This window comes from Miniopterus schreibersii (assembly GCF_964146895.1).
Source record: "Miniopterus schreibersii genome assembly, chromosome: 12".
NCBI classification, from domain to species: Eukaryota; Metazoa; Chordata; class Mammalia; order Chiroptera; family Miniopteridae; genus Miniopterus; species Miniopterus schreibersii.
In genome coordinates, this window is record NC_138112.1 from 40,762,508 (window position 1) to 41,018,005 (window position 255,498).

Consider the following 255,498-nt stretch of genomic DNA (forward strand, 5'->3'; position numbering starts at 1 on the left):
TCAGGGCACATGCCCAGGTTGCGGGCTCGATTCCCAGTCGGGGACGTGCGGGAGACAGCATGATCAATGAATGACTCTCATCATTGATGTTTCTCTCTCTCCTCTCCCTCTCCCTCTCTTCCCCTCTCCCTTCCTCTCTCTGAAATCAATAAAGATATATTAAGAAAAGAAAATGACCCATCCTGTCTAAGTGACAATCTTTGCAACCTTCGCCAGGTCTTTTCCCGTGTGTCTCAGCCTCCTCCTCTGTAGATTAGGAAAATAACCCTTGTCTGCATCCCTCTCAAATAACCACTTGAGTTAACAGCTATGAAAGCTCCTGGTGCAGCAGCGGGAAGGACCCAGGCGACACCCGCCCCTTGGGGGAATCCTGGGCAGTCAGAAGCAATGCTGCAGCCCCCTCCTCTCAGATAGACCACACTGCACCCTCCAAGCCCACTGCTCATAAACCCCCATAAAAATCAGGGAACCGTTCAGTTTTGTTTCAGGTGTTTTATTAAGTGGGCCATACTGTAGCTGGTTTCTAAGTTGCAAAACAACGTAAATTTAACAATAACATAGCCAGTTAGACTGTGACAAGCTTTTCCTTTCCTTAAAAAAAGAAAAAAAGACTTAAAACACACAATGGAGGGTTAAATAAATACGGGAAAAAAGGAAAATCTGTTAAAACATGCTTATGTTTACTTCTGCGCAACTGCGTGCCAAGAGGAAACGTGATTTTTCTGCACAATGATGCATCTCAGCATGTCTTCTTCCCAAATAATACTGACAAAAAAAAGAAAAGATGTGGGACTGACCTGTCAGTGCTTGAAGAGGCACTACTAAAAATCCCTTTGTTTGGAGCTTGGGGCTTCCACTCAGCACACCTGTGTGTGGCCCAGGAAAGCCAAATATCCATAATAATGTTAATATAGAAAACATTAGTTTAAAAACGATGTGGAATGGCCTCATTAACGCAGCAGGGCAAGGAAGCAGAAGTGCCCTGCACACGGTGCCAGCCTCAGTCCAGGGAGGCCACAGGCTCCCAGCATGCAGCCACAGCGAGGGAGGGCACCAGCTTCAAAATAAGCGGCACCAACCTCGTCTCCCTCTCCCTATCACTCTTTCACATGAAAGTGTGTAAAAAGCAAATCAGCAAATAAACTCTAAAATAGATTATTTATTCCAAAAATCCTCTAGTTTTCTTTTTACAGTGAGTGTACATCTCATCTCCGTCTCCTGCACAACGCACTTAAGTCCCTTGGGGAAGACGGGTCAGAGCTGCAGGGTGAGTATTTCTCAGTCCTATTGCTAGCTGGTGCTGAGAGGTCAAATGTCGATGCCCTTGACAAGGGACGTCTCCAGCGTGATATTGAACTCCTGCAATGTCTGTAGCACGCGGATCAAGGAATTGACAAGTGTGTGGTCTTTGATCAGCGCCACATCCTCATACATGTGTGCGGTGATGGGGCAGTCCGCCAGCAGAGCGATCCAGTGGTGTAGGAGGTGATCTCTGGCAGGGCAGGGTCAGTCCAGGTGGATGGGAAGGGAAAGGAAGGGAGACCGTTAGTGCAAGATCATCACTCCTTGAACAAAGTGAAGCTGGAGAAGTGGACAGCTCCCCACAGCCCCCTTTGCCTCCTCTCACATGGCTTGGCAAAGGCTTTACACAGCTTCAAAAGGCTCCTACTGGGGTCTGCCCAGCGCCAGGACACCAACCCAATCTGACACAAATCAGTCCTGTCATCAGCCTCTTCCTCCTTCCCTGCCACTCCTCCCTCACACCATGTCCAGTCAGCACTTTATCCATCTCAACAGCCAATCTCTAACCAATAGCCAGCCAGTCCTTCCTCCCCACAACTACTACCACCAGGAATAATACTGAGAGTTAACATCCACATAGCATGTACCAGGCACTGTTATAAGAGATTTAATCGTCATAGCAACCCTATGATATGAGGTAGGTGCTATTAGTGCTATTATAATGCCCACTTCATAGAAGAAGAAATTGAGGTACATAGAGGTTAAGTAGCTTGTCCAAGATCACACAGCTATTAAGTGGCTGATGTGAGATGTGAACCTAATGAATCTGGTTCCAGAGTCTTTTTTACTACCACACCAACTCCCTCCCTTTCGTGGCCTGAACAAACTACTGCCTTAAGTTTATTACGGCTTCATGCTCTCATCTGACCTACTGGACTAGCCCCTAACAATCTTGCCCACTCTTACGCATACTATCCAATATATCAAATTAATATCATTTCAGTCCCCTGGTTAAACAACTCTGTCCTAATAGGGAAGGATTCTCTGTCCCAGCTCCTCAAGGCCCCTACTGTTATAGCTTCCTCCTTGAAGCCTTCTCTGATCTTTCACCTCTACATTTCCAGCATACCCAATAATATAAACTTGTACTCCTTTTTTGGACTCTCAAAACCTTCTGCCTTGTACTGTATTTAATTGGGACAAGTGAACTTCTACAGGGTAGCGGCTATGTTTTACTCAGCTCTATTCCCATCATCTCCATTCCTACCATCACAAGTCCCGGCACATTCAAATGTTTGTTGAAGGAATGACCAGATATACTCTTTCAAATTTCTCCAGTGAGGTAGTTTTATTCCTTCCCATCAAAATGTGGCTCTTCCTCCTAGTTACACACTCTCTCTCACCCCCATCCCCATATATCCCCACATACGCATGGTACATAAAGGAAACTAAGGGACTTTAGGAAGCCCTCTAGGGCCTTATCGGCCCAAGAGTATCTTGTCGTTAGCCACTCCCTACCCCCTGCACCACACTAAGACTCTACACCACCTCCAGGGCTGGCTGCTATGTACTCTGGGCCATGAGGCTGCAGTACCTGGCTCCCAAGCACACCAGCATCTGAAACTTGCCGTCCTTGCCAATGTTTCGGGGAGTATTGTTGATTGCAGTGACAAATCGGCAGAAATTCCGGGCCCTTGTATGCCAGTTTTCCTCAGGAACAACTTCATTCTGCTCCAAAGTCTCATAATAGGTTTGTGCTTTTTCTGTGAAGCGGAGAAAAGCTTGCTGATGACAAAGCCTCTTAAAACCAACCTATCTCTGACTATCCTGCAGGCCACTTGCCATGGGCCCCTCAATGTTGGTGTAACTGCCACTTAATGAGAATAACATGAGTGTTCTGACATCACTGATCACCTTTCAAAATGATTCTTATATTCCTTATCCTTATTTTTTAAATTTACGTGGCCCTGCATATAAAGACAGTACCTTCCCTAATCTGAAGATTTCAAAAAACTCCTGAGAGAGAAGCTCCTTGCATAAAAATTCTCTAAGTGGCCGCAACACAGGGCCTGGGCTCCAATGCTATCAACTGGCCTTCTAGATCTGCAAGGAGAAAGGGTGCGAAGTCGTGACTAAGCCTGTACTATACAACAGATGCCCAGGAAAAATCTTTCCAACCCAATTCTCAGGAGGTGAGGGGTGAAAGTGGGGAGGGCTTCTATCATTACCTCTGGGAAAAGGCAGGGCAAACAACAGATTTGAGAGGCCCCAGATTTGGCTTCAGACCCCAGTGATTAGCACCCCTGTTATATTTGTGAGTTCCCATGTCTCTGCCTGCTTTCCCACCCTCACATCCTAGTCCAACTCACCCAGGAAATCCCAAATGAAGACATTTTTGAAGAGACGGGGCGATTTAAATCCATGCTGGAAAGCCTGTTCCAGGGCTGAGACAAGGCCGCACTCTCCACAAAGCAACAGCGTCAGACTGCCTCGCTAATAAGGAAACAAGGGAGAGTAACAGGCTTGCCTCAAGCTGCCCTACCACCACTGCATCCCCAAATCCACAACCCACAGCTGGGAGGGCAGCAAAAGACAGGCAGGGACCTTGTCTATTCCCCCAGCACCTGGCACGGTGCCTGGCTCAGAACAGCTCTCAGTGAATAGCTGTTGAATGAATGGATAAATGATTGATGATGAATGTGGGTTCCCACAAGGGAGACAAAGCCAGTGTAGTGTGGCCATTATTCAGGGAGACCCGGGCAAATCCTGAAGAAAGCAGGAATACACACTGTTCACTTAGTGGCCCAGGGACTCTGTTGGTCATTAATGTGTAAGGAAAACAGGGTAATCCAAGGCAGAGGCGCCCCAAGGAAGAAATCTGCTTGAACTAAATGAGGCACACACTCTACACACTGGGCTGTCCAAGAACATAAGCCTGGAACAATATCATTCTCTCTCAATCATATAAGGCCCTGGACTGGAGGACAGGAAGGCTCACCTCTTTCTCAGGCTTATGGAAGTGCTTCACGATGCCATTGACTGCCTCCCCAATGGACTCCTGGATCTGCCCAGTGTTCAGCTCTGATAAAATCAAGCAGACATCCCTCACCAATCTCAGAGGCTAACAGTGCTTAGCCGACTGAGCAGGAGACTGAGGACACTGGGAGGGCCTATGGAAGAGGCAGGGCAGCCTGGACCTTGGGAAGAGTGTCTCTCACCTACTGAACTTGGCTGAGCTAGCTCTTCCTAAAATCTTGGGGGGGAAGCAAAGCCAGTACCTTAGAGTTATGTCTCTAAGAGATGCTGGTAACGTTTATTTTCCATTTTACCCTGCAACATTTGGCAACCAAAGGAGGGCCAAGACTAGGCTGTGAAGCCCAGGAACCAGGAAAGAGAAGGCCAGAACGTAGATCCCTCACCTCTCTAGGATCACATACAAATAGTACAGAGGACCCAGGATGGCGTCCATTAGCTCTCCCCTCTCCTTCCAGGCCTCCAGGGACAGTGTCAAATCTGGAGGCTGCTTTGTCAGCAGAGGTGGTTCCTGAGGCAACTGCACAGGCTGGGATTTGCACTAACATATGAGGGCTCCCAGAGATCTGCCCACATTTCCCAGGCCAAGTAGCATGAGGGCCCAGCCTCTCTTCCCACTTACTGGGCTTGTTGTTGGGTGAGATGGTAACAAGCCTGCGGATGACGCTGGGGGACTGCTGCAGGGGTGGGGTCCGACATGGCCTCTCGTCCACCTCGGGCTGGGATGTGAGCAGCTCTCCAACTAGGACACGCTCCAGGCTTCCGTCGTCCATGCCCTTCCCCAACCACCGGCCACATGGGAACCTATAGGTCAGGCAATGGCTTGTCAGAGCTGCCAGTTCCTCCACTGTCCTTCCCCTTACTGCTCAGCATGAGCCATCAACAAAGCCAATCCCTGGGGATCCCTCAAGGGCCTGCTCATCCATCCCATGTGTATCATCAGGGATGCCACCTGAGTGGTGGGCGGCCTGGAACCTGTGTACAGCAATGTCACACATCTTCACTTGGTAAACCCTCCTTCTATTTTTTTCAGGAGCATGAGGCAGGGCCAAACAGGAAGTTGCCTTAGCCTCTCACAGCCTAAACAGTCTCCTTGAGAACTCCACATACCCAAGCATCGAACACAGCCCCTGGTGGTACACCTTGCCCCAGTATCTTAGAGCATAGCTGAGGGAATACTTACTTGTAGGTATGTCCTGTGATCTCATTCCTGACCATCACAAACTCCACCAGCCATTTGGCATACAGCCCAGAGTTATCATGGCCTATCTGCACAGTAGTGAGCTTTCCCAGGTTCTGGCACTACGAGAGATCAGCCAAATAGAGAAGATGGGGCAGGAAAAGAAAACAGGAGAAAACAGTGGCACTCTTAGAGGCAGAGATCTGACTGGCTGCTTGCAAGCTGGCAGGGACAGAGCTCATGGCTCCATCTGCCACCAAAGCTGGCAGCACAGCACTATCTCATGAGGAGCTGATGGCTGAGAAAGAAGATGCTGCTACCTAGAGGGAGAACAGGGCTTGAGAGCAGGCAGCTCTGGAAGTGGGACAGCAGTCTGAGGTCCGGAGGTCTCTGTGAACACTTGGGCCCAGCAGCTGAAAGAACTCTTGGGGATTTCTCAACACACCATGGACAGGAAGGGATGAAAGTTCAGATGGGTAAGTGCCTTCCAGTCAGAGACTGTTTAGACACAGCAGGCCTCCCCCTTGGCTCTGGGCTCCAATCATCTCAAGACAGGTCAGCTGTGCTGATACATAACACTGTACACAGCAAGGCCTCCCAACACCCTGCAGAAAGCTCCAGAAAAGCAGCTGTTGCAAACTCAGATTCCCACAGAGCCTGGGTTGTGGTTCCCAGATAACACGTACCTCGAAGGTCATCTCTAACACATTCCTGGGAATCTGCAGGATCTGTGTCTCACCCAGTTCTCCTGAGATGCAGATCCATGGGTTGGCAGTGAACATGGAGCCCCCCAGCTTCTTGCTTGGTACAATCAGGATGTGGTACGGGATCACTGTTTAGGGGAAGCCACAAAGGCATAGAGGGGGATCAGGAATTCCTCTCATACCCAAAAGGGCCCTGACCTGTTCCAGGCATGCTCATATGATTGTGGCCCCTATTGTACGGACCCTGGCAGAGCCCAGAGCAGCAAGGCCCCAGGACCTAGGCTCTGGCTGGCTCAGAACATTAGCCAATCCTCCCCTCAATCTCACTCTCCCTATGGTCACCACCCAAACATCAAAGATCCAAGCCCATCTGCAGGCTCAGAGCTAAGTCAACCTGTTACTTAAATAATATCACCAACTCAACACTGTACTGAATTGCTTCTCAGAGCACTTTTCAATCTGTCATCTCATGATCTCTAACCACATCTCAGGAGAGGCTGTGCAAGTATTACAATGCTGATTCTGAGGCACTGAGAGGGAATTAGTTTCCCTATGGTCTCCTAAATTCTAGTTCAGTGCTGCTTCTACTGCAGCTTACAGCTTTCGTCTCTGAGAGGAAAATGGATGTCATGTAGGAACAAAAGTTCATGCCGCAACATTCAGCTGGCATTCAGGGTTGCAGAATTTCCATCCTAGAACCATGGCCCAATTTGTCCATAGCATCGCGGAGAAGACCCCAGTGCTAGTAAACGCTGCTGTGACTTAAAGCCTTAATTGGCCACATTTTGGCACTATGCCAAGGTTGAACTGATTCCTCCAACCCCTGCTGAGATCCCTATAGCTATTAAGAGCTTGGGGAAAAATACTCACTAGCATTCAAAATGGTAACTTCAAACAGTTCACAATTAAGGAAGCTCCGCTGAATGGTTTGGTGGCCACTGAGGTATGGATGTGGTTTTATGATGGCAATATCACAGACAAGCGTGGCATCATTGACTCTAATGTTTGAAGACCAATCTTTAACATCTGTTTCTTTTTGGTTTATTATTTGAATGCTCTTAGACCATGAGTGATCAGAATGGTATTTGAATAAAAAAAGATACGTAAAAAAAAAAGAGTCCACACCATAGAGGCTGCTGAGTCATTACCCAAACAACAAGTCATGGGGCAAATTCGGAGACTACCCCCACTCAACATCCTGGCACCAAAGATGAGGCTCCGAGGGCCTTCCTTAGACCATACTGAACCCTCTTCCTCACTCTGCTGATAGGGAGACTGAGCACCACAGCAGAGGTAGACTCTGCTCAGAGAAACACAATGAGTCAGGGCCTGGACCAAAACCTCCCAAAGCTATCTGGAAGAGTTGTTTTTCCCTGTGGGCAGTTCTGAAACCTTCCATGATGCTGAATAACTCTCTCAGTCCAAAACAAAAGGGAAATTTCTTCACAACAATGCAGAGAAAGCAGTGAACCTCACCACCCCACCCAGTCCACTCCACCTTCATCACCTGAGGCTCCCTCCCAGAGCAGGGCCTAGGACAACAGTGACAACACGAAGGCAAAAAGGACTGAGCTCCCCAGGTCAGAACAAGAATAAGCAGCCTCGGAGAAAAAACCACCTCCAAGGAAGGCAAATGCACCTCTCTCCCACAGAAGCAAAAGGCAAATAAAAAGTGCACATGATAATCTTTTTCTTAAAAAGGAGACACTGAGTGCTATAGCCTCAGGCAGGCTCATGAAGAATGGAAGTGAGAAGGCTAGTGGGGAGCACAGGGCTACTCACGGATAGTTGTGAAGACATTGGTGAAGCAAAAGTAATCGACGGCATTGAAAGAGAGGAGGTGATAGAGGAACTGCTCCTTCTCGTCGTCACAGCGCAGGAAGGCATAGCGCTTGTACAACTTTCTGTCGAAGAGGAGGCAATACATCAGTCTCCCAGCCAAAGGAGAGAAAAGAGGCTAGAATTATTCAGTTCTGGAAGGGACAGCTAGGGGACGAATGAGATGTCAAGCCTGAAGCTCTTTAGAGCTATCTGAAGGAGGAACAAAGCCAGTTACTCTAACTGAGGCCTAGAGGGAAAGTAGCTTAAGCTACAGCAGGAACAACAAAAACCAAACTCGACCTGTGTCCAAGGGTTGATGTTACTATGATGTAAAGTGTCAGAGGTCATGGATCTCCTTCCTCACAATGAGGGCTGAAATGAAATTCCCTCAGGGAAGACATAGGCCCTCTCAGGCTTCTAGCTAGGGCATCACCCCAATGTGTGATGTTGGAGGAGCAATGTCAGATATGTGATCACCACTCATTTCCAGGCCAAGTGTCAGACCCCAGCAGACTGAAGACCCATGAGTAAAAACACTGCTCTGAATGTGAATGTAAGCCCAGGGATGCTTCAGAGACAATAAAGGGCACTCAAGGGAATGATCCAAGTAACGGGCAGGGAGAGCTACGCAGATCATGTCCTTTACCTTTTCAAACTTCCTCCCATCTCCCCCCCTCATCCCCACTGCTTACTCATCAAAGACCAACTACTTTGCCTGATGTTGAAGGTCTTCTGAAATTGCTCAGCAATGATACCTTCTCCAAGTAGCAGGGATACAGAGAGCCAAATGCACAGGCCCTCAGCACAGAGGAATACACACAAACACACAGTAACTATCCTGGTTGTCAAGACTGTAATTGCCATGGCCAAAGAGGTATGAGATTCAGTACACCTGTCAGGTTCATAAGGTACTTTCAACAGCTAATTCACCAACCAAGGCCTACTATGTGCAGGTGCTGGAGAGGAATGCACCTAGCCTCAAATACAGTCTAGGTGAGTTAATCAGCTAAAGGCCACAGTATAAGACTGCCCATAATGAGCTGCCAAATGAAAGGCTCTCTGGAAATTTAAAGGAGCAGGAGCTTCAATGGTCCTAGAACAAGAGGGACCTGAAAGACGGCACAGATTTAGACAGGTGTGTAAGAGGAGGACAGGGTATGAAAACCAGTTTGACTAGAGTTGAGGGCTCAGGGAAGTGACCAGTTAGCAATAAGGCTGAAAAGTTAGGCTAGAGTCAAATGAAGTAAGGCCCTAAATATTCAAGCTGAAGAGTTTGCAATGTGCCCTACAAGTATAGGTTTCTGCAATTTGACCCAAAAAGTAAAGGAAAAGTGACAACTTCAAAAAATTTAAATTTAGTGTAGCTGATGGGTGAAAAGGGGATGAGGGGGAAACTAAGGGAGAGGCTGTAGGTAAGGAGACAAGTTGGGGCAGAGGCTGAGGTCCTGAAATATGTCCTTGAGAGGTAAAGCAAAGCAAGGAGTCAAAAAGACTCCAAATCTTGAACCTAGGCAGGAGTGGGGATGTTCAGAGAGAATACTAGTGACATTAACAGAAAATCTGAAAGAAAGGTTATGCTAAAGATTCTGTGAAGTTTGCTTGTGTTCTTTCTCAGTTAAAGGTAAGATACCTGAATGGAAATAAATGTAGAACTGGAGCTCAAAAGAAATGTCAGAGCTAGAGCTTCAGAGGTGGGAGTCAGCTGTCTAGAGGTGACAGAAGTCATGACAATGGGTGAGGTGAGATCAAAGTGAGAGAGCGCGTGAGCAAGTGAGAGAAAAGAACGTGTGTGCATGCAGAGAACGGAGGACAGTGGAAGCCAATATCCTGGAAATAGAAGGAAAAAGAGAACAGGATGGTATAGGGTCATGGCAGCCATGCAAAGGAGTTTCAAAGTAGAAGGGTAGAGGGGACACTTCACAGTATTAGTCACTGCAGAGAGGTTAAGGAAAAAGAGTTTGAGTTCACTATATAGGAGCTAGCTAAGTTCTTTCCTTAGACTACATAGCCACCTTACCCTATGTCCACCTTACCCCATCTTGAAGCTGCAGTCTTAGAGGCTAGCTGGAAATCCCAGACTCAGAAGCATTCTACCAAGATATACTCTCCAAGGCTGTCTACCTCCTCCTGTCTGTGCAGCTACGAACACATTTTATGTGCACAATTAAATACCTACTAGGTGCTAGACAACATGCTCAATATTGGGAAAGGTACATAGTTCATGCCATCAATGAAAGCAAATGTTAATAAGCATTAAGCAACTAGATAACGGTAATACAGCCCTTAGTGGTAAAACAGAGATGAACAAATACTGTAACAAATGCTATGGGTGCCTAGAAGAGAAATGGACCAAGCCTCTGGAGAGTCTAGGCAAAGTTTAGTAAAGAAAACTTCTGACTAGGCCCTGAGAGGGCTGAAGACATCCTGAGAAAGGTGAGGGTATGATGTGACTGGAGCTTTAAACAAACTGAAGGGAGAGATGAGAGGACAGGATGGAGTAGGCAGGTTTGATGAAGGGCCCCTTTCTCTCCCCCCTATGCCCCCCATCCACATGCAATCTGTGGCAGCAAAAGTCTTCTAGCTGTCTGTTCACTTAAGAGTAGTACAGAGGTAAGCATCAGGTGAAAAGCTGCTATATATACTAAACAAATTCTGATCTTATCTCCTCTATTCAAGAAACCAAGATAAGCCTCCTCACTAAGGCCTGTGCCCGTTCACTGCTGCCCAGGCCTTTAAGCTCATATACCCTAGACCTACCCACTGTCCTGGACTTTGGAAGTCCTTGTGCTCGACCCCTCTCAGATGCCCCTCTGTCCTCCTGCTGGCGTGCAGCCTCTTTTCACAGATAACATCCACACTGGCCAGCAGGAAACATCCCTGCCCTCAGGTCCTGGTGCCCACACAGCTACAGTGACATTTTTTTCACCACACAATGGTCTCCTAGAATCTGGTGTGCAAACATTTCTCTTCCAAATGCCAGGATTATATGTTCATTTGTTCTCTTCTAGTTGTCCTCTCAATTTTCAAATTTTATTCCTAAACGTTTTTGTCCCGGACATTTAAGCACTTTAAGAATTGCTATTTCTGCCCGGCCAGACGTGGCTCAGCGGTTGAGCGCTGACCTAGGATCCAGGCGATCAGGGTTGGATTCCTGGTCAGGGCACATGCCTGGGTTGCGAGCTCGATCCCCAGACAGGGGCGTGCAGGAGGCAGCTGATCAATGACTCTCCCATCATTGACGTTTCTATCTCTTTCTCTCCCTCTCCTTTCCTCTCTCTGAAGTCAAAAAAGATTTTTTTTTTTTTTTTTTAAAGAATTGCTATTTCTAATCTCTCAAGGTGAGCCCTCTAACTTATCAAGTTTTTCAACCTGGTTTCTTTTTGCTGTGGTTTACACACACAATGAAGTCTAAATATTACATTTCTACTTTGAATAAAAACAGATTCTGCAGGTCTAATCAACTGGTTCACACAAACATCCCCTAGGGTCCACTCCTCTGCTTCATCATCCATAAGGAAGTTACATAATAAAGGATACCATGAAAAGATGCCTAAGGAAATGCTAAACAAAAATGCCCAATAAGCTTGCCAATGAAGAAAGAGCCAAACATACTATATTCAGGGAAAGACAGAAAGGTGGTAGTCTGAGGCAGAGGAGGGGCAGAGCCCTCTCCTCTACTAGTTTGGGTAGAAAGACTGCAAAGGCTGTAACATCAAAAGAAGGAAGCTGTAGGTTTAGTAGCTCCTGGGAGTATGAGGGCCTTAGAATATCTCCCCTCCCTTTTTCTGGTGGGAAGTATGGAGGAAGAAGGTCTAAGAGGGTCCTCTGAAAGCCCTTTTAGGCTCTAGGGAGACTCAGGCAAGGTCAAGAGAGGCAGAGGAAAGACTTGGTTACTATGGGCTTGCCCTGGGCTCCACAGAGAACACAGAGAAGGGGATATCTTAGAAGTTTCCTTGTAATTCTCCAATCCTTTCCTCCCAGGACAGGAAAGAGAATAAAAAAATGTCCACGCCCAAGAGGTATACAAGTCACTGAGTGCAGTGAGGAGAGGGGGAGCCCCCAAACTCTGTGGTAACCAATGAGGACCCCATCTTCTCATTACCACCTGTTTAAGAAAGCCATTTTTGAGCATACAGATTGAGAAGGTAGGAAGAACAAATACAGCACATTTATTCTTTTGCTGATACAGGAAGAAGTGGAAATGCTTCAAAACCTTCATATGCAATTGAGTTTAGCTGAATACAACAGTAATGACATACTGCCTATGCCCCCTTCCCACACAGAGGTTTCCAATCCTGACAGCCTGGTTCTTACTCCAGGTGGAGTGGCCTTACTTGGTGAGCTCATGGTCTGAGAGAAGCTGCTTCAGGTGTCTGGAAAGTAACTTTTTTTCCATGGATAATCGCACCCATGCTCTGGCTTTTCCCACGTCGGTCTTGATTTCCCCAATGTTCTGAATATGCCTGAAGGGAGAACGGAAAAAGGAAGTGGAGGGTGGGTGAGAGATGAACTCACTACCAATACCTCCCCTATAAAGCCAAAGGAGACCTAGTGAGGCAGCTCTATCCCACCCTGGGATAGTACATCTCTCCTGTTCTCTAAATCCTGGGCTTCCATGTAGCTTTGCCAGATAGGCTCACCTGGCAAACGACAGGGGTGGAGAAGGGGTTACAGTACAGCTCTCAAAAAAAGGCAGGTTAACCCCAGAGCCCAGGCGTTAAAATACTCTGATATAATTCTCCAAAAATGTCAGAAAACCCAGCTGCTTATATAGCTCTACAAATGCATTATGAAGCACAAGACCAATGAAAAGGGCTTCCTGGTTAACTGAGATGCTGTAGAAGCCCAGGACACTGAGACCCTGCTGTTTAAAGTGGAAACCTAAGCAGCAACTAGAAAAAGAATTTGAGTGGTTTATTATGTATGAGCCCACACTGACCTCATATCCTGAATGAGGGAGATTCTCAGGGGAGACATGACTGAGCTGGCATCAGACTTTCTCCGTTCTGAATCAACAAGTATTCCTAGGGGGGAAAAAAACTGGTCATGTCCAAAGAGATCTGACTATCCAAATAGCTGACTACCCTTCTTATCTCAAATCACAAATTTCTATAGGAAACAGTTACTTTGGTAATACTTTGATCCATCATCTCATATTTATTAAGTATCCACTAGGTTTCAGATTTAATAGTTTTATGCATATTGTCTCATTTAATTCTCTAACAACTTGTAAGACAACCAAAGAAGGTAACACAGAGGGGGGAACTGAAATTCAGAGAGGTTAGCTGCTTTGCCCCAGTCACCAAGTGGCAAAGTGAGATCCTCTGGCTTCTAATCCAGCATGTACTCATCATAGTCCACAGAAGCAGTGCTTCCACTTGGAGCGACTACTCTTGTCCTGCTCTTGCCTCAAAATGGGCTACAAAAGAGCCAACAGGATGTGTAAAGAACATGCTGCAGAAAATTGGACCTCTAGATATACCTTTATATACACATGTCTGGCCCAACGTTTAAAATTTAGTACAGTGGTACCTGAGTTTTCGAAAGTCTCCATTGACAAACATTTCTGTTTATGAACACTATAAACCCAGAAGTCAATGCTTTGGTTTCGAACACGCCTTGAAAGTCAAACATGTCACATGGCTTCCGCTGAGGTCAAGATCCTGAGGCCTAGCTGTCGGCTGTTGATCTCTCGGTTTTCAAATGTTTCAGAACTCGAACAGTCTTCCGGAATGGATTTCATTCAAAAACCGAGGTACCACTGTATCTTGATTACTTAGCTGCTGAGAATTTTTGGCTATAATTTATCCCTTAGCAATAACTTCTATAGCCTTCCTAAAAAGAATCCTTGTTCTCATATCCAGGGAGCTCTTATACCTGGTTTTCAGCCATATATTCTCCCCACTTTCAGTGCTAGTTGACATCAACTAATTCAAGAGCAAAGACAACACTCAGTTCATGCCTATCTTTTCACCCCTATTTAAACTGATCTTTACCATTAGGATAAGAACATACAAGAAAGGTGAACAAACTCCTGGGCAGAGAGAGTAGAATGATGGTGAAGGAGAGATGCTGCCAAGAAGTAGAAGAAGGAGGGGGACTGTCCTGGAAGGGACACTGTAGAATGGTATAAAGAACACCAGACCAGGAGACAAGAGGCCTGGCTCCTAATCTGGCCTCTTTCATCAATTCATTGTGTGATCTTGAGTAAGTTCAATTCATCTCTGGATCCGTTTCCTCCTCTTATAAAATAAGGGGGCTGGACTAGATGATCTCTGGGGTCCCTACCAACTCTGACATGTTCATTCAATTAGAAACAGAAAAGAAGTGTAAGAAATCATTCACACCAGGCCTTAAGGTAGGATATTGGCACAGGCTCTTTTACTGATAAGATAGATCATCTCAATGCCCATCTCAGAGAAATAAAACAAAAGACTCTGAAAACAGCTTGCTCCAAATACAAGACATTATTAGTACCACCCAAATTCATTTAAAACTTAAACTCATTCTAAGACTGGCCTCTTGTTGATACAAGTGTTCTATCTCACTGATCAAAAGGGTATACGAAAGCAAACCCCATGGCTATGGCATGCTCTGTGGTACAAAGGACCCAGTGGCTTAGTATGTAAAAAAAGCAAACATCACAGAGCAAAGGCTTCATTGATGTGAATCAGTCCCGCTGTTCACTCCAGTGGGGGACGGGAATGTGGGTGGAGGGAGTTCTCGCCAATGGTGCAGACACCATCTTACCTGAGGTACTGAGGCTTCCTGATGTGAGTTTTCTCTGCCGGTTTTCTTGATAATGTAACAGGTGGGACCACAAGGCTGATTTCCCCTGGAACCAACACAGGGGGAAAATACCTATCAGCCTAGATTAGATTTCAGAGATCAAGGCATCCAGTGAACAGAGTCAGAGATAATTTAAACATATAGATTCCAACTTTTGCTAAAAGGTATCTGTACAGCAGGTCCTCAAATAACATTTCGTTCAATTTTATTTCATTGTAACACTGATGAGATGCCATAGAAACTTAATTCTTGTTTATATCAATTGGCCTACAGTAAAACTGGTTTCGTTATCATTTTGCTTTAAGTCACAGAATCTATCAACAACGTTAAGTGAGAACTTACTGTGCTATTTCTTATCTCAGTATACACCTACATGCAATTTATATTCATATATTCCCCTACTAAAATCCTGGAGAAATATAAAGAACAGAAAAAAGAAAAGGTCCCCCCACTGGGAAGGAGGGCACGGTCAAAAGAGATGTGGCCTGGCTGGCATGGCTCAGTGTTTGAGCATCAACCTATGATCCAGGCAATAGGTTCAATTCCCAGTCAGGGCAAATGCCTGGGTTGTAGGCTTGATCCCCAGTGGGGGGCATGCAGGAGGCAGCTGATCAATAACTCTCTCATCATTGATGTTTCTCTCTCTCTCCCTTTCCCTTACTCTCTCTCAAATCAATAAAGATATTTAAAAAAAGAGAGAGATGTGAATGGACCAGTGGGTAAGAAAGAAAAAAACAAATAATATCTAAATGGTTTGCTAGTTGAAGGTCAGCTTGGGTAGAGCGTGATGACTTTTGAACAGAGAAGATGATACCCAGTCTACAAGATTCTATGAGAGCTCCTGAATTTCCTAAAATAAAGACATCCCTGCCCTTCGTGCGGGCTGGGGAGAATAAGTCATCACTATGATGAGGATTTACTACTGAAGGTACAGTTGAAGAGCCTGCAGGAAGGTAGGCTGTTACTTAACGGCAAGGCTGAGATATTATAGTCAGCATAACAGAACCCTGGCATTTGCAGTTTAAATTATAGGATGAGGCAAAAGTAGGTTTACAGGGGTGAGTACACAAAACACAGAGTTTATCCTTCTGTTATTTATTAATTATTGTATTATTTTCCATATGAACAACTATAAACTTACTTTTGTCCCGCCCTGTTTGAGTCATGTAGTAATTGGTCATTTTACCCAGGCACAAAGTTGAATAGCATTTGCAAGCCTGATATAAGGGAGCAATGTGCCTAGGTAGTGAGTGAGCCCCGCTGGCCACCCAGCAACTGCTTTGTCTCTTTCCAGTCATCCTTCAGTACATAGCAACTCTCATTATGTGATAAAAACTTTACTTCAGGTTCACGGTAAATGTTCCTATAAAACTGACATAATACATATGTAACATAGATGTATGTTTTAGTAGTAGGATTTATTAGTATAATAATTTTATAAATGACTAGTTCTGTATTTTATAAAAGTAATAATAATGATAGAAGCTACCATGTCTTGCTTGAGGTCTGCTATGAACTATGTTAAATGTTCAAAATACAGTATTTTATTTAATGCTCCCCAAAGTCCTATAAGGTAAGTAACCCTATTCTCATTTTCTTTAGAAAAGAGCAAACTGAGGATCAGAAAGATTGTAAAAGATCACACAGCTAGTAAGTACAGTGTTGGGATTCAAGCTTGAGTCTGAGTCTATCTAACCATTGCTGGTAATGATGCTATACAGACTGCTTCTGAAAGAGATCACTTAACTTTGGAAGTTATACCTTCTGAAGAAAATTTTATGCTCTGGGATGAATATGAGACTTTAATAAGGGCTCAAGATTTTTCCCTTGAGCCCAGCTGGGCATGGCTTAGAGGTTGAGCGTTGACCTGGGATCCAGGAGATCGGGTTTGATTCCCAGTCAGGGCACATGCCCGGGTTGCGGGCTCCATCCCCAGTCGGGGGCATGCAGGAGGCAGCCGATCAATGACTCTTTCATCATTGATGTTTCTATCTCTTTCTCTCCCTCTCCTTTTCTCTCTCTGAAATCAATAAAGATATATTTTAAAAAAACAAAAAATTTTTTCCTTTGAGAATATCAATAAACTATTTTGTTTCTATCCACCACCTTCATCTACCTATTTGCCCGGGGAAGGGGGGGGGGAATCAACCATCTAAATGGAAGAAAATGGATCAGCGAGCTGTTAAAGTAACACTTGCTGTATGTTTGGATTTCCTACAAGATTTAACCAGCTTAAAACAAAACCCACAATTTCAATGGCAATTTTTTAATAAACACATAAGTTAAAACTAGAGAAGACCATTTTTTATTCACTGAAATACCAAAGATTTGAAAAAACAGATGTTCAACAAAATCAATGAGACTTACGGTCCCTATACACTGTTACTATTATATTTATACAACATACGTAGAAGATAATACAAAACCTTAAAATAGTCATGCTCTTTGAGATAGTAATTCAACTTCTAGAAATCCATCCATCCATTTATCAAAACCACTAGAGGGGGCTCCTAAAAGGGCAGGGACTTTGACTTATCACTATTCCCAGCATCCAGGCAGACTCAGGAGGCAGCCTCCCTTAATAGGAATGTGTGGATGTGATACAAACTAAATATAGGTGGTCACCATAGAGCCCTCACATGCCATCACGCTGAAGAACCAAAGGCAAGACCACCACCAGGCCACTGTACCAGAAGGACACCCAGACTAACGGTGATTATACTAGTCAAGGAGGGAGGGCAGGGGTAAGAGAGAGTAGCAGCTGGGCTGAAGCTTAGTAATAGGGCACTGGGGTCTTTCTAGTGCAGGAGACAAGAATTATTCTTTTTCCTCTTTTGCAAAGGGACTGATAGAGACTGCAAGGTTCAATATAGTCTGACTACCCTTCAGTGATGTGACCACATGATAAATAGATTAGTACCAGAGTCTCCAAGAAAGTCAATGCATCAAGGGTGAGAAACAACCTCTTTTCACTTACCAGTTCCCAAATGGCGGCAACTACAAAACTATTATGAAAAAATCAAACCTCACCTCTTATTGTCAGATAAATATACTAGAGTAGGATACCCATCTCCTTGGAATATGTCATCAAAAGCAAAAGAGAGTGGTTAGAGTGTCGGCCTGAGGACTGAAGGGTCCTGGGTTTGATTCTGACCAAGGGCACGGGTACCTCAGTTGCACGCTCAATCCCCGGCCCTGTCAGGTTGCGAGCGGGAAGTAGCCAATCAATGTGTCTCTCTCACATCTATCTCCACCCCCTACTCACCCACTTCCACTCTCTAAAAAGCAATGGAAAAAATATCCTCAGGTGAGGATTAAAAAAAAGAGAGAGAGTGGTGAGGATAACAGAGCCTTATGAGGTTTTGAGGATTTGCTGCAGGCAGCCTTCCATGCAGACTGTCATGGCTAATAAAATTTAGGAAGCTAGCAGTAAGAACTGCTGCTTGGGTTCTCTCTACTTTCTAAGTAGACAGAATGGGGAGCTGATCAGTAAGGTGCCCCCACAAGAGGGAGATAAGATAGTTCTCTGAGAGTGAAGGTGGTCACAACCTGTGTGTGATCATGTAGTCTGCACAATGGAAGAGACCAGGTAACCAGATTATAACCTGTGGACAGAAACCAAACTGAAGAATGTCTCAGCAGGAGAAAAGTGCTCTACACACAGGTCAGCAAAGTGGAGGTCTAAGGAACATGCTGTAGGAACCCAACATAGAGTCAGGTCAATCCCCAGTGAACGTGTGTCCCTGGGGCATAATGCCCTGCCGACAAGTGCAGGCCCTCACTCCCTGTGGTGACTCTTCCAGTGTTCCAAAGCAGGACTCAGAAATCAAACCGCAACAGAACAGCCCCCGTTTTTTTTTTGTCCTTGTTTCTTACCAAACAAGTAGCTTCTGCCTATCCAAACTGAGAGAAGCGTGAAATGGATCCCACAGAAATTCCCCACGCTGTGGGGATTCTGACAGAATATGGGCGCCAAGCCTCAGTGCACAGGTTTAGAACACGTGATGATATGGTTATTTTTTTAAATGCCTCAAGATTTTTATGGCAAATATTAAAAAGCTTTGAGGGCATATGTTTTACCAAAAAGCTGAAAGAGCTAACTTAACCACAGTGCCAGGCTTGCTAAACTTTAAGAAAAACGATAAAACGATCATGAATGTTCTACTTGTTATAAAGAAACACAAACCTTTCGTGTAGAATCTAGCATAATAATAGCTATCATATGTAAAATACCTATCACATGGTACGTACTTATTTTTATTACATCTAATTATCATAACAACCCTGAAAGGTAGGTTTTATTAACTCTGTATTATGGATAAGGAAAACGAGAGTCAAAAATCGCAAATCACTAGAAGTCATCCAGTAGAGCTAAGCTTCAAATCCAAGTCCTTCTGACTCCAAAGCTCATAGTGTTGCTACTTACACCATAGGACTCTCAAAATTTCAGGGATGTGATACACAATCTTTAACGTTTAAAAAACTGTAATCGCAATGTTGTTTATAATACTGAAAAATCAGAAGTAATCTAAATCACCAATAATATGGGATTGAGTCAAGTATGACACATCTATACAATAATACATTAATTAAAACTGAGCTTTTAGAAGAATAACTACAAACATTTACAGAGAACCTCACCCAGATACCAGGCTCTGAGCTTAGTGCTTTACATGAATTATCTTACCAAATCCTGAGAGAACCCTATAGAGGTGGGTACTTCAAAAAATCCATCAGACATATGAGGAAACAGCAGCTTAGAAAAGCTAGTTCTCTCACTCAGTTTCATAAAATTATTAAGTAGGAATCAAACCCAGGTCTATCTGGTTTATAGTCTGAGCTCTTAAATACTGTAATATCATCCAAAAATTAGTTAAGGACATGGAAAAAATATTATGAGGTAAAAAAAAGCAAGTCACAGCCCGGGTGGCATGGCTAGGCAGTTGCACATCAAACTATGATCCAGGAGATCCAGGTTCGATTCCCAATCAGGGCACATGTCCAGGTTGCAGACTCGACCCCCCAGTAGGTAATGTGCAGGAGGCAGCCAATCTATGACTCTCTCTTATCATTGATGTTTCTATCTCTCTCCCTCCCTCTCCCTTCCTCTCTCTGAAATCAATAAAGACATATTTTTTAAAAAAAAAGCAAGTCACAGAACATTATGTACAGTATAATCCCATTGGATTTTTTTAAAAACAGCTTTTTTAAAATATAATTCACATTACCATAAAATTCACACTTATAAAGTATATAATTCCCTGTGCCAAAAATAATACCTAGTTTCTAGTATATTCACAGTTGTGCAACCATCACCACTACTTAATTTTTGAACATTTTCATCACTCCAAAAAGAAATCCCATACCCATTAGCAGTCACTCCCTAGTCCTCCCTCCTTCCCACCTCTGGCCTCTTTTAATCTACTTTCTGTCTATGGGTTTGCCTAAATGGAATTATACAATATGTGGTCTTTTGTGACTGGCTTCTTTTACTCAGCATGTTTTCAAAGTTCATCCATGTTGTACCATGTATCCATACTTTATTCCTTTTACTGAATAATATTCTATTGTATAGATATGCCACATTTAGTTTACCTATTTATCAGCTGATAGATATTTGGAATGTTCTACTTTGGGCCTATTAAGAATAATGCCTCTATGAATACTTGTGTACATGTTTTTATGTAGACACGTTTCCATTTCTCTTGAATACATAGCTAGAAGTGGACTTGCTGGGTCACTACACTATGTTTAACATTTTGAGGAACTGCCAGACTATTTTACAAAGTGGCTGTGCCATTTACATTCCCACCAGCAATGTGTGAAGGTTCTAATTTCTCCACATCCTCACTAACACCTGTCATTGTCTTTTTTTAATTTTAGCTATCCTGGTGGGTGTGAGAAGGTATCTCATTGTGGTTCTGCTGGGTTTTTAAATATACACCTGTATATGGGTATATGTGCACAGGAAAAATGCTTTGAAGGACAGGTGTGGTAGACTGTCTCTAAACCATAAGAATGGGAACTCCAGAAGGGCAGAGATCTTGGTCTATTTTGTTCAGACCGAGATCTAAGGTTATCTCAAATGCCTACAACAGTGCCTGGAACACTGTAGGCCCTCAGCAAATATTTGCAGGACACTTATATGTATTTCCTAATTTGCCCAAAATAAAACTGCTTTTGATAATGTTTCAAGTTCTTTTCAAATTGAAAAATGCATACAAGTAAAAGTTGTCCATCTTGACTTCAAAGTATTTTGAAATAAGGAAATTCTCTGGGTATTAAGCAGTAAAAATCAAACTTACTCAACTTTCTGCAGAATTCTCTCAAATCTTTAGATGGTTAAGCTACCTGCATGTAAAAGAAATGTTAATTGCAAACCTTCATCCACTGGGAATGTACAATTAGTGAAGGACTCTTAGAGTATGTTTGGTACTTCTGAGCTTCAAGTTCCCTCTATGTTTCTCTATGTTCCATCTCTAAGGCCAGCTGCCAAACAGGATCTACAGTATGGCACTCAGCTCTATTGGCAGGACAGAAGGCACCATTTCTAAAATGTCTGGCACACAGATTTATGAAGCTTATTTTTAAACAAAACAATCTGGATCCTATTTAATTGCTTGTTTAGCTATTTCTAGTCTCACTCCATGCACCCTGTGTACCATTCTTCAAAGCCAGCCAGCTGGAAGAGTAAGGGAAAGCTAGGAAGTGAAAACAGGAAGATAGCTTACACAGCAGAGAGAGGCTAGACATTCATTACCTGTTTTACTTGGAGCCCATGACTCCAGATCCTTTCCAAGAGGTCACAAAGGCTGGCGATCAAGGTGTTCTCTTCCACCCCTGTGATGTTGACCTCCCCATGCCCTAGCTCCACAGCCTCCCGGCCCATCTTCTCCACCAGCATTCTCTTGGTCTATAAGAAATCAGTCGGTAACATTAGACAACCACAGTGAACAAGATCACATGCAACTGGAAAGGGCTGCGACCACCTGCACAATACATCTGTTGGGATGGGAGGTAAAAGATTAGACCCAGATACATAGTGTGTATTTATTCTCCACTATATAGGTCAGGTTATGATGAAATGCATTCTTTAAAAGTTAAAGAGATAAGAATATAGCAATCACTGTATGACTCGAACAAGTGATTTCATCACTCTGGGTTCAGTTTTTGCATTTATGAGATAAAAAAGAGTTCTATAAAACCCTTTGGTCATGCTCACTTCTAACATTCTCTGATTCTCACTGTTTAACCTTATTTAACAAAACTTCAAGCATTTAATCCCTAGAAATAAATCTGAAGTACCTGTCAAGGGGATAAAAAATATTTGCAGGACACTTATATGTATTTCCTAATTTGTCCAAAATAAAACTGCTTTTGATAATGTTTCAAGTTCTTTTCAAATTGAAACATGCATACAAGTAAAAGTTGTCCATCTTGACTTCAAAGTATTTTGAAATAAGGGGGAATAATTTACTTTTAGGTAAAAATTTGTGTTTATTATAAACCAAAACCCAAAAAAACACATGCTATTTAATGATAATCTCAGCTTTAACTACTATTTGCCAGGTAATATGTTAAGCATTGCATTATCTCATTTAAGCCTCCAAATAACTCTCTAAGTATTATTACTGTTCTCAATTAATTGATAAGAAAATTGAGGTCCCAATTTACTGATAAGAAAATGTAACTTGCCAAAATCACACAGCCTTTGAACCTAAATCTGCCTTAATATTGAGTCCAAGTTCTTAAGTAAGATTTAACCATGTTATAATTTTGTAACATATAAAAATTTAAAGAGCAAGGGAAAATCACCACTATTATTACCTTGATTGTGGTAAGAATATCATGGTTGCATGTGTATGTCCAAACTCATCAAGATGTATACATTAAATGTGTGCAATTTTTTTATATCAATTCTCAATAAAGCTTTTTTAAAAATGACTGTCTTTGTAGAATTGATAAAAATATCCCACAACAAGATTAAACTGAATAACACACTTTGGCCTGGCACATAGTAGGCATTCATAAATTCTTATTCTAGACATATGAAATCACTGCTATCGAATTAAAATAAGGCAAAAACATTTTCATATGTGTAAGACTAATATGCTGAAGACAATTCAACTACAATGATTTCAAGTAATGTTAGATGTCTAAAGTTAAAAACTACATCTATCTCTGTTTTAAAGAATATATATTAAGTTTATATCAAGCAAACTGTGCTTGCCCTTGATTAATGTTTTATTTTATATAAAACAAATATGCCTAATTCCAAGTTAACAAGATCTTAAAGTGAGTACTATCCCACTATATTAATAATTTTAAAACCAAGAAAGAGCAGTCAGAGCCAAACCTTGGGAATAGCACACACACAGGCGTCCACAGCTCACCTTGTTGCGGCATTCTTTCAGCAGGCCCTCTACAAACTTCCAGTTGGTTTGGGCAATCACTGATGGGGAGAGGTTGGACAGTTTGGGCTGGCGGATGGTGCTGCCCATACTCCTGGCTTCCTGGATGTACTTCTACAGGCAAACGGAAGAATGAGACTGTGTGGGTGCACACAAACTACAGGTGATGAGTACTGATGGGTGCCTGAAGAGGGCACTATCACCCAGCACTTTCTTACTGCCTCTTTCCTAGGCTCAGATAAAATTGGGGCAGAAAGTTTAAAATGTAAAACTCTGTAGCCCTGGCCAGGTAGATCAGTTGGTTAGAACATTGTACACCACGGTTACAGGTTCCATCCCCAGTCAGGGAACATAAACAAGAATCAACAAATGCATAAATAAGTGGAACAACAAAGTGATGTTTCTCTCCCCCCTGCAAAATCAATAGATAAATTTTTAAAAAAATTAACTGTATACAAGAGAAAAACAGAAAATATGATGAATTGTTTTCTCTGATATAAAGCACTGCGTAAGTACTGTAATTACCTTTGCTTTAATGATACAAAGGGTAAAACAACAACAGAAAACATAGCTGCAGTATGTATACAGCTCAGTGCACAAACCCACCCAAATCTCAGAGTACTATTGAAAAAATCATTTTACCCACTAAGCTGGGAGGAATTTAACTCTTCTTCCCATATCAAAGATATCCACCTCTGTTATAAAGTATAACAACCTCGTTCAAAACAACTGTATTTTCTGCTTTTCTACACTGTACTAGTGATTTTCCACATGCTGTTTGTTTTAGCATTCTGTGTTAAATGCACTGAACTGCACACAAACATTCTCTCAGTATCCCGGGTTCACAACCAGCATTTTTACCCCATTCTTCCTTATTCCCCCATATTTATTCCAGTAGTATATTTCTGTCTGGCCCCTCAATCTGCCCCTACTACCAATCTCCAAGATTAGGCTTCAATTACTATCACCTGAACTACTGCTACTTGCCTCCTAACTTGCTACTATAGCTACTTCTAGTACCTCCTTCCACCAAACATTCTGCCCCCAGTCTCCAGCACACAACAATCACCAAGCTTTCAATTCTGCATTTCCTCTAGTTAAAATGCTCTTCTTTGTCTCTACAATCCTATCATCCTCCAAGGCTTAAAAAGATTTTTAATACACTATAAAGTCTTGTTTGATGATTACCCCAAGTAGAACTGACCTCTGCTTTCTCTAATCAGTGATTAAACACTGGCTTGCATCTGATATGGCCCTTTAACAAGACTCTTCTACTACAGTTATTTCTGTACCTGACTTTGCTCCCTTAATAAACTGGTATTCCCTGAGGACGAGGCTACCTCCTTGTCATCTTTATATTTCAAACTGCTTACTACAGTGATTTTGACCAAGAATATGTGCTCAATAAACAATGCTGAAAGAAGTAATATGGAGGTGAGGTGGAAGACCCAGGGGAAACTTTAAAAATAACACCAATACCCAACACCCCTTACAGCACCCTCACAAAAACTAGAAGTACAACTGTATCCTATAAATCAGCAGTTAAAATTTTATAACCATATCTTGCTATTTTAATTTATTCATTTAAAATATAGCAAAGACAAAATATGTTACTTTCCCATTCACTGAGGTGCCAGACACATATGAAAACAATATGCTTTACTGGGTTTTATATGTATATAATGCAATTTACAGGGTATTTTCTCAAAGAGAAGTTCCTAAAATAGGTTTCTGAAGGTTAAACTTCCATTTTCACAACTTCTCTACAACTGAGTAAGGCAGGGTCTCCCACCTGAGGTCTGTAACTAGCTTTACTAGGAACAAATTATAGTAAAGCTGAGAAACTCAGCTTACAAGCAATGAGGACTCAGAAGGTCAATTCAAGAATCCTCAATCCCCAGGCACCATAAAATAGCATTCCACTCCTTTGCTCCTCTAAGGGGGGGGGGGGGGGTGAATCAAGATTATCTTTTTTAAATTAAGCTACACAAAAGAAAAAGAGGGGAAAGTACCCTCCCCCACCCAGTTCAGATATTGACAGCACTGATCCCAGTTCAGCTTCTCTTCCAATTCTAACAGAACTACTTTACTACCATACCACACACAAAAGCCTCACAAATTTTAAAAGGATTTCTGCCAAATTTCAGACTCTTATCTCCTGAGATTCCTGTCAGACTCCCCAGGGAGTATGATGAATGAGGGAGTCCTGAAAGGACAGTGAAAGGCTCTCCTCTAAGCACTGCCATCATTGCTGAGTGGGGCTGCAAATAGGGCCTGACTCATAGAAAGAACCTACATGGTTAGTAGCTGGCTGTCATGTGCAAAATATCACACATCCTGGATTTGTCCTAACTTAGACTCAGCATCAGGTATCAGAAACTAACTCTATTATGAACCCTTCTTTATGGGGAGAGGAGTCTGAATGTGGAGTAGAGGCGACCCCAACAGTCGGCACAGACAATCTCTACTTCGATTCCACCACTGTAAGTAACTTCCCTACAATAAATCCTGTTATAATCTATGGGGTTGCCTGCTTTGTTCTTTGGCCTCAAATTACCTTCTTGGTTCGGTGGTGACTGTGCCTCTGCTCCACAGTCAGACAAGATCACTGCTAGGACACTTGAATTAGACCAGAGGCCAAGGAAATAGGAAAGAGGAGAGTGTAGCATGATAATAGGCCTATTCCCTGTCATTTTTAAGGTGGCTTACCTCTCTCTGGTCATTGTCTAAACGCAAGTGTTCTGTGTGCTGCTTCTGCCTATCTTTCCGCCTCCACTGGGCAGGGGCATTCCTTTTTGTCCACCTGAAAGAATCAAAGCAGACAATAACAGCCCATTAAGAAAGTAAGGTCAACTGATAGGAGAAAACTTGAATGTCTAAGGACCAGTGCTGGGCATGGAAAACCACCAAGGAGTCACCATAGACAGCTCAGAGGCCTTGGAGAAGAGTAGCTTAAAGATCAGTGACTGGGCAAGAAAGGTAACTCCCCAGGGGACACAGACATATTTCTCTCTCTTCAAACGTCTACAAAAAGTTTACATACAGATCCAAAATGATACTCAGCTCTGTCTGGGCTTTGTTATACTAATCTCCAAAAGCATTAAAGAATAGCAGTCCTACTAAGTTATCTACCTTCAGTTCATACTCCATTTCAACCACCACTTACTGAAGATAAAATGCTAGCAAGATGTTGTACGGGATTCAGTCAAGGGATCATTTCAGCCCATCTGCAGCCTGGCTTTTTGCAGGTCCTGGGCATGGGGAGCTATCCCAATTTGCACAGTGGAGACAGAAACTGATGACACTCTGTCATCCATTTTCTTGTTCAAAAAAGTGAAAAACATGGATAGTTTTGGTCTTCTCCATATTTGCTTTATAAAATCCAGGAGCCTTCTATCAGCTCAGGCCCCGATACTGGATGATTAGGGAACTGTGATTAGGGAGCTGCATCAGGGAATCCCTGGGGTTGACTCACTTGTTGCTGGCTGGCCCAATGGAAAGCACATCAGACTGAAGCTTTGGGAAGAAGCCTGGCTCATACTTTCCTTGCCCAATCTTCATGTCAAGTAAATGGGGGTGAACTGCAGTATGGTCTATTTTTGCCAGACGCAGCTCAATTGCTTTCTCTGGATCAGGAAAAAAAGTCAAATATTTTCTTAAATATACCATATTCTGGGCCATATAATAAGTCCCAATAAATTTAAAATAATTTGAATCACACAAAGTACATCTTCTGACCACAATAATCAATAATAACATCTTAAAACTAACACACTTCTAAATAACCCATGAATCAAAAAAGAAATCAAAAGGGAAATAAGAACTGAATAAAAATGAAAACACAAAATATAAGAATGTGTAGCCCTGGCCAGTGTGACTCAGTTGGCTGAGCATCATCCTGTGCACCAAAAAGTTCCCGATTTGATTCCCAGTCAGGGCACATGCCCAAGTTGCAGGCTCAATCCCCACTAAGGGGTGTGCAGGAGGCAGCCAACCTATGATTCTCTCTCATCAATGTTTTGTTTTGTTTTAAATATATCTTGATTGATTTCAGAGAGAGGAAGAGAGAGAGAGAGAGAGAGAGAGAGAGAGAGAGAGAGAGAGAGAAACATCAATGATGAGTCGTCATTGATTGGCTGCCTCCTGCACACCCCAACTGGGGATCGAGCCCACAACCCGATGGTCATGTGCCCTGACCAGAAATCGAACCACAATCTCCTGGATCCTAGGTCGATGCTCAACTGCTGAGCCACGCCTGGCCAGGCAATGTTTCTATCTTTCTATCCCTCTTCCTTCCTCTCTCTCTAGAAAAATCAATAAAAGCATACTTTTGAAAAAAACACACAAATCAAAACCACAGTGATATACCACTACAAACCTATTAGAATGGCTAAAATTGAAAAGACTGACCATACTAAATGTTGGCAACAGTATGGGAGAACTATAACACTCATAAACTGCTAGTGGGAATGTAAAATGTACAACCTCTTTGAAAGACAATTTGGCAGTTTCTTTAAAAAGTCAACATATAAACATCATATGATCCCATCATTCCACTCCTAGGTATTTATCTAAGGGAAAAGAAAACATATGGATACAAATGTTCAGCCCTAGCCAGTTTTGCTCAGTGGTTAGAGTGGACTGAAGGATCCCAGGTTCAATTTCCACCAAGGGCAGTACCTTGGTTGCAGGCTCCATCCCAGCCCGGTCAGGGCGTGTGCGGGAAGGCAACCAATCTGTGTCTCTCTCACACTGATGTTTCTCTCTTTCTCTCCTTCTTTCTCTCTCTCTTTCCCTTCCACTCTCTCTGGAAAGAAATGGAAAAAATATCCTTGGGTGAGAATTGAAAAACAACAACAAAAAAACAAATTTTCATAGCCCAAATATCCACCAACAGGTAAATAAACTGAGTAAAATAATTATGCTGAGTAAAAGAAGCCAAACTTCAAAAAGAGTAGTGTATGATTCCATTTATATAAAATTCTAGAATATGAAAACTCTTCAGTAACAGGAATCACAGCAGTGGCTGCCCTTGGTATTTGGAGAGAGAGTGGGGAAGCGATAGGTGAAGGTATTACAAAAGAACAAAGTTCTGAGGGTGATGGGTATATTTACTAGTTCTTAATATAAGTGAATACATATACCAAAACTTTAAATATGTGAAGTTTACTGTATGTCAATTATACAAAATTTTTTAAAAGAACAAAAAAAGCTGGTAACTCTCCTGGTATTTTTCAGTCATGTAAAAACACCTCAACCTTTGGGCCTTGCTGTATCCTAAGTCAACTTGCCTTCTCTCTTTGGAACTCCCTTACTTCCTCCCATCCTTACTCTTATTCAACAGAACTTATTGTCTAAAATGTGCCAGGTACTAAAAAGAAAATATGCCAAGCACCATTCTAGGCCCTGCAGATACGGTGAGCCAAAGAAACATCTTTATATATAAAGTGAGAATTGATTGTCACCAAGATCCCTTTCAAATGTAATACTTTAAAGGATCTCCAAAAAGAGTCCTTTAGTTATGTCTTTACCATTCTCCAATCAGGCTGGTTCAAGCAGCTGAGGTATCTATGTGAGATGGGGCGAGGTATCTGAACTACTCCTCTGGGCTACAGATGTGAGGCCAGTAGCAAAAACCTGGCTCTAGCATATTTGCAGTGCATCTCTCTGGGACACACCTACAGCATATACCAATAGCAAAGATATTCCCATTATTCCTGAGAGCAGAGCATAAGAGTTGCCTGAAGGGTCTCTGTGACACTCATTTTTTTTTTTTTTCCTGAAATAAGCCATACAAAGGAGGGTTAGTTAACCCTCCCTTCCATACCCCAAACCCCATGTTCTAACAGGCCCATGACAACACATGTCCTGGCCACAACTGAGACCAAAGTAACTGAAATCAGTATGCTGTGATGTTTGGTGTTCAACAAATGCATTACAGTGGGTTACGAATTCACTGCCTTAACCCCTTGGGCAGATGGGCAATGTCTCTAGTGACTAGTGTCTTTTGCTTTATAGCCTCTAGCTATAAACAGACTCCTCCCTTTATTCCAGTGAGCCATATATAAATACTGTTGTTTTCAAGTATATATATCACAACATAAAAGATTGGGAAGTCTTGATTTAAACTGATGGCTTGGGAGATGTTTCTCTAAACCTACAGTCTTGTAAAAATTTCCATCAAGCTTCCCAGGACCAAAGCCTTAGGCAGGGTTCAGGAATCTGAAGCCTGATGTGTTCCAGAAGGCATGGATGACAATGTCATAGTAGTCCACTTGCATGGGCAACATGTCCTCAAGCCTTACCAAGAGGACTGTCATCTTAATGGAAGACCTGGATCAAGAGCTGAAAGGTAAAGACAGAAGGCTAGAGAACATAGTCAGTGAAGGCAGGATTTTGCCCAAATTGTCACCAGTTGTATCTTCAAAACCTAGAAAAATGTGCCCTGGACTATGTGGCTCAGTTGGCTAGAGCATTGTCCCATACGCCAAAGGTCTCGGGTTCGATTCTCAGTTAGGGCACAAGCCTAGGTTGCAGATTAGATCACCCAGCAGGAGGCAACTGATCTATGTCTCTCTCACACATCAATGTTTCTCCCCTCCCTGCCCCCGCTTCCCATCTTTCTAAGAATTAGTGAACATGTTTGGATGAGGGTTATAAATTAATAAATAAATCCATTTAAAAAAAAAAACAACTAGAAAAATGCATGTCAAGTTTATTCCTTTGGTAAGTATTTTTTGAACACTTAACATATGTGAAGCATGTAGTAGGTAGTTATAATATTTGGTAAATGAATGAACAATATACACAAAACAGCTACAAGGATACGGAACATGCCACAAGGAAGTGAACATACTACTTAATCTGACGCCTCAAACTGAGACTACTCTCTAGTTATACTCATCTAGACAGGGCTTCTATGAACAAAAAGACTTTTTCAATCGTGTATGTAGCAAGCCACTTTTAACATCTATATGTGCTAAGCACAAGCCTAGAAGTTTGGGGTAAGAAAATAATTAATACAGTCTCTGTTCTTACATTGTTCCTGTTAATGACAGCTCAAAAGAACAGAGATTATAGAGGGGAGATAAGGGCAAAGCACCACAGAAGCAGAGGAGGCATCCACTAGCTAAGCCTGAGGGCATTAGAGAAGGCTTCACGGAGGAGACGTACCAGGTAAGTTTTTGTGGCAAACACTGTAGACTGCTTACTCATAACTCATTTGCTCCTTCTTTCTTGCTAACAGAACCCCCCAGTATTGTTCAGGGTAACATTACATCCAATTCACTACTCACTTTCACAGCCTCCCTTGCACTTAAGTATGGTCACCTAACGTGGTTCTGGCCTGAGACAACGGAAGCTTTGGGAATTTCTAGAAGAGCTGTTGCTTTCTGATACAAGAGGAAAAATATAGCTGGTAGCAACCTCTTCTCTTCTTACCCTGAATGTGAACATACAAAGCCTCTTGTAAACATGAGGCATGGATATAAAAGTCAATATACTAAGGATATCTGAGTAAAAAGATAGAACCTTGGTTCCCTGATTACACTATTGAGCAGCTGAGCCATCACCCAGCAACCACCAATTCTGCACTTCTTACTAATCTGAGAAAATAACCCCCACATCTGTCTAACCCACTGCCAGTTAGATTCTCTATTACCTACAGCAGGACCCATTCCTAACTGACACAGTGTTAAAGGATGAAAAGAAGTTAACCAGGCAAAAAGACAGGAAAGAGAATTTCAGGTTATAGGAACAACTTATGCAAAAGCAGGAACAGAAAGAAGCTGGCATGTTTAGGAACAGGGACACATTAGTGAAACAACCCAAGAAGCTAGACAGTACAGCAATGAGGAGGCCCTACCTGCTTCATCCACAGTGGTACACTTCTGGTACATGGATGTGCGGAGAGTAGGCGTCCGAACATTCAACAGCCTGATCTTGTCTACGCGGGAATCAAATACCCGGAGCACAGGGTCTTTATCATCATCATCATGACACATAATTTTATTGTCAATGAAAGAAGCAAACATCTGGGTCTCCAGGAATCTTGAGAGAAAGGGAAGGTAGGGCTCGGGCTGATCTGATAGAAAAGATGCCTGGTGGGACAAAGGAACAGACAGTCATCAACAGGGAAGAGGAAAAGGGAAAAGAGTATGTGAGCTTTGACCAGCAAAGGCAACACACCCAAAGGATCCTACAGGATAATTCTCTGAAGCTTCCTCGGTCTTTATAAAAAGCAAACAGAAAAATCTCTTCATCATTTTTTTTAACACTGAAGATAAATCACCTGATAGTAAGAACCAGCAATCTGTTCTAAAGCCACAAGACCTTGCATTTTATCAACTTCAGAAAGACCATGAACTTGTTTCCAGCATATAATACAACTGACCCTTGAAAAACATAGGTATGAACTGCACAGGTCCACTTATACACACATATTTTTCAATAAATATACAGCTGGCCCTCCATCCTATCCCCGGATTGCATCTGTGGATTCAACCAACCACAGACCAAAAACAGTATTTTCGATCTGTGGTTGGGAAGCCATGGGTGCGGCGGGCTGACGGTATGCATTATTCAATGCCATTTTATATATAGGACCTGAGCATCTGCAAATTTTGGTATCTACAGGGGTCCTGGAACCAAGCCCCCACAGATTCCAAGGAACAACTGAAGTTTTGGAGGAGTCAAAAGTTATACATGAATTTCTGACTGTGCAAGGAGTTGGCACCCCTAACCCCCACATTGTTTAAGGGTCATTTGTATTACGGGAAAAAAACTCCTCATCAGTTAAATCTTCATGCCTCACCCTCTCCCCAGCAGATTAAACTCACTTTATCAAAGTTCTGCATCTGCTCCCTGTTGGTAAACCAGGACTCCTTATCCTGGCTGGGCTGAATGACAAACACCTCGTAATCTGCAAACATCTGAGTGAAACGATTTGCAAAAACTTCCCGGATCTGAATGTTTAGCTGGTAAATCCTGAGTTCTTCTTCATCACATTGAACTTTCAGATCCTTATTGCTGCTGGGGTCTTCACGCACTTCCAGCTACACAAAAGAAATGACAGTTGAGAAAACACAAGTTTTTTCTTTTATCCCAAAGAAATGCAGCTCACCTGGTTTTTCCCTGGTCGTTTACTTTGCAGGAAATGGAGAAAAAAGCACAGAAGAGAAAATGGGAAGGGGGAAAAAAAGAATGGAGTTCTAACACGGAACAGAGATAAATGAGATATTCCACTTGCAGGTACCAAGTAACTCAGTGAAGTGATCACTATGGGCAGAGAGATTCAGCAACAGAGAAAAAGGTACAACTTATCTCAAGGGTTCTGGAAAGGAGGGAATCTTGAAGTCAGTAAGAAAATGACAACACAAAGCAACATGGTTGGACTCTAGCTCTACCTACATCTCTTTGATTTTCTCCCATATAACACTTTCCTCATCTTTCTCCCTAAGAATTTTTCCTTACTGTGTCTTAACCTTTTTAATATCTCGCAATACTTCTCTGCTTCTCTATAACTGCCCATGATTTTTTTTTTGCATCTTTATTTTTTAAGTGCTTTTTCAATTATAGTTTACATTGAGTATTACTTTATATTAATTTTAGGTGTATAGCATAGTGGTTAGACAATCATGTACTTTACAAAGTATTCCCCTGATATTTCCAGGATCCAACTGGCACCATACATAGTTATTACTAACTCGCCATGATTTTTTAAAAATATCTGCTCAACCAAATATATAAAGCAGGAAAATGAAATGTTTCACACTTCACTAAAAAATTGCCCAACAAGCCCTGGCTGGTGTGGTTCAGTTGATTGGAGTATCGTCCCATGGAACCAAAAGGTTGCAGGTTCCCTTCTAGGCTGTGGGTTCAATCCCCAGTCGAGGCACATAGGGGAAGTAACCAATCGATGTTATCTCTCTCACATTAATGTTTGTTTCTCTCCCTCCTCTCTCTCTTCCTCCCTCTCTTGAAAAATAATAATACATACATACACACACACATAAATATAGCCCCACAAAATGATTACATTGGCCCATTCTGCCTATATGTAATTTACAAAAATAATTTAACAGTAAGAATGAGGGAGGGTGAAGAGATGGGTAAAAAATTGCAGAAATCTGGTAGTCTCATTAAAGAAAGGAAAAGCTAAGTACATCCCTGGAAAAAGTATAGGACTAGAATTCAAGGGGACCAGGTTCTAGCCTCAGCTCAGCTACTTACTGGCCATTTAATGTTAGGCAAAGCACTCAGGCTCTCTAAGCCTTGGTTCCTTGAGCTATTAAAGAGAGTTAAAAATACCTGCTCTGAGCGCTTTAGGTTGCTGTGAAGCTCACAGGGTAATGGATCTGAAAGAGGTCTGAACACAAAGATTGCCAACATCATCCCTCTGGGTCACCCTGCTGTAGTATTCACATAGAATGTGAACTTGATGCCCAAGTGAGAAACTACCCAGATTTAATCCCAGATTTAGATTCAAGTAGCATTTACTAGGAAAATGTTGCCAGAGCTGAATCCAGTCTCCCATAAGGGAGTGTTCTTTCACTGATAACAAATATGCCTTTTCCTGAACTGAGTGCTTTCTCATCCCACAATTTGTTTCACCAGGACAGCACCCTACCACAGACCAAACCTGTCACAGATTCATACAGAGCGTCTTACCTTTTCCAGGCTCACCCCAGTCCTCTTGACCAAGGCTTGCAGCCGGGCGATAGTTTCATTCTCCTTGAGGAGCTCATAGGAATGCAAAGGGGAGCCTGCGATGTTCCCATTCCTCTTGTCGGAGACAAGCTCAGAGGCCCGGAGCCTCTTCAGCTTGGAGGCACTCTCACTGCAATGAAGGTTCCCTTCAGGGGGAATGCCAAATGCCATGAGAATTTCAGAGACTTCCTGGACAAACTCCAATTTGTTGGGAAACTGAGGCAAGTCCTCCGGCAGCTCAATGAAGTGGTTATCAATGTCCACAAAGCAGAGGTTCGCCTGGTAGTCAAAAGAGGATGAGGAGTGTAAAGGGAGCATTCAGGAGTGAGTTTTAGAAAGGGTAATGAACAAGAGACAAAAGAGCCCGGCCAGTGTGGCTCAGTGGCTGAGAATCAACCTATGATCCAGATTGAGGTTCGATTCCCAGTCAAGACACATGCCCAGGTTGCGGGCTCCATCCCCGGTCGGGGGCGTGCAGGAGGCAGCCCATCAATAATGACTCTCTCATCATTGATGTCTCTATCTCTTTCTCCCTCTCCCTTCCTCTCTCTGAAATCAATAAAGACATATTTAAAAAAAAAAAGAGAGGAAAGAGAACATCTGATATGGGCACATATGAAGTATGATATAAAGAAAATGGGGCTTGCCCTGGCTAGTATGACTCACTGGGTTGCAGTGTCATCCCATACACCAAAAGGTGGCAGATTTGATTCCGGATCAGGGCACATTACCTGGTTTCAGGTTTGATACCCGGTGGGGGAAAGTATGGGAGGCAATCAATTGATGTTCGATCGATGTTTCTCATACATCAGTGTTCCTTTCTTTCTCTCTCTCTCCCCGTCACCCCCAATTCCTCTCTATCTAAAACTCAGTAAAACATATCCTCAGGTGAGGAATTAAAAAAAAAGAAAGAAGATGAAAATAAACCTGACTTCCAATCTGTTTTCTCAGCTGTAAAACGGAAATAAAGAGAAAAAATCAGAGTGGTAAGGATTATTATGCTAGACATAGAGACAAAGGTCTCACACATAATAAATGCTCATAAAATGCTTATCGAATTCATGAATTCTTACAGTAGTAAAAAAACCACTAGAAGTCAGAAAGACTAGGTTCCAGACCTAACTCTGTCACTATCTCCCTATATGACCCCAAGCGTACCATTATCTCTTTCTGAGCCTCAGTCCTGATTTGAAAGATTTAGTGGCTGGTCAGGATGCTTTCTATGCTTCCTTCTGGCTTTAAGATTGCTTCTGGATAAAGAGACTGCACTCTGAGACACTGGTGGTGAGGTGGGTAATCTGGATTAACAAAGAACAACTTGGCAATATCTATCTATCCTTATTTTAGACAAAACTGATAAAGAGAGGTTAAGTAACTTATCCAAAGTCACACAGCTAGTAAATAGTAGAGCTAGGATTTGAACTCAGCTTATCCTCAAGCTCTTAAATATCCACTCTTCCCCTTAGTGATCTTATACATTTCTTGTTCAATTTCACTGAAACACTTTATAGTTCCTGTCCCTGTTGGAATTTTCTTACAGCCACAAATTAGAAATGCATTTTTTTAATTTATCTTACGATGACCATGACCCTACTCTAGCTAAGAAAGCTGTCATTTCCTTCATTGCACTGCATTACTACGTGCCTAAAAATGTTTGTTTCATTCATATAACAGGAATATTACCTATATCACAGGTTTGTTTTGAGGATTATAAAACAATAAGTGTCGAAGACTTAGCATAGTGCCAGGCCCATAGTACGTAACAAATGTTAATCAACATTTTAATGTGGAATATAAAACTTCAATAAATGGATGTATATATAATATTACTAGATAGGAAATTTCCATAATAAAAGATGCTAATGTTGGTTCATCAGATTACTTAATTTTGCCACAGAAATGGGTGAATTTAATTTATACCTCTAATTGCTAGTGAAATTTTAAAATGTGTATGTTTTATGCAATATCTTTCATGTTTTTAACCCATTTTTCTATTGGGTTACTTATACTCTTTCTTACTGATTTGTAGGAGTTCTTTATTATCTGCTGATGCTAACTTTTTGTAGGTTATCTGTGTTACACATATCCTCTCATAGTTTTAATATTTTCCTCCAGAAGATTTAGTTTTGCTTTTGACATTTAAACTTTTTTTTTGGTTAATCTTTACCCGAGGATATTTTGGTTAATCTTTACCCGAGGATATTTTTTCCAATGATTTTTCTTAGAGAGAGAAGAAGGGAAGGGGGGGGAGACAGACACAGAGAGAGAGACAGAGAGAGAAATGTGAGAGAGACACATTGACTGGTTGCCTCCTGCAAGCTCCGCGACCAGGGCCGGGGATCGAGCCTGCAACCGAGGTACGTGCCTTTGACTGGAAATCAAACCCATGACTCTTCAGTCCTTGGTCTGGTGCTCTAACCACTGAGCAACCCTCAGAGCGACAACTTTTTAATCCATCTCAAGTTTATTTTATGGTGTGAGGTAAGGATCCTCTTCTACTATTTTCCCCTATAGACAAGTAGTTTTTCTAGCTCCATTATTAAGTAGTCTCTCCTTTAGCATGGTGCCTCTATTGTCTAACAGTATGTTGGTCCATTGACCCTTCTGTGTATCCCAGTACCAATTAAGTCTTGCATTCTAAAAGAAAAGGCAGGAGCATAGCATAAATCCAGCTTAATATAACTATTCCATAAACTCTTAATCTATTAAAACTATATGTTTTAAACATATCCATGCATACATTCATTCAATAAGCATTTGCTCAATGCATATAAATTACTCTGCCTATCAATCTATAACTATAAAAGAGAACTTTCCCAGATCCATGATTCAAAGATTAGAAAAAGAATCACTTTAAATTTAGCTTTCTAGAGTTCTTCATAAGATAACAACTTTAAGCCCTGCCTAAGTTAAAGGGCCAATAAAAGTTTAAGACCTAAAAATAGGCTATTTTTTGTTTATTCCTTTAAGACTTTAAATTATAAATGCTTTCAGATCAAGTAATTTGAAAAGATAGCAAAGACAGAATTAAATAATCTAGTTACGAAGATCACCTGCCTGCTTCCTAAGCCCTGTCCATACAGCTAACAGAACAAAGCACTGTGACCCACTAGAGGCATACAATGCATTTACCCCATCAGTTATACTCTCTTTAAAAGAAAAAAAGCAGTTTGTGGGATAGGAAACCCAGAGGACGCTAAAAATAACCACATCCGCTCAACAATGCTTCGTTGGCTTTTCTCCCAATGCTGTGAGCCAAATATAGAACATCTAAAGAATTTTACAAACTCCAAATGCTATATCCACATATTATATACTCCTGATCAGAGGTAGCTAGAGGAGAGAAAGCAGCTCAGGCACATGTCAGAGATGGACTAGAGTAGGACAGGAGCCTCTGAGTAGATACCACTAGCCATTCTTTGCAGAGCTGGACTAAAGGAGGTAAGGATGAAAAAGCAAAGTGAAAAAGGAGGCCATGCAATCACTAGGAGCATAGAATAGCCTCACGCTGTTTCCTGCCAGCACATGGAGGGCTCTGACAAACAGAAGCCCACCTCAAACTCCTCATGCACCCCTTTCCCCATCTGAGATGAGGCCAGCTCCTGCAAAACAGCTTGGTGGGCAAGAAGTCTGGAAGAAGCACTAAATCCAAGTGATAGGCCTTCCTCAGTTAACCTCCTGTCTTATTGGGAAAAGCCAGGGGAAGACTTAGCTGCTCTGAGGTAGTGATCACATGGATCCCCCAAATCCCAAAATCTCTCCCAAATCTCTTCCTACAGGAAATCACAATACCCCTTCCCAGCCCTACGTTCCTAACACCAAATCACAGCAACCTCACCCCCCAGTCTATCTCCATGTTATTCACTGAAGGGGAGCCCAACACACAAATTACTGGGGAAAGAGACTGAAGGAGTATCCTGAGAGAGGGGGAAAGCAGGAAAGAAAGAAGGGCCCAAGACAGAAAGTAGTAACACCCCCTTCTTTACTCTTGTATCCTCTGCTTGCTTCCCCTGACATAGCTGTGGACCAACTACCTATTTCCTGAACTCAGACAATGAAACCCAAAACAAAAGCACAGGACAAAGGATGCCTCACAAAGGCAGCCCAGCACTCTCACTTGCTCAGGGCGAGCTGAGCTCATGTGTTGATGTAAAAAGAAACAAAGGGCTTTTCAGACTTCTGATGCCCAAAGATGGAGCAGCAACTGATGAATTCTGATACAGAGGAGAGTCAGGGAATATACACTCTCCGTCCCTCTAAAGTCCCTTTTTACAGATCAAGTTTGCCCTACCCCAGTACCCTGACAATGCCTTCCTGCACAGGCCCAGGTGAACTTCCCCAGTACTGCCTCAAAGCTTCCTTCTAGCAGCATAAAGATATCAAAGGATGCCCACCAAAATGCTGAAAGTAGTTCTCTCTGGGTGGTAAAATTTTTACTTTATTCTTCATGCTTTTGTGCACTGTTAGAATTTTTTACCATAAATGTATCATTTATGAGACATCCCAAAGTTGTCTTTAAGAGATATTATCACTCTCTATTCTTTATGTGTAGCCATGGGGACTACACAGACAGATATCTCAGAGGTTATCTGCTAAAAATCAATGTAGAAAATACCCAGTTATGAAACTGCCCCCTGGATGAGGTCTGATGAAGTGGGACCCTCAAACCCTGTAATTGCTTATTAAGTATAGACCGGTATTCTATAGCCCACAGTCACCACTTCTTCCCGAACAGACGACAGTGAGAGTCAGAGGAAGCAGCAATGCTGGGGAATACTGCAAAAGTGAAGGCCCCAATACCACAGAAGAGGGTGAACTTTCAGGTTTCTTAAACAATCCCACGGAGAAAACTACTGACATCCTTGCAGCCTCTTCATACAAACACATATATGAAACACACACAAAAACGATGCTGAGAGAGCCTTCAGGGAACAGAACTTGCCCCAAGTATACAGCAAGCTAATTCCAAAGATTAAAATAAAACTTACAAATCTGGCTTTTTACCTAGTGACCTGTTTATTAGATTATGCATGCAGCATGTCTTTTTGGCTTTGCATCTTCAACCATTTGTTGCTGTTACACTTATTTTGACTTTCAAAAATTATAATTAGGTTTACTGAGATGTCAATATTAAATGTGCATTTGTTTAGAACAAACAACAAAAAAAGCCCCGTTCTCTAATCTTTGGTATCTACTCTTCATGTTTGTTTATCAGTAGAGTAGATAAATACACAATAAAAACCCAATACTCCAACTCAATGGTTTTCTCCATCATTTAGAACTTTTCTGCCTTTAATTAATCTTGTCCCATCTCAAATAGTACAAAGCTCTACAGAATCAAAGGAGCAAAAGAGGTAGAAATTTAAAAAGCTACAAAAAAGACATTTTAATTCTAAAGCCAAAGTGGAGAAAAAAAGAGTAAAGAGATGCATTTTACTATAATTTAAATATTACAAACATGATCTAATTATCAGCGGTTTCATTAAGCATGCTGTCCAGACATGCCTAACAACCTGAATGCTGCTCAGATCCAATTCCATGAGAATGCTCTCTTCTTTGAGGTCCCCTTACTCATGTTCTTCAGTTACAACAAAAAAAAAAACCCTTCCCCCACAAAAAAAATTCTGAGGAAGGGAGGAAAGAGAGTCATGTTGACACCAGTGTATATATATTCCAAAATCTTCTTCCCAGGCCTTTCTAATGTCGAAGAAAGTCAGAGGAGGAAAGCCCTTTTCCCAGCTAGTTTCATACCAGTCACAAAATGACCTAATAAGGTGGACCAGTTCTATTGGTAACTCTAGGTAAATAAAAAATAAAGCAATCTTATTTCTAGTCATGCTTTAAATCTAATATTTAGAGTAAAGTAGGAAATAAACATATAAATACATATTTTTAATCAACTCTTTTGGTATTTAAAACAATAGGAAAGAAGAGCAGACCACCCTCACAGCAAGAGGAAAAAAGCATTCTCTCAAGGCCTTCCTATATTGAACAAGGAAACTTTTCAAAGCTGACTTAGACGGGGTGGAATGGGTCATTGGGGAGAAAAAGGGGCATCTGTAATATTTTAAACAAAAATAAAATTTAAAAATTAAAAAAAAAAAAAAGCTGACTCAGTACCATAAGAATCACAATGAACAAGTCAACTTTACAGATCAACTGTGGCCTGTAAAAGAAAACCACTGATTTATTAATATACATCTGAGTACTAGAGTAGTTATAAAATTATATTTTGTGGATTTCCTTAAAATAAAGGAGGCAGAAGGTATAGAAATAAAATATAATGTAAAATACAATGTACAATAACTGTTGAAGCTGGGCACTGAGAACATATGGATTCCTTATGCTACTCTTTTGTATATGTTTAACATTTTATATAATAATTTCTAATAAATATCTTTAAAAGTGTGTAAAATACTGTGTTTTAAAAACTGTATGAAAAGGCAATTCACAACTGTATAAACACAGAGATTACAATATATATGTCAAGTGATAAAGACGACCAGTGTTCATCCGGCCAGGCGTGGCTCAGCAGTTGAGCATCGACCTATGATCCAGGAGATCACGGTTCGATTCCCAGTCAGGGCACATGCCCAGGTTGCCGGCTCGATCCCCAGTCGGGGGCGCGTAAGAGGCAACCGATCAATGACAATTCTCTCATCATTGATGTTTCTCTCTCTTCCTCTCTCTTCCTCTCTCTGAAATCAATAAAGATATATATATATTTTTAAAAAGGTAAAAAGGTTACCAGTGTTTCAGGAATGATATAAACTGAGCTAAATGTTCACTGTTTTTACTTTCTTTCCTGGAAAGTTATTAATGTTCCCCCAAATAAAAGAAAATAAACTTGGTTACACCACAGTAGGCATATCCCAAAGCCCTTCTCTCCCAATCCTAGATTGGGGACAGGGGCATCAGCACTCAAGCTCCACATTTCTCTCACCTCCTGAGGCAGCTCCAGCTTTGACCGGTCATCCAAGCCATTGGAATGCAAGCCCATCAAGTATGGAACAGGAGCATCTAAGAAATGTAGGAGAGAAGCTGGGAGGATAGGGACATAGACATGCTGCCACTGGAAAGGAAACATGAGAGCTGTAATTGTCTCTGCCACAGTCATCAGTCTCTGGTAATCTAGGTCAAAACAAAAAACAAACACAAATCAGTCAAAAGAGAGGCACTTGCTTCCCAAATAGCAAGTTAAAATCACAATTTCACATTAGAAAGAATCAGAATAAACTTCTACAAGGGTATGCGCAGTGTGTGATTCCCTAGTGGGTGTCAGAGACGTCAACAAATCACAAGTTGAAATATACCCTCCCACACACAGGTCCTTGCTTCTAATAAAATTTAATATGAAAATATAATAGAAATCATAAGTAGCACCTTGCTAAACCAGAATGTTAAGTAGATTCTCTTAAGTGGAACTGAAATGAAAAGAAAAGGAATAGTACTCTGGGTCTCTAATTCAGCATGGAAGCCCAAACAGGCTCTTTTACCACTCAGATATGTCTGCATTCTATAAGGAGCTGCAACCTTTCCTGAATGAGAACAGCACAAATGGGTTATTTTAACACTTTCCTAGAACTTGAAAGACCCATACGACTGACTTTCATGATTCAAACTCTTGTTCTAGGTCAGAGGCAGTGTGGAGGGGAAGGCTTGTGCTCAGTTTAGCTCTTCTTCAGAATGCAATTTCTAGACCTGTTTTATTTTTTTAAGTGAGTAATAAATACATTGGCAAAGCCAATAAAACGGACCAGTTAAAATCGAAACTAAAAAAATTACTATTCACAAGTGGTATTTCCCTTTTTGGGCAAAAAGGGACAAAGCAGGAACATTAATTTTAAAATCATCTGAGTGCCCAGTAGCATGGCTCAGCGGTTGAACATCAATCTATGATCCATGAGATTGTGGTTCGATTCCCGGTCAGGGCACATGCCCGGGTTGCCGGCTCGATCCCCAGCAGGGGATGTGCAAGAGGTAGCCGATCAATGACTCTCATCATCCATGTTTCTATCTCTCTCCCTCTTCCTTCCTCTCTCTGAAATCAATAAAACTATATATATTCTTTAAAAATCATCTGAATAATATCCTCCTGGAATGGCTGGTTTCAAATGAGCTTTCCTAAGGGTTAAAGTGGTTCCATGTACTAAAAACCGACCACATTATTTAAACAAATCACAGCTTGGTTCATAAAAAAGTTATAAGTAACAAAAAGCTTTCCAGAAAATGAGGAAGACTGAGCAGGAAGTGAACAGAAATTGGTATATAGCAACTACATAGAAGTTTAACAAAGCATCCTACCTCTGCTGACTAATAATGCTTTGCAAGTTATCACCCTGCTCCTGGCTAAGCAAAGAACACAACCTGGAAATCGTTTTGTTATTTTTTTAACTAGTAATGCAAATAAATAGAAATTATTGACTAAAACTTCAGTCTCTAACATTTTGAGTACACTACAGAAAAATGCATCATATGCTGCTTTGGGGAAACTGAGGCACATGACAGATAGGTGATGTAAGCCATCAGTGGGTAAAACTGAGCTCAGAGACTTGATCACCAATAGTGAAAAACAAAATATAACTATAGATTCAATGACATGGAAGCATAGATGAGACTGATGAATGTCAGAGGGATGGAGGAGGGCAGGTGGGTGGAGGGGGAGAGAGTAACCAAAGAATTTATATGCATATATACACAACCCAAGGACATGGACAATGGTGGGGAGAGGGACTGGGGAGGGGGAAGGAACGGGGTGGAACGGGTCATTGGGGAGAAAAAGGGACATCTGTAATATTTTAAACAATAATAAAACTTAAAAAAAAAAATTATATATATATATATATAACTGATTTAGCAAAAGGACAAAAGAGCATGAGCTTTTCATATTCACTAATGATCAGGGGGTACAGACTGATACAAGTTTAAAAAGAAAGCATCACATTTTTCATTGTGCCCACGCAAAGCATTGTCATTCCTATATTAAAAACTATTTAGTGAGGACTTCCTTGCCATTGAAGTAACAACAAAAACAATTCCCAAATACCAAAAAAAAAAAAGCCTCTCACAAGGACTAAATTAGATAATTACATATAACATTTTAGAAAAAGTATTTAGTCCTACATGAAAGTAAGCAACAACTTAGTAAGATTTAGACCAGTGCAAGCTCTATCTTCAGCCTTTCTGTAATACCTCAATTCCATAGGGCACCAGTACAACTCTGCTTGTTTATCTGCTTTTTTCTGAAATCCGTCTGCTCTATGATTACTCTAATAATTATTATTTAGAAGAATTCTAATGATTTTCCAGATGAGATCTCAATTCTTATATTTTCCAGCTCTTTTTTATGGATATGTCTGTAAATAATCCATTCAAGAGCAATAATCTTGAGAATCTCAGACATCATAAGAATTTATTTTAAAATTCAAAATTAAGATGAACCAAAAGAATGTAAAAGCCTTGCCCGGCCAGGTGTGGCTCAGCAGTTGAGCACTGACCTAGGATCCAGGAGATCACGGTTCGATTCTCCGTCAGGGCACATGCCCAGGTTGCGGGCTCAATCCCCAGTCGGGGCCATGCAGGAGGCAGCCAATCAATGACTCTCTCATCATTGATGTTTCTATCTCTCTCTCCCCATCTCCCTTCCTCTCTCTGAAATCAATAAAGATATATTAAAAATAAATAAATAAATAAATAAATAAATAAATAAAGAAAGAAAGAAAGAAAGAAAGAAAGAAAGTAAAAGCCTAAGAAACCTTCAAGTGATATTTAAAGCTGAAGGTCTAGTCTTACTATGTTACAACACTGGCTCTTAAACACATATTTTGAATAAATATTACGCTAAATGACCCCACTCTCTTTTAAGTGCGCACACATACATATACCATTTCTGGACTTAAAAAACAAAAAGGCAGGACGTATAGAGGCCCTTCAATCATGAAAAAAATAAAAAAGCTTTCTCCTTCCAGGTGGTTTACATGGGCTGGAATTCCTGGCATAGACACTGAGCAAAGAGGCCCTGAAATGCCTTTGTCATGAGGCTTCCTGGGCACTAGCTTCAGTGTCTGTGAACATCTACTCTATAATCATAAAACAGCATGCTAGAATCTGAAGGAAGGGGCTTTCTTTGCTCCATCAAAGCAGGATTTTCAATAGCACAGAAGTCTAGTTCTGGTTTTTCCTTACTTTTCCGGATGAATATAATCTAGTATCTGAAACTCAGCCCACTTATTTCTGCTACAGTGGATAACTTTATTTGCCTCAAATTGAAATTTCTGAAGAATTCCTTGTGATGCTCTTGAAATTGTGGGATTGTTAGAAACAAAACACTTTTTCCGAGGTGAGAGGTAATCTCTTTCAAAGCTAAACAGCTTTCGATTTATGTGGTTTTGGCTTTATAGATACTAGGAATTTGCGATTTTATAGCCTTTCTGATCTGTGTGAGTTGTGGGTTTATTTTTCTCTACATTTTTATATTTTACAAAATCTACAGCCCACCTTGAAGAATGGCCTAATAAACAATGCCTCAGGGATACAGCAATCTGTGGTACTCACACTAGGATGCTGACCTCGAAGAGCAGTAAACAACTGTACAAAACCCTTTTCTATACACCAATACAAATGATAAAATCATTACTTCCTTTGACATTGCTTATGTGCTCATGGTTACAAGAAGGGGAAACCAATAAATAGGAAGCAGATGAAGGTCATCTGCATCCAGAGCATTTCAGCTAATCAAAATCAAATGGAGACACTTCAGATCCAGGCAACTGTCTGGATCCAGGTTCTCTCACAGCTCCCATAATGTTTAATGAGCAATTACTTTTAACAAAAGGAGATAATGTGAAACATTCTGGGATTACAATCACCACTAAGTGATGAGAAGGAAGGAATCAGCACATTTTATGACATTTCTCTGTGCAAAGAAAGACAGACTGAGGATCGTTCTACAGGTAAGTCCACTCCTAAACAAACTGCAGGGCAGTTCCTGCACATTAGAAACTGAATTATAAACTGTCTCTGCATACTTGCACTTCTGTGAAAACTGTATGAATAAGGATGTTTCTCATGTACTCTTTGTTCTTCGGAAATAACCTCATCTCTATGTCCTGATATCTCCAAGATGCATTATTAAATGAAACAAGGTCCAAAACAATGATGAGTATGCTCCCATCTGTATACATGTTGTATATGCATAACTGCGTCTGGAAGGAGATAGTGGTAATCTCTCTAAAGGAGAACCAGGGGCCAGAGGTGAAAGTCTTACACTTCACTATATACTCTTTTGTAATGTTTGAAATTTCTACCATGTGACTGAAATGCTTTTTTCCAAGTTTTAATATACCATATTTAAAACACTTACTTATGGGTATGGTAAAATTCTTTTTAAAATATCATAATGTAGATGTATAATTTTTAAAATATTAAAATTAATACATGTATTTGCTGGTCTGTTTAGATTTTCCATTTCTTCATAACTCAGTCTGGGAAAGTTATATATTTCTAGGAACTTACCCATTTCTTCTAGGTTACTGAATTTGATGGCATATAGTCTTTCATAGTATTCTATCTAGTACAATCCTCTGTATATCTGTGATGTCAGCTGTAACTTCTCTTTCATTTCTGATTTTGTTTATATGAGTTGTTTCTATTTCTTCCTTAGTGAGTCTAGCCAAGGGTTTGTCAAGTTTATTAATCTTTTCAAAGAGCCATTGTGTTGTATTAATTTTTTTTCTTAATCCTCGCCCAAGGATATTTTTACCATTGGTTTTTAGAGAGTGAAAGGAAGGAAGGGAGGAGTCGGGGGGCGGGGGAGACATCAACTTGAGAGAGACACATTGATTGGTTGCCTCCCAATGGTGGCTGGGGACCGAACCTTCAACCGAGGTACAAGCCCTTGACTGGGAATCAAACCCACGACCCTTCGGTCCATGGGCTGATGCTCCAACCACTGAGTCAAACTGGCTAGAGCTGTATTAATTTTTTGTATAGTCTTTTGCTCTCTATTTCATTCAATTCTGCTCTAATTTTTATTATTTCCTTTCTTCTGCTTTTGTTTTTTTCTTGTTCTTTAAGATGTAATGTTAGGTTGTTAACTTGGTATTTCTCTCGTTTCTTGAGATAGGCCTGCAATGATATAAACTTCCCTCTTATTACTGCTTTTGCTGCATCCCAGAAGGAAGATGATTTGACTATGGGTGGTGAGTACACAACGCAATATACAGATTATGTACCATAGTAATGTACACTTAAATTCTATATGACCCTATTAACCAATGTGACCCCAATAAATTTAATTAAAAATTACATTTACATAAAAAATAGTGCATTGTTTAAAAATATTTCGGAGGACATTAAAAAAATTAAGAGATCACAGGGGTAGGACTGTAGATCAAAAGAGGAAAACTTACAACTTTCTCTGCATTGTTTGTCCACATATTTGTTTTTTAAAACTATTATTTTCATTAGGGATACACAAAAAACTTGAGAGAGAGGAAGATTTCATTTTACTGCCTTTGAAACTGTTTTGATTATATGCCTTGAGTATACATTACTTTTGCAATAAAAAAACTAATGCGGCAATTTGTGCGAGTTGAACTTATAACTGTATTATATAATTTAACCAAATAGTTTGTAAATAAATGGTAAAATATGAGAGCAAAAGAAAGAGTGGTTTCTCTGAAAACAAAATTAAATGCTTTAAAAAAACTCAGTAATGCAAAGTCACTAAAAAATACTATAAGTGAATCAGAAATATCATGAGGCAATAAAGTACAAACTATGGAAAACTGCAACAATCTACAGGTAGCCTCCACTCTGGCTCTTTTATAATGTTTTTTAAGTTCTCACTCCATTTTTTAAAATAATATCTGAAAAACCTAGTGAATGAGTCATTATGGGTGCTGTTTATCCAAGAAAAACAACACAGACATCTGATTAGTGGGCCCATAATAAAAAATTTTTTTAAATGCCCAGACCCTTCATCAAAAGATTGGTGACTACACACTCATGTTTTAAGTTAAAATAAAATGTTTAATAGATGTATCATTTTTAGGATGTCCAGACTTAAATAACTTTTTCAATTATCCTATTCACTACCCTTTTTATTAAGTCACATCATAAAAAACATCTGCTCTATATATAATTTTAAAACAACCACTAAAAAATAAACTATTAAAAAATCTATCTCACCCTGGCCAGGTGGCTCAGTTAGTTGGAGTGTCATCCCATACACCAAAAGGCAGTGGGTTCAATTCCCAATCTGGGCACATACCTAGGTTGCGGGTTCAAGCCCCAGTCCGGGCGAGTGCTTGGAGGCAACCGATCAATGTTTCTTCTCTCATGTCAATGTTTCTCTCTCTCTCTCTCCCTTTCTCTCTCTCTAAAACCAATAAGCATATCCTCAGGTGAGGACAAAAAAAAAATTTTAAAGCTCTCTCTCTATGTGGACTAAAGAACAAATATCATTCCGTAGTAAAGAACTGATCTACACAAATTTAAAATAACACTCTTACAACTGCCAGTTCAGTCATCCAAAGGGATAGGCTTTGAGAGTCTTACCATTTCACCTGCATTCCTTCTCTCTAACACCTCTTTCTATTCAGAAGGCAGGAAATGCAGTGGACAACACCAACTATGAGCAGTGATGGCATTTTTTGGAGGACCAGAGAAATTTTCATCCACATAAAGCATTTGAATCACAAATAAAAATATTTCAAGAAAACCAACCTAAATTGTTTCCAATACTCTAATAGTAACAGAGAGTGTAACCTATATCCAATAAAAGGCCACTCCATTTTAGCCTCAGCCAAGCTCAACAATACCCAAGAAGTTTTTTAAAAAGCTTTTTCTTGACTGTGATAAGCATGCCTTTGCGTCCTGAGTTCAACTTGATTCTACACACAAACCTTCTCCATTGCCTTCAAACCTCTTAAAATTATGAATACGATAATGTATATTCTGGGAAATATAAGGAGCTCTGATGGAAAAAGGTTACCTGTCATTTTCCTGCTTTTAATCCTTGTTTTCCCACCTCTAAGCGTCCCCACAGCATTAGTTACCTAAATGCCACTGCTCTTTCTAACACCCTGCCTGGTTTGGTTTCCTCCTCTCTGTTCTGTTCTAAACCAGTCTTCACTATTCAACTAAGTCTCTGTTTCAAAGTATTTTTGCCAAGCTCCAGTAAAAAAACCATAACTAAGAAAGCAACATGACTTGTGCAAATCTATATTTCACCCAGAGATAGGTGTATGAAACTTCATATTTTAAACCATAAGTTGCAAGGTGATGCCTCAGGAACCACATGCAGCCAACAGATGCTTTTCATTGCCTGCAGTGTTTAACAAGAATGTTGCTGCCAATGTTTAAAAATCAGAGATTTAATGTAAAAAATCTGGGTCCTCATGAAAAATTGGAAGATCTAGCAACATTAGTCTAGCATTCCCACAAGAAATTAACTGGAGCTAATTAGTGGCTGTCCACTTAATTTTTTTAAATATGTCTTTATTGATTTCAGGGAGAGAGAAAGAAACATCAATGATGAGTCCCTGATTGGCTGCCTCCTGCAGGCCCCCTACTGGGGATCAAGCCCAAAACCCAGGCAGGTGCCCTGACCAGGAATGGAATCTCAATCTCCTGGATCATAGGTCGATGTTTAACCACTGAGCCACGCCGGCCGGGCATGGCTGACCACTTTAGATGAGGTATGTGACCTTCAATTCAATGTAGTCTCTATTACTTCACCTTCAAACTACATCCAGAATCCAACTATTTCATACTATTTCACTGCTACCTCTGCTACCTTCACTGTTGCAGCCAACATCGCCTGTTACCTGGATTATTACAATGACCTCCTAAACTGGACTCTTTGCTTTCCTCCATACCCCCTTTGGGGACAGCCTCTTAATACAGTAGTTAAGAGTTATATGTGTCTCCTCATATAATGCACAGAGAGAATCACAACATCATTTCTGTGACATTCCAACCAAAAATTTATAACTTGAATCTAAGCATGTGAAAACATCAGACAAACCCAAATTGAGGAACATTCTACAAAATATCTTGCCTATAGTCTTCAAAAACGTCAATGTCTTGGAAGACATAAAGAACTAACAATTAAAAGCAATGCACAGTATGAACTAGATTGTAGATCAGGAATAAAAAAATTATCATAACAGACATTATTGGACAATAGTGAAACTTGAATATAATAGTATTGTATCAATGTGAAATTTCCTAAATTTGGTAATAATACTATGGTTCTGTAAGGAAATGTCCTTATTCTTATGAAATAAAAACTGAAGCATTTAGGAGTCAAGGGACATGATGTCTACAATGACTCTCAATGGTTCGTTCAAGTTCACACACATACAGAGAAAGAATGATAAAACAAATGTGGCCCATGCTCACAATTGGTAAACTGTTCTTCAAAGAGCTCTTAGTGAATACTTCTTGCAACTCTTTAATAAGCTGGATATTGTTTCAAAATAAAAAGTCAAAAAACTTAAAACTTCCAATGACTATGCATCTCAGAATAACAAAGTCTTTACAATGGCCTACAAGACTTTATACAATCTGGCTTCCTGTTAAGTCTCTAACACCCCCTCTACTACTACACTCCTGCTCTCTCACTCCATTCCATCTACCGGTTTCCTTACTGTTCTTGAACAAAACAAAGACATTCTTGTCTCAGAACCGTTATACTTCCTGTGCCCTTTGCCTAAATACTTCTACAGACATTAACATGGGTCACTCAGGCCTGACTACTCTATTAAAAATTGGAACTTCCCTTCTGAGTGCCTAACAGAAGGCCATGATGATAGCCAGTAAGAAATGGTATCCCTCTCATGGTCCATTGGTTTGCCATCCACCACATACCTGCAAAAGATCTCAGTTTTGTTCAAATTGTAACAGCCCTTGATCTTTATAGTCAGGCCCACTGTATCAGATATGGAAAGGGAGGCCCTCTGCAGAAAGAGCTCTAGTAACCACTGACTTACGCTGTGAGTAGAGCAGGATCTGAAACTCCAGAAGAGCACAAGTAAAAAGTTGAAACACATTCTCCACCCCAAGCAGTTCAAAGACTTCTTTGACAGGAAAGTCAAATAGGGGAAGCTCATTGGTACTTGGTCTCTGGCAGATTATTGGCCCATAGACCCCAGAAAACTTCAAGGACCGGCCAGGAGGTGGAAGTGGTACCTCGTAGAGTACATTGTATATGTAGCTCTCAAGGGGCAGTGGAGGGGGCTGAGGTGAAGTGACTGCCTGGTGAAGTTGTTCCAGAACACTCCGACATGCTTTCATGAAGGACATGGGCGTAATGAGGCAGATGCACTTAGAGACATAGAGTGTGTCCCGGCTGATGTCGTAGGAGTTGAAGCGCTGCAGCTTGGTCCCAGGAGTGCCTTCACCATCCTCCATGTCACTGTGGTCTCGGCCATCAGCAGGGTGAGCATGTATTACATCATATTCAGCATTATGCATGTGGTAGAGAGTCTGCATTGCACTGCAGATCTGCTTGCTAGTCACCTCCTCATAAAATGTGAGGGCAAACCCAAATGTCCGAGAGCCATCCTCCCTTGTGATTATAAATGCATGGAACTGGGGCTCTCTGGGATCAGCCTGGGTCTTGAATGCCAGCCCTTTGGGCATGCACAGCTGCAAAAGACAACAAGGAAATAAGTGGTGAGAATACTCACTGCTGACTCTCTTTTCAGAACACCCACCACTATTTATTTACTTATAGAGCACCTACTGTCCTGGGTATTTGGGATATCAAGATTAACACAGCAAAATATCTGCTCTAAAGATCTGCCATTCTAAGTAAGACACAAAAGTAAATAAAATGATAATGCAGTTATAAGGGCTACTCAGAAGAACATACAAAATGCTAGGGGAACAAAGAACAGACAACTCAACCTAAGAACATCAGAAAAGGCTTCATAGACGAGGTTCTGTTAGAATTCATCGGGCAGACAAGGGAAAGAAGGGCATTACAGGTGCAGAAGAAAATGCACAAAGAAAAGGAGGTAAAAGAAAGCAGCGTAACAGCATGTATTGAGATGATGCTAGAAATATCTCTAAAAACCAGATAGGTTCAACTTTGTATCTAAAAATAAAGTTTTAGACTATCAGTTCACAGAATTTTGTCATCAATAAAACCTTCTCTGTTCATAGAAAAAAGGGTGCTCATTTCATACAAAGCAAGGAGAAGACATAATCAAGATAAAGATGTACTTTTTTCACTTTAAGTCAGATGGATTATATAAAGAAACTTGGAAAGCAAATCAAATTGACCTGAATCAATCAGTCCCCATTTTCATTTTACATAAACCTGGCTATATAAACAAACTACCTGCAGCCTGGGTTAACAAATACAGGGACCTACATTATGTTATATCCATTAGCCTTGAACATGGCTTTCCAAAGCCTAGGTATTTTTAGAATATAACGTTAAAATGAAATAAGCACTGGACTAGGCATCAAAAAACTCAAGGCTCTCTGAGACTCAGTTACCTCATTTGTGAAATAAAGGTAATATAGCATACTCTTTCTATTTCACAGAGTTATTGCATGCATCGAACAAAATTAACCTCTAGGAACTATAAAAAGCTATTAAAAATTAATAGAGGTAGTCCAAGTATGAGGTTAAGAACAGAGGTCTGGAACTGGACTATGGTGTTCAAACTCCAGGTCAACAGCTTCTAGCCATGTGACCTTGAACACATTACTTAAGCCTCTTTGGATCTTAATTCCTCATCTGTAAAAGATGATGTGTCTGTGTATTTATTTAATATTATCTACATAAGGGGTATTGCGAGGATTAAATGAGTTAATTCATGTAAAGTGCATATCACAGTGCCTAACAAAAGGTGACTCAATAAAGTTTAGCTTATTCATCGTAGTATTTTTCTACATGTCCTATCTGAAATCATGATAAAACAAAAAGTCATTTCTGTCACATCACTCAGACATATAAACAGAGATTGAGAGAAAATTGCTTTAAACCTCACTCTTCATGTAATCTCAATGCTAAGTAACCAATAGCTCATACCACAAAATACGTTCACTGACCCATTATTATGTATTTGTCTGACACGATAGAAACATACTGTGACTTTTAGTATTTTAATATACATATTCTGAATATTTTATATATTGATCAAAATGCAGAATCATAAATAATATGCATACAATCTTTTTCAAAACTTACTCTGTAAATTCTCATATTTGTAGCTAACAAATACTAACCATTCCCACTGCATCCTGGTCAAAGGGATTCCATTCTACGTTCTCAGGATATCGTGCAAGGACCTTAGACTTGAATGTTCGTCTCAATGGTGTCTGTTCAAAATTTTCTCCTAAAAGAAAAAGAAAGAAGTAAATCATCTCCACAAAGTCCCTTGAAATCACAGGGTTATGAATGTCTGAGCTTGAGAGTCCAGCAATGGACAGAAATGAAGGCAAAGCAAGGTACAGAAATGCCAACCATCTAAGAACAGGAAGGTATTCAAGTCATTAGGTAAGTAAAGAAGCTGAAAGTTTAGCATGGTTAATATTGGATACCACTAGCTATCATTTCTTTTCATTAAATTGAAAATGATTACTACAAATCCAATGGTTAATTTTCTTCGGAGAGAGGGGAGAAAGCACAAGGAATGATAAAGGATTATATCCATCTCTTTTTTTTCTGAATGCCATATTTAGTTTGCTTAAATTCAACTAATAACAGCACTGAAGCATAAATTATTTTCAATTCAGAATGAAATATGCATTTCTATAATCTCTCAAAAATTACAAAGGGACTAAAAGATTCAAGAACAGTAAGAAAGCAGATCTCAGGGTAAACCTAACAAGCTATTTTGTCAATTCAAAATCATTTGAAATTTCTGAAATTCTCCTTTGTTTCCCCCTTCCTCCTCCTAAAAACATTAGAGCATATTGAAACAAAAGCATTGCAGTGAAAAGAGGAAGAACCAAAGAACCCACCACCTAGAGGAATACAAATGTGAAACATCTACTAGTCAAAAAGGTATGAGAAAGTTAGAAGGTCAAAGGGTACAAAATGCCACCAGAGAGACATATGTAAGAGGCACCAGAAAGCTTTGGGTATTCTCAATTTTGTTTTGTTTTTACCTTCAGTTGTACTGGAAATGAAAGGTCTGGCACCGTCCCTGGCTTTAGAAGCCTGTATGTACTGGCATAATGCTATATGACAAATGAAATAACAGAGTATTACAATAAAGTAGTGTGATTCAAACTTTTTGACCATGACTCCAGAATGAATTAAATTTTTCATTATGAAGCAATACACACACATGATGTATATCTAAATTTACCTAAAACAAAAATTTCACAAAACAATACTTACCCTTACTATGTCACACCCTCTCAAAATGTCTACTCTATATCATTAAAACCAAGTACGCTAACTGCAGACCTGCTAATTGGTTACAATTCAATTTGAAAAACATTACAATATAGTATAGCGGCTGAAGAGCTCAAATCAAACTACTGTAAAGTTACCAGTGCTTTACCCAAAAGTATGCTGCCCCAACACTGCTTTTCCTAAGGGGTTACAGGGTGGGGAGCAAATTAAATGTGCCTAAATATTTCCAACAAATAAATTTAGTAGGAATCATAGAAAAATGTGTAGGAAACATGATCAAAGACAATTCAATTGAATTCTATACCTCCTTATTGAGTGATTATGCTATACAAGGGCCTGAGGTACTGTGGGGGCTAAAGATAAACCAGATGAAGCAACTATCCTCAAGGACCTTACTTTCAAATATATAGAAAAAAGAACATACACAAATAACTATTTCACAGTGAGGTTATTATCATGGAGGCTCCAGATCTTCAATCTATTTGGTCTAACCAGTCAGACAAACTTATACAGGATCCAGTTGACACGCTCTAGTTGACATAATAAATTATGTTCCAACTATAGTTTTTATAAGTTGGTTTGAAACCCAAAGGGGCTGGTAATTAGTAAGAAGGATGCATTCTTCACCAATACAAAATTGGGGTGGCCTAAAGTCTCATAGTCCTTCATTCTAAATCATCCCAGAGGCATTGAAAAAATGTCTTGAAAAGAATATTTTGGCCCTGGCCGGTGTGATTCAGTTGGCTGAGCATTATCCCCTGCACCAAAAGGTTGCTGGTTCAACTCCTAGTCAGGGCACATATCCAGGTTGTAGGTTCAATGCCCAGTCTGGGTGCCTGCAGGAGGCAACTTATCAATGTTTCTCTCTTACATCAATGTTCCTCTCTCTCCCTCTTTCTCTCTCTCCCTTCTTCTCTCTCAAATCAGTTTTTAAAAACAAAACAAAGCATTTTTTAAAGAATATTTTGTAACAATTTTAAGATACCTGTTGCAGAAACTAATAATTCCAGGCAGAAAGTTATTGCTTTTAAAACTAAAACCTTCACTTCTATTCTCTCAGGTTTCACCCATCATCATCAGAAGCCCACTTATTCATAATTTTTAACTTCTGACAACTTTTCAACTTTCTTTCTGTTGATTTTTCTGAAACTCTTTTCCAGCAAATTTCATCTTTCAAAATACATTTAGTAATCTTTACTGAAGAAGACTGGCAAAATCAGCAGGCAGCTGGTACCAGCAGTAGCAATAAAGCCCTAGAGCTATGTAGAGCTTGTCTCAGGGCTTTCAGTGACACCTGCAGAGAGCCCACCCATGGCAAGTCTGCGCTTACAGTACAAAGTAATTAAACAGCAAGCAGACGACATAATGATCCTGTCTACAGTCTGAGATTCTCAGAATGTATTTTTAAACTGTATTCAGTTCTGAGAGAAGAGAAGGATTTCTTCCTGCTGAGCTTCTTCAATTTTAATTGTCAGTTGGCTCATTTCTTCCTTACTAGACTAGAAAATCCCCAGTAAAAACCACAGAATATTTGAACACACGGTAAGTCCTCACTTAACGTCATCAATAGGTTCTTGGAAACTACAATTTTAAACAAAAAGATGTATAACAAAACCAACTTTACAATAGGATAATTGATATAAACTAGAATTAAGCTCCTATTGCTTATTTCTGGCCACAAAAATACCATCAAACTTCTAAATAAAGACCCAAAACACTTCTAGTATTAAACATTGAAATAAATGTGAGCTATATATACACATTTAAGAAAGATGAATAAAAACAAGTAAGATCATTATTTTCCAACCTGCTTATTCCAGTTCAGGGTTGCAGGTGGCCATCTGACAGCACAAGGCAAGACCCAACCCTGGACAGGATGCCATACCATCTCCAGGAGCACTCACATACCCCCACACTCACTCAGACTGAGACAATGTAGACAAGCCAATTCCACCTGATGTGAACACCTTTGAAATGTGGGAGGAAACCATAGTACCCAGAGAAAACCCATGCAGACATGGGGAGAACATGCCAACTCCACACAGACAGTAGCCCCAGCCTGAAATTAATTTTTTTCCTTATCAATGTTATAATAAAATGACATTGAATGAAATGACATTATTTGAGGGCATGCTATATATAGGAATCTGGGCAGTTACCACTGTCCCATAAGAAAGCCTTTAGAAAAAGATATTTTCCTAAGATTGCTATGAGGTAAGGTACCCACTAAGACATAACGAGCACTGAAAGGACAAATGGGATTATTTAAGGGGAGAATTTTTTAAAACCAGTGAGATGAGCCCAGAGGTGAACATAATGAGCTGATGCAGAGTATAGACAAAGAGGAAGGGAAAGCTATAAATTACAGGGAGAAGTGGCCTTTAGATCCTCTGTCCTCATCACCATCTCTCTCCACCACCTGCTCTTCTTCCAAACAAGCTGAGTAAAGAAGTCTTCTTAAAGATAAAGAGTCAAGTTCTGAGTAAAGGCACCACAGAGAGTGCCAATCTTAGACAAAAGTCCTTCTGTGTATTAGACTGGGCCAGTAGCAGGAGCACAGCATTTTCACTACGAGGGGACAGGAGGTGTACAAAGAAGAGTTATGAGGGCTCTGAGAACAAATCATGTTTATTACAGCTACCCCATAAAAAGTGTCAGAAAAGTAATAAAAGAAAGAGACTCACAAACCTAAGATCTTTCTTTATTAAAAAACAATATTTTACTGAGAGCTGAGTTTTGAGAATAAGCACTAGAGACTTAATGCTTCAGAACACCTAGATCAGCCCTACTTCCTAAAACCTGTGTGCATGTCGCAGGCTAACCCTCAATTATTTAGGCCTTTGAAAAGTTAAACAGTATTAGGAATATGACATCACAACCACAACTATCCTATTGTCTTAGAAACAACAACTAATTATTTGCCCAACACATACAGAGTATACAAATGTTGGTGGGTCTGGCAATCAGAACTAAGGCCCATTTCTAACAGCTACTTAAAAATTAGTCAACTAGTTCTCAGTCTATCTTTGTTAATCTGCCACCAGGAAAGTATAGTTCAGCTAAATCATAGCAGATTTTTTTTTTAAAGCTTGCATGTCTTACAAAGACTTGTAACAGGTTCGTTGTTTACTTGTTCTGCTTTGACAAAGCCAGAAACAAAATGACATTTGTATTGCTATTAGCCTGTTGGTACTAGTTTGATTTGAACAACCCTAAATGAGGGATGCTTATGCTGAGAAGCTTCAAAGGAATCCCTGAAGTCTCTGAAATGATTTATAAAATTATATATAGAGATATATGCATTTTTCTGGGGAAAGAACACGATTTTCATCAGAGTCTCAAAGAGTCCCATGACCCACAAAGATTAGAAACCACAGCTCCAAGTGTTTCTTCTAATTTGGGCAAGAAACATTTTGATCACTTACAGATTAACCTAAATGGGCAGGTTTTCAGAGTCTACTAAATAACCGCTTCCTAGGTTGATGCTGACCCAAATTAGGACAACATTATCTTCTCCTTTCCTATCATGAGAATCCTAGGTTGACTGGATACAAAATTCTCTCCCTTCAAACATATACACACATGAGCAAATTTTTTTAAAAAGGGGGGGCGGGGTGATCCTATCTTCAAAACTTCTGTCTGAATATAAAAGGTCATCAGAAAACATCTCAAAGTTGCACCTTTATAGTAAGTGTATTATATCTATGAGAAACAATGATAGTTTCGAAGTGGTAGAGCAGATGAAAAGGCATGTCCCAAACAGCTACCTGAGAAAGACCTGAATTGTTCAAATCTCAATCTAGTTTATGTTAAACTACACAAAGTTTTTCCAGAGCACAGTGTTATCTTAGATTCAAGCAAAATAAAAGCAACCATCATTTCCTACAAAACTGTTTATGGTTTACATCTGTTACACCTACTACATCTTGGACTAGGTATGCCAAATAAAAGGGGTATTATAAGTTCTAAACCTACCAGTAATCAGAGTTGAGATACACTTAAGGAGCTTTACATAAAATTTGAAGTTTAAAAAAAAAAACAGCCTCAGGTATTACAGTATCTGGCCCCTAGGAGGAGATGGGGAGGATAATATAAATACCTGTGAAACTACCTCTAAAAAATACCTTATCAACAGAATAATTTTTACCTAGTACGATGAAGGTTTTGCTTCCAGTTATGGCAATATAGCTCCTGAAACCAACTCTCTTGCACATAACTATGAACTCTGGACAAAATATTAAAAAAGCAACTACCTGAGCCCAGCCAGTGTAGCCACAGTTGCTTGAGTGTCATCCCATGCATCAAGAGATCACAGGTTTGACTCCTGATCAGGGCACATGTGCAGGTTGCAGGCTCAATCCCCAGTAGGGGGCGTGCAGGAGGCAGCCCATTGATGTTTCTCTCTCATCAGTGACTCTGTCTCTCCATCCCTCTTCCACTCTCTCTAAAAAAAAAATCAATAAAAACCTTTTTTTTTTTTTTTAAAAAAGCTATTTTTAAAATGCTATAAAAAAGCATGCAGACTCTGAAGTGGGAAGGAGAGTCAACACTTGTAGAAAGTAACAACACCGGTTTCCCTTTTTTATGGCTTTTGGCTAGGCAGGTCTCAGTCTATACCATGAGAAGTGGCTAAAATTTGGACAAAAGTCCACAGTCTTACTAGCTTGAAGAACTCGAGGACAGACTATAAGGCAACCACTGTAGCTAACAAGTGAGGGAGGGAAATCCCACAGAAAGCCAGAATGCAGGTGCCCCAAACCATGTATAAACTCTGTCCAAGTCTCTGGATGACCTTGGAACCATGCATGCATGGAGCAGACCCCAAACAACCAAGTTAGGGCTAAAAGAACTGAACTGAGATTTAAGCTGCTGCTTACTATAGGGGAACAGGGCTTAACAAAACAAGTAAAATTCAATGCTCTTTGTTGGAAAGTAACAGAATCTAGAGTCTCTACAACATAGCATGCTCAATATCAAGAACACAATCCAAAATTGTTCAGCATATAAAGAAACAGTAGCCCGCCGGGCGTGGCTCAGCAGTTGAGCATCAACCTAGGATCCAGGTGATCAGAGTTCGATTCCCAGTCAGGGCACATGCCCAGGTTGCGGGCTCGATCCCTAGTTGGGGGCATGCAGGAGGCAGCCAATCAATGACTCTCTCATCATTGATGTTTCTATCTGACTCTCTCCCTTTCCTTTCCTCTCTCTGAAATCAATAAAGATACATTAAAAAAAAAAAAAAAGAAAGAAACAGTAAAATAGTCAACCCTGAGTTGATCCAAATATTGGAATCAGCACACAAGGATTTCAAAACAGCTAGATCATAATAAATGAAAAAATAGATCTCAAGAAATAGACTGTAATTCAGTAGATGGGCTTAACAGCAGATTAAAGATGCAGAAGAGTTAGTGAACTTACAAATAAATCAACAAAAATCATCCAATCTGAAAGAAAAAAAGATTAGAGAAAAAAAATGGGGGGGAGAGAACCTGAAAGATCTGTCAATTAACAAGTATAACATACATATAATTGGAGCCCCAGAAGGAAAAGAGAGCAAATGAGATAGAAAACAGCATTTTCAGAAATAATGACAAAAACAAAATTTGCCCAAATTTGGTAAAAGTTACTGTAAAATAATTGAACATATATGTGTGTGTGTGTGTATAAAATCTGCCCCCAGTTCCTGGCACAGACCTCCTGAAGCCCTTGTGATATCCTAAGTGATAAAAACACTAAGAGCACCTCTTGTTCTAATATTAGTCTTTGACCTCATCCCTGACACAAGGCTTCTGAAACCCTTATAAATTCCTAAGCGATAAAAGCACTAGGAGCATCTTTTGTTCAACTGAGGTGACTCTTGAGTACACTCCTAGATGGCTCTTGGATGGGGGCTAGTCACCAGAAAGACCAATCCATGATTAGAAGCTTAGAATTTTCATCCCCAACCCTCATCCTCCAAAAAGGAAAAAGGGAATAGAAATGGAATTAATTGATCATGCCTACATGAAGCCTCCATAAAATCCCAATAGTATGAAGCTCAGAGAGCTTCCAGGCAGGCAAACACATCCACAATGAAAGGGTAACATACTCCAATTACACAACAGAAGCTCCTGTACTCGGCACCCTCCCAGACCTCGCTCTATGTATCTCTTCATTTGGCTGTTCATCTATATCCTTTATCAAATCCTTTAATAAACTGGTAAACATAAGTGTTTCCCTGAGTTATGTGAGCTACTCTAACAAATTAATCAAACCCAAGGAGGGAGTCTTCAGAAATTCAGCTGGTCAGAGCTCAGGTGATAACCTGGTGTTTGCAACTGCTATTTAAGTAAGGGGCATGAGGTAGTCTTGTGAGACTGAGTCCTTAACCTGTGGGAACTGATGCTATCTCCAAGTTGATAGTGTCAGTACTGAGTTAAACTCTTGTACACCCAGCTACTGCTCAGAGAATTGCCTGTTGGTGACCAGAAGTGTCAGAAGTATTCTTTTGTGTGTGTGTGAAGTGTTCTTTGTAAGTAGTAAAGGAGACACACAGGAGAGAAACACAATATAGAAGAACTGGGTTTTTCCCTACCTAGAAAGGAAATAGCTGTGTTTTTCCTTTTCAGATATAAATTTACAGATTTTAATATTTTTAACAATCTGTCAATGTTTTAAAGCAGAGGCTGCAGACAATACATTTCAAGCATTCAAAGCTATAATATAAACAGAACTCTTTGAAGGCAGCTGAGCTATCCCTCTCTCTAGGCCCAGGACAAAAGTGTCACATGAACTGCCTCACCTCACCACATCAACAACAATTCTATAGTCTAATTCACATTACCTACAGCAAGAGTGATGAAATTCTTTTCCTTGGGAATGGATACAGCCAGGTTATTAAACTATCCTTCGCATATTCACATTCTGGGATATCCTAGAACTGTTCCTGCTGGTGACACCAGTCACCAATTCAGTGCCATAATCAGTTTACTTTCTGCATTAAAAGATGTCATTGTATCTTTTCTGTTAACAAAAGCATTCCTGAAACAGACTGCCCATCAGAATAGCAGTACTACCAACTCACACTCTATTTCTGATGCATGTTGAAGAACCGTGTTTTGTGTTCAACTCACTTGCTGCCCCAGCATTTCAATTCTCTGTCTTCCAGGTAATTTTTTTTTAAATATATCTTTATTGATTTCAGAGAGAGGAAGGGAGAAGGAGAGAGAGAGAGGAACATCAATGATGAGAGAGTCACTGATTGGCTGCCTCCTGCATGCCCCTGACTGGGGATCGAGCCTGCAACCCAGGCATGTACCCTGACCAGGAATCGCAACCCGGGCATGTGCCCTGACGGGGAATTGAAACACGATCTCCTGGATCCTAGGTCGATGTTCAACCTCTGAGCCACACCCGGCCGGGCTCCAGATAATTTCTGAGCCCCTATACAAATCGGAGATTATCTCTTGTCATCTGACTGATGGGGCACATGTAGTAAGAGAAGGGAAGGCCAATTTCTAACTAAATGAGAATCTTGCCATTACTTTTGGGTGACTACTTCATTATTAAATAGAGACATCTTTTAAAAACATAGTAAGGCTAGCAGAGTTTTGATAGCTACAGAAAACCATCTAACACTATACACTCTACTCATGACTCTCTCTCACTTCTACATATGAAATTGAAGTAAATTTATAGCTCCTGCAGCATCAAGTGAAGAAGTTACTGCTCCTTGAAGAAACAGCCTGTACCTTGGCCCCACATCACCAGCTGACTGTGATGCTCAGGAGTGAGACATTCACAAATAGCCAGAATGCAGACAGTGAGCTGCCCCCTATCTTGGACAAGCTACAAGGCCTCTTTTAAGGCACTAACCAACCCAGGAAAGCTGCTCACCAGGCTTTTCAATGGAAGAACAACAGAAATCATTTGTTACTCCTAGTTTTCTCCTTGCAGCAGATTTGTTCACTTTCTTTCTCAACATACTTTGTGAGATAGCTTTAGATTTGTATATACAGCCATTACTTTTATTGATAATTTGCCTCCTGCTTCACATCTTTCAGGCACCAACCTAGTCAAACTCATGTACCTACTAATTCTAAAATGTACTGTTTTAACAAGAGACTGAGGTTTGAGAACCTATCCAGATAGGACTGCTCCAAACCACAGCTAGGACAGAACTTTGGTAGCAAAATATCAAGCATAGATACTGCCTCCCTTTCAGCCCATCTGAATACCCTGTAGGGCACACATCTGTCAAGCTAACATCTAAGTGCTGGCAAGGATGCAGTGAAAAGGGAATCCTAATACACTGTTGGTGGGAATGTAAATTAGTCCAACCACTACTGAAAAAATATGAAGGTTCCTCAAAAAACTAAGAATAGATCTACCATACAATCCAGCAATTCCACTTCTGGGAATATACCCAAAGGAAAGGAAAGCAGGATTCCAAGGAATATATGCATACCCATGTTTACTGCAACATTATTCACAATAGCCAAGATATGAAAATAATCCAAATAGCCATCAATAGATGAATGGATAAAAAAGACGTGGTATGAACACACAATGAAATATTATTCAGCCCTGAGAAAGGAGGATATCCTGCCATTTGCAACAACATGGATGGACCATGAGCACATTATGCTCAGCGTGGTAAGTCCAATACAGAAAGACAAATACTATAAAGCTATCACTTATATGTAGAACCTAAAAAAGTCAAACCTAAAAAAAAAATAAAATAAAATAGTTACCAGGTGGGGGCAAGGGGATAAGATTGATGGTGTTTGATGGTGTTTAAGGGTACAAACTTCTACCAAGTAGTAAATAAGTTATAGAGATCTAATGCACAGTATAATGAACATAGATAATAATAGTGTACTATAAAGATATAATGTGATAAATATTGCTTCAATAGCAATCATATTGTAATATATAAATGTATCAAAGTAACATGCTGTACACATTAAATTTACAAAATTTAACATGTCAGCCCTAGCCAGTTTGGCTCAGTGGTTAGAGTACTAGCCCATGGATTGAAGGGTCCCAGGTTTGATTTCAGCCAAGCGCATGTACCTCAGTTGCAGGCTTGATCCCTAGCCCCAGTCATGGCGCATGCAGGAGGCAACCAATTGATGTGTACATCTCACCTCAATGTTTCTCTCTCTCCCCCTTCCACTCCCTCTGAAAAGCAATGGAAAAAATATCCTCAGGTAAGGATTAAAAAAAAAAACTGGCCGGCCAGACATAGCTCAGCGGTTGAGCATCGACCTAGGATCCAGGAGATGGAGGTTCGATTCCCGGTCAGGCCACATGCCTAGGTTTCGGGCTGGATCCCCAGCAGTGGGTATTCAGGAGGTAGCTGATCAACGACTCTCTCATCATTGATGTTTCTATCTCTCTCTCCCTCTCCCTTCTTCTCTCTGGAATCAATAAAGATATACTTTTAAAAAAAATTTTTAATGTCAAATTTATCAAATAAAAATACGCAGATAAAAAAAAGCATATACCTGAAGAAAGGGAAGGAGAAAGAGCTCTTAAAAATAAGCAAGAAAGCCCAGAATTGTGGGCCTACTACAATCAAGATTTATACAAATCATTTTTATCTTCATGGGCTCCAGTTTCTCCACATTCATATAAGGCACCTGCCAACTTCCTTGGTCTCACCTCCACCACCACCCCTCTCTCCCTCTTTATACATTATCTGTGCTAACTCACTTGTATTTCCTCAAATATGGCATGCTTTTTCATGCCTTCATTCTTTTGCAGATGCTATTCCCTCCCTAGAATGAACTTCATACACTTCTGTGCCTATTGGCCAATCTACAATTATTCAAATGAGAGCTATCAAAGTCTACGGTATTCCAACAATGTTGCCATTTCTCTTCTAAGTTCTTCTGGGACTCTTCTATGGGAGCTATTGTCAGAGTGATTTACTAGTCATAAAATAAATCTGCTCCTTTGACCGAGGTTGGTATGACAGGGTTTTCAGTTTCCTCACCACCCTGTCTCGGGAACTGAAATCAGTACTCTATCTAGGTGTGGTCTAAACTAGCATCATTTAAAAAACAGGAATATCCACTCCCTTTTTTTTTTTTTTTTCCAATCCTCACCCGAGGATATTTTTTTCATTGATTTTAGAGGGTGGAAGGGAGGGGAAGAGACAGAGAGAGAAACATTGAGGTGAGAGAGAGACATCGATTGGTTGCCTTCCCCACATGCCTCAAAGGGGCTGAGGATTGAGCCTGCATCTGAGGTACGTGCCCCTGACCAGAATCGAACCCGTGACCCTTCAGTCCTCAGACAGATACTCTAACCACTGAGCCAAACCAGCTAGGGCTATCCACTCTTTTTTGACAATATCTATTAATGCAAGCTAAAATCTCAACTGTTTGCCAACTAAATCACACTTTTGCCGAAAATCAAACTTACAACCAACTATAAAAGACTTACATTTTAGTATTGCTGTTAAATCACATCTCCTTTCTATGCTTCTACTTTTGCAGCACCTGCTTCATCAAACAATTCAAATTTCTCTCTTATCCCCAAGTTTATCTTAATTATTCCCATCAAAAAATTCCTGAATCCAAAACTGGTAGCTGCCAGTATGCCCCTCTTCTACCAGTCAACTCCCTGAATAAAGAAAATGTGGTTAGTCTGACCTAACATATTTTTAGTGGGCCCATGTTGACTCTTCATAATTACAGTTTCCTGTTCTAAATCCTCATACCATATACTTAAACTATTCTAGATTTTGACTAGAAATACGTAAAGCTCTTACTTTTTCAGTTTTGAAAATAGGTCTTTTTGTGGTAATTCCATGAGTCCTTAAAGGTTATTGACAAAGAGCAAATGATCTCATCCCAAAATTCTTTCAGAACTCTGGGCTGTAATTTGTCTGGGTCAGGAGACATGAATTCATTCAGAGGAATTAAATGCTCCTGTAAATGCTTAATGATCTCATATTTGAGTCTCCTCTTAACCAATTCAGTTCTATCCTTTCCAATTTATAGACAAGTTTCATGACAATTTTGGGGGGAAAGCTTCTAGGGCCATTTCAGTCTTGGAGATAGTTGGGATTCCATATTTACAGCATCACCCAGCATAAAATACCCTTCTTGAAGAAATATTTATCAAAATGAAAGTTTCTTCTGTTTTTTCTTTTTAGGTTCTTCAAAACAAACCCATAAAACTGTTAGAGAAAGCAAAGATGTCAATTATAACAGTTCTTACCACAGCAGCAAAAACCAAATTAGACAATCTATTACAAAATGAGGCTAAAAAATTCTGAAAATGAATTCTTGCTACCATAGAGAAAGAGAAGAAAATGTGCCAAGCCAAAAATTGAAATTCTCCCTAAAGGTGAAAATATCCCCACAATTCATCACCATATCAACCTACAAATATTTATTAAATGCACAAGACACTTAAAGCAATTCACCCAAAACCTCACATCATACACCCTCTCAACAAATCCAAGCTATAAATATATGCAGTCAGAGTGATGTTTTCTCCACTCAGCCACCATGGGATTGAGACCTTGTCTACCCCACACTCAGCCATTTGCTACATTACTACATTATTCCATACTCAATTGAGTTCCTATTATGTACACAGCTCTATGCTAAGTGCTACGGAGATATAAAAATTTATCTTTTGAAACTAACCTCTCCTGGAATTCATGAACACATCTAAGTAAACTTGTATCTCTTTCAGGTGAGACAGGCCTCACTATCTGAAGGGGCCTCTCATCCAGATGAAACCAGGAAGGTATTACAGTATATCCTGTGGTATATACACAATAATGGAAGAAAGAGAACGTTAAACACAGGCAAACCTAGATTCAAATACCAGTGCCATGTCATGCTGAATTTTAAGTAACCTGCTCAAGGTCTCTCTTCTTTAAATCTCAGTTTTCTCATCTGTAACATGGGGATCATAATACCTATTTCAAAGGCCTACAGAGAGGGCTGAGCGAGTTAACAATATGTAAAGCACATGGGACATAACTGCACAAAAGGTAGTCAACAAATAGATTTTTTTCTCCCCCAAAAAACAGCAATACATGCAAGAGTCATCTCTAAATCTACAATCATGAAAACAAGACATAGAAATGCCCTGGAAATTCCCAAATGTTTCCCAAGAAGGAAGCCTCTACTGCATGGAAGTGAAAACATCTATCTGCTTCACAGAATGCATACCAAAGCAGAGCCCAGAGCAGTAAATATGGCTGTACCCAGAACACTGACATGTCCCTAAATCCAAATTTCAAACCACAGCTTATAATAGGGGACCATCTAGTAGCCTCTTCTTTCCCAGAGTACACAGGAGATTCAAGAATCGAGAGCCTCCTGTCAGGTTACCCTCAATAACAGAACAAAGTTTTCTTTAACCTTAAGACATTTTACAGTAATAATTTTTTTTTACAGTTTCCTAACCACTAAAATTTTACCAACTGATACTAAATCAAAGCACAAAGACTAGCATTTGTTTTACTAAATGTGCATTAAAAGCACTGTACTGGTCACATCAAAAGCCTTGTTGTACTTCAGGCCCAGCTGTTGAGAGCAATGGAAATGTTTCTCTTTCACTTTGTAGAATGCTGAAAATGGCTCTCACACACAAAAGAAGGTGGAAGAGCTTTTTTCAGGCAGTACAAAGTAGTGTTATAGCACAGTATTTAAGAGTTAGCTCTAGGATTGCAGATCTAAAAGTGAAAGGTGAAACAATAAAGCCTTTAGGAGGAAACACAGAACACCTCTATGACCCTGCAATAACAAAGATGTTTTAAACAGAAAACAAAATATACTAAACATAGAGAGAAAACTGAAAAATTGGAAAATATTACAGTGAAAAATTTTTGTTCCTCAAAAGTAAGTCACCATAGAAAATGAAAAGGAAACACACAACAGGTTATAAGAATATATTTTCAATACGTATAACTGACAGACACAGCTATATTACATATGAAGAATTCCATTAATCCATAAACACAAAAAAAGACCAACCAAAAGAAAAATGGCAAAAGACTTCGATACTTCTAAAAAGAGGATATGCAAATGTCTGATAAACGTTTGAGGTACTCAACTTCATTAGTCATCCAAAAATAAAAATCTAAGTAACGCAATACCACTCCACAACAACCAGAATGGTTAAAATAAAAAGGAAGGAATATCCAAGTGTTGGTGAGGAGAGGCAACAACCTACACTCTCATGCACTGCACATGAGAATGTAAATTGACACAACTACTGTGGAAGACAGTACGGCAGTACCTACTAAAGCTGAATGTATACCTATGACCCAGCAATTCCACTCCTAAATACATGCTCAGTAGACAAAAGGGCGTGTTCACACAAAAAAGGCACATACAGGAAAGTCTGTAACATGTAACAATTGTAATACTAAAAATCTAGAAACTTTCAACAGTAGAATTGAGAGGTAAATTGTGGTATGGAAAACTATACAGCAGTGAGAAGGGGCGATCTAAAACTATATATAGCAGTATGACACAGACATATGTTGTGCGAAAGAATCCAGACATAAAAGAGCACGCAATGTATGATTACATTTATATAAAGTACAAAGACAGGCAAACTGATCTATGCCATCAGAAGTCAGAACAGTGGCTACTTTTGGTGGGTGAGAGGGCAAACAGTAACTGGACGGGGTACAGGGAAGGACTCTGGGGCGCTGGCAACATGGGTGTGCTCAGTTTATGAAAATACATCACAGTGTATACTTTGATATGCATACTTTACAGTATATATATTTAGTTAATAAAATTTAATTTTTTTAAAAAAGAGTAAACTCTAGATTCTGACAGATCTGAATTTGAATCCCAATCTTTCCACATAATTGCTGTAAAATTTTAGTTAAGTTATTTAACTGTGCTGGGCCTCAGTTTCCTTATCTATAAAATGGGAATAACAGAACTTCTCTCATGTGTTGCTAACCGGAACAAACGTGATCATGTATGAAGTACTATTTCAATGTCAAAATTTATTGGAAGTTAAGTGATACAAAGAAAAAAAGAAATGTTAGAAACAGCAAACATTTAATGGACACTCACCATGTGCCAGGCACTGTTCCAAGCCATTTAATGTATTAATTTATTTAATCCTACCACAACCCTACAAGATTGGTTCTATTTCCACTTCAAAGAGGAAGAAATTAAAACACAGAAGTAAATTACCCAAGGTCACACAAATAGCAAATAGAGAGTAGGGTTTCAAATCCAGGGAATAGATATAACCTTTAGGCTAAGCCAACTGCTTTACTAATCCCAGCAGGGAATCTCAGCTTCAAGGGGAAAATAATTAATTTAAATTTATATATCTATTTCACAAATCTTTACTTCTCTAACAGTTTGCAGTTTATATACTGTATCATGGAAAAAACAATCACACAAGAGTTAAGGGACCCAAATTCAAGTGTCAGCTCTGACACTAACCAGCTATGAGAACTCAGACAAGTCACTCAGAACCCTCCCAAGCTACACTTTCTTCCTCTGTAAAGAGGTTTAGAAATTCTAACCAACTCTTGCTTCTCTTCTGAGACCTAGGTTGCATATTTTAAAAAAATACAGCGTAAACAACAAGGCCTAGAAATGACAATGATGATTACTGATAACAATGACAATGTATCTGACTGGTTCTAATATTACTACACTGCTAAAGAAATACTTTTATTATAGATAAGAATGTTCTACCATAGCAGAAGTTTGGTTTTTGTCTGAGTTACATGGCTTCTGTCAAATAAAACTAGAGCTAAGTCATTTTTATCCTAAAATCCCATGGTATCTCAATATCAACTATAGTAACAGTACAGAGCACTGGAGATAAAAGTCCCTTTTCTCCTTAACCATTCTTCCTGGGCTCTCCCTTTTTACTCCTCTCTGCTTCTTGCTCACACTTGAAGAAATCCAAGACCTATGCTTTAGACACTCTATAGTGGGTTGAATGGTGGCCCCAAAATAGGCATGTCCAATCCCCAGAACCTGTATATGTCATCTTACTTGAAAAGAATTCACAGATGTAATCAAAGATCTTGAGATAAGATCATCTTGGATTAGCTAGGGTGGGGGGCATAAATCCAATGGCAAGTATCCTTATAAGACAGACACACAGAGAAGATACACACCAAGGAGAAGGTGATGTGAGTGATAAGGCCAAAAGCCAAGAAATGCTTACAGCCACCAAAAACAGGAAAAGGCAAGGAGTTATTCTCTCCAAGAGCCTCTGAGGAGTGCAGCCTGCTGACACCTTGATTTTGGACTTCAAGCCACCAGAACAGAGAGAAAATAAATTAATATTGTTTTAAGCCACCCAGTTTGTTGTAATTTGTTGCAGCAGCCATAAAAAACTAATATACCTCAAACCACATTTCTTTTCCCACCCTACTTCTGTAGCAAACTCACCAGCTTTCCTAAGCAAAAGAGATCCACAATTGCCCTTCAAAAACACCCAACTTCAATCCTTCCTACTCCCCCTCCAAAAAAGTGAGCAAGAAGAGAAATTAAAAAGAACACACGTAGACAATTCACAATACAAATACAAGGAATTTGTAAATTGCTCTTTTTTAAAAGAAAATCCAGCTTAGTAGTCAGAGAAATACAGTTAAAACGATGACATCAAAAAATAAAAAACAAGCACTAGTGAGGGCGTGGATGAAGTGGAGCCCTCATGTGCTGGGAGTGGGAATATAAAATGGTGCACCAGTTCGGCAGTTCTTCAAAAGAGGTTCTTAAACAGTTACCATATGACAAAGCAATTCCACTCCCGGGTATATACTCAAAAAGGTATTCAAACAAAACCTTACACCTGAATGAATGTCACTATTCACAATAGCCAAAAAGTGGAAACAATCCAAATGTTCATCAACAGATGGATACATAAACAAAACGTGGTATAGCCATATAATGAAATATTCAGCTATAAAAAGGAATGAAGTATTTATGCTACAACATGGTGAACTTTGAAAACATTGTTCTAAGTGAAAGAAACCAGACACAAAAGGTCACATACTGTATGATTCCATTTATATGTAATATCCAGAATAGGTAAATCCAAATAGATAGAAAGTGTATTAGTGGTTGCCAGGAGCTTGGGGGAGGCGGAAATAAAGAGTGACTGTTTCATGGGAGCAGGGTTTTCTTTTCAGGTGATGAAAATGTTATGGAACTACATAATGGTAATGACTGCACAACACTATGAAATGTACTAACTGCCATTGACTTGTACATTTTTAAATGGTTAAAATGGCAAATTTTATGTTATGTGTAATTTACCACCACCCCCAAATACACACACACACGCACACACACACACTCACACACAAATGATTAAATGATGGCAAGGTAGGAGTGTGAACAAAAATTGGTATAGCACTTCCAAGAAGAAAATTCTCATTACATATGGAAGTGTTTAAAGGTTCATCTAATTTGACTTAATAATTATCTTATTGACATTTATACTAAAGCAACACTCAAAGATTTGTATAACACATGTACACTGCAAAATTTATAAAAATATAAACCACCCAAATGCCAAATAATCATTTAAAATTGTACAGTTCACCCATACTTTGAAATTGAATTACAATTAAAATCATGTTTATGAAGAAAATTAATGGCATGAGAAAATATTCAAGACAAATTTAATAATGAGAAAACGATCAACAAGTAATAGTAAATTTAAAAGGCAGGATAGCCCTGGTCGGTATGGGTCAGTGGTTAGAGTGTCAGCCTGTGCACCAAAGGGTCTTGGGTTTGATTCTTGGTCAAGGGCACATATTTCGGTTGCAGTTTCAATCCCCGGCCCAGTCGGGGCACGTGTGGAAGGAAACCAACCAATGTGCCTCTCTCACTTCCATATTTCTCTCTCTCTCTTTCTCCTCCCTTCCCACCCTCCCTTCCACTCTCTCTAAAAAGAAAATCAATGGAAAAAATATCCTTGGGTAAGGATTAACAACAACAAAAAAAGGTAGGATAAAGGGAGCATTAGTGATCCTGCTTCCCAACAAATGTTATCAGTTTGGCTCAAATAAAGTATATAAAAAAAATTTTAAAGGCAGGAAACAAAATTATATTTCTCTCATGATCCCAATTTTATAAAGATATATTAATATACATTTTTTCACTGCAAGTATTTTTGAAGTATTTCCTGATAATCAAAATATACCTAATAGTTTCTACAAATCAATAAGAAAAAGATCTTTAAAACCACAATACATATATGAATGAACAAAGAACCTGAACAGGTAATTCACAGGAAAAACATAAAAATGTGTAAGAAATATATGAAAAAATGCTCAGCCTCACAAATAATTAAATTCACATTAAAACAGAAATTTTCTTCCTAGCAGACTAGAAATATTTTAGAAAAGCAGTAACATTTTATTATAATGTAGAAAAAAATTGGTAGAGTCTTAAACACTGTTGGCGAGAGTCTAACCTTTTGAGGAAGGCAATTTGGCAATATCTATTAAAACTTAAAATATTCATTTTTCCTTAAACTCAACAAAGTCTAGTTTCAGCAATTAATCCTCTGAAATGACTCCTACAAGTGTAAAAATGTATGTACAAGGATATCTGAAATACCCTATATAGTCACCATAAAAATCTTTGTATTGATGTGGGATATTCTTTTAAGATGTTATTTATAAATATATACTGTTATGATTTTAAATCTTTTTGCTTCAGCTTGTGTGAGTTTCTACTCTTTGTAGTTAATTAACTCTTAACTAGGATCATTAAAATTTCAGGAGAATACTTCATGATACTGAGAAATAGTCCTGATGGAACATTAAGTGAAAAAAAGTCAAAACACAATTTTTGCATTTTACTTTATCACAATATGTAAAAGTATACATATATAAACCCACATATAGTAAAAACTGAAAAGGATTAATCTGGGTGATGGTTACATACATGTCAAGCTATATACTTAGGATTTGTGTTTAAGGTATACTACAAAAAAAATGTTTGTAAACTGGAAGGCACTTCATAAAGACATCAAATACTAATAGTTTAATTCTGGATAGAATTATGAATGACTTATTTCTGTACCTTTCTATAATGTCTGAGTTCCCTATAAGAAATATACTTTATAACTCAGTTTTATTTTTAGAGAAAAATACCATTCCTTACATGGTTGACCTTCAATCATGTTTTTTCCAACCCTCAGATTCTATAATTTATGTGTAGGCCCATAGGTATTTTTACACACATTAAATGAGCATTGAATTAATCAATAAATAATCAGAGTATTGTTTTTGTTCAGTGTCACACCCAGAGCTAAGCACTTTATAGTGAATTCTCCAAGACATAAACTACAAAGCTAGAGAAGAGAACTCTTTCCCTCTTCTGAACCATTATCTGCTCCTCTCTTAATAAACTGATCCCTTTCTGCAATTACTGGTTTATATGCCTGATTCCTCAGAAGACTATGAGCTCCTCAAGGCCATCAACTATATCTCATACATCTATGCAAACAAGTATTCCATCACTAAGCTGGTCTTTCAATAACAGAAAGCTATGTGGTAGAGGACTCTGAGACAGAGAAAACAGGATTCCAATTCTTGCTATATGACCTAGGTCATGTTATTTAAAATTGTCTGTACTTCAGTTTCCTAATCTGTAAAATGGGAATAACGCAATCTAGTACCTGGAATTAAAGTGTATTCAATAAACAATAAATGCCTATTAATTTAATTATCATCTATAAATAACAGGAATGAAGTGTTACTCTAGCCTCACTTTCTTGCCTATGTCCCCTATGCCCTACAGTGTACTTGTGAGTGGGATAGTTAGCTGAGGCTAGCACAAAAGTGGGTAGAACAAAGCTAACTGGTCCGTATGGAGATGGACTCAATGACCTTGGCCTTATTAAATGCACCACACTCATAACCAACTGAGCTAAGCAGCCAACAGAGCTGGATCAGCTGACTAAAACACTAAACATTCCTCTAGAAGATAAAACTAGCCAATGCTTAAATATCACATTCCACACAATAGAAATGCAGGGCAAATAATGTTTCATACAGATGCTGTGAGAAAATGGGGGTGGGAGAAGAATATTAAGTAATTACTTAGCAAAAAAGGGATTAAAAATTATTAGGACAGAAAGAACCTCAGAGTTCAGCAAAACTGATGAATATCAGTTTGGCAAGTAATACTTCTAAATATTTGTTTTATTGCTCTCAGTAAGAGATTATGATCCTATCTGAGCCAATAGAAATGGTTAAATAGCCCAGCCGGGCGTGGCTCAGTGGTTGAGCGTCGACCTAGGATCAGGCGATCGGGGTTCGATTCCCGGTCAGGGCACACGCCGGGGTTGCGGGCCCGATCCCCAGTTGGGGGCGTGCAGGAGTCGGCTGATCAGTGACTCTCATCATTGATGTTTCTATCTCTCTCTCCCCCTCTCCTTTCTTCTCTCTGAAATCAATAAAGATATATTTTTAAAAAAAAGAAATGGTTAAATAAACTAAAACAAGATTCATTTAAAAAAAAGTGCAGGTTCATCTGAACTATGATAAAATTTACCTTTATAAATTAAAAATTATAAAATAATCAGACTGCAATACAAAATGCCTCTCCCATTCTCCTTTCCTCTCTCTAATCAATAAAGATATATATATATTTTAAAATGCCTCTCCCATTACCATCTTACCTCTAAATCTGACTCTGGCCCTCAGCTTTGAGTATGGAAAAACAATCTTCACCACTCCTCTCTTCTACAGACCCCTACACTCTTCACTTACTCAGCACTTACAAAAGTTGTGAAAGTTTGGCTTATTTAAGTTCTAAAAAGTTAAGTATTATGCCTTATAGCCACACACACAAAAAAGTAATATACACTTCTTTGAAAATCTGAATAGGCAGCCTCTATATTTTGATAATTAATACAACAAATCTTATCAAGCAACTACTATGTCAAGCACTATCTTTAATCCCTAACTTTATAACAAGGCTAACACATTGTTAGAGGGCCACTATTCTAAAACTACAGAAAGAAAGAAAGAAAGAAAAGGTCATCAGAGATAACACAACTGAAAAAAGAACCAAGTCCTTTGACATTCCTGGAAAGGAATTCTAATGTATTATAACGGAAATGTATGTTTGTTATAAATCGGGTTTATTCATTTTTACAAGCATACCTCATTTTACTGCACTTCACTTTATTGCACTATACAGATGCTGCATTTTTTGCAAATTGAAGGCAAGACCTTCTACCAGCAAACAGCTTACTTTATTGTGGTGGTCTGGAACCGAACCCGCAGTATCTCTGAGATAGGCCTATAAATTGTGGTTTATGATTATTATTTCTAAATCATTTCCTCCTCTCTCTTCCTGCCTTTAAAAATCCTGAAAGATTCTCTGTCGCTTCCCGTATCCTTTCATTATAAAAATATGGTAAACCAGAAGTCACAGCCAGCCCCCAAACTGCAACCACAAAAGATGCAAAAATGCAAGCTACACTGAGGAATTTCTGAGGTTAGCAGATGCAAACCTTTTTTTTTTTTCCTCAAAGAAAACAGACCTCAGACAAAAAGCATAAAACAATCTGAAACAGTCACACACAAAAGGGGAGCTTCCTAGAAACAAAGCCCCAGTAATTATCTGTTCTAAGAAAAACATTTCCCGAACTGGTAAGAGTGGGGAGACAGGAAAAAATATATATAAAAAATAATAACCAGCCTTAACTACAATTCAGAAAATGAGTGACCTGACTCCTCTCCTGACAGAGCTCCTCTACTGCAATGTGGGCTGGAGACTGAATTAAAGACGCCACACCACAGCTCTGCTATTCAATGATTAAGCCATTGCTTTGGTTTTCCCAAATCTATAATTTAAAAATAATCTCATCAAAGGTGAGACAGCAGATAGAAGACCTGGATTCTAACAGTTCTTCCTAATTTTCTGGACAAAAAAATTGCATTTCATGTAGGGCTGGAAAAAAAACTAAAACTACACTTCAAAAGTACACTGCAAAACTATAAAGTCATTTATAAATATTAATCATTACCATCTGTCAAAAGTGGTGGCTGGACTCTCTCTGATTTCTAGCTCTGACATTTTTTTATTCTGTGACTAATATAAATGAATGCACACTCATATTATGTTTTGCCAACTGGAAATGGTTTAGAAATCAGGGAATCCCACACTCTCAGAGGAATGAAGCTTAATACGAGGAACCGGCACATACATTCTCCCTGCTTAGGACTCTCAGCTCTCCATGAAAACATTTTAAACTAACCCAGCTAATTCAGCCCATACAATAAACAACAGATGGTCTAGCAAAATTTTGACCTAATGAACAAAAAAATTTACTAACCTGGCTTTCTTTAATAGGACACTATGACAGATCCCCAGGATGACAATCAAGCAAATATCCTAATTATAACATTTGAGAAACTTGATGGTCTAAACCATACCTCTTCCCATCTTACTTCCTGGAGTTATACCTGATCCCTTGGAAACAGCTTGAAAGTAGGTACTTGATCTCATTTTCCACCATGACAGGACTCCACTACTCAAATCCAGTCTAGGGTCCTATATACTCCAACTAAAATCTGCCATCACAGAACATCTGGAACACAGACATTTGACCAATATCTACCTCACTTAATAACTTTTGAGAAGTAAATCTAAAAATCTGGCAATGGCCAGGCCGGCGTGGTTCAGTGGTTGAACATCGGTACCTAGGATCCAGGAGATCAAGGTTCGATTTCCTGTCAGGGCACATGCCTGGGTTTCCGGCTTGATCCCCAGTAGGGGGCGTGCAGGAGGCAGTGAATCAATGACTCTCATCATTGATGTTTCTCTCTCTCTCCCTGTTACTTTCTCTCTCTGAAATTAATAAAAGACATATTTTTTTAAAAATTAAAAATAAAATAAAAATCTGGCAATAATAGCATGTGTAATCACTGAATTCCTTAAGAACGAATCAGCTTCCAAAAGGCAAAGCTTTCTCTTTCACTAGATCTTATGATCTAACCAACAGGAACCTAAAACAGATCAAGTATAGGCACCCTCATGTGTACCTAGGTTCCTGAGAGACGTCTAAAACCGCTTGACAGTAACTCAAACCCAGGCATGGCAACAGAAACTGAGGAGCCAAGCCAAATCCAAGTACACCTTCCATCGGAGTTAGCCAAAAAACAAGCTTATAAACGGCTATAGCACTGGAAATGGGTGTTGCCAAAGGAGGCCTTAGGCAAAGAAAATTGTATTTTTAATCTAGGAAGGAAGGAAGGGCTGAACAGAGTTTAAAAGAACTTGGTTTAACCATCAAACACTGACTCAGGATTTCCTCCTAAGTAAGAAGAGAGAGGCAGGGCCTCAGTGTCATTAAAGTAAAATGTGATCCTTCAATGTGATCCTCCCTACCTGAGGGAGTGTGAAGTGGGGTTCTCCTATGTTTAAGAATATACAGTCTCTCCAACTAAATTTAGCATGTAATTTTAAACTGCCTTGGGCTCTGTAATTGTGTCTGTATGTTGGTCTCATCTCTTGACTTCTTACTTGCTCTACTTTATAAAAGGAAACAGACCACCTAACTTAGGAATTCTTCCCTGGCCCACCCTTCACCCTGCCGCCCAGAAACCTTCACTTCTGAAAGTATCACAGATGCCTGAGGTAAGCTATCAGGATTTAAGTTTTACTTCACCTAGGAAAAAGTCTGGGCATCAGAGCAGAGATGAGACCATGAGAGATTTTGCACAGAACCGACCAGATGGGCAGAGGAAAAAATGCCTTCAAGTTTAGCTCATATTGACTCCTGTTTGAATCTGGCACATCAAACTTTTTATAACCACTCATCTCTAGGAAGAAACAGCCTTTTTTTTCTTTTCTTTTAAGTAAGTTAACCTCAGCCATCAAGGTTATGCAAATCAAAACCACACTGAGATGCTCACGCCAGCTCTTTTCCCTTCCCCCTCTTCCCCCTAGGCATGTCTTTACCTTTGCCTTTCTTTCTCCTAAACTACAAGGGCCCTTCTTCCGCCTCTGTAACTTGTTTCCTGAGCCTATGCAGCCCAGCTGGCTCACTTCTACTACATCTGTAACTTTCTAAATAAACTTCCTCTTATAATTTGAAAAAACATAATGAGACATCACTTCATACCGAGATGCCTAAATTCAAAAGTGTTGGTGAGTATGTGGAGAAAGTGAAACCTTCATATGCTGCTAGTGGGAATGTAAACTGATGCAGCTGTTTTGGAAAACAGTCTGGTAACTTCTCAAAAGGTTAAGCATAGAGTTGCCATATGACATAGTAATTCCACTCCAAGAGAAATGAAAACATATGTCCACACAAATATTAACAGCATCATTATTCGTTATAATCAAAAAGTATAAACGACCCAAATGTCCACCAACTAATGGATAAATAAAATGTGGTATATTTACACAATGAAACATTATTCGGCCACAAAAAGTAACATACTGATAGATGCTACAACATGGATGAACCTTGAAAACATGCTAAATGAAAGCCAATTACAAAAGACCATATATTATATGATCCCATTTATATGAAATATCCAGAACAGGCAAATCTATAAAGATCAAAAGGAGATTAGTGGTTACCCAAGGCTGGAGTTTAAGGAATTAGAAGAAATGGGGAGTGACTGCTAATGGGTATGGGTTTTAGAGACAGAGTGATGAATATATTCTAAAATTGTAGTGATGACTGCACAACTCTGTGAATATACTAGAAATCACTGAACTATACACTATAAATATGTGAATTATATGGTATGTGAATTTTATCTCAATAAAGTTGTTTGTATATATTAGAGAGCGAGAACACACAAGTGATAAACCAAATGGAGCAAAATGTTAACAATCAGTGAATCTGGGGAAAGAATGTGCTGAAGGTCTTTGTACTATCCACACCAATGTCTGGTGTGAAATTACATTAGGAAAAACTAAAAAGAGAGAGAGAGGTACCTCATAACAATCACACATAGTATTCTTTAACATGAAACAGAAACCTGCACTAGAAGAAAAAACTGCCATAATGTCTACTCCTGTCCCTGCCAGACAAATATTTTACTTGGAGAAAAGTAAAGTGATGCTTTGTATGTTTTGCAAAGCAAGAATGGCAAGGGAGACAAATAGTCTTTAACTTTCTCAGTGCCTCCATTTCCTAAGCTGTAAAATCAGGTGGCTATATTCTAAGTGCTTAATGTTTGAAATTCCACAATTCTGACACTCTAACTTCATTGACCAATATGGTTGAGGAGGAGTATGATCTGGCTGGTCCTCTGGCTTTTCTGGACAGTGAGCATTTTTTCTCTCTTCTAAAGGTGACATTAAGAGATTATTTCATTCCTTCCCCCAAAAAAGAGATGATTTCAGTGTATTCTCAGTGTTCTAAGTAGACTCATAAAGGGCACTGACTAGTCTCCCATCTATCTCCCATCTACCTATGTTTCCAACCCCTTCTCTTCAATCCTTGGCAAGGCCCTGTACTTAAGAGTCTGGGAAAATTGGAGTAGTGGATGCATGAACCTAAGATACTTACATCTCAATGCTGGGTACAGGCCAGTTCAGAGGAAAGTAAAGATTCCAAGATAAAAACAAAATACGTCACGAGCATTCTGGAATTTTAAAGTTCAGGCAGAGATGGGGAAAGTAAACAGGAATCCCACCTCGCAGTAAGCCTTTCCTTCATCTGGTGGTGACCATAATAAGAAAAAGGGAAAATACAGATGTCCAGGAAACCCACCCATCAAAGGGGTAGAAAGAGGGACTGGACTCTACTACCATCTGCATCCCCACTTAGGATGGGCCAACAATAATGGAAAACATAAATCAAAAGCGATTCTTCCAGATTTGCTTATCTGCCTGACAAGCTCAAAAAGCTACCAAGCAAATACAATTTCCTAAAGTTGGTTAGACTTGTGCTTCATAGATTACCTTCCTATCCTTCCAAACCAAAGCACTTCTTCAACCAACCATGAAACAAAATAATTTTCACACCTTCCTCAGTTCCTTGCCCAACAAATAAATTACCCAGCTTGCCTAAATGCTTAAGTCTGCAAGAAAGGGGAAAAGATAACAGAGAGAGATTCCTATAAAAGCCAATGATATGGGTCTATAGTCAACACAGAAAACTGTATGCTTGCAACCAGAAAATGAATCTTAATCCTCCACAGAACCAAAGGAAACACTGAGCATCTTTGATTTGCTTTTTCTGGATTCACTTTTTAAGAATATAGTGGCTACCTGATACATGTAACTTGATTTGCTTGCAGAGAACATAGACTCACTCCTCAGTGTCTCCCCAGAGCACCTGGGTGCAATTCACAATTTCCTGTCATTTCAGTTACTATGACATCACCGATTTGGGAGCTATAAAGCAGGCTGAGCAGAGAAAATGCACCCTGTAGGTCTCAAGACTGACCTGCATAGAGCTATTTGTATTCTGTTTGGTTTCATTCAACGATTCCCTCTGGGTAATCCAGATTCCCCCACGGACCCACCAGATATGAAACGAAGAAAAAAAAAAAAGAAATCCTTCAATCAGTGCCTAGTCTAACAAAGGCCACCTATTGAATAAAATGGTCTTGGCATTCCACTACTGCAACCACATTTTAAAAGCCAGAAAAAATACCCTTCTGTACACATGCAGGAATATAATTTTAGCTCACTGAAAAGACAGATAATTAATAGATGTTTACTTAAAGAGAATTAACATTTTTGAGGATGTATTTGATAAGATGCTTTTTTTTTTTTTTACATTCTTTAATGAATTATCTACCTTGCCCCCAATCACAGAGATAGTTCGTAACAGAGGGGGAATGTTCAACCCCAAAAACCCATGCTCTCATTAACAAAGCACTTGCCAGCTTCATTCCCAAGCTTTACGAACTGCAACCCATTCTCTTTCATTTCTAAAATCAAATGTCTATATAATTTATTATTTTTTTCTTTTTCATATGTGTATATAATTTAATGGACACTCAAAAGCACACCATAAAAATAACACTGATTTATTCCACCACCTTAAAGTTTCTTTTACCTTGGAGAACTATGTTATTTTTAGTCTTTCTCAACATGTTAGTGTTTTCTAAAGATCCAGCCAGGCAATGAGATCCAGTTTAGTGTCACAAGAGGATCACTGGACCAAAAGTCAGGCAATTAACTAACAGGACATTGGCCCTACTGTCCTTCCTAAACTTTATTTTCCTTTGAAGTCCCCTCCAACTCCAATACCGTGAAACAAATTCCAACAACTGCATCACAAAGTCACAAATCTAATAAATATGGAACAGATGAAAAATTAACATCTGTATTATGAGTTTTGAAGACAAAAAAATAAACTTGAAATGATAAAGCTACCCCAACAAACGGCCTAGTATTAACTGTACTACGGCTTCATGATTTTTTTCTCCACTTGCTATTAATTTCAAAAAACTATATCTGTTCTGACCTTTTAAAGGTCATCAATTTATCTCATTTTTTAAAAAGTCCATTTCTGTCATTTGAAGTATGCACCTAATTTTTTTTTTTCATAACACGAATTTTTCTGGTGACAAAAACAAAGGGACCTGTGTATCTTCTCTGAAGCCAAGTAAAATTAGTCAACAAGATAATCACTTTCAGGAGAGAAACTCAACAATGAATACATCGTGACAGAAGACTAGAAAGACTATCGCTCATCAAATCAGGATAACACAACAAAATGCCATCAGCATGAAACCTGCAAACCGGACACCACACAAAAACTTTTTCAAAACTGTCGTCATTCAAAGGCTCCAATGACGGGTGCAGCGGAATTCATGGGGATTTTACAATTCTGACATCCTTCTGCAAACCTGATCCGGGCCGGTCTTCACGTCCCCACCACTTCCCCTTTGAAAGGTGATTTCAAAAGCATCACTATGCAACCCAGGTTTTCCAACTAGGTTGCCGCCCTTTTAATTCAGATGACGCTGGCCTCACAAAGGACAGAAATTACTTTTCATAAAAAATGCATGGCCCCGGGGTACGGGCCCTTTCTAGAACTAAGGGAGCTCTCACTCTTCTTGGTGTGGCCCAAGTATACTTCATTACATCCGATCAACCCAGAGGACCCGGCCCAAGGCTGGCAGGGCAGATCTGAGGAACCGATCACAGGCTTCTTGGAAAGTGGCCAGATAAACTCACCAAGTGCTTGTTTTGCTTTTTTTTAAGTCTGAGAGGAACTTTCTCACTGGGACGTGGGGTGCCTTCTTGCCTCCCTAACGGGTGTTGGGGCTTCCATTTATCTTACACGAAGTCACTCCACCTTCACCAGAGGAGCACACACACCCTGCCCCCTGCCCGGCCGGGGCGACGCGCCCGGGGCAGAGGAGCACAGAGGCCGCCGGGACCCCTCGAGGTTCCGCGCCCCTCATCCCGCTTCCCCTCCTCCAGCCGACCCTCCCCCGGCGCCCGCCCTGGGTCCTTCCGTCCGATCTTCGCTCGGCTCCTGGGACAAAGCAGGCGTGAGGGGAGGTTTCCTCGGGGGCTGGGGGAGAGGGTCCCCGGCGCGGCGGGCGCGGGGACGCGGCCCTGGGCTCCGCACTCACCCGACAGCTCGTCCGGCTCCAGCCCGGTCTCGGTGTCCAGCCCGCAGATGACAAAGTAGTCGGCGAAGCGACTGGGCGCCGAGCCCCCTCCGCCGCCGCCGCCGCCGCTCATGGCGCCGGGGCCGGGCCGGGCCGTGCGGAGCGCGGAGCCCCAGCACCCAAGCGCCCGCCCGTCCTCAGGCCGCCCCTCCCGCCGCCGCCGCCGCTACCGCGGCTCCGGCCGCCGCCCCCGGCCCTGGCCCGGTCCCCGCGGCCGCTGCGGCTGCCGTGACGGGGCAGGGGGGCACCGGGCCGCCCCGCGCCGCATCCTGAACGCCTTCCCCTCCGCGCCTCCGCCGCCGCCGCCGACCGAGAGCGCCGCGGCCCGAGCGAGCCCCGAGGCAGGCAGAGCTCGGCGGAGAGCGCCGGAGCCTCCCGGCGGACCCCTCCCGCGGCGCCTGCGCACGCGCGCTCGGGAGGGCGGGCGCCCGGCGGAGAGGATGACGTGATGCTCCGCGGACCCCGCGGGCCGCAGCGTCCCCCGCGGTCGCCGCAGCGCGGCCCGCCGCTGCCCTGCGCCCGCAGCCTCCACTCCCGCGAGGCTGTAACTCCTGAGAGGGCTGGAAGGTGCGGGCGGAGGGGGCGCAGAGCGGGGCTCCAAGCCCAGGCTCCGCCCCCGCCCCCGCCCTGACTCGGGTTGGGAGGGCTGCTGAACCCTGGCCCGGCCCCGGGACCGGGGGCCGGGCTGCGCCCCTCTAATCCCGCCCCAGGCCGGCCGCCGGCCCCGAGACCCCGGGGAGCGCCCCCCTGAGCCGGCTCCCCGCGGGCCATGCCCGGCCCCTTCCCCGGTGCAGCTGAGGGTGGCCCCTCTGCTGGCAGAGGCAGACCAGCCCGTGCTACAGATGGGGAAGCTGAGGCCCAGAAAGAAGCAAGAACTTATAGGCTGCAGAGAGTCTGAGACAAAGCCTTGACTGGAAGCCTGCGCTCGGGTCAGCTTCCCGCGCAGCCCCACCCCGGCCAGGCCTTTCCCACGCACCCCGCTGTCGCCTTTGCTCTCCCTGAGCCCCCAGAGGGCCCTGCCCCTGGGGCGCTCCCCTTCTGCTTCTGAGATTTCTCAGACCCATCACCCCTAAGCCGGCCCTCCTGAGGGAGGGGAGAGTGGGGGTGGCCCGTCCTGACTTGGTTTCCCGCAGAAGGTAGGCAGGACGGGAAACCAGAGGCCAGGAAGGTAGTATTGTACAGGGGCTGCTAGCATGGGCTCCAGAAACAGCGCTCATGTTTGAATCCTGACGTCGTCATTTACTGTTTAACCTTGAGCAGTCTCTTTAACTTTCAGCAGTCATGGTTTTTGTGAAGATTACATAAGATAAATGCGCACAAAGGTAGAGTGGTCAGAATAGTCCCTGGGACGCAAAAGACACTCCATCTGTGTTATAAATTATTATTATTCCAGCAAGAAGTATGCTCAAGACTTGCTCTGGCAGGCGGCTACTAAGGGCCCTAGAAGGCAGCTAGCTTCCCCAAGGGCTGGCCCTGGGCTCTCTCCTGGGGACTTATCTCCAGCATTCTCTCCCTTAGGGAGGATGGCCCGCAGGTCACAGCCCACGTCACTTGGAACCATAGCACCTGCCCCTCCCTGTGTGTAACCCGCCCGAACTTGCGGAAGAAAAGTGGGAAGGAGAAGGTAGCTTCACAGAGCCCACTGTCATGAGCAAGGGAGCATTCCCCCAAAGGAGTCACTCACACTCCTTTTTTTGTCTTTCCACAGTGCCAGGTTTATTAGGGGAGACCTCCCCAATAAGCCAATAGAGTCACATGCAGCTTACACACAGAGTGGGGAGCCTCTGAGATATAAGTGAGCAGAGCCGGTGTCCAACGCGAAGCCCCAGTCACTGGTGGCTTCCACAGTTGGAGAGACGACCTTTGGTCTCAAGTCAGGCAGCTACAGTAGCGGCAAGAGTCCAGTCGAGTGGAAGTCCAGCAGGGCTCGGAGCGTGACTCATGGTGCAGCCAAGTTCAAGCATTAGGTGGTCAGGCCTCTGAGTTCTTAAAGCCCACCAGAGGTGAGGGTCCCACTTATATCAGTGTTCAGGTGGAGTCCTTATCCAAGTGTCCGGACTTGTGGTTTTGGGTGTCCTGAGCCCCTCCCGTTACACCCCATTACCTCGGTCTTGACATAGCTCTTGACATAATTGTCATGCTGACAGTGACTCCATATTGGATTGTCAAAGGTGTCCAACGAAGCCTGCTCTGCTCCGGCTGTATACACTCATTTAGGATGATGTCCCACCCTATCTCGTATCCTGAGGACACTGAGACAGTAGAGGGGGCTCAGAGAGCTAAATAGTTACATAGCAGGAAAGAGGGGCATCTCTCCAGATTGGGAAGTGTTCAGGGAAGGTTTACAGAGGGAGGTATAATCTGACTTGGGTTCCAAAGGATCAAAAGGAATTTCTCAGGTGAAAGGGGGAGGAAAAGAAGATGTTTCAGTAAGCATGCACGACAACCAGGAGTCACAGATTAAAATACTACATTCAGGCAACATCAAATAATTCATTTCAGTGGGAGATGAAGAAGTAAAAGGGGATGAAAGCAGGGAAAGAGGAGAGAGAGCAGGAAAGGCTTCAAATGACAGGCTAAAGAATTTGTCCTATAAAGTGTGCAAGTCAGGGGGTGGTAAATTAAAGGAATTTAAGCTGAGGAGTGGCAAAATCTGACCCACATCTTCGAATGATCTCAGAAGAGACTTAGAAAAGGCTTAATGTCCTCAGTTTGAAAGTCCAGAGACTTTATCCAGTGTGTCTAGGGTGATCAGGTGCTGGGAGACTTCTCAACTCAACTCACAAAACACACATTAGGAACAAAAGTCTGTCTGTATTAATTTGCCCTGGAAAATGTAACTGCTCAGAGGCCCAGAATACTCAACTGTAAAGTGATCTCCTTTCCCAGTAGGAAATATGTTTGGCAGACTGATTGCTTCTTCCAGAGTGGGAGGGTAGTGAGGTGGGGAACAAAGCTGGATACTCTTAAGATTTAGTGTTTAAATCCCCGCTCCCACTCTTACTAGCTGTGTGAGCTGAGGCACATCAGTTAACCTCTCTGGAATGATAATTCCTACCCTTCCTGAGATTGCTTTGAAGATTCATAAGTTAATTTAGAATTTATTTTAAAAGAAGTTTTAAATATTTGGGACATAATGTACTCTTAATAAGTGGTACCCTGGGACACCCATTTCAGCATGAAGGACATGAGAGCAAGTGGACATCTGAAGGAAAATAATTCCAGGAGAGGGTGTGAGGAAGAAAATGTGCCTGGAGTGTTCAAGGAGCAATAAGAAAGCTACGGTGGATGTAATGTACAGCTGATTCCAAGCTAATATCAGATTAATTGTCCTCCATCTGTTGATCTCCCTGAAGGCCAAGATCATGCCCTATCTCTTCTAAGGGTCCTTCACTGGAGACTTCTAAAAGCCTTCTCCATCTCATCACTCAGGGCCTTCATACCGGTGAGTTTCCTTCCCATGGAGCAATTCATTTTAAAATGTCTTATTTATCCTTCCAGAGATAGACTATACTTATTCCAGCAGAGGCACTTCCTTGAGCCTGGGTTCAACTTGACTCCACCCAGGCAGAACCTGCCCACTCCCCAGCTCACACTACAGCATTCAAGGAAGATCGGCTCATGAACCCCACAGGTGCTCAAACCCTTCCTCTCCAGTGCTCAAGGAAGAGTTTGCCATGTGCAAACTGAAATGAATCCCACTGATCATGCAGAAAAACATAAGCTTCATAATACAGACTTTTTCTTTTTTTAAAATATGTTTTTATTGCCCTAGTAGGTTTTGCCCTCAGACTGAAGGGTTCTAGGTTCGATTCCAGCCAAGGGAACGTACCTCGGTTGCAGGCTTGATCCCCGCCCTGGTCCTGGTGTGTGCAGGAGGCAAAAAATTGATGTGTCTCTCTCACATGGATGTTTCTCTCTCTCTCTCTCTCTCTCTCTCTCTCTCTCTCTGAAAAGCAATGGAAAAAACATCCTCGGCTGAGGATTTAAAAATAATAATGATAATAATAATATGCTTTTATTGATTTCAGGGAGAGAGAGAGAGAGATAAAACATCAGTGATGAGAATCATTGATCGGCTGCCTCCTGCACACCCCCTAGTGGGGATTGAATCCCCAACCTGGGCATGTGCCCAACCGGAAATTGAACCCTCAACCACTGAGCCATGCCCGGCTAAACAGCACAGGCTTTCTTAAAACTAGGAACACAAATACAGCTAGGTATAGAGTGACACACCCGCAGCCACCTCTGGCAGCCAGCTCTCTCTGCACAGTAATCCATCTCTACAACAGGAGTCACACATGCTTTGCTTTCCCTTGTCCTACTGTCCCACTGGCCCCCAACACCTTGCTCATAAACAGCATCCAGCTCTTCTTGTCTCTTCAATGACATGAGCTCCCTAAATCAGTTAAAAACAAGACAGCACCCTTCGGCCACCATTATCCATAGCAACAAAGAAGCCCCAAGAAGAGTCAGCATTAAGCAGCATCGGAAGGCCTGTAGCATGGGGAAGTATGAAGTTGAGCAACAGGAGGAACAAATTGCAGATAATGTCCACAAGCGGTGCAACTTTCCCCAAAACAGTTCATAAGCTCATGCATGTGTATATCTGTGTGCATGTCTGTTGGAGCTTCTTTATATGTGAGTGAGCATTTGTGTATGCATGTGCTTATATATATTAGATGTATGTTTGTGTATCTGCATGTGTAATTGCATGTGTGTTGTGCGTGTGCGCGCGTGTGTGTGTGTGTGTGTGTGTGTGTGTCCGAGGAGGTTGAGAGGGGCAGGATGGCTAGACCAAATAAGCAGAGGGGTACCTCGGGCTCTTGACAAACCCAGGTGTGACTCACTGGTGGTCCCTCCCCTCTGTTCCCTCTTCCCTTCTACCCGCCTAGGTTGAAAGCCTTATGAGAGTCTGGGTGAATGGCCTTGTATATGCTGTGTCCGGCCTTCTCCCTTAGAATGTGAACACAGTGGGTTCACTATTCCCATCAACTTGAGGGCCAAGAGCTTCCTGGGAAAGGCCAGATGGTCTAGTAAGGGGGAGTCAAAGGCCTTGGACCAGATCCCAAAAGGAAGATATATTTAACTGTGGCTGAGCTCTCAAAGACTTTTGGGGGGGGGTGATGGAATTGTTATATATCTTTGTTGTGGTGATGGTTACACAATTGTTTGTTTGTCAAAATTCACAAAATCATACCTAAAAAAGAGTGAATTTTACTTTATGTAAATGGTACCTTAATTTTTTAAAATGGGGGGGAAATATATACAATGAATATTTCAGTATTTTTTCCAGCTGACTATAAACAAAAACATGCAGTTATACTACCAATATTCTAAGTTATATCAATCTGCCTTTAGTATGACAGATAGAAAAAACATACAAGAATTATTACATAGAGAAAAATTAGTATTTAATCATTGAGATGAATTTGAAAGAATTAAAGCAACACAGGACTTTTAACACATTAACAATTAACTGTAATAAAAATAAACTGAATTTCTAAAGTTGAAAGCATTATGTCCTAGATTGTATTTGGGGAACACTTTGTCTTTCATACACATGAAAATGCTCTGCTTTTAAGAGTCAAATTTAATGTACTCTGTGACAAAAAAGATGTTACTGGGTCACTAGTAAGTGTAGAGGTTACAAAATAATTATTAATAATTGTTATTAAATACAATATATTCACAATATCCAATCATCTTTTGGAAAATGTTAATGAAATGGTTTAGGTTTTTCTATGAGTCTGAATAAAGGTTCTTGACATTTCAGGTAGAAGGGGGGGGGGGAGAAATAAGTAGATGCCTACTCATGGGGATGGAGAAGGAGCCCAACTTAGGAATCAGGAAACCTGAGTTAGAATCCTAGCTCTGCAATTTGCTCAGGTGATGTGACATCAGGCACGTCCCTCACTTTCCCATCTTTGGTTTATGGTAACCACGTCTACTAAAAAGATCCTGGCCACAAGCAAGTTTCCAATAGTGACATCTTTGAGAGTTCTTTTATTGTTTTTCATCCCCAGGGACCCTATAATTAGAAAGAAACCTCTGAAACAAACTTCATTTATAGTCTGTTTTCCTACTTTATTTATTTATTTTTTTAGAGAGAAAGAGAAAGAAACATTGATTTGTTGTTCCACTTATTTATGTTCCATTTATTTATTCATTGGTTACTTCTTGTCATGTGTCCTGACTGGGGATAGAACCTGCAACCTTGGCATATATCAGGAGGGGCAACGCTCTAACCAACTGAGCTACCCAGCCGGGACCAGTTTTCCCATTTTTTAATTAATGAAAGATATATTAATCTGATGTTCAGACCTTTTAATTAGCACAAGATATGTGGACTGCAAAGAGTTAATGTAACTCCAGCCAAAGCAAAAAAAACAAAAATTTTTTTTTAGTCTGCAAAGGCTTCTCCTGGGTAAATATCAGGCCCATCCACTAGGCTTTGTCAAATGTCGGAATTGGCCATAAGCCCCCATGACAATCTTCATGGGCTGCCAGGGCCAAGACAACATAAAGCCAAGAACTACTGGTTTTGATTCTCAACTAAAAGCCTCTGAGGCTAGAATTCAGAGGTGTGGCTGGGTCACCCCTTGGCCTGCCACCTCAGCTCCTGTCTGCTACCCACTAACTTTGCTAAGCTCAGGTTGTGAGTTATCATTTGTGCCTCTGGCCCCCAGGGGACCCTGAGGGTAACAGCCAGGGCTGCCACTCACATTTACACAAATTGAGCACTGTCCAAGACACATCGTTTATTGTAGTCACTATTAATTTACATAGTTATTATGATAGTTTTCCAACAGATGGCAGTAAAGTATCTTAAGAAAGGGGCACCTTGTTCTAGTTCACCCAAAATCACAATATGAGCTAACCAATGAGCTGTGTTTTCTCTGCATTGCCCAACAGGATGCTGGTAAACACCAGGACACAGGAAGTGTAACTGGACCTCACAGAATTAGGAAGTTGACACCAGTTGTTCTCTCTCTCACGCACACGTACACGCACACAGCCTCTTCCTGCCCCTCTGCTTCCTTCCTCTCCCTCACCTTCCATCCTCACTCATCTGTATCTGATCACAAGTGTTCTATCCTGGATATAGTAGCTGACTGTCAACTCCATTTCCACCTCCTCCTATTATGCTCAGGGCCAGTTTCATGGGTGTCCTTGCTAGGCACAGGGCTCTATATTTGGAAGGGCCACACACTTGGTCTAGTGCTTTGTTGTTGCCATCTTAAAATTCTTAATAATTTTATCTTTGAACTTGTGTTTTGTAAGTGAAATCTGGTGGAGCAAAGGAGCATGCACGCAAGCAGATGCTGTATGAGCAAAAAGCACATCGGCTGTTTTTTGCAGCCTCGTTCCCACAGGGTGTTTGCAGTACTCCAGGAGCAGAGAATTCCTGTGGACCCGTGATGCCTCGGAGTCAGAACAAGGCAAAAATGTTATGTCTACAACTGCATAAGCAGGGTTGCTGACTATCTTAACAGGGTATGCTTTCCATTCACACCAGAACTTGCTTCCCACGCAGAAAGAAGGCAACGGTATTCTAAGAAATGCAGATAACCAAGGAATCCTATCTCATTCTTATTTATGTGACTTCTTTGAAGTAATTAATCACTTGCTAAAAATGATAACATAAAGGGAAAGGTAACACAGTTTCTTTTCCTTTCAGTCCTTCCTTACTCGCCTGTTAAGTCAAAGGTAGAGAATGTTGGTAGAATGTGTGCATATCAAGAAGTGAAATAAAAACAGCTGAGTTACTTTTTTGCAGTATTTCCACTCTTCGTGTAAGAATGAAGTACATACGCATGTTTGAGGTTCAAAGTAGAAATGTATAACTTCAGTGATTCTGTTATAGGCAGTTAGACAGACGTTAGCCAGAGCAAGGATGATGGGCCAGATACAAATCACCAGGGCAGAAAGCCCTGGGCGCTGAGTAAGGGGCAAAACTGGGAAAATAAGAACCTCACCCCACCTTCCCTCCCCTAGCATATCTCTGGTCATGCAGTTTAGACCCCCTGACCTTTTCTTTTCTTTTCTTTTTCAAAAATATATCTTTATTGATTTCAGAGAAAGGAAAGGAGAGGGAGAGAGAGAGACAGAAACATCAATGATGAGAGAGTCATTGATCGAGCAACCCGGGCATGTGCCCTGACTGGGAATCAAACCCCGATCGCCTGGATCCCAGGTCGACGTTCAACCGCTGAGCCGTGCCCCGTCGGGCCTGACCTTTTTTCTTTTCTTTTTTTTAATATATCTTTTATTGATTTCAGAGAGAGGAAGGGAGAGGGGGAGAGAGAGAGAGAGAAATATCAGTGATGAGAGAGTCATTGATCGGCTGCAGCCCGCAACCCGGGCATGTACCCTGACTGGGAATCGAACCCTGATCGCCTGGATCCTAGGTCGATGCTCAACCGCTGAGCCATGCCCGGCTGGGCCTGACCTTTGGTTTCTAAGGATAACATCTAGGCCTCAGTTGTATTTCAGCTCCAGGCCCAGAAAAGCAGCAAAACCAGACAAGTGACGTCATAGCTGCTTCAGGACCAGCTGCATTGACTGACCCCCTGCCCTGGTGCTGACCAATCAGTGGAGACCACGACCCTGAAAGAGGACACCTGGAAAGCTGGTAAATATTTTTTGAGACCCTCCCCTAAGCCCTCCCCTAAGATTCCCACCTGCAAGAGAGATAAATACCTTCAACACAAAGGACTCTGCCCACACTGTCCCCTAGGGGACCACACCTCACCCATTCCTTTCCCCTCTTGTTCCCTCTAAGGGGCCCCAGAAGACTTGCAACCAGGGGAACAATGGGCAGCAGCAGCTTGTCTTGGGTTAACCCCCTAAACCTGTCTCCAAGGCCCCTTTCCACTGACTTCGCAGTGAGCCAAAGCAGCCCAGCCTGGACTCTACTGTTGCTTCTTCTATGCTAAGTTCTTCGTTTCACTGTCCTGAGTGTGTTTTTGCTGCGGCTAATAAACTTGTGCTTGCTTTGCTGCATTCTTTTAAATGTTTTTCTTGATTTCAGAGAGAGGAAGGGAGAGGGAGAGAGAGAGAAACATGAATGATGAGAGTCATTGATCAGCTGCCTCCTGCACACCCCCTGCTGGGGTTTGAGCCCGAAACCCAGGCATGCGCCCTCACTGGGAATCAAACTGCAATCTCCTGGTTAATGGGTTGATGCTCAACCACTGAGCCACGCCTGCTGGGCTGCACTGTCTCTTGATTGAAATATTTCCTTCAAGAACTGAGGTCTCATCGTCTTGCTGGTAACAGTATAAATGCTCTTATAAATGCATTTAGAATAGGCACTGCACAATATAAATGTAAAATGCAAGCTAATAATTTACATTTTTAATTCTTTTATCTTAGAACAATGTTAAATAGAAAATAAAAACACCATGGCAAGTCAAGAAGACCCTGAAAGGAAAAATCTTTATATTTTCATTCCTTTAATGGCACTTTTTTTTCCTGCTTTTTGAACAAAGGGCTTGTTGTATTTTTATTTTGCAAATTATGCAACTGGCCCTGATTATTCTTTTCTTTATTGCAGAGGCTGGAAAGCTACAAACTCTAAAAACTAGAGCTCTGCATGCTAAATAGGCCCCACAAATTAGATGCACTTACAAGAAATTTGAATGGAAAGGGAGAAACAGGCCATTTTCCTGCATATTTTGTCATTGTTCCTTGGGCAGGTGGGGTTGTAGAGACCTACAGTGGTCCATCTCCAGCCTTGCGGATGATGTGACAGAGTTGCAGTGGCAAAAGCAGCAGGCTCTCTTCCAGGATCCAAGCAGCAGCAAGGGCTTCTGCAGAGGATCAGATCCTATCTTGAGCTCTGAATCACAGCTGTAGCGGTGAGTTCTTGAACACAATTACTGCAGGTTCTTAATTTTTCTAGGAGTCATTCTTGGATCTTCAGTCTAAAGCCTGCTCCTCCAAACTTTCCAGTGATTTTGTAAAATCTAAAATTCCATATGTGAAGTCCTTTTTTCTGTTTAAAATATCTAGAATACGGTTGCTTGCAATCAACTCCAAAATGTCACACATTCTAATAGAATGTACCTCTACCATAATATCCTTAATAATGATGAAACTAAGCTAAAAGATCTGGTCAATTAAAAAAACATAACACATAATTTGTAAGTATATATTCATTAACACACACACACTTTCTTTTTTTTTAATAAGAGAAAGTTTATTTAGAAAGTTAATAGGCAAAAGAAGGGCCCTTGAAGAAATGGGCGCAGGGAACAAGTTACATAGGCAAAATTAGGGTCCTTGAGGTTTAGGAGAGAGAAAGGTAAAGGTAACACACCTGGGGGGAAGAAGAGAGGGGGGAAGGGAAAGGGGGAGAGGAAAGGCCCCAGTGTGCTCCCAGGAGGGAGAGCATGTTAAACCCTTTCTTTACTTGAAACAAGCCTGGAGTAGTTTCTTTGACTACAGTGATCCATGTCATGACTGTCCAACTGATTCCAGACTTCATATTCAGAGCTTTTTCAACAGCACTTCTCTTTTTTCAAAGTAGGAAGTTGAAAACTTTGGGCTCTAATCTGCTCAGATCCACCCTTTTACCGCTAAATACAGAAGCTAGGCCCAACTTCCCCTCCCTGAAGTTTCACACCTCTGAGCACCCCTCATCCCTCTGACTGCACCATGCTCTCACTGCCTCCCACCTCCTGGGGACTTCTAGTTTCTTTACCCCTCCTTTCTTCAAACAATACCTGTTCTCAGCCTTCCCTCGCATCAGCAAAGGTCTTGTCCTCAGAGATCTAATGGTTAGGTAAGAGAGGTAGAAGAGTAAATAAATCTAACACTATCAAGAACGTTTTATTCCTTCAGCAGCTCTGCAAAAATTCCTCATGGAGGAGGCCACCTTGTGGTGTCACCTGAGATTCCAAAGGTTATCTTTTAAAGATGGTAGATCCTATTAACTGGTATCACATTTGTTGGGTCCAGCAACCCTGCTAATGTCTCATTTAAGTTCTTTAATCTTCACCCGAAGATATTTTTTCCAGGAATGGGAGGGGGAGAGTGAGGGGCAGTGTGTGTGTGTGTGGGGGGGACACACAGACGGACACGTCCATTTGAGCTGCAGCAGGTTTGCTCACTGGTTAGCGCATCAGCCCGCGGACTGAAGGGTACTGGGTTTGATTCCGGCCAAGGGCACGTACCTCAGTTGCAGGCTCTATCTCCAGTGTCCGGGAGGCAACTACTCAATGTATCTCACTTCGATGTTTCTCTCTCTCTCTCCCCCTTCCACTCTCTCTGAAAAGCAATGGAAAAAATATCCTCGGGTGAGGGTTAAAAAAAAAAGCAACATCGATGGGAAAGAGACACATTGATTGGTTGCCTCCTGAACATACCTCGGACCAGGACCCAGAATCAAGCCTACAATCAAGGTAGTGCCCTTGACCGGAATCAAACCAGAGACCCTTCAGTTTGTGGGCCGATGCTCTAACCTCTGAGCAACCCAGCTAGGGTGCCTCATTTTAGTATTGTTTATTCTGCTAGGTTTTTTAAAAAATTAAATGAAACTGATTATATCAACTCAAAGAAAAGTTTTATCTTTCCCTTCCAATCTTGACACCTAATATCTTTCTCTTCCCTTAAAGTATTTGGCCAAAGCCTTCAGGACCATGTCCAATTACAGCAATGATTGTGGGATTCTTTATTTAGTTCCCAATCTTAAAGAGAATGCATCTAAAGTTTTCCAATAAAAATAACATTTCATGTAGTGTTTTGGTAAATGTATCAAACTTAATTACTCTTATTACTGACTTGTAATTTTTTATAGGCATTGAACTTTATCAAATTTTTGTATCAATCAAGGTAATATGATGTTTTTTACTAAGTTTTGAGTTAATTTACATATAAGGTTTGAAGTTCAGGTAGAGGTTAGGTTTACCTATGAATGTCCAATTGCTCCAGCATCATTTGTTTGAAAGGTTACCTTTCTTTCATTGAATTGCTTTTACATCTGTTGAAAACCAGTTGGGTCTCTTTCTGGGTTCTTTATTCTGTTCCATTGGCCTACATATCTACCTCTCTGCCAGTACCACTGTCTTGATTACTGTAGCAATATAATAAATTTTGAAATCTGGAAGTGATTCTTCCTACTTTATTCCACCTTTCTGAGATTTTAGCTCTTCTAGGTCTTGCCTTCCCATATAAATTTTAAAATAATCTTGTCTAAATCTAACCAATATCTTGTTGGGATATTGATGGGAATTGCTTTAAATGTATAGATCATATAAGGCAGTGGTTTTCAACGTTTTTCACTGCACACGACACATAAAAACTAATTACTAAAATTCTGCAGCACACCAAAAATATATTTTTTGCTGATCCGACAAAAAAAAAACCATTCACACTGGATAGCTACTATTGTGTCGGCTGTTGTCATTTTTTTATTTGACAATCTAAGGGAAAAGAGATCAGTGCCCCAATTAAATAGGAACTGCATGTTTGAAAAGTTCTTGTGGCACATCAGTTGAAAATTGTTGATATTAAGTGTTTAGTAACGTGGGTGACTGCCAGAATTTATATGTATAGCATCTGGCTACACAAAAATAGGATGAAAAAATCATTTCTATCTATATGTAAGGCTTGGGAGATTTGGTATCCCAGGTAAGGAAGAAAATAAAAATCAGAATTGAGTCCTGAAGCTGCAGTAAAATCCACCTTCCACATATCTAACCTACAATCAGTGAATGACCATTTACACACTGGGAAAGCTTTAGACCTTTTGATTTATTCTGATCATTTCTAAAAGTCAAAGAGAACATTAAGTTGCTTTAAGGTTTTCAAAAGTCAACTATAAAAAAATTAAAGGTTTTAAAATTTTTGTTCTTGAAAATGCACATCAGAATTTCAAGAGAATGTATTTTTATTCAATGAATGATTTAATACAAAAATACTAGCATGAAATAAATCTCAAGTACTACACTGAATTTTTTCACTATAATTTATTCTTATTACATTTTAGTTTGCATTTATTAAGTGTCATAGAAATATTACACTCAAGGTAATAGAGCTCTAGAGAAGGGCTATTAACTAAGAGGAGTACAGTTTTACTTAGTCAGTGTGTCAACTTCCTAGTTAGCTTGTAGGCCTCCTCACTACACATACTTGCTCTCTGCGGTTATTATATGTAACTGTCTTCAAGATGTGGCTGAAGCTTGAATCTACATCTGGCATCAGGCCGAGTATGTGAATCTGAATATGGGTACCAACTGCATTTAGAGTATAGCTTGCTGAAGGATTCTTTCGTGGCAGTCAAGGATGATGGAACTAGAAAGACTGGCCATTTTCTTGGGAGAAGAAAACATACCCCACCTGAGTGACAGTTACAGTTTTCTAATAGAAAAAAAAAAAAATCAGCAAAAGGAAAGAATCAATGATAAGGATAGGGAAAAATACTCTGAGAATAGAGTAAGTACCATACATACACACTGGAGTGAACAGTGGGACTTCTCCTTAGTCAAAGTTCTTACTTTTAAAAGTCTGATAAAAATTTGTTCAATTATACTTTATACAGTAATATTTAATAAACTTTGTTCAAAAGGTTATGTTTTAAGTTCATATGTAAAAATAAAAGCTTATCACTCAGTCTCTGGTCAATAAGAAAGGAAGAAAACCTTGCTAGAAATAACAATAAATAATTTCACACAAAGGCCAGGTGACAAAAGAATAGTATATTAATCAATATATTTTCTTTGTATTTACAATAAATCCATTTGTTAATACTGTGATAGAAAAAATAATAAATCAGTCCACATTATGTAGTAGAAACTGGCTTTGAGGATGATCATACCTCTCACAATAAAAACATACAAGGATTTCTCCCACAGTTAAAGTACTTTCCAACATGACAATCTTGGGTGAAGGTAAAACTGAGAGAGTACTTTACTTTAGATCAGTTATGTCCTAGAATCAAGTGTATTACCATTAAGCAAGCAGCAAAAAGCTGTTTCATTTTCCAGGACTATTTAAATATAGTAGTTACCATGTGAGAAGTTAATTATACTTTGAGTTTTATAAAAAGTAAAAACATAAATTGGGAAACTGCATTAATCAAAAGTAGCCCCAAACAAAAAAGCCATAAATAGAAATGAAACAAGGCAATCTTATAAGTATATCATGCATAAAAAAGGACAATTATATAATACATACTTTCATGACCAGAATAAATAAATGAGGTAAATTTTACAGTTGTTGGAGCAAATAAACTATATTTAACCACTTAAGTGTTATGCTGTCACTGTCTGTTTCAAAATATAAAGTAATATAATTAATCAAACATCTAAAAACTGCATATGTTGAATGTTTGCTTTTTTGATCCCCTTTTGAGACAGTAAAAGGGAACTGTGTAACAAAATATTATTTGAATGTAAATTATCAACACCAATATGATACAATTATCATGTAATCACCATTTTGTAATACGCACAATGGAAATATTGTGAAAGCTAGGAAAAAAAGATGAAAATAGGCTGTTCAGAATTTTAAATTTCAAACTAATCCATGATAATCTGGAACAGAAAAAAACAAGAATAAAATTCACTAAATATATGTAACTTGATATCCTTTCCCAATTCAGTGGTACACTAAGATGCAACTTCTAAACAAATCCATTACCTCAAAGGTAAGAGGAAGATGTAAATCTCTTTTAAATACTAGTTTTAAGTTTATGCTCTCAAAGAAGGCTAACATTAGCCAGAACTGCAATACTATTTTTAAAAATCTAGAATTTTTGCTTTTGTACATCTATTTTAATTATCAATAAGGGATAAGAGATAAAAAATATTAAAATAAAAGCCAATGGTATCTATAGCCAGTTCATGAATATATTAAATTGAATGAATCAATTGGGTCAAAAATTTTCTACCAATGCTGTTACTAATTATTTATAGCTACCCTTAGAATAGTAATTTAGAAGATGGCTATCATAACTACTGACAGTACTTTTCACGGTATATCAATTTCCATTCTTTCTTTTCTCTCTTGCCACTTAAATGCATTATTTTAACTGTCTGATAGGGAATTTTATTTTACGAATTCCTTGTTTCAATTACTGAAGAGGTGATTTTAACGTATAAACCTGCCAATCCTGAGATGATGATGATGATGATGAGGAGGAGGAGAGGAAAACTAAAACCCAAATGATTTTTCACTCAAATTTCTGCTTTAGCTTTTTTTGGAAGATGGCTGGCAGTATAGAAAGAAGAGCCAAAATCATCAGAACAAATACTGAGTTCCAGGAAACAGCTTCCCCTGCTGTTGTAAGCTGGTACAGTGTAGTTCCTGCCTTAATGGCTATAAAAGAGGGAGGTGCGACACCTAAAAAAACAAACAAAACCAGTAAAAACCATCAACTGTTTGTCTTTTAAGATTAAAATTTTCCGCGCATATAGATTTTCTTTTAAGGGTATAGCAATCTCCATTTTGGAAATTCTAAATGTAAAGCCCCTCAAGTTTATTTCTATATAAGGAATTAAAATTTTCATAATCACCTTTTAAGGAAATAAATTTTAAGAATCCAAGAAAAGTTTCCAGAAAAAAATTTTACATTTATGAACAACCTTAAAAAAAGACTAGCAAATAATGTGTATGAGCAAAGCTCTAATCTCAAGGATGTTCATCAAAGCATTATAATAATAAAAATCTGGAAGTAATATAAATATTCAAAAATAAGACTGAGTAAATTGTCATTCACCCTTCATAGAATATACCCAAAATAAAAATAAAGTGGTAGGATACTCAGAAATGAAATGATACTCAAAATACAAGTAGAAAGAATTTATACAAGAGCATATGCAAAATGATCACATTTCATTAAAAACTGGAACTGACTGCGCTGGCCTGTGTGGCTCGGTTGGGTGTCGTCCTGTGCACCAAAAGGTTGCTGGTTCCATTCTTGGTCAGGGCACATGCCCGGGTTGTGGGCTCGATCCCCAGTGGGGGGCATGCAGGAGGCAGCTGATCAATGACTGTCATCATTGATGTTTCTCTCTCTCTCTCCCTCTCCCTTCCTCTCTCTGAAATCAATAAAGATATATTTTTAAAAAAATAATACTACACAACTGTGAAGAAGAAGGATCTCGCACCCTTTGGGACAGTATGGATGGACCTGGAGATTATTATGCTAAGCGAAATAAGCCAGGCAGAGAAAGACAAACATCACATGACCTCACTTATACATGGAATCTAAAGAACTTAATAAACTGATGAACAGAATAGATTCAATGACATGGAAGCATGGATCAGACTGATGAATGTCAGAGGGATGGAGGAGGGTGGTGGGGGGAGGGGGAGAGATTAACCAAAGAATTTATATGCATATATGCACAACCCAAGGACACGGACAATGGTGTGGTGAGGGACTGGGGAGGGGGATGGGACAGGGTGGAATGGGTCATTGGGGAGAAAAAGGGACATCTGTAATATTTTAAACAAAAATAAACAAAAAAAGGAAAATAAATAAATAATAATAAAAAATAAATAAAAATCAATTTAAAAAAAAGCAGAACCAAAAAAATTGCTTAGCCAAACCTGAAGTTAACTAAATCTCTAGGTATTTAATCTGTAAAATAAAAAGATATGGACAAAATTCTCTTTTGATTCCATAAACGTTAACATTAATTTACAAAATCCAAAATTACACCTGCTGAGATTTTTAAGTTTGTCAATGAATTTTTTTAAGCAGCAAGAAAAATTGATTATGATTATTCTTTTCAAAAAGATCTATTCTCACAAGTATTAAATGGATACTCAGTACATGAGGAGTCTGCTCGTTTTGTTGGTAGCAAAACAATTCAACTTAAATTGGAAAGAAAAGCAGAATATTCTTGCTAAAGAACCAACAGAATTCATCAAATATATAAATGAATCTTTATGTCCACTGATTAATTTCAAAATTAAGTGCAGCTCCTTGAAAGCAAAACGTTTGTTAATCCTTGTTGCCCCATACTTTTTGTATGCCCGTAATAAATATTGATTTCAATAAAATGAAAAATAGGATCAACTCTCTACTGAAAATTAAAGTTCAGTATTTCAGTGCTGGATTAGACAAAGGAGAAATTATTTAAAAAAGACACCTTGATTTTTTTTTTCCTCTCCACTGAAGGAAAGAATGGAGTTTAAAAATCCTGCTTAATCCTGCATGATTAAAAAAATATCAAGTAGAGAATACTCCTCTTTAAAAGAAGTAACACAAACATACTTAAACTAAGACAATCAAACATTTCTGAGCATCTATTTATATAGGCCAGGATCTGTGCCATGGTCCTGGCATATCTGCAAAAAGATGAAATCTAGCCTAGCTGGACACTGCTAGATATGTACACAATGAGTTCTAACACAGAGTGAACCAGAGACTTACCTAGAAAAGTGCCAATAAAAAAAACTTTCAATGGTACATTTATTACAGGAGATGTAATATTAATAAACCAATTAGGCAGAAATGGTGTTATTCTCAAAAATATAATGTAGTTAATAAGATGTTCTCTATGACGTTCAACCTGTCATAAGAAAGAAAAGAATTGGAATCAAGATAAAGTCAATCTTCAATACAATTTGTTTAATATAAAATACCTTATTTCAAATTCTCATACTTGATAGTTCAGTTTATTCAATAGCAATAATCAAAAAGGAGCTTGAAAATGACAATGAACTACTTATCAAATGCTCACTACCAGAGCTAAATTAATTTGGGATGAGAGTTTTTTTAAGTTGTGCTTATAGCTTAATGTTACACCACTAAAGACAGTTCTGCACCAGACTATATAATGATGGCTCAACAATGACATTTTAAACCTAAAATGGCAAAATTAAACTTATGACTAGATATAAGAAACACATCAAGTAACCGACTTTTCAATGCCTTTAATTCTCTACAATGTAAAGGGCTAGTATAGCACATCAATATATCTGGTCTCCAATTTTAAAACAATTCAGATCTTTATTTTATGTTATTACAGTATGTATCACATGAGTAAATCCATTATTGATAAATGAGATTAGAGCATATGGAAATATTTAACCAATTAAATATAAGCAATGATAACATTACAGTTAATACTTTCTTTGAGTAACAAGCTCACAGAAAATAAATAGCTATTCCAAAAAATACATGTAAAATAATTTCATTTATTCATTTTATGGATTATTAGAGAGAGACTGAGAGACATCAATTTGTTGTTCCACTTATTTATGCATTCATTGGTTGCTTGTATGTGCCCTGACCATGGATGGAACCCACAGCCTTGGCATATAGGAATGATGCTCTACCCCACTGAGCTACCCAGTCAGGGCTACGTGTAAATTAATTTTAATATTCAGTACCTATATGGTAAAGTGAGAAGAGCACTAGACTAGAAATCTAGAGATCTGAGATTCAAGACCCTTGCTTTACAAGTAAATGATTGATTCTGGGTCTAATGCTTAATTTCTGTTAATATCCTAATCAGTAAAACAAAGGGATAAGGCAAAGATAATCTCTAAAATTCCTCTGAGATTTAAGTGTTTCTTTTGATTCTTTATAAAAATAGAATTTTCTTAGCAGTACTATGTTAGACTTTTCTGTGCAGTATTGCTTATGTTACTGCTAGTCTTTGCAGAGACTCTGACTGAAGATAACAGTTGTTCCCACTGGTACAATGCATTAAAGGAGTTGGCTGATACAAATTTTTCAGTGACCCACCAACAACATAACTACATCAACACAAAACATGTGAACTGCCCTAGCCAGTTTTGCACGGTGCTTAGAGCATCAGACTGAAGGGTTCAGGGTTTGATTCCGGTCAAGGGCACTTAACCTCTGTTGCAGGCTTGATGCCCGGAGGCAACCAATCGATGTGTCTTTCTCACATCAAAGTTTCTCTCTCCCTCTCTCTCTCTTCTTTCTACTCTCTCTAAAAAGCAATGGAAAAAATATCCTCGGGTGAAGATTAAAAAAATAATAAAACAAATAAAAAAACACGTGAGGCATCTAAATATGTGGATGCCTTTACATCGACATTTTGATTTCTCTCTCTAATTGAACTTACTAGAAATGAAGAATTAACATTACTGTTACAGGTGCAAAAACTTTGTATTTGAAATTATTAACATTCATTATTTGCCTCCCACTTGATTTTATTTTGGCCAAAAGATAATTTTTATTAAAGCACTGAGTCTGAATTAATTTATGTAGGTACTATATACTGACCTCCCAATTGGCCAAATAATTACATTAAATAATTTAAAAATACATGTTTACCTGCTGTGACCATTTTACAGCTTTCTCTGTTAGATATTTGTATACAACTGGTCTCCCAACTAAATAGGAGAGCATATAGCAGAATGAAGCACCGAGTCCAGAACACTAGAAAATAACAAGAAGCCATGAGCATTTTGTAGTTATTCATACAGATATATTCACCTAAGGAAAAGCTGAACTAGTTTACTACTTTGGGGTGTGGGAAGGATACTCTGCATGACATCTCTTGTGCAGAGAGCAAGAGCCCATCTAATCTAGTCCTTTCTTAGACAAAATTGTAACGAAAAGGAGATCAGCTAAAATAAACTGGCGTTTATGACTAAATTTAGTGACTATATCCAAATACTTAATGTTAGCCTTTAGCCTAAGAATAAAACTTCAAGACTAATTTTTCTTTCAGCTCCTATGCTTGGAAACCCCACCCCCAGCTCTGGGACTAACACATTTTGCCCACCAATACTCTTGGACTATTTGAATTACAGAATACAATAGAGGAAGGAAAGGTTAAAACAGTCTATAAATGCAATTAAGTCTACGATACCTCTGTTCTAGGAAAAAACACCAAACTATATAATACCTCCTTATGGTATTATATACTTAACAGAGTAGCATTAAACACCCCTTAAAACAATGAGCTTAGGTTTACATAAATGAGTGGGACTAGTAATGCCATCCCCCTCCTCCTCATCCTATTTAAAGCTATGTGGTTTTCTAAGTCTCGCAATTTGACTTCAAGTACTTACCAAGCAAACAAGAAACAAGGCCAGTGGAAAGGGGTAAAGGAACCCTGAGAGTATGCTGAGGAATATGGAGCCTGGGATAGCAAACGTCTGCAGGCTGTTCGCTTTTAAGTTAAGGACTGAAACATAACTAAGTGGCATTTTAAAAGACATATCCAACATTTCAGGAAAAAAGTATCAATACATAAGTTATCACGTTAATAAGATTATACCCTTATTTCAGTATTAAGAATAAAGTAAAATTATATCCAAACATTTAAAAAATATACATGACTCCTCAGTTATAATGCCTTTATCTCTAGGTTGACCATTCACTAATACAAAGCCAGGAATTAGGCACTTCCGCAAAAACAACAAAAACATAAAACAAAACAAAAACAGAAAAAAAAAGAAAATAGAGAAAGAAAAAGGTCTCCAGTAATCTTTTAAATATGCTTCTCCAATGCACTGCGCTTACTCCCAAATATTTTCAGGAAATATGATTTCTGTGGAAATCTAGGTACATATAAGGTATAATAACTGCTTATTTCTAATTTAACTTAGAGACATTTGCCTAAATTCACTAATCTAGAAAAAAGATAGGGTCAGAAAATGTAGTAAAAATCACAAATCTTATTTTAAAAACGATTATGCTTTTTTCTACTTTCCTTTAGTTGCCAGTTTTGGCTTGGACCCTGTTTTCATCCCTAACCTGATTTACTTACAAGGTAAGTCAGACTGAGTGAACTCCCCCAACACCTCTCCTTCATACTTAAAACTTCTATCTTCATCCACTAATTCTCCCTCTCCTTTCTCTAGCTTCCATTACTCATGTTTTCATTCTAATCTTCTTCCTCCTTGGTTGTTTCTTAAACCTCTTGCTCTTTTCACAGGAGCTGTATTATTTAAAACCACTCAGAAACCTATAAGGGAAATCTAGGCTTTCCTTGACCAAGGTATCCTATCCAGCTACTGCCTCTCATATCTCTCTCTCTCTCTCTCTTTCCCCCTCCCTCCCTGCCTCCCTCCCTCCCTCTCTCTCTCTGAAAAGCAATGGAAAAAATATCCTTAGGTAAGGATTAAAAAAATAAAAGATCGGCGCATAATAATTATTCTCCAAATTTTCTGCAAATTTTAATTTTTCTAATAAATAGGGAAGATAATGACAAAGCACCTACACAAAGCACACTAAGTAAAAGTGTATCTTCACCAGGTGGGTAAAGGAGCAATGTTTGTATTAGCAGCAAAAAGCTTTTTGTAAATGTATTCGTTACTAAGATGTTATATATTTTATATGTACAAGTATAATATATAATTCAATATAAATCCTATTTCTAAAAGAAAATGCTAATGAATTTTATGAGAAGAGGTTTTAGTTGAAAAGTCCAACAAATCAAAAGAAATTCAGGAAAAGAGGAAGCAAGAATAAAAATAGTTCGAAAAAATTAACAAAGTAATTTGCCTTTGAAAATAAAAGCAGGTTTAAAAAGCATAATAATTACTGTCACATCAAGAGATAATGTCTTTCATTAACTGAGAATATTGGAAAAATAGAATGGATTAGAATAAAATACACAAAAATCAGAAATTAAAGTTAAAAGTCCACAAATTAGAAGATTAATCACTAATAGCATAAACAGCTTGAAAATATTTAGAAAGAATAAAGTTATTTTCCTGACTAGTTAAAAATACAACATATATTTCTACAAAACAAAGAAGTAAATATTAAGTACCATTTAAAAAACCCATATCCCTCGAATAATTATCCTCTTAGGGTTTTTTGTGTGTGTGTTTTTAACAAAGAAAACCGTTAAATGGAAGAAAAATGTCATTAAAAAAAAAATCATAACATCTAAAAAATAATTAAATAAAAATTATATCTTCAAACCTAAGGGAATGTTTTAAAATTATGGTATGTTGACTACTAATTCAAAATTATTATTGTAGGTGAATTAATGCAGTCAACAAACAATCATAGATAGAATAGCTAAATAATTATCTCAAATAATACAGAGGAAAGGAAAATGTTTATAAGTAAAAAAAGCAGAATACAATAAAACTGGCAATAAATACCCAGACATAATAATTGAGTTGAAGAGATAGGATTAAAGTGAGAATTTTTTGCATTTTAATTTTTCAATATTCTATTTAATATTGTTACACAGCATTAACAATTTTTTAAAGGAAAAATAGTTATATATAACTGAGCAGTGAATCTTTTAAAAAACTTTTTTCTTGAACAAAACTAGACAACGTTTTTCAGTTAAAAGGATACAAAATATATGTAGCAAAATATGCTACAAGTACTTGTACATAAAAGGTGTCCTTATATTTGGATAAAACTTTTCCTAGAGCCTTAGCATCATCCATATCTCTGGGAACCTTCATATTCACTCTTTCTTCTCTAAAGAAATAAAAAAATTCAAGTGAAAAATTTTAAAGCAGAAATTTGACAAGATAATTAACATTCCAGTCAACTTCAAAACACGAAGTTTTATCCAAAATGATGCCTTGATCTATAATAATATTAAGCATAAATTCATAATTTTTAACTTTAAAAGTCTCTAAGTTATTTTTTTAATGCTTTAATATAATTAATATGAGACATGCACTCTATATATGAAAGTTCTTGGTGACCCAAACTAGATGGGTAAAAGCATTTTTTCCAACATTGGTATAAATTTTGAATTAAGAAATGAACCACAGCCCTAGCCAGTATGGTTCCGTGGTTAGAGTGTCTGCCTGTGAACTGAAGGGTCTTGGGTTCAATTCCTGGTCAAGGGCACGTACCTGGGTTGCAGGTTTGATCTCTGGCCCAGTCAGGGTGCAAGCAGGAGGCAACCAGTTGACATGTCTTTCTCACACCAATGTTTCTCTCCTCTTCCTCTCTCCCTCTCCACTGCCCCCTTCCACTCTAAAAAAAAAAAAATCAATGGGGAAAAAAAAATCCTCAGGTGAGGATTAAAAAAAAGAAGTGCACCACTAATGTTAGTGATATTTAAAATATATTAAACATCATTTTGGGTAATCTTCATGATAAGCTAAAGTCAATAATCAATTATAACAGAAATTAAGTAAAAATTTTATTAAATTTACAGTTATATCTTTTCTGGAATATTCGAGCTCAGAGTTCAGAAAACTTAAACATTTTCTATGCTTTACACCTGATACTAATATAACACTGTGTACCAACTATAATTAAAAAATAAAATTTTAAAAACTTAAACATTTCCCCCCTTTCTATTAATTTTACATTATATTTGGTTTCTTGTTTGGAACTAAATATTTTTTTGCTTATAAAAGCCTCAAATAATCACCTTTGCATTTAATGTGTATTCTGTCCATTTGTTCACATGATAAAATTTAACTGACCATGCAGAATAATGATAGAATGCTGCTTAAGTCCTATAGAAACAACAGGTAAACTAAAATGGGTTTTCTCATTATAAATTTAAAAACTGAAAAACTCTTTTTTAGGCCTGTGCATGCATGCATACATATACATATCACAAACAAAGAAATAAGCAGAATTATAACAGGTTTATAATGACAGTTATATACATGTGATGTTATTCTTAAAGCAGATTGAGAACAAAGACAACCTTATCTACACTCTATATTATTTCCCTCTTTCAATCAATTCTCTATTTCCTTCCCTCTGATCAAAACCAGAAAGAATCTAAAATTCAATCATAACATTAACATACTATACAAAATGCTATCTTCCCAAAGGCATTTATTTACACTGATGCAAGAAATCAAAATATTGCCCGGCCGGGCGTGGCCCAGGGGTTGAGTGTCGACCTGGGATCTAGGCGATCGGGGTTCAATTCCCAGTCAGGGCACATGCCCGGGTTGCGGGCTCGATCAATGACTCTCTCATCATTGATGTTTCTATCTCTCTCTCTCCCTCTCCTTTCCTCTCTCTGAAATCAATAAAGATATATTTTTTTAAAAAAGAAATCAAAATATTAAACTATAAATAAGTTTAACTATACATTTTCAAGCATAAGAAATTGTTAATAAAAGGAATTTAGAGGAAACAGTAACTTCCTGATACCTTGAAATCACATTTGCTATCTAACACCACACCAGGCTGGCTCTGGCTGAAAGTCTAACTACATTTTAGTAGTCTTTTACAAGGTTCATTTCACTGTGAAAAGTATCTATTGAGACCATATTATTTCCATAAAACAGGGAAGAGAAAAAGTATGAGGACATACAGATGTAGTGGATGAGAAAATGACTGAACAGAAGCAAGACAAAAACTGGTCACAAGGAAAAGTAGGAAGGGAGAAAACAGGGATGGGAAAAAGGTGAAAGCAGAGATCATCAGTGTTTTTCAAAATGCAGGTCAATATCTATTATGGACTGTAAAATAAATTTACTTGGTCACTACTAGCATTAAAAAATAAAATGAAATAAATACAATAGTTTAGAAAATATCAGAAACCATCACTTGTTTCACAAAACTTTAACTTAGTTTTATATGCATATATGTAAGCAAGTGAAGTAGAAGAGGAGAAGGAGGGAAGCATATACATATATGCAGGATCATTAAAAAGATTAGGCCTCAATTAGAGGAGCAGTGCTAGGAAAACCTTGCAGAGAAAATCAGGAGGTGTATTTGGAAATAAGTATTTAAATAACAGTGTCAGTATCAATATGAACTTGCTACAAGCCATGAGAGCTGATATATAATCACCATGATAGTTCTGTTGCTTAAAATTAGTTTAACTTTTAATCTACTTTCATCTCTATAAATGTCTAGACATTTTCCATTTCTTTCAGTATACTTACTCACTAAGCTGAGGAAAATTTTTGTATACCAAAAACATAACAAAAGCCGCAGATAAGAAAATGGACACCAATATAAGAAGAGACATTCTTGCCGATCCAGCTTCTGCAGAGGCTTTTTCTGAAACAAACAAACAAAAAAAGGTGCTATAATTAAGACAAATATAAAGGAAGACAGTATTCCAAGCCAGCAAATAATTTCCTTAAAGGCTTTTCTCCCAAAAAGCTATTCACACTTTTGCCCAAAACACTGTAACATTAAGTTCTGTTTTAAAATCTCTTTATTTTCAGAGACAGGAAGGAAGAGGGAGAGAGGGTCACGATCGGCTGCCTCCTGCATGTCCCCTACTAGGGATCGAGCACAAAACCTGGGCATGTGCCCTGACCAGAAATCAAACAGTGATCTCCTGGATCATATAGGTTGATGCTGAACCACTGAGCCACGCCAGGCCAGCAGGCTGTAACATTAAATTTTAAGTACAATTGTATTTGACGTTTATTAACCAGGCACAGTACTTTATGGCCTATATCCATTTTATTTTATTTTTATGGATTTTTTTAAAAAATTGATTTTTAAAGAGAGGTAGGGAGAGGGAGAGAGAGAAACATCTATGAGGGCGTAACATGGATCAGCTGCCTACTGCGTGCCCCTTACTGGGGATGGAGCCCACAACCCAGGCGCATGCCCTGACAGGGAATCCAACCGGCAACCTTTTGGTGCACGGAACAACACCCATCCAACTGAACCACTACGGCCAGGGCTAGGCTATGTCCGGTTTAAAAAACATAAAAAAAACAGAACACTAGAATTTGCAACATTGGTTTGTTGATCATCCAAATGGGAAAAACAGGTTGCTCTAAGTGCTATCACTGACTTTCAACTTCATTATATATATTGGGAGGTGACAGCATAGACAAAATGGCCTCTTAGGAAAAATGAGGTAATATGGCAATTACTTCAACTGTCATAAAAACCTAGAGATTTTGCTAATGCAGTGATTTTCAACCTTTTTCATCTCATGGCACACATTAACTAATTAGTAAAATTCTGCAGCACTCACAAAAAAGTAGGTATAATTTTGATTCATTCACACCCGATGGCTACTGTTGTGCTAGCTGTTGTCATTTTTTTATTTAACAATCTAAAGGAAAAGAGGTTAGTGCCCCTTACTAAATAGTCAGGTATTACAGGCTTTAAAAATTCTTGGGGCACGCCAGTGTCCCGGCACACTAGTTGAAAAGCACTGCGATAATGCAACTGGTGAATGTTACATTTTCTCTTTACACCAAGGGCTTCAGAATAATAACTGAACCTCAAATGTCTGGGTGGCTCTGTCTGTGATTCCAAGAAGGGGAGAATTTCCTTGCATTCCCTCACAAGGTAAAATCTTAGTGTTATCTTTAAAATTTTATGCAAGATGAAAATATGAAATGAGATCCAGGAAACAACAAGCAGAAGAAGGAGCAAGCTGTTTTTCCTGGAAGCAGTCCATAGTGGAGAGCCAGGACACCTTAAACATCTTGGTGAGTGGACATTTCTGGCTAGAAGTTGCCCATGTGGCTGGCTACTTTTTCATGGCGACTGGTGAGCAAGGTGTTTAAAATTACTTAAATTAATGTAAGTGGAGACATGAGTTATCTCGTGACCTGTCAGCGACGTTCGGACACTGAAACACGTGTATAACTCGTAACCAGTCAACAAGGTGTAGTAGTCAGTGGGGAAGAGGCAGGTGTGGGCGGCACAATTTGTATTGCCTACATTTACTATTATCCCATGTATATACTGATAACATCCAGGGGATTTAAAAAATACATGTATACTATAAATAGGATTTATTATTTCAGTTCTCTGAGACTAGATCTACCACTATGCCCCACCCAACTAATGTCTATGTAACTTTTATACTTGCTTTTATGAAGTATGCTTGTACTCTACTAAATTTAGCAAATCATTCTTCCTAAACATTTATAAAGGTATATTGGACAGGTGTCATTGCCTACTCTAGTAAGGCTCTCCTCTGGAAACTAGAACCTTTCCCATACCCATCCCCCCTCCAAAGAGGCTAATCTCATTGGCCCTATTCTTACCATGTGATTCCAACACTCTACCCTCTAAAATGTAGAGGGCTAACTTGCCTAAGGTTGGACACCTGACCCAAGTAGAAACAATTCCTGAGAATTTGAACAAGGTCTTGAGGCTGAAAAGTCAAACAGTGTAAGTCACAGTCAATAACATGGCAAGCAAAAGACATGTACCAGAAAATGCAAGAGGAGAGGTTGGAACGGAAATCCGGAGAGCAGAAATGGGAGATATAGCTAACCTACTTGATTTTTAACTTTCCACTTCTCTTGAAGCCTGGTGAGATTATTTCTTGCTTATGGATACCAGTGAGATTGTCTCTAATATTCTTAGAACAACTTCCCTTTTTATTTGTGCTGGTTAAAACAGATTACTGTTCCTTTCCAACCCAAAAGCGTTAACTTGCAAGTTATCTTTTGTCTTATTATGACAGTTTTATATGATACAACTGAATTAGTAAGATTTTGCTAAATTTAATGTTAAACATAGAGCAATAGAAACCATCTAGCCCCTTTCTACTCAAAGCATGTTCTGTGAACTACAGGAACTACAGGAATTAGCATTATCAGTAAACTTATTAGTAGATTCTCAGGCCAATATCCCAGACCTACTAAATCAGAATCTGTATTTTAATAAGATAACCTAGGTGACTTGCATGCACATTAAAGCTTAAGAAGCAACAATCCGGTTCACCCTACCTATTTTAAAGGTAAGTAAATAGAGGCTCAAAAGAGGTTGCACTATCTATCAAAAAAAGAATCCTAAGCAACCAAATAGTGTTAAGTATATCTCCAAGGAATTTTACAATCCATTTACAGTCAACTCATAATTTCTGTTGAAACAACAATTGCTTAGGTATACTAAACAACAATTGCTTTAGTATACTAAATATAAATTCTTACCTGTTCATTAAAGCAGGCTTTTTTAAAGACAATACCAGGTTTATCTAATTCTAGTATGTGAACACTAAGGTTAAAAAAGGTTCTTTTCCAACTTTCGGTAATCTAAACATATCACAAATCGGCCTAACCTCTCAACTAGTCCCTATCATTTTAACTTTGTTGTTTCATCTTAATCTCAAAAAGGACTTTACTTCAAAAACTGTCACAAATATAAACGTATTTGTTCATATCACACTTCTAAAATTTACTGCAGGAAGAAATGGGAATCATAATACAAAAGACACCTTCAATGAAATAATAAACCAGGCACGCCTGTCTTTTTTTTTCCTTTAACCCTCACCTGAGGGGAGATATTGCTGAGAGCGGAAAGGAGAGGGAGAGAGGGATAGAAACATCAATGATGAGAGTCATTGATCGGCTGCAAGCCTGCAACCCGAGCATGTGCCCTGACCGGGAATCAAACGGCGATCTCCTGGATCCTAGGCCAAAGCTCAACTGCTGAGCCACGCCCGGCTAGGCGAGGATATATTTTTTAAGTTGATTGTAGAGAGAGGGAGAGAGTGAGAGAGGGAAAGGAAGAGGAAGAGAGAGAGAGAAACATCAATGTTAGAAACATGAATTGGTTGCCTCCCGCATGCATCCCCACCAGGCTGAACATGCAACCTGAATATGTGCCCTGATGGGGAATCTTGTGGTGTATAGCATGGTGCAACCTTTTGGTGGATGGTGCTACAACCAATTGAGCACCTGGCCAGTGTGGCATGCCTGCCTCTTAATATTCTAGTTCATTAATCCATTGATGTATTTGTATGCACGCTTTTTTTGCAGCACAGAGAATTAAACAGAGACTTTATTTATTTTTTAATTTTTAATTTTTTTTTTTTTTAATCCTCACCCAAGGATATTTTTTCTGTTGCTTTTCAGAGAGAGAGAGAGAGAGAGAGAGAGAAAGAGAGAAAGAGGGAGAGGGAGAGGGAGACAGGGAGAAACACGGATGTGAGAGAGGCACAACAATTGGTTGACTCCTGCACACACCCAAATCAGGGCCGGGGATAGAACCTGCAACTGAAGTATGTGCCCTTGGCCAGAACTGAACCCAGGACCCTTCAGTCTGTGGGCCGACACTCTAACCACTGAGCCAAACCAGCTGGGGCTAAACAGAGACTTTAAACATCTGAGGTAGGTCAAATATGAAAAGATCTCTGCAGAATCTATGACAACAAATGCCAAATTGCCTCTACATTTTTGCCTAATTAAGATATTTAATTCAATGCATATCTTGAGGACTCTTAATAAATCGTATCTACTCACCCTAAAAAGTAAAAGAAAGAAAAGAGTAATCAGACAAAAGTTACAGAAATATCAAGTGTGCACTAAAGCCATTTCAACCAAAAAACCCTATTTAAACACAAACTGTTCACTGGCCCAGGCGTGGCTCAGTGGTTGAGCGTCGACCTAGGATCCAGGCGATTGGGGTTCAATTCCCGGTTGGGGCACATGCCCAGGTTGTGGGCTCGATCCCCAGTCGGGAGCATGCAGGAGGCAGCCGATCAATGACCCTCTCATCATTGATGTTTCTATCTCTCCCTTCCTCTCTCTGAAATCAATAAAGATATGTAAAAAAAAAACAACCACAAACTTTTCTGACAAGGCTAAAATGATTATTTTCCTACTTTATTAAATAAAGAGGTACTCTACTAGAAAAAGAATAAGGGTAACATATAAATATTGAGCATTTTGGCATAGTTTTCTATGGGTTGACATCAAAGCAAAGACACATTGCCCTGGCCAGGTGACTCGATTGGAGCCTCATCCCTACACCAAAAATGTTGCAGGTTCAATTCCCAGTCAGGGCACATACGTAGGTTTCAGGTTTGATCCCCGGTTGGGGTGGGTAGGAGAGGAAACCGATCCATGTTTCTTTCTCTCTCTCTCTCTAAAAACAAAACAAAACAAAACAAAACAACAAAACAAAACAAAAAACAAAACAAAACAAAACAAAACATGTTAACATAGGTGTACAGTCTGTATGATTTTCCTGGAGGCCTATTACTTCTTCAAGGTATGCTAATTTTAAATCTACCTGCAATTAATGTGCCCAGCCCTCAATTTCCACTTACTTCCCTGCTAGAATCAGGTCCAGAGCACAAAAAGTACTGATACAAATTATTTAATATTACAGGTATCTTTTAAAGTCTTCAAAACCATCAATAACTTTGGTTTTTGTTTTTCATCCTGTAGATATTTGTGGACACAGAATTCTAAGAATCAATGGCTGATTTTCTCCCTTTTCTTGGAACTTCTCTTAGGGTTTCTACTATGCAAGCTGTGCACTCAAATGTACAGTTGCTTAGAACGATCTGCTGAGCATCTATTATGTACCAAATGTTTTGCTCAATCTCAGCTCTTAAGAAGCTGATGCTGCCCTTAGCTGGACTCCCAAGGAATGGTACAAAGGGACTTTGAGTTTATAGAAAGCAAGATTACTGGGCTAGAGTGATGGAAGCAAGATTCAAAGAACAGGTGGAAATTCAGTTGAAGACTAAAAGATGAGAATAGAATTTATAGCCTTCTAACCTATACTTGTACCTAAACATATTTTTATCCTCACCTGAGGATGTTTTTAATGATTTGAGAGAGAGAGAGAGAAAGAAACATTAATAGGTTGCCTCCCGTACACACCCTGCAACCTAGGTATGTACCCTGGCCAGGAACCGAACCCACAACCTTTTGGTGTATGGGACAACACTCCAAACAACTGATCCACCCGACCAGGGTTAAACATATTTTTGAAGACTTGAACAGGTAACACAGTTCTTTTAAATTAAAAATTAAATCAGACATTTAGCATGCTAGCCCTAAAATTAAACTATAATATTTTTCTTTTCATTATGAATTCACCAGTCCTAGGTGAGCGGTTAGAGGGGAGAAAGGTGTCAGACAACATTTAACTGGACTACAGAACACTAACTACTGTAAGGGTTCGAGTACACACCTCTGATTGCAACTTGTCTTACAGTTGGATAATGAAATATATAGACGTTGGGAGCTGGTGACGTGTCTGGACATGGTCCACGTCACCTGAGGGTCTGGAGTCAAGGACTCAACCCTCCCCACAAGTTCCCATGAGGAGCCAAGATAAAGAAATTACCAAGGTCTGGGCTCACTATGCAGCCTTGAAGGAACTACTTTGTATCACCCTCACCTCATTACCAATTGTTTGTTGCTTACTATATAATATAGGCATTGGAGCCATTTGGGGCTGCTCCTCATTAGAGGGCAGTCCTCCTGATCCCATAACTTTGTTTGCCTCTTTCATTCCCACTGCTTGAACTCAGATTTGTTCGTTTCTCTGTCATATAGACACTTGAACAAAATTAACATCCAAGTTCATTTTCTTCACTTTCTAAAATTAGGCAAACTTTTGCAAGCACTGTGTTCAACAGTAATACACACACAAATACCAATAAGAATGCAATAAAACTAAGTGACATTCAATTTTGAAACTCTCTTTTACACAAACTGGTAAATAGGGAGAGCTGGCTATTACGATTCAAAAATCCTTCTTGAGTATAATCCTAATAAACCCAGAGACTAGCATGTAATTCATTTAGTTCTAAACAGATAAAATGTAAAGAGCTTGTTCTAAGGATAACTCTACATCTAAATGTATAGCATATATATTTATATTGTACCTTCTTCTGGCTGCATTAGACACATGTGTTATTTAGCATTTAGAGCTACCCGCACCAGTACTTTATACATTCATTAACTTCTAAATCTTCCAACACACTAATTCCCAGTCTGAATCACCTCATTATCTGCTTTTCCAACCCGCTCCCAGGCCAAAGGTACTGTTAGAGAAAGTCAGATTGATCATTGTGCTCCCTTGGCCCAGAACAAGTTCACGTTTTTCTACCTTCAACTAAGATTATCAATGGCAAACAATAATCTTTTTACAGCATTCTCCAAAAGGGCTATTTCAAGTCTCTTCAAGCCTTTAATTCTGCCTTCCTCTACTCTCAACCAATGACACTGGTTGAGCTGCCACACTTTAGTGAGCTCCCAATCTCTAACTCAAGATCTGCTCATGAAATTATCTTTCCTTGTTCCTTTCCCCTTATCTTTGCATTAAATGCCAGCACACTTCCTTTCAGATCTTGCTCCCAGAATTATTCACCCAGTATCTTTAATTTCCTCTTATAAGCACCTTTTCTCTAACTTCTACGTATATATCCATCCTGAAAAAGCCTAACTTAACCTTAATGCCCCTGTAGTAACTATTTCTCTTATTACTTTCATGTCAAAACCTCTTGAAAGGCAAAATCTTCCTATGTCTCTAAGATCTTAGGAATGACTCTTAATGGTCATCTAGTCTACTAGTTCTCGATATTCAGTTTCCATTAGACCTACTTGATCCCATCATGAAGGAAGCAAAGACCCACCTCTCCTGAGAATGTAACTTTCCTGGGACTCTAACAAGTTTTTAAGGTCACAAGAATCTACTGTAGAATTGTTGGAAGTAAATTTTATTTCAAGGGCTTTCAAAATTTTAAATTATTAATTAAAAAGTGGTAATATCATCAAGTATAAATTTAAACAGTTAAAATAACTATAAAATACAAAAAACTAAAAAATACACACAGAAAGTATATTTGTAGGTAGCAGAAGAAACAGCACTACCTATTTTGCATAAAAGCTCTCTGCTACCATTCAAGCTCTACACCCTCACTCACTATCATCTAACCACTTTCAGGCACTTCTCCCCATTCACTGAAGACTGAGACCAAGCTTATAGGAAACTCTTCCATAATCCTAAAAGATTCATCATCCATTTGTATGATCCACTCAGCCTCAAAATTTTTAGACCTTCATTTCTACTCAACTTTAGCCAACCACTTCCAGGGGCACACTGAGTTCTTACTCATATCACCTGAGACTGCTCAACCATGGACACTTAAAATCCCAGTATGTCATTCTCTGACCACCTGCATTCTTTCATGAGCTTACTCCATTTTCTACCTTCTGTTTGACTACTCACTTCTCTTCTTTTCATGCCAACCCAGCCTGAACTCAGTGGTGTACCATCTGAAGCAGCACCTCTGGAATCCTTATCCTTTCCTTATATCTAATCTAACCCAAAATCAGTGTTACAAGTTCACTTTCTTCATTCCTACACCACGATGGTTGAACACAAATAGAGCAAAATCATGAGTTATCCATCATAGAGACCCACGTTTTTGGGAAATCTGAGTTGGCCTCATTCCTACTCCCTTTTCTAGGTGTAGGACATGAATCAGGCTGAGCCAATCAGGTTATTTTTACCTTCTGACAACAGTGATAGGTTCAGGGATAAGCATTTGATTGGCACAGTCTAATCAGAGTGAATAACTAGACTTTTATTGGTAATACTATGAAAATGATTCTCAAAATTAACAAGGAAGCATTTAGCTTGCCTGGACCTTCAAGAGGAATCAACCTTAAAGTAAAGCTGACACCACAATATGAGAGAAATCTAATCCTGATGATATCATTGAGCCACTGGTTCCAGACTGAAGCCAGTGAATCCCACTTAATCTCTCAACTTCTTAGTTCTATGAACCAATAAACTTCCTTTCAGCAAGGGTTTCAATTGTATTTTCTATTAATTATAAACAAAAGAATCCTGATACATAATATTTGGGTTGAGACTGGCATCAACCAATCAGGCTAATAATATCTTGGTTAAAGTCCAGTTGCCAGTTTGAGTCTAACTTTAGTTCCCAGTTATCAGTAATCAGACCTTTCTTCTTTCTCTTAGGCAGTACCTTGCTCATAGCAGATCCTCAAAGTATTTGTTGAAATAAATTAGCATGGCAGGATCTAGAATAGGCATTTGAGAGAGATTTATTGCCCAAGTTCTAACAACACTGTCTCCTAAAAGCAATAAAACCAACTTTGTGACAGTGTTTCTCAAACATTTTTTGCAGCATTCCATAATAAGCAATGCATTTTATTTTTATTTTTTAAAATATATTTTTATTGATTTCAGAGAGGCCAAGGGACAGGGAGAGAGAGATAGAAACATCAATGATGACAGTGTCATTAATCCGCTGCCTCCTGCACGCCCCCCACAGGAATTGAGCCTGCAACCCAGGCATGTTCCCCAACCTTCCGGAATCAAACCACAATCCCCTGGATCATAGGTGGATGCTCAACCACTGAGCCACGCTGTCCAGGCCATAAGCAATGCATTTTACATCATGATCTGGTACACACACAGTCTTTATAACTGAAAAAAAATCAAAGAAAATATCCCGTAGTACATGTAAAGTACTCTATTTTCTCTTTTTTTTAAATGGCTCATCATTACTGATCAAACTGATTTCACACTGCTCACAAGGGTAATGAGTTATGTGTTGAAAAAACAAGGTTTTAGGAGTTCTCTTAAATCAAAATGGGAAACTTCTATGACTTGTTAGTAAACAGATCATCCAGGGCAAATAACCCAAAAGAAAAGAAAATACCCTGGTTCAGGCACCTAGATTAGTCAAGAGCCTTTTAAGTGGTCCTGTCTCTCACCCTTCCTCATCATGTAAGAATTAGACTTTCAGTGTCATTGTCTTGCTCAAGTCTTCACAGTGGTCCTCAGTCTATAAGGCTCAGATGCTAGAAACCAGAGCCATAGCAAGGTACACACCAAATGTACCAGACACTGCACATACTGTGTAAAATACTTCAAACACACACAGTGACAACTATTTGTCAAAGTTATGTAGCTATGTCAATTAATAAAAATACAAATTTATTTAGTGTCATTACTATGTATTTCTCAATCAAGAGTTACTAAAAATTATTTGTCCTCTAAAATGTTTTTGATTTTGAATGTCAAGCTACTGCCTGCATTAAAGAAAAAATTATTTTTTATAACCTGTAAAATCAGTGCCTAAGTAGTTATGAATGATATCACATCACTAGCTGATTACCACCAGCATGTAAATCATACCCTCTTAATAAAAGATCCACAAAATTTCCTAACCACGAAAGGTCCAGGGAATTTCTAACACTAACTAGAGAGAGACAGGCAAAGAGAAAGGAAGACAAGAAAAAGAAGAAACTAGGAATCATTATTAAAAGGATGAATTAAAAAACTCCCTTTACCTAGCCCTTTAAAGCCCTCTATACATCACACTGTTGGGACCATGCCCATAGCCAATCTTATCTCTTACTACTTACTCAACAAAAATTCTTCACGCCTGACAAGTTACTCTCTTTACTGACACACATAAAAGGTTCACATTAACCTTCAAGCTAACTATTTCCCCTGCCTGGAATCCCATTCCCTTCTCTTACCCAAAACCTATTTATCCAAACCCTACTAGATGCTTTCATGCCTCCTCCCTCTATCTTCCTACAGATTTGTAGTCCATAGAAGTCACCTGACAGCATCATAAAAATAACTGTGTTGAATGTGTTGTTCAAAGGATAAAATAAGATAAACAATTTAAAAGTACTTTGGAGAGTTCAAGGTTTTATTTTCTGAACAGCACTAGGTTTTAAAAAAGTAATAAATCAACTGACTGCTATCACAAACCAAATGACCATCTTCAGGGATGCCTTATTTGGAAAACACTTTTTCAGGAAACTCCTGGATTTTTGTCACTCTCAGTAGCAGCATCTTCAAAACAGCATTCCTTTCATTTGAGTAGGTTTATATACATTGAGAACAATTCATTTGAGTTACTGAAGTTATTTGGCTCCAGTGTCTATAAGATGGGAAAATACCTAAATACATAAAGCTTAAAAAGCCAAAGTACACTGGAGACATTTTAAATTATTTAAAAATAAAATACCATTTTCTGCTAGATGCTCTTTTCATTTAAAACATTTTAAATTTGATTCAAAAAGTATGTCAGCTGAATGTTAAACATACTATCTTCATATTTATAAATTTTAAGTGAACAATACTTTATTGTTGACTATAGTTACAGTGTTGCTAGCTAGACACTCTTAAAAGACTCTCTTTACCCATCACTGGTGGTGGAACACAATAGTCTGAGGAAGCTGCAGACAACATAATGGCCATTTGTTGGGATCTCTTCAAGGTAATGGGCTTTAAAAGCATCCAAAGAGCTTGATCATTTCAACCACCGAAAAGCAATGGAAGACCTTATGCCACGATGGAATCAAAGTATTTAATTTCTAGGTACGCATTTTTTCTTAAAATAATATTTAAAGCCCTGAGAAATGCCAGGATGGTGTAGTGGGAAAAAAGCTTGAGAGTCAAGATCTTAGCTATAACAGGAATCGCTAACATTCAGCCCTCATTTCATACAAGCCAGGCATTACACTAAATCCTTTACATGAATTACTCCGTTTAATCCACGTACCAATCTAAGCAGGTACTATTAATTTTACCATCCCATCCCCACTGTACAGTTTAGACACTAAGCTTTGAAAGATAACAAGTCCAAAGTCATAAGTAGTAAAGCAGGGACTCAAACCCAAGTGTTCCTGCCACCTGGAAGATACACCTGGACGTAGTTAAGTCCTTGCTGTTAATTACAACATTACTAATCCGGCTTTGTCACTTTGCGCAAGTCATATAACCACTCAGGGCTTCAGTTTTCCTCATCTACAAAAACAAGGCAACGAATGCTAAAGTTCCTTACAGCTCTGTCTAGCTTCAGTATTACCAACCTTACAATCTCCCTAGCGTCAACAAGCCAGTGCCATTCCTTCTTTTAACTGAATTCCACTAGAAACCTATTTACGACTCACCTACTAGGTGTCCCGCCTTGTGGTGGGCAGCGGCCCAAGCCCAGGTCGCCCACTCTCTCTGCGGCCGCCCCTGGGTGCGAACAGGCCCCTTACCCCCAGCAAATGCCCGGAACCCAGCTGGGGTCCTTTCCGCTCCTCTCCGGAGCCCCTACCCGCACACTCCCGCCTCAGGGCCAGGCCCAGCTCCGGTCCCCGGATCCACTCACCCTTCAAGTGGTCCCTGCTGCCCGGCGCTGTGGGACCCGGCGTCCCCGCTGCCCGGTCCCCCGCCGGGGTCGTCTGGAGGGCTCCGGTCTGCGATCTTTCCGCGACTCTGGCTTTCGCCATGGCTACTGCAGGCGAGGTGGACGGAGCGGCGGGATGCCGCGCCCCCTTAACAACTCGCCGCAGGCCCCTTGTAACACCCAGGAGCTACCACCGCAGCCAGGTCCCGGGCGACCACCTAACTTCAGACGACCTCAGTCGCCCAGCACAGTGACGCTCCGCCGAGAGGAGCAGCGCCAACTCGCCTAGGCTCCGCCCCGCGCCGCCCGGCGACTCGCGCGCTCGCGCCCGCCCAGTGACCGCGAGACAAGTCAGGGTCCCGGCCCTCCCCGTTCACTGACCCGCTCCGCCTCGCGACCGCAGGGAGCATGCGCAGTCGCGGCCCTGGAGTCACCGGGTGTGACTCGCGGACCCAGGCTGCCAGTGCGCAGCCCTAGTTATCCGGAAGTGCAGTTCCAACGACTTCACGCCCTTTGTCCGAGCCGCCGGAAGTGCCCGCGAGGGACTCGTGGGGGTTTTGCAGTGAGGGCTGATTCAGCTCAGTCCCGGCTCCACCGATTGCAGAGCCGCTCCGTGATGGGAGGGGCTGGAGAGTGCTTGGTAGGAAGGTGTTGGAAACATAAAACCTGAGGCGATCTCCCGAGTTTCAGAAAACTAAGGCTGAGGGCGGAGCTATGACCTGTGAAGGTCACGGGGTGGCAGAAACGGGTTTAGAGTCCGAGTTTTCCTGCTCCCAAGCAAGCGCTATCTTTTGTCATCACCCTGCCGGCCCTCGCGAGTAAACCCAGGTCTGCTCATTACATTTAGCTTTTTCCTTCTACTAAGCGTAAACGTGCCCCCGTTTTTAGTTACTCTTTCCGCTCGTGCCTCTCCCCGCCTATCCGGTTTACTCATTGGAGAACGTATTGGAATTCCCTCTTGAAAGCAACTTGGCAGTGTGTATAAAAATACTGTTCCCATCCAGTAATGACATTTCTAGGAAACTGCTACTTGGAAATAAACATACAAAAGGAGTTGTTTCTAACAGCAGTATTTATTAATGTAATGGCAAATGTGGAAGCGACCTAAAAACCCAACGCTAAAGTGGTTAAGGCCCCGACTGGGTGTTCAGCCGGTTAGAGCATCGTCAAGATACACCAAGGCCGCGGGTTCCCTCCCTGGTCAGGGCACACACAACAGCCAGCCAGTGAGCGCATGGATGAGTAGAACAACACACTGATGTTTCAAACTCGCTTCCTCTCTCTCTAAAATCAATGATTATTTTTTTTAAAAAAAGAAAAATAAGTAAATTATGGCAGATCCATTTAATGGAACTCTTATGTGCACATCCTCTGCCTACTAATACTAAGGACTTAAGTGGCCACTCTAAGAGGTAGATACCCATTTTATTTCCTTCATAGTCGTTTTAAAAAGCAATTAATGATTTGCCTGGCCTCCGGGGCTGAGCGGTGAGCGCGGATCCATGAACCAAGAGGTCACCGGTTCGATTCCGGGTCAGGGCACGTGACCGGGTTTCCGGCTGCACCTCCAGTGGGGGGCGGGCAGGAGGCAGCCCATTGATGTCTCTCTCCCGTTGGTGTCTCTATCCCTCTCCCTTCCTCTCTCTAAAATCAATTAAAAAATATATTTTAAAAAGCAATAATTATTTGGATTATTTGTTTACTTGTTTATTGTTTGCCTCCACCTCTAGAACGTAGGCTTTGTTAAGGCAGGAGCCTTGTCTTGTTTTCGTCATTGTGGTCTCCTGAAGCTAAGTGGGCATTTGATAAATTTGTTGAATATATTTTCAACCACAGAAAATTCTTTTTATAAAGAGGTTAATAATCTGGAAAATGCTTCTTCAAAAACAATTCTAAGAGCTAATTATAAAAATCAATATGTTAGAAGAAATACATAAGCAAGTGAATTTATATCATTAGGTAGAGAAGGTCTTCTAGAGCAAGACAGAACTATTTTTAATAATTTGATATATTTTACTACACATAAAAATTAAAAAGTAAATATGACAAAACACACACACAAAACACACATAAAAACTCCAAAACTAAGACCAGATTGAGAAAAAAATATTTCTCACATAAATAAGGATTTCTAAAAATCAATTTCAAAAAGCACAACTCCACAGAAAAGCGGACAAAGAATATAAATCGTCAATTCACAGAAGAAAAAATTAAATAGTCAACACATTGATGAACATTTATACAGTGTGATAACACTGAGAGGTACGTGGGTTGAAATAGCAGCAAAAGTGATTTTTAAAAAGCAAGAATGATTTTTAAATTGACTTAAAGGATGAGTGGGAATTTTTTTTGAAGATGTTTTAAAAATTGATTTTAGAGAGAGAGGAAGAGAGAAACATTGATTTGTTGTCCCACTTATTTATGCATTCATCAGTTGATTCTTGTATGTGCCCTGACGGGGGATCCAACTCACAACCTTGGCGAGACGATGCTCTAACCAACTGAGCTACCTGGCCAGGGCAGGACTGAGTGGGAATAAACAGAAAAAGAAAAAGAAAAAAACTTTTTGCAAAGGCTAGAAGCTCCTGCTTATTTTTGAAAAAGCTACAAGCAAAGAGGAGAATAGAAAGAATGAGATGAAAGAGATGAGACAAAGCACTAGAAGTTTGAACTAAACCCTCCAATATCTGAAGCCACTGAAGAACTTTTTTTTTCTGAGGGCCTTCCTGGTGGCTTATTTATTTATTTTACTTTTCAATTGCAATTTACATTCAATATTATTTTGTATTAGTTTCAGATGTACAGATAGTGGTTAGACAATTATGTACTTTACAAAGTATTCCCCCCCAATATTTCCAGTAACCACCAGGCACTATACATAGTTATTACAATATTATCAATTATATTCCCTATGCTGTACTTTATATCCCCATGACTATTTTGTAACTAATAATTTGTACTTCTAGTTATTTATTTTTAATCCTCACCAGAGGATATTTTCTCCATTGCTTTTCAGAGAGAGTGGAAGGGAATGAGAGAGAGAGAAAAATAGCTATGTGAGAGACACATTGACTGATTGCCTCCGGCACTTGCCCCAGACTGGGATCCAGGATCAAGCCTGCAACTGAGGCACGTGACCCTGACCAGTATTGAACCAGAGACCCTTCAGTCTGTGGGCGGACACTCCAACCACTAAGCCAAACCGGCTAAGGCTGTACATCTTAATGCTTTCACCTTCATGCCCAGTCCTCCATACCCCCTCCTCTCTGGCAACCATTTGTCTGTTCTCTGTACTATGAGTCTCTTTCTGTTTTGTTTGTTCATTTATATTGTTCTTTAGATTTAACATGTAAGTGAAATCATATGGTATTTATCTTTCTCTGTCTGACTTATTTCACTTAGCATAATACCCTCTAAGTTCATCCATGCCATTGCAAATGGTAAGATTTCATTATTTTTTTTATGGTTGATTAATATTGTATTGAATATATGTACCACCACTTTTTTATCCACTTGTCTATTGTCCACTTGGTACTTAAGTTGCTTCCATATCTTGGCTTTTGTAAATAATCCTGCAATGAACATAGGGGTGCATATATTCTTTCAAATTAGTGTTTTGGGTTTCTTCAGATGTATACCCTGAAGTGGAATCACTGAGTCATGAGGCAGTTCCATTTTTTTAAAAAGATTTTTTATTAATTTTTAGAAAAAGGAAGGGAAAGAGAAAGAGACATTGGTGTGGGGCAGAACATCAAAGGGCTGCCTCCTGCACGCCTCCTGCCGGGGATCGAGCCGGAAACCTGGGCATGTGTCCTGACCTCCTGGTGCACGGAATGACTCCCAACCAACTGAGCCACACTGGCCAGGGCAAAATGTAGCATTTTAAGTCAGAAAAAAATAAAGATTATTCAACAAATGCTACAGGGAAAACTGTCTAAACAATTAAAATATATATATTTTTATTGACTTTTAGACAGAAGGGAAGGGAGAGGGAGAGAGAAACATCAATGTGCAAGTGAAACAGTGATCCGCTGCTTCCCGCAGGCCTCCCCTTGAGGATATAGCCTGTAACCCGGGCATGTGCCCTCTCAGGAATTGAACCCACAACCTTTTGGTGCATGGTACAACGCCCAACCAACTGAGCCACACCAGCCAGGGTTAAAAGTCAGATTCTTATCATATACTATATACAAAATTAATTATCAGATGACATTAAAGCTTTAAAAATTAACAAGCAAAACTATGAAAGTACTAAAAAATAAAATAGGAAAAAATGTTTTTATTATTTCGAAGTAAAAAGACCTTTCTTGGGAGAATCTATAGGGAAGCCTCTGATTTTACCTGGGGCAACCTTAAAGAGTTTAGCACTTTATTACACACTCAGAAGAAAATCCACTCCTCTAAACAGTAATAAACAATGAAAAGGTTACTGAATTGTTTGAAGAGACAGGGAGACAGTTAATAAATTCCTTTAGATATTTATGTTCTTCCTCCTTATTGTCAGCTCCTCCCTTTTTCTCCTCCACTTAATCCCTAGAGCAAACAGATTTTTTCTGCTTTTAATATTGACTCACAGGCCTTGGAGGCCTAGCCTTTGGGCATTGCAAGCAAAATATTATATATATATGTATGTATGTATTTTTACAGTGCTTTCTTGTATTCTTCCTCATTTTTCAGTGTACTGTTATTGTTGGACAGGAACTGGTCCTGGAGCATTTCTGCCTTGGGCCAGCCTGTAGTGTGTGGGTTCTTGACTTCATGCAGGAAGGATTTCACAACATGAGTCATTTATTAAAGCTGGGGACAGTGAAACAAGGAAGGGCTTAGGATAGAAGAGGCAATAGGAGAGAGCCTAGGCTGGGCTGCTCTGGTTCTCTAGAAATGTTATAGGAAAGAAAAGAGCCTAGGCAGGGCTGCTTTGGCTCACTAAGAAATAAAAGTCACAGTGACAGAGGTGAGTCAAGGTAGAGAAAAGTAAGAGAAAAGGAGGCCTTGGAGACAGGTTCAGAGGGTTAGGCTGGGACAAGAGAAGGGAAATAAATAAAGTGAGCCTCATAATCATCATGGCTTTCTGCCTAGAGGCACTGTGAACTGAGTGTTTTAAATTTAGCAGAAATATCCTCAGATATAAAGGTGAAATGAGGATGTTTCAGAAAAAACAAAAGCTGAGAGATCTGACATAAGACATGTGAAATATAAGAAATATTGAAGGAAAATGATGCAGAAGGAAATGCAGATCTACAGAGGAATTGAAGAGAGCCAAAAAATGATAAACTTTTTTCTTCATTATAAAATTTTCAGAGGATAATTGGTAATCATACATTATCAGTGGGAGTGTTAATGGTACAACCACTTTAGGAAAAGATTTGGCAGTTTTTTATAAAACTAAACAAACGCCTACCTTCTGACTCAGTGGTGCCACTGAATTTACTCACAAGGATTGAAAATACAAGGATGGGCAAAAGTAGGTGTGAGTACACAAAGCAACTATTACAATACATCAATACATGTGCAAGGGGTAGCTCAGTTGGATAGAGGAGTGTCCCAATATGCCAAGGTTGCAGGTTCAATCCCTGGTCAGGGCACATACAAGAATCAAACAATGAATGCATGGATGGGTGAAACAACAAATCAATGTTTCTCTCTCACTCACTCTCCCTTTCTCTCTCTAAAAGCGATGAATAGAATTTTTAAAAAAACTATTACAAAGCTATTGTAATAATCATAACCTGCATGCTTTTTTTCATACAAACAACTGTAAACCTACTTTGCCAACCCTTGTACATGTCCACACAAAGACTTATCCACAAATATTCATAGCAGCTTTAGTCATAATAGCTAAAAACTGGAAACAAGTGGTGTGAGGCCAGTGTCCCTGGAGTGGAGCGACCTGGTGTAGGGTGTTAGAGCCCTGACAGAATGAAGAGACTGGTTTGGCAGAGGGGCTTAAAAACCAAGCAGAGTGAAGAGAGTAGAGAGTCAGCCCAGTGTGGGGCTTCAGAGACCAAGCCAGGTGTGTCAGAGGTCCCCAAGACCATCCCCAGGAGAGTGTGCACAGAGTGGGCAATGCTGGCACTAGCCCAGTACTGAGAGTCAGCGTCAAAACGGGGTGAAACGTGCATCTATGTAGGGCAACCTAGTGCAAGGTATTGGAGTTCAAGTGGGGTAAGATGGGCATCTGCACAGGAGAGAAAAGGGTGCAGCAATAAGGGATTAGGTTACAAACTGATAGACTGATTAAAAAAATAACTAGGGCCCGGCTGGGCGTGGCTCAGTGGTTGAGCGTGGACCTAGGATCCAGGCAATCAGGGTTTGATTCCCGGTCAGGGCACATGCCCGGGTTGTGGGCTCAATCAATGACTCTCTCATCATTGATGTTTCTGTCTCTCTCTCCCTCTCCTTTCCTCTCTCTGAAATCAATAAAGATATATTAAAAAAATAAATAAATAGGGATTAAAAAAATTACTAGAGGTGATATTAGGGATAATGAGAACCCAGATTTTCTTACCATCATTAGAATTAGAAACTTGGAAAGAGGGAAAAGTAGAATGAAACCTGTGATGTTAGATTGAAATTGGAGGTGCCAGTGTGAAATCATGGCTTTCAATAGATAGATGTTGGAAGGCATATAAACGTAAATGAGTGTGTTCACTTAAAGGGCCTGTGTTCAGGGACACCCTCACGAACACTGAATATGTTTAGTGTCAAGATCTTGTTTCTAAATAGTATTCTCTACTTCTTAGAAAAATGACTGATTACAGGGTTGGTTGGGATACGGAAAAATGCAAGATGAGTCGGGAACACGTTGTGCAAGAAACAAGGAAGTGCTCAAGGAATGACATGGACATATCAAAAGAACTCAAGGGCCAGCTTGACCACACCAGGACACACACACACATATCCCAGCTCCAATGGCCAAATCTGGGCTATAATTTGACCTGCAAAGTAAATAATGATTTAACAGACTATAATCCATTGAATAAAATATAAAATCATGAATCTGTATCTATTTTAAACACCAATGAATAAATTAAAAGTTTGGTAAAAATAGAATACTTACATAGTTTCTAAATATCTAGCATAAAATATTGATCAATTACAAAAGGAAAAAGATTAACTTTATGTATATCAACAACTCACTCTCAAGTAGTTAAAAAATTATTTGTACTGGTGGCAATGATTCTGAAAGAAAGAAATACAAAAATCACAGTTATATTTGGAGATTTCACCACTTGTCTCTCAGTAATTAGTAGAACAATTATGTATCCTGTTGGTTATGTAAGTCTATATATTTAAAATTCATAGGACAGTTCTGCAAAAAGTCAATTATACTGTATGATTTTTAAAACTAAAATAATAAAAAAATAATAACATCTACATATATAGTAATGAGAGTGACAAAGCAAATCAATAACCTAACTTGACACCTTAAGGAACTAGAAAAAGAAGAGCAAACTAAACCCACAGCCAGCAGTAGGAAGGGAGTAACAGAGAGGAGAGTGGAGGCAAGCCCAACAGAGAACAGAAAAATAGAGAGAAAACCAATAGAGATTAGAGGTCGGCTCTTCATAACAATCAACAAAATTGACAAATCTTCGGTTAGATTGACTAGGATATAAAGTGAGAAAATCAAATTACTAAAATCAGAAAAGAAAGGACATTACTGTAGATTTTATAGAAATAAAAAGGGGCCTAAGCGAATGCTATGGACAGTTCGCTTCACGAAGAGGAACCAGAGGGCAGAGGAACAGTGATTCTACTTTTTGAATTGTGTCTTGTATGCATGAATCATTTATTTAACCAGTAACAACAACAAACTTCTGAACAAGAGAACAGATCAAAAGGAAGATAATATATTAAAGTGTAAAATATCTGCGTTGCACTTTCTAACATTCCTGCCATAAGCTTGTGTTACCTCCATGATTGGAATAAAAGCCCAAAAGATTTTTTAATATTTGTAATGTTCATGTGTGTACAATTTTTCTTTTCTTTTTTTAAAAATCCTCACCTGAGGATATTTTCCATTGATTTTTAGAGACAGTGAAAGGGAGGGAGGGGGAGAGAGGGAGATCAGAAAGAGAGAGAGACACTGATTGGTTGTCTCCTGCATGCACCCCGACTGGGCAGGGATCGAACCTGCCACCCAGGTAAGTGCCCTTGACTGGGAATAGAACCCAGGACCCTTCGATGAGAGGGCTGACACTCTAACCACTGGGATACACCGGCCAGAGTTATACAATATTTTGTGTGTTTTTAAATTTTAATATCATATCAACTTTTACCTCTTCTTTGACTAGATGAATTCAGTGGAAACAGCATCTCCGTGTCTGTGAGCAAGAACTGGAACCCCTAGGCTTTGCATTCCCAGGTGAGACCTCTGCCTGAACCAGGAATGGAAACACTTTAGAAACAAAAAGAAGAGCACTTTCTCAGGGAGCCAAAGGAGGAGGATGTTGTTCTAAAAATAGACTGGAATGTGGTGGCTGGACTCAGACATTCAGAACTAATTTTTAAGTCCCCGTGTTCAGGCAGCTGTCAGACAAAGGCAGATGGAAGCCAGTGGGATCAGGTCCCTGGACGCCAGCTGGTGAAGCTGGAAAGAAGCAGCGGGCTATGGATGCGGGAAAGGCAGGGTCAGCACCTTCAAATACTGACAGCAGTGAGTTCTGTCCCCACACTAGGAGGGGAAAGGCCTGGGCTCTGGTCAACAGCAATGAGCCAGGTCAGACTCTCTGGATTGACATCACCCTTGTGCCAAAAGAACACAGGCAGCTCAGACTGCTTTTTCATTTGTGCTGGGTGGAAAGTGCTGGACAAGAATCCAAATAGTTCAAAGCTTTGAGGCTTGGCCCTCTGGCCCATTTCTCTCTGTGCTGCTATTTGCCCAGGCCAGTGAAGAACCCTGGTCTCTAAAGAGTCAAGATAATGTGAATAAATCAGAATATCATAACTTTTTCAAATGAACATTTTTATTTTTTTAAATTATTTTTTCCCATAAGATATGTCATCAGTCATCATTACATTCTGTGGAATATCTGTTTGGATTTTTTGTTTTTGTGTTGCCTCCCCAATAGGAATGGAAGCTCCATGAGGACTGGGGACTTTTTCTGCTCCATTCACTGCTGTTTTCTCAAAGCTCAGAAGACAGCCTGACACAAACAATTGCTCAGAAGATTTTTGATGAGTTACAAAAAAATAATATTGCCAAAAATTTGTTACAAAACATTCAAATGGTAAAGATAAAAAAGTATGAGTTGAGTTTGTTCATATCTGCATCTACTTCTGCTCCTCCAAGATAGCCATTATAACATTTTAATCTTAAAACAATCTCTGTCTTGTTTATCTCTGTATATCTTAAGCAGCCCACAGTGCCTGGCATAGAAATACTTGATAAAAACTAGTTGAAAATTCAATAAGTGAGTTGTAAGAAGTCTTAGGGTTGGGTGGGAGGGCTAAAAAACCCCCACAATGGTTGGCAGTTATAGGCTAGTTCCCCAACAAGTTAGGGTGAATTCCCTGAGTTAGGCATTCATCTATATATCACAAGTACCAAGGAGAGTGCTTGAATGCTACAATTATTTATTTAACACTTCCTCAATGATCCAACCATATAATGAGGAGAGAAATTTGATTCTCCAGCCTGCTACACAATGTCTGGCTTCCTTGCATAAGGACTCCCTGCCCTATTAAACTGGCCCAGTGCCTTCCTACCACACATAGCATGCTGGCCCCAAGGCAGTATTCCCATCCCAAGAGGCTCTCTACGCCTCTTTGCTGTTGGCAGGACAGAATGAGAGGACCCTCCCATGGGCCACAGATACCCACCCTCGCACCCAGCACGTCTGGATGGAACTCTGCCAAGTCAGAACCTCTGAGAGACAGGTATCTGTCAGCATCTCTTTGTGACGGTGTCACAGGAGCTTTGTCTGAGTGCCAGTTTCTCTGTAGAAAAGGCATTCAACGCCAGAAAAGTCAGTGTCTCAGTCACACTAAAAGTACAATGTTGAAGCATTAAGCTGGAATGTGGCAATTTACAGCTGTTACACCATACTCACTAAGTGAAATAATATTTTGTGCCAAACTTTCAAAGACATAGTCGCATGAAAACTATTTGTATTGCCTAGATGCATGGTTAAAAGTCATTTACCAGAAACGTAAGAAAGTCTGCTACAGGATATCTGCTAAGAAGCATAAATTCAGAGTGCGAAGTGGTTGTTTCCTATTTTACATTTAGTTATAAATAAAGTGATGCACTAAGCATAGAAATGTGACTCAGGGTGGATTCCTTGCTAGTTAATAACTTTATTGAGTCAACAAAACTAAATCAACATTCCTAGAATTCTTAGTAAGCCTGGTATACTTTTAGCTCCAATTCACTTTTGTTTTCTTCTTGACCTATGCTTAGGAAATACCAGGTCTTTTACCTTCCAGAAGTTAAGCAAACTCTTCCAATTTTGCACTGTACTTACTGCTGGGTTCTCTTAGTGAGGGTGGTGGTGGTGGAGGGAATGAAGAGAGGACTGCATTCTCAGTATCCAAAGCATTAAAAGTTGCCAAATAAGTGCTCGGGCCCTTGCATCTGCTAGTCCCTTGGTTTGAGAGGCTCTTTTCCCAAATCTTTGAGTAGTTTCCTCCTTATCATTCAGGTTTCAGCCAAAGGTCAGTCCTTCCTGACTATCCTATTTAATATTGCCCTCCTCCCATCACTCTATTTCATAACACTTAGTCTTATTTTTCTCACATCACATCATCTGAAATTATATAATGTATCTGATTATTGTCTGTTTCGTTAAGTAAGATCTAAGCACCATGTCTGCCTTGGATGCTACAGTATTCCAGCACCTTGAACATTGCCTGATACACAGAAAGCTTTAATATGTATAAATAATATGTATAAATTAAGTAAATATGTATTATTTATACATATTAAAGCTTGCTGTGTATAGAGTCTCCTCTCCAGCATCCACTGTGCTTTAGTAATCTAACTGAATAACTGAATAAGTAAGTGATTAAGTGTTACAGCTTTGGAGGAATGATTTGTTAGAGGATTTAAAAAGAGGGTTATTCGCCCCAGTAAGTTTAATTTAAAAAAATAAGATTTTTAATTTTCAATGAATTACCTTCTTGCCAAAAAAAAAAAAGGAAAATGAATTGGGATTGTCATGTTCATTGCCAACTTCATGTTGTGACAAAAAGACATTTTATGGCCCTTATACTTGTGGTGAATTCATACAAAGTAAAGATATATGTTCGCAGCAGAAGAAAAAACTTAACATTAGCAAGCACAGCTTTATCTTAAATGTCCAAAATATGACTTGGTTAATATTGCCTCTCTGAAATCTTAACTAGATTTTTTTGGTCAGTGTGGAAATAAGTGTGTAAGAAACAGAGCCCTCATGAATAATGACAATTGATTTAGTGTCTCTTACCTCTACTTTCCTCTTCTGTAAAATGGAGTTAAAAATCCTTGTCAGCCCAGCCGGCTTGGCTTAGCGGTTAAGCATCTACCTATAATCAGGAGATCTCGGTTTGATTCCTGGTCAGGGCACATGCCCGGGTTGCGGGCTCAATCTTCAGTTGGGGGTGTGCAGGAGGCAACTGATCAATGACTTTCTCTTATCACTGGTGTTTCTGTCTCTCTCTTCCTCTCTCTTCCTCTCTCTGAAATCAATAAAATATATTTTTCAAAAATAATAAATGCCCAGCCTGGTGTGGCTCAGCGGCTGAGCGTTGACCTAAGATCCAGGCGGTCGGGGCTCGATTCCCGGTCAAGGCACATGCCTGGGTTGCAGGCTCGATCAATGACTCTCTCATCATTGATGTTTCTATCTCTCTCTCTCCCTCTCCTTTCCTCTCTTTGAAATCAATAAAGATATATATTAAAAAATAATAATAATAATAAATAAATAAATAAATAAATAAATAAATAAAAATCCTTATCACATAGAATAGATAAGTTATACTAAGTACCTAGCTTTAGTAGATATTCAATGTATGTTATTTTGGGCTGTTGTTTTCTTTAAAATAGCTGAAATCCAGAAGCCCTTTGAGTGGCATCTGGCCTGGTCTCTGATCTTCTTCTGCCACACTACATTCTATTACACATCCTCCCTGGGAGATTATTTAGCAAGCACTGTGGGAAACAAGGGTGTTCTGATTGTAAACTTCCCCTGCTTGTCAGAACAACAACAAAATCAAGCATCGTTGTCAGTCTCCTCTCCAGCATTAATTGAGCTTAATCTAATGCTGAAGAGGTATCTGAACTGTGTACATAAGGAGATGGTGCACCCATCCAGGTGGAGGCTACCAGTTCATTAGAGGCCATAGCAGTAGCAGAAAAAAATGAACCAGAGTAGTAAATTTCAGGGATGCACCCCAATAAGAGTCAACTAGCTATGTGAGAAGAACTCTGACTGCCTCATTCCTCTCCCTGGCCCCTTTCCAAAAACAGCACTCCAAGGCACTGGGGTGGGAAGAAGATTGAAAAAGTCAACCAATCTCCTCCTGCCATAAGTCTAGCTTGTACTGGGGGAGGTGGAGAGCTTTGAACCAATCATAAGACTGACATTTTAAACCAGACCAAACTGAGTAGCAAGTCACAGAAGCTGCCCAAGGTGTCATTAAGGCACAGGAGAGGGGGATTTGCCACATTATAGTTGAAAGTGGTAATCAGTAATAATAATAACACCTAATAATTACTGAATGCTTACTATGTGCTTAGCCTGTCAAGAACTTTACATATATTATCCTATCTAGCCCTCATCATAACCTTGTAAGGTAGGTCACTACAACCTCCACTGCACAAGAGGAAATTGAGAAGTTAATTTGCCTAATTCACATCCCGGCAGTCCTGCTCCAGAGCCAAGCTCCTGACAATATGCTCTATTGCTTCTTATACCCTGATAGCTTGAGATTTCTTTGTAAGCCAGTTAAGGTACTCCTATGTGGGGGCCACCACGTGTCAAGACCATATAATGTGTCAGTTCAGAGTTCTCTCTTCTGCTTACTTAAATAAAATCTCTCAGGATATGAATTTCAAGAATTCTTAGCTTATTTCACACACACATTTTAAAGGTAAGGCTCACTTGGATTACAGGATAAAGGCCATATTCAACCACCTACCAGAAGAGTTAAGAAGGCATCTGCTCTATCTGCTATTGCCTGTCTCTCACTCCATTTATTTTTAATGATCTCTGAGATTTTTATTGGGTTCCTGTCGTCCCAAGGGGTGCCCCACTTCTGCTTCCTTAACATCTCAGAACTTTGGTGGTGTTGACCTCAGATACCAGTTTGCTGTCCACAATCAGGCTGGTGGTGATCTTTTGGATGCACTGCATGAAGTTGCTGTTGTCCAGGGCCTCACCAAAATCAAAGTCCTCCGCTACTTCCAGCAGACAATGGTAGGTGGCAAGCTCAGCCTCCATGTTGACCTCGATGGGGCCAGCAGGGTCTTGTATTCTGGGGCCCAATGCTGCTCTTTTGCCTGGGTCTGGGCCTGCTCTGACTCCAGGTGCAGCAGGATCCTGTTGAACTGTTTTATCTGCATGGCATAGCATGTTCTCACCTCCAAACTGGCCTTCATTTCTCATCGATTCCAGGTGTGTTTCCAAGGACTGAATCGTATGTCTCAGCTCCATGAGCGTCATCTCAGCAGCTCCTATCTCAGCAGTCTGTAAGGTTCTCCTCAGTCTGCTGGGGCCAGCACTTTTCTAGCTCCTCTTGGTTCTTCCAAGCTAGCTCATCATTCTGGGCTAGGGTGACTATTATGATCTTGCTGAGGTCCTGAGATTTGGGGACATCAAACTACGCTGTCAACCCAGAGGTGGCAATCTGGTTTGTAGATCATTTACTACTGCCTTGTGATTATTTTTCATGAAGAGCAGCTCCTCCTTGAGAGCCTGAATCTCTATCTCCAGCTGCAGTTGAGCGATATTGGTGTCATCAGTGACCTCTCTGAGCCCAATGACATCACTCTCCATAGACTAGCACAGGGCCTGCTCTGAATCATACTTGACTCTGAAGTCATCAGCAGCAAGATGGGCATTGTCAATCTGCACAACAATGCAGACATTGTCCACAGAATTCACAAAGATTTGAGCCCTCAGGTCCTCGATGGTCTTGAAATAATACTCCCAGTCTCTGACCTGGAGTCCCTTCTTCCCCAGGTGTCCCTGGATTTTACTCTCCAGTCTGAATTATCAGCCTCCAGGCTCCTTACTCTCACTAGGTAGGATGCCAGGCAGTCATTCAGGGATTGCACAGTCTCCTTCTCTCTAGATGCCCCTATATGCCTGCCAGACCCCTGGTCATCCCTCTGACCAGGGCCCTGGACTCCCAGCCACCCCACCCTCGATCTGGGAGCCCGAGCCCCTGGTGCCTGCATAGGTGCTGACCATGCTGCTGGCTGGGCTGGCAGTGGCTGGGCGACTGCCCGCAGCCCAGGGGCCAGTAGTTTATGCAGAAGCTGGAATGAGTGCTGAAGCTCCTGTTGTTCCGGTAGGAGGGCAAGAGGTCAAGATGCTGGGTGGAGCCACAGTCTCTCACTCCATTTTTAACAGCAAAGAATTTATATCAGAAAGCAGTCCCACAAAGTATTAATGACTTTCTTAAGCTATATTGTTTCTTATCAAAGATATCAGCAGTTTTTCCAGTTTCTCCTGTGATCTAATTTGGCAAATATTATTGAGCATCTGAACTGTGCTATGTACTGTTTGTTATGAAAGGTCCTTCCCTCAAGAACAATCTCACTCTCCCAGATGAGAAAGGAAAACACATAATGAGCAATAACTCAACTGAGGTTGTAGTACTTGTTCTAATGACTCTATGGGAGCCCCAAAAAGTGAATGCTGTTCCTCACAGAAGGCTTCCTGGAGGAACTAGCATTTGAGTTGGATTTTGAAAGGTGAAGAGGATTTTGGACAGGACACAGATGAGGAAACAGCATTCCAGGGAAAAGGGAACCATAAGCAAATTATGGAGCTATACAAATGGAAGACAAGCCTGGCCGGTATGGCGCAGTTCGTTGAGCATCGCCCCATGCACTGAAAGGTCGCAGGTTCGATTCCCAGTCAGGACGCAAAAACAAAAGAAGAAAAAGGAAGACATATCCTGGGAAGAGATACTCAACAAGGCTGAAAGAAGGAGGATGAGTGTTGGAATGAGGTGGGATTTAAACAAGAATGTGAGAATGGGAGCAAGGCTGACGTAGGAATGGGGGTACCAAGAAAGGGAGCCTAGGAGAGAGGAGGGGATTGGGAAAAGAAGGCTACAAGACTGGGTAATGACTATGGCTTGCAAGAAAGGATCAATGTGGGAGGTATTGGTGGTTGAGGTTAGAAAACTTGAGACTAGATTAGGAAAAGGAAAGATTCCGTTTGGGACATTTTGCAGTGTTTGCAGATTATCTAGAGGGGATACTCATCAGGAGAGTGTAGATTAGGACCTAAAGCTCAGCAACTTTATGGCTAGGGATAATAAATGAGGAAGTCATCAGCCTATGAGTGAAAAAGAAAACTGGTAGCAGACACAGTTATTCAGCAAAAAGGGTAGAAAAAAATGAAGAGATTGCCAAGAACAGAATCTTAGAGGTCACCTATATAGAGCAAATGGAGAAAACAGTGAACGATACCAAAAGAGAACTGTCAGAGAAGTAAAAGGAGAACCCATGGAGGGGGGAATCGCAGAGATTCAAGAAGGCAAGGTCAGTTAACATGGTAGGAATGAATGAAAGCTGAGTAAAAGTCATTGGGTTCGGTAATTAGAAATCAGTGACCTTCGAGTGGGAAGTTTCAGCATAGGGGAGATGTTTTCTTTACATCTTGCAGAAAGTACACAGCAGAGACCATCACTAATGTGCTTAATTATCTCAGTCATTGTCTTAGTCAGCTTTGGTTGCTGAAACAAAATGCCCATGGGCTAGGTGGCTTAAGCAACAGATATTTGTCTTTCACAGTTTGAGAGGCTGGGAAGTTCAAGATCAAGGTGCCTGCTGATTCAGTTCCTGGTGAGGACTCTTTTCCTGGCTTGCAGATCACTGCCTTCTTCTCCTATAACAGAAAAAGAGCTCTGGTATCTCTTCCTCTTCTTTGACGGGCACTAATCCCATTATGAAACCTCTACCTTCATCATCTTATGTAAGTACCTCACAAATACCTCTCATTAGGGGACTGGGCTTCAACGTATGAATTTGGAGTGGGGGGACACAATGAGTTCATCATAGTCATGATTCTTTGGATTACAAGCAGGAGAAATTCACTCCAAGCTGGTGTAAAGAGAATGCGTTTCAGCAAAGCCCCAAGGTAGCCGGGCTACGAAGGGAAAGGAAACAGGATCTGGAAAACCATCAGGAATCATAATCCTGACAGTCCTCTTACCTTCTCTCATTTCTATTTCTCTTGGCACAGCTGTGTTGGTATCCTCTGTCTTTGAAGACTAGCTTTCAATGGTTTGACATGCATATGGCCAAACAAAGGTCTCTATAACTTCGGGGCATGCATCTCCTCCACTCAAGCAGCATGTAGATAGTAGAATTTCTCAAATCCAATTATAGTTCCTGATGGATCTCCTATCCCTGAAGCCAACTCCACCATTTCCAGGCTTTAGAAGAGTAAAACAATAACCTTTTCTTTTTTCACCTAGGGTTGTTTGAGTTGAATTTCTGTTATATGCAATGGAAAGAGTTCAGCATTTCTGATGGTAGAAGTTGTTAAACCCCAGCATGGTTTCCAAGAAAGGCTTTCTTTCTAAAGAAACTCTCAAAGAATTGCCTAGAAAGGACAATTCTTTCCTTTAAAAGGTCTCACGTCTAGGTTTTTTTCCTATGATTTCAAAAGCAAGCAACCAAAAAGAAACCACTCAATTGCTTCACCATCTCCCTGGGGAGGCAGACGGGTATTTATTATGCCAATCGGATAGGTACAAATGGGCCTTAAAACTACTGACTTATTTCTTGTTGTTTCCCACCATGTCAAGAGACCTGCTACAAATGGAAAACCTTTTCTAGCCTCAGGACAACACTTCCTCTTTTCAAAAGAAAACAGCAAAATAGAACAGTTAACTAAGAAGGAAAGCAAACTTCTAGAGCTCATTTATTCCACTGAAGTAAACATCAGCCATCACCCTCCCACCAGGTGAGGACACAGGGAGAAAAGGGCTACCTATGAACCAGACTGTCACCAGCCACCAAATCTGCCAGCACCTGATCTTAAACTTCCTAACTTCCACAACTGTAAGAAATAAATTTAAAAACAACAACAAAGCCACAAAAACAAACCACACCAGCCATCCACTTAGTCAAGCACCCTGGATAGTTTCAGGCAAATAAACCCCTAAGCAGAAAATATGATTGGGAATGAATCAGCTCCTTTAGCATTTAATCTTTTTCACCTAATTATTTCTGTTTAAATCTCCTCCTCTGAATAATCTTTCAGCATTTTACTCTTTAGGGAATCTGAGCATTGCATTGCCTTTTGAAATCTGGCGGTGAGGCATTTCAAGACCTTTGGTAAGAGCAGGGTTTCCCACCGAGAAGAAGGTCCCTTGCTAGGAACAGCTGGCCTACTTCTGGGGGTGGGTGGTGGGATTGTGCAGGATTTTTACTTCCTAAATTAAATATTTCTGAATTGTTTGAAATTTTTACAGTGAGTATGGATTGCTTTTATAATCAGAGCAAAAATATAAACACATTTTTAGAAAGTGTCCAATGCCTCCCCTCCCCCACAAAAAAGGCAATCCCACAGAAAAGAAGGGTATTTTACCTGTGGAGTTCTCTAAGGAGACAGTATTTTCTCTATATTCCAGGGCATTTTGTTCCCTTTTTCTCTTCTAATGATGAAAGTCTATGCTTTTCTAGAAACTTTAGTGTCTCAATCAAACTACTATAATAACCTCAGGTCTCTGCCTCCAGTCTTACCCTTTTTAAATCGTCTCCTGTTACTGGAGTGATCTTTCTAAAACACAGATCTGAACATGTCACATCCCTGCTGCAAATTATGTAAGGCTCCTCCTCCCTTGCAAGCTCCAGGGTCTCTGTGAACTAATCCCCACCTACCTGCTTCTGTAGCCCCACTGCCCTTTACCTCTCACCTTGCTCTTTAAACTTCCACGACACCAAACTAAGTTTTAAGGGACAGCATCTCAAGGCCCAAGTCTGAACCGTCCCCATCTCTGCCTAGATGAGGGTGTACAAAGACTTCAAAAAGCTTGATCTGTGGGGATGGACTCAGGCGTGCTCCTGTCTGTGGGACTGAGGTCACAGGGATTGAGACACAAGAGTTGGTACTAAGGCAGGTGGAGTGTCATTGCTTTGCTGATTGACTATGAACATCTCCTCACTCCTGTCTTAACAGCAGCAGAATCACCAGCACATCTCCATATCCCCTTGGCATTGGTGATTTTAGGGACTGGACATAACTCTCTGGTGGCTTCTGTGATGTCTGCCAAATGGATCACCTGGTATTTCTAACCCAGAAGCAGCCTCAAAGTGAATGTCATACAGACCAGAGGTTGCTGGGGCTTAGCTCTACTGGGCCTCTTGAGTTCCTGTTGTTGCTGCAGGATCAGGAAATAAGGGCGGGGAGGGGAGGAGGGAGAGAGGCCACACCAGAGTAGCTCTGTGCCCCAAAAAGCTGTATTATATCAAAGGTCAGAGGTTTTTTAACTACAATTATTGTGCAATAATTGGAAGCACTCCAAGTTTTTAATCCTGTTGGAATGTATACATACCATAATAACCCATCATGAGTCACAGCTCATGCACAGTTTATTGAACTGGTGTGCTGTAAGAACATCAAAAGTGTGCGCTAGAGATTGGAACTGGGGCAAGGTCTGGAAAGGAATACACTAAAATATAATAACTAGTGTCAGGTTAGTTCATCTTTCCAATACTTGTTAAGAGAAAGGGGAGAACGCGGTACCCTGGAGACCTGAATTTCTAGTGTAATGGAATATATATACCATAATAACCCATCATGAGTCACAGCTCATCTGAATACACCCATAGGATTAGGAGGGCTTGGAAGTCCCTTTAGGTTACCTTAAAAACAGTCTAGTCCAATTCTTCCTTTTATAGAAGAAAAAGTGGAGACCCAGAGAGATCCAGCAGTTTTCCACAATAGCATAGCTAATTTGTGACAGAGCTGAAGGGAGAACCCTGGCTTCTTACCATTTATCCAAAGGCAGGAACAATTTTTATTCTTACTATTGTCTTTCAAAATCACTCTGTCAACTCTCCCTTCCTGACCCCTTAACCTCCCAGGTTTGATCTCTCTGCCAGCCTCTCACCTCGCTCCCAGGTAAGATAAGACATCAGTCTCTCCACCCCACCATGCAGGGAACTCAGATCAGATTGTCCCAAGAACTCAATCACCACACTCTGCTCTAGTTCCCAGATACCTTATGGCATTTCTTCCATTCAGCACACACTCACCTTATGATAGCTTGTCTCTTCTCCTGGCTGGTCCCCACTCTTTACCTCACCTTGACCAAAGGGTGAGAAAACCACAGAACTCTGATAGTTCTCTTCAAAGAAATCCTCACTTTTCAAACCTCCTCTCTTTTCTTAGGCCAAAAGTGGATGACAGGCTACAGGTTTCAGAATCCATTTGGGGGCCACCTCTTGAGCAAGTCATGCATAAATGATCTGACACATCTCCTTATAATTTGGGGCACTAGCCTCCAATTATCCTAAGCTCTGAAACAGAAAATAGGAAAATTGCATTTAAAATCCTGTTACAGCCCTGGCCGGCGTGGCTCAGTTAGTTGGAAGGTTGCCCTGTGCACCTAAAGGTTGCCAGTTTGGTATCTTCTCTCTCTCTCTCTCTCTCTTTCTCTCTCTTCCTTTCCTTCTCTCTAAAATCAGTAAAACGTCCTTGGGTGAGGATTTTTTAAAAATCTGTTACAATTGCATCTATTTCTTTCCTGGTTCTCTTTATGTCTTATTACTGTCCAGCCCAAATATTTTCAATTTAGTTTTTATTAGATTATGCATTCCAATGAGCAAACACATGCTTCTTACATTTTTTAGTTTGTTAGACCCTGTTGTAGGACCATCTTCCCCTTACCTGAAGCCATTCAGTAGTACCTGTAGGCTCAGTCATGACCTATTCATTGGATGTAATCCTGCTCTGAGGCAGGAGGAATTTATGGCCCTTCAGTCCCCCACTCTAGGATTTCCTATCAAGGCTGATGTTGGTCTGAATTTATGTCCCAATTCTATCAGATAGCTGACCTTTAGTCTCATTCTTGAGACAGCCCTGCCTTGGACTCTAGACCCCATCCATGAATTTCAGCCTAGTGCCTTAGATCCAATCTTGAAACGCTGCCCAGTGTTCTGATCCCCTTGCAATGGGGGCATGCTTGCTCCTTTCAGTTCCCCACTCCTTGCAACTGGAATACCTCTGAACTTTAGTCTTATTATCTATCCATCTGAAATCCCAGGTACCTATCTCAGAATTCTCTGTCTACCATCCATTAAGACATGTCATTTTCTGTTTGGCTCTAATTATTAACTGCTTGTCTATGCTACTGCTTGCTATTTGTCACTGTGTCTTCCTGATGGCAGATTTTTCCTGCTACTATCACTGACACTGTGTCCTCTTGTGGTATCAGATCCCAATCTCTCCTTCTTAGTTGGCCCTAGGCCACCATAGGATTTAAGCCAGACATGAACCATTTCCCATGAGTAGAATGTTTTATTATATAACTGCTCTGAAGAATAGTGCAATCTTTGGGACCAACCAGGAAAAGCACAGCCCTGTGTAGTGAGCCCTCTGAGTCATTACATAGAGTTACCAGCAGTCTCCACTCAGGCACAGAGACTGCATCAGAGACTGTTGACTCCTAGGTCAGTGAATGTGTGTGTAATGAACATCCATTTTGCCTGCCCAGCATTTCTTCTGGTATGATGCTATAATTTTTTTCTTTCCCATTCTCAATCTATAGAGTTCTGGTAGAGTTGATCCAAACTCCAGCTTTAGTCCTGGCCAACCAGAGCAACACAAGACCCCTTGGACACAGTGATTGTTCCAGGGATGTGCATGTGACCCAAGCTGAGCCAATGACAGTCTTACCTGGGAATATTACTGGAGCTATCAGAAGACAGGCACTCTCTGCTGGGATTAATAATTTGATAGCATGTAACCTGGAGCTGCTGGTGGCCATCTTTGTCACCACATAGGGAGAGCCTGCCTGGGGCTGAAGTCAACTCAGAAGAAAGCAAAACTGAAAGAGAGAGGCAAATTTGTCACAATATTGATCCAGTCCTAAAGCTAGCAATCCACCAATGAACTCTGTGGTTTATTAACCAACATATTTACTTTTATTGTGTAAGTCAGCATGAGCTGAATTTCTGGTACTTGAAACTATTACAGTTAGCAAAGAAAGAGTGACTGATATTTTCTTCTGCTTTACCAGCTGGGTAAACCTCCAGGGAGGAAATACACCACAGAAAAGCAAGTTGAAGAAAACGCACTCGGCAGGATAATGCAATGAAAACAACACAAGCTTCGTAGCCTATCAGAGCCCTGTTCAAATCTTCAATCTTCTCTTTTCTAGCCATATGTATATACTGGGCATGTTAATGTGTATCTCTGAGCCTCCATTTCTTCTTTTGTAAAATGGGAATAACACTATCTATGTCCTAAGGTTATTAAAAGAAATAGATATAATGTATATGGTGCCTGACGCTAAGAGGCATTCAAAAAATGGTAGTTATTTTAATTATCAAACACCTTGACCTACAAGGACTTTGGGCTACTGTATTCTAGAGGGATTAAAACAACAAAAACAAAAGCAAAAAACTTGGTATCTACCTCCAGAGCATCAGAATCTAAGTAGAGGAAGAGACACAATGTTAAAGAGATGGGGGGGAGGGCAGTGTAACTGTCGTGCGTTTATCAGAAACCTTGATAACAAAGGAAGGAGATTGTTTCTTCTGAGGTGGTCAAAAAAGGTTTCATGAAAGAAGTAGAACCTGGGCCCTAGACTGAATAGAATTTTTGATAAGCGGAGATTGGGAGCATCCCAGGAGAAAAATGGGGATGGGGGAAGAGGTCAAGTGCATGCCTGTGTCTATGGAATTGCAGAGCATATCACCATGGAAGGAGTGCAGAGTTCACACAGGAGGAGCTAAAGCTGGAGACCTTTGCTGCTACCAGGCCTGGGGCAGGTGTGTGCTGAAGAATGTGGCCTCTATTCTTTTTTTCTTTTTTAAAAAATATATCTTTATTGATTTCAGAGGGAGGAAAGGAGAGGGAGAGAGAGAGAGAAACATCAATGATGAGAGAGTCATTGATCAGCTGCCTCCTGCACGCAACCCGGGGATCAAGCCCACAACCCGGGCATGTGCCCTGACCGGTAATCGAACCCCGATCTCCTGGATCCTAGGTCGACGCTCAACCGCTGAGCCATGCCCGGCTGGGCTGTGGCCTCTATTCTATTCTCAGAGAATAGAACCTGTGAATAGAACCAGGCAACGGGAACCTTTGAAACATTTTTGGATGAAAGTTATGATTGGTCAGAAAATCACTTGGATCCTCTTTTGAAATGCACGCTGACCAGCTGTCCCTGGTACAGCGAGTCGCTGTAACTGAGCAGGGCCTGTTACAACCCGCAGCCACGTGCAGGAACACAAAAATGGCTGGAGAGCATCAGCCCTGAGGCAGAGACCATTTCAGAGATTAGTGTCTCTGTGTGTCAAAAGGAACCCAGGATCTGTAAACACACACACACACACACACACACACACACACACACACGGATGGGGAGGACCTGTATTCATCCCTCCTTCGGACTTCTACAATCATTTCCATCTAGCTGCTTTCTCTGCCTCCAGTCTTCTCCATTTCAAACTATTTTATATTTTATGACCACATTAATCTTCCTGTTCCGATCCTGTCATCCCAACTCCTCTCGTAATGACAAGCCACTATCTACAGAACAGACTGAAATTCTTTGTTTTCTTATAGAATGCTCCCTTTGGGTGAGACTGTAACCACCTTTCAGACCTTGCTTTCTGCTGTTTGTTTTCGGGTATCTCCTGGTCCAGCTAAGCTGAACCACTCAAGAGTCCCTTTCTTTCGCGTGTCCATGCCTCGTTCATGCTGCACACTGCCTAGAATACCACTCCACATTTCCCTTCTCATCTACCTTCATCTTCTCCATCCTTGAAGGCTCAGTTCAAATGCCTTTCCTGATCCCTTCTTTCTCCTATCCTGCCTTTGATAATGTCTCTCCGTAGAACTTTGCCTATTTCTTTACGTGTGCATCATTTGCTTTACTCGTCAGTTGTTTATTTTTGAAAAATCAAAATGTAAAATACAAAGTAGTGTAATAAATGAAATAAAAATCACACATATTCCCATCACCCAGTAACATCAATATTTAAGTTTCATATATACTTCCATACTTTTATTTTTATTTTTTAAAATCCTCACCAAGGATATTTTTCCCCCATTTTTTTTTTTCAGAGGGTGGAAGGGAGAGAAAGAGAGAGAGAGAGAAACATCAATGTGAGAGAGACACATCAATTGGTTGCCTCCTGCATGCACCCAGACCAGGGCCAGGGACTGAGCTGCAACCAAGGTATATACCTTTGCAGGAATCAAACCCAAGACCTTTCAGTCTGCGGGCTGATGCTCTAACCACTGAGCCAAACCGGTTAAGGACTGCTTCCATATTTTTAAAAGAAGTGAAACATTATAGATAAAATGAAATCTCCTTTAACCACAACTCTCCCACCCAGTCCCATTTCCTTTCTCAATGTTAAGTGGCAACTGCCACCACGAGTTTGCTGTGTATCCTTCCATTCCATTCCTTATCATTTTATTTGCATACATATATGTATCTGTCACCAATAGATTGTGATGTTGTGTGTGTCCCTACATTTCTTTACATTAATGGCATTATGATGAATGTATCATCTTGCATCTTGCTTTTTATCACCCAAAGTTGTTTTTGAGACCAATTCTGGTTGATATGTGAATAAACTACATTTTATTTATCCATTCCTCTTGGGTAAAAATTTAGGCTGCTTCCACCCTTTGCTATTATAAACAGTGCTGCAGAGAACATCCTCACTCTTGTTTCTTTGTACACATGGGTGGGAGTTTCTTTGGGATACATATCCAGAAGTGTAATTGCTAAGTGACAGGATATGTACATTTAATGATTTTTAAAGTTGTGGTTAAATACATATAACAAAATGTACCATCATAACCATCTTAAAGTGTATAGTTCAGTAGTATTAAATGCATTCATTGTTGCACAACCAATCTTCAGAACTCTTTTCATCCTGCAAAACTGGAATCTCGGGGTTTGTACATTTTAAGTATATTATTAAGTGCATGACATTTCATCTGCTAAACTGTGAGCTTTATAAATGTGTGATCAACATCTCATTAATTTCTACATCTAGCAAAGTGACTCTCACCGTAGTTTAACATGTAGATGCAAAACAATGTTTGAGTGAATGAAAGAATCAATCAAGATGAATAACATAATTTCACAATTATAGTAAGATAAGATTTCCTCATTACACAGATGAGATACTGGAAGTCAGCTCTGGCAACTTCATCTATTTGGAACATAGCCTGCAAGCCAAAAAAGAACAGCAATGACTTCTGAACAGATAAAATAGCTGCCAAAAAAAAAAAAAATCAATGTTTTAAAGCATATGTACTTTACCTTAGGAGATCCCTTCTGGACTTTTATTTGGAGTGTACTTATTTTAAAATTTTATTATAAAATATGGCATATTTAGTGTTTAGGAGAGTACAAAAAATATACAAAATAGATATTTTAAAAATCACCTTTTGTTGCAGATAGAGAGATGCCCTGGTCAGATTCTCTCCCTGGAAAGAACTTACTGCCTAGCTGCAGGGATTATAGTCAGCTGACAGCAGTAAACCTTTTGGTCATCCTCAGCTTTTCAGCCAAAGTCACTCTCTTTTCAAAGTGACTCAAGGCAATCACTGTGGAAGGTGGTACAAAGGCCTGGCTATTTCCACCCATACACCACCCATCACAGTCTTTGCTCCAAAACTCCCTGTTGAGATGGCAGAGGTTTTGTATCATGTCTGACCACTCCAGCTGCCCAATCCTGCTTCCCTCCCTTTCTTTTCATGGATGTAACTCCCCAACAAACTTTTTTTAATTTTTATTCCTAATGCCAATTCAGCATTTGCTTCCTAGGGAATTCAACCAGCATACCCTTAACTCTATCATCCTAATTCCCAGAGGTAAACACTAGCCATTCTGTTCACTATGAACATATGTACTTTGACATTCTGTTTTTATTTTCACTCATTTTAAAATTAGCATTGTACTATGAAATGAAATAATTCTCAAAAATGTGGTTTTAAAAAGCATCATGTGGGTGCACCACAGTTTTTAAAAATTATTGAATTGTTAGACATTGACATCATTGACAGTTTTTGCTTCTAAGTAAATAATCCTGCAATTACTATTGTATATAAATTTTTGCCCACATCTGTAATTACCACCTTAGAATATATACATAGAAATGAAATTACTAGGACAACAGGTTTGTATGCTCTTATTTTATCCATATAAAAATGAAGTTTTAAAGTATTTCATTGAAAATATTCATTAAAATACTGAAAAATATTTTAATACTTCAATGTCACTAAAAAACATATAATGAAAAACAGTAGTCTCCTACCTCATCCCTCTTCATAGCCCAAAGACAACCATTTCCCGCTTCTCACTGTTGTTTCAGATATTTGCCTTCATGTTTCGAAATAATGTGTTTATGCTATGGTGTTCTCACGTATCTGCGTTAGACCTGCTCCGCCGCCTTCCTGTTGTGGTAGGTGACGATGGAGCACTCTTATAAATGCACCACACACCCAACCCCACTTCTTCTCGCCCATCCTCCCAAAGTAGTTAAATCAAAATTTTTGGCTTATATCAATAACCAGTATTTGTAATCAATATACTGGTGAGTAAAAAAATGTAATGTGACTCCTTTCTTGAAAAACTCTAGGGAATAGGAAGCCCATTTTTCTTCATCTGCACAAACCCTGGGTAATGACTTCAAAAGAGTGTTTCCTTTTCTGATATTAAAACTAAAACATGTTCACAATGGAAAATCTATTTAATTCAGAAACATAAAAAGAAAGAAACTGAAATAAACTGTAATCGAAGTCCCTGTTTGAACTGCCGCTCTTGCCACTGCCTTGATCACGTCTTCTCCTTAGGTACCCACGTCAGTGCTACCTGGACCATCTGCAGAGGGTCGCTGAGGTGTCCCTGACCCCGGAGGCACCTTGGAGCACCTGCTTTCTGCTGCTGCTTTCTTGAATCTGTCGCTGCCAACTTGCATACCTCCACTACCCCTCTCTCTCTGGTCAGTGGGCCTGTCCCTTTCCAAAGCATAACTCTTTTTAGGAGGGACCCTGCAGCGGTGTGTGTTGGGTTCATAATAATCCAATTTTTGCAGTGTGCCACCCAGAAGAGTACCTGGGCCCCTGGTGAGTCAGTGTTTCCGTTTCAGTACACAGCCTTCTCCTTCCCAGGACTGAGCTGGGCAGGTTCAAAGGCAGCTTTACAGGATCCTCACAAACATTGTCTTCTCCAACACTCAGGCCCTGTGGCCAATGGGAACTTCTTCCTCAGTACACGACTTTTCCCTTAAGGAATCCATCATTCCTTCCTACATTCTATGTTTTATCCGGTCACCTTCATGTTTAAACCCAAGTTGTATCTCCCATAGTACTCCTGGACCCAGAGAAATCAAGGGAAAGGGGCAGGTCTTCCATGCCTCTGTAACAGCAGCAGCCCAGGGCACAGGTGGCCTCCAGCTCTACACCCACCAGGACGCTGAGCTCTAGGGCACCTAGGAGAGCGCTGGTAAACTACTCTTCCATCAAGGCACCCACCCTCCTTCCCTCTTCCCCCTCTATTCACTTAGTTGCTCCCTCTCCTGTCCATACTTAGATCAGAGCGTGTATTACACAGTCGTATAATTATGTGCTTATGAGTTAATCTCCCCGGCATCTCCCACCCCCGCCCCTGGCTCCCCGAGGGCAGAAATCTATGTACCACAATGTAAGACGAAGAGTAGGCATAAACTATTTATGGGCCGGACGGGGCTTTGGATGAGCCAGACTATGCTGCGGTGCTTTAAATACCAGCAAAAGAACTCAACCCAAAGACAGGAGGGAGGTGCTACGGTTTCTTGAGCAGCACAACGGCCTGAAGAGCAAACACTGTGTACAGTAAAAACGCACCAGGTCATTGCGTGAGAGTCGGAGGGGCCTGCGGCTAAACCAGCGAGGGGCTCGTGGGGTGGCCCCGCACTGAGCCGCGAGGGCGCACAGGGCATGGCGAGAAGGAACCGCACCTCAAAGGCCCTTCAAAGGCAAGAACAGCAGAAACTGAGACTGGCCGTGCTCCTTGGTTTCCTGGGCTGTGCCAACGCCACCAGGTGGGTATGGAATTACCCCCGTGTCACCCATGGGCACAGTAAGATTAAGAGACCCTCGGGGGGTCACACACCTGGCAGGTGGCAGGCACTGAGTTTCCAACGGAAGTCGTGGGGCTCTGAAGACCCTGGGCTGCCCCGTCTGACCCCCACTCTCTGCTCTGCTGGGGGGGGAGCTGAGGCCCCGACGGCTCGGATTAGGGGGGCCTCGCAGGGCCCAAGCCCCGGAGCTCGGGGCGCTTCAGGAAGCGGTCAGCGCCCCCGGGACCTCCCAGACCCGCGCCACGCCGGACGGACGCGCGTGGCGGCGGCGGGCGCTCTGCGGGCCGCGAGAGGAAGCGGCTGAGTCACGGGGGCAGGAACGCGGCCGGGTGGCGCCGTGACGCTCGCGGCCGCACCTGCAGGACCGTGACCGGAAGAGCGGCCTCGGCGCGGGCGGCGCCGCGGGGGGGGCGGGGGGGCCGGGGCCGGGCGCGGGCGGCGGGGGGAGGGGGGGAGGAGCGCGGCCCCGGGGCCGGACGCGGGCGGCGGGGGGAGGGGGGGAGGAGCGCGGCCCCGGGGCCGGGCGCGGGCGGCGGGGGGAGGGGAGGGGGAGCGCGGCCCCGGGGCCGGACGCGGGCGGCGGGGGGAGGGGAGGGGAGCGCGGCCCTGGGGCCGGGCGCGGGCGGGCGTCCCGGGCAGCTCAGCGGCCGCGGGCTCGCGCCGCGCGGTCCCGCGGGGGCGTGGAGCCGGAGTCCACACTTGGAAAGCTTGAAGCGGCCCCAAGCAGCAGGCGCTGTGAGGCGGGTTGCGGCGGAGGCTGCGGACCTCGGGAGAGGAGACAGGCGCGCCATAGCCCAAAGACCGGTAGATTCGAAGATCAAAGTGACTTGCCCTAGACCAAAATTGATGTGCCCCACTCAGTTCCCAAGTGCAGTGCGTACTAATTAAAACACTCACACATAATTTTTTTTTTTTTAATGCAAGAGCAAAACTTCCAGAATTCCAAGAGAAAAATAAAGCTTGGTTTCCAAGATAAAGTTCTAACAAGATGGGTGCATTGCAGAAGGTCCTGGATAAATTTGATCCAAAGGTCGTTCTCCAGTTTCTCCCCACTCCTTAATAGGCCAGAACCCACTTTTGTATAATAATGCTTTATTGGTTTTGTTCAAGTTTCTTTTTTAGTCAAAAGAAATTTCGCTGGGGGAGGGGATCATACCTAAATATAGTCCCTAAACCAGAAACCACGATTTCTTTTGCTTCTCCCTTACATTTTTGTTTGCAAGGAGTTTTTATATAGCAGCATCAGAACTGTAATTTTCTATTTCACTGTTTTCGGGAATGTCGTATAAACATTTGCCAAGTCTCACAGATCTTCAGGATCATTATTTTAAATAACCGCATTACACTCATCATATAAGTTACTAAAATATCCTAATGTTGCTGTGCCTGTAGGTTGATTATTGATTGGAGTTGCTCTTTACTTGTTTCTCATTGTCAGCATTTGTGCTCCATCAGGAAAGGTTCTCACTGGACGAACTGGTGGAACCTCATGAGGAGAAGTGGCTACCAACTGTGACACTACAGAAAAGCTTTTTTTCTTTTTAAGAATTGTCATCATTTTCCCAGAGATGTTTTTGATATTTTATCCCACTTGGATAACCACAGCCTTTCTTTAATGCTATAACTAACTGTGGTAGTATACATTGAAAAAGACTAGACCTTCTGTGAGGAGTCTGACAGAAGTGGGATTCAGAGTCGTGTCTGACATATTTTCAGATTTTCATCAAGCAGTCTGTGTTCACGTGCCACTGTTTACTGTCTTCTGTGTGACTCAGAATAAGTTATTTAAACTAGCTCAGTCTCAGTTTTCTCATCTGAAAAATGGGGGTAATGATAGTACACACTTCATAAATTGTGACAATTAAATTGAGGTCACATTTGTAAAGTGAGTGCATAGAATGATTGCACATAGTGCTAAATAAATGTTCACTTATAAATAAATATTGTGATCTTTTTGCTATTAAAGAGAACATTGGCTTTATACTGAGTAATGACAAGCACGTCTGCCATGGCCACCAAGGCTGAAACTGTAGAATTGTTTCCTAGTAAACTCTCCCCACCATTTGAAAATTAACTCAATGCATACTTCTGTTTAATCAGATCAGTATTTTCATAGAGAAAATGGATAAAGCTGAAAATAGATATAATGTCCCAAGTTCTTTTGAAGAAAGTTTTATATTTGGAAACTTGGACCTATCTGGGGTAGTGGGAGTGAAGGTGCGGAGGAGAAGATCAAGAAATGGTTACCTTTCATTTTCAGCTCTTTTGCATACTTTGTAACCATGCACATATGCTCTTTACTTTTGTTTTGTTTGTTGCTCTTCTGGATGTGTGGCTTGAGTACTTGCTTTTGAGTCAGTTTGCTTGATGGTTCTTCATACTGAAAACAGTCCCAGATCTGGTTCTGGTGTGACACACACTAAAAATTTGCATTTGCATTTTTCTGTCTTCAGCACTGTTTTCAGCAGCTACTATTCATCCACTCAACACATATGTATTAAGTGGCTATTACGTGCTAGGCACTTTGCTAGGTACTGAAGACATTCTTCAAACATCCAACCAAAATTTGAAACACCGTACGAGCTACATGGAATGGATTTTTGTTAAAGACTCCTGTGATTGTGGGTCTGTGGGCATGTTAGTGAATCTTGAGATGGTGTAATAGAATGCAGCTTTCTTTGCAACAGAGCAGGACCTAGAACCTTCTATTTCAAATTCCAGAGTCCTGCACATGTGAAGTAAGGATAGGACTGACTTTGGGCCCTGTGGTAAGGAAGTCTCTCCCACTAAACACTGCTTTTCTGGAGCTCTGCCTGAAGATAATGTTATAGCAAAGGGCCCTGTGGGCACTTTGCTGGAGAAATTATTTGATTCAAATCAATTCAATTCAAAATTATATATTGAATGTCTACTACTTATAACCACTGAGGTAGGAGTGGGAGATGAGCCAAAGATGAAAACAACCCAGGCCTTGAAGCTCATCATCTTTTAGCAGTCTTAAATGTTTCTGAAAGTTGTTCTAATTCAGATACTTGTATTTTTAAAATCTTTAATGGGTTTCTTTTGCTTTCAGATTTTTTTTCATCTCAAAAAACCCCCACTAAATTTAAATGAGTACTATGCTAGGGATTGAGGATACCATTTCAAAAAATTACATTACTGATTGCAATGTCATTGATGGCATCTGGGTCACCAACACAGCACACTTGTATTAGTCTGCATTTGTAGCTATAACATATACAGTTTTGCTATGTGTAGTTGCAAGCATCTGACTAACTGCTTTATGACTTTTACTGTAGTTGTCCATGAGAAATTGTGTATTGAAATATATATTATTATAAATCATTTCCTTTTATTTTTTCCTTGGGTTACAGTTAAAGCACTATATTGATTTTTTTAAAAAATATGTATGTGTATTTAGACTATAGTATCTATGGACTTCATTTAAGAATAGTAGAGAGCCCGGCCAGGTGTGGCTCAGCTGTTGAACGTCGACCTAGGATCCAGGTGATCCGGGTTTGATTCCCGGTCAGGGCACATGTCCGGGTTGCGGGCTCAACCAGTGACTCTCTCATCATTGATGTTTCTCTCTCTCTCTCTCTCTCTCCCTTCCTGTCTCTGAAACAAATAAAGATATATTAAAAAAAAAAAAAAAGAATAGTAGAGAAGAAAAAAGAAAAAAGAGAATAATAGAGAGGCTCTGTCTGGTGAGGCTCAGTAGGTTGGAATGTTGTCTCATACACCAAAGGTAGTGGGTTGGATTCTTGGTCAGGGCATATACCCAGGTTGTGGGTTCGATCCCCAGTCCTGGAGCTTACAGGAGGCGACCGATGATGTTTCTCTTTCTCATTGATGTTTCTCTCATTTCTCTCCCTCCCTCCCCCTCTCTAAGATCAATTAAAAAAATTTTAAAAAGGAGATATTTGGCTTAAAAACAGGAATAGTAGAGAGGACATTACAAGAAGAGGTCTAATAGGGTTGAAAATTACTAGCCTAGTCAAATAAATCTAAATGACTTATCCTGGCATTTATGGCCATCATTGTCTTGTCCCAGGTTAATTCTTCTTTGCTATACCTAAGATTAGGCCAAGTTGTTTATGTGATATTCCCTGTATTGGAGCAGTGCCTTCTACTCCCACAACTCTGAGGTTACCTTGCTCTATAGCATAGGACTCTGTCACCTGTGACTTATCTAATTGAACAGTCTATTCAGAGTCTGTCCAATTGCCAAAGAGAGTTGTTCAATATGAATGATAATAATTAACCAGGTCAACCAAGTTTTCTCTTGCAAAGATTGAATTTGAGACCTGGACAGTAAAATAGTTACTAGGAGGGTCAGGAGCACACAGAGAAATGTAACTAGAAGTTATGACATAACAGAAACCAGGAGTAGACAGCAGTCTTGAGTATGCAGACACATAACAAGAAGTTAAGTGGTAGTAGCATGAATAATAGATGCAGAAAGAGCACCTCTATATAGTGACAGGCCATAGAATAGCATCCAGACAAAATACCTAACTCTTAAAAGCTGCCTTAGATCCAGTATAGCCTCCCAGTTCTCAAAATGAATTTAATCCCCCATGAGGCCTCAGCCCTGCTTAATTGACATTCCTGTCTTCTTTATTTTCCCATGTAGCCTTGGGAGAAATCTTTATCACTTAAAGTGATGTCATCTTTTTATTTTATTTTATTGATTTCAGAGAGAGGAAAGGAGAAAGAGAGAGAGATAGAAACATCAATGATGAGAGTCATTGATCGGCTGCCTCCCGTACACCCCACACTGGGGATCGAGCCCACAACCTAGGAATTGTACCCTGATTGCCTGGATCCTAGGTCGACGCTCAACCACTGAGCCACGCCCGGCCAGGCTAAAGTAATGTGATCTTCAAAGATCCTAACTACCACATTCTCCAAACCATGCTCTCTCATTTCTGTGCCTTTGTCGTCTCCTCTGCTTTCAGTGTTCTACCCTCATAATCTTGGAATTACATGTTATGTATCCAGAATCCAAGTCAAACGCCACCTCCTATATCCACCCACCCTGATATTTCAGCTGTAAGCTATGAATCCCTATCTCCTCAGAGCTCATATTTCTATTTCTTTGAAGAATGTGTCTTACTTTCAACTCTGTACAATATAAAAACATCATCATTGTTAGATTATGAGTATCTTGGAGTAAATACAATGACCATTTCATCTCTGTTTCCTTCATAACAGAGCTAAGCATGGGGCCATGAACAGAATAGGTGCTTAATTATTTACTGCTACTTCTATTGATATGTTGCCTATTTTCTCCCCATTTCTCAGGTCTTAATTCTTTCATGGTGTCAGTTATCTTTAAGAACATGGCATTGAACCAAAACTGATTTGCACGTAGTAGAATTTCAATACATTGCCGAATGAAAGACCTAACTTTTACTTGATATCTAGGTAAGCATCATGTCCTGTGCCCTGCGCATCACAAGGATATACCCAAATATTTCAACTTAAATGTTTTCAGTAGTAAACATGTTCCTTCCACTGTATTGCAGATTTTTTCTAATGACTTTACCACCCCACAACTCACTCAGGCTTAAAAACTTTACGTGGTTTTGCTACCACATCTAAAGTTCCCTTGCCATAGAACTGAGTTTCCCCAAAAGTAGAACCTGAGATATAATGCCAGTAGTTTATCTGGAAGTATAATTCCAGTGGGCAGAAGTGAGAAGTGAAAATAGGAAGGAGAAAGAGCCAATACAAGGAAAAGCTTTTATTTGTCTACTACTAAGGGAAACTGTCCTGTAGGACTGTGAAAAGATTTATGAAATGTATCTCAGGACCATCTGACCAAGAGAAAAGAGAGAGGCATCAGTAATCATTGCCCATTGGTCAAGGGTTGCCTCACAGACTACTAACTTCCACAAACTTTCAGGTTGCACATGCATAAGAGCCAAACATGTTTCTTTGGACATTCTGTAATACGGCATCAGAGAAACCCTAGGGTAGGAAATGAGAGGCCTCTGGCTCAGACCTGAGGTGAGGCCCAGTCACATATAGGTTGCATGGGTATATGTTAAGTGCTGTATTTGCAAGCCATAATTTCATGGATGCTGACAGAAGATATGAGACTCCTAGGTCAGAGGCAAAGGACTTTATTACTCAGGAAACATCAGTTTTATGTTTGTATCAGTTCTCCATTTCTGGAGTAGTTGTCAATACTAGTACGAACTAATGGCTGCCCCTCCAGGGAGGAAGGAATCTAATATAATCAATCTGCCAACAAGTGCCTGGCTGGTCTCCTCAAGGGATGGGGTAATACTGAGGGCACGGCATTGGTCTCTTCTGCTAGGAGGTTGGGCATTAACATTCAGTACAGTAGCCAGATCAACTTTGGTTAGAAGCAACCCATAATGTTGGACCCATACATAGCCTCCATCCCTGCTATCGTGGCCACTATTAATTGCCCCATTGATTACTGAGATGGCCAAGGAGGAAGTCTGGCTAATATCCACAGGACAGGTCATCCTCCCTACCTGGTTTCTGAGTGTGTCCTTTGTGACATTTACTCTCTGTGGTGGATATTATAATAAAACACAAAAATCTACACACTTTGTGCCTATTTTTAAAAAGTCCATCCATTTGCCAGATCTCCTTGTCCCCATCTTCCAAACTTCTTCTAGGACCCTGATTAACCAGACAGAACATTCACCACCAGGAGTCCATATATACCCATATCTCAGGCCACTTATCCCTCTACATAAGATGAATGAACAAATGTACTGCTTTAACTCTACCTATCGGGAGAATTTTCCTTCACCACTGTCCTTTAGGGCCAGTGTAGAGCTATGGTGTAGCATAGTCTATTTTTTTATTAGTACCAAGATATTAGCTGACTTTTCTGTGAACTAGACCTAAGTTTCCTGCCCTCATTATTGGAGTAGATTGAAAGAGGCTTCAGTGCAGCAGAGGTAAGTGACATAGGAGTTTGAGTCACTTGTTATTGTAATTTATTCATGTCTTCTGGTTCTGCTTAGACCCAATCCCAATCTCTGTTCCATTCTGCAGCTCCTAGGAGCTTCTGTCTGGCAAATCTCGGAGTCTCACTCCTGTGTGTACAGCACAGCCCTCAGTCATGTTCTCATGGGAGACCACCACTACACAGACTTTCAGGCTTCACTTCTACACAGCTCCCTCCTCTATGAAATCTCTCAAAGATTCCAATAATTTCTTTTGTCCTAAACTCTTATCTCTGTGTCCTTAGATCAGTGGAACCCCTGTGTTCTTCCAGAACCTAGTTCTTTGAGCTGATACAGGGTGGGGCAAAAGTAGGTTTACAGTTGTTCATATGAACAATAATAAAATAATTAATAAATAATAATACAAGAAGGAACTCTGTTTTGTGTACTCACAACTGTAAACCTACTTTTGCCCCATCCTTTATATAATGATTTCGTTTGTGATGTCTTTCTTTCAACATTGTCAGAGAGATTCATCCATGGTGTGTGTGTATCAATAGTTTGTCCTTTTTGACTGCAGTATGATATTCCACTGTATGAATTTATTTACCTGTTCTATTAATGGATATTTGGGTCGTTTTCAGTTTGGACCACTTACAAAGAAAACTGCTGCAAACACTCTGTGCATGTCTTTTGATGGACATAAGCACTAATTTCTTTAGGATGTATATCCAGGGTAATATGTATGATTAGTTGTAGTTGGCACTGCCAAACATTTTTCCAAAGTGATTGTACCAAGTTACACTCTACCTGCAATGTATGAGAGTTCTGCTTGGTCCACATCTTAACCAACAATTTGGATGAGTAATACTACCTTATGGTAATTTTGATGTGGTTGTGGGAGGATGCAAGTACTGCATTTACCTATGCCATCATCTTGACCGGAAGCCTCAGTAGCTAATTTTTTGAGGATATTTGCATCTATCTTCATGAAGGACACCTACTACATAAAACCACTCTACCAAGCCCAGGAGACATAATACATAGAAACAAACACAGGGAGGCTGCCAAAATGAGGAGACAAAGAAACATGTCCCAAATGAAAGAACAGAACAAAACTCCAGGACAAAAAAAGCTAAACAAAATGGAGACAATCTACTAGACGCAAAGTTCAAAACACTGGCTATAAGGATGTCCAGTGAACTTAGGGGAAGAGTAAATGAACTTAGAGAATACTTCAACAGCATAAAAGAGAACATGAAAACCATAAAAAAAGAACCAGTCAGAAATGAAGGATACACTAGCTGAAATGAAGAATAATTTACAGGAATCAACAGTAGAGTAGATGAAGCTGAGAATCAAATCAGTGATTTGAAATATGAGGAAGCAAAAAACACTCAGTCAGAACAGCAAAAAGAAAAAAGAATCCAAAAAAAATGAGGTTAGTGTAAGGAGCCTCTGGGACGATTTCAAGCACACCAACATTTGCATCATGGGGGTGCTGGAAAGAGGAGAGAGTAAGCAGAAATTGAAAACCTATTTGAAAAAATAATGACAGAAAATTTCCCTAACTTGGTGAAGGAAATAGACATACAAGTCCAGGAAGCACAGAGAGTCCCAAACAAGATGAACCCAAAGAGGCCCACACTAAGATACATCATAATTAAAATGCCACAGATTAAAGACAAAGCGAGAATCTTAAAAGCAGCAAGAGAAAAGCAATTAGTTACCTACAAGGGAGCTCCCATAAGATTGTCAGCTGATTTCTCAACAGAAACTCTGCAGGCCAGAGGGATTGGCAAGATATATTCAACGTGATGAAAAGCAAGGACCTACAACCAAGCTTACTCTAACCAGCAAAGCTATCATTTAGAATCAAAGGACATATAAAGAGCTTCCCAGAGAAGAAAAAGCTAAAGGAGTTTATCACCACCAAATCAGTATTATATGAAATGTTAAAAGGTCTACTTTAAGAAAAAGAAGAAAGGTTAAAAATATGAAGAATAAAATGGCAATAAATAAATATCAACAATTGAATCTGAAAAACAAAGGAAGAAGCAGAACAGAAACAGAATCATAGATACAGAGAGCATTTTGATGATTGCCAGATGGGAGAAGGGTTGGGGGGATGGGTGGCAAAGGAAAAGGGGTTAAGAAGTACAAATTGGTTACAGAATAGTCATGAGGATGTAAAGTACAGCATAGGGATTATAGTCAATAATATTCTAATAACTATGTTTGGTTTCAGGTGGATACAAGATTTATAGAGATGATCACTTAGTAAGTTATATAATGTCTAATCATTGGTCTACACCTGAAACTAATATAATATTGTATGTCAACTATAATTGAAAAATTTTAAAAGATTTTTAAAAATTAGCTGTTGAACCCAGGAATATATAAAAATGGTGTTGCACCAAGACCAAGTGAGGTTTTTCTTAGGAAAGCAACATATGAAAATCAATTAACATAATTCTCCATATTAACAGAATAAAGAAGAAAATATTTGACAGCATTCGAATAACACCAAGGTAATTCAATTGTCAAAGGATGAACTTTTCAACAATTAGTACTATACTAACTGGATATTCATATGCAGAAACAATTAACTTCAACCCTTGCCTCATATCATATACAAAAATTAACTCAAACTGGACCATAAACTAAAACTATACAATTTCTAGAAGAAAACATAGAAAATCTTTACAATGTTGAGGTGGGAAAGATTTATTATATAAATACCAAAAAACCCACAATTATACAAAAAAAATTAATTGGACTTCATCAAAATAGAATACTGCTTTTTTGAAAAATCAATTAAGAAAATGAAAATACAAGACAGACTGAAACAAAATACTCATAATACAGAAATCTTACAGAATTGTACTGTCTTGGCCGGGTAGCTCAGTTGGTTAGAGCATTGTCTAGATACGCCAAGGTTGTACGTTGATCCCCAGCAGGGCACATACAAGAAGCAACCATTCATTGGTTACAACCATTCATAAATAAATGGAACAACAAATTGAGCCCTGGACAGTGTGGCTCAGTTGGTTGAGTGTCATCCCATGCCCTGAGTGGTCACCGGTTCCATTCCTGGTCAGGGCACATGCCTGGGGTTGTGGGCTTGATCCCCGGTGCGGGGGACTGCAGGTGGCAGCCAATCAAAGTTTCTCTCTTTCACTTCCTCTTTCTCTAAAAATCAATAAAAACATATTTTTTAAAAAAACACAATGGCCCTGCCGGACGTGGCTCAGTGGTTGAGCGTCGACCTAGGATCCAGGCGATCGGGGTTCGATTCCCGGTCAGGGCACATGCCCGGGTTGCGGGCTCGATCAATGACTCTCTCATCATTGATGTTTCTATCTCTTTCTCCCTCTCCTGTCCTCTCTGAAATCAATAAAGATATATTTATAAAAAAACATCACACACACAATGGAGGGGTGGGGAGTGAAGGGGGTCTTAATATATGGTGACCAGAGAAAATATGATTTTGGGTGGTGGGCACACAGAGCAATATACAGCTCTCGTAACATAGAAACACACACCTGAAACCTATATATGTTCATATTAACCTTTGTCACCCCTATGACTTTAATAAAGTGTTAAAATAAAAATAAAAACAAATCAAGGTTTCTCTCTCTCTCTAATCAATTTAAAAAAAATTATACCCAGAATATCTTACAACTCAATACCTGGAAGGTAACAACCCAATTTTTAAAATGGGCAAAAAATTAAAACAGACACTTTATAAAAGGTGATACAATGGCTAATAGCACATGAAAAGATGCTCAACATCATTAGTCATCAGAGAAACGCATATTGTGGGTAATGATATAAAAATCACAAACCTCTGCACATCTACTTCACTAGATACACTTAAAAAGAGTGAGAATTCATACTGTTGTTGAAAATGGAACAATAGAATGCCCATAAATTGCTAGTGGGAATGTATAATTGTACAGTCAATTTGAGAAATGATTTGGCAGTTTCTTATAAAGTTACAACACAAACCAGCCATTCCAGTCCTAACTATTTATCAGAGAAATAAAAACATATATCCACAAAAGATTTGTACACAAATGTACATTTCAGCTTTATTCACCATAGTGACAAACTGAAAATGAACCAAATGTCCATCAACAGATGAATGCATACTTGTTGTATATCAAATCAATGGGCTGCCATTTAGCAAAAAGGAGGTAACCACTGATTACACTGAACATCATAGAAATAATCTCAGAAACATCATAGTGAGCGAAAAAAGCCAGACATAAAGAAGTACTTACTGAATGATTCCATTTAATTGAAACTCTAGGAAAGACAAACCAAGTTGATAGTATAGAAAGCACATCAATTGGTATGTGTGGCATGGAACAGAGCATATGAAGATTCACTGGGAAGGGCTGATGGAGATAATGTATATATTGATTGTGGTGGTGTTACATGGGTGTATAACTTTGTGAAAACTCATTAAATTTTACGTAAATTATACCTTGATGAAGTTGATCATTAAATTTTTTATGTTTTTGAGCATGAAATTGAATTTTATGTAGACCAGTGTACTTAAAAGAAATGCAATAATAAAATTATCTTAATGTGACAGTTTCAATAAAATATTGTCTTTTACCTTTCCTTGTATGTATGCTAAGCTTTAGACACATGAATAAGCCACTGAACCTGCAGACTTACAGCTACCGGGAAGGACGCTCTCCCCATTTCCTCACTTTCTCTAACTCCCCTTCCTTGCTCTCTTACCTTCCTTTCTCTTCATCACTTTCCTTAATAGCAATAACAATTTACTTTCATACTGAACTTAATAATTACAAAGCTCTTCCCAACCTCATTTGGTTCTTTTTTTAATCCTCACTCGTAAAGAGAGGAAGGTAGAGAGAGAGAGAGAAGAAAACATCTACCAGTTGCGCCTTGACCAGTGATGGAACCCGAAACCTAGGAATGCACCTTGACAGGGAATCGAACCAGCAACCTTTCGGTGTACAGGATGATGCTCAATCAACTGAGCCACTCCAGCCAGGCCTCATTTGATTCTTAGAATAATTTTGGGAGCCTGGAAAAGGGTTATTTACTCATTTTACAGATGGGAACAAAAGTCAGGGCCAATGAGATAAAAGATTTACCCAAGGCCGCACAATTGGCACTAATCTTGGAACATAGTCAATAGCTCCTTTTTTTTCTTTCAGCTTCCATGTCTTTTTTATTCTCTATATTTTAAGTTGTTTAGAGTAAAAATCTTACCAAGTTGTACAAATGAATTCCACTTAGTTACAAATATAATGATTACCTTCCTTGAAAAAACTAAATTTTATGCAAAATTTTGTCTAAAATGTTCTAATTATCTGAAATAGACCTAACATAGGAAGTACAGGATGTGGGGTCTCAGTAATTATGGGTTGTCTTGACAAAATCCAGTCACCTCAGACAGATCAGTCTGAGCCTTAAGATGCCTTTGGGGCCTGGCTGGGCTTGGCTCAGCGGTTGAGCATCAACCTAGGATCCAGGCGATCAGGGTTCGATTCCTGGTCAGGGCACATGCCCAGTCGCCCACGTGCAGGAGGCAGCCGATCAATGACTCTCTCATCATTGATGTTTTTATCTCTCTCTCCCCATCTTCTTTCCTCTCTCTGAAATCAATAAAGATATATTAAAAAAAAAAAAAAGATGCCTTTGGGTGCTAGGAACTTATCATCAAAGGCTTTGTCATTGATGTTCATCCACAAAAGCCACCAATGGAAGCAAGAGAAGAAAAATTCTTGTTCTGGCCAGGTGGCACAGTTGGTTGGAGGTTTGTCCTGTGCACCAAAATGTTTTGGGTTGGATTCCCAGCCGGGGCACATACCTAGGTTGCAGGTTTGATCTCCAGTGGGTGTGTTTGGGGGTGGGGGGAGGAACAGGAGGCAATGGATTAATGTTTCTCTCTTCCTTCCTCTCTCTCTGGTATATTGTATCCTTGGGTAAGGATTAGAAAAAAGAGAGAAGATTAATTCTTGCCATTCGTGTATATTATATCTATTACAGTCACATCCTGAACCCCTATTTTCTCTCTCTTACCTATAGCCAGAGATGTTTTTTTCTGTTTGAACAACAAAACCATCTTTAATTAGATCAATTAACCAAATCATCCCTGCTCTGATCTTTATGTCTTCTTGATTTTTGTCTAATCCCATCCCAGCTCAAAACCAGCTCTGAAACTGACTTGTCCAGGGAGGAGTACATATGTGTATTGGCTGTGGCACTGGGAATTGGGATTGAGGGGTGAGATAAGGTTAACTATTTATGTTTTTTTCTGGAAAAATTTAGCACTTTTCCCATCAATCTTCACATTATGTATTGATCACACACTCACTTCTGTGTATCCCACAAAGAGATGGTTATGGTCCCTGTCCTGGAGAAGCTTACATCTAAATCTCCAGTCATGTAAGTCATATTCTCTCTCACTGGCTTGACAAAATGAAAATAAAGCTGAAAATGAGTTGGGTGTGCTAATCATGCTGCCAGGTAAGCTCCTTAAGGGTCCTGGAGCCAAACTCCTTAGGTGGATAAAGGAACTCTGGCTCCCTAGATAGTCTGGCACCCTATGAGTCCCAGTCTCTCTGAAGCATAAGACACAGGCCCCTCTCCTGCTGTAGCTCTGTAAACCTTCCTAGCTCTGTTTCTAGTACTCAGGGAAAGAGTGATTAACATTTTTGGAGCATCATCTATGTGTCATGTGCCTTTACATACATTGTGCTATGCTGTAATTGTCACAATTCCATGATGGACAAGTCAATTCTAGAATCTAAAATAGGTATGTAGTAGTGCAAAGAGGACTGGCTTTGGAATCATGAAGACTGAAGTTTCAATTCTGGCTTAGCTACCAAGTCATTGCTAGTTCATTCTTTTCTTCATTTATTCACTAAAATACTTATTGAATTCCTGGTAGATACTCACACTCTGTGTTAGGAGGTGAGGATACGAAAGTGAATAAAACATAATCCTTATTTTCAAGGCCCTCACATTTGAGGGATGGCGTAGACAGAAAATTCTTGAACAGATTGTATCAGTACAATGATAGAGCTAACTACAAGTTATCTGTACCGCCTTTCATAATTTAAGTAGCCTATTTGAGCCTTGGATTCTTCATTTGTAAATTTATATCTCACTTCAAGGCACAGTGGCTGGCATATAAGAGATTATTAATATTGCAAAGCCCACTATTCCAGAAAAAGTCTCTGTGCCCCCGTTCCCCTTTTTACAAACTAAAATCAACAAGTAATCTTTTGACAAATTGTATTTAAAGGCTTATGATTAATTTTAAGTATCTATTGTTAAAAACCAAAATTTAACAGTAAATTTGAAGATCTGATTGGATTTAATTAAACATTCATGAATTAGGCAGCATCCCGTTTAGCAACTAGAAGGGCACTGATGAGCTGTACAAAATGGAAGATTTTTATAGACAGAAAGAGGGTGAATCTGAGAAATTAAAAGTGGATTATTTCAGGCAAGAACACGTTCCCCTTAGGTAGGGGAAGGCAGAGGGTCTTATCAGGTAGATTACCTTGCTAGTAGTGATGATTAGGAAATTCCACACTAAGATTATGTTTCTGGGAAAGGTTGAAACAACAACTAAATCAGATATTAAATCTAGGTTTGGTATCAGAGGCTTTCATTCTGGGCCTATGGTTTTCTATTTAAAACTATGTTTACATAACTTTATAACAACAATAGCTGCGGGAGGGCCAATCAATAACTCTCTCTCATCATTGATGTTTCTCTCTCTCTCCCCCTCTATCTGAAATCAATAATGATATATTAAAAAAAACCCCAAAACTTTGAAAACAGAAACGTCCTAGGTTTGAAATCCTAGGTGAACCTCTTACGAAGTGACCTTGGGCAAGTTATTTAACTTTTCTGAAATCCTTTAACAGTTTTAAAGAAGGTGGGTTTTAATAGGGATTATGCTTTCATTCTGCATTTAGGTGTGATTTATATCAAGTTCCTGCCAAAATTTGGATACTCAATAAAAAACCATAATTTTAGTATTTGGTGATTATAATAAAAATGTAATGTGATAAATACCTTTCACACATAAGGTTCACTTAATCTTTTGTGTTATTTCCTTAGGACAGTGTCATAAATGAAATTGAGTCAGAGATTTTATACATTTTTACAGCATATAGAAACAGTCTTAAAATGCTTTTAGAAAAGATTTCCTTCAATTACAGAGCTATTAGCAATGGATTGCATCACTCATTGCATCAGATTCATCTTATAGTCACGGTAACTATATTATTATGTGAAATATTTAAATTTGATTGTTTTAATTTTCTTTCTGGGCAGTGTGAACATTTTTCCTTTTTGAACTCAGCAAGAATTGTCTGTATGAGCGACAGCTCAGGAACACGTGGGCTGCGGACTGAACACTCGGACTACACATCCCAAGGTGCTCCGCGGCGCACCGACAGGAAGTTCCCGGAGCATCTCCCGCCTCCACGCTGAGGCGAAGAGGTTCTATCCGGGGCTTTGGCGCTTCTCTTTCCTTTCGCGCCGGTTGCCGCTGCGGAGCGCGGCGGGTCCATGTGCGCAGTGAGCGGTGCTGTTCCTGGCTCAGAAGCACCCGAGCCTTGGGTTTTAGCGAGTCCGCGCTGCGATGGACCCCAACACCATTATCGAGGCCCTGCGGGGCACCATGGACCCTGCCCTGCGTGAGGCCGCGGAGCGCCAGCTCAATGAAGTAAGGACGCCGGGCCGGCGGCGGCGGGCGGGCGGACTGTGGCAGGCCAAGCTCTCCGGGCCTGTCTAGAGACGCGGACGGCGTCGCCGAGGGGCTCAACTGGAGAGGTGGGGCGGGGACCTGACGGCGAGTGCCACGCCGGGGCACTTCGGGCTGCAGTGGTGGCGGCGGCCCAGGCAGCCTTTGCGTCGGGTCCTGAGCTGGGCCTCTGGCTGCGGTCAGGGCACGAGGAGCCGGCTGGGGCGAGGCCGGCGTGACGGGCTGGACACATGGCTGGGTCGGGTGGCCGTCTGTCCTCTGGCTCATTCCCCGGTCGTTCCTCTCGCCCAGAAGGGGGCGAAACTCACTGGGAGGTTTTTCAGACGTTTCCGGGAGCAGTCTTGCTGGCGCCGGGTTTGGAGGGGCTCCTGGGAATGCGGAGCTGTTCCTTTGGGAGCTGCGTCTGTCAACTTGTCACTTCACTGGGCTGATCGGTGACCTGCACAACTTTCCCCCTTAGGCTGACCTGCTAGGGAAAGCTTTCACCCGCCTCTTGTGCAGATGGAGGGCAGTGCGGGAGTCTGATTCACTCGACCTCAGGCGGCAGGGGAGGCAGGACGGTGTAGTGGAAAGTGTCAGGTGAAGTGCACTCTTCTAGGTGGAGCTGCAACACTAATTTCTTGAATGACCTTGGGCAAGTTGCGCCTTTTGATGCAGAGTTTTTTCCATTCATAAAATTAGGCCACAGGGTTGCTGTGACGGTCGAGAGTGCCTTGAAATGTGTCAAACTGTCTATCAACTCGCTGAGGGCATTCCCCTCTCCATATTTTTGGGGGACCACTCCTTGGAAAACAGACTTATGTGAATATTTTATTGTACTATATTTAGTTTCATTATTTGTTTCTAAATTTCTTCAACTTTATATATGTATGTGTGTTTATATATGTATATTTTTTATCCTCGCCAGGGGATATGTTAATTGATTTTAGAGCGAGAGGAAGGGGGAGAGAAACATGATGGGCTGGTTGCCTTCCGTACTTGCCCAACTGGGGGATCAAACCCACAGCCTAGGTATGTACCCTGACCTGAATCGAACACATAACCTTTTGGTGTATAGGACGTCAGTCCAACCAACTGAGCAACCCAGCCAGGGCAACTTTTAATATTTTAGTGAATATTTTAAAGGCTTCTTAAAAGGATCTCTGTAACTTCCAGTTAGTAATTGTCTGCTTTAGTGAAGTTTAGTGTAATTTTTTTTTTTAGCCTAAAAGAAATTCCTCTTTAAAGTAGAAATTGAATTATTTTATGCTTCTCTTAGTTGGTAGGTAAATCACTTAAAAACATTGACTTAACAAAAGAAGAAGGAGAAAAGAAAAAAAAAACTAAGATCATTGACTTAGTAGAGGCTGCAGGAGTATTTCTAATTGAACATCTTCAATGTACAATGCGGTTTTAGAGATCCCTGCCCTTAATAAGGACTTATATTTTAAGAAGACTACCCACAGAGTTAAGACAAATTTAAAAAGTCTTAAATTATTTTTAAAAAGTTAAATCTTTTTTTTTTTTAATCCTCACCTGAGGACATGGTTTTTATTGACTTTTTTTTTTTTTTTTACGAGGGGGGGGAGAGAGAGAGAGAGAGAGAGAGGGAGGGAGGGAGGAAGGGAGGTGCTGCAACCAACTGAGCCACCCCTGCCAGAGCAAACAATCTATTCTATATGTGAGACCATCATTAGATCATACCAACAGTGATACCCTTTAGATTTCTTTTGGATACAACATAATGAGTTGAAACAAATTCCCAGTTTGGACCATTAGTAAACTATAGGTGGAGTTATGGATCACTTTATTTTGATTTGTTTTGTGATAGGTTAAGATGAACATTTTGTTTATGAAGTATTAGTGCACATGTAAGCCTACACACTCTAAAAGTTTAGTCATAGTTATTTCTACCATGACCTTGCTCTAATAACACGTTATTTTAACTAAACATACTTGCATGTAATTATTTTTAAAATTATTTGAAAGAGTTGGTTCCCTTGTAGAAATTGGATAAACAATACTTCCTGCAGATTTGAAATTTATTTACCCCTCAAGCAGGTATTGAATATCTAGTTCTATGTACTAACATCTTGTAATAGAGACTTGGGATAAGTATTTCACAACTAGTTTTTGGAAGATAATCAAAATAGTATTCAAAGCATTTTTTAATTTAACTGCTAAGCTGCTGTTAGTGTGTTGGAATACCGTGGAACAGCCAGCTCTGCTTATCTGTTCTGTAAAAGAAAATTTGATATTTGGCCTGCATTTCTGTGATTGTTATTTATATTTCATACATTCCTTTCACTTATTACACCTAGATTTTTTTAGTAATTTTCTTAAGATTACTTCTCTTATAATATTTATTCTCATCTATAATCTTCATTTTAATGAAGCGTTTCCATTTGAATACTTTTTTGCTAAATTTTCTGTGGCAGAACCTTGATTTAGGAAATAGATCCCAGATAAATCTTGAAGAAGCTTGACTAGTAAGAATGAGGAAGTCATATTTTATTTCTGTCAGGCTCTTCTTGCTTGGCTAAGATAGGATGAACCAATCATTCCATAATGTCTCAACTAAAGCTATATTTTGGTTCATTTAGTTAAAAGAAAAAGATCATTGACATGAATGAATCTCTTCAGCTAAGTGAAGTAATCACTAACTGTAAAACTTGTAAATGTTATCAAAGTATTATAGTGCAGTAGTTATTAAAAAAAAGTGATCCTGCCTCAGAGCGATTGCATTTAACTATTCCACCTACTTGGAGCCCCTATTACTCAGTTATCTACTAGACTTGTTCTCTCACTTCTCTTTATCACTCTTCAACTGTCTCCATATCACTAAGGAATTCCCAGACTACCACACTCCGTATCACCCTTCACCTATTTATTTTTCTCTATAGCACTGATTTGTCATATATCACATAATTTTTTATTTTCGGGAGGTCAGGAATTTTTGTCTTTTGTTACTGCAATTCTTTGATTTGTCAGTGTTAGGCTTTACTGACTTTTTGTTTTAGTAGATAACAACGTAAGCTTTTATATTACATATAGATAAAATTAAGAAAGCCATTAGACTGCTAGAGGCCACAGTAAGGATTCTTTGGCAGATATTTTCAAGATATTTAGTATTCCCCGCTGGCTTACTCTGTAGTACGTTATAAAATTTTTTTTTTTGAACCACTATTATAATTTTAACAGACTTTGCCTCAAAGACCAGAGGAAACCATCTGTATAAGTAGTATTGGAAATCTAATTGAAAACCATCTTATCTTTAAAACAAAAACAAAAACCCTGAAGAATTCTGTACTAGCTGGAGGATCTTAGAGAAGTTATTTAATCTCTAAATATCGTTTTCCTAATGTATAAAATGAAAGTAGTTTTAGTATGTATGTCATTGTGTTATGTGGGTTGAGTGAGGTGATGGCATGTAAAAAATTGCAGAAAGTGTTTGGCACCTACTAAGTTCTCCAGATTGTTTGAACTGCCAGTTGATTAACCAATCCAACATGCCATACATTTTATTTCCAACTTTATTAACTTAGTAGTCGTACATCTCAGTGGATAATCGTCAGCACTAATGGCAGAAGAACACAAGTACATATTCTTTGGACACTGAGATCACTAAGTAGATAGCATTACTGTAACGTGAAAATTGGCATAATTATAAGCACAATGCCTGGCACATTATAGGGTCTCAGTAAATATTTATCTTACATTCAGCAAATAAGAACTTGAATAATAGAAATGTTAAGAGCACTCATCTTTGAATCTTTAAACTAGATTTATGTTACAGGGATCTGTCACTTCTCATTTAAATTCTGTTGAGATTAATTGACTTCTGTATATCTAGAAGTGCAATTTTAAAAAACTTGTTTTGTTTGGGTAATCTAAAATATGTGACATCTGATGTCAATTCAACATTGTTTATTATGTTTCATAGACTGCTCTGTGGGATACAAAGACTCTTCTTTATGTACACATATACACACAGATACTCAGAAATACTTGTTTCTTCACTAATGAGATAGATAAAACATTTCTGAAGGTTTGGGGCAGATTATTTTAATAGACAACAATCTTTCTCCTCTCTTCTTGCCAGTGTTCTTCAGTGAAAGCCTTTCTGTATACAAACCTTTACTCATACTGCTTACCCCTCCTGTTAAGCTCTTATCACCTAAAACTAAAATTTTTCCTATCCATAAATCTCATTAATCCCATTTTAAGTGCCATCTTTTCCCTCTCTGATCTTTTGTGGTACTGTGTAAACTCAAAATTCATCTTTTTGTACACCTAATCTTGTATATTCTCCCTTACATTTTAACTATTTTATTATTTATTTATTTATTTTAAAATATATCTTTATTAATTTCAGAGAGAGGAAAGGAGAGGGAGAGATAGAAACATCAATGATGAGAGAGTCATGGATCGGCTGCCTCCCCCGACTGGGGATCGAGCCCGCAACCCGGGCATGTGCCCTGACCGGGAATCGAACCCCGATCGCCTGGGTCCTAGGTCGATGCTCAACCGCTGAGCCACGCCTGGCCGGGCTTAACTATTTTATTTAAACTAAGTGGATTGTTGTTTCACCTACTCTAAGTTTGTTGATTTTTAAATTTATCTCCAGTAGGAATTAAGTCTTTAGATCAAAATAATTTTTTTAAACCTGGAGTATTAGCTGAGAGTAGACACAACAAATAATTGTTTCTGTTATTTAAAAAGTATTTGAGTGCCTATCATGTGGCATATACTATCTTTGATGCTGACGATCCAATACTGTATATAAAACAAAGTCTTGGTTGTCATGTCACTCACATTTGAACTGAAGTTTTAAATGTAGTGTTAGGAAACATTTGGGGTTTTTTTGAAATATTTATTCTGAATGACAATTTCCAGTCTGGTTCATTTAATAGCAGTGTCTTTGTACTAAGCACTGAGCTAAGTTGTAGATACACAGTAATTCATGATTCCTGCCCTTCTGGAGTTCCATAGTCAAGAGAGCCCTCATAATACATGTGGTTGGGATTATAATAGAGCTATGTGTAAGTTTTAGATGAGGAAAACATTAAACTTGATTTTGGTTAAGGCAGATATGATCTCAACATCAGTATTCTCTGTCTTATACTTGCAGCCAAGAAAAATGCCCTAAGTGGAATTAGACGGCTTACCTCGGGGCCTTTTAAACCCTTTGTTTCTAAGCTTAATGTGCTAAAAAAATGGTTATGTAGGCAGAAATGCTGCTTTCTCACATTCCTTATGTGAAAAAGTAAGTGAACTTAGCTTTGATTAGTTTCTTGGTATTTTATGTTTATTATTAATTTCATAAACTACCCTGAGTCACTTCTGGGATCTTCACAGATGGTTACTATTACTACTGTAATTATATATTTTATTTATAAATGTTTAATTTGATTTTATTAAAGGACTTAGGCAGTGTTTAATTAATGGAAATCTTAGGTCTGGAAAAGTGCAAAAAGTGTATTTTTTTTCAAGGTATGTAGTCTGAGCAGTTAACATTCCTTAATTAAGAATATTGCTAAGACCCTGGCAGGGTAGCTCAGTTGGTTGGAGCATCCTCCCAAAGGGTTGTGTGTTTGATCCGCGGTTGGGGCACATACGGGAGGCAACTCATCAATGTTTCTCTCTTACATCAATGTCTGTCTGTCTGTCTATCTGTCTCTCTCTCAAAATCAATAAAATATCATCGGGTGAGGATTTTAAAAAAGAAGAATACTGCTAAGTAGATCTGTTTTGAATTTGGGAGAAGGAACCCCTGTCCCTGGATACTTTGGCTGTTGGACAGGAAGTTTCTCAGTGACACAGCATGTTAAAGATCTGAAAGAAAGAGAGCACTATAAAACTCTTTAGTTGGAAAGCATTTAAGTATTATCACTATTTTTTTAACTACGTTTTTATTGATTTTAGCTAGAGGAAGGGGGCGGGGAGAGAGAGGGGAGAAAGAAACATCAATAAGGAGAAACATCAACAGAGACTGGCTGCCTCCTGCACGCCTCCTGCTGGGAATCGAGCCCACAACCTGGGCATGTGCCCTGAGTGGGCATGGAACCTGTGACCTCTTGGTGCATTGGTCAACACTCAACCACTGAGCCACACCGGCTGGGCAACCGTTATCACTATTTAATGAAAGACAGGAGGACACAGTGAAGAGCCTCAGTCTTGATTTACCACTATGCCTCATATTCATTAGGCAGAATGTAGTATTTGCCTTTGTCAAATTCTTTAGTGAAACAAAAAGTTTAGAAATCCCTGGACTCTTGAAATTTTTCTAGTTGTATTCATTTTATGTAAACTCTGGTGTCACAGACCCCTTAAAGCCTCTCTCTTCTTTATAAATGGTGTTCAAGTACAGTAGCTAATTGAAGGCCTGTTTGATTGCATTCCAATGGAGAGAAATAATAAAAAGTAACCTCTTCAAAGTAAGCATTAAAAGATAGCTACATTAGAAAATTTGGGTCTAGAGGGGAAACTGATATTGGCGAAAACATGACTTACATTTAAGTCTGGTTTGATGTGTTGTAATCATTCAGGAGAAAATGTCTGGTAGGCAATTAGAAATGTGGAGATGATGTTTAGGAGAGAGAGCACCAGTGGAAAATTACTTTTTCCTGCAGGTGAATTGAGAGGAAGGGAATATTCGAGGTATGGGGTAGACTGAAGGGCTACACTTTGGGACATGCCCATTTTGAGGACTTTGAGAAACATAGGAAAAAGGAAACTGGAGAGTTGTGCATAAAAGTAGAAGAAAGCCAGTAAAAGGAATTTCAAGTAAGAAGATTGGTTGTGGACAATTTAGTTTCCTTTTTTCTTAAATGAATTTTGTAAATTTTCTACCAGTAAACACAAATTACTTTTGTAATAAGTAAAAAGCTGTTAGGGGAAAAAAGAGTTGTTGACATTTCTAAGTGAGGGAAGTTAAAGTAATGAGACTTTTTGGGGAGAAAGCTTTTAAAATATTGTAAACTTGGAGAAAGCAATTTCTGATTACAGGGTTACTGAGTGAGATGCTAGCAAGAGTGGAGAAGAGATTGTAGGTTAAGAGGGTTATAGGGTCAGGGGAATGTTTATGTGGATAGATTTGTTTTTCATATATATATATTTTTGTAAAGTTATACTTTATTTATGGGGGTAGGGGAAGCTGCCTGTGGAGTAGAAGTTTTTCAGGTCTGTTATTTCCTGTTGTAACAATAATAGTTTTCTACCTGTAATGTTTTATAGTCTTCTATCCTAGGATTACATCCTTTATACTGCTTCAAGACCTTATCTTCTTTCAGCATAGATCTGATAATGTAAAAACTTTAAAAAAAAAGTTCACACTTACTAGATCTTGATGTGGTCACAGTTTGCCTATTCATTTTTGTCTTTCACTATTTTCTTTCATTTTCCTAATAATCTCTTTAACACAACCCATACTTTTTCCCTTTTAAAAATCCTTCTCCCCCTTTCTGTGGGTATAAGTCCTTTAGGGTCAAAATTTTACCTGGTAGTCCAATTAGAATTTATTTCCCAACCTACCTTATAGTGATCTTTTATTTCTGTAGCGTCTGGCACGTTGTAAGTATTAGTAATGGAAATGGAGTTGGGGTCCTTGAAGAATTTTCGTTAGATGTATTGAGGGTGAATGTTGAATTATCTGGGTTGATGATAAATAATGACAAGGTAAGAAGTTGTCTAGAAAGTTTTTGTGTTATGGTTAGTAGCTTTTATTTATTTATTTTTTAAAAATATATCTTTTTATTGATTTCAGAGAAAGGAAAGGAGAGGGAGAGAGAGAGAGGAGCATCAATGATGAGAGAGTCATTGATCGAGCCCGCAACCCGGGCATGTGCCCTGACCGGGAATTGAACCCCGATCGCCTGATCCCAGGTCGACTCTCAACCGCTGAGCCACGCCCGGCTGGGCTGGTTAGCAGCTTTTAAACTTGAGTATTGATAGTTTTAGCTCTATTTTATGATGTATAATGACCTGACCCATTTGTTGCTATAATTCTGGGGCCTGTAATTAGTGCCAGCACTCAAAAGTTACTTTTATACTTTGACGCATAAAATATTTATTGGAGCCATCTTCTGAGGACTATATCAATGTTTACCAAACTGTTGAGAATAATACCATAATTATTCAAATTTTAAAGGGTTTTTGTGATGAAGATTGATGCTAGTGATATTTTTACTTATTTATTTTTAAGTTACCATAAAATATAAAGATCTTTTAATATATGATAATAAATATAAAAATAGTTAATACGTGATAAAATTCTTTTAACTGTGTGATAATTTGCTACACCTAAGAATGCCAGAAAGTTGTTGATCATCCAGTGACTAGAAGAATGGTTCTTTATTTCATTTGTGTTTTATAATGGTCTTTTTTTTTTTTTTTTAACTTTATTGAGGTATAATTTACATTCTGTAAAATTCACCTGTTGTAAGTGAAAATCAGTGATTTTAGTTGGTTTATCGAGTGGTATAGCTATCACCGCAATCCAGTTTTGGAACATTTTCATTCCCCCTATAATTAATTCTTCCAGTTTAGAGTTAATTCTCTATCCCAGCCCCAGACAATTGCTAATCTACTTTCTGTCTGAATTTTCCTGGGAATTTGGTGTCTGATAGTCAGTATTACTTTAAATCCATTTGTTACCTTCTTTGGGAGAATACAAGGCTTCCTGCATTAGGGATTTCAGCAGGATGGAAATTTGTATGGGGCAGGTAAATAGATGTCCCAGGTAGGGTTGGTTTGCCTGTGCCATTCCCACTGATCAAATTCATTTCTTTCTTAACCTTAGTCTATCTAGCTCATTTGTCTGAAAGTAACACTTTTTTTTTTGGTCTGTTGCACTTTTAGATTTATCCGTGTGTGTTTTTGAAGGCAAAGTGACAAAAATAATAGAGTAATTAAGTTTTAAAAATAATTAAATAAGTAAGTTATTTTTGTAGTTCAGTTTTTAATATTTATTGAATTCATCCACATAAAGTATCCAGTTTAGTGGGTTTTAGTATATTCAGAGTTATGCAGTCATCACCACAAACTTCAGAACATTTTCATCACCACAAAAAGAAACCCTGTACCCATTAACTGTCATTCCCCATTTTCCCCCATACCTCCTTTCTTGGCTACTTTCTTTCTATATAGATTTGCCTTTTCTGTACATTTCATAAAAATGAAGTCATATGATAGGTCTTTTGTGACTGGCTTCTTTCATATAACATAATGGTTTTATGGTTCATACATGTATCATGTATCAGTACTTCATTCTTTTTATTACCAAATAATATTCCATTGTATATATGGGTATGCCACATTTTGCTTATCTATTCATCAGTTGATGAACATATGGGTTGTTTCCACTTTTGGGCTATTATGAATAATACTGCTGCGAATGTTCAGGCAAAAATAGTTCTGTTGATTTTTTTAAAAAAAATTTATTGAGGGATAATTTACATGTAATAGCTCAAAAATGAATATTGCTCAAATTTTACCTAGGTAACCAGCATCCAGATCAAGATATATATAGCATTTCTATTAGCCTACAACTAACTTTCCCTTGAGACTCTTCTCAATCAATATTGACCTTTCCTCCTTCAGGTTACCATTATTCTGACTTCTGTTAACTATATATTAGATTTGCCTGTCATTGAACTTCATGTACATAGAATAGAATCACATTGTACCCATGTAGTCTGGCTTCTTTCTCAAAATGTTTCTGAAATCTGTATTTATTGCTTGATTCTGTAGGTTGGTTTTATTTTTTTAGTTATTGTATAGTATTTCATTGTATGAATTGTACCACAGTCTGTTTATAAATTCACTTGTCAATGGACAGGTATTATTGTGGGTATAAGCACTTATTTCTTTGGATATATAAGGGTGAAATTTCTTGGTTATAAAGTAGGTACATGTTTGAAACTGTGTTTTTCAATATGGTTGTACCATTTTATGCATCTACCATAAATTGCTTACCAGCACTGTATGAGTTCCATTTTTTTTACATTCTCACCAGCACTTTTTTGTATTGCATATGTTGTTTTGAGGTAGGGCTATCCTGTGCACTTGTACTAATTCTTTTGTAATTTGCTTATATATATTTGCTTTTTTTTGTTGTTTTTTATTTTTTTATATATATCTTTATTGATCTCAGAGAGAGGAAAGGAGAGGGAGAGAGAGAGAGAAACATCAATGATGATAGAGTCACTGATAGCCGCCCTCTGCACACCCCCGACCGGAGATCAAGCGGCAACCCGGGCATGTGCCCTGACTGGGAATCAAACCCGAATCGCCTGGATCCTAGGTCGACACTCAACTGCTGAGCCACACCCGGCTGGGCTTTTTCTTTTTAGAGTGATTAACTCTTCCTCAGATATTGCAGATGTTTTTATTTCTTTTTACATTGTTTATACTGATGGGGGGGCTGCGTATATAAAAGTTTGAATTTCACCCTAGCTGGGTGGCTCAGTTGGTTAGAGCCTCATCCCATACACCAAAAGACTGTGGGTTCAATCCCTGGTCCTGGTGCGTACAGGGGGCAACTGATGGATGTTTCTTTCTCCCCTCCTTTAAAAAAAAGTTTTATTTTTTATGTACTTGATACTAAAACTTTTTTTTAATATTTTCTGAGATGTATTTGAGAGAGATCTAGAATTCTTTTTTTTTTTTTTTAATATATCTTTATTGCCCAGCTGGGCGTGGCTCAGCAGTTGAGCATTGGCCTAGGATCCAGGCGATCAGGGTTCGATTCTCGGTCAGGGCACATGCCCAGGTTGTGGGCTCGATCAATGACTCTTGTCATCATTGATGTTTCTGTCTCTCTCTCTCTCCCTCTCCTTTCCTCTCTCTGACATCAGTAAAGATATATTTAAAATAAAATAAAATAAAATAAATACCTTTATTGATGTCAGAGAGAGGAAAGAAGAGGGAGAGAGAGAGAAACATCAATGATGAGAGAGTCATTGATCGGCTGCCTCCTGCACGTCCCTGACGGGATTGAGCCCGCAACCCGGGCGTGTCCCCTGACTGGGAATCGAACCCTGATTGCTTGGATCCTAGGTCGACGCTCAACCGCTTACAGCTTATGGTGTCATGGTTAGGTTTTCCCCACTAAGATGATAAAAATAGATACATTGGCCCCCCTGGTGTGGCTCAGTGGTTAAGAGTCAGCCCATGAACCAGTAGGTGCCTGGGTTGTGGGCTCTATCCCCAGTAGGGGGTGTGCAGGAGGCAGCCGATCAGTGTTTTTCTCACGTCAATGTTTCTCTCTCTTTAATCCGTCTCCCTTTCTGTCTCTAAAATCAATAAAAACATATTTTTAAAAAAATAGATACCATGCCCGGCAGCGTGGCTCAGCAATTGAGCATTGACCTGTGATCCAGGAGATTGTGGTTCAGTTCCCTGTTGGGGCACATGCATGGGTTTCAGGCTCAATCCCCAGTGGGGGGCGTGCAGGAGGCTGATCAATGACTCATCATTGATGTTTCTGTCTCGCTTGCTCCATCTCCATTCCTCTCTCTGAAATCAATAAAGACATTTTAAAAAATAAATAAAATAAATAAATAATAGATACCTTGGCCCTGGCTTGGTACCTCAGTTGGTTAAGCTCCGTTGGTTAGAGCATTGTCCCTTATGCCAAGTTTGTGGGGTTTGATCCCTGGTCAGGGCACACACAAGAAGCAACCAATGAATACATAAATAAGTGGAACAACAAATCGATGTTTCTCCCCTTCCCTCTCTCTCTAAAATCAATAAATTAAAAAAAAAAAAAAAAAGATACCTTGGTTTCCTTCTATTACTCTTGCAGTTTTATTATTTTATATTTAAACCTTAAGAAGGTGGAAATTGGTAAAGGTCCTTTGTTAATGTAACATTTATGGAGTACCTGTTGTGCTGTAGGAAGTTACACTGAGTGGCATATGCTCACTTCTAAGTCACGTGTTGCTATCCAGCCAACAAAAACAGTGGTGGTTGTGGTTTTGTTGTATTAACATAACTCCTAAACATAAACCAATAACTTCATTTGGGGTTCCAATCATAGAAAGCAATCTTTTTCAACTCCGAAGGAAAAACTGCAATATTCGAACCTCAAAAGAATGTTGTATATACAACACCCCATATGTATGCTGTATTTTATGGGTGATTTAAGGAACTAAATGTTAATTTGGCAAAATTTAGTTTATGCCCTACAGGCTTTAGTACACACTCTGAGAAAGATGAGATTCTACTGTCTATGAATATAGAAACAACATTTGTTGTGTCTTGATATTTGCTAAAATGTTTTCCATATTTTATTTGTTCCTTACAGCCATCCTGTGATGTAGATTTTGTTATACTAATTTTGTAATTAAGACTTAGGTTTGCTGAATCAACTTGCTTAAGATTTTAAAATGTCACCTGGCGGGGTGTGGCTCAGCGGTTGAGCGTAGACCTAGGATCCAGGGAATCAGGGTTCGATTCCCGGTCAGGGCACATGCCCAGGTTGCGGGCTCGATCCCCAGTCGGGTGTGCAGGAGGCAGCCGATCAATGACTCTCTCATCATTGATGTTTCTGTCTTTCTCTCTCCCTTCCTCTCTCTGAAATCAGTAAAGATATATTGTTTAAAAATGTAGAAGGTGGTATTACCTATACAGGGTGGGGAAAAGTAGGTTTACAGTTGTTAGTTTGGAAAATAATACAAGAATAAACTCTGTTTCACACACTCACAACTGTAAACCTGCTTTTGCCGTATCCTGTATTTATAACCTAGACTATCTGATTCCAGCAGCCCATTCCAGGAGTTCATAATTTGATCTAGGAGATATATTCTGTAATATAAGTGGCCTTAAAAGTGCCATAGTCATAGTATGGATAGTAGTGTCCTTTCTGAGCTAATCTGTCTGCCCCTTAAATATAAATACCCTTTTTCACTCTATAATGCCCCTGGGTAATCACAACTGCTTCCAAGGCATTTTTGTTTGTTCGTTGATTCATTCAATAAATTTGTTGACTCTTAAATTCCAAGCATCATATGAGGAGTCTAATTAATAGGAAAGGCAGGTATAAAGCCAGGACTAGACTGGTGTTGATGGGAATGGACGAAGTGGATATATTAATTATATAAGCATTTTGGGTATAGAATTAACAGGGCCTGATGTATTGAAGAGGGAAGTGTTAAAAGATGACATTCAGGTTTCAGACATGAATAACAGGATAGTGATGAGGTGGTTCAAGGAAATAAGAGTCGCAGCTTTTAGGGGAAAAGATGCTTTAAATATACCAAGTGTCAGAAACTTGGGATAATGAAGGTAGGGATATTAAATAGATCTGTTAGGATGATTTGGACTGCAAATAACATATCTGACTTTTTTTTTAATTTTTAGTTTTTTAAATATATCTTTATTGATTTTCAGAGAGAGGAAAGGAGAGGGAGAGAGAGATAGAAACATCAATGATGAGAGAGTCATTGATTGAGTCCACAACCCAGGCATGTGCTCTGACCAGGAATCGAACCCCCGATCGCTTGGATCCTAGGTCGACGCTCAACAGCTGAGCCACGCCTGGCCGGGCCTGACATTTTTTTTAAAGACTTGTTGGATGAAGTCAGCTGGAAAGTGGAAAAGACATCCCATGACTGAGTCCTTGCACCAAGTTCTAGCATTTATAGATTAAATAGGATGAGAAACCAGCAAAGGAGCCTGAGAAAGGGCCAGGAAAAGTGGTGTATGAATTGTGTGGCTGAAAGAGTGTTTCAAGAAACTAATAGTGGTTAACTGTTCATACCTATTTAGAGCACTGGAAAGGGCAAATACCTCCCTTTCATCCACTTAATTACTCCTGTTCAGGTCTTAAATTTAAGCAGTACTTCTCTGAATTAGGAGATTCTCCTTTTGAGTCTTCCATTGTGTCCTCTACCTCTTCATTATGCTTTATTGCAATTACCTGTTTATCTTGTTTTCCTTCATTAAACTAAAATAAAAGTCACTGTTCATGTAAATGTGTGCAGAAAAATACTTAAACTTGGGCTGGAAGGAGGTGAATTTATAGGTGGTGGTTAAATTATGGGAGAGGGAGCGAAACAGAAAACACAAGAAGGAATTTAACTTGAAAGTTAAGTTCTTTTTTAAAAAGTCAGAGACAAATACGACAGATTTAGGAATCAGTAACTTTTTTGGTACTGTTAATGAAAGTGGCCCAGGTTCATAGTATAAAATTTGGAAAACAGAAAATGTATAAAGAATAGCTCCTAGCTGGCCAGGTGTGACTCAGTGGAAGAATAGCTCCTATATAATCCCACCAGCCCAGCAATAACTATATTAGCATTTTTGGTGTATTTCATTTTGCAATGCATATGCTTATAAATGTATTTATTAAATTATTGTTTGTGTCCTACTTTTATTGAATGTTCAGTTATTGATTTTTTAATTTTCTATTGAAAATTTTTACTGGTTTAGTTTGTTTCTAGCCACTTAATATAATGTTTCTATGGAGAAATTATTACTGAATTGAGGAAATTGGTATGACAGAGGATATTGTTTTTGAGTTGCTGCCACCAGTGTAGGTTAAGAATGCTAATTAAGGTGAATGGGAAGTGCGGCAGAATGCAGGCAAGTGCAAACGTCCCAAATATTCTAGGAGTTAGGATGTTAATTTTTTTTGAGTTATTATAAGTGAGTGACAGGAAATAAGGCTGGGACCGGCTTACAGAGGGCCTTTTGTGTCAGTCAAACCTTGGAATAGAGTACTGAGAATATTTGTTTGCTGAAATTTAAAATGTATGTTTTTGTTTGTAGGCACACAAGTCTCTGAATTTTGTTTCGACATTGCTTCAGATTACTATGTCAGAACAACTGGATTTACCCGTGAGACAAGCAGGCAAGTTTCCTGAATTATTTTCTTGAGTGTGTGTAAATATATTGTTTAAAAGATTTATAGTTGAATAGCAGAAGTATGCTGGGGTGGTCCTTTAGTGATTTTCTTCCCTGAAAATCAGTTTACCCTCATGTGTTTACTACAAACAGTAGGTGCCTTGATTTTTGGTGGCTGAGTTTAAAGAAGTATAATATTTCATTCAATTAAAAGAAGTTGGAAAGAGAAATTGATGGGGTTTATTAAAAGATTCTTTGTTTAGGCAATTGTTCCTTACAGCTATTTGCTTTTATTGTTTATTACATTTTAAAAAGTACTATTTCTTAGTTCAGGTTTTAGCGAGATAATGAGCAGTTCCTTCAGTATTAAAGTCTGAAAATGTTGCACACTACTTCCGATGATATCTGTTAGTCTGCAAAATAATGGATTTCACATCTTTTATTACTTAATTTATTTGCAGATATATACATTTTATAGGAAATATAAAGTACCATTAATTTCATCATTCTAGAGAAGCCATTCTAGAGTTATTTCTTGCTTTTTTTATTGTTATGAATAAATGTGATATAAAAGGTCTTAACAGTTTAATTTGTAGTGTATTTATTTGCAAAGTTTTCTTAGTCTCTGTGTTTGATAAAAACGTTGTGGGTGACTACTGTAGCTAAGTATTAAATTTGTGTTTGATTATCAACTTTTAAAATAATAGAATGCATTATTTTTGTTTTTAAAATAGGAGTATTACAACAATGGTTGTTCTGAAAGAGAGAAATGGAAGCGTGGACATTTGTAAGGGATATTCTCAGTGCTTTCATAGTAAATACTCTTTTTGTCTAATTAATCTCTAGCCCCGGCTAGATAGCTCAGTTGTTTAGAGCATCGTCCTGATACCCCAAGGTTTCGGGTTCAATTCCCCAATCAGGGCACGTACAGGAATTAACCAGTGGCCCTAGCCAGTTTGGCTCAGTGGATAGAACATCGGCCTGCAGACTGAAGGGTCCCAGGTTTGATTTTCACCAAGGGCAGGTACCTTGGTTGCAGGCTCGATCCCCGGCCCCAGTCGGGAGGCAACCAGTCTATGTGTCTCTCTCACATCAGTGCTCCTTTCTCTCTCTCTCTCTCCTTCCCACTCTCTGAAAAACAATGGAAAAATGTCCTTAGGTGAGGATTAAAAAAACAAACAAAAACCAGTGAATGCATAAATAAGTAGAACAACAAATTGATGTTTCTTTCCTTTCCTCTCTCTCTAAAGTCAGTTTAAAAAATTAATCTATATTTTAGGTGTTATCTATTTGAAAAATATGATAACGCAGTATTGGCCAGATCGGGAGACAGCACCACGGGATATATCCCCTTATACTATTCCAGAAGAAGATCGACATTGTATTCGAGAAAATATTGTAGAGGCCATTATCCACTCTCCTGAGCTCATCAGGTATATACATATATATTTTTTAAGCTTGCCCATTTTTGCAGGTATATAATTTGGGGGCTTTTTAGGGGAGTGCAGAGTGGAGGAGTCTTTTCAGAATATACAAACCTGTCATTTTTATAGCAGAAAACATAACAAATGCTGCTACAGGAAAATTTCTTTTTGTTTTATTTTTGTACCGTGATTAAATTTTACATTTATAAAACCAAAAACTTTTAAACTTCATGTAAAACTTGTGAAACACACTGTGATCAGATGAAAAGGGGGTAAAGAAACTATAGAATGTTGTCTTGTAATTTATATCGTAGTCTTTTGATCTTTGAAATAGCAGGAGCAGATAGTTTTTGCTCAGTAACTTATTTTTGTCTAAACAGCTTTTTTTTTAATTAGTAAAATTTTATCTAGGTAGCATTTCTTCCTCCTTATTGTTTATTTTTAACTTTCAGGGTACAGCTTACTACATGCATTCATCATATCATCAAACATGATTACCCAAGCCGCTGGACTGCCATTGTGGACAAAATTGGCTTTTATCTTCAGTCTGATAAGAGTGCTTGTTGGCTAGGAATTCTTCTTTGCCTTTATCAGCTTGTGAAAAATTATGAGTAAGTGTCTCTTTCAGTTTCTGTAGAGTTTTAAGAGGTGGGAAAAGTTTGGAAATCTTATATATTAAAATTAGCAAGTTATGTTGATTTTAATTTAATGTTTTCTTTTTGAAATAGCATTCTTATTTTACTTCTGTAGCCTCTTCTGTTCATTCAGCTAATAAACTACTGGTGCCCTTTTTTCTTAATCATATATTTAGCTATTCAAAAACTGAGTTATCTCTGACTCCTCAATATGGGCTGATGAAGGCTTTTATAAAATGTGAAGGGAATTCAGAATACATTGAGCATTAGAGCTCTATTACTTCTGGCTTTTTTTAATCTTAATTTGGGATCTTGATAATTTACAAGAACCTACCACTAGTTCTTTTTTTTTAAACTGCCTCTACTGTATAAGGTGGATAGACTTTTTTTTCTTTTAAATATGTCTTTATTGATTTCAGAGAAAGGAAGGGAGAGGGAGAGAGAGAGAAACATCAGTGATAGAGTCGTCATTGATCAGCTGCCTCCTGCATGCCCCCAATTGAGGATTGAGCCTGCAGCCCAGGCATATGCCCTGACTGGGAATTGAACCGTGATCTCTTGTATCCTAGGTCGATGCTCAACCGCTGAGCCACACTCGGCAGGGCCCTACCTCTAATTCTTTCTATGTTGGAATTTCATATGGCCAATTTTAATTATTGCATTTTGAGGTATTCACAGTCACCTGTTTCAGTGTTTGCATATTTGAGCAAATTATAGTTCATATTAGTATCAGTAAGACATTGTTTTAGACCAAGGAATCATCTTAGATCTGGGTTTAGGGAGCAGGAAAAAAAGAATCAAACCTTGGAAGTTGAGGTATATAGCACTAAAAGCAGTGTCAAATGTCAAAGGGGCTTTTTCTTGTTTGTGTGGTGAAAATTATGAAATTGATAGGCGCATTGAAGTTTTGACATTAGAAAATTATGAGGAAGGATTGAGGATCGCTTACACCATGATGGTGGCTTTATTTCCAGTCTTGACAGCTACACAGATGCCATTGTGAGCCCTCTAATTCTGGGGCTTGTAGTTAGCCTCCGATACCCTTTTTGGGTCCCAACTCAAAGTAGCTGATGAACTGCTGCTTTTTTTCTGAGTAGGAGAGAAATATACCATTTACAGCATTGGTACTGGTGTTTTCTTGTGTTTCCACCAGCTACCCATCTTTCTGCTAAGGAATGTTCCAGCTGTTGCTCCAACCTCTGTCAGAGTGCCAGTTGTTGTAGTTCTGGTAAGTGAGTGACTGAAATGAGAGAGAATAACAATAAGCTGTCATTGTCATTGAGGAAGTTCAAGTCTCTCCTATCCTATAATCTTAGCAGGAGAGATTTTGACAGGGATTTTTTTTTTTTAATGGGAGACACAGGAGGCTGCTACAATTTTGGATTTCCAGTTCATTTTCAGCCAGTGTTTGATTGTGAAGCACAAGGTGTTCACAAGGGATCTGTGTGGACTGAAGCAGTTCTAAGAAAATACATGGAGAAATTGGAAGTTGTGGTGGCCTTCAGGAGCATAGATCCTCAGGAAATACTTGTCAGTTGAAGGAACACAGAAGGAGCATTTGAAGAGGAAGGCATGTCACACCATATGGAGTAGTGTGAACAAAAAGAAAGGTACACAGGTGGAAATGAGACATTGTCTTTAGTGGGTAGTGAGAAGACTGCTATAGTATGGATAATTTCTGTTGAGAATTTGGGGGTAATTTTGGACTTGTAAATTGGGACTATGTTAAAGAGGTTTTGAATGTCACGATGGGAAATTTGGATGTGATCTTTTAGATACTGATGAACAACTGAAGTTTTTTTTGTGTGTGTTGTTGTTTTTGGTTTGTTTGTTTTTTTAACAGAAGTTCTGGGCTAGTATTTAAGGATTTTCTATCAACATGGCTCACCAGATTGGCACACCATAGCCTTGTAGTGGGGCTTCTGTTGGTGTCATATTTCCACATATTCAGGAACTTTCAGGTCTTGTGGAAGTCATTTGTTTCCTACCATATATTACTTTCAAACCCATTAGCTTAGATTAGCAACTAGTACCACCCAACTTCGAGTCCTCAACTCAATGTAGAGAAGGAGGTAGGAAAGAAGAATGTCTAACATGGAATAGACATTCACCCTCTTTTTTCTTTTTTTTTTTTAATATATCTTGATTGATTTCAGAGAGAGGAAGGGAGAGGGAGAGAGAGAGAGATAGAAACATCAATGATGAGAGAATCATTGATCGGCTGTCTCCTGCACACCCCCGACTGGGGATTGAGCCCGAAACCCGGGCATGTGCCCTGACCGGGAATCGAACCCCAATTGCCTGGATCCTAGGTTGACACTCAACCGCTGAGCCACGCCCGGGCGGGCAACATTCACCCTCTTAATGTGGGTGTCCACTTGGATTGAATAATGGAGAAGGATGCATAACATAGTCCTCACCTTTATTGTTAAAAGGGAAGAAATTAAATAATTAGTATAGCTTGTATAATCAGATTGGAGAGTACAAATGGCTTCCTTTTATAAATTGTTATTGTTTTATTGGCACACCATATCTCTCAAAGAAATGGAGAGATAACCTTTTAAAATGTATCCTAGGTATACTTTCTCAGCACTTTAAAATAATCTGTCAGTTTTATTGTTTAACAGTCTCAGTCATTATTTGTGTGAGCATTTCTCTTGGTGTTTTTTATTCTTGGCAGTTGACTTTGGTTCTCATTTCACCCAATAGCAAAAAAGAATCTAGCTTTTTAAGGGTGTCTACGTTTACCTTTTGAAAATGTGCTCAGATATGCAATTCTTTTTCTTTTCTTTTTTTTAATATACTTTATTGATTTCAGAGAGAGGAAAGGAGAGGGGGAGAGAGAGAAACATCAATGATGAGAGTCATTGATCTGCTGCCTCCTGCACGCCCCCGACTGGGGATCGAGCCTGCAACCCAGGCATGTGCCCTGACTGGGAATCGAACCCCGATCGCCTGGATCCTAGGTCGATGCTCAACTGCTGAGCCACGCCCAGCCGGGCGAGATATGCAATTCTTAAATACATTTCCCCTGTTCAGAAAGTCTACCAGTAGATAAAACTGAATTCTGGTAAAAGGAAACCAATTTAAAGCCTTTTAGAAACATAATCTAAAAAGATTTTAGAATAATGACTCCTTAAACAGTTTATATTTTGCAAAGTTGTTATGCCTATTGACTCCTTAATAATGGAAGCTGGAGTTTCTTTCTCATAGTTCTAAACTAAAATATCGATTTTTAAATTTCTTTTTTGAAATAAAGCACCAGATGTGTTAACAAGATAGTTAAAATGCTAAGGCATCTATATGTGAAAATATCTCAATTAGGTCAGCAATTCTTTACCCATGATATTGGAGCAAAATGGGATTCAGAATTTAGGAATTTTTGGATTTTAGAAATGTTCACATAATACATGTTATGTAATGTTCCTATTGAAATCTGTAACAGTACTCAATAGTAGTATTATACTGGCTATAAAATGTGTGTGTATTCACTCCAAATGGAATAAATGAAGATCATAAATAGCCTGTTGTGGCTGGGTTTTGTTGCCAGATTGGTTATTTAAAAAAAACTGGTTTATAATGCTTTTAGAAATAAAATGTTTTCTGCTTTGTAGATGCCACTCTGTCTTAATACTCTTGGTATGTAAATTACTTAAGGATGATAAAATATAATTGATTTTATATCTGTCAGCTGCTAATGTTTAAAAGCCAAACCAATGTAGCTCCTCAGTTATACAGTATTCAGAATTAGAAATAGCATAGTGAATTGTGGTTAAGAAGGCAGACCCTGGATCTTGACTGCTTATACTCATACCTAGATGTGTATACTGGGAAAGATGTTTAACCTGTCTGTGCCTCAGTTTCCTCAGCTATGGAAGAGCTATATACTAATGGGGCCTTGAAGATTATGATAAATGCTGAGTAAATTTTAGATATTCTATTATTAATTGAAGTTTTTCTAAAGTTGCTTTTGGTTGCATAGTAGGTTTTTTCTTCTATTTGCTTATATTTGTGTGAACAAACAAGTAGTTTAGATTTATATATCATCTATAAATAAAATTGTGAAATAAAAATAAATTCTTACAGAATTAGTTTGTATTCTTACCCAAAGGTACAAGAAACCAGAGGAACGGACTCCATTGGTAGCAGCAATGCAGCATTTTCTGCCAGTGCTAAAGGACCGTTTTATTCAGCTTCTTTCTGATCAGTCTGATCAGTCTGTTCTCATTCAGAAACAAATTTTCAAGATCTTCTATGCTCTTGTTCAGGTAATCTTTATAAAGAAGTTTTTAAGTATAAAAAGTCAGTATATCTGGATTAAGTGAATGATTTGCTAGTCAAATATAAGTTGTGAAAATTATAAGTATGTTAAAAGTCTAACCAAGCATACTTACCCAAATATATAAACAAATCTAATAAATCTTAAATTATAAATGGTCATTCTTAAGTTCTTTTAAACCATCCAACATTATTTACAAAATTAGTAAATTTTTCTTGTACCATTCACCTTAAGAATTCACAAATCTGAAAATCAGTTACTTGATTACAGTTTACATCTAACAAGTACTCTGATATGCCAAATATACATAGATTGTCCCAATAACTACAAAACCTATTCCTAAGCTCATGTTACACAAAAATACTAATACTGTGTGCTTGACTGGCACACAATAATGAGCCTCATCATTTTTGTATATTGTTCCAAATCCCTTTGGAACAAAAGTTATCCACTGAGGAAATGGTTATGTCTATATTCTCAGTAGAATGTGATTAGTTAAGAAACAAAGTTTTTGATCAAGATTAAAATTTTGGTTCATTTTGTGCTATATAGCCATAGGATTCATCTCATCTACCAGAAACTTTGGTTCAATTTATGCCTTTACTTACTTTTTAAATCTCTTTTAAATAGACCTCCACTGAAACTGTAACTGACTCACAGTCTAACATCTCCAAGTCTTATCCCAAGGGCACATTAATGCCATTCCATAGGGTCCTTCTTATGTAATTCTTTTTAAAATGATTTGGATAGACAGTGTGTGTACTATTTCTATTTTTCCCCCCTGACTGGTAGGACCCCCATCTTTTAGATTAAAAGTAAGTTCCTTTTGTAAATTATTTTAGGGCATAGGACAAAATATTTTATTACAACAAAACTTTTGAGACTAGCATATTCTGATATAAAAATATAGCTCTGTCTTACTTGTGAAAATAGATGTCCTAAAATCCTAAATAGGATATTGATTTTATGAGCCTAGTAAGAGAGATTTATTCTAGGAATGCAAGAATGGATCAACAGTAAGAAATCAGTTTTTGTGATTAACTCTTATATGAAAAGAGAGACCTGTAACCATCTTTGAGGATGTCATTCCTGCTTTAAATTAAGAATCCTGGAATCAAAATTTTCTTAAGTTGATAAAAAAAATGTTTATTAGAAATCCACAATAAATATCATACCTTGTGGTGAATATGTTCTCAGTTATTTGGGAATAAGATAAGGATGCCCACTGTCATTGCCACAATTCTCCAGTGTAGATAACCTAACCAAATTTGCCTGTGTATACTAAAAACAAGAAATGTGGATTGAAGGAAATACTTTTTGTAGGTTTTATGAAGAATAAAAGTGGAATTTTCTTTTGTAAGGATTTTAAAAATTATTAATTCTGACTTTAATTTAGTATACGCTACCACTGGAGCTGATAAACCAACAGAACCTGACACAATGGATAGAAATTTTAAAGACTGTTGTGAACAGGGATGTACCTAATGTAAGTCTCTTTGTGTTCTCTTATATTACTAACCATAAATACTTAGTCATCTTTCGAGAATTTTAACTGCCATTTCCTGTAACATTTTTTATTAACTTAAATAATTCACGACGCAAATTTTTCTAGATAGACACCATTTCATTGTTTACATATGTGCATATACTAAGTAAAAATTCGTGAAGGGTTATTTTATATATTATTGTTTAAATGCTTATACATCTCTGTTAATTTCATTCTAATCCTTCTGTTTCTTATCTTCTCTGTTTTAATTAAGAGCTCATGTGTCACCTCACATATTTATAAATTTTTCTTGTTATGTGAACTTTCAAGATCTACTCTTAGCAACCTTCAAATATATAACAATATTGTTAACTACAATCATTATGCTATACATTATATTCCCAGAACTTAGAATGGGAAATTTGTGCCTTTGACCATCTTCCTAATGGTTATTGTAGTAGTCATTTTATAGTATATACATATATCAAATCATTATGTTGCATACCTTAAACTAACATAATGTTATATTTTTTAAAAGGTCCATAGCTAGATTTTTAGCCTAATAATTTGTCAGACATCTGTGAATGGGAAAGAACTTATAAGTTGATCAAACTTCATAATTATGTTACTTGTTTTTTAAAATAACTATGGAGATATAAGTCACATAACATAAAACTTACCCTTTCAAAGTGTCTCATTCAGTGGTTTTTAATTCATACACAACTGTCCAACTGTGGATTTTTTAAACATTTAATCATAGTTTTTAAAATAACCATGATTTTTCTTTATAATTTAGTTCAGCAATTTTCAACCGGTGTGCCTCTGAAGAATTTTAACACATGCAGTACCTGATTAGTCAAAAGCACTGACCTCTTTTCCCTTAGATTGTCAAATTTAAAAAGTGACAACAGCCAGTACAATAGCTGTCCAGTGTGAATGAATCAAAATTATACCTTTTTTTTCTCAGATCAGCAAAAAATATATTTATTTTTTGGTATGCTGCAGAATTTTAGTAATTAGTTTATGTGTGCCATGAAGTGAAGAAGGTTGAAAATCACTGGTCTAGTTTTCTAGAGAGGTAGGGGAATTTACAGTCCTGAACACCTAGTAGGTTTTTAGTGCTTTTACTAACATACCTTATTTAATCCTCGAAATAAAAAACTGCAACATTGGAAAACTAACATCCTGCTGATTTATTTTAAACAGACAGGGAAGAGTTATGTAACTTATCCAACGTAATTTTATTAGTGGTATAAGTAAAACTAACCTCCTGTTTTGTAGTGTATTGCTTAAATTTTTATTTAAAAAACAAAACTACAGAAGAAATAAATAGAACATTTTTCTCACTCCATAGGAAACTAGTTTTATGTGTATTTTTCTGTGCACACTTAATACATCTATGTAAAATATAACTAAAAGTTTTTATATATATTCTGTACCTTTGAGTATAATTTATAATATAAACATGCACCTATTACAAGAAAATAGTTCAGTGAGTTATGACAGTCACATTGCACCCATGTACACATCACCTAGAATGTTTATTCCTGGCTTGTTCTGGTCATCCCTACCATCACCATTCTTATTTCTAGCACCATAGATTAGTTTTGTCTGTTCTAGAACTTAATATAAAAGTAACTTTTTGTATGTGCTTTTTAAAAAAATATATCCAGATATATTATGTTTTGTTGTGGTAGTTTGTTCCTTTTTATTGCTAAATAGTATTTCATTAGATGGATACACTACCGTTTATATGCAAGTTGGATGTACTGGTTGATGGACATCTCCATGGTTTCAGAATTTTAGTATTAGATAAAGCTGCTATGAATGTTCTTACACAAGTCTTTGTGGTCACATATACTCATTTTTCTTGAGTAAGTACTGAAGAATGGAATTGGGTCATAGCGTAGGTGTATGTTTAATTTTATACCTTCCAGAATGACTTCCCAAGTAGTACCATTGTTCTCACTGGCAATGTATGGGAGTTTTAATTGCCATAACTTAAAAATATGTCACAGATGACTTAGGTAAATATCATGATCCAGTCTGTCTTTTATGGATATTCCATAATTAAACATCCTCTTACTAATGAAAAAGTCTTGCGATTTTTCACTATTACAAATAGTTTTGCATATGAATATTCTCGTGTGTGTGTGTGTGTGTGTGTGTTTATACTAAGATTTATGAAACTAAGATTTCTGAAATGAATTTCTTGTACCCTTTTGATTCAGACTATACAGGTTTTGATTAAGCTACTTGCCATGGCCTTGAATTAATTTGGGCCTTGACTAAAATGTTCAGGTTTAAGATTTTAAAAAAAAATTTATTATTTTTTTCCAAATTGTGAGAGAAAGTTCATCTAGAAAGTTACAGAGGTGTAGTAGAAATGAGCCAGCTGGACTGTGTAGGCTCAGGAAACAAGTTACAGAAGCAAAAGGAAGGGCCCTTGGGCTTAAGAGAGGGAAAGGCAAAGGTAACGGGCTTGGAGCGGGGAAGAGGAGGAAAGGAAAGGCACAGGCGTTCTCCCAAGAGGAGAGCGCCTAACAGAATTTTAAAAAGCATATCCTTCATAAAAGGTAGTTGAAGCAGTGGAAGTGCCCCTTATATTTAAATAAGGGTTAGTACTTTTTCAAATCCAGCTTTTTATTATGGAAGGCCAACATTAAAGGAACATTCATGTTTTTGAGAATCTGTTCTCACCTCATACTGTTTGTCTTAGATTATATCATCTCTTACTATCATTAAATAAATGTCTCTTTAAGGAAACACTTCAAGTTGAAGAAGATGATAGACCTGAATTACCATGGTGGAAATGTAAGAAGTGGGCTTTACATATTTTAGCAAGGCTTTTTGAAAGGTAAGCTCCCAGATATATGATGATTTAAGTTTATTTTTTCAGGCTTTTAGTTTTATAAGTGTTGATATAAAGTAGTATAAAGAAACAATGGGCATTTTAATTTTCTTTTAGATATGGAAGTCCTGGCAATGTTTCCAAGGAGTATAATGAATTTGCTGAAGTATTTCTGAAGGCATTTGCTGTTGGTGTCCAGCAAGTAAGTCTAAGATAATTTTTCTAAGTAGAAACATGGCATTATTAGGTTAACTTCTGTCTTGCTTGTTTTATTAGAAATTAAAATAAAATAACGAAGCCCTGGCTGTTGTAGCTCAGTTGATTGGAGCATTGTCCCATGCACCTAAGTGTCACAGGTTCGATCCCCCGGTCAGGGCATGTATGGGACACAACTGATTAATGTTTCTCTCTCACATCGATTTTTCTCTTTCTCCCCCTCTCCCTTCCTCTCTAAAATCAATGAAAAACAAACAAACACACACATCTTCGGGTGAGGATTAAAAAAAAGAGTTAAAGCCTGGCCGGCATGGCTCAGCAGTTGAGCATCAATCTATGAGCCAGGAGATCATGGTTCAATTCCCAGTCAGGGCACATGCCCGGGTTGCGGGCTTGATCCCTGTTGGGGCACGTGTATGAGGCAGCCAGTCAATGACTCTCTCTCACCGATGTTTCTATCTCTCTCCCTCTCCCTTCTTACTGAAGTCAATAAAGACTTTTTTTTTTTAATAAAAGACTTAAAAATAATAACTGATTACATGTTAATATAGAATACATTTTTGTTAAAAATAACTACTTTCCAAAAATTATCTTTAATGTCAGGTATAATAAAAATCATCTGTTTACTCATCTACATCTATATTCAGTCTTTTAATTTGTTTCAGTGGACATAAAGATGTAAGTTGGGAAGTAAGTTGAGAAAGGAATAAAGTATTTTAACAGAAATAAGAAGTTGGTAAAGGAAAGAATGTTTTAATAGACTTTTACATAGTTGTGGAAATTCTTTAATATCACACCAAAATTTGAAAGTATAGTGTGGGTTTTTTTGTTAGTTTGTTTTTAGTTTTTTAAATTGTTGACACTATTACAGATGTTCCAACAGTGTAGTTTCTTAAAGGTTAATTGCAGTGTAGAGTTTAAAACTAACTGAACATTTTATATTCCATTATAGTAACACCCATTGGTCTATGTAGCACTTTGGATACATACATGATTTTGTAACATCCTGCACTGGCCATTTAGAGAATGTTAACTCATTGAGTTAATGCAGATTTTTCTAATGCTAATACATTTCATTTTGCAATTTAAAAATCACATTTCTGCCCTGGCCAGTGTTCTCAGTGGTTAGAGCGTTGGCCCACACACCAAAGGATCTCGGGTTCGGTTCCCAATCGAAATGTCTCTCTCACATCAGTGTTTCTTCCCACCTCCCTCCCTCTCTCCCACTCTCTCTAAAAGCTCAATGGGGAAAAAATCCTTGGGTGGGGATTAACAATAAATCAATAAATTAAATTGATAAAATAAAAATTACATTTGTTAAATATCACCACCAGTCTCATCAGAAATATTTTAAAATAATTTTTCCTTGAAAGCTCAGATTTTAACACAAGTAACATATTGTTGGTTATTTTGCTTGAAGTGACAAGCTGATTTTGTTCATTTTTTGAGGCAAAAATTATGCCATACACAGACAGGGTCTAAATATTTCTTGTTCATTAAGGACTTTTTTTTTAAGGGCATTCTTAAGGAAAGCTTGTTCTGTAATTTTGTGGCTGTAAAGAATATGATGACTGCTAATATACTTCAGTGCCACTCCCTTGATTCATGTTAAGTACAGAAAGTTTTACCACCATTGCTTTTGTACCATCAGTGCAAATGTCAACACAGTAAAAAGGGCGTATAATGACTTAGCATTGTTATGAAAATAGTGTTAACCTTACAGAACCTTTGAGAGGTCTGTAACCCAGATTTTGACAATCGCTGTTCTGAAATATGAAGTAAAATGAAAACTTGCCAGGCATTCAGTAGGTAGGTGAGTGGTTCAGTAAGGTTTTCCTAGAAGGTGATTTTAGCAATGTAGGGATGTTTCCGAGTATTGTGGTATGTTCAGTAAATAGCATGTGATTTTCCCTTCTTTTTATATTTAATCAGAAACTAGTCTTTGACATATTATTACTTCAATTTGTTTATTTAGGTGCCTTGGGAATAAATGTGGTTCTCCAATATATAATTTAAAAAATTGCTTTCTTCGCCCTGTCTAGTTTGGCCTAGTGGTTAGAGCATCAGCCGGTGGACTGAAGGGTCCTGGGTTCTATTTCCACAAGGAGCACATATCTCCATTGCAGGCTGGATCCCTGGTCTGTGTCTGGCGTGTGCAGGAGGCAACCAATCTATGTTTTTCTTTCGTATTGATGTTTCTCTCTTTCCCTTCCTCTTTAAAAAAAAATCAATTAAAAAAATAACTTTCTTCTTAAAAGTATATGCTTATGATTTTATGGTGATGACCTGGATATTGAGGTGTCAGATGTTTTTGCAGGCTTGTAAGTGGTTAATTTTCTATTTAAATTTTGTTTTTTTCCAAAAATTTTTTCCAAAGGTTTTATTGAAGGTGTTATATCAGTACAAGGAGAAGCAATATATGGCTCCTCGAGTTTTACAACAGACATTAAATTATATTAATCAAGGAGTTTCTCATTCACTCACCTGGAAGAACCTGAAGCCTCATATACAAGTAATAATTTTCTATCAGAAATGTTTTCTAGAAAATATGGAAATAACATTAGTTACCGTAAAGATTTAAAATGCATTTTTTTGTTGTCTTGTGTTGCTTACTGTAGTCCCAGTTATTGTTTTGAGAGTAGACTAGAAAAACAAGATAAAACACCTTGCATAAACTTATAAAAAGTATTTTGTGAATATTCAGATTATCTTTTCATCTAAAACTCTTCTTACTGTTGGATTAGGATTAGTTAATATTTTAGTAATGTAATTTGGAATAAGCAAAGGACTATTTTACCAGATTGATTTGGGGGAAATTGGCTTTATATTATTTTTATGAGTAATTTTTTGCTTTACCTAGAACTGTAGGGCTTGATGAACTAAAATTTCATGTTGTATTTTCTCAAAATACTTAATTGCTGCCTATGTACATAGAGAGAAGAATATGTACATTGATAGTTGATCTGACAGTGAAAAACGTTTGATCTTAAGTTTTTAAAAATACATATTATAGATTATAGGGTTAATTTTGTTTTACCACTTATCAGAAATTTTAAGGTTTAAATTTCAATACCCACTTAAGGTTGTTACTTTCTTAACTTTTAAATTGCAGGGCATTATCCAAGATGTTATTTTTCCATTGATGTGCTATACAGATGCTGATGAAGAACTTTGGCAAGAAGACCCTTACGAATATATACGCATGAAGTTTGGTGAGGAATTTTTACATTTTTAGAAATAAAATGTCAGTTAAGGTTGTATATAGTAAACCTTAAAGGGGTATCAGGGCCTCTTACCTTTGGTACTCAAAAATCTTGTTTCAGTGTAATTTATTCATTGTTTAGACCAGTAATTTTCAGCCTTTTTCATCTCATGGCACACATAATTACTAAAATTCTGCAGCACACCAAAAAATATATTTTTTGCCTGTCTGACCGAAAAAACAGGTATAATTTTGATTTCATTCACACCAGACTGCTATTGTTGTGTTGGCTGTTGTAATTTTTAAAAAATATGTTTTTATTCATTTTTAGAGAGACAGGAAGGGAGAGGGATAGAGATAGAAACATTGATTGGCTGCCTCCTGCATACCCCCTACTGGGGATCAAGCCCAAATCCCGGGCATGTTCCCTCACAGGAAATCAAACTGGTGACCTCTTGGTTCATGGGTCGTCGATCAACCACTGAGTCACACCAGCTGGGCTGTTGTCATTTTAAATATTTTTGCGGCAAACCAGTTACAAATCACTGCTTTAGACTTTTGGGGAGGGGAGCTATTCATTAATTATGGCATTTGATAATTTTTAGCAGACGTAGGTTTAGTAGTGTTACTAAGTAGTTAGATGTGCTTCTGACACATGCCAAAACTATTAGAAATTCAAGATTATACCTTAACATTTAGTGTCTAAACTATACTTTTGGATCCCATGTCAGTTATCATATATGTGGGTATTGAGAAGATGCATTCCAGAACCTGGAGTCACTTGGAACTGAAGAATTGTAATTTAGCCCGGCTGACGTGGCTCAGCAGTTGACCACTGACCTATATGATCCAGGAGATCATGGTTTGATTTCCCGACAGGGCACATGCCCAAGATTTGGGCTTGATCCCCAGCGGGGACGTGTGTGAGGCAGCTGATCAGTGACTCTCATCATTGATGTACCTATCTATCTATCTCCCTTGATCTCTCTGAAATCAATAAAGACATATTTTTTTAAAAAACCCCCAAAAAACAAAGAATTATAATTTGACTAATGTTGAATATTGGTCCTTCTTCCTAGCAAAATCTTACGTATTTTGTTATTTTTTTTATTATTGGCTTAAAATAACATATTAATTATCTCAGTTTCTGAGAGTCAGGGATCTGTGCATGGCTTAGCAGAATTCTCTGCTTCAAGATCTCTCATAAAGTTGCAATCAAAGAATCTTACGTACTTTTAGTAGTTTGCACTTTTGTGACACTATTGTGAATTAGTAGTGTTCTGCGTGAAAGAAAATAATCATTAGGAGAAATTGATGGATTATTAACATTTAACTTGTACAAAAAAGACATGGAATCAGGCTTTTGCAAAATTATATGGGTAATTGCGTTCATTTTTATATTCACCTTGTGTGAAAATTTAGCAAAATTTTAATATCATTTATAAATTATGTGGCAGTGTTTGTTGAAGAAATTACTGTTTTCTATATTTAAATTTATTCTCTAGATGTGTTTGAAGATTTCATTTCTCCTACCACTGCTGCCCAGACACTTTTGTTTACAGCCTGTAGTAAGAGGAAAGAGGTAGGTTATTTAATGTGTGCAATATTTTTGCTTTAATATTTAAAATTCTTTCAGATACATTGCTTTTAATGTTAGCCATTTGTAAATCATTTTGTCATTAATGTTTTTTAAGGATATTGGTTTATCCAATAAAGTATTACTTTTCTCTTTTTAATCTAGGTACTGCAAAAGACTATGGGATTTTGCTACCAAATTCTTACAGAACCAAATGCTGATCCTCGAAAAAAAGATGGAGCCCTGCATATGATTGGCTCTTTAGCTGAAATACTTCTGAAGGTATTTAAGTGTGTGTGCACACAGTTTAGTAACAGCTTTATTGAGATACAGTTTACATACCATAAAATTGGCCTACTTAAAGTGTACCATTCAGTGGTTTTTTTCTTATATTCACAGAGTTTATCACTCCAAAAAGAAACCTTATTAGTACTTACTCTTCTTTTCTCTGAGTCCTCGCAGCCCTAGGATATGCCTAATCTATTTTATTTTTTCTCTATGGATTTGCCTACTCTGGACAATCATATAAATGGAGTGATACAACATTTGGTTCTTTATGAGTGGCTTTTTTTACTTAGCATAATATATTCAAAGTTTATCACATTTTGACATGTCACAGTATTTCTATTCCTTTTTATTGCCAAATAATATTCCAGGAATTACATTGATATACCACATTTTATGTTTATCATTTGATGGACCTTTGCATCATTTCCAGTTTTTGACTATATGAACAATGAAGCTATAATCACTTGTGTACACATTTTTGTGTGGATGTATGTTTTTGCTTCTTTTTTGGTAATACATACCTAGAAATCAAATTGCAGGTTATATTTTGAGAAACTGCCAAAGTGTTTTTCCGTAGTGGCTGGCTGTATCATTTTGTATTTTCACCAGCAGTATATGAAGGTTCCAGTTTCTAAGTCCTCATCAATACTTATTATCTGTCCTTTTTGTTACAGCCATCCTAGTTGGTGTCAGATGGTTTCTCATTATGCTTTTAATTTATATTGCCCTGTGACTAATGAATGATAGAGAATCTTTTTATATGCTTATTGGCCATTGTATATCTTTTGAGAAAAGTCTATTCAAATCCTTTGTCTACTTTTAATTGGGTTATTGTCTTTGTTGTTGAATTGTAGAGTTCTCTATGTATTCTAAATACTAAAACCTTTTTCATATATATGATTTGCAAGTATTTTCTGCCATTCTGTGGGTTATCTTTTCACTTTCTTGATGGTGTCCTTTGAAGTATAAGTTTTGATGCGATTTTGAAATGATGTCCAGTTTATCTATATTTGCTTTTGTTGCATGGTTTTCATCTGTGTCTGATAGCAGTGTCTGTCTGTGTTTTGCATTCAGATCTTGCTGAAAGTACTTTTTTTAGTGTGAGTTTTCTTTTCATGTTACAAGAGAATTATAAAATAGTGGGGTGGTTTTTCCTCAAAAAATTGATCTTTAAGGAAATTTATGTACATGAATGGATTCGCAGCCTAGGAACATCATGCTTTTGTGACACATTTTCTAGGAAAGAATGAATGATTGAATTAGATTTATCTTTAGAATCCTCAACTTAATTGTATACATTGTGTCTAACTTCTTCATAAATAAGATCTGAGATTTATTTTCACTTAAAAGTAAATGAGATTTCTTCAGATTGTAAGTAAATACTTAGTCACAATACACCCAACTCCCAGTAGCCTTGCTCCATGTGATGCTCTATTGAATTTGTCACCGTTAATTTGTGGTTATATTTTCTATATCTTTCAGCTTTATTTTACCTGACTAGCCATCCTTCTCTTAGTTCATAAAGTATAAATTAAAGACAGTAATTATTTGTATAGAAGGCTGGATTCTCTTGGCACATTCAAATATTTTGCTTTTATTTTTAAATAATTTTAGATTTACAGAAAAATTGCAAAGATAGTTCTCATTACTCTTCACCTAACTTCCCCTAATGTTAACATTTTAGATAGCTATGCCATAGTTCTCAAAACCAGGAAATTAATATGATAGTATAAACTAATCTACAGACCCATTTCACATTTTATAAGATTTTCCACTAATGTCCTTTCTGGTCCATGATTCATTCCAGGATCCCACATTGCGTTTAGTTCTCATGTCTCATTAGTCTGCTTAAGTTTTTTAGTATTTATCAGTTTTTAATGTTAATTTAATATGCAGTTGGAGCCCGGCCAGGCGTGGCTCAGTGGTTGAGCATCAACCTAGGATCCAGGAGATCGGGGTTCGATTCCCAGTCGGGGGCATGCAGGAGGCGGCCAATCAATGACTCTCTCATCATTGATGTTTCTGTCTCTCTCTCTCCCTCTCCCTCTCCTTTCCTCTCTCTGAAATCAATAAAGATATATTTAAAAAAGAAAAAAAATATATATATATATGTGCAATTGGATGAACTCTTCTTAAAAACATGTTACTGTTTGGAAAATACAAGTATCTTTTTAGATACTCAAACTATTACCTTAAAAGCAGGATATCTCAATCTATTTTATGTTCATTTAGAACCTTTCCAGGGTTTTTTTTCAGTATAATAACTTTATAAGAAAAAGTTTTATGAAGTAAGGAATAAATTAACCATACTCCATTACTCAAACATCATTGCTGCTAAGATTTGGTGCAGTTGCTTTCTAAACAAATGATATAAAAAGTTAGAGTATTTTGTGTTTTATAATGGTAAAGTTTTTGAGAATAAGAAAATTGGATGTGGATCCTGTAGTTCAAAGAACCAGAATAAATGTATGTTTTAACATCAATATCACCTTTAACACTGGTGTATCGATTCGGCATTTGAGATGATTATATTTGGAACTCTTTCAAAAATAATTTTTGTTTATATTTACAGAAAAAGATATACAAAGATCAGATGGAATACATGTTGCAGAATCATGTATTCCCTCTCTTCAGCAGTGAACTAGGCTACATGAGAGCAAGAGTAAGTTTTAATGCTGTACTAATTTATATATTTACATCTTGTAATGAATGACTGCTTATATGAACTTTTAAATGGAAACTTTATAATGTTCACTTTAAAAGCCATATTTTATTTTAGACTTCTGTTTTATGTAAATCTTTAAATGGCTGATGTAATGTGTGCATAGTTTTTATCTGTGTCTGATAGCAGTGTCTGTCTGTGTTTTGCATTCAGATCTTGCTATCCACACAAACATCATACAGCCAAAGAGTAAGTTGGGATCATAGTACTGGTCTAGTGTTGTCTCATTGGACAGAATTTACCACTGGCCAGCCTCCAAATTCCCACACAGAACTTTGGGAATAGAGATACTGTATAGCTTTTGGAAATTTAATGTAAGATGTCTATAATAACTTACTGCATGTTTTTTTAAAAGGCTTGCTGGGTCCTTCACTATTTTTGTGAAGTGAAGTTCAAAAGTGACCAGAACCTGCAAACAGCCTTAGAGCTGACACGGAGATGTCTAATTGATGATAGGGAAATGCCTGTGAAAGTGGAAGCTGCTATTGCACTTCAAGTGTTGATCAGCAATCAAGAAAAAGGTAAAGGGGTTATATCTCAAAAAACAGTGCAATGTTTTTCCTCATAACCGTACAAGGCATAATCCTAGATACATGACATACTCTTCCTTTTTATGTGAAAGTATCTCTTTTTTTACTTTGGTGTATGTTGTATCAGGTTTTAAGGAGTTTTAGCTGTTTTGGCCTTAATTTTGTTTTGTTTTCCTCTTACAGCTAAAGAATATATCACACCATTCATCAGACCTGTAATGCAGGCTCTTCTTCACATTATAAGAGAAACAGAAAATGATGATCTTACCAATGTAATTCAGAAAATGATCTGCGAGTATAGTGAAGAAGTTACTCCTATTGCAGTAGAAATGACACAACATTTGGTATGTTATTTCAACCAGTCATTTATGCATTACTTATAGAAAGTATTTTCATAGAGCTTACTGTATTATCAGACACTACTGTAAGCCCTTGATATATATATATATATTTAACTTGTTTAATTCTCACACAATCCTTGTGAGGAATATTCCTATTTTGAAAGAAAATGTGAAGTATAAAAAGGTTAAGTATTTTGCCCATAGCTAGAATGGGAGGGGCTAGGATTCACATCCGAGCCGTATGCCTTTACAAAATACACATTCTTTTTCCCCCCCTTCTTTTTAAAGTATATCTTTATTGATTTCAGAGAGAGGAAGGGAGAGGGAGAGAAACAGAAACATCAATGATGAGATGTTTGATCGGCCTCCTACTGCACGCCCCTCACTGGGGATCTAGCCTGCAGCCCAGGCATGTGCCCTGACCGGGAATCGAACTATGATCTCCTGGATCATATGTCGATGCTCAACTGCTGAGCCATGCCAGCCAGATGCAGCGCACATTCTTAACTGCTACTTCACATTGCATTATGATTGCTTGATTCCTGAAATATTTTGAACCAACTTCAAGATGAAGGAGGCATTAGATGTAAATGTTTTTATATTTCTGCTAAGTATTGAGGTTTCAAGAATCTAACTCATGATATTTGCTGTGGATTTAAGTTAAAGCAAAGAGTTTTGTGAATCCACACATTTCTGATTTAAAAAAAAAACTCAGCAAAGCGGAAATAGAGGGAACACACCTCAACATAATAAACGCCATAAATGACAAACCCACAGCCAACATCATACTCAGTGGATAAAAATGAAAAGCATTTCCCAAAGATCAGTAACAAAACAAGGATGTCGGCTTTCACCACTCTTATTCAAAATAGTACTGGAAGTCCTAGCCATAGCAGTCAGACAAGATGAAGAAATAAAAGGCATCCAATTGGAAAGGAAGAAGTAAAACTGTCATTATTTGCAGATGACATGATACTGTATATTGAGAACCCTAAAGATTTCACCAAAAAACAACTAGAACTGATAAATGAATTCAGTAAAGTTAGCAGGATACAAAGTAAATGTTGAGAAATTGGTTTCATTTTTATACACCAATAATGAACTTTTAGAAAGGGAAACTAAGAAAATAATCCCATGTACAATTGCATTTTAAAAAATACCTAGGAATAAATGAAATGAAATAAACAGAAGCATATGCTGTTTTCATGGATAGGAAGAATTAACATCATTAAAATGTCCATACTAAAAGCAATCTATAAGATTCAACACAATTCCTATCAAGATACCAATGGCATATTTCACAGAATTAGAACAAATATTCCAAAAATTTACATGGAACCACAAAGGACCCCAAAAAGTAACATCAATCTTGAAAGAACAAAATTGGAGAAACCATGCTACCTGATATCAAACTATACTACAAGGCCATATTAATCAAAACAGCATGGTACTGGCATAAAAACAGAATATAAATCAATGGACCAGAATAGAGAGCCCAGAAATCCATGTTTTTATGGTCAATTAATATTTGACAAAGGAGGCAAGAACATGCAAATGGGGTAAAGATAAATCTATTCAGTAAATGTTGTTGGGAAAATTGGACAGATAAAGTACAGAAAAAGGAAACTAGACCACCACCTTATACCATGCACAAGAATAAACTTAAAATGAACTAAAGGCTTAAGTGTAAGATTCGAAACCATAAAACTCCTACAAGAAAACATAGGTGTAAAATTTCTGACATTTCTCTTAGCGATATCTTTTCTGATATATCTCCTTGGGCAAGGGAAACAAAAGAAAAAATAAACAAATGGGACTACATCAAACTATAAGGTTTGCACAGCAAAGGAAACCAACAAAATGAAAAGACAGCCCACTGAATGGCAGAACATGTTTGTCAGTGATACATCTGATAAGGGGTTAACATACAAAATTTATAAAGAATTCATACAACTCAACAGCAAAAAAACAATTAAAAAATTGGCTAAGGACCTGAATGGACACTTCTCCAATGAGGACATACAGGTGGCCAATAGACATGAAAAGATGCTCAGCGTCACTAATCATCCGAGAAATGCAAATTAAAACCACAGTGAGATAACCTCACACCTGTCAGAATGGCTGTCATCCATCATCAACAAACAATTGTTGGCAAGGATGGGGAGAAAAGGGAACCCTTGTGCACTGTGGTGGGAATGCAGATTGGTGCAACCACTGTGGAAAGCAGTATGGAGTTACCTCAAAAAAAATTAAAAATGGAACTGCCTTATGACCCAACAATTCTAATTTTGGGAATTTATCCCAAGAAACCCAAAACACTAATTTGAAAGGATATATGCACCCCCCCCTCCCCCATATTCATTACAGTGTTTTTTTACATTAGTTAAGATTTGGAAGCAGTGCAGGTACCCATCAGTAGATGAGCGGATAAAAAGCTGTGGGACATTTACACAGTGGAGTACTACTCAGCCATAAAGAAAGAAGGAAATGTTACCTTTTGCAACACCTGGAGAACATTATGCCAAGTGAAACAAACCAGTCAGAGAAAGATAAATATTCCATGATTTCACTTATATGTGGAATCTAATGAACAAAATAAATAGAAACAGACTCATAGATACAGGAAACAAACTGACAGCTGTCAGAGGACAGAGAGCTGGAGGTCTGGGTGAAAAAAGTGAAGGGATTAAGCAAAAAAAACATAGACACAGTGGAGATTACAAGAGGGAAAAGGGTAGTAGAGAAGATAGAAGAGGGGAAAAGGGTGATAAATTGTGACATAAAGAGACTTGACATTAAATGGTGAACACAATACAATATACAGATGATGTATTATAGAATTGTACACCTGAAACCGATACAATTTTATTAACCAATATCACCCCAATAAATTCAATTAAAAATTTTATTTTAAAATAGAATTTTGTAGAAGTATATATATATATATATATTTTTTTTTTTTTTTTTTTTTTAAGATTTTTTTTTTTTTATTTTATTTAGACAGGGAAGGAGAGAGAGAGAGAGAAACATTGATGTGAGAGTGAAACATCGATTGGCTGCCTCCTGTACACAACCTGGGTATGTGCCCTGACTGGGAATCGAACCAGTAACCTTTCAGTTCATGGAATGATACCCAACCAACTGAGCCACACTGGCCAGGTCTGGAAAAGTGTATTCTTCACAGCTGATACTACAATGGATGAGGGCATTTGAATAAATGTAGTATCGTTCATTATGTATGTATATTGCATTTATAATATATTTGATTATTAGTTATGACACAGAAGTTTGTTTCAGAACAGTTGAATATTACAGTAACAAAACCTTGATGATTAATATACTTGATATCTGTATTGGGGCATTATCAGATATTAGCCCATAATATTAATAAAAATATTCATAATATTAAAACAGTTTCTGCCCCTTGCCTCATTTAATTTTCACAGTTTCTCTATGAAGTTCCCAAATGAGAGTCAGGAAACAGAGGTCCGGTAACTTGTTTAAGGTCCCCTTGTAATTTACAGAGGAGTACCATTTGATTATAGTGCCTAAACTCTTATTATTAATCAGTTTGGAGACATTGATTGCTTGTGTTGTCCCAGTGAGAACATTTTGAAAAGTAAAAGTTTTAGACCAAAATGCATTTATACTGCTTTAATGGCAAACCTAAATTATATTCTTTTGAATCTAGGCAATGACATTTAATCAAGTAATCCAGACTGGGCCCGATGAAGAAGGAAGTGATGACAAAGCAGTAACTGCTATGGGGATCTTGAATACGATTGACACACTTCTTAGTGTAGTTGAAGACCATAAAGAGGTAAGGAAATGATCTACTGTTGTAAAGGTTTTAGATTATTTCATGCCATTCCTTATCAACTATTCTGTGCTTTTTGGATGGCTCTAACTTATATAATTTTCGGTAATTTTCTCATGCACCTGGATTCTGCCATCTTTTAAATACTTCCCCTTTGTAAGGATAAGATTGGTCCTGTACTTTATTTTAGGTACTTTATTTTAGGTTTATTTTAGAAGGAACACAAGGTATTTCTATTACCATATCTTTACCTCAAGGCTCAGTATTTCGGCTCCCTCTGGTGATTCCTAGGAAAATATATTCTACCTGGTGTTTCTTTTCAATAAAAAAATTTTAAAACTATGGTAGGATACACATAACATAAAATTACAAACTTAACTATTTTTAAGCATACAGTTCAGTGGTGTTAAGTGCACTCACATTGTTGTGCAACAATTATCTTTCTAGTTTTCTTTTATTGTTATGTTTTAGAAAGGTGTGGATTGTAAATGAATTCTTAAAATGAAATTATTTGAAAATACAGAAGAGAGAAATATACGAGAAAAACTATAACCAATACCCTTTAACCACCACCTAAATGTATTAGATTTTAACATTTTACAGTACATCCTTTAGACTTTATTTCCAGTAAGAAAAACAATTTCAAATAGATGTAATTCAAGCTCTCAGGCTACCACTTCCTCCTAATCTCATTTCACTACTTCCTTCCCTTAGAAGTAATCCTGAATTTGCTATTTACTTATATCTACAAATCATGTTTTCAGATGATCTACAAATTGCTGTTTGCAACAGGAGATTTTAGTAAATTTTTTTTTTCTTGATGATAATTGGAGATAGGCAGTAACCATAAGGAACCCTATAGTTAAGCTACCTTATCAATTAGTAAGTCAGTTATTTACTATATTTGAAGAAAATGTATTAAGCATAATACATATTTGAGATGTATGTTCTGTTTTTATATCTGATTAGTAAATTTTTTCTTGTTTCCCCTTACCCTTTTATAAACGTTCTGATGGATTTCAGGCATTTGGGATCCAATTGAGGACCATACTAACAATGAAAAAGAACTTGTATTTTCTGTCTTGCATGACTTGGGGGCCTGGTTCTCTATATCTAATATAATTATGTAAATGGAGGCAACTTAGGAATTATTGAGAGTGGTGGGAATAATGTTTTCTTTCAAATATTTGTTCTGTAAGTCACTGATAGTGACTTTTCAGTTACATCTGGGCTGAGTTAATATTTACACACAAAAAGATACAAAGTCTGTCTGCAGAACAGTTGTGGCTCCTTTATTTTCATAATTATTTATACTTTTCCAGGATGTTATTCTTTCCTTTGCTTTTTAGGTAACCTACATGTGTTATTCCTTGTGTTTGTCCTTATTATTATGGTTCCCAATATCTTAATATGAGTGAGTCATTTCAGTGCAAAGACTTAAAAAATGATTTCTTAACAATACCAACTTTATTTTAATACAGTAAATTACATTATAAATTGTTTAGTAATTCAATTCAGTGTGCTTTGATTCCTCCATGTGATTTTTTTCATTCTCTTTTAGATAACTCAACAGCTTGAGGGAATCTGCTTACAGGTCATTGGAACTGTTTTACAACAGCACGTCTTAGGTATACCTCTGATTGTGGTAAGAATTTACTGCTGTTTCACATCAGCAAGTATTGTACTAATGATTCCATGTTCTCTTTTAGAATTCTATGAGGAGATCTTCTCTTTAGCACATAGTTTGACATGTCAACAAGTGTCTCCACAGATGTGGCAGCTTCTACCTCTGGTATTTGAGGTTTTTCAACAAGATGGCTTTGATTACTTTACAGGTAAGTTAAATCAGCATAGAAATACTGAAGATTTCCCCCCATTCTGATTTATTTTTAGTATATCAATTGAATACATACTTTTGAATATTCCAAGAGCATGATTGATTGAATAAGTTATCAGTAGCAGTTAATGCTCAAGGAACCATAGCATTGATTTCCATTGTATATTTTTATTTAGTTATTACTTTAGATTTTTTTTTCTTTAACACATATTTTCACCCTCTTGCTCCCAGTCAGTATTCTTTGTATAATCTTTGTGTTTTAACTACTAAATATAAAGCAGTTCACTTTAATATTGGTTCATTTCTACATCTAATTATAAATAAATAATACCTTAATTAAAAGTGAATCTTACAGACAAAAGCTCAGATTTGCTTTCATTTTCTAAGGAGATTTTTCAGAACCAAAGCATTTATATTAGTAAAGGTAATTAACTGTTGCTTTTTAATACAGATATGATGCCTCTGCTTCATAATTATGTGACAGTTGATACCGATACACTTCTGTCTGATACCAAGTATCTTGAAATGATATACAGTATGTGCAAAAAGGTAGGTCCTTTTTAATTAATAGAACATATGTCATGAGGCTGGTGCTGTAAAAGGTATAAAATTGTGAAGCTGTATGATACCACATTATGACAAACAGATTATATGGGTTTAACAGAATAAGGACTTTAATGACTTTGACAAGTATTTGTCTTCTGTCTACCCTCTGACATTTAATTGGAGTTGTTTTTTATTTTCAGAGTGCTTGGAGCTTAACCTTAGCCTAGTTAGGCTTTGCTAGGCTTTGAATCAAAAGAAGGAAAATATCTAGAACTTGAGATATTTTTTAAAGAATCAGGGATTATTATAGATATTTTATAAAGAAAATGCCTGGAGGCTGTGTATTTATGGAGGCAATACAGTAATTATTTATTAAATAGCAAGATTGTAAAATGTGAGGGTTTGTTTTAAAAAGTCAAAAGTACTGTGCCATTTCTTGGAAAAATCATGATACATTTATGATGAGTGCTACTTTTTTAAAAATGCTCTTCTTAAACTAGAGATGGGTAAAATACTTGAATTGAGGTCCTTCAGTAGATATCAAAAGTCACTGTAATTGATAGCATTTGAATTTGTATCAATGCTTATTGAGAGGCAGCGGGCTGTTTAACATCAGGCATTTAAAAAATGATTTTGCTCCATGAAGTTTTTAGATGTGCTTGTCCTCATTGATAACTTTCCTTTCTGAACATATTCACAAAATAATCACCTAGTTACATTATTTGATATTTATTGCCAATACTATTATCATGTTAATACTTTGGGAATAGATATGTATACCTTTATATTCCAAAACACCGTAAACATTTTCAGTCCTTTAGTGCTAACTAGCATGCGTAGTCCTTGTTTTTTATTTGCTGCCTCTTCCTTCTTCCTCTCCCACTCAGTATTTTTATTTGTTGAGACTTGTGTAAAGAAAAGATATTCTGAGTAATAACAGCTTGTTTTTTGTTTTTTTTAACCCTCACCCAAGATACATCGATTGGTTGCCTCCCACACTGATTGAGCCTACAGCCAAGGCATGTGCCCTTGGCTGGAATCAAACCTGGGCCCCTTCAGTCTGCAGGCTGATGCTCTAACCACGGAGCCAAACCTGCCAGGGCACAGCTTAGTTTTTTTGTAGTTGTTTACATAAGAGCCAGATATTTCTGAGAAAGGTAGGGTCCTTTCGCACATTTCTATGAAAAAGTAGTGGTGTCAACATGCTGTAATTCAGAATGGCACTACAGAGGAGGTGCTTTGATTATGTAGACCAAGATCCAGATTGCTAGAATATGACAGATGAACAACTTCACATCCTCAGAAGTGCTTTAAATTATATTCTGAATATTGCAGTCATTCATATTTAGAGTATCTTAAATGCTCCAGAGACTAAGACAGGACAGAAATGCTCAATTTGAAAGGTTTCATGACCCCTCACTTCAATTTATATTGTGTTGGCCAGGTTCTTACAGGAGTTGCAGGAGAAGATGCAGAGTGTCATGCAGCAAAATTGTTAGAGGTCATCATTCTACAGTGCAAAGGGCGTGGCATTGACCAGGTCAGTGAGGCTAACTATTAACGATTTGTATGCGAGGCTTCAGAGGGGAAATCCTTTTTTCTTTTTGGCCATTTGTTATATCTTCTGTATATTGTTGTTTATTATGACACCTAGATAAATTGGTTTAAAATGTAACATATATAATAATGATCATATGTCTAATATGTGTGTGTTCAATATGACTGGCAAGTTTTATGGCTACTTGTTATCATGCAAGGTAAGTTTTGACTAGATTTTCTTATAGTATGTTGTGAGAATATTGCTTGCCACGTTATTGCTTTGCAGTAAAATAGATTTAGTCATTAAATTTCCATAGTCAGTTTCAATAAGAATTTTTTCCAGCTTTATTGATATATAAATGAAGTATAACACTTTATAAGTTGAAGATATACAGTTGGTACATGTATATATTGCAGAAATAATTACCACAGTAAGGTTAGCCAATAAAAGTATTGTGAATACGTGATTGCTATTGTTGGTGAGGCTCTAATATCTCAGTGAAGTCTTGTCTCTCTCTAAAATTAGATTTCCCAGTAAAATGCCTCAACAAAAAAACTATTGTATCATTTAATGGGGAAAGAGGGTGAGTTGAGGTAACAAGTAAGTTAGTATGGGTAGGATAATTAGATTGCTATTAACTTACAATTTTGGAATATGTTCCTATCTTTCTTTACAGTGCATTCCCTTATTCGTAGAAGCAGCTTTAGAGAGACTGACAAGAGAGGTGAAAACAAGTGAACTTCGAACAATGTGCCTGCAAGTTGCCATTGCAGCTTTGTATTATAATCCACACCTGCTTCTTAACACCTTAGAAAATCTTCGCTTCCCTAATAATGTTGAACCAGTTACAAATCATTTTATTACACAGTGGCTTAATGATGTTGATTGTTTCTTAGGGTGAGTGACATATATTGGATATTTGTTTATTTAACTTTGTAAGGAACTCTGCTTATTAAGAAAAAAAGAAAAATCTTTATTTTATTTTTTAGGCTACATGACAGAAAGATGTGTGTTCTGGGCTTATGTGCTCTTATTGATATGGAACAGATACCACAAGTTTTAAATCAGGTTTCTGGACAGATTTTGCCAGCTTTCATCCTTTTATTTAATGGATTAAAAAGAGCGTATGCCTGCCATGCAGAACATGAGAATGACAGTGATGACGATGATGAAGCTGATGATGACGATGAAACGGGTAAGGAATTTGGGATGGAGGAAGCCAAACTTACCTAGTTAATATCACTAGACTTAACTTGTTTTATTAGCCCTTCTCCTAAAGAAATGTGGGATCATAGTCAAATGTGTTCATTTTCATTATTCATAGAAAGAGAGTCTTACCTTCCCATTAAGGTAAGGTCCATGGAGGCAGGAACTTCAGCTATATCTTCAACACAAAAAGCACTTCTAGGCATTTATGGTTCCTAGTGTTGGCAAACATCTATCATTTATTAGTGCTAAAACCTAAGCATCCTAACCATAAAATTAATTGGATGTTGCCTAATACGTTTCACTTGTAAGACTCTATAGACTATGAGTATAAATTAATAGAATGTTGGTTAAGAGAAATTATTATAATGGTTCCAAAATAAAATAACTATTGCCATTTTTGTTTTTTATTATTTACTAACTTAGCCAGACATGAAAAAATGTTGAAAAACGTGTTCTGTGGATATAATATAAACTTTGTTACTTTACTATTGGTGTTTGGTTTGGTATGTGTCATATGTCTCAGAGTAAACCAAGTGGTGAATCTCATTATGCAAGCCTTTTTCAAACCTCTAATATTAAGAATTGCGGTTGCGCCCTAGCTGGTTTGGCTCAGTGGTTAGAGCGTCGACCCATGGACTGAAGGGTCCCAGGTTCAGTTCTGGCCAAGGGTGCGTACCTTGGTTGCAGGCTCATCCCAGCCCTGGTTGGTGTGCATGCAGGAGGCAACCAATCGATGTCTCTCTCACATTGGTGTTTCTCCCTTCCTTCCACTCTCTCTGAAAAGCAATGCAAAAAATGTCCTCAGGCGAGGATTGGTGGGGAGGGGAAGGAATTGTGGTTGGGTTTCTTGCATTCCTATGAGACTTTTTTCCTATTTATTGCTGAACATATGCTTAAACACTAATTATTGGAACTCTTCCCTGAATTTATTCAATTGTGATTTGCATTTTACTGTTATCACTGTCATTTTGTTGAGTAACAGAATATTGCAATATTTACAAAAGATCCTATTTTATGACTTGGCAGAGGAACTGGGGAGTGATGAAGATGACATTGATGAAGATGGTCAAGAATATTTAGAGATTCTGGCTAAGCAAGCAGGTGAAGATGGAGATGATGATGACTGGGAAGAAAACGATGCTGAGGAGACTGCTCTGGAAGGCTATTCCACAATCATTGATGATGAAGATAACCCTGTTGATGAGTATCAAATATTTAAAGCTATATTTCAAAGTAAGTCATGTTATATGTAATTCATATACCTCTGTATGATCCATTCCCATGAACCAATCTGGTTTTACATCTGTCCATTAAAGGGTTTTGGGTATATCAAACCCAAGAGAATATGATTTAAGATTGTTAGGGAAAGCAACCAGTTATTTCTACTGTTGCCATAGTTTGAGAGCATTTTCTTTATCTTACTATTTTAGATTATAATTTTGAAACATGCATATTACAGGGAAACGGTGTAGTTCAAAAAGTTTATGCGATGACAATTCCTCTTCCCCACTTCTGATTTCTATACCAGATTACCCCATCTGTTCTATCTTCTATCTGTAGGTGTGTGTTTGTGTGTCTTTTCTTCCCAGCCAAACCCACACTTAGCTGTCTGAGAACTGGACAGTTTATAAATAATGGCCTTGGAATCTCTTTTCTTTTTTTCCTGTTTCACAGTGTGGGTGGCTACAGATTATTTGGTGCCGGTTGGTTTGTTTGTTTGTTTACTTTTTTACCATCATGTGCTTGGATTTCAACAAAATATAGCATCTGTGTTCCATCATTCAGCTTAGAAATTAAAATTGGCATATTTGAAATACCCTTTTCCCTCAGAGTTAACTATTGTGCTACTTACTTATCATTCTTACGCATTATGACCTTTGATGTAGATTAAGTTCTCTCATAACCAAAGCATTAGTTTTCCAAGCTCATGACAAAGTAATTTTGTTACAAGGTTGCAGAAACATAAAGAAATGTTTTCTGAGACAGGGCAGGCAGCAAGAATTGATTGAGGTGCCAGGAACTACTGGCTTGCTTTTGTCCATGGCTTTATACTTTGTAGATTTAAACAGATGATAATCCCTAAAGGATTGAGGTATTATATAATTGAGGGCCTGTGCACAGTAAATGCCCTAAAGTAGAAATATAAAATTGTGTGATGAAAAGTCAGATTCCCCCCCACAAAATTCCTGGCACACCTAGTACTTAAGGGAATCCGTTTTCTCAACTTATTTAGTGCATGTTTTCATGAAACATTGTGAGGTTTTTGACACCTGGTCTTGTGGCGTGCTAGAAAAATGCATTCTCCTTTTGTCACAGGGTGAGTTTGACCATTATTTAGGCTATAATATTAAAAATGTGTGAGCATTGATTGTTACTTAAGTACTGCAGAGTTTTCTATGGAAAGACAGATATATTTAAGGTTTGTGAATAGGCAATACAGAAAGAAATGAGGCACTTATTTTGTACCATTCACCCCTTTATATACAACTACTTAAGGTTTCTTGTTTTTGTTTTTTAATTTAGGGCTTTGAGAATTCTAACCAAAGTAGCCTTGATTATTGATTATTATCACGTTGTTTTAACTCTGAATTTCTTAAGGGGGGATTGTGTTAATTTTGTATCTAAACTTTCCTTCATTTGTTACTTATTGTATAAGAACTGGTTTAGGTCTGAATCCTTATTTGCTAGAGATGTGAATTATGAGAATGATTAGGTTTTTTTAAGGCATTAAAGCTACACCAGATTTTTTCCTCCCTGTATCATTTGTTTCACAAGTAACTTAAAATTATTAGAGGGAATATAAAATAGATCAGAATTTTAGTACTGGAAGTGGAGTACAGCAGACAGGTTAGAAAGAAGCTACTAGGCCTCTCTTACTATTTCCATTTCCCCGTTTCATTTCTTTTTGATAGCTATACAAAATCGTAATCCTGTGTGGTATCAGGCTCTGACTCATGGTCTTAATGAAGAACAAAGAAAACAGTTACAGGATATAGCAACACTGGCGGATCAAAGAAGGGCAGCCCATGGTATGTTAATTGACCACAGCCACTCTTTAATGCAATTAATGATTTGTTATAGCTTTAAATTTTTATATTAAATTATTTTTAATTATATAAAAGCTACACTTGTTACAGGTGATAGGAATTCACTCTATCTGAAGGAATGAAGTGAATTTTGTGTTTGGCTACAGTGTACTAAGTGTGGTTGAAGACTACTTTCAGTATGCAGCAGCTTTAATAAGGTTGTTCAAGCTCATGGTGATGGCTTGATAGTTAAAAATCTTATTAAAAGTATAAAAAAGTTTAAAAGTTTTGGAAACTGCTTTCTTAGAATTATATTAAAGAAAATCCCAGGCATTATCTTGTCTTGTTTAAACATTCTAGCCTGTATGCATTTCAAAAAAGGACATTTTAGGTAAATAGCCTAACTTTGGAACTTTGTTCTCCAAAGTAGTAACATGATCGCATGCTCTATTAAACTATCACTTACTTGTTTTCTAGAATCCAAAATGATTGAGAAGCATGGAGGATACAAATTCAGTGCTCCAGTTGTGCCAAGTTCTTTCAATTTTGGAGGCCCGGCACCAGGGATGAATTGAGTTATCACTTTCTTTCCTGCTGTGTGATTGTAGTGATGAGCTTGTGTTCCTCCTAGTAGCAGTTCCAGAACTGGTTCGTGTTATCTACTCTAAACTAATTGATCAATAGATGGACAAAAAAACCCAAACAAAGCAGGAGGTCGGACCTGATCATGCAACTTGGCACTGAAAAAGAAACCAGAGGGATTTTGTGGGGGGAGGGAGGAAACTTGGGGAGGGGGTTATTTTCTTTATTTTTCGAAGAAAGTAAGATTCTGACTGAAAGTTCAAGTGACACTGTGGAAATATGAAACAAGAGGGGATGTCATGAAGGCAGCTTTTCTTTTTCTGAGGAAAAAATAGGCATGGGCTACAGGACTATTTAAAATGTCTCATTTACAGTATAAGCTCAAAGGTAAATGTAATTTTTACACCTATGAGTATTTGTCCAATTTCTGTCTCTTCCTCACCGTTGGGTATCTATTCTTCATTTGTAAATAAGGTAATCGACAACCTTATTCAATCTTCATCCTTTCGCTCATCAAAGATTGTTCCTATGTAGATTATTGGACATTTATTGTAGCACTACATAACTGATTTTTAAAAATCTGTAAATGAATTAGCACTTTCATATTGAAACAAGCCTGCTAGCCTATGTATAAAATAGCAAAATGTTTGCTGTTTATAAAAAGAAGGGATGTAATGGGGTGGGGGGCAGGGGTAATTTCAAATTATTAATTTAAAAATGAACTAGCAATTTTGTACCTAGTGACTTTGTGGTGCGCTCACCTCTGATAGTGACTTGAATTCGGTATGTTAAAAGGGGTTAATGATATTTCATTGCTGCTAAAAAATGGCAACTCCCTCTGTCCTGTTTTTCTTAAAGCTCTCAGTGTACAAGTGGAATATTTGGATACAAGACCTTACTGTAACAAATAAGAAAGGTGATATTTGAAGCATGTAAATTGGATATAAAGTTCTACTCTTAAAGAGTTATCAAGAGTTATGGCTAAACATCGATATATGCAATCTATTAAAAGAACTTAATTCGGCTATTATGTCTTGATTTGATTGCAGTGTTTTCCTAATTATAAAAATTTTTCCTCATAGGCCTGTTTTTATCCTATACCTAGAAAGAGTGCAAAATGCACACTTTTAAAATTTGGCATTTAATATATGCCCTCCCCCTTTACCCCTTTTGATTGTGGTATCTGATCTTAAATATTAAATAAATAGGCTGAAGGCACATGGTTCCCTCCAAAAACCACTATTGATACCACTGCAAAAACAAGTCAATGTAGAGAGGTTGGCTTGCTTCCCTCTCTCTTAACTGCATGTTCAAAAATAAGCCTTTATTGATATTAAACATCTGTCAGATGAGTCATACATTGGGTTATTTTTTTATATACACGTATACACACAATATTTCAAATTGAAAGCAACATCTCAATGGATTCAAACTACTAAATGCTGTTATCTATAACAGACTAGAAAATTTATAACTGTAAAAATGAAACGTGCACATAACTGATATTTAAAATGCATAATGAAGAAAACCCATTGGTGTTTTTTCTTGTATGCCAATAATTAAGCCACTATTGTTGGCACTGTTTGGTTTTCTATTTTAACACTGAAAGGAGTGAAAGTATTTCCTATATTTATGAATTTACTATGAAAATCTTGGGAAAGAAAAAAAAAAGAATTGTCTGTCTAAAGCCTGTGAATGAAAACTGTTAATCAAGTATGTTTCTTTTTCCCCAAGTTGGACACCATCTGTATACACCCTAGGTTGCTTAAGGGGATTTCACTATTAGATAAAATCAATAAAATTTAAATGGAGTAGTTGTATATATGAAACATTGTGTACAGAGGGGAGATATTGAATAGTATTAAACATTTTCGTCTTCCTTTATCTTTTATCCCCTACCTAATATTTAGTCTACTTTTTTAAATTTCAGACTTCACTGCTCTTTGAATTGATAATTCCAGTTTTCACATTGTTATTGGAAAATCATATCTAATAAAGGTTTTAGTTATTCCAGTGCACAGTATGAAAATTCTCATTCACTTAGCTTTTGTTTCAAGGAAATGTATTGGTATGTCTTTGAGAACAAGTTTTATTGTTTCCTCTGTCATACAATCAAAACTAATTTCCATTTATGAATTTTAACTGAAATTAAAGACCTTAAAATTAAACTATATTTAATATTAAATAGTGTTCAAATGGTAGTTTCTAATGCATCTAATATATATACCTCAATTATTTTCAGTATTTCCTTAAACATCAAATTATAGTTTCTTATAATGTTGATATGTCAGTGTTTTTAGGTAAGGTTGTAGGACTTTTGATAACTTTTTGAGAGTATTTACAAACATGTAATTAGTTGCATGTAAATTTTATTTAACATACAGTCTTTCCCACAATTTCACTAACCTATAACTTATTTTTTAATTTATAGAATTCTGATTTTGTATGGGTTTCATTGTCTTTTTTAGTGGCTGACATTAGCATATAATCTTGACTTTTTTGTAAACTTAAGCCATCCATCTTTTAAAAACCTATTTATCAGTATTAAATAAAGGAAGTTCATTTGTTTCTCTGCAGGTTATAAAATGGTGATTACTAACCTATACACTTTTTTATCAAGATGATGGCTGCTGTGTTCACCTCTGGAAGAGACCAGAGTATAGAGCACGGTTGACGTGCCTTGACCAGTGCGGATCAGTTGGTTGGGTGTAGTCCTATGCACCGAGAGGTCACCAGTTCAGTTCCTGGGTCAGGGCACATGCCTGGTTGTGGGTTTGATCTCTGGGTATTGGCTTTATGCCCTATTCAGCCCCAGATATAGTCCCTGAAGCAAGCATGAAGAAAAAAACCATTAAGAATTGTATTACTATGACTAAAACAGGTCTCTGGGAAGACCCAGCACACTGCCTTAAGCATATAATTGGCATTTCAAAGTTTGTAAGATGAATGACTTAAAATTATATTAAAACTTAAGTTATAAAAATGTTAGTTCTGTATAATTTGGTGATGATTACCTGTGACTGTCAGCATTCCATCTGAATTTTAGGTTTTACAAAACCTTGACACAGTTACCCACCCTTGCAATAAAACTTTGGTGCATGTGTTTCTTGTAGAGGGAAACTACATCCCAGCTAGAAATTCCAGATTTTATCACTATGGGAGGAATAAATATCTTTTAAGTAACTTTTTTTTCCCCCCAAGGAAATCCTCCAGGTTTTTTAAAGTAAGGTGTTAATTCTTATATATATTTATAGATCTGTCACATATGGGTTGAAATTTGTCAGTTAAACTCTGAATCCTGTATTTAAATGCTTCCTATCGGTCTTTTAATGTTTCTTTCAAAATTCTTTTAATAAACTCAAACCAAAATTACAGGGGAACTTCTTCAACCTGAAAAATGGCATCCACCCAAAACCTAAAGTTAAAGACTTAAAAACTTTGCCCCTTAAGATCAAGAACCAGACAAGTATGCCCCCTGTTGCCATTTCTGTTCAATATTTACATGAGGTTCTAGCCAGGGCAACTAGGTAAGAAGAGAAAACAAAAGACATCCAGAATGGAAAGACAGCAGTGAATTCACAGATGACATAATCTTGCAGAAAGTCAATCCACGCAAGAAGAGCTAATGACCGTCAAGGTTGTAGGGGACAAGATCAATATACAAAAATCAGTTACACTATATAGCAATGGAATGAAAGTGAAACTAAGGCAATTCCATGTACAACAGCATGAAAATATACTTAGGGATAAACTGAACAGAAGTGAAAAACATACTCTGAAAACTACAAAACTGTTGAAAGAAGACCTAAATAAAGACATTCCATGTTCAAATATTCCCCAAGTTGATCTACAGATGCAGTGTAATTCCTATAAAATCCCAGCTATCTTTTTCGTAAGACAGACAAATGGATCCTAAAATTTGTATGGAAATACAGGGGATTTAGAGTAGCCAAAACATTCCATGTGTGAACATGACTTAGTAATTGTGATGATGGTACTGGTATAAGGGCAGATACCTTATTGACCAATGGAATAAAATTGAATCCAGAAGTAAAATTTGTGGTAGATTGATTTTCAACTAGGGTGCCAAGACCAATGTATGAATCTTCAACAAATGGCTCTAAGACAGCTGGGTGGTATATACATGCAAAAGCCTGAAGTTGGACACTTAACCTCACACCATATACAAAAATTAAAGTGATTCAAAGATTTAAATACAAGATCTCGGGGAAAATGCAGGCCTAAATCTCTATGAATTAGGCAATGCAGCGATTTCCTGGATATACCACCAAAAGAGATGCAAATCCTAAGTATACAGGAACTCTCATAACAGCAAAACATTTTAATAACGGGAAAGAATCCAAGTAGACATTTCTTCAAAGATAGCCAGTACTATTGGGGAAGATGCTCAACATCACTAGTCATTAGGGAAATGCAAATTGGAATAAAAATGAGGTATTCCACACCTACTAGCATGTCTAATCAAGGTGGACAAATACAATTATTGGTGAAGATGTGGGAAAATTAGAAACTTCACACTGTTAAGATGTAAAATGGTTAACTGTTGTGGAAAAGTTTGAAGTTTGGCACTTCCTCTGAAGATTGAAAATAGTGTCACCCAGCGATTCTACTCCCAGATACATAGATATACTCAAGAGAAATGAAAGCCATGTGCACACAAGAACTTGTACATGATTATTAATACTAGCATTATCGCCAAAAAGTCAGACACGAAAGATTCCATTAATATGAAATGTCTAAAATTAGCAAATCCATACAAGCAGAAAATAGATTAGTGATTGCCAGGGGAAGAGGGAAGAAATGTGACTACTAATGGGTGCAGGGTTCCTTTTGGGGATGATGAAAATGTTTTGAATCTGATATTGATGGTTCCACAGCCTTGTGAAGATACTAAAAACTAAAGTGTACACTTAAAATGGTGAATTTTATGGTATATGAGTATCTCGATAATTTTTAGTTTTATTTACAGCAAGTCTCAAATTTGGTTAAAGTTCTCTAAAATGTAACATGAGATACTTAAGAACAGTTTTACTCATGGTTATGTATTTGTCACCATATTAGGGGGAAAATAGTCTTAGAGATTGTATTACTCCAGCATTTTGTTTTGCTACTAGTTCATTTTTTTCATTCTCATTACTGTATCAGACAGCCAAAGCTGGTGTCAGTGTTGGGAAAGGGATCCTTAAAATTCTTTTTCTGTAAATTTGCATGTTACATCTTTCAATGTAATACATAGTATTAGGAATTTAAGACTGAGCCAACCCCCCCCCCCCCAAAAAAAATTATAGCACTTAGGGTTTTCTTATAAAATGGTACCAATCTTATTGCTTATTTGGAGACATGATCTTCACCTCAAAAAAAAAAAGTTCTTCATTTCAAGAGTATGAGAAAAATCATGTTTAAAACTGGCTTCATTCATGTATTATCCACTAACTCTGCTACCGAAACACTGTGGACTTAACGTATATTAGTGAAACCTGGTTTTCCTTGTTTGGAATGCTCTACTTTAAACAAATGTAATTAGAAGCTAAAATGAAGCTAGAATCTTGAGGAGGTAGCCAGTTTTAAAAGGACACCTAGTATCTTCAGGGGCTTTGCAAAATTTACAATTTGTAAATTAAGAGTATATTTCCCTTAGTTTGCCACTAAAATAAACCAATACACATTAACCCTCATTGGAAAACTTTACAGATCACTACTGGATGATTTTTCAAATATAGAATGAATGGGTTAACAAGTGGTCCAAGGGTAGAGCTGGTAAAATGGAAAACTTGCATTCATACTGGAACTACATCAGCTTGAAATGAGGGGAATCATGCAATTGGCCACTAACAAAACATTACCAGTTAGAGTATAGAAATGCTTATGTCTATATATACTGAGAATCATTTGAGATTGGGAAGGAACATTTTTAAAAACCTAATCATACACTTCCAAAGTATGTTCTAATTAAGCCCTGATTAATGCTTTCATTGTGGAAACTAAGATTAATTGAATGAGTTTAGTCTACAGGCCAAGAACTCCCAGAAGCCCTATGACACTACAAACTTCGTAGTATATTTTTCATAGCTTTCATCCGAATCTCAAAGGAGCTATTATCAAAGTGCTTGAGAATTGCTGTAGAGACCATTACAGTGAGAACTGGAGAAAGATGGGCTAACATTTATTAAGTACTTGAATGCATGTCTGATAGGCACTGAGCTACATTTGCTTACCTACATTCTCATATATCCTGCCAGTCACACCACACATAGGTGGTTTTACCGTACAGATGAGGCAACAGATTCTGACACAACTGATACACCTACAGTGACATCTCCCAATGCAGAGCAAGCTACTAGTTTGGTTTAAAATTCTCGAGTGTTTAAAATCTACAAATTACTTTTAAAAATTCAAATTTATTACAGAATAATTTTATAAATCCAAGTCATAACCCTTTCTCCCGGAGATACTTTTAAGGACTTAATGCGTCATTTCTCTTTTTTTTTCTGTACATGTAATATTTCAGTGGTTGTCATGGTAGAAATATGACAAATTCAACCAATTCTCCAAAAGGTTTTGTTACTGAAATGTTCTTAAAAACACAATGGTAATAGTTTTTAAAGGGGGCTAGAGATAAATTAGCCTGTTAAGGAAATTGGCCAAATGGTTGAGCTTTAAGAGCCTAGACTAGCATTGGTTGGAAGTGAAATATTTTCAAGCCATTAATTCAAGATACAAGGGATAGGAAGTGATTTGGGGAAAATATGAACATTATGGCTTGCCCTGAATACTGTTTCCTCTCTAAATCAGATTAGAATTACAGCAACCTATCTACCACCACCACCAATTTTTATAACTACTCAGTACTGGGGATACAAAGATGTCCTGTATGAAACGCTCAGAAACAGAACAGATTGATGGTTGCCAGAGGGGAATGGGGTTGAGAAGTACAGATTGGTAGTTACAAAATAGTTATGAGGCTATAAAGTACAGCATAGAAAAAATAGTCAATAATATTGTAATAACTGTATAGTGCCAGCTGGGTACTGGAAATGTGAGGGAGAACACTTTGTAAAGTATATGATTAGCTAACCACTATGCTGCACACCTGAAACTTAACAAAATAATTCTGAATGTAAACTGTAGCTTAAAAAAATTTTTTAAAGGGGTACTAAAGCCTGACCAGCATTGCTCAGTAGTTTGAGCATTGACCTATGAATCAGGAGGTCAAAGCTCCATTTCGGGTCTGGGCATATGCCCAGGCTGTGGGCTCCATCCCCAGTAGGGAGTGTGCAGGAGGCGGATGATCACAATGACTCTCATCATTGATATTTCTATCTCCCCCTCTCCCTTCCTCTCTCTGAAATCAATAAAAACATATAAAATAATAAATAAAAGGGGGACTAAAAGAAAAAGACATCCTGTAACTGCAATCTGCAATTAAAGGGTGATTTTACAATTCTTTTTGAGATTCTGTATTAGTGTTTTAAGGAGACTATAGGCATGGGACTTAGTAATAAGTGGCTAAACTGCATAAAAGTATTCTGATTCTTTTAATAACTTTTTTAAAACATCAATTTGTTGTTCCATTTAGTTATACATTCATTAGCTGCTTCTTGTATGTGCCCTGACCAGAGATAGAACCAGAAGTATCAGGAGAAAGCTCTAACCAACTGAGTACCCCTCCAGTGCTTAATAACATTTCTGATTACCAAATACAGATATAACACCTGGAAGGTACAGAAAGTATAAAACACTTTTTTTTTTTAAATAAACACCTTGTTTTTCATCTGAACTCTTATATTGTACTCCCTTGTGACAAAGGAAATCTATCCATTGGGTACAAGACTATTTTAAATGAACCAATTCCTCCAATTAAGTAACTTAATCAGATTTTATGTCACATTTTTTATTTTTATAAGGGCATAAAAAAATAACTGCTTTGCCCTGGCTGGTGTTGCTCAGTGGTTAGAGCATCAGCAAGAGTCGAAGGTTTGAATTCTAGTCAAGGGCAGGCACCTGAGTTGCAGGTTCCAACCTCAGTCCTGGTTGGGGCACCTGCAGGTAGCAAGCAATCCATGTGTGTGTCTGTCTCACAGAGATGTTTCTCTCTCTCCTCCCCCCACCCTTCCATTCTCTCTAAAAATCATTGGAAAAAATGTCCCCGGTGAGGATTAACTAAAAAACAAAACAAAATAACTGCTTTAAACGTCTAAATAATATGTATGCAAATGAAACTCAAAATTCCTACTTTCCTTCTAATGGCGTTTGGGCACCAATTATATAAACTTGGTTAGGGTCCGCCAGCCCTCCAGCCCTACCAAGAAATAAGGTACCATTAAAATCTCTAGTGTGGTGAAGGCCTGTGGGGATCAATGGGGGGAAAAGGGGACACCTGTAATACTTTCAACAATAAAGATAAATTTAAAAGATCTCAAATTAGGCTCAACTGTCAGTCAAAACATTTTAATTACCCTCACTTATTGGGCTATCTTTTACTTCCTTTTGATTTAACCCCTTGGCCATTTCATAACCACCTGAAATGCCAAAGACACTAAATCTAGTGTCATCCAGCTCCAGTTAAGGAGCGGCTTCCTCATTCTTAGTAACTCAATTCTACACCTGAAATGTTCGATTTAACAAGCCTTGAATCTATCCTTTTATCTCATCTTTACTCAGCCTGGTTGCCAAAGCCAATGAACTTACTGAATACTCCTGAAATAGCTAGTATTTCCAATAGTAGTTGTTTTTTAAATCCTCACCCGAGGATATGTTCTAAACAGGAAGGGAGAGAAAGAATAACTAATCGGTTGCCTCCACAGGCGCCCCGACCGGTATCGACCCACAACCCAGGTATGTGTCGTAACTGGGAATGGAACCCGCAACCTTTTAGTAAACTGGGGACTAGCTCCGAACGAGCCATCCGGACAGGGCTCCAACAGTTTAAGTCGAAGTCGACACCCACAAAAATATCACCTAAACTTAACAATTTGTATTCATTCTTCCTCCGCTCCGGGAACCCGAGGAAATGCTTTTCCCACCCTTTTGGCTTTCCTTTAATTCACGACACATACAAAAACTAAGTGAAAAAGAAGGTAGCGACACCGTTACAGACAACTTCAAATTTTGAACCTAAACAACATGACACTAAAAAAAGATCCGCAGTGTCTCCCAGCAGAGTCCAAAACTATCGCCTCGTTGCCAAGCTCCTCCGAAGCTTCGGCAGGGGTAGGAGGCTCACCCTCCCACCGAATGTCGATGCCCCGGAGACGACACGCGCCTCCGGAGAGGGAGGCCTGGCCGTCACTGACTGACGCACAGCAGCCCTCGGGAAAGCAAAGCCCTCAGCTAGGACCAAAGGCCTCACCTGGCACCGAGAGCCCCCCAGGGAGCCGTGAGGCATCCCACCCTGTCCTAGCCCTCCCAAACCATTTCCTCCCAACAGGGCGACCCTCCGCAACCGCTAGGGAAAACCCAACCAGTCTCCAGGACGCGCTCCAATAAGCCCAAAGGGAGAGCCAAAGCCACCTCCTAGCCCCTGTGGGGAAAATGGCGCCAGCCACCTCTTCTCCCTCCCGGCTAGTCACAAGGACCAGCCTCCCTCCCTCACTACAAAATGGCGTCTCCCTCTGGTGCCCCTGAATCGGCATAATTCACTTGCCAGCGAGGCGGTGTCGGTCTGGGATGAGCGGTTGTGCCAACCACTCAGACACAGGAACTTTGATTCCGCACTTTAGGCAAGCCACTCAGGCGCGGCTTTTAACGTATGACGTCATGAAAATGGGGCGTGGATAAACTGGTCCCTCGCGTCGCCTAAGTTTGAGCCAATGGCGAGCAGGAACAGTCTAATGAGTGACGTCGTGACAGCCCAATGGAGTCTAGGGGCGGGCTTCAGGCTGGGTATGCGGGTTGCGGGGCCTGGGGGCCGGGCGGCTGTTTCCTGTCCTGGTGCATGGTGGTCGGACGAAGGAATTGTTGGAAAATTTTCTCGGAGGTTCGTATATAAATGTGTTTTTACCCAGTGTGCATTATTCTCCGCCCGGCCGCCGCCCTTAGCGCAGCGGCGCGGGGCCGCTCGGGCCCGGCCCCGACTCCGGCTGCTCAGCCTCTGCCGAAGGCCTTTCTGATTTTACGGCCGGCCGCGGCAGCGGCGCCTGGGCAGAAGCGGAGTTTATTAATAACCCGCGGCCGCCACTCTGGGGCGGCGGAGCTTTTCTCGCCGAGGACGCCCCCCCCCCCTTGCCTTTGCGCGCCGTGCCCCGCCTGTTCCCCTCGGGGGACCGCCGAGGAGAGGGACGGGAGGGTGGAGCCCTCGGGAGCCTGGCGGCGCCTCTCGGCTTGACCTCCACGCGGAGCGAGTCCCCAGGCGCTCCCGTGGCGAAGCTCCTCCGGCCGGGACGGCGGGCCACGATCCGCGGCAGGCCCAGCTGTGGCGCCGGCGGCAGAGCTGGCCGTGGGCCCGCTCGGACCCCGCCTGAAGTCACACCTAGAATTTCCTCCCACCCAGATCGTGCACAGATTACTTGTTTCCCTCACTTAAAAAAAAAAAATTAGGTCACTGAGGCCTAACACCGAATATTAGAAGTTGTCAATTTTATAATTCCTGTTTTTTGTCGGCTTTGGCCGGAGAGTGAACCAGTCTCTCAGTTCCTAAACAAGTTTTTTCCTCCTGTATTAATGAAGTTAAGCAAAAAGTAGGGAAAAAGAATGCCATTTCTAAACCCATTATTTGTTTGAAATTAAGCCTTTGCCTTGGCAGTGTCTAAGCTGAGATAATCATTGTGGGATGTGGTGAAAAATTTTAGGTTCGAGGTTGTGGTCAGCTTTGTCCTGTATCTTAATAGAAGATAAGCGGGTTTTGCTATAGATGACAAAAATCTGTGCAGTACTTACTTTCTCTTGCAGAGAGAGTAGTTTCAATTCACTGTTAAGTGTTTAGTAACAGAATATGTGATAAAGAGATCATTCAAAATCTGATGAGATGGCCAGACTTGCAACTAATTCAGGTTTATGTTGGAAATTACATAGCTTCCTCTCCCTTTTTAAAAAAAATAACAGCTTTATTGATATAATTCATATAACCTTACAATTCACCCACTTAAAGTGTGTAATTAAGGTGGTTTGGTATATTCAGAATTGTGCAACTTTCACCACCATCAATGTTATAACATGTTCATTACTCCAAAAAGAAACTACCCATAAAATTGCTACCCATTTGCTTTAACCCCTCACCCCTTCCCCAGCCACTAATCTACAGATTTTCCTATTCTAGACAGTTCATGAATTTCCAGTATGTGGGCTTCTGTGACTGGCTTCTTTCACTTAGCATAGTATTCATGTTATAGCATTATCCATATTTTCTTTTTATTGCCATTTATTTCATGTATGGACATAACATGTTTTATTTACCTATCATCTGTTGATAGCCATATGGAGTGTTTCCGCCATTTGTTATGTGTAATGTTGCTATGAACATTGTGTACAAGTTTTTGTGTGGACATGTTTTCATTTCTCTTGGATATATATTTACCTAGGAGTAGAATTTCTTCGTCATATGGTTGGTAACTACATTCAGCCTTTTGAGGAACTCAAATTGTTTTCCAAAGCGGCTGCACCATTTTACATTCCTACCAGCAGTGTATGAGAGTTCCCATTTCTTCAAATCCTTGTCAACACTTGTTATTCTCAGTCTTTTTGATAGTAGCCATTTTGGTGGGAATGAAGTGGGATCCCAGGGATTTTTATTTGTATTTCCCAATGGCTAATGGTATTGTGCATTTTTTCACGTGTTTATTGACCACTTGTGTATCTTCTTTAGAGCAATGTTGATTTTGCTCTTTTCCCCATTTTTAAATTGGATTATTTGTCTATTACTGAGTTGTAAGAGGTCTTTATATAAGTTCCTTATTAGATACATGATTTGCAAAATGTCTGTAGCCCTTTGCTGCAAGTGGAGATATTGCTGTGAAGTAAGGATTCATTGTGTTCATGAAAAGACAACCTGCCTGGATTGGGGAATTGTGCCTCTACTATTATTTCAGCTGCTATTAACTTTTTATAATGTACCTGCAGTTTATGATCATGTGAGGAGAATTTTTTGAGTCCTGAGGTTTTAATCATTTCTCAATTTTGAAGTTTTTAATCTAATTTTTGTTTTTGTTTTAATCTGAGGTTTCACCTAGTTCTGAGTCTTTTCGCTCCTGGCTTTATTTCAGGACACAATGGTTTTTTAAGAGTCTAGTTGCATGTGTCATTGCTCCTTTCTGTGCTTAATTTCTGAGACAGTATTTTAAACTTTGTTGTGACCCTGGCTGGGTAGCTAAATTGGTTAGAGCGTCTTCCCCATACTTTAAGGTTGTGGATTCTATCCCCAGTCAGGGCACATACAAGAATCAACCAATGAATGCATAAATAAATGGAACAACAAATCAATGTATGTTTCTCTCTCTCTCTCTCCCCCTTCCTCTCTCTCAAATCAATAAAAATTTTTTTAAAATTTTAAACATAAACTTTATTGTACTGTCAATCAAAATGATTTTGTTTTTAAGATGGATGTAGACTGAGAAATCTCCTTCTCCCTCATAGAAAAGAAAATTTTGAAAACAATGATAAACTTCTCCATACTTTTCCATAAATCTAATCCCATTTTAAAACTACTGCAGTGGGAACTCTGTACCCTGGGGAAATAAATTGTCCACTAATTTTTAGACATGGGCATTTAACTCCAAACTACACTTTTTGTACTTAAAGTACCGCTTTACTCAGCACTTAACTTTGACTAGGCACTGAATTGAATTATTTATTGAGTGGTTTACATATGTACATGAATTTATTACCTTCACTACAAACCTAAGTCATGTACTGGAGTTGTTATCCCTATTTTGCACGTGAGTCAACTGAAGTTTAATTTGTCCAACTATTAAGCAGCAAAACTGGGACTTGAACCTATGACTGGTTCAAAAGCCCAGTCTATCAACCTACCAAGTACCCACCTCTTTAACTTTTAAAATATAAGATATCTGTAGTTCCTAGAATAATACAGTATTTTGAGTACTCTATATAATATGCCATAAGATGGATGTTAATGTGCTATTTATACACATTTTTAAGTTAAGTAATAATGAAAGCATTTGACCTAGTACTGAAAATACAGAGATTTGTGTAATATGAAGTAATGGTCACAAGAAGTTAGAATCATTAAAATGAATGACAATGTATACATGCTATATACACAAAATACAGTAGCATATTGTGAAAAGTGAGGCACAATGAAAAGAGCATACAAATTGTATTCATTTATTCAACAAATATTTAGTAAGCATGTACTGTGTGCCGGGCATTCCTGCAGGCACTAAGAATTCAGGGGTGAATAGGACAGGTAAGGAGCCCTGCCACCATGGAACTTAGTTAGAGTTCACTTGGAAATTCTGATAAGTGAAATTCTCCAGTGAAGGAGATAGAGTTCCGTGATAGAGAATAAGGAGACGGTGGTAGAATGGACATTTCAGATAAGAGGTGGCACTAAACAGTATGTGTAAAAGCAGGAAGAGTTAGGTATGTTACTAGGAACTAGGTCAGAATGGCTGGATGTATATAATGGAGGACAGTTGTAAAGTACTCTGCAACATGAGATATGTTAACACATTAGATATGTATAGAACATATAATCTTAGGAGTCAAAATTTCAGAGACCCAGAGGACACAGAACGTTCCTTAAAAGGCTTATAGTCTAATGGGCAGACTGGATGTAGGCGTTAAAGGACTGGTAAGAGGAGAGAAGAGCATTAGATATCAGGAATCTGAGTCCTTTCTGCCAAAAACAAGGTTCTATAAACCTCACTTTTCTGACCTGTAGAAAGGAAATAGGCACAAGAGTACATCTTGAGTGCTAAGGGCTTTAAATATGTTATTTCACTTAATTCTTAAAATAGCCCTGTCGGCGGGTGTTCTTCCATTTTTACAAAAGAGGAAATGGAAGCTCAGCAGCAGGTTAATTGCCCAGGAACTGATCAGGATTCAAATGCATAGCATGCAAGACAGTAACAAAAAACCAAATGCTTAGCACGCCAGCAAATTCTAAAGCCAAAATGTAGATGAAATATATTGTGATGAAAACATAATTGTAATTCAGATTGACTGCGCTACAAGCCAAACAACAGCAAATACTATAAGATTCAAATGATGACTGAGATCTGGTAGTGAGGGGCCAGTGACAGTTAAAGACTGTTCCCTGTGTTGAGACTGCCCTTTCTACCCCTAGGAAGTGCTTACGTATCTTTTTGTGCCCAAGTTTACATGTCTTGGTCTTTGCATCCCAGAGGCAAAGTTAGATGCTGCTTTCTCTATTAATGCTTCTGTTTATAGTGACTTTTTTTTTTTAAATCATGGATGTAATCAGGTAAATTCTTTTTAACTTACAGAAGGTGTCAGTAAAAATTAAGTTCCTTCCCCACTCCACCCTCAGTCTCCTAGTCTCATTTCTGGGAGGTAACCACTTGAATTTTTAAATGTGTACACAAGCATATGTAGATACTTACATACATTTTAAAATGTTTTTATTGATTTTAGAGAGAGAGGAAGGGAGAGGGATGGAGAGATAGAAACATCGATTGGCTGCCTCCTGTGCCCTCCTCCCCCACCAGGGATCGAGCCCAAAACCGGCTTGTGCCCTGAACAGGAATTGAAATGGTGATCTGGTTCATGAGTCCATGCTCAACCACTGAGCCACACCAGCCAGGTATTTATATACATTTTTTAAAAATTAATGCAGTTATGGGGGAGTAACAAACTTTCCTCTACCCTCAAGATTCTTCTAGCTTGTCTGATAAACAGAACCAGATTAGCAAGAGAAAATAACCAAATTTAATACATACCCTCACAAACATGAGAGAGTCAGAGCTCCTCACATGCATGAGAGATTCAGAGGTAGAAAAGGGGATTGAGGTATATAAGACATCCTGAGCTAAGAATGAGGCAGTGTACCTTGGGGGCTTCAAAGGGTCGTTGCCCTATACATAGATCAAAAGAGGTTATCTCTGATAATCTCTTATTATGGGCAAGGCCCCAATTCAAGTTCTTGAGCCTGAAACTAAAATTGCCTTTAGTTCAAAGTAATCTGCATACCACTGAGGCACACCTTGGGGTGGCTTGTTCTAACCCCCCACACAGTCATGTCATGTATACTCTTATGCAATTTGTTTTTTCTCAGTATCTTGGATATATTTTTCACCATTTCATATAGATCTATTCTTTTTAATGTCTCCATGTTTCATTTATGGATGTCCTATAATTTATTTAACCTGTCCTTATTGATGAACTTCTAGATTGTACTATTTGGGGCTATTATAAATAATATTACAATGAATTTTGAACACTTGAGAGAGTATCTGTTTAATAAATTCCAAGAAGAATTACTTGGTTTAAGACTTGCATTTAAAATTTTGATAGGTGGTTCCAAGTTTTCCTAATCATTCTAGGGTTTTTTCCCCATGTTTTTGTTTTGTTTTGTTTTGTTTTGTTTTGTTTTGTTTTGTTTTCAGTCTCCACCTGGCTTCTTCTTTATATTCTTAATTATAGGAGTTCTGTCCAGCTAATCCTCAGGTGGTTCTCCAGGGTGGTGGTTCTTTTTTTTTTTTTGAGAGAGAGAGCAAAGCAGAGGGATAGAGAAATAGAAACATCGATGAGAGAGAAACATCAATTGTCTCCCTACTGGGGATCCAACCCACAACCCGGGAATCAAACTGGCAAATTTTGGGGTACAGGATGATGCTCCAACCAACTGAGCCACTTGGCCAGGGCCTCATCAGGTAATTCTTGAATGTTCGCTGACTGGGGATTGAACCCGAAACCTCATATCAGGACAATGCTCTAACCAACTGAGCTACCCAGATGTAATCTACTCCACCCCAAAAAGCTAGTAGTAGGAGAAAATAGTGAATAAGACAGAGACATAGAGCTGTGTAATCTCTTCTCATTTAACTTAAAACTACTAATAAGCATTAATAGCAAACATGTGTAATGCCAGGTGGAATATGAGACCGAAAACATTTAGCTGAGTAAAGAGAGAAGGAAGAGTATTCTAGATGGTATGAATAGCAGTGTTCAGAGGCCCAGATACAAGGACTGTTCTAGGAGTCACAGATAACCCAGTAGCTTATATAAGAGTTTTTGAACTGAATGGTTAGAAAGTAGATTTTGCTATTTATTATGTTGTGAAGTTAAGGATGTCATTTAACCTTTCTGAGCTTCATTTTCTTCATCTACAAAATTGAGATAAAATGGTACTTAATTCATAGGATTGCTAGGAGGATTAACTGAATTAGTCCTAATGCCTGGCATATAGTAAGTATTATGAAAGTGTTAGTTATCATTATCATTTTCTATTTAATATATTAGTATTATTAATATTATTAAATGATATTAGTATCATTAGCTACTAGAATTTTAATCAATATTGCTAGGGTGCTCAATAGTTTACTGATGAATTATGAAAAGCACACCTTGGACTTTGGGTTCGTACTCTTACTCTGTATATTAAGTGAAATTTCAGCTTATTTCAAACACTGTTTACTTCTTAGCATTTTTTATGGTTCATAAATATTCTTTGTAGCTTTTATTTCATATACATTGTTCTTTGTTTTCAAGTGCCTATATTTTTCTTCAAGGTAAAAAATGTTGTTAGCCCAAATAAATCGAGATTCTCAGGGAATGACAGAGTTTCCTGGAGGAGGAATGGAGGCTCAGCATGTTACCCTGTGCCTGACAGAGGCAGTAACTGTGGCAGGTGAGCAGTCTTGTTTGGAGGGATCATGTGGGTTTGGAAGTATCATTTATCTTAAGGAAAAATGAAAACACACAGCACTGTGTTTATTTCCCTCTTCTTGTTTACCTAAGACAACCCAAAGCTAAGCCTTTCAATGAGCATATTTACCTTGGTGTGGGTGCTGGGTACAATAGAGCAGGGAAATGTTTTTGTAAATACTAGGAGAAATCCCATTTGAGACTAAGTTAAGCAGTCTGCCTTTTGCCTAATTTTCATTAAAAAAATTGATTTAAACAGCGTGTACATATGATAGTTATCTGAAGAAAATAACTGTCTTTTTATAATAGATGGTGACAATTTAGAAAATATGGAAGGTGTAAGCTTGCAAGCAGTAACACTTGCAGATGGTTCTACCGCTTATATACAGCACAATTCTAAAGGTACGTGCCTCATATACAACCCATTGGTTAATACCAGTAATGTATAATAACCTCACAGTTGGAGCACTTAGCAGCTATACCCCTTTTCAGTCCCTCCTAAAGATGCTGTACTGCATATGGTACTTTTCAAGTTTCAGTTTAACTTAAATATTGTTTCAATAATTTGGGGGCACCCTTTGAGATATTTGGAAGATATTACGGGGTATCAAAATTAGTGAGGGAAGGAGGAGTGTCCCCAACCTAATTCTAGTGTGACCTTTCTTCCTTTTTTAGTTCAAGTTATTATTTAATATTTTTAAGAAATAACATATATTTGGTTCTACTTTTATAATATTGTCTCTGAATCAGTGTTTACTTTGCTCCAAGAAATAGCCTCGTTCTCAGACTCCTTGTTTTTATGGAAACCTACTGAGCAGGTATATACATAGTCAGGGGACTTATGCCCCCAGGGATCAGAATGACAGCTGGCCTCACAAACACTGACATACCCGTCTATTCTTCCCAGCTTCAGCTTCCCCTGGTCAGAGTTACTCTTCCTAGGTGGCTCTAAAAGGTATATAGAGGTTTGACTCATGTAGCCTGCTGTGATGAGCCACTCTTCCTCTTGAACTTGTCTAATTGAAAATTGGAGGGGAGGAAGGATGGCTGAGGGAGGATTTTCTGCTTTCTGTAGGATCACTGGATGTGATATTGAATTGCCTCAGAACATTGAGGGAAGAATCAAGATGAACATGATCTTAAGTAGTGTATGTTTTTATAGTTGATATCATTTTGAAATTGTATAAAGTTTAAGTTTTCTGCTTATGCAAACTTATTGGCAAAAATATTTTGTTCCAGATGGAAAACTCATAGATGGCCAGGTTATTCAGCTGGAAGACGGTTCTGCTGCCTACGTTCAACATGTACCCATACCTAAAAGCAGTAAGTATTTCATGCTGCTTACCTTCCTGCTTTTCGTACTTCAGTATTTGCTTCCTCCAGCTCCTCTTACGATTTAAACTTGGTCCTGATCTCTTGTCCTGCTCTGAAAGAGAAGACCAGTAGATGTCACATAGGGCAGCCAAAGACCATTTTAACTTAATTGAGACTTTCTTTCAAAAATAATAGAAGTTACTGGACTGCACTCTGGATAAACGTGCAATGGTCCTGAGTAAATATTTCTATTCTTTGAGCTAAATCCTACATGTCTCTGATTTTTTTTCTTCTTTTCCTTCTTTCAGTTCTTCTTATCCCCTGGTATGTATTCCTAAAATAAGTATCTTAGTATCTTTTTGCCATTAAACACTTGTTCAGAGCAGCTTTACTGAAATTACTTAAATGTTCAAGGACCCATAAAGCAAGTATAGTTTTTATAATGTGTTTAATGATTTATTTACTCTGTGGTTGTTGTGTTATCAGAAAACATGGGATCTAAATGTAAGCATTGTTCTCGAGCAGGGGACAGTTTACGGCTAGAGGATGGTCAAGCCGTGCAGTTAGAAGATGGAACTACAGCATTTATTCACCATACCTCCAAAGGTAAAATACTTTTGGAAATATGAATAAAATAAGGAAGAAATGGGGATGTGGGGAAAATAAGGCCTGCCTTTAATTACTGAAGTGCAGTCATGTAAAAGAAGAATTATGCTTGTTCTCAAGTACGAGATGGCAGATTTTGGCACAGTCTAAGGAAAAACTTTCTCATAATTTGAGCTGTCCAATAACAGTTCAGAATAGCAAACCCCGGTTCCCTGGAGGACTTCAAATAGAGTCTGTGTTTAAAATGAGGTTAAATATTTAGAAATTAAATTGTTAACTTTTTTCTTCCTGTTAAATATAACTTCTTTGCCTATTGTGTTGATCTTTAGTTAAAACTAAATAAAAAATTTTAAATATTTGAAGCAAATATACCAAAATATTAACGCTTTTTCACTTTGTGTGGAGAGGACCAGGGGTTTGAGGTGGAATGCATAGGAGTAATGAGCACAGCTCTGCAGCCAGACTATCTGGGTTCAAATCTTGGTCTGCTATTCTTTAGCTGTGTGACTTTGAGCAAATTACTTAACCTCCCTAAGCTTCAGTTTTATCACCTGTAAAATGAGGCTTATAATCAATATCCACATCATAGGGTTGTTGTGATGACAGAATGTGCAAACTTATATAAAGCACTTAGAACAATGCTTGTCATATAGTATATGCTTAGTAAATGCCAGCTATTGTTATTACTTTATAAAATATTTTATTATAGAATGACATAACATGTTTTAAAAAGACTACTTAGTTGTGAGACCAAAAGGGGAAATTAAAAAAAAAAAATTTTGTTGTTCTTTTATATAGATTGTTTCATATAGGGAAATTTTTTAAATTTTAGAATATTTAAATTTATAAGTAAATTTGTTTAATTAAAGATGAGAAAAAGTAAGTGCTGAAATTTTTCTTTAGCCTTGGCCAGGTAGCTCAGTTGGTTAGAGCATTGTCCCAAAAAGCCAAGATTGTGGGTTTGATCCCTAGTCGGGGCTCATACAGAAATCAACCAATGAATGCATAAATAAGTGGAACAACAAGTTGATCTTTCTCTCTTTCTCCCTTCCTCTCTCTACAGATCAATAAATTTAAAAATAAATAATCTTTTTATTTATTTATTTTTAAGAATTATAATTCTTATTTAATGTTAAATAAAAAGTGCATACAGAACTGGGACAACATTTTTGTTGTTAAATTTGCCACTTCTTCTAGTTAAGTAAGATGCTTATAAGGCAGACTAGTTACATTGCCGCTATTCAGAACTTCTACAGAGCAAAAGAATGGATCAGTTTCCCTGGTTTAAACTTAATTGTCTTAAAACATGTTATTTTGTAATTTGAAAACCTATGATATGCCTTGAAAATTTAAAACAGCAAAATCACAGAAAGCCAGAAACTTCATCAATACATCTAGACAGATGTTTGCTTGTAGTTCTTGGTATCCAAAACCTTTTTTCCACACATTGCACAGATGCCCTCTTTGTAGGCACAGCCCTGGCAGTAATTAGAACCCGGTTGGTGCACAGAACTTTTACAAATTCTGCAAGTGGAAAACTTATTCTTTCCATATGGATCAAATCTTGCTTTTTTTGAGGTCAAAGCTTTGTTTTCATTCAGCTTTCTTCCACCACTTTCTGTGGTATTCCTTGCGCCATCTTTCCATGTGTCTGGAGTGATAACAGTGCCAAGCTTCTTTTCACATTTCTCGCACACCATCCTTCCGCGAGGGTTCCCTCAGTCGCAGTGAGAGCGGCGGCTGGAAAACATCAATACAGCCGGGGCCGGATGCCCCTTCCGGGTCAAAATAAATAATCTTTTAAAAAAATTTCTATAGCAGTGGGAGTTAATCATAGGTTCATTTTAGTTGGATAGATTTACTATTTTACAACGCTGTATATAGATAGCTTTGTGTGGTTATTTAGAGGGGGAAAAAACCATGGACTTTGGAGTAACATTGACACAAATTCTGATCCTTGTTTTTTTCACTGTTAATTAGTTTTATTTCCTGGTTCCTAAGGAAAGTGACTTTACTTCCCCAAGTAAAGTTTCTCAGTTTTCCATTTGTACAGTGGGGTTGGTAAATATACCTGCCTCACAGAATTGTGAGGATTGAATGAAATAACACATGTAAAACACACGGGCCAGGGCTCATGTAACTACTCAGTAAAACTTCATTCCCTTCTTCCTTTAAATATGTAACTTTAGCCCTAGCCGATTTGGCTCAGTGGTTACAGTGTGGGTCCTGGGAACCAAAGGGTCCTGGGTTCAATTCTGGTCAAGGGCACATATCTGTGCTGCATGCTCAATCCCCAAGATTAAATATGTTAAAGTGTTTAAGATGCTAAGAACAGATACTGGCACATAATAAGCACTAGATTAGAGACTAAATATGTAACTTTATCAGAATCCCTTTAATTTAATGTCATTCTCTTCCACTCCCTCAGATAGTTATGACCAGAGCGCGTTACAGGCAGTTCAGCTGGAAGATGGCACCACAGCTTACATCCACCATGCAGTGCAAGTCCCACAGTCTGATACCATCTTAGCAATTCAGGCTGATGGTACAGTGGCAGGTCTTCACACTGGGGATGCCACGATTGACCCTGAAACCATCAGTGCTTTGGAACAGTATGCAGCAAAGGTACATCATTTTACAATGTCAAGAACAACCTTCTTTATTTTTCATTAAAAGAAAACAAAAAAGTATACTTTATCTGGTAAGAAACTAGCAATTCAGAGTCAAAACCAGACAGCATCAAGGAGAAGATCAGCATTTATCTGAAGTGTGTATAGAAAGAAATAATAGGAAGAAAAATAAGGGGATGGGATAAGAGCTTATAGAAAAGAAATGGGTGGCATGTAACTTATAAAAGTTATATTCGAGGATGAGTGGATGTCTGAGTGCCATAAGAGAAATAATAAAATATAGGTAGAACTACTTATGAATTAAGAAGTAGAAATTAGAGATTGGGAAAGAAGGAAAGTCTCAATTAAGTTTTACATCAAAGGGGCTGGGGGTTTTTCTGCATTGAATATATATCTTTCATATAATTTGAAAGGTTATTTTCACACTTTTTATTATGAAAATTTTCACACACAGAAACAAGCAATAATGAATCTCCATGTACTTATCACCCAACCTAAACAATTATCAAAATGTAAAACTTTTTTAAGCTCTGTTTTATTCCTATAGGTGTCCATTGATGGAAGTGAAAGTATAACAGGTACCGGAATGATTGGAGAAAACGAGCAAGAGAAAAAAATGCAGGTATGTAAAGCTACATTTTTATATAAAATTCTCTTTCTCTTAGCATTTTTAAGCCCTCTTATGGATGAAAGCAAGAATAGGGCACTCACTACCTTTCTAAGAAAATCTTACCAATTCAGAAAAAGTATACAGTATGTATTAGTAGCTTTCTCAAACTACCTCAGGTGTCAGGATTCATCATATGGATGCAAAGTAGCACCGAAGAAATAGAAATATCACAGAAATGAATATCACAGAAATGAAGCCTGTGTTCTGGAATCTAAGGCAATTTTGGAGACCAGGTGAACCAACTTCCCCCTGCCCATTGCAGTTTGTGGATCCTTTTTCTGGGGCTCCATCATTACCTCTAAACAGTTCACCCTGCCCAGCCAGGCGTGGCTCAGCCGTTGAGCGTCGACCTGGGATCCAGGTGATCGGAGTTCGATTCCCAATCAGGGCAATAATGACTCTCTCATTATTGATGTTTCTATCTCTCTCTCTCCCTCTGCTTTCCTCTTTCTGAAATCAATAAAGATATTTTTAAAAAAATAAAAATAAAAAAATAAACAGTTCACCCTAACCTGCATCTCTTCCCACTTTCCAATTTTGTTCTCCATAAAACTTTGCATGGACTGCTGTGATAGCAGTTGTTATATTGTTATAATCCCTAATTTATAGGACAATTTCACTAACTAGAATGAGAGCCCTACTAAGGCAGGGACCATTTCTTTTCTTTTTTTTCTTTTTGTTAAATATATTTTCATTGATTTCAGAGAGAGGAGGGGAGAGGGAGGGGGAGATAGAGACATCAATGATGAGAGAGTCATTGATCAGCTGCCTGCAGGCCCCCTGCTGGGGATTGAGCCCACAACCCAGACATGTGCCCTGGCCTGGAATCGAACCTTGACCACCTGGATCATAGGTCAATGTTCAACCGCTGAGCTACGCCAGCAGGGCCACCATTTCTAATTTATCATTTTAAGTTGGAAATGCTTTTTACATTGTTTTTAGGATACATGTCCTAGAATATAAATAGATGTAGATAAATACAGATATATCCCTTGAGTATGTCAAAGAATACCTGCATACAATGGAGATGATACTTGGGTTGATTTTTCTAGAGTGGCAACATAGTACTCCCTGCTTAAATGCGGTTTCAGTTACTCATGGTCAACTGTAGTCCAAAAGTATTAAATGGAAAATTTTAGAAATGAACAATTCATAAGTTTTAAATTGTGTGCCATTCTGAGTAGCGTGATGATATCTCACACTGCCCTGCTCTATCCTGCCTAGGATGTGAGTCATCCCTTAGTCCAGTGTATCCACGCTGTATACACTACCAGCCTGTTAGTCACTTAGTAGCTGTCTCAGTTATCAGATAGACTGTCGTTGTATTATAGTATTGTATTCAAGCACTTAATAATATTTTACTTAATAATGACCCCAAAGCGCAAGAGTAGTGATGCCGACAATTTAAATATGCCAAAGAGAAGCCAAAAAGTGCTTCCTTTAAGTGAAAGTTGGAAGTTCTCAACTTAATAAGGTACTATATCATCTCACAACATCATTGTCGTAAGAAGGGTGGTTACAGTACAATAAGATATTTAGAGAGAGAGACCATATTCACATAACTTTATTATATTATATTATATTGTTATACATGTTCTATTTTATTATTGTTCATCTCTTACTGTGCCTATTTTATAAATTAAACTTTATCATAAGTACATATATATAGAAGAAAACATAGTGTATATAGGGTTTGGTCCAATCCACGGTTTCAGGTATGCACTGAGAGTCTTGGAATGTATCCCCTGTGGATAAGGGGGGACTACTGTAGATCCGTGAGCTCTAGTTGTACCTCCTCGTGGATCTCCTTTCGACTTCATCCAGAGTCACTGACTTCAGCCATGGAATTCTAGTTAGCCAGAATTAGCCTAACCTGGTTCAGCATGATAGAATCTTAGTAAAATGATGACGTAAGTCTGGAAACCTACATTCCAGTTTTATTTATTTTTATTATGAAAATAGTAATTTCATCTCTATAAATAATTTAAATCATACTTTTTGTTTCATATAGATTGTCTTACAAGGACATGCAACCAGAGTAACTGCTAAATCTCAACAGAGTGGAGAGAAGGCATTTCGATGTGAATATGATGGATGTGGAAAATTATATACAACAGCTCATCATCTTAAGGTATAAATAAAGAAATGCTGAATCTAATTATGAGAGTACCTAGGACATTAAATGCCAGCATGATATACTTGTAGGATTCAAATGCCATTGTTTCCCCCCACTTATCAAGGTATAGACACACACTGTCACTCATATAAAGACACATAAAAGCCTATGCAGATTTTAGAAACCGTCAACTTTTGAGGGTTTGGACTATGTTTACTTCATCTCTGTCTCCCTACTGCCACATGGTAGGCACTCTATGTATTTAAATACATTTTTGTCAAATGTGAACTTTATATAATTATATGAGCAGTGTGTGTAATCAGTCTGTTATCAGTGATTTTCTGAAATCTAGCAAAAGCTGGTGTTAGTTTACTGTCTTCCAAATATACAGGCCAAGTACTTTCATTGCTGCTCAATATGACATACCATGACTCAGAAATAACAGCTAACAATTACTGAAAAGCCTACAGTGTGGCAGGAAGTATGCATTTAGCATATTGGAGTAGCAGTCCAGAGCCCATCTCCACTACTTACCAGTGTGTAATTCTAACTTGTCACCTGACCTCTTAGTACCTCCTTTTCCTTATCTGTAAAATTGGATGATAAAAAGTACATTCCTGTAGAGTAGTTGTGAGAATTAAATAAAACTGTACCTGTAAAGTGTCAAAAAGAATGGCCTGGCAGGTGGTAGAGGCTCAGTAAAGGTTGGCCATTGTCATGATCATTCATTTGCCACAGGAGCACTCTATGGTACATACTATTTATGTCGCCACTTTACAGAGAGGATGTTGAGGCTTAGAGAAGGCAAGTGTCATGGCCACACTACTAGTCAGTGGTGAAGCTTTGCATTAGATTGAGGCAAGCAGCAGCCTCCCCAACCTTTTCCCCACCTTTTTTGTTAATCCTCCCCTGAGGATATTTTTTTCATTGCTTTTTCAGAGTGGAAGGAAGGGATGGGGGAGGGGAGAAACATCAATGTAAGAGAGACACATCAATTGGTTGCCTCCCATACGCACCCAAACCAAGGTCAAGGAGTGAACCCACAACCCAGGTACATGCCCTTGACCAGGGATCAAACCTGAGACCCTTTGGTGTGCAGGGCCCATGCTCTAACCACTGAGCAACACCAGCCAGAGCGCCTCCCCACTCAACCGTACATTGTGTAGCCTCTCCCTACACTCTGCTCTTAGCTCTCACCATGTATATGTTCCATACAGACACCTTTGAGCACTTTAGGAAAACTCACACGTCCACTCTTCCTGTTTCTTACTTAAAATGAGTACTTCTTAAACATAGAACATTTTAGTCTATATTGAGAATTACTGGACTGTAGTTTTGAGAAAAGAAAAGCTATCTTCCCCCCCCCCCCCAAAAATAACATACAAACAACAAATAATTCAGCAGTGAAAAAAAATAGGTCTATGTTGAGACCATCTACCTGAGGAATGCCTAAAGGAAATAGAATCATGACTGCGTTTTAATCACAGGTTCACGAGAGGTCACACACAGGAGATCGGCCTTATCAGTGTGAGCATCCAGGCTGTGGGAAAGCATTTGCAACAGGTAAAAACATGAATTTCCTTTGTTTTTGGGTTTCACTTAGGGGTCAAGCAGAAATAGGCCAGAGGCAAGAACTGACCCCTTGCCTTTGTCTGAATTAGCATACATACAATGACCAATTTTTCAGTCTCTCCCTTAGCTACCTCTTGTCCCGCTAGCTCTAGCCTCTCTTTCTCTCTCCCTCTCTTCCCATTTTTCTCCTCAGGCTTGATTTGTTTCTGCCTACTTTTGTTCGATATTTCACTCCATACCCTGCTTTCTAAATGCTGACACAGAATTTAACATCAGTACAGACCTTAGGGAACTGGGACACATCCTGCAGGGCCAGGACTGTTACCAGGCATCTTGACTTCCACTTTGTTCCTCACTCCACATCTCAATTCCACTTCAGGCTTTTGGATTATGAGTTATGAACATCTAATAAGATTGGGGTGCTATAAAAAAACACACACAACCTCTTCTAGACAGAAATGAAACTATTGAATTTTCAGCATGAAGTCCTGTCATACTCTTGTACATTTTTAATAGTTATCCTGTTGTGCTTGCCTAGTATTATATCCTTGGTGTTTACTATATTTTTCAATAGCTTAATCTCAATGGGCATGGTTAGAGGGGCCTGTGTAATTAAATTTCTTTTAAATTTTTCTTAAAGGTTATGGATTAAAAAGTCATGTCAGAACTCATACAGGAGAAAAGCCATATCGGTGTTCAGAAGATAATTGTACTAAATCCTTCAAAACTTCAGGAGATCTACAGAAACATATCAGAACTCATACAGGTACTGGTGTGAGCAGATCTGTCTAGGCAGTTCTTACCTTTAGGGAGGGGTCTTGGGGAAGGAGGCTCCGGAAGAGTTTCAGGGAGTCATCATCAAGGGTTCTCTTAAACTGAAATTCCATGCAATTTGCCATTTGCACATGTATGCTTCTTTCCAGAATGAGGGCCCATAACTTTGTTAGATTCTCAAACAGGTCAGTGTCCCAAAAAAGATAAACAATGGCCCTAGATCACCAGTATCAAAAAGGGATTTCTAAGTAACAGGCTTATTTACCTAGGATTACACATCTACTTAGTAGGCCAACTGAGACCAGAACTTCAGGCGCTCAGTTGCCTCTCAATTTAGTATTGCTTCTCATGCACTAAGCTGCTGTTAAGAAAAAGTGTCTGAGCCCCTAACAGCTCCATAGAAAGAAAATCTTGTTACTTCCTTGTGACCATCTCTCCTCCCCTTTAGGTTTTCTCCTCTCCTTTTCTAAAAGGCTACTTTGTTCTTATCTCCTCTCCTCCCCTCTCTTCCTTGTACTTGACTAGTTGTGGAATTGGTTTTATAAAGGTAATTATTTGCTTTGGATTAGAGCTGGAAGAATTTCAGAAACTGTTGATAAGAAATGCTATTATAAGCTGTTGACTAAGTAACATAGCATAAGATAACTTTGTTTAAGATTTACTTCAGATGTTGTAAATATAGTATGTTTGTTCCCAATACTTCTATGCATTCTGAAATAGTTTAGCAAATTTCCATGGAGGATTCTTCCAGCCATTAAAGTTTAACTTTTGGCTTTACATTATAATGTTCAGGAGCAAAGCTGTAGGTCTGTGCTTCTGTTTCATTCATGAACTTACTTTTATCCATTGTATCAGAAGTGTTTCCAAGCTCCTGCAAATACTATTTGGATTTGCTATATAATGCCAACTTTTTGTATAAAAGTTACATAAAACCATAATCTAGTTCCATTAATATTTGTTCAAAACATCAGAATTGTGACCCTTTGCTGGTATTCATTCAGCATATCACATATTTGTGTGGTTTTTATTTATTTATTTTAATATATCTTTATTGATTTCAGAGAGAGGAAGGGAGAGGGAGAGAGAGAGAGAGAGAAACATCAGTGATGAGAGAATCATTTATCAGCTGCCTCCTGCATGCCCCCCCCCCCCATCTCCTGGATCGATGCTCAACTGCTGAGCCACACCCGGCGGGCTCCTGATATAAATTTAAGTTTGGAGTAGAAGATGCTGTTTATAGGAGGGAGGGGGGGAAAATAATCTGAAAGGGAAACTCACATACAGGAAGGCTAGAGTGTTGAGCAGGACCCTAAACAGAATTGAAGGATAAGACATTTTAATTTTCTATGTGTTTTTATACCATTTAATTTATTTCCTTTGCATTTTCAGGGGAAAGGCCCTTTAAATGTCACTTCGAAGGCTGCGGTCGGTCCTTTACAACATCAAATATCAGAAAAGTGCATATTAGGACACACACAGGAGAAAGACCTTATTACTGCACAGAACCAGGATGTGGAAGGGCATTTGCCAGTGCAACCAATTATAAAAACCATGTAAGGATACACACAGGTAAGTCTCTGATTTCCTGGTCTTCTAACTTTTTTTTAAAGAATAAACACCTTTATTACATGAGCTAAGATAGGAGGGAAGAGGGTTTACTTGCCTTTCTGGGCCTTAGTTTCTTCAGCTAGAACCCTTGCCCTCGAGCACATAACCATCTGCTCAGCTACAATGGTCTGGTCTTGGAGCGATGTGTGCAGGAAGCTTGCCCGCTGGGACTGCTCCTCTAGAAGACTGCTGATTCTGACATTTTTTTTCCTTTCATCATATTTCTTAATTTTCTTTCATTGTTTTTTGTTTAAAGTCTTTTCCTCCTCAGGAGTCAGCTTGGCCCCCGTTTTGTGGCTCAGGGGTAGTGCGTAGTGAGACTCATAACACTGTAGGTGCGGTATGTTGTCAACGAGCATGATGCAATTCTTTACTTGTGCTTGGTACGGACCAGTTTGTTGTTGGATGCATTGTAGACAACAGCAGTAATTCTTGTTTTGCGTACAACATTCTGAGGCCCAGGAGAAATTGCCCACGTCCAGCCTCAAGGCCCAGTACTTCTTGTTTCCTCCCTGCACTTGGACTTTGTGTATGCAGCAGGGGCTAATCTTAGTGTTGGCAGCAGGGCATCCCAGTTTATATTTTTGCTTCTTGTGGAGCACTTTTTCTTGCCCTGGTCTTGTGGTGCTGGTGCCAGTTGTCCCGAGAGATGCCTATGGCTTAGGTGGAAAGAGCTAGTCTTCTCATTTTCAAGGGTCAATTTAACTCCTACCTCTTCCATAAACCATTTCCAGGTCATCTCTTCCCTCCTTCCTACCACTTGGCATGGTGGAGAGGGATTAAGCAACTTAAAAAAAACTTCACCTTAGTATTTATACATTCATTTATTCAACAGTTATTGAGCATCTGCTCTGTGTTGCCCTGCTAGGCATTAAAGATACAGAAATAGATAAGACATTGTCAAGGGCAGTTGCGTTGGGGAGAGATAAGACATATATAATTGCTGCAAAGTGCAGTGTGTCTCCCATTTACACGAACAAGATGCAGTGGGAGTAGAGAGGGGAGTAAGCCATCTCTGGGAGAAGCATTCCGGGAAGGCTTAAAGGGGAATTTGACTTTTAGACTGAGTCCTAAAGTTTGCTAGGCAGAGGGAGGGTATTCCTGGCAGGGGAAATGTCATGGGTAAAGCCACAAAGGTATGAAAAAAATGTGACAATGTGGAGAACATTGGTTCACTCCATATGACTGGAGTCATAGAAGCACTTATAGAACAGCAGGACGGCCTTATGACCCAACAATTCCACTTCTGGGAATTATCAGAGGAAACCTGAAACACTAATTTGAAAGAATATATGCACCTGTATGTTCATTGCAGTGTTATTTACAATAGCCAAGATTTGGAAGCAGCCCAAGTGCCCATCAGTAGGTGAATAGATAAAAAAAAGCTGTGGTACATTTACACAATGGAATACTACTTGGCCATTAAAAAAAAAAAAAAGAATGAAATCTTACCATTTGCGAGAGCATATGCTAAATGAAATAAGCCAGTCAGAGAAAGACAAGTACCGTATGATTTCACACATATGTAGAATGTAGTGAACAAAAACTAAGAAAATAGAAACAGACTCACAGAGAACAGATTGGCTATTGATTATCAAATATATGAAACAGTAAACACCCACATTATGCAGTAAGTGGAGTGTAAAGATCAATGCAGTCCCTTCTTGTAAGGTTGATTAGATGACCCAGTTGAGGTAGGCCGCTAACCAGTAGTGGAGCTCAAAAGCCCAATTCTGGTCCATTTATCCCTTGACTGTGGTTTGGTGACACCTTGTGGCGGTTTATCCTCCAGCCTAAATATGAATAGGGCCAATTTTCTGAGTTAGAATTGCCCATTGCCCTGCCTGGCTTTGCTTTCACCACATCTGCCCCATAGCCATCTACCAAGATAAGAACTTGAACCTGCCCTGCTTTGAGAATGGGACTAGGCAGAAGACAGAAGGCAATCTCCATTTACTTTATGTCCAAGATTTATATTACGTTAGTTTGAGATTTTACTATTCATAGGATCATTTTACTGTTTAGAACAATGGGAAAAGATGCAGTTACCCAAGGAAAGTGTAAAATGAGAGTAAAGCAGGACATTTTAGAAATTATGAGTTTACACCAGTATACCTCCAATACAATTCACCCAGCAGAGCTCATTTTTTCTTCCCCCATTCCATATTTGTATGTCCCTACTTCCACAGCAAGAGCCCTGGCTTCCAACAGCAATGACACATGTACTTATTTGCTCAGTCTTTTTTTACATCTAAAATAGTTTCGGAATCGCTTTACCTATACTACTGCAATAAACAGGCCTACTAAGTAGAGTTGAAGATTTGTTTGCAGTTCCCCTCCCTCACCACTACTTAGTCTAAGACTGAGCATTAGTCAATATTATGTGTATGAGTTACTTTAGTTTATTCATTCTCCCTCAACACAACCCCCTCAGTGTGGTTTAAAGTATTCATGTATACCACAATTAAATAAATATGTCCCAATTTGCTTTCAGTTTTTAGATTCCCCACCACCACCTTATATTAATACTGTCTAGATAGTTTATGATACTAAGTAATTATTGTTAATTTTGTTTGTTTAAAAAAGGATCTGTCTTTCACACAATCTGAAATATTTATAGGTGCAATGGAATGCTATGTGGAGCTGTCTCAGAATAGTCCAGGGCAGGAAGGGGGGGGCAGCGTGTAGTGAAGAAATGAAACAGTATTGGCCATGAATTGATAGTTAAAGCTGGGTGATTGGTGTGTGGGGGTTTATTACACTGTTTTGCTATACTTTTATGTATGTTTGAAATTTTCTATAATAAACGGTTCTAAAAATGGTTATATTGCCTGTATGGTTCTCAAATTGTTTCATGGAAAAAGAGGTATAGTTTTTACTTCCCTTTGGATTGCCTAGTTGTTTTAGTGAATATTCAGTAACTTTTGAATGGATGTAAGAAGTCAAGTGAAGCCTGGCTGGTGTGGCTCAGCGGTTGAGCATCAACCTAAGATCCAGGAGATGGAGGTTCGATACCCGGTCAGGGCACATGCCTGGGTTGCAGGCTTGATTTCCAGTCAGGGGCTTGCAGGAGGCAGCCGATCAATGACTCTCTCATCACTGATGTTTCTATATCTCTCTCCTTCTCCTTTCCTCTCTCTGAGATCAGTAAAGATATGTTTGTTTGTTTTTTTAAAAAGTCAAGTGTATTAAAAAAAAAAAAAGTCAAGTGAAGTTAATATGAAACGTGTATGTTCTTTTAGATTTACTAAAGAGCCCAAACTATATAAGCTTTTTAGAAAATCCTTTTTTTATTATCCTTATAAAATCCTTAGGGTGAACTGCATTAGTTATAATAATAATTGCATTTATTATTGTCATTATTAGTGTGATATCATTAATCATATCCAGATTACCCAGTTATAGGCAAGTTACAGTTTTATCAAAAAAGCTTAGAGTTAAACTGGGCAACATCTCCATCCTTAATTTTCTCATCCCATGAAATTAAGGGAAAAGTGGTATTCTGACACAGGACAACACTGAAGGTGCAGCCTACATTTCTAACCAAACCAAAAGCATTGTTAGGGAGTCTTTTCTTGTGATCTGCCTCATGAAAGGGATTTGGCAACTGCTTTTTACCGTTATAGGCTCCCCTACTCCCACCCCATAGGTATGGAATGATTATGCCTGCACATGTAAAAGTTGATTGTTTTGTTTTGTTTTTGCTATTCTTTACTTAGGGGAAAAGCCATATGTTTGTACAGTCCCTGGGTGTGACAAAAGGTTTACAGAATATTCCAGTTTGTATAAACATCATGTTGTTCACACTCACTCCAAACCTTACAACTGTAACCACTGTGGGAAGACGTATAAGCAGATCTCCACGCTGGCCATGCACAAACGGACCGCCCACAATGACACGGAGCCAATCGAGGAGGAGCAGGAAGCCTTCTTTGAGCCTCCCCCAGGTGAGGATTTTGTCTGGTATATCTCTCTCTGTGTTTGAGAATCAACAGTAATGAACATAGTTTATGATTCATAGTATTTTCTTAAATCATAAAGTTTCATTCAAATAATCACACAACCATATAATTTACGAACTGTGATAAGTGCTGTCAAAGAAAGTACTTCAGGATGTATAAGAGGGGACTTCATCTAGTCTGGACATCAGAGAAAGCTTCCCTGAGGAAGTGACTGTTGGAGAGATCTAGAGGGTTAACTAGGTGGAGAGGCAGGGTTTGGGGGGAGGGGAAACAGGGAGCAAAGGCCAGAAAACATTTCAGATAGAGGGAATGGCACATGGGAAAAACCCTGAGGTTGGAGAGAGTGAAGTCAATTGAAGACTGACAGAAGCCTGGCCAGTGTGTCATTTCTGCCTGGGAAGGTGGCACGAAATGAGGCTGGAGAGCCAGGCGGGGCAGCTAGATTATTGGGGTCTGTTAAAGATGTTGATCTTAATCATAAGAGCAGTGAAGCAACTCCCAAAAAACGTAGCTGATTCATGTGCTGTTAGGTAGTATTGTAGGAAACCAAAACATTCATTTCATTAAGAATAAACTCTTGAAAAAATATTTGAGAGAACTACATTCTATGATTTCAGTTAAATAACTCAGCATAAGTAAATAGGAAAAATGAAGTGATTTTTCTTAAAAAAAAACCCAACAAATTATAGATTGTCTTAATGTTTCATTGAGTACCTCCTAAATGAAGTAAATTTGTAAGCTTCCTCAGTCTCTTCCTTAAGTATTGATATTTCAGATGGTCAGAATTTCTTGTACTCAAGAAAATTGCCTATAATATAATATACATTCTGTTTTTTTTGTTTTTTGTCTTTTAAATATGTCTTTATTGATTCCAGAGAGAGGAAGAGAGAGGGAGAGATAGAAACATCAATGATGAGAGAGTCATTGATCGGCTGCCTCCTGCACGCCCCCTGCCAGGGATCGAGCCCGCAACCCAGGCATGTGCTCTGACTGGGAATCTAACCACGATCTCCTGGAACATAGTTGATGTTCAACCTCTGAGCATTGCCGGCTGGGCTACATTCTGGTATTTTTAAAAAACTAAACAGCCCGGCTGGGTGTGGCTCAGTGGTTGAGCATCGACCTAGGATCCAGGAGATCACGGTACGATTCCCTGTCAGGCACATGCCCAGGTTGCGGGCTCGATCCCCAGTCTGGGGCGTGCAGGAGGCAGCCGATCAATGATTCTCTCATCATTGATGTTTCTATCTCTCTCTCTCCCTTCCTCTCTCTGAAATCAATAAAGATATATTAAAAAAAAAAGAATGGTTTAATAAAAACACCAAGAAAACTAAACTAAGATTGTTTTTCCAAGAATAGGGATGGATTTGTATGCTTTTTCTTTCATATATATATATGATCCCCTAAGCTTTATAGCCTACTAGAGTAATGATGTATAGTAGCTGGGGAATAGAACAAGAAAATGAAGTGATGACGTCCACAGAGGCTACACCAGGATGGCAATAGCCATAGGAGCATGTGCATCAACCACTGACTTGGAGAAGTACTCTTAAATTAGCATATAAAGTCCTCCTTTGAGGGAAAATAATGTATATTTACCCTGTTTTTGCCTTTATGAGAGGTGGAAAATGTTAAAAAAAGAGAGGGGTCGTTAATCTTCCTGGTTGCCAAGTGTAGCAATAGCAGGCTGCTGAAATTTCTGTTTATTTGCTGGTTCTTTTTGAAATAAAGCAGTGGATGGTGGTTCCTGTTCCGTCACTTACTAAATGATTAACCTTACACCAGATAACATGCCATTATATTGTCTTTACACAATGATGTCATTGAGTACTGATGACTTACAGTCAATCACTTGTGTTAAAGAATAAGTAACTTAGTATTAATAGTTTGCATTTACACACCATTCGGATTTGTGGTTAATGTTTATGAAGATTGTCTTATCATTTTTAACAGCTTCTTAAGTGACTAAGAAATAGCCATATTGGAAGGGTTATTTGCCAGTCAGTCTTCCTGTATAGTTCCCCCCTTCCCTGCCCCAACATACGTGCATAGTAATTACTCCAACTAAGAGAATAAGAGAAGTCTCCCAAAATTAGAACACTTAACTCTGATGTGGAAATGTTTGGTTCCATCTGCTTTGATTTGGTTTGACTTTGCAAAAATGGAGGTAGAAGAATTGGAAGGAGGTGCTGGAAACCATTTTCATTATGTGGCCTATAATACATACACTTTAATTTGTATAAGTTTCTCTATAATATTTAAAATATCCTCTGTTTTCGAAACATCTTGGTTGGTCAAATAAATGATTCATTTGTTTTAAACAGGTCAAGGTGAAGATGTCCTTAAAGGGCCCCAGATCACATATGTTACAGGTGTAGAAGGGGATGATGTTGTGTCTACACAAGTAGCCACAGTAACCCAGTCTGGGTTGAGTCAACAGGTTACACTCATATCCCAGGATGGGACTCAGCATGTAAGTATGTACCAAAAGCCAAACAAGTTAAATGATATTTCTCTAAACGTGGGCTTGAAAGTCAGGTTGGGTCCCAGTTGAGGAAATCCTTGAATATCAGGGCTTAAAGTTTGGACTTGAGCTTGTAGCAGTGCTAGCTTTCCAGGAGGTTTTTCAGGTGCCTGCTAAGAGTCTACATGCAGAGAGATTAGTAGAGAGAAGGTTTGTAGACTCTGTAGAACTCAGATGGTGTTTGTGGTATAGTTCAAAGGTGAGGGGATGAAGGTCGGAACCACAGTGAAATTGAGAGCTTGGAAAGTAATTGATTCATGTGAAACACAATTCAGAGAAGGGATAGGATTTGGTGGCTGACTGGGTCCAGGAGGTGAGATTGAGAAATCAGCAGAGCCTTGGCTGAGTGATGATGGCATCATTAAAAGACCCTGGGATGTTAGTGATGGGCGAACCTGTAAAATTTCCAAAGTGTGGCACTCTCCCTACAGGGAATCATGGGAGCGTCACATAATTAATAGAACAGGTATCTTGATTTCCCAGGAAAAGCAATGTAATGGTTCTTCTCTTGATAGTCAAACTTGTTATTGTTTTCTAGATGCCACTAGCCTAAAACAATTCAGACTTTATTTCATTTTTAAGCTCTAGCTAAGATTGTCTTAGTACCTGGTGGAAATAGGCCTCTGGGGCTCTTTACCTCCCTATATCTGCCTTTTCCTTGGAGAACTCTCTCCTTACCCCTGTCTCTCTCAGAGTTTTACCTCCCATGATTAATCTGCTGTTTGTGGTTGATAACTGTTAAGATGTGATGTTAGCTAGGAGGTAGAACGTACTCAGAATTGGAAAATGCAAAGCTCTTGTACCATCCCATTTATCTCTCTCCCCCTCACTTTTGACATCATTAATTCCCCACAGACAGAAGCCCTCTGGAGGTCATTTGCTCTAGCCTTCCTCCCTCCCTATACAGGAGAAATTCCCTTCAAAGCAGCCCTAAAATACTTGAGGCAGTTTGTTTCTTAAGAGGTAGCCTGTTCCATTCTTGGATAATTCTAGTGTTTACCACACAGGAACCTACTGCCATATCATCTACTGGTCCTCTCAGACCATATAGAATGAGTTTAATTCCTCTTCATGTGCTTCCAAACAGCAATTTTCCCCACCACAATGTTGTATTTTCTGTAGATGTAACCTTCCCATTTCCTTCAGGAATTAGGTTTCCCATTTCATTTTTTAGTCAATTAAATAACAGGCATTTATTGGACATCTACCCAATGCTAGACATTTTGGTAGACCTAGTGTGGGGAACATAGGAAGGAAGTATCAGTCTAATAGGAGAGAGACACTCCTAAAAAAATGAACAATAATTTCTCATAAAGATGGGCATACAGTTTAGTGCTGCAACTGTCTGGAGGAAGAAGTAAGTGATTCTTCCTGAAGGAATCTTGGAGGCCTTATAGAGAATGGCCATTCAGTTGGATCCTGAAAAGTTTTCATGAGTTCTCAAGGTATAGAGTGAAGGGAAGGCAAAGTCATGAAGACACAACAGAATATGACACTGTCTGGGACTGCAAATGGTTAGTTGTGGCTGGAGTGCCAGTGGCTGGTTTGGAAGTAGTGGAAGAAGAATCCGGAGAAGCTGCAAAAGGCCAGTTGTGAGAGGTCATGAATGCTGTGTAAGAAGTCTGAACTGTAGTGATGGGGAGTCACTGGGGATTTAAGCAAGGAGCATACTGAAATTTGTTTTGGTAGAAAGGTTCAGGGTAGAGGATGATTAGGGAAGGGTTAGACTGGATACCTGAAAAGAAGTGGTACTGCAAATAGTCAGGTGAGAGAAAAATAAAGGTCTAAATTGGCAGTAGAGATGGAGAGGAGAAAATGCATTCAAGAAATACTCAATTTTTCTGATGACCTCTTTCTAAAATATGAAACACTTATTTGCTCCCACAGAGTGGATTTATATAAGGGTTAGGCCTAGTTCTAAATAAAGATTGCCAAACGTAACAAGTAACATTGATTTGTAAAATACATTGTATTGCAGGTCAACATATCTCAAGCTGACATGCAAGCCATTGGCAACACCATCACAATGGTAACGCAGGATGGCACGCCTATCACAGTCCCTGCTCATGATGCAGTCATCTCCTCAGCAGGGACACACTCTGTTGCTATGGTAACTGCCGAGGGTACAGAAGGGCAGCAGGTAATTGCTTTTTTCTTTTATATCAATCAGAACCTGTCAATATCAAAATTGTTAATAGATATACAGTGTAATATAGCAGTTATGCACAGAAACTTCAGATTGATCCCAGTTTTACAATTTCTAAGCTGCATAACCCTCTGAGTCTCAGTTTTTCATCATCTGTAAAATAAGAGTGATTGTTGCATCTGCCCCATAAGGTTGATATAAGGATTGAATGAGATAATGCATTTAAACTACTCATTGCCTTAAGTGTTCTTTTTTTTTTTTTTTTAATCTTTATTGATTTCAGAGAGAGGAAGGGAGAGGGAGAGAGAGATAGAAACATCAGTGATGAGAGTCATTGATTGGCTACCTCCTGCATGCCCCCTACTGGGGATCGAGCCCAAAACCCCAGCATGTGCCCTGACTGGGAGTCAAACCACAATTGCCTGGATCATAGGTTGATGCTCAGCTGCTGAGCCACAACAGCCGGGCTTCCTAACTCTTTTTTAAAGCTGTATTGTATTTCACAGTATGGACATGTCATAATTTATTTGGTTTTCTGCTTTTTCAAACAACATATAACCTTATGCGTGTGTGATTTTGCATGTGTGTGAGTATAAATCTCCTAGGTAAATCCCTAGAGTGGAATTGCTGGGTGAAAAGATATATTTGGTTGTAATTGTGGTAAGTGTTGCCACACTTCCCTTCGAGGGTTGTGCCAATCTACATTCCCACCTGCAGTATTTGAGACTGCCAAGCTGCTCTTCCCCTTCTGTGGAAAAAAAATCCTTTTGGATTTTTGTCAGTCTGATGTATCTCTTTGTAGTTTTAATTTTTCATTTCCATTAAAAATAAATTATATTAAATATCCATTAAATAATACATTTAAAACTGTTCTTGTACTATGCTGAAGGCAATGTTAAGTTTCACTGCAGCTACCTTATCCTGTTCAGTGAGAGTCTGTCAAAATTAGTAGCTTTCATTCTTTCTAAATTCAATTATAGATTTCATACCATCATAATCAAAATTTCAACAGGCTTTTTTTATTATATAGACAATCTAATTCTAAAATTTACCTGAAAATGCAAAGGACCTATAATAGCCAAAACAATCTTGAAAAAAGAACAAAGTTGAAGGTCTTCTACACCTTGAAATACAAAACTCAGAATCAAAAGCTTCTGGAAAAGTGAATATTTCTGCAGGCTTAGAGTAAAGATTTCTTATGATACAGAAGGCACTAACAATAAAAGAAAAAACTGATCAATTGGACTTCATCAAAATTTATTCCACTCACTAAAGACACCATTAAGAAAAAGTGCCAAACTGGAGAAAAGTTATTCACAGTATATATATCTGACAGTGGACTTGTATTGAGAGTATATAACAAACCTCTACAAATCAACAATAAAATAATGAACAGCCCATTAAAAATGAGCAAAATAAATAAATTTTTGTAAAAATGAGCAAATCATTTGATTGCTTATTTGAATAGACCCCTTGCAAAAGAAGATGCATTAATGGCAATAACACAAAAAGTGCTTAACATCTTTAGTCACCAAAGAAATGAAAATTAAAATCACAGTGAGATACCTTTTCAGATTCAGGAAAATGACTAAAATAAAAGAAGACTTAAAACCAAATGTTGGCAAAGATGTGAAGTAACTAGGACATTCATACACTCTAGTGGGGGTGTAAAATGATAAAACCTCTTAGGAGAACAGTTTGGCAGTTTCTTATACAGTCGAACATACCTCTGCCCTTTGACCCAGAATTCTGCTAGAATACATACTATATAATTCCACTTATGTGAAATCCAAGAGCAGACAAAACAAACTCATGGGATAGAAATCAGCAAGTGCTGCTTGGCTGGGGAAGGACATTGATGACACGGAATATGAGGGAACCATGCTGTATCTTGTATTAGGTGATGGTTTCGCAGATGTATCTGTCAAAACTCAACAGAACACCTAAGATGGGTACTTATTTATTGTCTGCTAATTATACCTTATGCCAAAACAAAACAAAAAACAAACACAGCTTTCAGGCTGCCTTATGGAATGGTCCCACTTAATCAGTTTGCAGCCATCTCCGTGGCTGTAGAATGCCTGGGTGGGTTTATAGCCCAGCTTCGGTAAATATACCTTGTACTAGTTACAGTTGCAGGTCTGGAAAGATAGTGACCCTAAAGCAGATATTCTTATGCCGCTTATCTGTAGCCTGTGGGCTAGAAAAATTCTCAAGAGAGATAGAGAAATTCTCTGGAGAGAAGGCTCTGAAGGCTGGAATGAAATCAGGCAGGTTCCCCCAGCCAGGGATATCACAACAGTAGTGGGGATTTCCCTTGCGGACCTGCTGCAGCTGTAGGCCATTGGGCAGATGTTGACCATCCACATGGGGTGCTCAGACTCCACCTGTGAATTATCTGAAGGGTCTGCTTTAGCATTATTTGTAGTCCAGCCCCTCTAACTTGGTGGGATTGAAACTAAATTCTGTCTCTCCTGTGGTGAGTGTCACTGAAATCTCTTTTCCGCCTTTTTAGCCTTCCAATTGCTGCTTTCTACCAGAATTATTGGAACTTCCTCACATACTTGCAGTTCTGGGGTCTAGAGGACTTGGGAAGAGTTTATATACAGATTTGGGGGGCTCCGCCTCTGATTTTCTCCTTTCTAGAGTATTCCTCTCAGTGTATAGCCCTTCTGGCAGCCCTAGACTCCATTATCTGATACCTTAAGTTGTCCTGTGCTGCTCAGACTAAGGGTGGCCTCGGTGAAAAAGCTGTTTCAACATAGATGTGACCCAATATGGTTCTCTTTCTTGGAGGATCCCTTACAGTTTCTGCCTGCTTTTCGTCATTCTCCAATCCCTTCCAACAGTTGCTTTTTCATGTTTTTGTCCACAGTTTATTATTGTTATCTGCAGGAGGGGTTAGTCCAATATAAACCACTCTGCTCTCACTGGGCCAAAATCTGTTACTAGATTATGAAACATTGCTGGGATTGACCCAACATATCATTTTAGTGGATTAATGGCCAAAGAAAATAGAAATTTTAGTTTTTAATCTATTCTTCCTCTGAGTTTAGCTGAGCAAAATTTTAGAATATCATATAACAGAAGTAGTTGATGCCATTTTCTATGTTATCTACATAGAAAAGGCTACATTTGTGGTTTAAGAACCATGGAAACACTTTCAACCACTCTGGATAGATGCCTCAGGAACAATATAGAAAGATTCCATGGAATCTGAAATAGGAAATGAGTATAACAAGATATGTTGCTGTTTGTCAGTAATGCTACTGGTCCTTGGAGTTTTCCTCAAATAAAAATGGAGTTCAGAACAGACAACATATAAGATCTCTTCAGCTTCAGGTTTCCACAGCTCTGTGGTCAGAAGTGAGTTTTTCCTTTTGAATTTGAAGACAATCTTTTTCATTAAATGGATTTTAACCTATTTAAATCATAGTTTTAATTCTTCTGTGTATTTTTTGCTTAAGGTTGCAATTGTGGCTCAGGACTTGGCAGCATTCCATACTGCGTCATCAGAAATGGGGCACCAGCAGCACAGCCATCACTTAGTAACCACAGAAACCAGACCTCTGACCTTAGTGGCAACATCCAATGGCACCCAGATTGCAGTTCAGGTGAGTCCAGAGGCAGCTGTCCTCTGTCAACAGCAGCGCTACTCGGGCCTCTCAACTTTGTACACTGCTTTATGCATAACCTTCACAGGAGGCAGGGAACAGAACAATCTGTGTCACTTGGCCACTTGAAGGAAATTGTTGTGTTTGAGGTGGATTCAAAGAGCCCAATACTTTGTTCTTGACTCTCTGCATATTCTAGGGGAAATTATAGCAAGAAAAATAAAGCATCTGGTATGTATGCCCATGTGTATTCAGCCAGTTATCTTAACTCTCAAAATAAAAGTCTAATTAGGCAGACTTCTATAAAGCACTTAAGAGCTACTCCTTGCAAATGAACCTGGTGTAAACATAGACCCTACATCTGAGAATCACTGCACAGCACTATTCTGCAGTGGGCAATGTCAGAAGACTAAGAACAAAAGCATCCTCTGGGGAGTCACTGGATTGAAGCAGAGAATCCAGAATACTGGGAGCAGATTACCATTCCTTGTGGGGAATTGTTCTTCATGTATTTACTTGGAAAAGGGTTAGAACACACTCAGGAAAATGCCAGCCGTTGGTTTTAATTTAGTTCATGGGCATAGAAGCTAAAGGCTCAGGAAGCTCTCTAAATTATCTCCATTGGAAAAGATGAGCATCTTTTGAGTCTTGCATGTGCAAAGCTTTATTAGAATCCTACATAAAGAAACTGCATCATTCTCCCCTGTAGGAATTGGGGATTTTTTGCTCTTACTGATTGGAGCAGCAAGAGTAGCTTAACAAGCCCAGGTGTTAGAATCACAGAGAGAAATCCACTTGTGGCATATAAGATTCGTTTGGCATTATCTTGACTGTGGGTTTGTGTATGTTCCTGTTTCAGCTTGGAGAACAGCCATCTCTGGAAGAAGCCATCAGAATAGCCTCCAGGATCCAACAAGGAGAGACGCCAGGGCTGGATGACTAACCCTGAGAGCAGCAAGGCAGGAGGGGCCTTTCCTCTTCAGGCAGCAGAGTGCCACGAAGCCCGGGGCCCAGGAAAATGAGAACTTTTCCATTCCTCAGACACTGTACGCATTTTTATGCAAGAGTGGAGAACATTTTATTCTTGACACTTTTGTGTATATAACCCTTGGAATAGATTCCAAAATTGATTCATTGTGTACAAGGAAGTATGAAATTAGGGCAATACAGTAAACTTTCCACATTGCTCTTTTATCACATCGCAGTGAAGTCTTATGGAGTACTAGGTGGATTTTTAACTTACTGTGAAAAAATCAAAGGCTCTATCTAAAATGTCAAAGGTTCTATATGTCACACAATCATAATTCCAAAAGCCATCATGGATAATAAAGGATGTAAAGCCTTCAGATATTTCCCCCAGTTAGTAGAGTGTCTGCAGTTTTTGTTCTACTGTATACTTGTACATTTCTATTTGTATCTCATGGTTTGAAGACTGTTCATTATAGTTTTCCATCCTTGTTAAATACCAACTCTTCAAGCTGAAATGCTAATTATATTAGCACTACATTGGATTATGTATAAAATTACAAAGTTTGGTTACTTAAAATTAAAAAGCTAAATCCAGTGTTTTGGTTTTGTTAAAGACTTTACTTAGTGTTCATGTTTTTGTTACCATTAAAAAAAAAAGTGCACTATCAAAGCTTGACCACAGGCTGGAGCCCTGATAACAGTGCTGTAATGCTATAATTGGAAATGGCTTTACTCTGAAAATAAGGTTAGCGGGTTGGTGTAAATTATTTATTTTTTTGCTTATGTACTTTTGTTTTAAAGCTTATTTACCCTAAAGTTTATTATTTTGAATACAGCAATTTTTAAAATGTTACCTTTATATTTGTTTTATTAAACTGGTATGGGAGTGGGGGGAAGTGTTACACAAAATACTACAAATGTAATAGATTATAACCCAACACATTATTGAGAGTATATTGTATATCCAGCACAGAATAAGTACTATTCTGTACATTTCTATGTACTCATAACAGTTTTGCGATTTACTATTCTGTACATTTCTATGTCCTCATAACAGTTTTGGGGATTTACAATCCCCATATCTCTGCAGGAGGAAACAGTCCAAAGAGGTTAAGTGTCTTACCCAGGCCGTACAGCCTGTGAAGGGGCAGGGCAAAGACTTAAGAACCTAGACTTTGTGGCTCCCAAAGCCAGTGGGTTTTTCACAGCCACAACTGCCTCCTCAGATGATAATTTATGGCAGAGATTGTCAAGATGAGCTTTGGTTTCTGGTTACCTAATGATCTGAGCACTTGAAAAATCATCTCTAATGTCGGAAATTCAGCTAAAGGTCCAAAAAAGGAGGTGGAGAGTTGTCCTGCAACAATCACTTCGTCACTCACTCACCATGGTTTTTTTGCCAGAGAGCTGAAACGGGGCTGTTTTTCATTTCCAGCCTTACAGTAAAAAAGGAAAAAATGCTAAGCTGTTTTATTTAATACGAATGTTATCTTTGATCAGGTTCTTTGAAGGCCTTCGAAAAAGAATCATGACTTAGTCATTTGAAATGGGAAACCTTTCAGGGCTGGGGAGGGGAATTGGTGTCTTGCCCTTTAAAGCTCTTCGTAGATATATAGCATTAGAAAAAGTCTTAGTCACCCACAGATCCAGTCTTCATTCTTGACAGAGACATTTAAACACACTGAGAACTCCCAGCTGATGCCTGCTGAGGCTCAGGAAGGGGCTGGCATGTGGGGAGAGCCAAAGAACTGAACATGGAAAGTCACAGGGTAGTGCCAGTCTCCCAGTCCTGTCTTGCTGATAGGGAGCTTCTTGGCTGGTCCAGCCAGGCAGCTGTGTTTCCCAGGACACAAACCCAAGCTGTTGACTTTCCTGGACCTCTTATGATTACCTTTGCTCAGGTTGCAGGGTTTCTCCCTCACCCCAGCTCCTTTGCCCGCTGGGCCATGCACGACTGAGCCGGATGGTGCTGGTGGACCTGGTTAGCCCTCAGCTCAAAAGAAAATGCCTTCCGACTGGCACCAGAGAAAAGAGCAGAGCGGGTTGCTGGTTTGTCCCCTACCTGCTTTCCTGGGAATGGGACCTCGGGAGCATAGGGAGGGGGCATGATTTCCCCAAGGGAAGAATCCAGCTGATGTGCTGACAGTTGCTATTTAGTGAGGCTGGTGTGGGTGTTTTCACAGCGCAGGATGCAGAGAGCAGCCCTCTGAAGTTGAAAAGTCCCCCAAAGGCACTTGATGAAACAAGTACAATTTAGCAAGTGGAGCCGGTGGGGGCATTGCTGCTTACAGTCCAGACAGCGCTCAAGGCAAACCTTTCAGTCCAAGAAGAACACACCCACTCTGTCCCAGACACAGCTCCAGGCCACTACATTGCCTGGAAAGGTACATTGCCTGTAGTCTACGCTCAGAAGAATTTAGGAAACAGAGTAAAATAAGGGCTTGGCTTCCTCAATCCTCTACAGGTGGCCGCTGTCCGGAGGGCCACCTCCAACCCCGCCACCAGGCCGTCAGGCAAACTAACTGGGCAGTCTCCCATGCTGCCTTCCTGTGTGGCAGCCCCGGGACTAGGTAAGTAACTTGGGGAACCACGCACTCATTGCTGAAATGGGCTAGATTTCCACGTATCATCCCAAGGAATTTCGGGTCCAGTATTTCCTGGCCCGGATATGATTGTAGACAGTTCAAGTATCAGCAGAACCCAGCAGTGAGAGGGGAGTGGGTCAGTGAGGGAAGGGGCACAGCTGAAGTCTGTTGGGGGGGGGGTGCACAGGAGAGGCAGAAAAAGGCTGCCCGGCCCCTCCGCTGCAAGCACTTTCTATACTTAGGTTTCTGTCAGGGATGAGGGGATCCTTCCAAGACTGCTCCAGCTAAATGCCCTCTTTTGCCTGAGGAGCAAGGCTGGCTTCGTGGATGTGTGACCAGCCCGGCTGAACAAGACCCTGAGCTCCGAAGGGCCCTGCACTTGGGAGTTAATGCTCTGTGGCTGCAGTCTTGAAATTCTTAATAATCTTATCTTTGAATTTGTGTTCTATAAGTGAAGTCTGAAGCAGCAATGGGCCAGGCACTGGGAGCTTGGAGCCTGGGCTTAGACAGTCCCAACCCCTGTGGCTTCCCTGACTGGGTTCTCTTCTCTTTTTTTTTTCCAGTATATCTTTATCGATTTCAGAGAGAGGAAAGGAGAGGGAGAGAGAGAGAGAGAAACATCAATGATGAGAGTCATTAATCAGCTGCCTCCTGCATGCCCCTGACTGGGGACGGAGCCTGCAACCCGGGCATGTGCCCTGACTGGGAATCGAACTGCGATCTCCCAGATCCTAGGCCGATGCTCAACCGCTGAGCCACGCCCGGCTGGGCTGAGTTCTCTTCTTGATGCCGCTTCCCTGCCCCTTCTTGCCCTCACCCTGTGACTCCTGCTGTGCCCTCTGCCTTTGGCAGGGACCTGGGTGCCAGCGCAGGAGGGTCAGTGACGGGCACATGTGCCCTGTGGAGGTTAGCACCCATGGTGGTGGCCATTCTTGCCCCAGGTTGGCAGTACCATAGTGTTCCTGGTGGATGGCCAGCTTTAGCTGAGTTTTGACAGGGGCAAGCCCCTTGCCTCTCCAAGCTCTGAGTTTTGAAGATACCAGGGAGCAGCCCGTTTGCTGTGGGCTGGGGTGGCAGGCCTATGGGAAGGGGTGAGGGCATCTGGCAGGCCGAGGAGAGCATCTGCCCCAAGCACCCGTGAGTCTCATGCCCTCGGAGCTCTTTCTCCGGGCCCTGTGCCCGGAGGATCCTCGCTTCCTCCCTCCACCTTTCCTGAGCCTGGCTCATGTTTGTCTCTTCTGGCCAGCTCCAGGGGCCCTCCTCCTGGGGTGAGCCACACAACTCTAATTGTGTAATTTCAGTGATTCCAAAGACAAGTTAAATACTGTGATATTTTCATTGAAAACTGACATTGCATAACATAAAGATGAACGATAAAATTCATGCTGAAGTTTTGTCTTCAATTTTTCTTAGAATGGGGTTAAATAGCAAATAAAAACAGCATGAGAAGCAGAGTATGTGTGCAGGGGCGGGAGTGTAAAATATACATGACGTAAAATTTACCATTTTAACTATTTTTTTTTTTTAGCATACAGTTCTGTGTCATTAAGTAGATTTACACTGTTGTGCAAACATCACCACTATCCAGCTCCAGAATTTTTTCAAACAATATCTTCCCATCACCCCTCCCCCTGCCCTGCAATCACCTTTCCACTGCCTGTTTCTATGAATTTGATGACGAATTTGACTATCCTAGGTACCTCATATAAATGTCCTTGTGTGTCTGGCTTTATGTGTGCATTTAACAGAACTTTTTTTTAGAGAGAGGAAGAGAGAGAGAGAGAGAAACATTGATCTATTGTTCCACTTATTTGTGCACCCATTGGTTGTTTCTTATATGTGCCCTGACCGGGAATCAAAACCCAACCTTGGTGTTATCAGGACAGTGCTCTGACCAACTGAGCTACCCAGCCAGGGCCTTTACAGCACTTTCCCCCCTGCTTTTTGACCAAGAGACCCCGTGTTTTCTTTTTGCACTGAGCCCCACAGATTACGTAGCGCGCCCTGCTGAGGAAAGATCTATTAGCCCTTCTCTCCTTGTTGTCACACAGGAGGTATGACTTATTTTAGGAACATATTATCTGCTTCTCTTTTTAGCTTATGGACTCCCTTAGGATAACTGGGAATTCAACCTCCCCGTAACTCCTGGAGGCCTAGCAGAGCCGCAGGCCTCCTCTGGCTGTTCCCTCTGGCTCTAAACACCCCTGGATTGAGAGGTACAGAGAATCCACACTTCTCCATGCAGGAATTTCATTTGTCTCCAGGGCATGGCCAAACTTGAAGGACAGAAAGCTATGCTGAGAGTAGACCTGCTCAAGATTCAGGCTAATTGCATGAATAGCTAAAATAAAAACTATCTGGCAAAACTTTTTTTCACTCTCTGCATTCAAGTGAAAGAAAATGGGATTCCTGCTCTAATGTCAATCCCAAATTTCTCCCTAGTTTGCCTCCTCTCCGCAGGGTTCCCTGGACACAGAAAAAGCATCCAAAAGCTCTGAACACCTTCACTAATCTGCCCAAAAGCCCTGACTCGGATAGGAACCTGAGAAAGGCACGTGGAAAACAGCTATAATCTGGTGTACAGACTCAGTGGCACTGCCCTTCAGACAAATTCTGCAATTTCTCCGGAAAAAGCAAAGACTAAAAACTAGCTGCTGCAAGAGGATTGACTTATCCTTGTAAATAAGAAAGTTTTGCTCCAAGCCAGTGACAGGGCTTTTTGAGGAGGGCAATAAGCCCCAGTTGGGAGCAGGTCTTAAACCCTCTAGATCTTTTACTCAGATAAAACTGGTAGGGCAAGCTGTCACCCACCCCCACGGCCTTTCTAGCATCCTTTTCTAACATTAAAAGAAATTGCTTAATGTTCTTTTAAATAGAAAATCAGGAACACCAGAAAAGTAAACCACTTTTTTTCTGCATAGATGATCTTCACTTCTGTGAAGCTGGTGAAACCTTGTATTTCAAAGTGAAAAATAAAAGGACTCAATGAATGAAAGGCACTATTGGTGAGACTTGGGGTCAGCCACCAGCAGGAGGCGCTGTGTAAGTTCAGGGAGCAATTCCCAGCCACACACTGCTTGCTTTAAGGTGTTCTTCGAGAACAAATTAACCAGCTGTGCCTGGGCCAGGGGCAGTCTTTTCTCTAGCCTTGAAGGAAATCATTTCATGCTGGGAAGGGTGCGTGATGGGCATAGAAGGACCCTGACTGCCTCCTCAGGTTGCTGGGATGACACCGAGGAAATAAATGCCCACACCAGACCTGGGAGACTAGTTTTATTTCCTTGCCCAACCTGACAACCATTTTTGGCTTTATAACCAGTGTTGACCAAAGAAGTACTTCTGAGGGAATCTCAGATTTAGTCCTGAAATGCCAGTTGCAATCCTTGTGAGTGGAAGATGCTGGGGGCTAAATATCATTGTCACACATGTACTTATAGGGCAAATCTCTGCCAGGCCTTGAGTCCTAAGCCCTGGTCACTTATTCCTAGCAATACTCAACACTCCTGAGACCAGTCCTAACGTATGGACAGGCTGTTGGCAGTATTTAGCATTCTGCATCACACTCTACAGTCTCAGGGGGAGGTCTAGAGGGCCACCTTCCTCCATCCCCAGAGGGAAAGTCACTTGCTCACCCAAAGGCCAGTCCAGGGCCTCAGTGTCAACCTTGATGGAAGGCAATAGGGTTCCAATAGCTCCTGCTGCATGTGCTTAGACAGCAACTATTGAGATAAATGCCCTTTGCTGCCCTGCTGTGGATCCAAGTCTAATAAGTAGACTCTTTGTTCCCGAAGGATTGCTTCGGAAGGAAGTGCCACTGCGGGGGAAACCCCACCCTTGTTCTGGTTCTCCATGTCCCCAGCCATTCATTAACAGTGGAGTTTGA

General features: G+C 39.1%; 4 protein-coding genes and 4 pseudogenes across 13 annotated transcripts; 3 read left to right on the forward strand and 5 right to left on the reverse strand.

The window, feature by feature from the left end:
* Positions 1–485: 485 nt before the first annotated feature.
* DENND5A (DENN domain containing 5A) lies at positions 486–80,993 on the reverse strand. 4 transcript variants are annotated; one of them, XM_081155678.1, is made up of 23 exons: positions 80,813–80,991; positions 53,022–53,093; positions 52,137–52,246; positions 49,886–50,543; positions 40,831–41,018; positions 33,849–34,166; positions 32,018–32,233; positions 31,045–31,279; positions 26,656–26,806; positions 25,890–25,983; positions 23,163–23,294; positions 21,530–21,682; positions 14,731–14,815; positions 12,920–13,004; positions 12,315–12,443; positions 7,942–8,063; positions 6,142–6,287; positions 5,459–5,577; positions 4,898–5,079; positions 4,241–4,323; positions 3,612–3,735; positions 2,837–3,005; positions 486–1,492 (listed from the first exon to the last, which is right to left on the reverse strand). In XM_081155678.1, exons 1-23 carry the CDS (start codon positions 80,922–80,924, stop codon positions 1,309–1,311), a joined length of 3,867 nt encoding a protein of 1,288 aa, XP_081011804.1. In that variant the 5' UTR covers positions 80,925–80,991; the 3' UTR covers positions 486–1,308. The 4 variants fall into 4 exon arrangements, 3 of the variants coding, with proteins under 3 accessions (XP_081011804.1, XP_081011806.1, XP_081011805.1); XM_081155680.1 differs by having other exon boundaries at positions 492–1,492; positions 2,871–3,005; XR_014000087.1 differs by lacking the exons at positions 486–1,492; positions 2,837–3,005; positions 12,920–13,004 and having other exon boundaries at positions 80,813–80,993.
* Positions 6,794–7,215, forward strand: LOC308565907 (ATP synthase subunit g, mitochondrial pseudogene; annotated as a pseudogene). Its single transcript has one exon. The product of its transcript is annotated as an ATP synthase subunit g, mitochondrial pseudogene (transcript).
* Positions 80,994–93,808: 12,815 nt separating the features above from the next.
* On the reverse strand, positions 93,809–118,001 carry TMEM41B (transmembrane protein 41B). The gene is made up of 7 exons (XM_081154799.1): positions 117,583–118,001; positions 105,638–105,755; positions 103,113–103,241; positions 100,862–100,955; positions 100,119–100,223; positions 98,241–98,379; positions 93,809–96,199 (listed from the first exon to the last, which is right to left on the reverse strand). Exons 1-7 carry the CDS (start codon positions 117,701–117,703, stop codon positions 96,030–96,032), a joined length of 876 nt encoding a protein of 291 aa, XP_081010925.1. The 5' UTR covers positions 117,704–118,001; the 3' UTR covers positions 93,809–96,029.
* Positions 118,002–130,981: 12,980 nt separating this feature from the next.
* LOC308565537 (keratin, type I cytoskeletal 18 pseudogene) lies at positions 130,982–131,983 on the reverse strand (annotated as a pseudogene). Its single transcript has one exon. The product of its transcript is annotated as a keratin, type I cytoskeletal 18 pseudogene (transcript).
* A 28,507-nt stretch (positions 131,984–160,490) lies between these two features.
* On the forward strand, positions 160,491–209,738 carry IPO7 (importin 7). Its single transcript, XM_081154629.1, has 25 exons — positions 160,491–160,750; positions 175,541–175,622; positions 176,895–177,048; positions 177,492–177,650; positions 181,786–181,942; positions 183,350–183,439; positions 186,202–186,296; positions 186,408–186,492; positions 188,884–189,018; positions 189,619–189,718; positions 191,214–191,290; positions 191,450–191,566; positions 194,145–194,234; positions 194,650–194,815; positions 195,008–195,168; positions 198,857–198,985; positions 200,544–200,610; positions 200,692–200,817; positions 201,271–201,368; positions 202,810–202,905; positions 203,582–203,802; positions 203,895–204,100; positions 205,141–205,347; positions 207,027–207,143; positions 207,618–209,738. Exons 1-25 carry the CDS (start codon positions 160,667–160,669, stop codon positions 207,713–207,715), a joined length of 3,117 nt encoding a protein of 1,038 aa, XP_081010755.1. The 5' UTR covers positions 160,491–160,666; the 3' UTR covers positions 207,716–209,738.
* A 7,858-nt stretch (positions 209,739–217,596) lies between these two features.
* On the forward strand, positions 217,597–249,883 carry ZNF143 (zinc finger protein 143; the record flags this gene model as incomplete). Of its 3 annotated transcripts, none has more annotated exons than XM_081155217.1 (16): positions 217,597–217,723; positions 224,407–224,508; positions 224,835–224,927; positions 225,765–225,848; positions 226,362–226,445; positions 228,874–229,070; positions 229,623–229,697; positions 231,757–231,876; positions 233,349–233,424; positions 234,074–234,199; positions 235,597–235,776; positions 239,535–239,762; positions 242,102–242,250; positions 244,280–244,441; positions 247,915–248,061; positions 248,921–249,883. In XM_081155217.1, the coding sequence occupies 16 exons, from the start codon at positions 217,597–217,599 to the stop codon at positions 249,002–249,004; spliced, it is 2,034 nt and encodes a 677-aa protein (XP_081011343.1). In that variant the 3' UTR covers positions 249,005–249,883. The 3 variants fall into 3 exon arrangements, with proteins under 3 accessions (XP_081011343.1, XP_081011342.1, XP_081011341.1); XM_081155216.1 differs by having other exon boundaries at positions 217,624–217,719; positions 224,390–224,508; XM_081155215.1 differs by having other exon boundaries at positions 217,641–217,719; positions 224,390–224,508; positions 226,365–226,445.
* Positions 227,826–228,156, reverse strand: LOC308564481 (cysteine-rich PDZ-binding protein pseudogene; annotated as a pseudogene). Its single transcript has one exon. The product of its transcript is annotated as a cysteine-rich PDZ-binding protein pseudogene (transcript).
* Positions 235,891–236,582, reverse strand: LOC308564902 (small ribosomal subunit protein eS8 pseudogene; annotated as a pseudogene). Its single transcript has 2 exons — positions 236,528–236,582; positions 235,891–236,474 (listed from the first exon to the last, which is right to left on the reverse strand). The product of its transcript is annotated as a small ribosomal subunit protein eS8 pseudogene (transcript).
* Positions 249,884–255,498: the final 5,615 nt, after the last annotated feature.

Coding starts and splice junctions, on each gene's coding strand:
- DENND5A (XM_081155678.1), bottom strand. CDS start 80,924: ATGAGCGGCGGCGGCGGCGGCGGAGGGGGCTCGGCGCCCAGTCGCTTC. Junction 21,683..23,162: donor TGAAAGAATGCCGCAACAAG/GTGAGCTGTGGA, acceptor GATTTCTTATAG/ACCAAGAGAATGCTGGTGGA. Junction 8,064..12,314: donor TCAGACCATGAGCTCACCAA/GTAAGGCCACTC, acceptor CCTCTTCGACAG/AAAGTTGTACAAGCGCTATG.
- TMEM41B (XM_081154799.1), bottom strand. CDS start 117,703: ATGGCGAAAGCCAGAGTCGCGGAAAGATCGCAGACCGGAGCCCTCCAG. Junction 100,224..100,861: donor CCTTGTTTCTTGTTTGCTTG/GTAAGTACTTGA, acceptor GTTATTTTCTAG/TGTTCTGGACTCGGTGCTTC. Junction 98,380..100,118: donor CTGTAAAATGGTCACAGCAG/GTAAACATGTAT, acceptor TTCTTATGACAG/GTTGAACGTCATAGAGAACA.
- IPO7 (XM_081154629.1), top strand. CDS start 160,667: ATGGACCCCAACACCATTATCGAGGCCCTGCGGGGCACCATGGACCCT. Junction 177,651..181,785: donor CAGCTTGTGAAAAATTATGA/GTAAGTGTCTCT, acceptor TCTTACCCAAAG/GTACAAGAAACCAGAGGAAC. Junction 194,816..195,007: donor GATCAGCAATCAAGAAAAAG/GTAAAGGGGTTA, acceptor TTCCTCTTACAG/CTAAAGAATATATCACACCA.